The following is a 279574-nucleotide window of genomic DNA, read 5'->3' as shown; positions in this document are numbered from 1 at the left end:
TAATTCAGTTATAAGAATGCATTACTTTATTTTATCCATTGGATGTCAGTATTTGACCATTGGCTCAATCAGCCCCTCTCATCTCCCCAAACTGGCAAAGTGGATTTTAAAAGAATTCTTCAAACCAGGTCTTAGAACCCCCCGTGTCCACTGGCTTTTATCCAGCTGATCTCTTTATTATAAAATCAAATTTCAGAATTAAGAAATAATGTAATAATTAAACAGTTTTGAGTGTTTTCTGTAACTGCAAGGGATGTTAGAATTAACTAAAATATTTCAATTAGGGCAGCAAACTTAGGAGCAGTGAGCAGGTGAAAAGGTCTCAATTAATTAAATTAAGTAACTGATGTCAATTCTATTGGCAAGGACCATGAAGGAAAAAGTATGCCTCAATCAGTAATTCCCTCCCAGTTTACTGTAATAGTGAGTTTTTCTAAACTTGTCATTCAAATTGGGACAAAAGCATGAAAAATTAACTTGAAAAGCTATGGCCATAAAAAACAAAGCATTAAGTAGGGCCTTAATCGTTTGTTTTATGATTTAATGCAAAAACCTCTCTGTGGTACTGCAGAGCATCTTAAATTTTATGACAGCGTCACATATTATCTTTATTATACTTCACACATCTGATCGCCTCCTGTCTAATGGAGAAATGGCAGAGTTTGAACATCCCAGCTCTGTAAAATCTAAATCACTCCAAGCAGCAGTGCAGCTGCAGACATTGTGAAGCAGATCTGCACCACACAATCAATAACAGGGTGTCATTACACAGATGGGAAAGCTTTGACGCAAATTCTGAATTTCCTACGCAATACATTTCCAGTGCTTTCAGGAGGCAGAAGACAAGTTTCAGGGGGAAAATGTCAATCACTGAACAGTAGATAGTGGAAGATGAGAGGCAGCACAAGATGAAACAGGCCAGAATCAAGGATTGTTATGTAATTTTTGTTAACCAGAAGATGAGATGTGTATGTGTGGGAATAAAAAATGTAAACTGTACAATTTTAAGTATTTATTTCTGAACTAACTTTTAAAATACTTACATATTAGAAGAGATGTAATAGTATTTAATAGCTGGTGTTTCAGATTTTTTATGCTGTTTGATTTTGTTTTAGTCTTATGGGCTGTATTTTTCATTTTCCAGCTGCTTCATAGCTTTTGGTAGCATAGATAACACAGATATTCAGATGCCTGGCTTCCAGACTACACTCAAGTGTGATGTGGTCTAGGGATTTTAAATTGATGGGTATTAAAAATACAACAGATGCTTTTGCTTCCATTTTTAATGCTTCCCAGTATATATTAACTTGATAGGCCATTTCCTTTTTGGCAAAATACAGTGACATCAGGAGGTGTGAAAAAGTGATATCCTTACATAATAGTTATTCTTAAAGATAAGTTTGTTATCTCATGTTCAGGTATAGTTATGTTCTCAGGAGAATGCATTTTAAGTAACACAAAGTTACAGTTATTACGGATTTAAAAAATGTATTACTAGATAACGTTATTCGGGAAGATACAGAACAATTACTCAATTTCTCAAAATAAAAATCATCATATTTTATGTATTTATAGTATTTTGCAACATTGGTTATTTTTCAGGAGCAATGATGTGATGCATTCTGTAAAGTACAGTAGGAACCCTAAACACCAGATGATCTAATTGGGCTGAATGAACTCCCCTCGTTTGTAACCATTATAATGTTCAGAGCTACTAAATTCAAAGGTAAACCTGTACCATACCCGGATTTCTTAAATGTTTTCAGTGTTGCTCTATTAGCAAAGCAAACCACTTGTCTTTAACAACGTCAGCACAAATACAAGAAAAGATCATTCTGGCATGTTTGTGTTGTGTGGATGATAACAAGGGATTCAATTAACACATAAAATGCGATTCTGTTTCTTATTACTGATGGATTCCATCTCCAGACTTTTTAAAGGTTTACAGCTTTGTGTAAGTGTCGGATTTCTCTGTGCAAGAAGTGGAAAAGCAGATTTTTCTTCTGTAAGTTGCTTTGCAAACAGCAGAACAAAATGCCAGAGAACTGAATTTAGCTGAGCAATTAACACATTTCATTTTTTCCCCATTTTCCTCTTAAGGGAGGGATGCATACTGCATAGGTTGTTTATCCAGTAACTTTGTGAGTAGAAATCGCCGTCACGGAGCGTTTTTCAGGACCCTGTGCAGACGGCGGAATCCGGAAGGGAGTGAAACAAACACGGGAAAGACGACTGGGATCGGGGCTGGGAGAAGAACAGGGGGGCGTGTCGGCGGTTCACTGGTGCTGGGGGGGGCGTGGCCAAGGCAAACAAGTCCAAATCCAGGGTGAGCAAAAGTCCAGAACCGGGTAATCCATCCATCCATGACAGGAGTTAAAAGCCGGAGTGGGATCCGGCGAAGGGTCGGGGGAATAAAAAGGGGTAACGGGGCCAGGCGCTCCAAGCCCCGGACAGGTCAAGGGGCTTGCCTCTCCCAGAGCTGAACCTGGAATGGTGGGAGCGTCTGGCTTTTGTAGGGAGGGGCTGGAACAGGAGGCAGGTGCAAAAAATCAAGAGAAACAAGAAAGAGCCGGAGCGTCCTTAATTGGGACAATCGTTCCATTTGTCAGTAAAAATCCAAAACCTATTTAATCATTGCTTGTAATTTTTCCACTGAATTATTTAATCCCTGCTTAAAATTTGTTGAAGACTGTGATTATCCTTATTACTTATATTTTATGGTTTGAGCTGCCATAGTTAAAAGCTACATCAATCAGCCAGGTCACTTTATATTAGCTGTTAAAGTATGACTTATTCTAATGTACTGTAGCTTTAATGGCATGTTCACAGAACTCTTGAAAATAGAGGCTGTGCCAGTTCGGTTTTCCTTTCGAAAAGTCTGTATAAAGATTCTAGTGACGAGCAGCAATTTGCTCACTCCATACAGTATGATAAATGTCACACTTTTGCAAGAATCTTTTTAAACGAAAAATTGGAACCACTGATTATTTTTTACTATTATTATTTTATTATTTGGAATCCCCAGTTGTTGTTTTCTGAGAGCTGTCTCTCGGGAGACACCGAGACTCACAGACACGTTCCCCTGACAGGCCCACCAGCAGACAGGAGGTGCAGCACTGACTGGAGGACAGGCACATCTGCCACTGACGCCACGGCCAGCCTGCAGCCCTCCCATGAGCTACCGTCCGCTGGGACGACTGCTCGGCCGATCCCCGTCCAGCCCTGCCAGCGCCGGTCACGCTCGGCTGGTGGCAAGAATGAGAGTGAGAGTGCCCCCCCGTGGCGAGAGTCAGGGGTTACTGTGCGTCGGCAGCCCCACTGTGGACGCTGAGAAGCTGCTTCACTGGCCAGGTTGGTGGGGAACTTCAGGAAGGTCTTACAAGCCCAGAGTGCAATTTATCCAGGACACAGGGGTCAACACTCCTACTCCAAGGTAGGTTCCATGGGAGCTCAGTGACTAAGTGGTGAATCTGCCTTTTCTTGAAGGTCCCCCCATTCAAATGTCGATCAGGCTCAGCTGGTCCGGCTCCTGAGATCAGACGAGACCGGTCCACAAGGGGGCGACGCTGCTGCTAGTTCTCAGGCATTTTCAATTATCTGAGCCACTGGTTCTTTAATACTGAGCAGCACAACAGATGTGCTCCCTTCTGCAGTGCGGGCCGTTTGTCCGCCTCTTGTGTTTTTAATTTTACTTTTTAAATTGGATTTTAAATAGCGATAGCAAATGCTCGTATTGCTCTGAATTGACATTGGACAAGAGGAGAACAGTCTAACGGTTCGTAGTTCCAGTGGATGCCCCCAGCTTTCAGGCGCTGCACAGAGGTACATACTGTACCTTCTTCTACTGTCTGTCTAGTCAGCAGGAGAGCTGTGGTGCTCAGAGGTCTGACAAAAGCCATGATGAAGCACTTTATGACAAAAAATGAACTCTGGTTCCACCATTTCCCAAACTTTAGCCTTTTAAAACAACACTTTGGCAAACAAGTTTTGTGATGAATATCCAACAGTGAAGTGTTCTCAGTAGTACTATCGTTTTAATGAGCATGATCATTTGGCAGGTGCACTGACACATTTAATCCGTCTGCTTATGGGGCCAGTGTAACTTATTTTTTCTTTGTGGGCTTAAGGGTTGTTTTTTTATACACAGCTACGTCTTAAAAGTAGAAAAAATACATCTTGGCAACTTTTTTTTCTCCAAAAATGTATTTCTGAAATCCATTAAGCTTAAGTTTAAACACAGCTAAACAAAGCTATGCTTTCAATAAGGGAAATTAAAGGTTTTCAGGGAAGTGTGTGTGTAATTAAATAGGTCTGACTTGCACTTATCCACAAACATTAAATATGCATAATATCCCAGTGAAATTTATACCACTTTACGAGTCAGATGCTCTACATTTTTAAAATCATTGCCTAGGAATACAAAATGATCTAGTTCAAATATTGAATTGAGCTGGATTTATCAAATAAAAATGCGGGAAACCTATACACATTTTTATATAAGGTGAATATAGTTCTCTTTAATATGTTTGAATTGGTTTATCTTGAAAATAGTTGCACAAAATGACAGCATTTTTTTTACCTCTCAGCCTTATTTCTGGAAGTATGATTTGTATGATGAAAGCTGAAATGGAATCATATTTCACTATGCCAAGCATTTCCCCTTATATTTTTAAATAAACTTCAGGACAATTGAAACATCCAAGAAATATGATATTAAAGCACAGTTTTCACAAGGGATAGCTTTTTTATTGAAGAAAAAAAGACATTAGAAACAATGTTAATTTGTATCCAAAATGTAGAGTATCCCATCGATCTCGTATCCACCTCCCACTGCAAATCGTAGCCACAGACATTGGCTCCCGACCCAGGAAACGGAGATGACATTTTCTTCATACTATGATAAACACCATTGACCATTTCCCGGCGATACCTGTAAATGGCCTGTAATGTACGTCCTCTTCCTTCCCACCCTTTATATACTGAGCACCGAAAGAAACGTATCATTTGTTACTGCAAGATGTTCACAAAGTCGTTATAAAGGAAATGAACTTTCTGTAGCAGGTGCACTGACAGTATATTGAACAGACAGGACACAGGTACATGAATTAAAAAGTGTGGCATGACCAGGGGCAAAGAGCTATAATGGGATCTAATGTAAATAGGTGGGTCTGTAGGAAAGCTGGCCTCAAGGTAAAAACAGTGCTCTTTCTTTTACAGCACAGAGGAACAAAACCACACAGTGCAAAACAAAAAGCCTTTTTCTCATCCTGCTCTCTAATGCCCAGGCAGCTGAGCTGCTTACTGGCTCCACAACACTAGTCCATCTCTGAGACTCTCCTGAAAAACATCTTCCGCAACAAAGCTTCTCTCCTAAACCCTTCTCACAGCAAGTCCTAATGGCCCAAAACTCACGCACAGGGGGGTGGACGCTTCTTGCCTGTTGCCTCTCTGGTGGAGACGGGTTCGCCGTCCACTTCAGACGCAGGTCTGGGCGTCACCCTGTGATGCCGTACAAGCCGGACGTCTGCGAAGCACGTGGGCGGCAGGCGCTGCATCGTGGGATTCTGCCCCGTCGCTCTTGCAGTCCCTGGACACGCATGTGTCCGTTCACAGCTCCCTGTGCCGCAGAGGCCACATCACCCCAGCTCGGCCACACGCACCGGGGCTCAGACATCGGAGGCATTAGCGTGGCACTCTCCTCATGAGAGAAAGCCGCTCGTACTTGAGCAGGAGGGGGAAACCTGTGCTTCCCTTACTTGTAGAGGTAAATTAATAAGTCAGCTAGAGAGCAACTACAACACCGTTCTGCATGTCTGCAGCATCAGCTCGCTCCTGTCCGTGGCCTGAGGGCACAGGTTTCTTATCGACATCGTCAGACCCCCTGAGCCTGGGCCATTCCAACATCCTTGACAGGTAGAGCCACTGCCTACACTGCTGGTGGGTCGAGCTAAAGTGCTGCTCCCACCTCCTCATCCCACTGTAGTGACAGTGCTGAGGTCTTATTCTCTTCATAGACAGGTGCTTTCCTGTGTTTTTCTTTCTTAGCTTTCACCAGGCCTGAATCCACAGTCATAAATTATCAATTAAGTTCCTTTTGATGCTCAGTAGAAATGAAAAATTTATGTACAGTGCAATAAAATTAAGTGAAATTCGAATGTAACATTGCAGTGTGTTCTTTTGGAAGAGGTTCTTATCCATGATAGTAGTAACCCAACTGATACACTACAATGAATGAATTATAAAATAAAATAAAGATAAAATTATTATTATTATGAGGTGACCTGTTGTAACCCCACAACATACAAGGACGTAATCATTCAGGTGTGAAATTTGAATGGCCAATGACACAATAACAAAAGGCAAAGTTACTGTGACAGTAAATATACTAGTAAATATCCATGAGAGCAGAGAGAAATGTCCACAACAGTTTTGACAAGGTCTCACTGAAGTTATTATTAAATAAATGATTAAAAGTCTCTGAAATCTTGTACTATGTGTTATACATTTTTCTCTCAGTTTTACAGAGACACTCCCTTTTCTCCTCCTCCATTTTACAATTCTTTGCCACCAGAGAGGTCTTGTTTTTTTCCTTTTTTTTTCCTGAACCACACAAGACAATTAAAATAAAAGAAGCCTAATGAATATGTCAAATCTAATCTGTGGATTTCAGAATCATTTCTTGCAGTGTGAGAGGCAGTTTAAACAGTGCTTGGTATTTCCTGAAGAGCACTTCTTATTCTCTGAGCATGGGATATGAAATGGAATCTATCACATCCGAAGACTGTACAGCGTCCAATTGAGCAACGCAAAGTGCCGAACAGAAGATGGGAATCTGATGCGCATGACAAATGGCATTTGGACCAAACAGAAGATATATAACAGAGTGAACGTATGCAATGACCTTTAGAATTAATTAAGGACCTGTCTCTGTTACAGGCAGAAGACATCATTGTAACTCTGTTGAAGGTAGTGCTGATCAGGCTTGTACTCAATATGCCACTCAGCACTCAGATTAAAATTGCCATCTCTGATAAAAACCGTTACTGAAATTAAATTGGAGGTATCTGGCTCTGGGCTGGGGTCATTGACCTGGTCTCCTGACCTGGCTGGAGAGAATTTTGATTAGACACCCGCTGTTGTACGCATCCCCGATTTGGCTCAGTCTAGGGGCGAAGGGGACTAACATATGAGCCAGGGATTAAACAGACGGAAATACACAAACAAACAAAACAAAAAAAAAACACTACACTTTTCTAAAACCCAATACCCTCCAAACCTGTCTCCCGGGAAAAGGGAGAGGCAAAGCCAAAGGAAAGTCTTCCGCAAGCTAACTTATTACACTAAACTAGGCTGTAACAGAAAACATACAGGAGCCACAACAGTCCCAATCCCCACCACAGCCAAATAGACAAACCCGCCAGATCTCGCGTTTACCAAAAACTAATAATAATAATAATAATAATAATAATAATAATACAAACCAGCATCAGTCTCGCCAAAATTCACCGTAGTTTATCCCACACCTCTCTTCTACCTCTCTCTCTCCGGACGTCCCGTACCGGCATTTTAAAACCGGACTGCTGCCTTCGACCAATCCACAGAGAGAGAGAGACAATTTAGGGACACACCCACCTCCACAAGTGGACCCCTGCACGGGAGGGGAGTAAAAAAAAAACTGAGCATAACGGTGGGACAACATCATCAAGAAGAGCCACTGGCCCATAAGCAGAATGCGGACTCTCAAACCCCCATTCATGGTCATAACATGGCTGGACTATTATTGTAAAATGTGCAGCACTGGGAAATATAAAGGTGTTGTTACAAAATGTAATGCTTTTCTTTTGTTATTTTAATAAACTCTGCACTGTATTTTAGAATACTTGGCTAACTTTACAGATAAGGCAAGACTGAATAACATACATGAATGAACTACCACAGCTGGTATCTTGGCCTGTGTTAGCCCTTGAACTCTGTGTGCTAAGGGTACTCTGCCAATAGAAACCGTTTCTGGTCTTGTTTTGTTATTGAACCAGTTTAGTGGTTATTTGAGTGGAAGAAACAGCCACAGAGAAGAGAAATGTAATAACTTAGCTTACACAAAAATATATTCGTTGAACAATTAGTACAACAAGTATCTATACACTGCCTGCTTATATTGAACATAATAGTACACAGATCATATTTGTTTATATTTAATACTTAGAAAGACACAAAACTGTGCAATGTATGTGGGGGCTTTGACGCAAAGATTCCACTGAGACCTCCCATCCAGATGATGTATTATTAAACACAGTGTACAGCGCAACTAATGATTAAAGAGACAGCTGCAGTTTTGCCTCTAGAGCAGCGACAGAAACAGCATGAAAACCCTTCAAAGGAGAAGCTGGGGACTCTTTTTCCTTTGATATTTGTGTGTCCTAACTCCCTATCCTTCAGGCCGAAGAAGACGTCTCCTCACTGGGAACGTCGTTTTGGAGAAGCGTCCCAGACCAATATTTGCACTCTAGGAGGCAGTGGTGGAACAAGAACTCCGGATAGCATTTAGACTTTGCTTAAATTATCAGCTGTATAAATTGATGTCCTTTTCTCCCACAAGAATAGTGATTCTAGCATGATGTACTTGGCTGCTTTGCATTATTAATCAAGATATCTATATTTCAAGCACAGTGTAAAACTGGGGAAAAATATTCTGTTATATGAAGCCCTGAACAACTGTCTTTAACAGGTCTTAGTGCTCAACAAGCGAATGTAAACAAGAATTATGTGGTAGCAGAAGTAGTTTTGCAATTAACTTAAACTGAGCTCTTGTGTATCGCCCTCGAGACTGAGCAGTGATCTCACGCAGCAGCAGGAAGGACCTGAATGAGCCTGCTGCCCTCAGCAGTAACAGCCATATGCCAATGCAGAGTGACTGTCAACATGGAAAGGCATTTCTGAGGAGGCTGAAAACAGGAGGAGGCAGAAAGAGCAGACTTGTGAGCTCAGCGCTGTGAGGCCAGGAAGGGAGTTAGCTGCTTATGAACAGGGCTGGGCGGGTGCATGATGTGTCTGAGGGAGAAGTGAAGGAGTCCGGCAGAGATCGTGAATCAACAGCTGCACTCCTGTGGCATGTTCATGGGACCTTCTACACCCAGCATGTTGACTGGATGATGAGCTGCAACCATCTCTGTCAGCGGAAATGTTTTTACCCCCTTTCTACAGTCTCTCCGTTTCTGTACATAGACCCGTCTCTTAATATTAGACTTTATAAAAAATTGCCTTCTCCCCGACACAAACCCAGTGTAAGTACTTACATATTTGATAGTTTTTCTCCTTAGAGACTCACACAAATGATCGCAAGTGGTACAACTGAACAGAGGATTGTAATTCAGTTAAGCAGTGCTTTAAGCAGGGAGATAAAATTAATTTAAAGATAAATATTATGATTGGTTTTATTGCAGGAGATACAAAATTCTTTATATTCACAGATAAAAAAACATGACAATATACTTAAAATAAACTTGAGTCTTTGAGATATTGAGTATTCTGCAATTATTTTTAGCTTCCAGAGATCTACAGCTATTTTATTATTTATCAAATTCAATTATTAATTATTATCTCATCTGCTCGCCAAGACGCTGTATTGGACTAAGTGGTTATTGAACATGTCTGATGTTGATGTTGCTCTGGAAATCTGGCACCACTTTTACTTGTTTAAATTCCTTGTCCTGCCTATTGACCAGACTGATTCTGAAATAGAGACAGAGAAGATCTGCTGGACCTGGTTTGCAAAATTAAAAACATACAGTATCATCCGTTATAGACAAAATAAATCACAACATTCGTGTTCTAATTGTGGACATTTCTAATTCAGGCCCAGACTGATCCAATATATATCCTATGTATTAATAATAGGAGGATACACTGCAGAAGCCTTTCATTTTCAGGAAATTTAAAATGATCCCTTCATTCCTTGGTTTGGTCCACTCATGCTTATCTGACACAAGAACATTAAAGAGAAGCAGAAAGACCGTTCCTGTCCCCAAGGTCTATGTGCAGCTAATGCTCTCAGTGATACTATTTGAGCCTATAACGAAACGTGAAACAAATAAATACAAATTAAATCTCATTCATAGGAAATAAATGATATTCCATACCAGAGTGACACTTGAAATTAATTGAAGTTTTTGCTCTTCTAATGGAAAATGAATTCTTACAAACAGTTCATTACAACACAAGGACTGTCAGATTCAGTGGTGCACGGATCGGTTACCCCTGTCAGCTGAAGAGCTCAGTCTCATCCATATTAACGTTTTCCTATATGAAATCCCTGAAGAAATAACCAGAGATGAGTTTCTTGCAATAAGAGAAAATCGGAGTCTGTTTTAACACTCTCGTACTAATCTCTGTGAAAATCTGATTTATTCTACATACTAGGAAACACTTCGTGGAAATTATGTACCTCATACTAATCAACTACAAGTTTTTTAGAAAGTCATAACTACTAACTATACATTTCAAGTCAAGTAGTATAATAATTTAGTGTCACCAAAGTTAAAATACAGTATATACTGTATGTAGGTTACACAGGTATTTATACTGAGATATACTGTAGAATAAAAACACAACAAACTCCACTACTTCTAATGCTCATTTGTTTTGTTTTAAATGTCTCTGTACTAAATTTACAGAGTTTAAAGCATATTTAATTAGAACTTCATTACAATAGCAGAATTGTAATTCAGAATTTTGTAAAACAAGTGACACTTAATTTGCATTTTAAAATACTCCTGTTGAAAAAAGTCAATTAATTTACTGCTTTTACATGAAACGTTTTGCAATTTACTAACCTAAACTGCTCATTAAAGTAACATCACAGTGCTGATAATTTATTATATTTTACTATTTTACGCTGTAATGAGCCTTACATATTTCTATTCTAAAAACTATCTATGATTCAGTTGCTATACAATATGCACATAAAAACATTCATATCTGAATCCATTGAAATTGCAGCAAAATTCCTTGTTTTCTTCACAATAACAACATCTGGAATAAAAAAATCAATTCAGAGGACAATGCAGGTAAAGTGAAATCTATTAAGATAAAAATACAAACATGAGCACAATTCATTATTACAGTGATAATTAAAAGACACAGAATACACTGTTTAAAATATTAATATCTGGTATACAGCCCTTGCTCCCATACAGCTTATCATTGAAGAACTGTGGAATTGCGCAGCACTTTACTCACAAACTGTACAATTCCAGAGCAAAGAAGCTAGAAGGATAGATTCCTGATTAATCTTTCACCAGATTACCACCCCTTTCCAGACACTTCCCTCAGGACGAAGCTACTGGTCCATTACAACCAGAACCACTTGGTACCTGACCATCTTCTTCGCTAGGGCTGTCTTTGTGTTTAACCAGAATCCCTAGTGATGTGTGTCTGTGTTCATGGTGCCTATTAGTCTTGTTTGTGTAAGATGTATGTAGAACGCTTTTTTTTTTTGCGGCACCACGTATACCAGAGTATATTTCTTGTATGTGAAATGTTCTTGGTGAATAAAGATGATTCTGATTCTGGAATGATGTTCCAAATGGTTGCTGTTTAATTTGCTCAAACTCTTAACCCCGCATGGGTGGTGAGAGTTCCCCAGTGACGTTCACTAGGCCTTCGTGAAGGACCTACTGTACATTCTTCGTGAGGTTCATTCTTTTTCTGTTCCAGACAGGTTTGCACCACTGTGTGCTTGAGAACGTTTTCATGTTGCAAACGGAGTCCCTGCTAGAAGAGACACATTTGTGAGGGAATGGCTTGGTTACAAGTAAACTGTAAACTGCCTGTTACAAGATTCAACCAGGATCTGCCTGGAAATCTAAGTACCATCTTTGTATTACAGCCTAGGAGACACAAGTCTGAGGCAATGTTTTTAAATGGCTTTTGATGGGCAGGTTTGTACAATCTCAGGTGTAGCGTAGCACAGCTTGGTCTCCTACAAAGAGTATGTCATCTTGTCATGGTCTGTTGTACTTCAGGTGGGTAGCTGCCTCAGCATGCGTAGGCTGCAAAGGAACAAGTAATAGGTTTATTCCATGCTGAGAAGAGAAAAAAGAAAACACAACGTTTCGGCCACGGAGCATTCTTCAGGTGTGTTCACACGAAACGTTGTGTTTTCTTTCTTCTGTTTTCATGTTGTCATGGGGACACACAGCAATCCAGAATTTGAAGAGCAGAGCTGTTTATTTACTCATTCAGGCTCGATCAGCTAGCAGTTGTGTTTTGGACAGATTTGTTAGATACGAATGGATATGCATTAACAAGTCTGTTGAGAGTGAGCTTAGACATTCCATCAAGTCTAAGTTCCAGAGGTGGTCAGCTATGAAGTCAGACTGTGGTCTGTCAGTAGTTTAGCGTAACTAAAACTTCAATTACTACATGCATGTCATGGGTGTTATCAATCACAGACACCACCATATTCACCACAGATTTCAAAACCTAAAATGGTATCATTACATATAATTATATAGGCCATATGCTGGTTTGGTATAATAAGAGTCATGTAACAAATCAGGTTATGCCATGTTAACACGTCATCACATTAGGATATGTTTAGACAAAATATATGATTTCTATCATGAGTGCTTTGTATTGTGTACTCATATTGTCCTCTGCACCCATACTTTTTCCAGAGTTGTGTAAAACCTGAAGATATGTCAAGTTCCGATGGGTTGGATGTGAGTTGACAGCTCAGAATTTTCCACCTCTCGTAATTACAGGTCAGGATCAGAAATCCAGTTTGAAAAAAAAAATGGAGATTAAATGTATTTTCAGTATAGCTAATCACAGATTACATTTTTTTACTTTTAAGATTCTCATATGGGATTTCAAGATAGATTTATTTAGAAACTTCATATGAATTTAATGTAATCACATTGGAGCTACTAGAAAAAAAAACAAAGCTCATTGCCAAAATGTCAGGAAGAAAACAATTTAAAACCCAAATCCATGTCATCTCCTGGCATTAGCAGATGTGCAATGTGAATGGCAGTATTGCTCGCAGGCATTACACAATAGCTAGTTTGTTTCTTTCCTCTATTATAATCTTTGCCATAACAGAAAGATATGCTATGATAAATAAGAAACTTTTTTAATTTTACACCTGAAATGAAAGTGTCCTCTTCATACAACATGCTCCTTAAAGGAATACAGTGTTACAGAGTAATAACAACCTGGATAATGACATGTAATTGTCTGCAGATTGAGAACCTCCTGACATATTCTGTTCCACACAGCAGTCAGGGCGACCTGTTTTGTAGCACTGTGGAAATTACTGCAGGTTAACCAATCCCTGCCCAGCCTGCATTGGCATAATATCTTCACTCCACATAGAGCACCCTCACTCTCACCCAGGCAGAGAATTGCTTTTACTGTCACGGCGTAAGAAAAAGAACACGCTTTTTGGTGATAAATATTCCATTTGAATTATTCACTCAGTTATTAAACAGAATCCTAGCTTTGGTTTAGCTCAGCTGCTTCTCACTCACATTCTTACATTGATCTTGTGGCAACATGAGTACCCAGCCGAATCCAAAGCATTAAAACTGCAGAGTCGAGTGGTTGAGAGATAAATATCGTGGCAATCTCCAATTGCAAAAAAACTGTCCATCATGTCAGCTACTCTGCATGGTACGTCTCATTATAATGTTATGACTGGATCAGTGAAAATTTAAGCTCTGGGAAGTTTTGTGCACTGTTATCACCCATATTGCTTTGATATCTAAAATAGTAAGGATATTTTTTTAGGGAATGACATCAGAATGGCATTACTCAGGACCTTTTCAAAAGCACAGGCGACCCCAACTAGTCTCATTCATTTCTGCTGTGTTTTATGATAGTTTGTGCCGTTTGAACCAGAATTTTTGTGGCTTTGTTTCCTGAGATATTAAGGATTGTTTTTCAGAGGTTTCGCGTGACATCACTGACAAATGGCTTGTTTCCACGGCACAAATTGGACAAAATGTAGCACAAACTAATGATTTGTCCTGCAGTAGATACTCAGCAATGTATGTGAAAACTGCTGTCGATCAAGGTGCTGCAGAAGGTGATACAATAACCAGGGGTTTCCTGCAGAAGTCCAATTCAGTTAGTTGTACAGTAGGTTGCTTGTTTCTAAAGACAAGAAACAACAGGTAAACTATTGATACATCAAGCTCATGAACTGTTCAATTGAAGGAACGGTGATTCTTAAGGGCTGAAGAGTACTTAAGTTTGAGTCTTATGTCACCTTTAATCAGCCGAATTTAACACATAACTGGCTGAATGGACAACCTTGGAATTTTCAATTTCTTTAGAAATTGGTGGTTTAGGGTGACCTACAAAACCTGTTGAATTGGGGCTTTCAAGGATGAGGGCCGAGGGATCCCTGAAAACAAACACAAACTTCACAAGCACCCACTGCCTGGGAACCAACAGCTGCAGTAAAGCTTTCTGCTACAGATCATCATATAAATCTAGGATGAGTTCACTGGGGGATCACATGGCTCTGCGGAGCCCACGTGTGTTTGACCACTCCCTTGGGTCTGGCTCCTATGACCTGCCGCATCGCTTCTTGCCTAATGGGCAGTGCCTGCTATCTTGGCAAAGCGCCACAATGGCAGCCACCTTCATATTGCCCTCATAATGGGACGGGTGCCCTTGAAAGTGAACTGTCCTTCTACATGGGACCAGGTTCCCCTTGGTACCATCTGGATGTGGCACCATCCCTATGTGGTACCATGTGGTAGCACCGCTGTTAGACAGAGGTTATCAATCTCCATATTTGTGAAATATTTGTGAAACAAATTAAACACGCCAAATACGCCAAATACTGCTATGCCAACATCATATATTATTTCTTAGAGCTTGTAACAAAGGTCATTTGCTTATTTCATGGCTCAAACATAAAAGGGACAAACACAAAATTTACATCACGGAATACAAGTGGTAATAAATAGTAGACCACCAACTCACTGTTCCTCTGGGAAATACACTGATCAGACACCAGCTGAATACATCTTATTTAATATGAAGTCTGACTCCTGGATTCAAAGGAAAAAATTATGTAATTAGGCCACTTAGCACTAAGCCCACCTCTGTATATTAGAGCATCACACTCACAGCTTAAATTTGACATTTACTGCAACTTTCCATTATCATGGCAGTGAAAGGCGTCCTTCTCCTGAATTGCAATAAGCATAAGTGTTATGATTCCAGACAGATGCCTACTCTAGCAATTCTAGTTTGTTAGTATTTTCATTATGACAATTATCCAGAAGTAAAGTATGTTATGAGACCTAAAATATAACTATAATTTTCTTAGTTTCAGAAAAAAAATGCTGGGAATATTAGGGAAAATGTACATTTATACATTCCTAAAAACAATTACCATATTGTGAAATGACAACCACTATTATCGTGTGCACTCTAATTATTTGCCTAAAGTAAGAGTTTCATTGCTTTAAAATATATTGTTTATATGATAACCTTTAATTATGTTTTTAAATGTATATTCAGAGGAGATTATTCTCAATACAAAACAAATCTTTGTAATATAATTACAGGAGAAAATATCTTTCCCTGGGGGACATCAATTCCCTGATGGAAATCTAATGAGTCTCCTACCCTCCCCTCTCTCTTCAGAAAGCAAAACCAAGGTGAAAATGAACTATGATTATTAAAGAAATGCATCTGATTTCACCCCAAGTAACCTGTATGTGTAACTGACTTCAAATAGAATTGTCACAACTGAAATATTCGATAAAGAAAATAACATACAAACTCTTACTCTTGCGTGTACGTGCTGAAATCTTTTACAAGGAATAAACTCGTTCAATTTTTTTAAAAAAAGTCCTTTGTTCTCAATTTCTGCAGTAGCTGCCAGCCATATTGTAGAGGGGATTATTCAATTAGCAGCTGTATAACATGTTTCTCCTGCTTGACAACAGTGACACGTGTTTTCAACCAGTAACAGAAAACGCACATCAGATTCCTTTTACACAGTCATTTTTGTTTAAAAAAAATGTACTCTGGACAGAACATAGTCTTGTGGGAATGTATGTATTATGGATTAAACAGCATCTGCTAGCTCAGTTCTTATTCAGGTTTCTGTAAGAAATCGATCTGGCTATTTACAGTAAATTTGAAGAAACAGAACAAGCCATATACAGTTGTGTGAACATACATTAACATACAACAGTTTGCTGTAATATTTATTAATACATTTTAATTCCTAACTTCTTCCTCATCAACCGCAGCTTCAGAGATTCAAGACATTCTGTCCCATGATCTTTAACAGTGCATTCATTCTCCTGATAACCTCTTTCCATAAGATCTCAATGCAGATAGAGTCTGTATCTAAACATTTACAAACATATTTACAAACTCAGACAAATGTATGAATCCATATATCCGAGACTTATAAAACAAACTCAGTAATGGATGTTGATATTAAGCTGTGTTGAGGTTCAGAATGTGATGTATATTCTCTGCTTCCTGCTCCATGCCACTTAAGACTGAAGATGTCTGATGATCATGTTTACTCAAGGAACATCATACAGTGCCTTGTAATGTAAATGTAAAAAACTTTTCATAAAGAAGTTACATGACAGAAAGAAACTATGAAGAAAAATCAACAACTAAATTATGTGGATAGTGAGATAAGTATTTTCCCCATTTACAATGGCAAACATCAGATGTACTGTATTCACAAGCCTGCTGGTTAACAATGTCACAATGCTGGGCCGTACACATCACCTGAAGTTTTGTTGCCTCATTATGAATAACAGCACTTTAGTGTCACACATACAGAACCTTGAAATTTTGTCTATCTTGTGATGTAAAGTTACTGTGTACATTTTCTACAAGTTACTGTGTACATTTTACTTTTATTGCAGGTTGAAATGCAATCAATGCTGATTCTTTCTAACCCCGTAATATGAAAATAGCGTTGCATTTCCCCTTTAAATTGCATAAAATTACTTTGTAAGAGTCACACAATTAGTTCAGTGGTCTCAGTCTGTGTGCAGTAATAATGAGTCATATGATCTCATAATAAATACAGTCTCTGAGAGGTCCCCCAATCAGTGAATAGTGAATTTGCACCAAAGATCGAACTATGGAGACCTGACAGCTCAGGGATAAAGCTGTAGAAAGGCACAGATCAGGAGAAGGGTAAATAGAATTCAAAGACACTGTTAAGGGAGGCCACTATGAGGCCATAGGCATAAAAATGACACATAAATGAGAAGGGAGTGAATACTTTTGCAAGGCACTGTACAGGATATATATTCACTTTGCTTTTTGCTTTATAGTAGGTTTAACACATTAAGTTTGAACGTCAGTAGTTCTGAAAGGCATGCAGCTGCAGTGTTTCTTAAAAAGGTTTCACATTCAATTTTGAAATCCAGCTGGGAATAAGTTATGAGAAACTTAAATGAAGACAGAAGCCTGCTGTGAACTTCAACATTCTGTTCTCCAAAACTTTCTGAACGCTTCATAGAAGTGTGTTACAGGAACGAAACAACTGCCATCTTTCACCTGAAACAATTAGAACAGCTCTGAACAGACTGGCTTATGTAAGACAGGACATCTACAGATGGTTATGATAAATAAACCCACAGTCATGTTACTTTCAGAATATGACTGTTCATTAAATGTATGAATGTACTGAGTACCGCCACAAAAATACTGTCAGAACATAAATGCAACATTAATTCAGACATTAATGCTAGGAGTGTCAAATGCACTAGGTTAAATATCTAAAAATGCAACAAAAAAGCAGAAACATTTTGGAAAATTCTCTCGATGGGTAAAAAAATGTGTTTAATTGTTGCCTGTGGTGCTTTTCTGTTACTCAAAAGGAAAGAAAACTATGTTAAAACTTAAAGTAGTTTGAAAAGCTGACCTGCAAAAATATTCTAAGCAGATAACCAAGAACACTCAAGAAGTAAAAGATGAAATAAAAATAAAAAAGAATCTTCTTTTACTTTTAACTTCTCCTTCTGAGAGGCTGTTAAAGCTCTTCACCAGCTCTGCTGTCAAATTTGAGGAGAGACTTGTTTGATGGCTGTTCCCGAGCTTGCCCCAAACACACAACACTCGCGAACCCTGGAAAAAGGGATAATATTTGATAACTGATAATAATGACTCAATTAATTTTACTTTTCTCTGTGTTCTTATTTTTACATCTTACTTGGTCCAAATGTACACTGTCTAAACAGTTTCGTCAGACCCATCTACAAAGCCAGTATCTTTTTCAATGTTTTATCTAAATGAGCTGCTGTGCAGAGAGCACATTCTCCTGTCTCCTGTCAATTCTCCTGATGTTCACAGGCACAATATTGCTCTTGAATCCAATTCATACTGACTCTTGATCTCTCCATCAAAAAGACCTTATGTACAATATTTAGATTTTATTTTACTGCTGGAAAACATTATTGCGTGATTGGAAAGCAGTTCAATTATTTTATTATGGTACGTCTATGGTAATTGGTGTAGAGGCAGAACCCAAAGATGCTTTTTATATATTGGGTTTTATTTGCTTTTCCCAGCAGTCCATTGGTAAGTGGGTATACTGTGAAATAGTGTACACGCTCTGTTCAATTGCTATTATCTCAAACATTGCTCTTTTCATTCAGTTTTTGTTTTTGACTATAAAAAGTCCCTTTAAAATATAAAGTCACAGATGTTGCATTAAACTTTCATAACTGCAAAAGATGCAGCTGAAAGCGACGTCAGGATTCAGCTCTCTCTGTTATCACCTGTACAAATGAATGTGATAACATGAACTCTTGTGTGGTACCTCTCTGAGCAGCGGCACGGTGCACACTGTAAGAGACATGTTCTGGAAACAAACGCACAGGCTGATGGCAGGGTGACAGAATGGGGCTCGTTTTTCAGAAGATGGGTGGAAATGCTTAGGGGACGTCAGAACCTGTCAGAATCTCTCTTAGTAGTGGGTGAGAAAGGCATGAATTATTCACGATGATGTTTTCTGCCTGTTTCTGAGATCTAGTTTCTTACCACAGATGAGGTATAATGTGACCAGCGGCTGGAAGCATGAAAACACATTGCTGCCGATCTGGTGCAGAGGGATCCCCATGCCTACAGTACCTGGAATCCCTTTCTCAGCTCGTTCCTATCTGCAAGGACATGCAGACCCCCACATTCTGACTGAGGAGGGGGTCTAGGATCTAGGACAGCAATGCAATGAGGAGAAAGAAAAAAATAGCAGATCACTTAAAGAAATGACACTTTCACAGGACGCAGTAAAATTTGAAACTGAAACTGAAACTGAGGACTTGGGGATCTGTATGCTGTAAGACCACAGATAGTGTGTCTCAGTGCAGAGCCCCACCTGTAGTGAAAGGAATCATTCAGTTTATTACTCCTTATAACTCAATTCTTTCATTAATATTGGGCCTGAGCATGATTGTCTGCAATTCAAGAAGAATTCAGTTTCAACCTTGACACTATTTCTATAACCATTGTATTGGAAAGCAAGGAGTGAAGAGCTATGGAAAGCTACATCACTGCATGTCATTTCATTTCACTTTCTAATTAATTTCCAGAGATGAGCAACAAATGACAAAGAGAAAGGAGATATCTGATGTATTCCTGATCCAGATGTATCCCTGATCCAGTTGTCCTCTCTAGTGTAGCTGATGCACTATTCATTTTATCATTCATGTCAGCATGTACCTATAAAAGCTATAAATATAAGATACAAGACACTGAAGCTGAAGCAGCAGACATCTTCTAGGCAAATTGAGGAAGCAATACAATTTTAAACAGAATATTAAGATGTATCATTAAAAGTCTAGAATTTAATATATCCTGCTTATTATTTTGGAACAAGTATTAAATACAATTTAATGTTGGTTGCCAATTATGGATTTTCCTAAGGTACCTTATTGTTAATGGAATTCTTTCTTCTTTGGTTAATTTGTAGATACAAAATACATGTTTTAAAATACACTGGTGTTCAGCAATCATGCTTCCCTGAAGAAATGCTTTAAATGTGTGTTATTCTTTGGAATGTGTTTTCTCAAACCATTTACTTGCCAAAACCTGCTAATAAGAAAAACAAATGCTTTTATGTATCATAATCATTGATTTCTAATCTATTTAATCCCTCTCAAAGGGATTGTACAAAATCAAAGAGAATTTACAATTACAAATGAAACAGACCTCTACAGACCTATTTCATTTTTTTATCTTGTCATTGTGCTGAGGTCAGGAGTAAGTATTAATGATAAAAGATGAATGCATAAAAGACAAGTTAACATATTTGTTGAAGCTTAAAGAATTATCTTTAAAAAGCATGTTTCAATGCATTAATATAAGTAATAAGTACTTCAAAATAAATGCACAAATTTGTGGTTGTTACAACAAATAAAACGGTGTTTTCTGCACAGAATTAGTGAGAAACTCAGAATATTTACACACCTACTGTAGGTCCACTCCTAGAGCAAAAGCATCTGATCCTGGAATCTTGATGAATACCACAGCCAGATCGAGCCAGATCGAGTTACAGCTGTGTGATCTCATACAGACACGAGAGCTTCCAGCTGTTAACTGATTTAGAGTATCCTCTCATACTTTTATCTAAACTTCATACTTCTTTTCTAAACACATATAAACATAGAGTTGGATACTTTTTAAATTTGTAAAATGTGTTGCAAACTTTTTAATGAGCCCATCTCCCTTTTTAATCAACCCACAGTTCCATTCTCTAGGCCTTCTGTCACACAACTAGAACAGTGCATCACTGTCTACTTTGCACATTCAATTTAATCTCCCACAGCATATGCTACCTGCTTGCAGTCTTTTTTTTATTTTCACTTATGTACTATAATCACCCAATTACAACACAAACAGGTTTAATATCAGAGGTCATAGGAGGTGTGTGACAGTGCTCTTATATAACAACACCTTTCTTCAGGCGACCACCTCCCAAACACAACATCTTTCAGCAGATTTTCATCTCATATTTCTCGTGGAACAGGAAACTTCCAAAATTGTTCTGCCTGTTCGTAACTCTGGTTTTCTGTTGCATTGCTCACCAGTCCCTTGGTTTGTAGGTTTGCACTGAGATGTTGGTTCGCAGGGTTTCTACTATGAGCAAGTGCAACATCTGCCATCAGTCACTCTCTTAAATGCAGCCTGTGGCATGCAGAGATTTGACGCTGGATTATAATTGGTAGATAGTTGTGTGCTGGTTTGGAAAGGATTAGCCTTAGCTTTTTGTTTCAGTTTTCTTTATGTGAATCTTTTTCATTCAATTTAGTAACACCGAGTGTGTGTCATTTAATATCGCAAACAATCTTTTTTATGTATTCATTGAAGCTTCAGTAAGAGATAACTTCTTGTCTGTTTTTGTCTGTTTTGATATTGCAGTCTCTACTTTTGGAGGAAATGACTCATTGTAAAGCATAAACAACATACTAAAAGTGAGTTAAATGGAATGAAATAATCCTAAAGTGCCCTTTGATATCATTGTAAACATGATAATCTATTACAAGATTGAGATTTCGTTGTGGCATTTGATAAGATGACAAGTCATAAAACTAATTAGAGCATTGCATTCAACATTGATGTAATGCATGTCTTAGCCAGTCATTTTCCAGGTAAGCTACCATCGTGCTGGAGATCTAAATACAGACCTGAAGTTAAAATGACATTGAAGATAAATCTTGTGACCTTAATGCAAAGGAACACTGTGTATTTTAGTCATTATGATATTTAAAGAAAAGAAATGTAGAATGGGCAAATACATAATACTTGAAAATGAAGGTTAGTCAAATTTCATATCTGCAGAGAGCACAAGCTAAAGGGCAAGCATGTTCTTAGGGACAGAGAAATGATTCTCAGACAAAACTACCAGCAGACCTCCACAAAAACAGTGAAATACTGATTGAAGGATAAACACAGACACTGATCAGTGCCATAGCTAAGGCCTAATGCTCACAACTTTACAAAAACAAAGTGAAAGAAACGTAGAAATTAGTGGGTTAAATGAACCAAATTAACACATGTGCAGCATAAAGAAAAGCATAACAAAAACCTGTAACATTTGTAAATCCAGAAGCTGTTACGACTCCTCAACCAACATACACAGGATCCCCAAAATGTTGGTGCATTCCCGATCCCTGTACTCGTCGCCGCCCTCAGAGAGGAAGAGGACTTGTGGGTGAAACTGCTGTGAGAGCTGGACTCAGGTCGACAATAATCATAATTCTCCTCTCCCAAGATGCAATCCCATTCAAAATGTCAGGCTTTAGTGTCTCCTTCTCTTTTAGTGCACAGATCACACCTATTTTTACATGTGTCATCTTTCAAGCATTAGTGCCCAATATTTCTGTTTGAGAAATAGTTACACTACACTGTATACTGTATCTGCCAGGCTGTATAGAACTTAACCAAAGTCAGTTTTTCTTGAAATATACAGTAGTTTGCCTTAATTTAGCTTTCATTCAATTAGTTCACAGGCTCAATAAAATAGTGAAATAACTACAATCATTTAACTTAAACAGCTGTTTGAGTTGTAAAATAAAGCCAATAAGATTTACATGAAACTCCAGCAAGGAAATCTGCAAGTACAAAATGTGTTCTTCTCAATAATCTATAAATGTATGATTTACTCTTTTGAATAGGGCTCCACAAACCCTGACAACTTAGCCTTTCTGAAGGGTTTTGAGGAATATTGATAATCTGTTTACCTATGATGATAGGGCTTGTAAAACAGGCAATGGTCACCTCAGGCAGATAAAGAGAGTAAAACAGTTTTGGGCTGGTTATTGGTTAACCGATCCCAACTTCCTTTGTTTCTATCTATCATGTGATGAAACCATCTACTGTTAAAACGGAATTGTTCTCGCCTCTTCTTAGACTTGTTACCCCTAATGCATAAAGCACTGGGTCACATGGACTCAATGGACCGTACAGATTTGTATTCTTCTGTCAGACTATTATGGCAATCGCCCCTGTCCCTTTCATGAAGCTGAACTTGAATTCTCTCAAGTGCAGCCCTTAGGCTGGAATTTGAAAGTGGCAACTGACTACATGGATCAGAGCTGCACTGTAAATCTCCTGGCTGATTAGAGAGCCCCAGACTCTCTGCGAATTCTAATTGGTCTTTTTGTGAACGAGATCTTCTTTTCCTCACATTAATCCACTTACTTGAACAGTTCTGTGGAAACATCTGTGGATGTAATGCTCAGCTTTTGCATTTACAAATTGCTGTGCAAAAAGACGACTTGTAGTAAATTTACATATAAGAAAACAAAACCTCTTGAAATCATTATATTTATTAGAACTGGGTTCCTTATTAATGCCTCGGCTTCTGATGAAATGGGTTACAAGATTGTGATTTATTTTATGTTAAATTTTACTACAGAAGTTTTTGAAGTTTAGATTCAGATTTTTTAAAAAATGTTGTTGCCTAGACATCAACATGTTTAAGTCTGCATGTATGGTTTCTCATGACTGAAACAGCAGCAGAAGCAACTATGAAAGATTATATTTTAAAGCCCTTTAAGTTGAACAATAACTATATATCCATGTTTTCTGTCAATATATTATCAGAGTAAAGACAATGCTTTAAAATGACAATACCCTGACTTCCATACTTTACTTTCTCATTGGATTTTTTAAATAATACAATTTTAAGTTTGTTTGAGAAGTAATAGGAGAAAAGCACATCATTCACTGTTATGGCTTATTGCACTGACACATTTCTACATTTAACATGTAGATCTCAATGTAAAAATCTGAATGGCACTGTTTCTCTTCAATTAGTTCTACACAAAACTAAACTGTTCGGCTAGTCAAATGTTTTTCAATGGACATCCAGTCTTCAAAGACAAAGAAAAAAGGTCCCACCTTTGTGTGAGAAAGAATCAGTCAGGGATTATCATGAGCTAGCCTAAAGGTAAAACTGATTTTCGCATTAACACAAAAATACCCAGACAGCCATCTACAGTTATCCAATTTTTCTTTATAAATCTTCAGCATATTCCCCCTTGGAAATGGGTAAAATAATCACAGTCAATGTTTTAGACAAATGCCAAAAAATGTAAGTAAAAAGAGACCTTTGGCACCACACCAATACTCCACTGAGCTGACATCTGATGACAATAGGTGCCAGGGACGAACAAGACAGACATTCGCAGTCAAACCCTTGGGTATCTCAGATATGCTCCTTGAAAGGAACTTAGCAATTAAAAGGCATTATCTATCAAGAAAACTATCAAATAGGAATAGGAGACAAGAATACCAAGACACTTAGTCTCAAATTGGTGTTCAAGGAGTCATGAATTAAGGAGCCAGTATACTTTGAGACAACTCATTTGGGTCAACCCAAGGTCATTTATTTTTTGGATGATCTGTATGAGGTTTTTATGTGTTTGCTTTAAGAATATCTTGTTTCAATTATATTTTGTTAAAAGTAGTAACAAAAATAAATATTTTTGAAATTTTAATTTACCAAATGATGGCTGTTTTTTTTTAACGGACAAGTATATCTCTCTAATGTCTTTTTACAGGCTTATGTTCACACAGAACATTTTAAATGTGAATACTTAAGTGCGAAGATAGACAGCATAAGACATCAAAATTTCATGAAGGCTATAAATGCTGCTAAAATAATATCTTTTGTCACAAAAGATCTATCAGGTTCATAAACAGTCATAATAATGTATATAATTTTTCATAGCAGAGGTGGTAGCAGAACTTTGAGTTTGCCTTACAGTTCAGCTTAGGGACATTATGAATAATTATGAACTTGATATACCTTCCTTGGGATTCTGAATGTTTTTATAGCATCATATGTGACTTTTCTAAAGGACTGCCTACATAATGCAGCATTCAAACAAAGCACTACCATAATATTATTCAACAAGAAAACTGAAATACAGTAGATATGTTCCAACATTTTAAATAATAAATAATTAACACTCTAATGTTAACACACTCAATTACTTATAAGCAATGCAACTCACATTTAATATCCTAGTGAACATCACTCATGCTGTTTGACTGCAGACAAGGTCAAGCAGAGAAGTCACTCTGGTGTATCCAGACCATGAAATAACATCCACATTGCATCAACACCCCCCTGACCCAATCTGACATTTACACACCTTGAAAAGTAAATGTCAGATTGTAAAATCAGGATCCTGCCCGTAGAGGTACTGGAGTTTTGTTCTCAGTTGCCAACAATTGTGGTATAATATAATTAATCATGAGAAGCTTTTACTAATACAACTCTAATCAAATAGCAAAAGCTAACCAAAAAGTTCTCCAAAGAAAACTGAAAAGGGCACAATCTCATGTGCTGCACTTGGAGCTGAGAAGAATAATTTGTGGTCACTGACTGAAGCCCCCAGCCCAGATACTCACAGCTGTTGTAGCACATTTCAGACGAGCAATGCGTATTCAGAAAGGAGGCACGGCCACCCTGGTCTGTGGCTTGGCTCTGGTTCCCTGCCATCTCCAAGACATGCCGAGAGGCTGGCTGGCGACAGTGAGGGCTGCAGCAGCACTGCCACACTGGCCACCCCACCCCGCGCTCCTGCGAAGATGAAGAACGCCTGTTTTAGTCATGCAGTTCCAGTGCAGTGGCTTCTGCAGCTGGAAAATATGTTACGTAGAAAATATTTTTATTATAAAGAGCTACTGTCCAACTTTTCTTTGAGGGTTTTTTAAAGACTGTTTTTAAAATGGCAGCTATCGCTGAAATATTACAGCAATTCCAAATGATACAAACAAAATAGAAATGTGTTGGTTAGATACTGTGTGAATGCCTTAATCTCACTAACATTTCTTAAATAGTATATTAGCTGTTTTGTCCAGAACAATCAAGCTAGCCATAGCTCCCCAGACTTTCACTGTACTGTAACTCTCTTGCCTGTTTCCTCACTTGCACTATTGCAGTGTGCTGTCTGCTGAACCAGCACAACCTTTTAATGCAGTTCTCAGGTTAAATCACCATGGCCAACAATGACATTAAGGAGGCAGACATTAATATGAATGCCAGTTTGTAAGCTACTCATTTTCAATTTTGTTTTCATTACAACATTCAACATAACCTGAACAATACATTCATGTCCAATAAAATAAGATAAGAGTGACACAAGTTACACCAGAAACTGCAGGTGGCAGGGAAGTTAAGGTGCAGAGGAGAGACTGTAATCTGAAGACATATTCCTTTACTGAAAAGCAGAAACAAGAAAGTTATGTTTTTGGTTCCAAAAGAATGAAACACTGCTCTTTCAAGAGAAGGACAATAAAATACATTTTGGTGGCTTTCAATTGAAAATGCAAACTTATAAACAAACCTCTGTTCACAACAGGTTTCACAACAGCTTTGTAACCTCTAAATTGCATATACTATATATTGTCAAGGTAATTAATATTTTAAATTTTGATGAATAGGTACAAAGTGTACAAACAATAACATAAAAAAATTAAAAATCCTATTAATAGCAGGGACATAATGCTGCACATACCGTACATGATTGTTCAGCAGTGTATTGATGAAATGTTGGTTTTATTTCTACAAATGGATAAGAAAACGGTGAATGTTTGGACACTGTTCACTCTTCTATCAGATGAAGTTGCTTACAGCTCTGAAATTAGCTCTTTCTCATAAGGTGCCTCCACCAGCTCTTTGATAAGATGTCCCTGTACCTTCAACAGATTACTCAGTTTGCATTTTTAGTATGGGCTTTGGTTTTAGTTTCTGTTCCCTTGAGTGTCCAGTGACTAATTACAATTCATTTGTGCAGGAAAATACCAGAGAGGATGAAGGGTGGGACAGTGGTCAACACAATTACAGATAAAGGTGGCAAAAAACTGGTGGAAAATACTGTTGTCATCACCCCATGCGCATAGACATCATAAGCCTGAAGTCTTGGTTATTATTAAGTATCAGAGATGTTCCACAGCTTTCAGCATTTTTTCACGATCTAATTACATGCATTTCATATATATGGAGCAAAAGTAAGTGGAATTTTCCAGTCACTAAATATGAAAAGCATCCTTGCTTGTGACCATCTGCGGCAGATTGTTTTCTATGGCTCAGGAGGCCTATTACAATTATAATTCCTTCTCAGGCTAATGGTTTATATCTATAAAATTACAGATGGAATAACAGCCAGCCCTTATACTGCCAAATTGTCCAACTCAGGAATTCAGTGGTCCTGGTGACTCTTCAGCTTCTCCTCCAACCTGAGGCTCATGTTTATACAGCTGCACAACGCCACCAGGCGTTTAGTTAATCAGTAATAATGATCCCCCCAACACAACAGACTATCACATAAATGGAGGATTGCCGCTTGGCAGAAACGTATTCCTTAACACTGAAGTTACCCACAGGAAATGATATTATTCATTCTTACAATCTTTTACAAAGATCACACATAAAAGATGCTTAATATCTGCTTAGAAAGTGGATGCTGGGGAGTGAGTGCCAAAGACATTACAGATTCGTACGTGTGTGTTCAAAATAAAAATTGTAAAGCAGAGAAACTGAGTTCAATAACAGAGCTGTTTTTCTTTTAGTCATTCAAAGGAGACCGTAACAACAAAAGGGTACTTATTACTAGCAGTGTCCCTGTGTATGTATTTAAAACTATATATATAACCTATTGTTGTCCGTAGCACAATGTGGTTAATAAACTAACATGGAAAGTGGTAATATACAGTACCCCCATAATATCTTTTTAAACATCACCCCAAAAGGAGTAGTTACAGTACCCGCTGCAATATAGGACCAAAGCAACTGCAATGATTCCCTTATTCCTCTTGAATCTCTTTGGATTCCTGTCTCTCCTGTAGTGGGAAGTCTGTTGCAAGGTGTAAAATGGAACAGCTGTTCTTGTATGAAGAATATTCCTTTTACACATGCTGGCCTTATTGTAGTTTGTGTTTTAGCAGACCAAACAAATGCCTTGCCACTTCACGTTCATCGACAGATCCTCCCTACTCCTTTTGTGTGGTGCTGGATTGATTATGATTTGCCCGTGAGGCCTTTTCAAATACTGTGTCCACTTTGGGTCACCGAGTTGCAGAAAAGATGTTGCTGCTCTGCAATCAGTCCAGAAAAGAGCAACCAGATCCATTCAGATGCATCCAAAGATACACTGAGAAGCTAAAAGAAATCAACCTTTCTATGTACAAATATAATTTAGAATGCTTTCTTCTAATCTTTTAATTCATTTTTAACAAAATGGCTATAATTTGCTTATAGTTGATGATGGAGGCATACTCTTAAGGTAGGTTTCAAACATCTGAACACAGGATGTAGCTAGAATCGAAACAAATCATGAAATATCAAAGTAAATCATCCTGATTTTTAAAAGCCAATACTGAAAAGTGTCAGAGCACTGACCCTCCAATTGTAAACCTAAATAATTGCTCTGGACTGATAAAAAAGTAGTCTAAAAGCATGTTTAAAACAAAAGACTAAAGGCAAAAGACAGAGAGAGTACTTCTGAGCAATTCAAACTACTCTACACTGCTGAAGACATTCCATATAAATTAGCTGCTGGGTGCATTGATAGACACTTCAAAGCAGGATACAAGTACAAATAGCTTCAGACTAGAACAGAGAAGTATGTTTGAATCATCTCAGAGTTACGGAGACCTTTTGGAAGTGTAGCTTGATGATGCTGAGCACAGAAAATAGCTATGGTGAATACTACAACAACATGTGAACTCGAAGCAAAACTATTTCTAGGCTTTCTAAAGTTCTAAATCATCTTGCTAAAATCTATATTACAGGTCAAATAGCTGTATTGAAAAATGACTATTATAAAAGAACTCTGCAATTAATACTTTTCCAATTGATAGCCAGTGCTTATTAATACTTTCAGTAATTAGTACTTGTTAATGTACTTTATTTTCTAGCAGAAAATTATCTGCAGTGAGGTAAGCTTCAGGAAGGACCTTAATAAGCTGCAACATTTAAAATTGCTTAGGTTACAGTTAAAGACCTTTATGGAACATGGCTCAGCCCTTGAGGAGTATAAAAACTGTGAAGTTCCTTGCAATGGAAGAGAGGATATTGTTCAGTATAAATGTATTATATTCATTTTCTCTGTCTTAACAAATGCACAATATATTAATACAATATGACAAGAAGGCTACAAGTTTTGTGGTAAAAAAGGCCAAATATTTAAAAAGCATACCTACTGTATATGTTCAGACGACTTCAGGAAAATAGCCTCACTGGTAATGAAGAATTCCTTTTTTCCCAGCTACACAGGGTAGTTGTGTAAATATAACCAATGCTCATCTTTTGCATGTCAAATGCCTCTTCTATAGATGATGTTGAGTGCGAAACTTGCAACTATAACTTTAATCTGAATGGTTTTAGTGATAGTGGTAAACTTAAAGGTAGAAAAGGGTAGCTTCAACATTGAATTCAACATTACTGATTACTGATCATATTATCCAACCATGGAATCTATCTATTTATAATGTAGAAGTAATAACAGAAAAACACAACAAGACTTTTCAGCCAATCTCGTTTGATGCCTGTAGCAGGCTGATCCAAGTATCTCGCTCGGAAGTCGAAGTTTAAAATAAGCCCAGCCACTGGAGCAGTGACCAGAAAAACAGGACATATCAAAATGTGTCGATACCTAGTCAAACATCTTGACTGGCCTTTCAGTCCCTTTTTTCTCAAGTTGCACGCTACCCTTAAATAGATCAACTAATTTCTGTATAGAACAGCTGTCGTAAGAAGCAATTAAATGAATTAAAGTCCTCTAGGACACTCTCTTACCTGCTACTGTAAATGTTTTCTCTGGGAGCTCATACTTTATCATTAGAGTCCTTTTTCCTCATTACATAACTCTGCTAAAACCTGTTCCTAAATTATAGAAATGATCATAAGAGGAATCAATATAAAAGTTGAAAAGATGGTTTCATCTAGTTCTAAAAACATGATGTAAGTTTAACACTGCATCGCCATGGAGACACAGTAATTAAAACAGGCCCAGCTATATTCAAGCAGTGTAAGTAGAGCCACGTTCTACCCGTTTTCAACTGTATGATGATTATTCATTACACACAAAAAATGTGATTTGCTATAGCTTTGTCAAAATACATAAAATTCCATTTAAATAATGTCTGTGAACATGTAAAATGTGAATTTCAAAATTACAAGAGAATGAGAAGTCTAAAAACAAAAGTAATCACAACTGACCAGGAAGAATCATATCGCTTTGTGATGTCTAAGTGCAGTATTTACAGCATAACCCCTTGGGTGTTTGTTTAAACTACATAAAAAAACAAATGCTTACTTAAGCGTATTACTTTAGGAAGTGTCTTTTTTTACCTTGGAGGGCCTGAGCATTGATTTGAACATTCACAGTCCGATGGACAGATTTATCCAAAAAGCATCTTTTGGTTGGATGGAATCTGTAAGATGTAGGGGCCAAAGCCTCTACTTAATGCATGCTATTTAAATTATGTAATGAGTAAGTGTCACACAGGGGGAAAAAAAAAATATTTTCAGTGTTTTCCCAATATATAAGCCAGCACTCTTCTGCAATAATTTCAAAAGGACAGTTTTATTAATAACATTAATTAAAACGTATGAAAAGAAACAAAATACCTTAACAAATAAGACATTTGAAGTGATGACTTCCCCCAAGTTTCCCCCAAAAGATTGCTTTTTTTTACTATTTTTTTAAAATTAGTAAAATTAAAATTAAGACATTACCCTCATCATGAAATTAAGACATTTTCAGTGCAATGAAGCTTATTTTTTTCATTTTCTTACCAAATTAATACTAGAAAATCTAAAAATATCTCAACTCAATATTTGACAAAGTTGAAGAAATGCAGGAATATTTTAGCTTCAATAAACAAATAAATAACAAGGATTATTTAGTGAGTAATTGCATATCTAATGCTACATTTACACTTTTATGAATGCATATTTCCAAATGTATTTAATATTTAATCATTGCATTTAAGTCAGTGTGATGGGAATAACTTCTTAGCCCCTAATGAGCTGCAAGTTTCTAACACTACCTAGAATACTATGAAGGGGAAAGATGTGTCTTTACTAATGAGCAGAGGGACACCTGACTCCTTTCTTGAACGACAGTACCTGAGCTAACAAGGGGCCCTTGTTTTTTTAACTACACTCAAAAAATGCGTTTTTGAGTTGGTTATCAGGAACGTATTCAATCTTCGTATTTTCCAAAAGTTACACATGGCTGGTTTTGGGAAGAAATACCTTTGTATCCGCTAAAGTGAATCTCCTGAATATTCTGTCAGCCTCCATGCAGCCAAAATGAATGTTAAGTGTACAAGGCCTAACTGGAGTGCTCCACCTCATCTGCCCCCTTACAAGAGTGTGGTGTACCAAATGTGATGTGTGGCACAGGGAAGCCTTTTCTTTCTCACAGCTCCAAAAACAGTTTTTAAAGATTATTCTTTAAACTTAACATATAATGAATTCCTTACTTAGAATCTTTTCTGTAACCAGATAATAAAACATGTATAAATTAAAGGAATATAAACCTGCAATTTGGAGGTTAAACTTTAAAGACCTTTTACTACAAACAACAGGAAGATTTTAATCTCATGAGTTCATCTTTCTAAGTTCTGGAGATCTTCATATTCAAGACACGTCACTGTGAAAGTCATAAAAATACGCACAAGAAGTAAGGAAGATACTCTTGGTGAAAGTGAATTACTTTAGGCTGTTTCTAAGAAGAGATGGCAGGCTTTTGTGTGCTTTTGATATTATAATCTGTAACATCTAATAATGTCTCACATTGACCCTTGGGATTACTGGCAATGTCTTAATTCTTGGATATCTTCTTTATATTCTCAATGAAATTCTATATAGGACCTTTCAGAAGGTCAACTTTGAATGGAGAAATTACAGATCACAATATTAACTCCTGCCAAATGAACTATATAGGCTTGTAAAGAACTTTAATCTTAATTTAGTTTTAAGATATAGTTTTAAAAATGCATTAGTTGAGAGAATAAGCTTAACAAAAATAAACATTGGAAAAGGAATATTGCATAGCATTCTTTTTCAACAAACCAAAGGCAGTCATTTAAACAAGAACATATTTGTTCATATAACATACAAAACATATTTGTTGTATGATATGCACTTGTTCATAATGGTATGGTCAAATTGCAATTTAATTACTTAATGATCTACATGGTCTTAAAATGAATTTATTCCACTGACACTTTCAGGCACAATAATTACATTTCCTGTTTATAAAAAAAGAAGTTTATGAACAAGTATAAAACTGCTTGTTCTTGGGGAGAGGGTCTCCAGAGCCACTCTTCTCCTGGGCCAATAATAAAATCGCCGCTTCATCACCGGAGCCTCAGACAGGTAGTATCAGTTTCATGCTCAAACCACTTTGGCCATCCATGTTTCACTAACAAATAAAGAGGCCTCTTGTGTCTCTGCAAGACATTCATTTCATTCTTTTTCAAATAGGGAAGTCAAAAACATGCAAGCACAATTCTTGACACACTGCTGGAATGACGTGATGGTGTCTAGCCAAATCAACAGAATAACTTGATGTGGCTACAGAGATGTTTCACTCCCTGCCAACTGAGGCTGATTTGTGACAGTTAAAGGAACATTTTTAGGACAAAACATTATCACTCTTGAGAGATTTTCTTTATTACACTGGGATGTATCGCTATTTGTGTTTTTACACTGATCTGGAACGAAAGCTTTTCTTTCAGAAGAGATGATGAGGACACTTCAGTAATGTTTATCCTGTTAAAAAATAAAGCTCGAACATACCATTTAGAGATGTACCATTATACCAGATGTACCAGGGACCATTTAGAGAAGAGGCAAATGTTATTACGCACTTATGTAATTCTGCTTGTGAAGACAACAAATACAGTGCAACGCCAAATCAGTTATACAGCACCTTTTATCTTTCTTAACAATGTTGGATATTTAGGAAATGAATCATGGGGGTATCATCCAGGTATTTAACCTGTAGTGCGATAATACTTGTACGTTTCAGCTGATAGTGCTTGTTAGAAACCAATACTTAGCCCCAGAGCAGAGTTTCCGCCATACACAGAGCCCTGTCCTCAGTGACAGTGGGTGTTATGCAGGTGTTTACTGGATGCAGGATCCTGCAGATTCCAAATACTGCATTAAACAACAGTGATGTCCTAAAACTATAAAAAAAGAACAAGTGAAAGAAAGGACAGGTCCTCTTGTATGCCCAAGCTTGTAACCTTCCTTCAGTGTTCATACAGTAGCTCTTAACAAACAGAGCTATTGACAGCTTACGAAACTTGTTAGATTATAAACACCCCATTGTGATGGAATTGTTGGCATCACTTTGCCTAAAAAGTGTTTCCCCTTATTAGTTCTCCACTAATCAAGTTCTCCACTTGGGAGGCTTTTTATGAAACAAGAAATACTGATAACTGCCACACGTCAAGTTTGTTTGGTACAAAATCATAAATGTGCTCAAGTTTTTTCATAAACTATGATGATTTTACCGTATGTTGTTGTGATCAATTGTTGTTGTCTTTGCAGTAGTTGTGTCATACAGAGGTGATATTTTTTAAATTGCTTTATTACTTGCTCTTAATATCTACAAATCAGCTTCAAAATATTTTCTTATGTATTGATTCACGCATGGGAGATATAACTGAGCTTCTGCATTGTTATCCTAATTGCTTCCTGAAAAGGGCAGCTGCAGATAGAAATAAGAGGTATTATCAGAGACAGGCAGCAAAGCAAATGTTAAAAATGATTGCGTGGATATATCATTTAGAAATTAAGTGGTGAAAAAAGGAAAGGTCCTCACTACAGCTAAAACCTCAGGCAAGAGTTTATCCTGGTTTGTGCAGAGTTGAGTGGCTCCCTATGTTATGGGAGGCTGACCCACTATTTTGAATTGTTTAAATATTAATCCTGAATTGCCAATACCCACATTTTGACTGCTTTTTTTCCTTTCATATTGTTGCTGCCTTGCCTGGAATGATTTTGTATTTGTAAACCCATATGTATTTTAATGTATTTCACTTCTTTGGATCTGTTGACGAAACACAGACATTTCCAGAAAATGACAAATGACCCATATATTAGTTTTTGAGTAAGATAATGTAATTATTTCAAGTCTGTCCTTCCAGTCAAATATTGTCTTTAATACAATTACTCTCCAGAAGAATTACAAAATAAGAAAACGTGACAGAATTATTAAATAAAAAACTTATGAAATAATTAAATATTTCTTATTAAATATATCCATGTAAACTGCAGGAGTAGTGTCTGATAACACATAAAAAATGAGATTACAATCAACATGCTGAAGAAGCAGCAAAAGATTAACTGATTTGGTAAGACATTTTAATGATTTCACATCACATTATTGAATACAGTAGATGGCACCATCTGTTGTAGATATATAATGAATAAATTAACAAAAATAACTAAATAAATAATAAGCAATGCATTTTAGAGAAACCCCGTTTATAAGTGACTGCAGTTTAAACAGATTACGATTACATTTTTGAAACAGTGATACCTCCAGGTCAACGTCATTTTTTCTTTGTAGACTATTGCAGAACCTTCAGAAAAAGCTTGTGCTGAGTCAGAAACTTTTCCACAGCATGAAACTCACACGACTCAGTTCTAGCCTGTCATTTTGACATTTCTCTTTAGCAGCACGTTTAATAGCTGTCAGCAGAAAATGAGTTTTAAACACTTTAGTGCTCCACTGAATTCAAGTCCCTGGCATTAGACGTGTATAGGATTACTGAAAAACATTGTCTGGGGACTCATGGGTCTTGGAGAGCCATATAAACCTGTACTGTACTGTATTGGCTGTACTGTACTTCAAAGGATTCTCATTTTAACACATGCATGCATATCAGAAATAAATTCTGAAAACAATCACATATCTGGAGTTTCTTTATTTGGAACAAATGCAGGTACTAAAGTTCAGCCGAAAAAAACAGAACAAATGGAACCTTTCTTATCATCTAAACTGAGAGCTTGCCATATGCACCCGCCTGTAGCAGAACACTAACCCTCCAAAGATTGACAAAACTAATTGCTTTAGAACTGTTTACACGAAGATCAAAAGCTAAGCATTCTGTTTAAAGACACATCTACAGTAAAGGTCTTACAGCATTTATGAAGGGAACAATTGTCCTGTAGATAAGAAAACATTTTACAAAAAGCTGTATATATCAGATCTATCGTGAGGTACCTTAATGCTCTATCCAGCTAAAAACTCTGAACCCTAAGCATGTTCATCCTTACAGCACATTAAAAAAAATCTTGATATACACCTGTATTTTCTTGCTAAGGCAGTTTTAGTTAATTAAGGGCATGAATACACATGTACCTTTTCCAAAAACTACTCTTCATTAAAATGATTTTCTTTCAGGTTTGGTTTGGTACAATAAAGCCTTATACTGAAGCCTGTTATTTCCTTGCAATAAAACTAGTTAATATAAGCAGAATATGTTATGAAGGGAAACATATTGTAGCGATTTTCTAACCTGGCATTTTCCACTATCAGTTTAGATGTACAGTTTTTGCTTTTAACTGATGCAATACCGAACGTCCTAACTAGCTCAAAACCTAACAGAAAAGGGAATTTCCATATCTGAGGAGTGCTGTAACATCTTCAAGGTTTGTTGAATGTTGGCCTGTAGGCCAAAGATCACTTTTTAAAATTGTGAAAGGGTCTTTGACACACCTCAGAATGGGGTGTCATGAGCAGGAATGTGTAAGTAAAACACTCTTTACCTTATAGCTGCTTTGCTTTGTTAAAATGGTGCAAGGTAAGACTCAAAACCAAACTAAAAACAAATCAAACCTTAAGCTCCTGTAAATCATCTTGTCAGAATTGGTCAGGTGACTGAGGGCAGCCAGTCATTCCCAACAGAATTCTTGGGGATGCGGTTCAGACTAGGACTTCCATCTTGTCTAAACCTGTCGCCCTCTTACAGACCTATAAAATTAAAATGTTTTTGCACACTGTGTCACATTTCCAATCCAATTTCCATTTTTAAAGTTCTAAAGTTATTTGTAGTTACCAATGAAGCCAATCTCTGATATAGATATATCGAACACATTTTGTACTTGCTAGGGTTAAGTCTTGTGGCAGGATGTCGGTAAGGTGGTAAAGTTCAAATCAATCTAAGAACACAATAAATGTGTTCTGTGAAGGAAACTCTTTTTCTTTTTTTAAGATTATCAACATCCTTTAACATCTTTGTTTTAGAATTAAAAAATTGTAGTTCTTTACAGGACTGTATCCCACAAATCAATGCACAGTTTTGAAGATATGCAGATGCAAATACATTTGTAGACCTATTCAAAAGTAAGAACATTCATCAGGAAAATCAAATGTTGAAAGAGGTGCTGGAGGCAGGAGGAGGGTGATTGAATCAACAGTCTTTTCATGCAGACAAATTTCAGCTGAAGTCACATGTCTAATTAGGCAACCCTTGACCTCCAAGAATGCCCAGTTTTAAACCTGCACGTACCCACTTTTACAAGATGAGCATGGCTTAATCATTCCACTTACGTCCGTGACAAAAGAATATATGCCCTTTTGAATTAGCATTCACCAAAATGGCGAGAATTATTTTTCTTAATAATAATGTCGAAGCTCATTACTCGTCTCGTGGCTGCTTCGGGATACAATTAAAAAAGGTCCTGATTCAGAATGGATAAGTGGCAGCTTATCTTTGTAGATGGTCAATTAAGCAATCATGGCTCCAGAGGCCCCAGCTCTAAATGTTACTCCAAAGGCATAATGAGCATTGTGTCAGAATACTCAGATCTGGAGTGTACGATTAGCATTTAATGGCATATTTATAAAGGATTTTGTAAATTTCAGATACAAGTTACCGCCATCGCTCATACATACTACTCTCACAACATGTATTTCTGAGAATAAAATGTATATTTTTTATTGGTTTTGCTTTCCTTTGGAAGAAGACGAGAAGTGACATTATCATGAGTACGTAATGATTGTATTATATACAGTATTTCTACACTTTTAGAAAAGGGTAAGATGTCAATTCTTTTCTGTAATGCTGACCCAGGAAGTGTGAGCCATCCATTTAAAATTGTGAAAACCATGTTCACGAGAATTGCTCCATTCTTTAATCTGGGAAGAGTTTTGGACTTGCCTCTGCTTCTTCATGTTCTCATGATCTGTCATAACACTCTACCTGAATAGTAAAGCACTTTTATAATTTTATTCTATACATATGACCTATGTATTTACGGCAGTGCAGTGGCTCCGTTGGGCCCCTGAGCAAGGTCCTTAACCCCAGCTGCTCCAGGGGCGCTGTACAATGGCTGACCCTGCGCTATGACCCCAAGCATCTCTCCCTGTCTGTATGTCTCATGGAGAACAAGTTGGGGTATTTGAAAAGACAAATTCCTAAGACAAGAAATTGCATATGGCCAATAAAGTGATCTTTCTATATCAGAGCTCCTGTTGGAAAGAAAACCAGATTTCCTGTAGTACAGTATATAAGTATACAAACCTCATACGTAATATACTGTACAGTGCTTTAGAAGTAATCCATTTTGTGCTGCATTTGGGGCAGTTCAACTCACTTTGCAAAGGTATCAGCATGTTATAAATTTTTCAATTCTATATTTATTTTCAAAATAATGCTGTTGCCAGGTTCAAGCACTGTAATAAATAGGTATCACGCTGTTACTGAGGTGTCAGAAAATTCAAAAAGCCTGAGCAAAGTGCTTTAACTGGACACCTAAGCTCTAATGCAAGGGAATAAGAGATGTAACAGTAAGTGTTTACACATTTTATGATATACAGTATCTGCCATGTTAGATTTTTAAGCACAGTCATGCCCAACGTGATGATAATCCATTCAATCTATGATGTACTCTTCTGGACGTGTGCAAGTTTGACTTCGGGAAATGAACATGTCCGGTATTGCCATAAGGCAATGAGGAAGGCTTCTGCGCAGGATCGGAAAACAGCCCCTGGAGCTTCCGAAAATGAATGAACATGAAACACTTTTTGAGGCGATGGGTGTATTACTCATAGAGAATTCTGGACAACCTATATTTAGAGAAGGTTTTGATTCTTCTGCCAGATCATGTTAAGGAGGTTTGAACACGCAACACTGAAAAAACATAAGAAGTTATCATCAGGATAGTGCAATTTTATACTCGCCACTTTATCTAGACTGATGGGCTCCCCAGCTACATTTATGACAGGGGTGCTGACATCACCGATTTTTCAAGCAAGCCAAAGCCGTTTTCAGCAAGGCTGGGGAAGATCTTTTTTGGGGGACTGACGTAGGCAGCTCAGAAACTGCCTCCAGGATCAGAGGAAATTGAAAAGACAGAGAAGGATGTATTATGACTGAGGACTAAATATGGCAATAGAAGCTGCAGACTGTGAAGTTTCAAAGATATATTTACAACATAAGTACAGTGTAAGAATCTTAAATTGAGTTCTGTGTTTTTCATCATTTACTCACTAGCACTCAGTGTGGAGCTTAAAACACTGACTCAAGTATTAAAATACCATGTGTACCAGGTTAAGATTCACTGCATTAAATAAAAAAAATAAACTAGACTTAACTTGAACCCTTGGCGCGATCGTAAGGACAGAACATGACAAATGATAAAAATCGCAGAAATGATGCTATAGTCAGAGACGTGCATTGTTCTTGTCAGAATTGATCTCAACGTGTTGATCAATAAGAGCTGTTAGTGAAGCATCCAGCCGCCTGCTACTATTGTATGAAAACTCCCAGACATTGTTCTGGGGTGTTATTGCAAGCTGTAAAGAAAGACAGCACAGACAGGGAAAGTAAACTATAACAACAAAAATGCTTAATTGTTATTATGCCACACATGATATTCAATAATAAGGGATAAAAAGTAAACATTTTAATTGTTAAAATTGTAAGAGAAGTTTCCCAACTCATATAGACAATCACTTAAATACAGTATGAGCAAAAGGTCATAAGAAATCTTACAAATGAGAAACACATCTTCATTTAGCCCAGCATATTCATTGGCTGCTTTTAGTTTAGTTTTCCATGGGATACTTTTCCTTAACAATTCCAGAGTCAGTTTCTGCCATGAGGCTCAATTCTCACAATTCTCTGAGAAAAAGGGGGCCGCCTGTTTTCTTGAATGTTCCTAGACTTAATTTGTGTACATGTCTTTGGAACAATGTTTTTCAGGATTTTGAACACTTCCAGTCTTCAAGTAGTCCTGTCTGTTAAAAGAATTCAGTTTCCTTAATCCGACACCTAAGGAGTATAAGACTCATGGCTAGACAATTCAGTGACTAGAATGGTTTGTAATTATTTGATTTAGGGATTACTAGATTACATTACAGATGCATGATTAACGTGACCACCAACAGCCTATGACCCTCATGGCCACTCGAGAGTTTCAGAGATCTGGTTACAGCACTGTCCGTGTGCGACTATTGACAAGGAATGCATGTAGGGGATTCCTGCATGTCAGCCCCTTAGACGTGTTTTAAGCAGACAAGCAATATTTAAGAGTACATAAGACTTGTCAATTATACATGAATTGCAAAGTAAGATCCACCGCATTCTCTTTTACTTCAACTCTGGTGTTGATTTGAGTAATAGTCTAATCACCAATACTGTAAAAAACGTTTTCTGAAAACCTGAAATATACTTCTTATGCGAATTATAAATAAGATAACTGCTACAGGCTACAATGCTAAAGGCATCAAGGTTTATTGGCCCAATATGTATCAGAATAAAACAAATCGCCTGTAATAAAGAATATATAAGTACACTACACTTTGTTTTACCATAAGAAAAGCCGTCACCTGTTTCATAGGGCACCCAGCACTTGATTCATGATTGAGCACGTCAGCTTCTAATAACAATGAGCTAATAATCATGCTATTGACATGTATATGAATACGAACAATGTTATTACCAGGTACTGTAGCAGCTCCTTTGATTCCTTTGATTCCAAATGGCTTTTAGTTCCCTGAATGCACACCATGGCAATAATTGCCATTTGCCCCTGCTATGCTACCATGACCTTCTTGACAAAAAACCTGTCCATATTCTGCAATGACATTCCTTTCAGACCAGGGAACATTTCCTTCTGAAAGACCACCACATGCCCTTAGCAGGCACACAAAACCCACTCCTGCAGCACTGAACAATTTAATTTCCCAGAAAGTTCAACCACCTCGCTTACTTCATCTCAGACCAAGCAATCACAAATGTTGCTCAAAGGAGTCTGACACATTGAAATGTCATAAAGCTTGGATTTTTGTGGTCTACAATTTCATCTGCTTGTGTAACTTTACCATTCAAGCTGCCAGGTATGAACACTTGGATTCAGTTTGCCCTCTTTGGAAAATAAGAGTTTTGTGTCAATGAATGCTATGCTCTTGCTTTTAGTAATTGCATTTTGTTCTTCCTTTACTTTAAAGTGATGGAGAGTTTTAACTTATAATATTGCAGATAAGCAGAGAAATGAACATATCATGGCATCAATTCGTCCAATTATTTCTTTAGATCAGAAATTGAATATACAGTACAATGAAAGATTTCCATTAAGAGTTTTATTTCAGTAAATCATTTTTAAGAACTAGACTGTAGAAAAGTGGTCAGGTACAGCCGATATTATATTATATATTATAATACACAATATTGAAAAGCACATTTACACTGCCTCCAATGATGTAGGGCAAATGAGCTGTAGGCCTTTTAAAACAATTTGTTTTCAGAATGTCTTTTGCACAAATCTTGCACATAATTTGCACAGTATAATTGATTTCTGTGTTACTTAGGTAACATAGTTGTTATGGCAAAGAGAATATGACCTCATCCCAGGCGACACAGAAAACTGTCTTATGTATTTCCATGTGTATTGACACAAATCTGTCACTACAAATGTATTTTCCCTTGAGCACTTTACTGACGATATACATAAAATGGAAACGTTTTTGGAAAATAAGATATGTGATGTAATGAGTGATGTCAAGGCAAAGATGATGTATGTCAGGTTAATGTTTCCTGGGATGACAGGGTATCATCACTGTATCACCATTATTACTGCTTTGATCTAATAAAATGTGAACGCATATATTAGACTCGGTCTATATTGGTTAAGTATTATAATGTGGGATGTCAAGGAACAGAGGAAGGAGTGAACGTGCTATGTTAATATTTAATATTATAATATTTGACTTCAGAACAGGAGCTCTTTGTGCTCACTAGACAAGGGTCTTGCTCTACCTGCAAGAATTTGTCTTTTTTCCCCTCAGTGTCCTACAGTACATCTCCTCCAAGCCCACATATTTAACATACGGGCATGCTGGAATGGAGTCATGGTTGTTTGTGATTTTGTTAGGCAAAATGTTATATTCATACCCCAGAAATGTTGTTTAACTTCTTAAAAAATTAAGAATTAAGCATCAGTATTAATTTAGCCAAACACATGGAAAGTAACCTCCACTAATTAAGCCTTAGACATGACACCTGTGTTGCGCAAAAGCGTCTTGCTTCTTGACTGCTGTGGCAAAAGAAAGACACGTGCAGCTGTAAGGTAAAATGTATTTACACTGTGTGTCCCTTACTGTAAACAGCCTGGCAGCTAACAGACGACAGTAAAAACTCATTCTCTAACTAATACAACCAAAGGGAGACTTTGCTTCACTTGCACCATTTCCAACAACACAAGTATTATTGAGCCAGTAGCCATTTTACACACTGTGAGAGAGATGAGTGATGCATTTCTTTGTGGACTTTAACGCAAGCTCACAGGTGCCTGGACAGTGAGGGCGGTCACTGTTTGGAAAGGAGTCAAGAATTCGCTGGCCCCCTTGTGTTAATTGAATGCCACAGTCTGGGGATGCTCAGTGACTGTTAGCTGGTGCCAAGGCACAGGCTCCAAGCGTGACGACTGCACTCTAGGCTTCATGTTACAGTGCGAAGCCAGGCTTTCCTCCCGGCACGTGCTGCTCTCTTTCTCAGTGAAGCCGGACGCACGCGGCCTGAGAATATTGCAGCTCTGAGAAGTGTGACGTTAAGAAGCGAATGGGAAACACACGTCACACCCAGCCGAGTTTAAAGTCATGGTGGTCTCCTAGTCTCTATTTTTCCTTATCGGAACATGTGTTTAATCTTGGGATGAGTTTCATGCTCAGCCCGTCCCTTAAGATTACACCCCAAGACAAAGGAGGAATGGAGTTGTTTCAGAGTGACCCGGCACATCTGTGCATAGTTGTACATGGAAGCATTACTTAGTCTTGACATGTAGGTACTAAGAACACATTTTAGCCCGTATCCTTGTACACTGGAACCATCTATTGGCTTAAAATGAAACCATTCTTACTTTAATGTAACCCAACATCACGTATCCAACAATTTCGTTTAAATGACCCTCCAGAATCACTCGAAAAACCAAGGAAATCGAACACATTCAATCATCAATGTTAGTATACTGTACTGTAGCTGGTGGGTCAGAGAAGATGCCCCCCTACCCTGTCAGGATGGTTTTCTCTTTAACAACTTACTCCTGTCATGCAGCTGGGACTGAAGGAGATCAATGACAGCCAGCAAGACGTATCTGTTCCCTCTTTGTGTTGATTAGCAATAACTTGTGAGTTATCACACTGTATAGCAGGTATTGGAACTGAATTGTGTCTTGTCCTGGTCAATGAGGACCCTACAATACAATTTCTCAAACAGCTTTCCTTTCACACAACGGATAATAGACGTATTGCCTCCCTTACAACAATGAGAAGGGAATGGAAGACATAACACAAATAGAGTGGGTTGACAGGGTTATTGCATCATTTTAATATTATTGTATAGTGTTTCTTGTTAAGAGACTTCCTAGCAAAAGGGTTGAAATCCTAGTGCTGGTTTCTGTCACACACAGTATGGATTTATTTGGAGTTCAAAAGTGATTAATTCATCTTGACATCCCACAGATGTTCCATGAGATTGCTATTAATTTGAGTTTTAATACTACTTTTCAAGCTGAGCAGTTTGCCATTTTTAGTTATGTCAGCTCCAGAGAACACCAGATATCAACCATCCACGTGTTTTTCCTTTTCTGGGCACATTGTAGATTAGAATAAAAAAAAACATTCAATATTAAAAAGTATTCAGGTTAGTAATTGTATGTGTACATGCACTATAGCTTGTAGTAACTATTTGAAATGGGAGAATATACTTAGAAACCAGACGATAATAAAAACTTAAGAGATTACATAGTTAGAAGATGAGGGGGTGGGGGTTGGTGTATTAAAGGTAAGAGTTAAATAATAGTCCTCTGATACCAGTTTGAAACATCTCATAACTATAACCTTTTTATAGTCATGAAGGGAAACAAGCAACATGCGCATTTCTTGTTTCACAAAATGACTATTTACAAATTTACTAAGTCACTGAACCCAGGCCAGGCTTGCTCATAGATTCTCTGCCTCATCCCCTTAAATACGGACCAACTTTACTGCAGACTAAAAGAGCCCCAGAGACCATGTCCAGCAGCTCAGGACAATACTGGTTTCTAAAGCACAAAACAACCATCACAGGACACTCATCTCTCTAAAACTAACGCACACTGGGATGAGATCCGTTTCTCTAACTGGGGTAATGTGCCCCAGTGAATGTGACAGGACTGTAATTGATGAGCAGTTAGAGAACACACTCTGTGCCACTTCTCAACTTGACCTGAAACTCCGCAGATGCTAAGGTGCCATCCGTGTGCTCTCCCCTTGTTCCAGTCCTGGTTTGATTCAGTTTTACTGAATACAAACTAGCTGTTTCGAAATCCATACTGGTAATATCCCTCCCCAAATATTCAAAGGAATTTTAAACTGCTCTAAACATCCTATCACTTGATCAGATTTCTTCTTATATTTTTAATATTGAAAATACAGCATTTCTAAATGGGACTTGTATCCAGTGGAAAGGACTTGCTCCTACAGTATATAAAGTATTTTTTAAAGCATATGGGCCAAACAAATGGACAAATCAGGTAACTGACCATTGGCTGTTCAGAAAAACTTTCAAATGGTTCCCGTTTTCTCTACGTAGTGTACAATCTCAAAAAGTGATGAGTATAATTAGTATAACACAGAATCCCAATGAAAATTAGTATAAGTTTTACTATAGATATTGTAATTGTGAGTTATTCCCATTTCTTTTTCACTTGGAACAGTAATTTCAGAAACCCTGTAAGTAATTGTGACATTATCTAAGAGCACATGCAGGCATGAAGAACGCCGATGAATGAATCCGACAGACATTACACAGGAAATTTCTCCAAAATAATGCAGGAGGACCTCCTAAAGCTGATTGAGATGATCCTTTTACACAGCCCTGCAATGGCAGCAACGCCACAGCTTTTAGCACATTGTTCATCCTTTAGAAACTGTGAAGCACAAAATAATGCTAATAGTGCAATCTTCTGACTGCATGCGTCTCTTTGTTGCCACCCTTTTCATTTAATTAATTCAATCTGATTAATAGATTAAGGAAGAATCATTAAAGAAGGACTTAAGGAAGTATTTTGCCGATCATTACTGCCAATACCCGTCAGCACCGATTAAATACCTAAAAACATTTATACTCATAATAAAAACCAAGGAAGAGAATTGAGACCCAAATAAACAGTTCTGACATTCCCTGCTTAAACACGGTAACCTTTCAGAAGAATACCTGCTTGTTCTATAGCCAAGAACCCCTCAGAAGCCTCAGGGTGCCAAGAAGCAAAGGCTCTAATAGGTGGTAAATCACAGACACTGGCTGCCAGGCTAGAGTCAATAAGGTGGCTAATTTATCTGATAAATCTCTCAGAGTGCAAGACAGGTTATTGATCTTTCAAAAAAAGAGCACATCCAAGCAGTTGCAATACCTTGGGCATAATAGCCCAGAAAGCAGGCACTTGTAATGGATATACAGTAAAAGATCACATCGAGGTAGTAGATAAGAAGCAAAGAATTTCAAAGAATATTATACTTTAAACGTACAGTAATCATACACTTTTCCCATCTAAACACACGTATTTCATTTATTTTATTTATAGTGCTAAATTGTTAAATCAAGTTTTAATTGTTGTTTGTTTTTGGAAAAATTACAACACTGTAGTTCAAAGGTAAAAGAGTGTTGTCTGAAAACAGTAAGAAACAGCCAGCCCCCTGGCAAGTAATAAACTACAAGCTACACTGTCCATGAGAATGAGGGTCTGAAGAAATTATTTTTATATTACTTTTTTCAACTCTTTGACTCCTGTAGATTTAAAATTGAAAACACCCACTAAACACAAGGTGAGGCAAAGAAATGTTCAGAAACAAATGCTTCGTTTTAAGATGACGTGCCCTGGAAATCAGTGTTTCATGCTTTTAGAGACGCAGATCATGGAATCCACAGTTCTTATTAATATAGGCTACTAGACTACTAGCTGTCTAAACAGTGACCTTGTTGTTGTGTAATTGTTTAAACATGCTTTTATATGTATTTTAAATACTTGATGACAAACCAGTGGGTTGGATCAGCTTCAAAGATCTATTGCAGCTGCTACATACAGACTGGCGATTCTCTCGAATGGAAAAGTAAAGAGTGAACCCCCAAGAAATAGAATAGTGATCCCCAGCAGATTAAAAGCAAAAACTAAAACCAAAAAGCTTCCACTTTGCTCAAATCTTCTCTGTTTATTCAAACATCGCCAAACAAAAGTTTGTTTTAATACATGCACAAAGACACGATTTTCAAGTTCACATCTACTGTATCTTTTCTTTAGAGAAGCATGTAAATGAATGAGAAATTCCTCCTTTTCTGTTTGGCAGATGCCCAAGCTTTTTTCAGGAAAATAGATTTCTGTGTGGAGATCTGAAACCATCTGCCCATATTGTTTGTCCAACATACCACAAACCACCTGCTTGTAAGGATATATTCAAAAATCCTCTGCATAAATAAGGGATTAAGCTTTATCCTGTCACTTGGAATTACTTTAGTTGCAACTACATTCATGAGATCAAAATGGTCTTTTTTCTACACGAAGGCTTAGTTCCGCACATCACAAAAGTTTCTGTTGATTGTTTAGTCAAGGAGAAATACTCATTACAGGGACTGGATCAATATGTCCTGAAACCAATCTTTCTGTGGGTTTACCTGCACAAATCTTATAAAAGGAAAGACAAAGATAACTTCACATGTAAACCCCAACTTATATACTGTAGCTTTTGCTCATGAGTTATGTCCAAATGTTTGTTTTAAATGACTTTTCTAATCAGCATCCTAACCTACAGTCCTTCAGTTTCATTGGGATTCTGTGTAGGCTGTTAGAGAGCACCTTACTTGCCGGTGAAAGGGCTTTCAAAAGGTAAGAATCTTCAGTTGGCATAGTTTGCATATAAATATTTATTTCTATGTCATGGCTTTCCTTTCTTCTATGACTTGTTAGTTTCATGATTAAAAATTTAGAACAATATCTTTTGGTCTAAATGAAACTCTTGCGAATATGTCCTGTAGCCACAATTATTGCGCCACCATACAATATATTGAAGTCATAATCTGCCTTGGACAGAGGTTATTTATCTATACTTTAACATGTGCAGTCCACAATCACTCTTCTAGGGTACATCTGAAACCACAGAGGGTGTTTGTCATGTAGATCATGACTGAACTTGCACAGTTTGGTATCCAGAAGCAGGCAGACATTATTGTGTACTGTATATGACATTTTTAAAATGTATATTATAACATCATAAAGTTCACATTACAAACACATGAATTAAAAAAAAATGATGATACCATATAAAAACAAAGAATGATTTTAACATGCAGTTAGGGTGCCTTGGGAAAGTTCTGCAACCTCTAAATGTAATTTGTTTACTGTACTGACACGTTAGGAAATGTACGTGCAAAAAAAAACAAACATGGCTGTAGAATAAGAAAGAATAACTCTTGTTTGAAGACAATCTGCAGGAAGAATACCATGCTTTTACAACACAGAGGAGACTTTTCTGATAAACAGTGCAAACACCTATTTATAAGAATTCATTGCTTGCCAGGTTAAGATACAACTCTAAAAACACAAGAGAGCATTCTGCATGTTCCAAACACATTGTGGCTCAGTACTGTAAGAAAAGGGCTCTTGGAGAAGCTGGGGCACTGAAAAAATCCAGGCAAACGCCTGATAAAATGGCACAAAACAGCCATTATTATTAACCGAGGAGGCCAGGCTGCCACAATAATTTTTAATACTTTAAATTTTTCTATTGTTTAAATAGTATTATTATTTAAAATATGGTAGATTTTAAAACTCTTAGGGTAAAGTATTACCAAAATAATTTTGAAAATATCCTTTACTTTCAAGGATGAAGAAAACTGATGCAATGATTATCGATAAGGTTGATATGGTGATTCATTTTATTGCTTGTACTTTCCAGATGTAATTAGCACATTCCGTGCAGTCGCTTAAGAGTATCGACAGCTTATAAAACCTAATCAATGCTATTTGCAGAACTAAATGAATGTGCAATAAAACGGAAATCTCCAGAGACATATCTACTAAAGCCTGGGCAGAAACTAAACAGTTATTAAACATATGGAGGATATGACTTCTTTCCATGTTGAAAAATAAATATTAAAATAGGAAAGCAATTCTTAATGCTCACAATTGGAGCACAAAATACATCGATACCCTGTCCGTCTGTTTCAGGGTGAGAAGGGTTGTTTTGTGCCTTTGTGGTACAATGATCGAGAACAGCTTGAGTATAGTTTCAAAGCCGATGCAGCATTTTGCTATCCCTGTAGGAAGTTCAACAGTGCCTGCGCAAGTGACTCAACTTTCGCAGTTAGGGGGTGCCATGACTGGAAAAACACGCCGCAGAGAGAGACGAAGGGTTTCATAAACACTCCACTTCAAAGGAACATTTAACCTGCAAGGCCGTATGGAAGGAGCATTAAATGCACATAAAAATGACAAGGAAATTTCCATTCTCCTGAATGCAAACCAGCTCAGAAAAAATAGTTACTATGTGTCCGCTGAGTCACGTGTCTCAAACTGGCGCTCAAACCCGCCCCCCCGGTTAAAACCAAATGCCCACCCGCTCGAATCGTTCTGGTGATGGCCCAGGGTTAATGGAGTTTATAACGGATGTTTGTAAAGATGGTTAGAGCCTAATCTCACTCCCTTTTGTATCATGTATCACTGTTGCATCTCACCAGCCCCCCATCCACACTCTTGTAGCAGCTCCCTGGCTCATTCCTCGCAATAGTTGTCATGGATGTTGGAAGGGACAAAAAAAGGGAAACTTGGAACAGGACAGAGAAGGAGCGCCTTCGTGACAGTACCCCCCCCTTCACGTGAGGCCCCTGATGCCCAAAAAATAAATGAGCTCATTAAAGATGGAAACCAGGAAGTCAGGAAACCAAACCCCAGGAGTAAAAAAAAAAAGAAACAAGAAAAAACCCGGGAACAAAAAATAGAAAAACACCGCTCGCTGGGGCAAAAAATAAGGTCAACATTCTGTCATGGATGCCAGGAGTGACTTCCCGTGGAAAAGCCAAGTATTCGAACGCAGATGTCGGGAAGGCATACCGCTGAATGACCCGCTCACAGGCACAGATGTTGGGAGTGGCATCCCGCGATTAGAATAGGAGAACTGAAAAACAAGAGGCCCAAAGCGATGTGGGAAAACAAAAAAAAACACAGCTTTCGTGATATTTAACAATACTCAAATAAAAGAGCAAAAAAATAAAATATTAAAAAGTAAACAACTCCACTGTTTGTTTTAGTAATAATTGATTTCTTTTGATGGCTATCCTTTTCTTTGAGTGGCTGGATTGTTTTTTTGTGAACTCTTTTTTTTTATTTTTTTATTTTTTTTTACTCTTGTATATGGGAGTAATTTATTTGGAACTCCTTTGTATGAGGTTATGTCCATTTTGTGTTTTGTGATTGATTTATATGATTGATTATGTTAATTCTATTATATGATTTCTATTAATTTAACTGCAATTTAAAACTAAAAATCTAGATCATTTTAAAAAAAATCTAAATAAAAGGATTCAGTTAGGTAATGTGATTCTGAGAGTGAAGAAGGTCTGCGAACACCCCTACCGTTTTAGAAAGAGAATAAAAAAATGATGATCTATGAGGAGCATATGAGAAAGCCACATTGCATCTGCATAGGGCTTTTTCTAACAGGCTTTCTTAAATAAATAACATGTAAATTATCAAATTTCTTTAGAAACCTTAAAGCGTTTCTATAATTTCTTTAAAAACCATGAAAGCTTATTTTTGTCAGATAAATTATTCACGTAGCCCCCTTTTTAAACTTTTCTGACAAGCTGCTGCCAATACAGTAATGAGCACTTTCTAGAATACTCCCTCTGGAGCTACGCCATTGTGCAGCCAGGGCATATCAGTTTTACAGATAATTCAGTTTTAATCTATTCATCTCCTCTTTCCATGAAATAATATCCTACTGACAGAACATTTTTAGGATTTTTTTCAATTTATATTTATACAAAGTGTGTCTCTTTACTAATTGGAATTCTATAACGAAGCTGAGACAGGTGAGGGTTTGTTGTGAAAGTAGCTGTACAAGCACCTTTTCCTAAACTGACAGCTGTCAGATACATGTCTGTCACATGGCAGAGCACTGAGAGGGAGAACTGCTGCAGTACATGCTACCACTAGCTTTCTAGTAAGATGCTCGGGGGTCACACAGTTAATAAAAAGGCAAATAATAATAAGCAGGATACCACCACCTGTCTTCGAGCCAAGAAGAGAACGGGATGCAAACGAGTCATGGAAATCCAGAGAAATGCCGATTTAATGAATGAAATTGCTGCAGATCACAAGATCATTAGAGCTACAGCCTGGTATAAGTCTGACAATTGTATTTCGATGACAGACTCCGGGGAATTGTACTGCGTTATGCTCAATTTCTCATAATCCCTCACAGTTAGTAACACAGTCTTCCTCTTAGTACTTCCTCTTATAATTTTACCTGCATTCATTCATATAAAAGTATACTATGTATTTAAACATCAGGGGTTTGGGAAACTTAAGGAGTGGTCTGCGTTAAATAGATGGCACAGCCCAAGCAGTATTTCTTTAGATCGTCCTCTTGAGTGCATCGCACTGCTCTTCTATCTCACCGTCCTATACCTGAGTCTCCTGGCTGACAGAGTTCTCGGTTTTCTTTAGCTCTTATCTGTGATATTTGATTGCGGCTACATGCGCTCAATGTGGGCATTTTCATGGGCTTACTTATCTGTCTCTAGATAATGCCAATATTGTTTTTTCTAGGTGCATATTAGTCTCTCAGCTGCTTTCATTCCATTCTGTATATTTATGTAATTGTAACATTAGAGCGTGATGCATAATTAGCATTAACATTTGTTTTCCATTCCCAGGACACAAGTGATCTCTTCTGAAGATGCGCAATCCTCTTTTATTCAACTCTCGTATTCTGAACAAAAGCTATCGGCCCTGTGATGTGAAGGTTAAAAAATTAGTAAATCCAACACCACCAAACGCTGTAGCAGACTGGCGAGGGTCCAGATGAGTGTCGTATGCATGTGATAAAATAAAAAGGGAAATCAGGGAGGCCTGACTTCCTGCTTGTGCTCTCTGCATCAATGGTTCTTAACCTGGGGTGAGAGACAGGCCAGATTTGTTAAGAAGGTAAATCATCGAAAACACAAATTACTTCAACATTTCTTGATCAGCGGTGCGAGAATGTTTTAGGCACCAATGGGGTGCAGTCTGCAGTAAAGGTTAAGAGCCACTGGTCTACACTGAGGGACTATTCGGTAACGCTGTGCCTTCCTGCAGAGCTTCCTGTCAGAGCTCGCCAGGTCCAGATCCATCGGTCCACGTGTGCCAGTGGAAAACCTCCTGATGGCTGACCTGCTTCCGACCTGGTGTGTTTCAGGGATATTCCCTAGGGAAACCCACCATTTCTAATAAAGAAAGCTGGCTGAAATACTGTAATTCACCAAATTCCCTAAAAGGCGAACACAATAAAAATGATCACCAATCAATATTTACATGATGAAGTCAGAATCTTTGCAGTTGCAGAAAACTATTCTAATAGATCGTGTTAGTAGCCCAACTTGCCAACATGTAACTGCAGAATGGATTCATTGCTTAAATCACAATAATCCTTCATTTCAGTGGTCCTAGTCATTCTTTTCCAGCTGTAAACTAGAGTCTACAAAACAGCACAACCTAATACATATTTATAGATTAATGAAAATCAATATAGCCTACATTTACTATAGATAATTAGCAGCCAAACAGCATTCCCACTTGATGACTTCCCAAAAGAAAAGCAAGAGAAAGAATTCTCTATGGACAAAGATAAGCTTCTTTGAATAATTCATAAGTCTTATTGTCACATTTACTTTTGGAACTGGTTCCACACACAACTTGCTGATTAAAAACTGAGAGCATCTACAGTAGATATAGATGAGAATCTTGAAATTAAAATTTGCTCATGAATATGTAGATGTAGATTATTGGTGTGTCTTTAAATACAGTACATGAAAAGTACATCTATAGTTTGTTTTAGTTCTTGTTTTAAATAAAATATAAGTAATATAAATATCAGTTATCAGTCAACAGAAGTGAAATATATATAACATATATATTTTTGCTGTATGTTTTAAGTTGTTAAATTTTCAGCGATACACATAGGCCATTATATATAACTATATACTCTAAGCTTTTCCAGTTATCCATTTTTTCCAGTTTCTGTCCTAAATCTCTCATATATTAATATATTAACTCGCCTCTCTAGCCTTTAAATAAAAGGAAGCAGTGAGCTGATAAAAAAATCATTAATAGGCCGAAGACATCAAAGAGAGGATTAAAACAATTGAAAGAACCAGATAAAACAATGGAGATGTCTCATGAGCTTGGGAAAATGCTCTGGATTTTGTAAATTGAGGTTTTAGACAACAGTACAGAGAAAGGCTCTGGGGCCATCATTCATGAAACATTGATCTTAGAATGCTTCACTAATTAATAAGGATTCCACAAATGTTTGCATGTTTAATTTATATTGTTTTGACACAGTACCTTTGCAGGAACTGTTACAGCTTGACATGCTTTGCTTTAACATTACTTCTAGAATAAAGATCTGATTATGTAATCTCTGGTTCTACATAAATGAAATTAACTAAAACAGAATTCCCAGTCTTGAAGACCTGATGGGCAGCACTACATTGAATTAATTATCACTTTGCATTTTCTAGTGTTTTTAGATGAGGTCAATAGTATTAAATAGTTTATCTGCAACCAATGACCAAAAAGAAAATAAAGGGAAAAGTCTGGTTAATATTTGAAGATAATTATTTACCAGCAGGAGCACTAAGTGCTTAAATAATGCCACTCATATTCCACACACATTCAGATGCCGAGTATGAATTTTCACATCAATACCAGGGGGATTCACCTGTGTTCAACTACCATGCAATTTCAACAGAGCTGGAAGGCTTGTTCAAATTGAAAGCGTGCCTTGACTATTACTACTTTCAGGTAACCAGAATAATACTGATCCTTTTCGATGTATGTTCCAGGCCAGTATTATTTGAACATAACCTGAACAAAAAGCAACAAGGCCTTACTGTCACAGATGCAATGTCAGGGACCTAAAGGACACCAATCAAATACCCAAAGAGTTTGTCTAAATCCTGACGTATCACCTTCACTGCTAATCAATGTGAAGGTACAGTTTATGAAGCCACGAGGTGTGAAAACACCACTTCACCCGAGGAGAAGAACAATCTAAAACTCATAAGTGGGTAGGATGATGCTCATTAGCAAAGTGAATCAGTACATGCTTTGGTGAAATGTGAATTCTGCTGTTAATGCAAAACAGCTACAACATTCACTGTGAGACCCACTGTAGGTCAGGCGAGTTCTACTGCCAATCTCAGTCTGACAGTTTCATCAGGAGAGCTAGGGAGAAACAATTCTGTTTTGTTTTTCTCTTACCACAACGGCGTGTAGAGTAGGATGTCAGCCATTGAAAACCAGCGTATTTCACGAACAGGGCACTCAGGAATGTGCACTTCAGGCATTTGCTGTAGTCGGCATGATCTTGAGGAATATCTACGTTAGGCGCTTCTTTATGCTGGGATTCTTCACAGTTTCTTAAAACAAAAAAACTGGACTTGGAAGACTGGGTATACGTACATGTACCCTTATCTGCGGTCACAAAGGAAGAAGGAATAAAAACTTGTATCAGGTTGAGATGTGCTCTCTAGCTTTCCTTTGCGGCTGTTTCCAGATTGCAATCTAACTCTGAAGTGAACAATCTTTCAGGCTGTATTTCTCCAGAGCCCTTACTGCATACCTGAGGACACGTCCCATACTACCAGCAAACCAGATCTCTTTCAGGCATCTTCTGTTCATTTTAACTTCTGATCTCTAATACTGAGAGTACTGTAGAGATACTGCTGTTACGAGGACTGGGGAACTTTTATTGACGTTTCCTAAAGACCGATCTTTTGAAAACCACTCTTAACCCATCAAATGATTGCCTGTCATTGTCTGGGTCTCATGCAAATGTCTTTTGTTCTGTTCGAATTCTGTTATTCTTCATCTTAGAAAGTGAACTGATACTAGGGCAGTAATCATCAATCATCTGTGACAGCTTTACCTTTATTGCAGACTCTTCCAGAAATCTGGAAATGCACGTCAATCTTTTTACATTGAATTTGCTCCACAGCAATTGCAGTCAGCATTTCTTTCTTTGTGCGATCTGAAAACTGACCTGAAGCCACACAACATTTATATATATATAGCGCTTTTCTGGACACTCCACTCAAAGTACTTTCCAGGTAATGGGAATCCCCTCCACTACCGCCAATGTGCAGCCCCACCTGGATGATGAGCCGGTACGGAGGAGAACAGAGTGAGGAAGCCAGTTCAGAGACAGGGATTATTAGGAGGCCATGACTGGTAAAAATAAATGAAGTAAAAGTATCCTTGTTTCACCTGCCAATTCTCAAATTATACCAAAAGCTGAAAATGGATGGAAAAGGTGGTAAAAATAGTGAAATAAAACAATAGTGACTTTAAACTGCAGAGAACACTCATTCCAAGAACAGTGAACCATTACCCCTTTTTGATATGGAAACCAAGCTGTGATGGAGAAGTCATTCATTTTCTTGATCTTGATCTTGTAAATGTTCCAGTTGTGTCTTACAATATCTTCAAGCCCATCTCTGAACTGGGTGCCCTGTTGGATGACAGGGTTGGTATCTGTGAGGATTGTTATTCCTTTCTAAAGCAGTTGAATGCTTCCAATTTCATCTTTGTGTTTTAGGGATGAGAAGGATGTAGTCTGCTCAGATTCAAGGTTTTCCCCATGAAATCGGGCAGGTAGACCACATCATTCTCATCATAACCAGCCTCCTTTTCCAGTCCTGTTATACTTCTGAATGTCCATGACATTATATTAAACAGTTATAATGCAGACTGGAATTCTTACACCCATTACACGTGTAGTATCCCATAAATAATACTGCGCACAATTAGGTAATTAAAATACAAGAAAATATTTTGCTGGTCTAGAATCACTCATCAGAACAGTAACCGGAAACATTCCTTTGCTTAAAAGAATGTCCTGCACTGACAGTCCTGGAAGAGTTAAAGTTTTAAATATATGGATTAAGAGTTTGGAACAAGCTACTCAGCCATGTTTTTGCAGCTGATAAGAAGTGGTCAGATAAGATCCTTGGATCAAATAACAACAAGGGGTCAGAGAGGGCGTTAGGAGCACCAGGCTGGCGATTGCAGCATCCAAATCCCAAAGGCAAAAGGCAAAAGTCGTAGTCGAAAACAAAGAATGAGGTCGGGGAGCCAAAAGAGTCAGGTGGAGTGAATCCAAATCCAAGACGAGAGGCGAGGCGAAGTCGAAGCAGGAGGAAGCGAGGTCGGGTAGCCGAAAGTCAGGTCGAGAGTTGTAGCGCGCACCAGAGAAAGCCGAAGAGAAATTCTCACTAGCGAGCGGGGACTGATGGAGTGAGAGGGTAAGAATAGGGAATAGCATGAAGGATGACTGATTTATTAATGCGCAGATGTTGGCGGTGAGAGGTGCTTGTAGGAATGTGGTTCGTGACACTAGGCTAAACAGGCCAAAAGGCCTGCTCTCATTTGCGAATTTTCTGAAGGTTCCCGTTCAGAAAGAACTCTTCCACAAGCCTGGAATTTAGTGGGAAGTGTTTAGAGGTTGTTTGCTTGTTTCGAGTGTCAGCAACAATGATGCATGACATTGTGTCTCCTGCTGTGATGTCTCAGGAGGCAGTGGAGTTGTACATTACCTTTATTAAAAACTGGCAGCTACCTGTGCACATTCCCACAGAGAAAAAAAAAAAAAGATTCTTCTCACAGACCATTCAAAGCAAGATTATGCTGGTGATATGCCTATAAAATTTTCAAAAGGTGTTAAGAACATCTGTACCAAGAATCAAATAAATTGAAACCTTTTACTGCTGTTTGAATCACACACTTAAAGTAATTGCAACATTCATGTCACAGTGCTTTGATCCTACTTCAAAATGATGGCCAAGCAAAGACTACAAATGAATCATGAATTATTTATCTGTAGTGCAGGTTTGGGACCTAAATGTCATTTTTTCAGTTTTTTTAAAAGCTTTTCTTTTTGAGGTTATTATTATTATTATTATTATTATTATTATTATTATTACTACTAAACCCCCTGATTGTTATAATTATAGTTTTGGCCTATCAGGTGGTTAGAGGGAGGGAGGGGAAAAAGTTTATGTTTCTAATGAGGACATTTGCAGTGAAAGGAATATGAAGACATGCAATTTAAAATGTGCTGTGATTCTTTCCCGTGTCGAGTCAAATAAAACTTTCTCTTTCTCACCCCCCTGCCTACTGGCTCTTCATCCCCTTGCCCGCAGTACCTTGTCAATCACACGATTCTTCACTACAGTAAAGCTGCATTCAGGGTTTCCCAGGTGCGAGATTTCAGAAAATTGGATTTTTCAGCAGGTTTGTTAACTTAATGAGAGGTGCTCTGCTTTATCTGTTCTTCGGCAACGGATTATGGCCGAGTAGTGATGAAGCAACCAGTAAAATTATGTTCTCCTAAATCTGAACAAAGATCCAGGAAAATAATCAGTTTTGACAAAGACATTTTACAGATAATGGTTTTGGAGTTTTCATTCCCTCATAAATTATTGAAGGTGAACGAAAAGCGTAGCACCATAAATAATTAGCCTAGTGCACTTCATTAATATTTTATTCATGATCTTGTCATTTTTTGTGTGATTGCTAATCAAAAGTAATGCATTACATTTGAACTTTTATTGTTTTAGAGAAAGGGAGTAGCTATCACATTGAACAGTATTTATAATGTGGAACAACCTTTGTGGGGCATTGTTGTCTACTTCTGATGTGGTTACGTACTGTAGATACATTATGAAGCTGCACAGTACGATGAGCTGGCGGTGTGAAAGGCAGTTAACCCTCTACAGAATTTAGCTTAATAATTCAAGAGTCTTGTTTCACATGTTCATATTTGGTATATTGTTAAAGGGAGCACTGTTAAATTAATCATGCTGTCACAGGGCCATATTCCAAGGCTTTATCACAAAGTGACACAGCACAGAACCCCAATTAGGGAACCACAGCAGGCTGCCATCATGGCAGCTAAATTGTTTTCATTTTGTTTGTGGAAAATGCTGTAAGCATGCACTGTAAAATTCCTGCATCTGGTACTAGCAAGTCAGGGGAAACACATTGTTTTCAGATGATTTTGATAAAATAAACATGCATAACTAACTACATCTGTATAAACCTATTATGAGGTAGTCTAAGATTCTTATGTTTTGATGAGTAGCATGATACAATTGTGCAGTCTTGCTGTTGTTGATGCATTTTTTCCCAACATGATAGGCAAATGAGCAGAAGAAGCACAGTATCTTGTTGGCCCCTTAACAAAAGCAAAAACATAAAGCCCATTATATAACAGATTTCTATTTAATTAAACAAATACCCACCATATGACCAGCTCCTTTGTTATGCAGCCAAAACCTCATTGCCTTCAATCCAGGTAAGCCAAACCGTGTGGTCAAACTTTAAACCTGGCTCACCATTGTTCCTGGGTTTCAGTCTTTCTCTCCCTCTCCAGGCATCAGCCTCTTCTCTCCTACACTGATCCAAGAGTGGCCACACCTTCACACACCTGTTTCTGATTCCCCTAACTATGGCATCTGTGGTCTAATTAACCTCTCATTTTCTTCCACACAGGAGGCGAGCGAGATTGCTCCAACAAAGGCAGAAACGATCATTAAAAACACAAGCACAGGAATGAAGTAGTATTTAACTAAAACAAATTGAAAAGCTGCAACACTTTTTTTTGCATTGTAGTTTAGATTTGAGATAATTGGCTGTCACTGTTTTCAATTTATTTGAGAACCTGAATTTAAACTTTTCTTTCACTTTGTTAAGTTAACTACTTCTCACATGAATTTTCATATTTGTTACTGTTTTACCTCCAACTATAACAGTTTTTTGGACTGGGAAACTTTCTAACCAGACTTTTCCACTAGAACACTGGAACATGACTTGAAACTCTAGTTAAATGGCAGATAAAAACACCAACACTGTCTTGGGTAAAAACAGCATCTGAAAATGTGCACAGGATAGTTTAAACAAATAATAAATACTGCATAATGATTTTTTTTATTGTTTTCCAGAATATTAAAACAAAAGATCCATAATTCTCCTTAATGACATGTGAAATGGTTCTGAATATGATCATATTCAGAGTATTTTCAGCAACCTCATCACCAATTCAATGATCCACCTTAATCTTTAAGCCATTTGCAGAGCTGAAATGAAAAGCGAGAGAGAAGTATAACTGTCGAAGAGCTGCTGGAGTATCTGAGAGTATCTTATTACCTACATGTCTTACAAAAGACCCACTGTAGTTTGATAATGACACTGGGATCCTTTTTTCATGTTGAACCTAATTAGTTCATCTACTTAAACATCTCTATTAATGTACAATAGGTCATACAATTCATCTTTACATTTTTGATGCAGGCAGCCATGAGTCATCGGCATGTTCACTGAAATGAGTAAACACGCTGAAACTAATGGCTTGTCTTTCATCTCGCTGAGAAATTGTACGTCTTTCCCATCTCGTCTCTGCACTTTTCTGTTTCTAAAGACAGGCACCTTGAAAGTGAAGTGTCTGAATTACTTTCTTAAAAGGGTACTTAACACACTGTTCCTATTGACATTTTTAATTTGATAACTGTGAAGGTGTGAGATAAAGAGCTACGTCTGGTGTCTTACCCCGTAATCAGTTAAACATACAGGTTTTCAGTTTAATTAGGATGAGTGGGGACTTTTATTAACAGACCTTTCTCAATTATATTAAGCTTCTCAGAACAGGAGTTCAGTGACTGCACTCCTCTCCCTTCTAAACATGATCAGTTAATAATGGTTACTGTACCTGTCTTGTACTGTAAGTGCTCACAGAAAAGAGACAACTACAAACATCTACAAAAATTCTGAAACTTTAATACTCATTAAGTACATTATTTTAAAACATCACCAAGTCAATAACTTTATGTTTTATAGTTCAAAATGGTTTCCTTCTAGGTTTCCATGATTCATAATGGATTATAACTTATAATTGAAAACATTACATTTATACTGTACAGTATGGGATTTAGTCTGAAAAGCTCATGTGAAAGAAGCATGTTGTAAGTTTGACAAAGGAAAGTTCCTTTGTAAAAAAAATGTTTTTTTAAACAAAAGGAGTTTAAAAGGGAATTTTCACTAAAGAACCCAAGCGAGCAGATGAATGTGAATACTGTAAATGTCACACTAAATAAAAGTGTATTTCTTTTTCTCTCACCTTCCTTAATGGGGTGATCTATACTCCACTCACAGAGTGCTATGTATATAGAATAATCTTATATCTTTATTGCACTAAAGTTGTTTTCATATATATATACTGTATTTGAGAAAGCAGTTTGTGAGCAATAACAATAATAAACACAACTTGATTAAGGTCAAAAATGTTACCGTAAACAAGTCCTGAATTGTTAGCTGCTTGTATTACACTGATTCTTTTCCCATAATAGTACTTTCTGAGCTACAGTGATGGGTCAAATCGTGTTTACAGCACTGTGTTGGTAACCTACGCATTGTTTTAAAATAAGATTGGCCCTCTTCTGTTTTGTGACAAACAAAGTTTCACAAAAGGCAGTTGTTATTTGCCATGAAACTGGTTTGCCTTCTTGCAATACGCTATTGTGGCCTGTCTATTGTTTTGGGAATTGTTGATATTCAACAGCCCAATTTTAAAACTGGAGAGCAACTAATAATAACATATAGCCATTTAACAACCACAGGGAGGATAATGATATTTGTAATGCACGCTGAAATTAATGTTGAACACGTGTTCTATTTATAATGCAATATTGTACGAGATAGTGCATGGATAACCTGTTTACATTCGTACCTAAAAGCAATCTGAAGCATTGTGAGGTCATCAGGAGCTCCTTTGATTATACTGCTTCCATAACTGGTTCCCTCTGGAGCTGTAACTTCTATCCCAGCTCATGTAATAGATTCATACAATCCAATCTAGCGTCATAAGCATCAGAGTGGTGTTGTGCAACTCTGATTGAAGACTTTTGAAGTCCAATAGGCTTTTGTGAATCTGTCTCTTCGCAGGTTAAACTCTGTGTCTGATCGCTTGTTTGACATCTGTCTGGCCACTGGCCTTTCTATGGGCTGCCTGGGAAGGCTCGGCTTTTCAACATTGAGTCCTGCCCAACATTTTCAAGAGTCAGAAAGGAGCACAAAAAAGATCATTCTTTCCATGCGTTTTAAATACCAAAAATACTTTTTTTATCTGACATTTATTTGAAAGTTGTGAAATACAACGTACCTTGTTGTTATATTAATTTTCAAAAGTGGGCAAAGATTACTTGCACAGCACTGTGCACTCTGGCACTAGGTTGTTTTAATGAAATGATAGTGTTTCATTTATTCAAGTCAACTTATTGTGGGCACTGCATGATGTTCCAGTATTTCCAGACAGCTCATGAATTTTGAAGTGGTCTAAAAACTTTTATTTTTAGATCTTATATATTTTTTTTCTGTGTTCACATCTCAAGATTAAATTTAATTCGACATGTTCAAGATATTGTCTAAGTCCTTTTGTCATTCCCTTGGCATTCTGTCTCTTTTCCACTTTCCATGTGAGTGGATGTTTGATTAACTTCCATGTTGGTTCAATACTTTCCTGCTAGGATTTGGGTTAAGGTCAACTGCATTAAGTCCCAGTCATCGTGGAGAAGAGTTGTAAAACCCTGTTGAGCTGTGGAGCATCATCTGGGATGAATATTGTTCTGTTCTTGAAGATGAGTAATAAACTAAAAAAATGCCAAAATGGCATTTCAAATTTCTTTAAGCGATAAAGACTTCTCTTTTCATCACTTGATATTTTCTATATCCATTTAATTTTTGTATTTCTGAATTTAATAGAGGCAATCTTATATACTTATACATAATACTGTATTATTATGGAATTTGTTATGTCTTCCAGTAAGGTGCCAGCTGCATATAAATCATTTAAAAAGTAATTTTCAGGCACCTTTCCATTGTAATTGCTGTACTCTTCTTGCTCTGTTTGTTTCTCATTTTTTGGAGGTGAGCTCCTAGGAATTGCTAAGATAACCAATCTTCTGTCTAATCAGGCCACATAAATAAGAGCCTGAAATTGGCAGGTTTCTTATATCTGTTCTCTCCATTTCAATCTGTTAACTTTGTGCTCTAAGCAAGAATAGAGTCAATCTGTCCTTTCGAAACCTGGGCAAGAGCTCTGCAGATCCTGATCCTTTTACACAGCAGGTTTGTGATGACCCAGTGGCTGATGATTTCTTATTATTAGGAGTAATGAAAAACGAGGTTGCAAAATAGTCAATGAGTGAACTTGCAGCTTAGGGAAAGTATAGCCCTAAAACAACATCTTATAGAGGTACAGTACAGTATGTTCATAGACAAAGAACTACAGGGCTGGAATTATGATTTGCTGTTACATTTATGTACAATTATTGATTGAAATATTCACTAAACAGATAGCTAGCTTTAATTAGCAAGGTAATAAAAGAATGGGAATGTAACTTTTTTATTGAAATAATAGTAGATGTATACAAAAATCGGAAAGGTGTAAAATCAGAATTAGAAGGGAGGTTCTTGTCTCAGTGTACACGGAGCGTAACTCCAGATGTGTGACAGAAAATGAACACATGGTGGGACACCGAATGTGATCAAGTTGATCTTTTAATCCGAAAATGGCATCACAGAGTACAGGGATCTGTCTGAGGACTGCCTCTCTTCCTTGTATGTAGAGCACCTGTGAGAGAGATCATGGTAAAGGTAGTAAAATTGGTAATTGGTTCAAAGAAGAGCATCCAGATCTATTCCTGGCATGAAGCAATGTCTTAAGCTGACAGGTTAAACGAAATGAAATTATAGTCTTGAACAGACAAGACTAATAGTGCACTTAACTCAAGTATTGAAAATCCACAAAAGTTTTGACAGAGCCAAGCCAATGAACATCTTCACTTTCAACGGTGAAACATGAGCTACAGTAGTGAGAACAAGTGGATTTTAACGAGAATGAGTTTAAGACTGAGAATGGTTGACACTTCTTAACTCAGAAAAGTTACAGTATATGAGTCTGGGGGAAGCTCCCAGCCATACTGGGATCCTTCAAAAACCAGTGGGATGAGCTCTTCAGCTAAATTAGCGACTGTCCCTGATATGAAATAACCTAGAAGTATCAAATAGTCTTCATTTGCAAAACATACAAAATCTATTTCAGAACAACATTTCATTAATAGCCTAGACAACAGAGCAAAAAAATCATGATAAAAAATGATTGCTACATTGGTCATAGTATTGTTATGACTCAAAGTTTCCAATGTTTATTTTTACATGACACACCTTCCTTTAATCCACAATTTCACATTTTAAGGAAAATAGAGGAACATTCTCTATATCTCTTCTGTCAAGAACACATTTTTATTTGCATATTAGTAAATTAGGAATAAAATGCATTTAAATTATTACAGAAAACCTAAAATGCATAGATGAGGATCTACTGAATACTCACAAGTTGCAATTAAATACAAATCGACTGTGCTTCATAATTCTGAGAATTACTCACAAACACTAATTATCTTTAAGCACTTTCTCCCACTTCAGCCCCACACACTACATTGTAACTATCTCCAATCCATTCAGACTGTATTACACAGCAATGAAAGACTTACAGCTGTCCTATTTCATAAATACGGGTAATATAATTACAGGAACTGCATAAATCCACAATGCAGTTATAAATCACAACTTTGTAGGAAACACAAATTCTATCTATTGCTGTAATTTAACCTGACAAGTGTTTATTTATTTAAATTATTGGTGAAAGTGCTGGAACACAGGCAGGAAAAATCCATACTCTGTCTTACAGAAAAGGCAATTTAAGAATTTTAAGAGCCTCCTTCTACAGCTCTGGGAATGTGTATGTGATGTCTCGGATACAAGAGTTTCTGTTTGACACTGCGAAAAGCAGTTTTCAGACCCCGCTTGGGAAATGAATTCCCTGCCAGCCTGGAGGACCTGTTCACACCCGCCACACCTCAGCACACAGCCCTTTTTACACTGCTGGACCTGCACACAGACGCCGGACTGGCAGGCCCCCTGGTTTCCTGCCACCCCCTGCTCACCCTTCACACTGCGGTCAGTCAGGGCGCCGCCGTCTCTATTGGTGGAACAATAGGGTCCCCCGACTCCGAGAGTCTTTGAGGCAGAGTACAGTAACAATTCAAGAGCAGAATGTACTGTAGGGTTCACATCCAGAAAACAGCCAGTGGGTGACTACAGACATGCTAGTTGTAGCTGTTGAGAGACTGCAGCTACCTACAGCGCCGGGGTTAATGAAGGAGGAGAATAACTTGGACGGATTGGGAGTTTGACCTGGACAGGTCTGGTTGATGTTTAGTCATTTACTGTAGGTTTACGAGTTCTTTGAAAAGCAATTCAAAGAGCTCCAGTTTAGAATGACTCTGGCCAGAGTGGCACTGTTCCTCTTGCCTTTCAGTCTTCTACTATACAAAGAACCTCTCTGCTTGCAATCCACATTTATTATTAATTTAATTTAATATTTGATTGACACACCTCACAATTAGCTGATTTATTTATATGCCCATTCTCACGTCAGTGTGTTGGAGCGACCAACAGGGCAGTATTTCTTGCTCACCTGTACAGGAGCACTTTGACCACCTGGAGTCTGAACCCATGACCCTCTGGTCACCACCTCAGACTACCACCTGGGTCAAACCAGTCATTCCATTCATTCCACTCACCTGATGCATGCAGGTCTGTCCCTCTTTTACTCCAGTAAATTCAATGCTGTACCCAGGTATTCGCCTGGATATCATTGTAAATTACAGTTTGTTCTCCTTCGACACACATGGCTAAAGAATGTGCATTTAAAAAAACAGGTGTTTATGTGGCTGTTGATAGTGTTCTTTAGTGATTCGCTGGACAAGACAATTATTTGCTTTGCTGCACAGCCAAGCCTAAGGCTGTGTTTGTATTGCAATGCTAAGTGCAAGGTCTGGACGACCACCACAGAAAGCAATGCCATTAGTGGATGAGCAATCACTCTTGACTAATAAATGCATCAAAGACATTTTGTATGTCTGAGAGTTTATACATTGGAAATGTCTGGAATTTCTGCTCTTTAAAAACAATTAAATGATGCATAGACATCATTGTTCCTGAATTGTTCAAACAAGCAAAGGGGTGATGCCTTATTACAATGTTCGAAATAAAGTTCCATTGTTCTATATTGAATAACACTACTTATATCTGAAAACCCTTTTTTATTAAGCTATCAGCTGCTTTCCATATAAGAATATGCGTTTAATACGTTTTAATAAAATCTGTATAATTTATGACAAAGATAATTTCCACATCACTTTCTTTACACACCTGTGGATTAATATTCCCCAGATATTCTGCAAATCCTAATTAAGATACAATAATGATAGCAACAATAAAGTTTTCTTAAAACTACAGGTGTGTGAAGCTGTAATATAATGTACTGTACTTTAATTAGTTTTAATTTGCCTTATGTCTCTGTGAATTTGATGCTCAAAAAAGATTTTTACACAATAGAATTGTTAGTTCATGAATTCCTAAATGAATTACTAGTTTATGAATTACTTTTAAGTTGAAAAATAAAATACTTTGAAAACTCCAAGATCTGTAAAAAATTTGACCTTCTGTACACATTTTCCTGCACACAAAGAGAGGAGTGAAGAAAAAATAGACCTTCACCTGTGTGGCTGTCAGGCCTCTTGTCAGCTAATTAGATGGAATAATTTAACCTTAGTCTTTGTGTAAATTTATAATTCAGCACTCGTTAGTGTAGGTGTATGTGTGGGTGAGGGTTTTATGAGTACAAAAAGAAGCCATTGAGGTAAAAAAAACCCACAAGCACATGTTGGAAATCTTTTTGTGTGGATGACCAGCCCCAGGTACTGACTGCCCTGGTGACATTACTGTTATAGGTATATAATATATCATGCAATGCTGTATATGCTGCAGAATATACTATAGAACTATACTGTAATACAGTGTATTATGCAATAGTTATTATGCATGCATTCATTATCAACAGTCTATTTCTTCTAACAGTCTATTATGTTTCTGCTTTGAAATGTTAAATAATTTTTTCACCCAAAAATCATTGTGCTTCATCCATTATGCATTGAAAACTAAAAGGTATTTCTAAAGTTGAATAAAACCTGGTATGTGCCATTTGAAACCTCTATATTTTCCAGTCACTCTTCATTCTGTACAGTAACACATGGCATTCTTCCAATTTGGATTGACCATTTTGCCAGGCCTACAAGGAAATAATTTATAAGATCAACTTGCTACAATTCAGTTGCAGTGTAATAGGCAAGAGCTTTAAAAATTGAGTTTATCAACCAACATTTACAGTTAGACAAAACACACAAGCAAATATATCTACAAAATACTGTGTACAGTTTGAGTGAGTTCCAGAGCCCAAAATACCACATCCACCTTTCTACTCACTAGACTATGCCTATGAAAAATAAATAATTCTCCACATTCAAGACTGCTCTCTAAATCAAAACCAGGCCACCTTTGTTTCATTTTCAATGAGTCCAAATAGGACCAACAAACAGTCTTAAAAGGAAGACTCAAGTAGTTCACAAATTTGTAAAATGAAGGGCCTTTACCTTAAACTGTATTGTCCCTTCAGTACTCAGTGCCTGTAAGGTTTCAGTTTGTCAACGAATAATTCAGTGGTGAACATTGTCTGTGCTGCTGGAGATCCTCCCACTCCAATCTCTGTTTTGTTTTGGGGTCCCCCCTACACCTTTAGGTAATTTCACCTTGGCGGATCACCTGTTTGTCCAGAAGCAGGTCAGGTCTGTGAGTCAGCTGCACAGAAAGAGTGGCAGAACACCCCCACAGCAGTCTGCCCAAAGGCAGGTCAGGTCTGTGTGTCAGCTGCACAGGAAGACTGCAGTAGAACCCCACAGCTGCCTGTCCAGAGGCAGGTCAGGTCTGTGTGTCAGCTGCACAGGAAGACTGCAGTAGAACCCTAGCAGAAGGCTAACTTCAGGTGTTACGCTTTCATTTTATAGCTTTTAGTTATATAAACTTATCAGTTTAAAGATATGAAGCAATCAGGAATTAGAGTGAAGAAAACCAGGAATGGTGCGCAGATATCCTCAGACAGTTGTTTTAATACATACCTTGTACATTTTGTTCATATAGTATGTTCGTTTATCTTTTTCTAGAAGATTATATACATTCAATATCAATCTAAGTACTAATAATCAAGTTAGGAACATACAGATCAAGAAAGTATTTTGAAAATATTTACTGCTGAAGATTTTGAACGTTTTCTTATGAATACTGTATGTCATTATGTTTTTAAAACTACTGTATGTTTAATGAAGACTAGGGGGCAGCTGTGTTTTTACAGTAATTCGTGACTATACAGGTTATTAATTTATCTTGTGTGTGTCATCTTCTCTGAAGTATCTTTGCAATCAATACAGTTTTTCCCTAGAGATGGAGTCTGAACAGCATCTGGAGTGATTTGTACTGAATGCGTCCGTGTCTTTAAAGAGACATAATTTCGTGCAATTACATTATGGTCTATAAAAGTTAAATAAATACGGAATATTTTATGACATACGTTGTATTTGAATTTGGCCTCACAGTGCTAAATGTTTGCTTTTTCTTAACCCTTTAACTGTCTTTTATAGAAACAGACATCAGAGCCACACAGTAATAGACTCAATTTGTTGAAACTTAACTGAACAAAAGAACAGAATGATTTCCATTTACAAATGATGACAATTCCTTCTCTTCCAGAGGTTCCAGGCTGAACGTCTCTTATTATTTGCTGGGATCTAATATATTCAAGACCAACAGGGGGAATGCTTTAGAGCTGGTTTGCTTTTCCTGCAGGATATTTGGCGATTATTTTAGCGTCCAGTACATCTTGGTATATACATGTTGGATACGCCAATCTGTGCTTCCAAAAGCCCTCACAGTGCAAAGGGAGCTTGGATGCAGGCTGTGCCAGTCTCAAGACATTGGTGAAGCTCGCAAACAGTGCGTCTCAGGCTTCCACATTTTCACTCACAGTGTTTAAGCCACTATTTATGAGTTACAAGTGAATTTTTTTATGATATGATTTTTAAGCCACATTTCCTTTCTACAGTGTATGTTGTGATTCAGTTATGCACCTTTTCATTTTGTTAAATAGGAATTGCTGGGTCATGAGAATTTCAGTCAGTAATGTAATTCAGTAGATAAGTACTGAAACAAACTCCCATTTGCTAACCCTGAGCTTTCTTACTGTTTTTCGATACACACCTTCCACCACGTGCACATTTATTTGTTCTTTATATTGAGTACTGGATCTTAACACTTATCTTTAACATGCTTAGTACAGTATAATAAAATTGGAAGGGAATGAATTCAACACGGTCCAGAGCCCAAAAATCATTGCATTTAAGTAATTTGCCAAACAAATACAACCAACATTATAAAAAATCCCTTAAACTATATAAATATTTCCCATCAACATGAATTTTCTTTTCACACACCGATACCAAGAAGATTCCTGTCTGCAATACCTTCATATTCTTTCGTTGCCTTCAATTTAATTGACAAAACTCAGCGTCCCGATATCCAGTTTGGTCAGGTTTATACCTGTATTATATTTGTCAGCATTGTTAGTCTTTTGAATACAACAGACCTTTGCATGGGTGTCATAATAGATGCTTATTTGCCAAACCTATCTAAACATGCTGTATAGCTCTAATTTCCATCTCCTGGTCATACAGTAAATGTGTTAGGATATCAGTCCAACGTTTTCTGTTATCTTTCTGAATGTGCTGCAGCACTCCTGCGTGGATGTTACTGTATTTCCAACCCCTTATAAATTAAATCAACATATTCACCTTAAAATGTCTTTCATGAAATATGTTGTACTTAATTTCTCTAATGCTAGTTAAAGCCTCTGGCTACTGTCTCACATCAGAGAAAATTGACAGGCAACTGTGGCCTTTTGACAAAAACCTGACTCCATAGGGCAATCACAGATACAGTAAACCTTCAGTTTAGCAGACTAATAAGGGGTAAGGGGTGTTTATCATTGCCGAAATGTCTGTTAAATCACAAATTAAGTTTTATTCAGCCAAATGCTTTCTGGATCTTTTGACTTGTACCCATAGCTTGTTTATTATACATATATAAGCTCTTTATTGCATATTTCATAAATACAGTATACTGTATATTTCTGATTTTACTGCCAAAACTCCCCTTTAGCAGATTTTGTCCATTAAATCTGACGTCCATTGAAATTAAGCTTTTTAACCATTGAAGCGAAGAAGCCTCATAACTAATTCCTAAGTACCCATCTATAATTATCATGGATTATGTAAAAAATGGTCCTTGGTCTGAAAATATACTGTATAAATAAGAGCCTTAAAAGATGTGCAGCCTCAAAATTCAAAATTCCTTATAGTGTAGATTTGCTTTTCTGCCCTTTGTTTCATTGAATGAATTTGCAACCCAAGTTCTTCAGCAGTATGTCTCAGATTGTTAACGTTTTCCATTAATTATATTTTTTTTAGGTCACTTGTTTAGCCATTTAAAATTCCCTTGTCAGTACTCCATGCTATAGCTACCCGTATACTGTATGAGCAAGGGAGACTGCCTTGAGACAGAAACCGCTCTCTGATCTCACTGCCAGGACCGACCCCCTCTTAACCTGAGGAATTGTGCCGGTAGATATTGCCAAACTATTGAGCCCCAGAGGAGTCAACTCGTCTTCAGGGGTTTTTAATATTCTTTACCAGATGCTAACTCAGTAGTGGTCTCTGAAGTTCAATTAGTCAAATTAATCTCAGCTGACTGTCCACATCATTCCCATACAGGGTTCATCTGTTCAAACAAGTAAGAACACTAATATAATAAATGTCTCTTTCTGTGCAGCAAGATTCCATAATGAAATACAGTGCAGTCCATAAATTGTTTCCTAGCAAATACATTCTCAATATATGGTGGACAACAAGATATAGAAACAAGGACCCGGGTGTCCAGCTGTTTGACCTGACCTTCTTGGGCAATCTTGCAAACTTGGGAATGTGTTAAAAAGTCAGTGAGCAAAAGCAGCTTTTGAATACATTCTGGAAAGAACGTACTGTACATTGTCCAGAAAACAAGGCAACAGTATGAATAAAGTGAATTTGTGAGGGGAAGACTATGGAAGTCAATCTGTCGATATACTACAGTATGCAAGTTACATTGCAAAGAAAAATTTGCTAAACCCTTAGGATGGTCTGTATTCTTATACATGTATTTGAAAAGATTAGATTTTTTGAAAGTCTGAATAATGGATGAAGATGCCTTATTAAATGTATAACTTGAATATATAAGATATATGTGGATTGCATTACAACATGATGCAACAGTAAACATCTTGAGGTGAATAAATGAACCCTCAGTAATTGGTGAGACCTCCTTGAGCAGCAATCAGTTTCCTGGCACTGTTTATCGGCCTCTCACACTGACGTTTCTGAGATGTAGCTAATTTTTCCTCAAGTACTACTTAAAATCTGTGACATTTGAGGGTTTCCTTGCTTGAAAAGCTTACTTCAGGTTCCTGCCATCAGATTTCGATGGTGTTAATGTCTGGACTTTGAAATGACCAATCCAAACTGTGAAATTTCTGTGGGATCATTGACTTACTGCATGACCCATGTTCGTCTGAGCTTCAGCTGATGGGCGACCTGACAGTCTTCTCCAGAGTTCTCTGATACCAAACTGGTGACATACTGTACCACGTGACCACGTGATACTGTCACCACCCAGTCACACGACAAGTACATAACCACTAGCTTTACCAAAACATCTGGCCCAACTCTGGGGGCATCTGTACGAACTCTACAGAAATATCCTAGTAAGCCCTTCCTCTTAGGCTTTCCTGAAGATCCACTTGTGCTTAATACTAGAGTGTTCTTTCAGAACACGGTCTGTCAAACTTCAGATTTAATTAATTCAGGATGATACATGCAATAATAAAGAGTTACTTCCTCTAGCATGAAATACTATATACACTAGTATCAGTACTGTCTGATCAATTCCAATCAGTGAACCAAAAGCCTGCAGTCAGGCAGCTTTTAAATCCTTGGGTAGTCCAAACTGTTGAAGCCTAAGTAACTGACACATTAAAAATCACAAATGAGCAGATATAATTTATCCAAAGAGTACAAAAAAGGCCTGTTATGAAAGTTCCTCTGCCAGCTATGATAAATATACAGTACATTCCCTTGAAACAATAACATATTGTTTGAAGTATACATAAAGTATAAGTTTAAGTAAAAAAATAAAATCCTTCTTTATCTTTATTTAATCATAGGGATCCCTGATTTCTTCAGTATGGTGTACACTACCACCTTGTTTACAAAAGTTTGTTATTTCACATTTTGTAATTGGGTCTGGCATGGTGAGACCGGGGCTTCATTTCCCAAAATCTAAAGCCTTTCGGTCTAAGGTGATGGCAAACTGTCCCTGTATGCAGTGTGTATGTGGGTGTGTGTGCACTGCATTGAACCGGCAACCTGTCCCCAGTGTATCTTGCTCTGCACCTGTTGTCTGTCAGTCAATGTTCACTTATTGAATATGGATGAATATCACATCATCTTGTTTTCTGCATTTTAATTTGCAGCACTTTTGTTTTTGCTGGTGAAAACGTGAGAGAAATCCTTAGAAACCTCAGGATTTTTCTGCTCCATTGTAAATGACTTTGTTACTGTCCAAAGATTTTTTAGCAGTCTAGTTCTGCCAGGGTTTGAAAGGGACGATCATTATGTGGAAGTTTTTTGAACTGTCATTCCCCAGAGTGATACTAATTTATTGTGTCCTAGTAGCATGCAGCTGAGCATGTGGTTCTCCCACATCTGCGTCAGTGCTGTGCAAATAGATGACAGTACTCTGAACACTCTGCTGGATATTTAAGGAGCTGCATCGCAGATCCAAAGAAGTTATCGCGCACTGTTCACACATCACTCCTCCAGCTCTCCTGCCTTCGGAAACAACTTTCATCTGGAAGGTAAGTGTAAGACCTTTCTTTTGTAGAAGTGTTGGATTCTCGTCTTAAAAAGTGAAGTTGTACATCTAGCAGTTATTTTGTTTAACTCAGTTTGATGTTTTCATTTGGTAATGCGGACAAGTTTCATGAACTTTCAGTTTGAAACAGGAGTGAAATTTGTGTCTGCTGCTGAAGTAAGCTGGGTTCAACAGCTTATTCTGATGGTACTCACATGAATTTTGTTTCGGGAGTGCTAGACGACTCCCTCGGTTTTCATCATGAACTTATCAGCTTTCCCATAGAAAATAAGGCCTTTTACAAAGATATGAACAAAAAGCTCATTTATTGTGAGCAATAAGAGAGCAAACTATACATTCATCTCCAGAAACCTGCGGTCTAGAGTAGTCCTCTACTCCCTTAATTAGTTATTCACTTTAGATTTTCAGTACTAAAGTATGTGGCTCAATGCAGAGACTGAAGTACTGTGCATAGATCATTAAGGAAGCACATGAAAGAAAGCAAGTCTCTATGGACAGATAGAAACTCAAATGCCTTAAAAGCTGATGCATAGGGTGTGTGCATGTCTATTTCACAGGAATAAGAAAAATCTTAAAGCTAATTTTTCTAGTACGATCACTCTCTAAGGACTGATAAATTGTTGATGAGACTGAAGAAAACATTTGTTAATAAACCTGTGGAAACCATATATTTTTCAATAATATATATATAACATATATTTTTAATATTTAGATTTGTTCAGTCCAGATTTTCACAAGCAATTTTCTAAGTAGAGTTTCAGCTAAAACAATATTCAGGGTCATGTCACATTATGAATGTGATTTAATTTTTGCCTGTGTATTATAAGGGAGACCTTGCAATTGATTTATTCATGAATTTCAAGTTTCTTTTAATATGTAATGACTGCTTAGAAGTGAATGATTTTGAATTTAAAATTTTTAGAATGCTAAAATTTGACTCACATCTCTTATTACAGTATAGTTTGTGTAAAAATGATTTACACTACAACGACAGTATTCATTTTCAGTCCTGCATAGTTCGGGAATCTTTTTCCTAATGTTGAGCAGATGGTGTCCATTCGTGATTAAATGTCTAAATCAATAAATGGTAATTTGGGGACAATGTAACAATAATATGCTTCCTGTGGGATCTGCTGTCAGCAGATTATCCACAATTCAACACGGCTTCCAGTATTGTAGAAAATAATTTTCTATTCTCCTTTATTTCTCATACTGTATATCTTTTCAAACATTCTGGCATTTTATGAATCTGAAACTGCATTACGCAAATAAAATCAGTTATTTCCCTTAAGTATGTATTGAGATTAATAACTCTTAAACGTATTCACATCTATTAGTGAACGATTAGTCCGCTCATTACATACTGTATCAGCATCTGACGGTGAATTAAACGCGAAGTTCCGAAGAAGCGTTTGCACTTCATAGCACAATCAAAGTGCCAAGCCTGATGTTTAAGGTTTTAAGACCGAAGACACGTACACTGTACTGCAGTTCTGTCTGCAGCGCATCTACAGTACATACAAACTACAGTATCTTCTACCTGGGAAAAATGGAATTGGTAGCGCAGTGCAAAGAGAAACATGCGTTGAAATAGTCGGTAATTGCCGTGCCCCGCTCTGTCTCACAGCTATGAACAGTGGAATCTGTGTCTGCGTGTTACTGGCTGTGCTCTCGACGAGCTGCTTGGGTCGCCCGGCCTCCGGCTCCGAGGATGAGGGGACGCCGGCACAGCTGGGTCAGAGCCTGTCAGCGCCCCGCAGGACCGCCCGCTCAGCGCCACCTCATGGCCAGCCGCAGCCCTTCCAAAGGGCAGAGGAGGCTGCGGAGCAAAGAGCCAGCCTCGGGGAACTGCTGGCAAGACTACTGAACAGGAAAGGTGAGCGCCAAACCCCTGCATCTCCAGAGCTAGGAGAAAGCCTACCTTCTGACTGTCAGTCTGAACAGCTGTGAGCATATTTTGAAACTTACACGGACGCTTTGAATACGTAAATATTCAGTATAATAACACATCTAAAACCCTCCTGCACATTATTTGTACTTGTACAGATTAGAGTCCCGTGTGGGATAGTGTTTTTCACATGGCCGACTGTGCGCTTCCTCGGCTGCACCTATAACTTGGAGCTCAGCGAGTCCGAGTGAACTTCAAACTCCAGCAGTCCGTTGCTTTCTCATGCCTTCAGTAAAGGTCTGGATACCCTTTTATATCCAGTACTTAACTGTGCTCTAGATTAAAATCTCCTACTAAGCATTCTTATTGTCACAGTTAGGGCAGACCTTGAGCAGACTGATTAAGCCTCCAATAATTTAAGAATGCATTTACTATGCATTTCGTAACTCCCTTTGTCTGAAACTCAGCCTGCAAGTCTCATAGTTTTTGTAAAATAACCTACAGTATATGCTTTTAGAACTTTTCTGGTAGCATTCTGGGTTGTAAAGAAAATATTATTTTAATATAGATTTAAATAAAGAATATAATTTTAACTAAAGGTCTTCTCAGATCTATTGCAGAACAATTCATTTCTGATCACAAAACAATCTACGTTTGTTTTGTGCTGCTTATTCAGAGTGTCCGAGTGGATGAAGAACCTCAAGAAGGGGTGTTTATGATATTAATAGCAAAATGAGCAGAATGCATGAGCATGACTCACCTGAAACACAGAGCATTGGAACACATTCTGACATACATAATCCCTACATAATTATAAGAACGATTTGCTAAAACATAATGGTCATGAAATCCAAAAAGCTTTTAAAAAGTTTAGGTTTGTTGAATATATGGATCTAACTGTGAGTGGCAGAGGAATGCTTTTTAATTATTGAAAGTACTTTAGGTTTTAGGTTTAAAATTTTGACTTTGTATGGTGGAAACAGAAGAGTCCTAGTAAGGCAATGAATAAGAGGATGCCTTTTTTCTGGTCTCTTTTAAAAAAATACAGAGATGAAGACTTACAGTAGATGTACAGGATTAACACTGCAGTTAATTAAAGACTCAACTTGACATTCTGTTTCTCCATTATTAAGTGACCATGATGTGACTTGATGAAAACTCTAGCTGACATGCTGATGTCCTTGTGTAACGTACAGTAGATAAAACATTTTAGGCAGGAAAATGACTATTTCTCATGCAATTGTCAGTGCTGCCATTATTTAATTTGGAAGATGTCTTTATCCAAGTCAATTTACAGTAATACAAGAATACAACCCACAAAATGAATGCATTTTATAATGAGTCAACATGGCCATAATAATATAACTATGTAACTTCTGCATGTCAAGCTCATACGAATATATATATATATGGCCATAATCAATTTCTTATTGCCGAGATTTACAGTAGCTGTTCTGCATAGAGAAATTTCACTGTATCTGCAACTATTTGTCAAAAAAGGTAGTTCAAATATATTGAACTTATATCTGAATATAGTTCAGCCTACTCATTATGTTAGACTGGACCTTTGTAAATTCATTTTGAGAAACAGGCTGAATGAGATTTCATTTCAAGTGAGGAAAATTCTTAAGGCTTGTGCATGCCCCCAGATGTTGCCTTTTGATCAAATGCACTTAAGATTCTTCCTTTAGGTACTGTTCACATTAAAAGACACGAGAACATTCTTTAAAAATGATCTAGAATGTAATCTATCACAGTTGTCCAGCAGCGGTAATGTCATAGACGATGACTCAGAAAGATGGGATGAGAGGCAGAGTGTGCATAGTTAATCGCTATAGTGAAGAAAAATAAAAGCATAGCCATACCTTGTCCTTTAACTCTAGTGTTTTCAGCTGCTTTGCTGGGAAAATAAAATTGAATGTGGAACAAAACAAAGACCTTTTCATATTTACTATGGAAACCATTATTGTTCCAACAGCACTCAGTCCTGGGGTTCCGTACAAAACAATGCGTGTCGTGACCTGTCTCCCCCACGTAGATTCTGATAAACACACATTCACTCCTTATTACAGTGTTACTAAATATGTGAGCAGTCAGTCGATCACATGTACAAAACATAAGTACCCTGAGAGCGTGCTCCCCTCTCCCTCTCTTTTAAAGCTTTTCATATCGATTTGGTCTTTAGTTTCTGTGGGGGAGTCGAAATTGCAGAAAAACATGCCCTCATCCTCATATAAGCCAGGTCTAATTTTGTATAACATATTGGGTAGCTGTTCTCATTAACGATTTTGAAAAATCTGTTTTGTGAAGTATAACCGTGTTTATTTCTGTGATTATAGGCTGCTAGTTATATGTAGTTGCATTTTTGGGGAGAAATTAACGAAGCCAGGGTAGGGACAGGCAGCTGTCATATCAGATCGTCGTACTCCCTGACAGTTCATGAGGAGACCGGGGGCATGAAATACAGTACTTACCTGTCCCACTGTGTCCATGTAGGGACATGTTGACCGAGGAGAAGAATTCCTTGGAGGCTTTTTCGTTGTCATGTAGACTGCATCCTTTCAACAGAAAAATGCAACGGAAAACTGAGTTTTCTCTGAATCCATCCAGTTGGTCATTTGCTTTCCTCTAGATCTAGTGAAAGTGTTTAAGACGAATTTAGTTGTATCTAATGCACTTTTAAAAAGACTGATGTTTTAAGGTCATTCTGTTATATTATTACAAATGCATGCAATATCATTTATATTTTTTTAATATCTGACAAGCACAAGGAAAGTCTTACAGAAATTATGTCTCTTTTGAGGTCATTTAAGCCTCTGTAGAACTATTGGGTCCAAGCTGTCACAGTGAAAATCAAGACCCAGGGGGAGGAGACCTGTGGAAGAAACTAGGAAGAAGACAGAATAATAATACAAGAAATAATGCGATAATTCTCTACTATGAAACCTATTTTTGTTGCCTGCAAATGTTTCCTGTAATTTTAATCTTAAACTCCAATCTAAAATAATATTAAATCTAATTTATAACATTGACCAATCAAAAGGTGATGATTAGCGAAGCGCACTGCTCATCGACAGAGCAGAGGAAAAGATGTTGTAGAGCCTGGATGCTAATTAAACTTGAATCAGTGTCAGTGTAGGGAATTCTTGAAAACACTGTGTTTACCCCTATACAGTATGTATATATTTTTTACCAAAAATCCTTTCATGTGACACTGATTTTGTCTGAACTTCATTGGTTTTGGGGCACAAACCGGCAAGACATTTCACAGGATTAATTGCCAAGTAATTACCCTTAACTACAATTATCAAAACAGGAAAGAGGCAATTTGTTTCTTCCTCTGGCCTGCACAATAATGGAATGGTTTCAGGAAAATACTAATAATTGCACAGCTCTAGTGTTCTATTATGCTCTGACAGTTTTCTTGTTGTTATACAATTCAGCAAAAAAGCACCCCCAAGATCAATGCAGCATTATTTTACTATACTCCCTGCAGGCATTTGTTTTATTGCGACTTCACGGGATCAAGTTGAGGAAATTAGCCACCAGCATAACATTTTTAACAGTTTTCCTAAACTACCAGCATAAGCAAAGAAAACAATACGACATTCACAAAATAAAGAAACAGTTTCAAATGGATGCAATGTTTTTACATAGCATTCTGTCAACTTTTAAAATTTCTTTAAATTTGCAGGATGCATGAGTCTGTTAATAGCATAATAACATCACTTTATTAGGAATTCGTCTTTTCGCATACCCCAGCTTGCTCTCGATGAGACACAGACACACAGACAGGCAGAGAAGCCTGGGGTCAGAGCGCAGGGTCAGCCATTGTACACCACCCCTGGAGCAGCTGGGGTTAAGGGCCTTGCTCAGGGGCCCAACAGAGTAGGATTCCTCTGCCGGCCACAGGATTTGAACCAGCAACTTTCCAGCCACAGGTGCAGATCCTTAGCCACAGAGCCACTGCTCCACCCTTAATATAAGGAGTGTACTGTAACTGGAACTTTTGTGCTTCACAATTAAGACTAAACTAATCCCTAGAAAGCCCAAAGATGTTTTTTTCTCTAAGAATACAGCACCTGAGGTGATTGTAAGATATATCATTGTAAGGACAGAGTGAGAGGGTGTTTCTATTGTGGGCTGGTTTCAGGATTTCTTTGTTGAACCCATCAAAGTACAAAACCGTTTCATGACACAGCGAATGCAGGAGGGCAGCTGTGTTAAGGCGGAATGGGCTTTTTGAAATGCTGGACTGAGTGTGGCAGACTGTGAGCTCTGAGGCTCTGGACGAAGAACAGTGTTAGACAGAGGTCTGAGAGAACAGCAGGGAGCTCGTGCTCCAGGGCAGTGTGGAAACAGGCAGTCTATAAGGTCCTCAACACTTGATTTCTTATTAGACTTTTATTACGACTGCCCCACAAGTTTTTACATCTTTCCATGGAAGGCTGTTGTGCGAATCAACCAATAAGATAAAATATACTATCTAGAATTTATTTCTAGACACTTATCCATGGCGTGTTTGTATTTTCAGCTGGTTGTCCTTTTTCTTTTCGTGTTAAAACGAAAAACACCGGAGCTCAAACAACACAACCGTCACAATTCCTGGTAGACCGTGTTTTTCTGAGGGGGAAGTTGAATCACAGGAGGGCACCGCGATTTCCTGCCCCAGGCCCCCCGGATAGGTGTCACTATCTGTGAGACAAGTAACCGGATGCGACCTCTGTCCGTTCCCCCAGGGTCTTTCCGGAGAAACTCCACTGCGAACAGCAAGGCCAGCGGCTTGAGCGCCAACCACAGGATAAAAGACAGGGACTACCTCGGCTGGATGGATTTCGGGCGCCGCAGCGCTGAAGAATACGAGTATTCCTCATAAGACAGATTTTGCCCCGACTTCTGTACAGAGAAATAGAAAATAATTTTAATTCGTTGTCCTGGAGATCTGTGTTTCGAGAAAAATTATTTATTATGTATTTGATGTAAATTTGTTTGTAAAACTATGATGCAATATATACATATGCCAAATTTTGCAGAAAAAAAAGTTCTGTTTTTTTTTCTGGTTCCTTTTCATATTGTTAATTTAATATTATTAAAGTGATTTACCTATATATCATATCTTGTTCTGTCACAGGAAAGTTGTCAGGTGTTTCAGAATAAATCAAGACAGCATATGACCTTGGTATCACATTACATGGACTCCACAAAGACTGTGTATTTAGAAAATTATTTTGTAGAATAATAAGGCATTACATCATGGTCTATTATATTTACCTTCTGAAGACGGATTCCAGCAGCATTTCAATTTTGACAACAACTGGTTCCATGTCCTGCATTTTGCATCGCATAATGAAATTGGTTCATTTGCACAATCTCATTAATAACACCTCACAATAACAGCAATGCGATGTCTCCCATCATGATAAATACATCAGGGGTATTTAGATCTAAAGGTTGTATTATGACCACCAGTTAATCAAAAAAAATTGCTTTTACTCTCATGGCAGCTGTGCTGTAGTTTTCACCCTGATTTAAGTTTTTCGGGTGGGGAGAACAGTGTACAAAATGCAGTTGTCAAAGTGTCTTTTTACACCCATTTCGCATAACAAGACTGCCAGACTCATTCCTGTTCCAGAAACAGACCATGAGCCTTCGTACTTAAACACGACTTCTTCCTTTATTCACAACAACCGGTTCACTTGTCAGATCTGTGAGTCCTTTTAGTCACATGAATATGAATATGAACGCACAGGTTCAGTTTAAACAACCAGCTGACCTGCACCAGTACAGCTTCCCAGTCCCAGTCAGACACACTTCTATTAATATGATAGAGGGGCTCACTGCGAGAGCCAAATACACTGTGGTAGAAAAACAGGTTCTGACTTAATATCTGAATCTAATAAGGAGATTAATGAAAAAACGATTTCCCATTTCAAATGTCCCCAAAATGATGAAAAAATAGACAGGGCAGTACTAAGCAGAAGCATGCCTCAATTTAGAATCAAGATACACTCTCCAGTATATATCTCTTATGCGCAGTAACAGCAATGTCCAGCCTAATCAGAAACCCAAATAAATTAAATTCTACAATACAAATTCCATTGCTAAAGAAAATCATTTACAGATATTTACTCATTTTCAAAACCTCTTTAGTATGTGGCACCTGGAGGCTTCTCATATTTTAGTACCGGGGCTGCTGAGACGAGAGGGGAGAATAATTGTGCATCTCGACGACTCAACAGAGCAATCTGCTGCGTTCCCACATTTGCATGGCATATTTCTCTTTAGTTTGCTTTGCCATGACTTTCCTGCTCATATCGGGTTTTACCACAGTTATCTTTTATATTACACCAGCCCAGTGTCACGCCCTCTACAGCTAGAGGGCGCTCCTACTCTGTCCTGTTCCTAGTGTCCCTGTGTCTTTGTGTGGGGGTGGCTATATATTTCCAGATCACCCTTTCCTCCACTGGACGGGAGTGCTTGACGTATTTTTCCCAAGAGAAATGTCTTAAGAGAGTTGATCTGTAGGCAGCAGGACTAAATCAATCTCACTTGACACAATCTGATGCTTTCCTGTAGGGCTCAGCTCCAGAACGATGTTAAAAGACCTGTTGTGACACCCTCTACAGCTAGAGGGCGATCCTACTCTGTCCTGTTCCTAGTTTCCCTGTGCTTTTCTTGTCCTTCCGGTGTGTCTTTGTGTGGGGCTATATATTTCCAGGTCAACCTTTCCTCCCGGCTCAGCATTGAGGGTTCGGATGTCTGGAGACCCGCCATGCACCAGTTCGTCTCCTCCACGGCCCAAGGGCATACCTGTAGGTTTCTACCTGACATCGTCCGACCTCCTGAGCCCGGGCTAACCTCCGCGTTGCCCATTTTGCCACTACGCATTGGGTCTTTATTGCTCTCCTGGCCATTCCACGGCATGTCTTTCTGACATCCATGACACCCAGATCAAAAGAAGGGCTGTGAAGCCATAAATTACTTCCATTCATCTGACTACTTTTCCAGTATCATTTTATATAGGGGCCCAAAGACATGATGAACAGGTTGCCTTCTCTGAATTATGCTTAAAAGACATTTTTGATAATGTGATAATTGTTGGCAAGGAAGCTCAGTGTAGCAGAAATACGCCCATTATTGTTATTATCACCTTCAACATTATCACCTACAAATCATTGTTCCTGTTACAGATAAATTAAAACATCTGAAGGGTAGGACCAATTTGCCTATTACATCTGAAAAACCTAAAAAAAAGGTCTGGTTCTTTCTTCTACTACAAACCATAAATTCATGACAATAAAATATTTATTAAAGGAATACAATAATCTGAGTACATATCGATGTAATTAAACAGTATGATGTTAATGATAATTCACCTACAATCTTAGTACAATGTGGATTCATCTGAGTCTTTTACAACTAATCACTGTAAAAATATCTTAACTCATTAAATGGGTTTTCTTAAATTAGGTGAAGAATTTTACAGTTTGGTGGATATAGTTCTGCTTCTATTTTCAGTAAGTGTAAAAAAATAAGAACAGTGTGTTTTCAGAATAATGCAAGCTGATCATTAGGGGGAAACTTGCTATGCAAGTGGAGAAAGCCTGTATAGTTCTTTCCTTAAAGTGCCCTTCTTCCTTGTGATATGCAAATCGACAGCCATGAAGCTCTCCTCTGCAGCGTGTGTCTGTATATATTTATACACCAAATCCTGCCAACTCCGTGCCTTGGGGAAGGAGCTGACATTAAGCCAGGAATGGGGAGCCAGTTGTGATGATTCTGACAGTAGGATGGAATGGGCACTATTACTGTGGGAGAGTTAACAGTAGAAATGTGAGAGGGGGACAGAAATAGCAGCCTACCGAGTGGACCTCATTTTGCTTTTGCCTCCTAAATGTACTCGGCTAGCTGAAGCTTTTTTGTGTAATCCAGGTCTCCTACAGTAAATGTGTTTAAAATATTTAAGTAGCAAGAATAGAGGGACGAAATCCAAATAACCTTGAAACAGAACATTATAAAACCTACACATAAACTGTACATAATGAATTGTGCAAACTCGTTACATTTGTGAATTTTTTACTTTAACACCAGAGAAAACTCTCTCAAGGATTTTGTTAAAAGGAAGGATTTGAAATTGTGTAGTTTTTAACATATATTTTACATAAATTAAATGTATTTTCAAAATTAGAATTGACATTTTCTTTAAACATTGTACATTTTTGCTGTGCTTCAAACGAAAACATTATTTCACAATGACAAAATTCTTGAGGGTGTTCTGGAATGAAATTGAGTACATTTTTCGTTGAACCAGTGAGTTTGAATCTTTAAATATTAATCTTTAAAGAGATGAAGGTGTCCATCTTACATTTTTTCTTGTATAACAGTTTAAAAAAAACTGTCAAATTTCATACAAATTCCTTTTATGACTTCACATCGGGTATTATTAAACAGTCACATCTCTCATCTTTTTCCAATTTTCACTTTTTCATTCAGTCACACTGTCTGACATCATTTGTAAAAACGCTGTTGAGTTGGGTCAAGCAAGGAGACTGTCCCATAGACTTGGAGGTAATCAATACATCATCCATTTCTAAAGACCAGAAGTGACTCTGCTGTGACCACTTTCACCTAATGGGGTTTATCACAAAAGTTCGGGAGGGATGACAACAACCAAGCTCAATCGCTCCCGACAGTCATTCCTCTCCCAAACGCTATAAATACCTGCGTGATCCCTGTCTCTCTCTCTTGCATGTCTCTTGCATCCAACTCCACCTCTGCAGCTGCCCCTCGGTCACCCTGCAGGGGGATCCTGGCCTCCTTGTCCCCTGACCGGGAGGCCAGCCCTCAGCCAAGCGGGTTCAGCCACAGTTTCACTCCCTGATGCTTTATTCTTGGGTGTCTGTCATTCCTCGGGAAATGTGTTACATTTTGCACTTTACAAATCATTCGGAGCCACGGCACCCTTCATTTCTGGCATGGTGACTTACTTACCCGATCGATGACTTACTAACCATCCCTAATCTTCCGAAACAGGTCTCGCTGTGCTGGGAGCACCGTCTCAACAGGGTGCAGATGCTGGTGTATTTCTTCATAAACTATAAAATGAAAAATCAATACTTCTGCCTCAGAAGGGGATCTCAGAATCGTGTTATTAAAGAGACGTGGGATGTGCGTGTAATGAGGAAGCCGTATGGCAAACGTTGACATCTATTAACAACGGGGAAATCTGACAGGCTAATTCAAATCTTGAGAAAACCAGTGAGCTGCTGATCTTTTACACACTACTCCCACATAGTGGACAGTGTTCTACCACAGCTGACACTGCAATTGTATTTTGATGATAATATTAAATGAGCATTATGAAGTTTGAGAGTAGTACAAACATTCTCTTCTTGCGAACAGGATGTCAGTATTCGGTTTCTATAAGGGGACAGATGAGCCGAATGGTCCCATTCTACCCTTTGTGCCGTCTGTAATCTTCATGTTTCCTTTCATGAATTGAACTGGTGAAAACTTTATGCGCCTTTTGTTTAGCATTCTTGTGTCCCAACACAGACATTTTTTTTTTCAAATTTTAGTCTACTGTACCTGCACTTTCTTTGACAAAATGTCACCACTGGTGTGAACTTTAGACCTGTAAATTGTAAATTGCTGTGATATTGAAAATCTGAAAATCAATACACTTCAATTCACGGATGAGTGGCTGTTATACTATATAATATAATAAGATTTACAAATGGACTCAGAATGAAATGATTCTCTAATGCCTTAGAGACAAAGAAGGCAAATGTGGGTTGTTTACGATGCGTAAATGAGAATCAGATTAATTTACAGAAAAACCTTTTTAAAAAGAAAGCCCCATAATATCTAGAACCAGTCCCTAGAAAACACCATGGTGACATCTGTCCTGAAAAGTAATTTGATACAGGCAACTCGACTTAATTAAACACGAACTCTTATTTTCCCTCTTTGGAGCCCTGAAGATTCCTCTCCAGAGCTGATGTTTTGCCAGCGATCTCTGAAACAAGGCCAGGAAGGCAGCACACAAAGGGACTACATACAGAAATGGTGCAGCAAATGATACCAGGTCACTCAGATTAGGGGCAGTAACAAGTTGGAAACAAGTTGTTAAGAGATCAAGTGAAGACGTTTGCCTTTAGTCATCCTCAGGGCCATAGTGAGCCATTGTAACACCTGCAGCATTGTGAGTGCTTCTCTCCTCTCATTCATTCTGGCCTGTCCTATTGTGCACTCCCTACAGAGCTGTTAATTGTGTTAGACTGAGTAGTCTTGAATACATCCCAGATATCCTGCTCTAGAGATTGACAAGTGGCCTGTTTACAAACTGTCAGATGTACAGCTCGACTCTTTCGGGAAAGGGGCAGAAGTGACTGAGATACTGCTGTCCTCAGGCATGTCTATTTCGGCTCAGGTTCCTCAGTCGACTTAGCTGAAAATGAGACCCCAAAGGAGCATAAAAACCTAGTGTGCTGCAGCACACAAGCTCAGGCAAGAACTCAACTTCCCTGCCTTTTTGGCACTTCAAGGTGCTGAAGGCCTTTACAGTGGTTCTGAAAAACAGAATTTTATATCCGTGACGACTTGGTGTGCCGCAATCACAGTTCCAGCTCTTTCTCTTGATTTGAAGCTCTTGCCATTCCCCTGCACATCGGCTGCGTCCTTCAGGATCTTCACGTACAGCACTTCATTCCCTGCACCGCCGACCTTAGCACAGACAGGGGGAAGGGGGGAAGAGAAACCAGGACAAGAAAAAGACAAAAACAGCTACCACTAAATGGTGCGACTTATGTTCTACAGTATGATTATTACTTCCATGGTTCAACCCCATAAATAAACTTAACCCCATAAATAAGCTTAAAAATAAGTTTAACGACAGGAAATTGATTCCAGTTGTCAGATCACGTATACGCATACCTTAGCTTTGTGCAAGAACCTGAAACTTTCAGGTACCATAAATAATATTATTGCTAAACATATGCCATTCTAATCCAACGTTAACACCGTGTGGAGGTCATGTACATTGTCACAAAGCGCCCTCTTGTGGTGTAAAAGGGGGTTTCGGAAAATAAAATAGAAGTGAAAAGCAATGGCAAAATAAAATGAAAAAATACGCAAGATGGAAGTGAAATGGTAAAGTACCTTATCCTACAAAACAAATTAAATCAAATGATGTGAATAAGACTGACAGAACAAAATTTCTATTGTTTCAAAGCTGTTACAGTGTCATGAAAATCTCCCAGTCTTGGAAGAAAAAGGTAATATCTAATTTAACAGTTTGTTCCTTTCCTAAAACATGCCTTTAAAGAGGTTAGATTAACTGACAAAGCTTATATACTGTAGCATACATTCCTGAATAGAAACGCATTTCATTTCATTGAAACAGAAAAGTACTATATATGGTACCGACCTTGAAATGAAAGACGAAGATACAACTCACATGTAATATCAATTGTTTTTATTTAGAATTTCTTCTTTTTTTGCAAAGAACAGCATTTAAAATTCCTGAAAGTACAACGCAATGCTTATGGTATTATCAGTGTCTTTGACGTCATGATTTTTTTAAATTATTTTTTGTTCACTTTTATTAAAAACGTTAGCATGACTTTTTATTGCATATATACCATTTACAATTTACAAATAGTATTCTTCCCTTTATGGTGAAATGGAGTAAAATCCATAGTTTAAATCAAATGTACATTTATGAACATATCTGCTGTTATTTAATACATTCAACTGAAATATTCAAGTTACGGACAAGAAGTGCACACATACAACAGTAAATAATATCAGCCAATGTGTATTTTTCCTAAAATGTACTGCTTAAGTAAAGAATAAATACGTTTATTTTCTTCATTTAACACATGCATAACTGTTCCATGTGCTTTGCTTCAAAATATATTGATCATTTCATGTTCATTAGACATAAGGTTAAAACAGTTCAAATGAACCATCAAAACACTCTTTACAATAAGCCATCAGTGCAAATTAGGCTCTACTTCAGCCATAGCACAGCAGACCAATAGACTTGTTCTACATTGTTGGACTAAGATCAGGCACTAAGATATGTTCTGAGTTTTGACATTTTGTCCTCTTCTATAAGATCGGTTTTAAAGCTAACTGTAAATGTTGGATGCTTACATAATGTCCTCGAGGAGAAACGTGTTGCGTATCTTCTTACAGGTCTCTTGTGAGTGAGCTACAGTGATGATACAGATCCTATACAGGATCACTGGCTTAATACTATCAGCTGACAGAGTCCAGCTACTTCTGGGCCTCACGCAACCGATCAGTTGGACGCAGGCCTCCACAGCAACGTAAAACACAATTAAAAATGTTATCCGATTATTAACTTTCTGAGATTCAAGTACTGTACTGTATAAGCCACCCTTAATATATTCAAATCCTCACAGTAAAACAGCAAAAGATAAAAAAAATATATATTGCTGTTAACACCAAAAAAAAGTTTGTGTGAGGCTAAAATACCACATTCATTCCTTCCAATCCCTCTACCTTTCTACTGCATTTGCACTTCAAGTATGTCAGTTCTACGTCTGTGTATGCAGCTTTGGATCTGCTTGTGTGAAAGAACACAGTGTAATGAATTACATATCTGTTTTTAAAATTTGGAAAGATTTTTCTTTTGAGTCTGAGGGGGACTCGGGTTGAGAGGGTCATGTTGTTGTAAGTCTCACATTAACAGCGTTGAGCACAATGTAGGTTTTCCATTGAAGTGTAAAAGGCTGCAGCTCCACCTGCTCACCTGTTCAGCCGTTTGTGAAGGGACTGTCTCTGTGCATCGGCTTAACTGCTTTGAAAGATCAGTGCAGACTGGAGTTAGGATCCAGAAGGACGAACCACACGAGAGCTACCATTGCAAAGAAAAACGGGACAAAGGTCACTCTAATCAGTCACTGAATTCTAAATCTAATCAGGCTCCTAATTCTCTCCTCAGACTATCGTGATGTAAGACCTGTTCCCACACGCGCACACCTCTGGAGCACCGCAGAATATATTACTAACAGCACGGGCACAATCGGGGAAGAACACATCCCGGTACTGACTGGGGAAAATAAGAACGCAGGGGGGAGAGAGAGAGAAGGCTACTTACAAGAGAAGCTGTACAAAGTTCATACCTTCCGTTTCTTACAGGCACAGGGCTGATTGGTCGAACACTGGCACAGAACGAATGCACGTGTAGGTTTAAAACCAGCAGTTAAAACAGCGACACGGAAGGGCGAGGCGTCCCCTACTTGAGGCTAGTCTGCTTGGGCAGCTGGGGCCCCAGGATGAGCTCCGAACTCTGCGGCCCCGGCCCCTTCATCTGCATGCTGGCCCCCACCACGGCCGGGTAGCTGCGGTTGCGCCGGATGCCGCCGATGGCGTGCGTCACCCCCGGGCAGCCCAGGGCCAGCCCCTCCCTCGCCAGGCCCGCGGGCACGAAGGGCTTGAGCTTGTCCAGCAGGTTCAGGTTGGACACGCTGACGTCCGTCTGGCTCCCGCTGCTGCAGGTGCTCCTGCTCTCCGCCCTCACCTCCTTCAGGATGGAGCTGGCCGGCTTGGAGGCCAGGAAGTTGTCGTAGGGGCCGCCGGGGCCCTTGAACTCGAAAGGGGCGCTGCTGCCGGGCTGCTGCTGCTGCGGCTGCTCTGATGTTGTCGTCGTCGCTGTCGCCGCCGCCGTCGTCGGGGAGTTGGGCGGCGTGGAGGGCAGCGTTTCTGGGGCCCTGGGCGGGCCGGCGAGGGTGCCGGCCCCCGTGGCCGCCCGATCCCAGCTCTGGGGGTTGTAGACAGCAGCGGAGATGCCCCTCTCCTGCAGGAGCCGGACCAGGCCCAGCGAGGTGCTGGTGGTCTTGGTGGAGTCCCGCAGGTTGGTGAAGGACTCGGCCAGGCTGAGGCGCCGGGGGGTGCAGGGCGTCCCCACGGGGGTGGACTTCAGGCTGCTCATGCAGACGGTAGCCGGCATCGGGCCAGAACTGAGGCTGTGCAGCAGCGGGGAGAATCAGAACAAAGTGAGCTCGCGGGCGAGGACCGGAGCCCCCCCCTCCTCATCTACCGTCAGGAAGAATAAACCAAGGCCTGTGTCTGGATTAGGTAACGCAGAGGAACACTAACGTGTGGGCGTTTCGCGCAGAGCTCTGTCAACTGCAGCTACAACACAGCGTCCAACTCAAGCCATGAAGCGCTTGTTTGCATACAGTCAGGTACTGAAGTCCTTTAATATTGTGTCCACAGCAGTTATTCAAAAACAAACACATTCTTTAAAATAGTTCATAAGGAGAATTCTTAGGGAGCTGGACCTACTGTTACTTTACTCAGTTATTTAACAACAAATGCACAATTTAATTTATTTTCAGATTTTGTCAGAAAAAAGTCATTAATCCTTACATTTTCAAACATTAGGATCTAGTAACTAGGAAGGGGTTACCTGTGCTATACTGTGTCACCCACAAACATGGTGCTAATTTCTTTCTGGTGAAAGTATGAGGAGGAGCAGGTGGACAACTCTCCTTCGTGCCCAGGAAATTGTTTTAAAAGTATGGTTTTACTTTCTTAAAAAAATAATAATAATAATTGTGAGCTATACTTTGGGATGTGCCTGAGGTGTTGGAACTTTGTGGGGGAAAAACATCTTTGAAAAAAAAGAAAATATGAAGTATTTTCTCAACAAAAGTGTCATTAAACAATTGTGTGTATATATATAGTGGATAAACAAAAATATCAGGCAGGTACTGCATTTTTGTGCTTAAACTGAACTAATTGTAGAAGTAATCTTTCACACAAAGCTGAAACCGTTTTGCTCTGATAAACAGCATGCATATTAATTGATTAGTAAAGGTATAAGAGATAACCACAAGCCTTTAACACATCATATGCATTATGACAACTCTACATGGAATTAAAAATTCCTTCACCTGTATATCACTGATACATGTAGAATTGCACTACACGTAAACACAATTTAGTTATTTGAAGGAATTTGTTAAAGCATCAGCTCTTTACAACTTCATTGACTGAAAAGTGCTTTAAAAAACGCAGCTGAACTCAGCTGCAACATACTGTATTTACCCACAAATTAATTACATCCATTTTAATTGGTGAAGAAGAAAAACAGACTGTCGATACTTTATTAACTTTATCATTATTGACACTAGACCAGTCAATCAGAGATGTGGTTTCTACTTGACCACTCGTCCTGGATACCTTGAGGTACTTGCTAAACAAGCACAGACACATGCACTGCAGACAGATATTTTTATGATCAGTGTTTCCTTCCCCATGAGGAAATGATGGTTCTGATTCTCAGTCTGTAATCCACTTGGCTATGAAGTACAAAGTCTCTAATCTAAATGAAAGTTTAGGTTAGGAGTACTGAATTCTTTGAAGGACTGGGGACTGTTGGGATGTTAGAAGGATAAGACATTGTACGATGTTAGCGTGTTTCACAGACTGGCATTCCTCTCGGTTTAACGCAACCCCACCAGTGTCAGGCCATGTGACAGAGTTTCTCACCCCACAACAGGATGAGTCAGTGTGGCTGTTCTAAACCAGCCCTCAGTACAACATGATACAGTGCTGTGTCGTCCTCCTCATCACAAGACCTAGAAAGAAGTCATTGGCATTAAGATAATTCTTGTGGTATTCAAAGGATTTAAGGAATGTTATCACCGTATTTACCTTTGCAGTGGTTATATGAATAAATTAGTAAACTGATTATCAAATTGCTGTCATGTGCTTAAAAATAGCCCTTGTTATTCATACAGCATAGCCTTGATCCTGGGAAGCCTCAAGCAGGTTACATGGGCCAAATTTAAGTCACCAGTTCCAAATATACTTGGATTTTGAATTTTTCTTTGAGAATTAAGCAGGTGAATGGCACATTTAAGAAATTTTAAAAAAATATGAAATGCTGGTCATTTACTGACTCAGCTGAATCAATTAGTTTCATAAACCGGTCATAAATCACGTGTTTTCCAAGTCTTAATGAAGCAGTGATTTACAGGTGACCCGTGAGACCTGGTAGTTTGTACCAAGTTTGGCTCTCCCTACTCTAATGCAAGTCCTTTTTGCGTCTGAATCTACTTGGATGATTTAGTGTCTCCATAACGATTGCCAAAGGCTGAAAATAAAAAGGACGGAAAAAGTTACTTCTTTAGTCTCTTTACACACAAAGATTCGCAGGCAGCAAGGGATGGATTTCACCAAAGACCAAGATCACAAATGTTACTCTTACTGCCAGTCTGGGGCAGCCGATTTAGAAACCCCAGAGTCCTTCCTAAAGACAACTGAATCTGTTGCGACTGATGCAGAAAATGTTTAACAGTGACTAAATGGAAAGTATCTGACGCTCTGTGTCGCAACCTGACAGGGCAGCTTGTGCTGAAGATGGATAGTAAGTAACCTGTAAACTGGGACTGCTGGTTTTACTGGGGAGTTGTGGAAAGAGCCTTACCTTGGCGTGACTCTGGTGAGCTCGTCGGAGGGGTGCAGGATACGGCAGGTGGTGAAGGTGTATGTGGAGTTGGTGTGCGACATACATTTACCAGGGTAGTGAACTGAAACACAGTGGAGAGAAACAGTTCTGAGAAACACAAGAACACAGCAGTCAGACAAACTGAGACACTCAAAGCTGCATCATGCAATACGTGTTACTGAAGCATTTAACAGAAAACCATCTGATAACTTCTGACATAAAACAGAACTTAACAGCCTATAAGGTCCCTGGTTATAATACATATACATGACAGGCGAGTATATATTAAATACAGTGCCTTGTAAAAATATTCAGACCTCTGCTCAATTTCACATTTGGTTGTTTTAAAGCTTGCAGACCTGACACTTTCAACTTTAAATGAGGAAAGTGAATAAGATAAGACTTTATTAATCCCGAAGGAATTTGAGGCGTTATCAATTGTCCTGCCCAACAGAATCCTGGCAAAAACTGCATCAAGCCAGTGTGTGAAGCAGAGGCTTGACCAAAACACATGCGACTAATTTCTGACAAAAGTGCTTCCATCAAATACTGAGTTTGCAGGTCTGAGTATGTACAGTACACAATCAACACAAATTGAAATCCTTTCTTTAGTTTTTGCTGAAATGTACTGTTCTGCACTTAGTAATCGAACCTGAGATGTGACTAAAATAATGAAAGCATGTTTTTTTCATTTAAAAAAATGGGACACCATAGGAAGGGCCTGAATGCTTTTGCAAGGCCCTGTATACAGAAAACAAATCTAAAATCCTATTGTCCAAAATATATCTCTCTCTATTACTGTTCCTCCGCATGCAAAAGAGCTATACTTATAGCTGAATGATGCAGCTTTACAGGGAAAATTTAGTAAACAGAAAGAGGACAAGTTTGCAGATTAGTTTTAAGGCAATTAGAGCACAAGATTACCTAACATTTCAGGCATGTATTAAAATATACTCTACTATATTTTAAGCAGTAGCATACAAGTATTAAGTATTAGAATAGAAAGTGCAGTCAGATTTCACTTTGTGTTCTAACAGGCCGTGCTATACAGAATTTGTTTGTGGGACTGAAAGCTGGACAGGGAGGTCTGTAGTGTAATCCGAGTCCCGACTGAACTCATGGATTCTGTCAGGGAGCCCCGATTACAGGAAGCTGGAGACAGGCGGGGACTCGAGATGTGCACCCCAGAGCTCAGGCAGTGCTCAGGACGAGCATCGTGACCAGCCGAGTGAGCTGGGAGCCCGAGACCGAAGCTCTTGACTCGATTTTGAGTATGAAACAATACCGAAACAAAGAATCTGGATAATAATAGGTTTTCTTTCCAACTACGATGTACTCCATTGTAAAATTAGCGACACGTAAGTCTATTATGAGCACAAATGTACCACTCCAGTGATAACCCCAGCCAAGACAGCTGAGCTAAAATTAAACCACCACAATGCTGTTCTCAGTAAAAGCTGCTGTGCTTCCATTTCGGTGCTACATCTCTTATTCATGCCTTGAAAATTAGGAATTTTGTGATACTGGATTTCCCAAAGCTCCAAAAGGAAAGCTACCCGAGATGCAAAATTTAGAAATGATTGGTTAGAGAGCAATTTATGAAACGAAGGACTAAAAAGAATTAAGAAATGATTGTGACAGGATGGTGAAATCAAATTTGGATGAGAAAATAATCTGGGTAATTAATAAATGAGCGCTACTGTATGCAGAAAGGTGACAAAAATAGGTAAAATAAAAATGTAATATTATGCCAATATTTTTTTCTTCTGTGATTACAGTCAAATGAGGCTACCAAAGGCTTAAGAAAATGCCAATTAAAATCAAAACTGTGCAAAAAAAACAAATTAAAAAGCTGTGAAAACTGTACTAAACAGATACCACAAAAATAGGCCCTTCTGTGTTAAACTTAAGAACTAAATAATCATTCATTTCTTCAAGTAACGTATTCAATATTAATTAAGAGTTGTAAGAATGTCTATAAAGATCGCCTAATTGGAAAATATTTTTGTTGTTACAAAAAACAGCATTTTTGTTCCAATTATTAGTTTTAACTAAAAATGCCTTTTCAGAACTCATCAAATTTTCTATTTAGTTTTATATTTATGAAGAAAGACATTAACAAAAGTCAAGGATACATGCCCTACGCTGTGTTCCACTAAGAATCAGCAGGCACAAAAGTGAAAACTTCCGCTGAAAACACTAATCTAAATGATATGTTTAGTGATGTATTGAACTGGACTGAACCGCAGTCCGACAGCTGGAGCAAAGCCAGGGCTCCAATCGTTTTGCCTCGTGGTCTTTTTTGTTGAGCAGCATCGACGCACGAAAAATCCTTTCTATTTTTCTCACTTTGCTGGCACACCGTAGCAGCTCCCAGGGCGGATCAGGTCAAAAGATTAAAAACTAAAAAAACAAGTTAAAAAAAAAGGAGATGTACTCAAAGAAAGGTGCAGCACGTGGCCGTGGGGCGCGAACGTGCGCTATGGTGGTGGAGTCAGTGGCGGGGATGAGAAGGGTGAACGAATGCCCCAGTATTCAGCATCCTGTCAGACGTCCCAATCCGGAGGACATTTCGGAGGCTCCCTCACCAGACGCCTCATCACCGGCAGCCTTCTGCTCCGGGGTCTCCGTGGCCGTGGGCGGGGGCTGGCTGGGGGGGGCGCCGCTGTCTGTGCCAGTGACCCGCGGCCCCCGCGGCCTCTCACCTGAGGCCTCGGCGTGCGGAGGGGCGGGGCTTGAGGTAGAAAGGCTCTGGAAAGAAAGGTCACCTGGCTCGTCCTCCTCAAAGTCTGTGAACTGGTAGACCTCTTCCAGGTCCAGCTCCAGTGGCCTGAAGCCCTTGGTGACCACGCCAGGCCTGGAGTCCAAGATCCCTCCCAGATTGGGCTGGGCCAGCTGCTGCCAGTGGTGCAGGGTGGCAGAGCCTTCGCCACAAGGGGGCACACGGGACAGAGAAACAGAGCGTTAGGTGCGGCCTTCCCCGTGGCCTCTGACCTCCGACCTCTCCACAGCAGCACTGTGACTCCAGCGGGCCTGTCTGGTGTCACTAAAACGATCGTTCTGCTGGTAAGTGAGGCCAAGGCACTCCCATGCCCAGCTCAGCTTGCTAGTTAGTCCCTGCTACCTTTAGACGCACAGCGCAAAGAGACTGCTCACTTTATCACCCCTATCAGCTCCCTACAAACAGCAGAGGAGGAAGACCTTTTCCCCCAGTACAAAGCTGAACACGCGGAATTGCTCGTGTAAGCCATCGGCAGCCTCTACTCGAATAAAGACACTGAGGAATTCAGAAGAGAGATATTCATGTTAAACGGACGCTGGACACTTTACAGAAAGTCAGGTCTGTGCAATTCTACGCATAGCACATACCCACTTCCTGCGCTACGTGTCGGATGTGAATTGTGTAGTCAGCCAGTTTCCACAGCATGCATATGTGCAAAAGAGAGAAAATGTGTCGACGCTAACTGACAAATTCACTTTGAAGGACAAAAGGTCGTTTTTATGAAAAGCTGGAAAGGTATGGGAAAAGCTCCAGGAGCCACATTTAACAACTTCAATACAAAACCCAGCTGTACAAATAAGCATAGGTCGCCTTGTATCACAGCAGCAGCCAAATAAATCAGAATACATGCAAACACATACAGTATACAGCACACAAGATACCAGGGAATAACCTTTCAGCTTGTGCAAACTTTGCTTTTCATCATTCCTGTTATTTGGATTAGAACACTTTAATTTTATCCTAACCATTTTATATATCCTTAAGTGTACAGCATGTGTTTGACACCCAGAAAAAATATTTAGATATATTCTGCAGTATTAAGGTTGGCATGATTAACATATGATATTTAAATAGTTGTATAATGACAATACCAGGTCAGAAAATGGTAGGCACATTTATGAGGTACTTATAATACTGGAAAATTTAGAATCTGAATGAAAAGATTTTAAAATAAATTCCATGCTCAAGTTATCCGAAAATTACCTGAAAGGAGTTAAAAGGTATACCTAAAATGTAAACAAAATGTTAGTTGTTTTACCTAAGATTTGCCTAAGTTTTATATTTGGCTATTATGTGTTTCTAATCCAATTATGCTAAATCATATGAAATAATGGGCTCATGGTGATTAATCTTATCCTTTTAACATTTCTGCCCGACAAACATCACAGAGAGAAAACACTGTACATTGCAAAATGCTGGAAGAAACACAAATTTCAAGTCCAAGGAAGAATATTGTCATCAATATATTGCAAATAAGCTGTCGTCATTATTCTGTGATCTACTATACAGGTGTTGCACTCAAAGGTTAGGTACAAGAGAAGACATTAAATCAAAGAGAAAGACAAAAAGAAACTGGAAGGACAGTTATGAAAATTAGCAGATTTTATTGAAGATGTATATAAAAACAAATGCTGGATGGCAGCACAAGAAAACCAATCAAAGATGTAAAGGAAAAAAGAAAAATGAAGAACTGATAATTGAAGTACAGACCAGAAACAAATTGAAAGCAGGATGAAAAGGAATCAGAAAGTTCGCAGAAACAGCCCTGGCGTTAATGTATTCACACAGATACCTAACCTTTAGAGCACCTACACAACGAGATGCGTGAAACCTTTAAAACATTTTTGGCTTAATGTTCGATCAAGACTAGAATGAATGCTCATTTGGGAACTAATACTGTGTATATATAGTAAATAAATAATTAATGAGACTATCAACTAGTGACTCTGTTTAGACTTGAAATTGTATATTCTAAAGTATTAACAAATTTCACTATTATCTGTACTAATTAAAAGTAACATAATAACACTCATTGTAAGTAGTGTAAAATATACTAGCATATTTAAATGCATGCACAACGTTCCCTGTCCAAAAGACATCCCTGTATGAAGTAAATGGCCTTGGATGTTTTCTAAAAATGAGGAACATACATACTTAAAATGGATGTCTGGGTGTTAATATATAAATCTGCCTTGCCGTTAACATTTAAAGTGCATTTCTAAATTCTTTAAAAATATACTTTATTACTTTTTATGTTATCAAGTGCTTAGATTAATTTGATTAACTATGTTATTTTTATTAAAGTCTAATACTTATCTCATTTATGTAATATAGGGTTCTTGGTTTCGCATTTATGTCTCTAGAGCAGAAACAACAGAGGTAAGGGGGTATAATACACATTTAAAAAACAATATAGCAAAAGACAGTAAAAGCCTGAATGAACTGTATATCAAACTTTCATTTTTAACTCCAAACCAAAGAAAGAAAATACTTCAGGCTAAAATGTTTTAATCTTGGTCTCTTAAAGTAATATTTAAGCATTTTATTTTTTTCCTGCCTGTCCATTTTTGCTTCAAAGAATGAGTGACATTTTCTCAATGTGCTGAAATCCAACAGTAAACGCCTGGAGGCAAAACCCCACAGCTTGGTGCAAATTCATCTTTGGTGCAACATCGCAGCCCTTTTCTCTAGTGTTCATACTGTGTGAGGAAGATTAGCCCCATGTTAACACTCTCTCAAAGTTTCAAAGACGCAAGCTGGCCCTGCAACTGGAACACGGATATTACTTTCGGAGATACGGCTATTTCCACAGGAAGTTTGGCTCTTTATTGGCCGACAACAATGGAGATGATAGCTACTACAGTCAATTATTTTAAGATTAACCCTCAGGTGCCGGGATCCACGCGAAGGCCACCCCATCTGAAACGTTGCGATCGCTACACTACGCTCCGCTTCCGTTCGCCTGACTTGAGGCAGGGGAAGATCATTCACACAGTATGCTGCAATTATGTGTCAGTATCCAGCTGTGCGAAAGGCAGCACCCTTGCCTCACGGGCTCTCAAACCAGCAGCGCGGCTGACTATCGCGGAAATAAAAGGAGTACTGAGTGGAGAGGCTACCAGAGCCCTTGTGATGCACCAGGGACCAGAGGGAGTCAAAGAGGAGGAGAGAGAGAGGCCTGGGCCCCGCCCGGTCACCTTCGAGCGGCTTGACGATCTGGAGCTTCTCGGGCAGGTAGGAGCGGCTGCCGAAGGAGAAGACGGACAGGCCGGAGTGGTGCGTGCCCAGCGACATGATGCTCTCGGCGGGGGTGAGGCTGCCGCTGTGGAGCTCGCCCCCGTCGGCCAGGTCGCGCAGCTTCCTCTCACGCTCCTCCTCGAAGAAGCGCCGCTCGCTCAGGTAGTTCTCCCGCCGCAGCGACAGCCGGCGCAGCGCCACCTCCAGGTCGCGGGAGCCCGGCGTCCCCGGGGTGCCCGGCTTCTTGTTGGCGTCGCCGTCGCTGCTGGGGAACGCCGCAGACAGAGCCGGGTCAGCCCGTCGCCAAGCGCATCGTCACGGGGTCTCGTACCGAACTCGCGGCAGGTTACAAACGAACGCGCGTTTCACTGGGGTAAATCCAGAATTGCCGCTTCTGAGAACTGAGGTTCCCTCTTGGACACGGCTAATGCAACGTCTTCATGAAGCTTTTACATGCGCCATTTGCAATGATGCCGTGACCTCTGCATATCACCCGTTTAAAGTTTTATCGTACTCACAGCAGTATCTCCCTGTCTTGGAGTAATCCTCTGTTTCCTGGTTTCTAACCCAACAGAACTCTTCATGAATGAAGCTTAAATTAAATTAATTAAAACAGTTCTATAAATCACTTAAAGTCTTATAATACGGGCGAGTGATGAAGTGCCATACATGTATAATACATGTACAAGTCCTGCATTTACAGTATATACATCATTAACTGACACACAATCTACTGCCAAAGGAAAACAGCAACAAATTGAACCTAACTGTCAGTGCAGAAAACCGTTAATAATTAAACAGCCAGTCCAGTAAGCGTTCAATGAGCTTAGTTCATCAAGATTTCACTAATCAAATGTTGGTCAGCAATACCCTGAAGCCACAGGGTGCCCCAGGGCATTGATATTTGTTTTCTACCCAACTTTCCTGGTCTCCTGCAAGTTGAAGACTAGGCCACCCACCTGCCTTCCGGGGACTCTGTCTCCAGGATGATGCTGTTGGTTCTGTTGTCGATGACGATGTTGCTGACGTCGCTGCCGTAGAAGCTGGAGCGGGGCGTGCTCCTGCAGCTGGACAGGGCCGAGGACTGGTTGGAGCCCGGGATGTTCATGGGCGACGGGAGCAGGGACCTCTGCTTCGCCGTCTGGTTGATGTTCTTCACGGTCTCGAACACGCGCTTGTGGTGCAGCCTGGGGGCGGGGGCAGAGGAGCGCAGACACGTCACCCCCTGCCGGCCCCCTCCGTCCACTTTCCACCCGCGGGGGAGCCAGGGCCGGTCCTGGCAAGGAGAGGACGCGAGGCAGGGTACGCCCTGGGCGGGACGGCAGTCCATCGCTGGGCGCACAGACACTCACCAGAAAATCCCGACATTCTAAGCCGTGCTAAACAACAGACATGTGTAGACATCACATGCAATCTTCTGATGCCAAAATAGCCTAGGAAGTACCTGCTTGCCTTCCTAAACAGGCAATATATTCAGTTTTGTACTCAAGCAGAACGTATATATTGGAACATCTACATTTGACACAAATTAAAACTTGGGATTCTAAATTTCCAGAGGTCTCCGGCTCCGGTCTCAGCCCGGGAGCTCTCTAAGCTCCGTGTTTGACGACCACAAACTGTCGGCTTTCCTGCTAAGACAGCGGATCGGCTGTTCCGAAACCCACTTGTGCTCCTCCATTTCGGGGTCTTCCATGTGCAGCTCCTTCCGCATGGTGCCCTCGATCTCTGCCGCCAGGGAGTCCTCGAGACAGCAGAAGCGGAGGTTAAGCCCGTGATGGTTTAGTGTCACAATCCCTTCTTTCCAGACATCAAAAACTCCAGATTATTACTGGTTCATCCGGAGTATCACAGTTCTCGAATTTGCTCAATGCTGTGGTCTTGAGTCAAAAATAAAACTACATTTAGACAATGTGCTGACTCACATGAGTTTGAGAATAATGAAGCAGTTAAGATTAAATTCAGAGCAAGCCGATTTAAAGACATTTTTCTTACAAGGAGACATTTCACATGCATCCAGGTAAAGCTTCTGGGACCAAACCAGCTGTTGTTGGAACCCATGTCCCCCATTACATAGCCAGTCTACTCATTCATTTAGCTGCACAGCTGTAATCGCTGTAACCTAACCAGGCTCTGGGGGGATCAATAAGCAGCTCTACCCATAATGAAGAGAAAACCCTGTGTAATCCACTGTAAGAGACCGTTAGGAAAAGTCCTATTTGCTGTATCTCTGGTTTTTGAGGTGGATACCCTGGCTCGTTTCAAGTCCTCAGATCGAATGGCTACTTACTACCACACAAGACAGCTCGACCGAATGGCCTCCTCTTGTTTCTAGCTCTTCCTACGTCCCTTCTCGTCCATTACGATGCGACGCACAGGTAAGGAAGACTAATGGCAAGGCTCCACGGGAGCTTCCCGGGACAGAGACGCCAAGGCCTACTGTGCCTACCATAGGGAACAGGCCGAGCGCATGGAAGCGGCGCGGGGTGCTGCTGGGCACCGTCTTGTTCCGCAGGTTCTTGAGCTCCTCCTGCGCCTCGTGAAGCATCTCCATGCACTCCGCATACTTGTCCTCCAGCTCCCGTAACTAAGGCACAGACGAGACGAACGGACACCCACATCTCAGTAAGAACAATAATTAATAATAATAATTGCTTACACTTATACAGCGCTTTTCTGGACACTCCACTCGAAGCGCTTTACAGATCATGGGGATCCCCTCCACCACCACCAGTGTGCAGCCCCACCTGGATGATACGCCAGTCTGCTCCCCACACACCAGCTCTCAGTGGGGAGGAGAGCAGAGTGATGAAGCCAGTTCAGAGATGGAGGTTATTAGGAGGCCATGACTGGTAAGGGCCAATGGGAAATTTGGCCAGGATGCCGGGGTAACACCCCTGTTCTTTTTGAGAAACGCCCTGGGATTTTTAACCACAGGGAGTCCGGACCTCGGTTTTACGTCTCATCCGAAGGACGGCGCCTCTTTACAGTATAGTGTCCTCGTCACTATACTGGGGCATTAGGACCCACACAGACCCCAGGGTGAGCACCCCTGCTGGCCCCAGTCACACCTCTTCCAGCAGCAACCTGAGCTTCTCCCAGGAGTCTCCCCTCCAGGTACTGACAAGATTCAGACCTGCTGAGCTTCAGGGTACTTAGCTTCAATGTGATCCTGCAGCCTACAAGTGTCTTTTTTTACCAAAAGGTCCAATGGAAGATTCTGTCAAGACTAAAGTACAGGTCTCAGGTGTCTAGTTTCTAGCACGCCAACCTTGTGACAGTGTCACAGAAAATAGCTGATCTCATTATATCTAATTATGTCAATGTGCTTCAATGGGGCCACTTCAGGCTGCACAGAGGAGCAATGACATGTTTTAGTTCTTCGTACAAGATCATCCCTCGGTGGACAAAGCTTCACCTACTGTTAACATCCTTGCAATGAAATCTGTTTTCTGTTCTAGACATGTCTTAAAGCAGCGATTCAGTGGCAATCCTATTTACAGCTCTGAAAGCAGGCGGTGAACGCAGAAGACCTTGTGTGCAGTTTTGGTCCGTTCACCATCTTCTTGACCACCGGGACAGGAAACGGGCAGGGGAGGAGAGTGTGAAACACACTGAAGCGGTCTTTACCTCAGCTGTGAGCTGTCGCTGAGCGTCTTTGGCAGCCCCCAAATGCTGGGTGAGCTCTTCATTTTCAACGGCATACTAGGAAAAGAAGAGTAACGCATTGACACAGGTTTCCAGAGGCGCGTGGAGACAGACACAGTCATTAACTGTGTAGACTGCAATGGTTAAAGAAAGTCAAAAGATCCAGTAAGCACATATACTGTACAGTATGTGTATTTGCCTTATGTAATAGTGTTTTTGTGCTGTAAAAATGTCCATCATGATTTTCATGGTGGAAATTGGGCAATAACAGAGCCCTAGTCCATTGACCCTAGTTTATCGTAATGCAATTCTTCTCTGCATATTTGTAAAGACTACCTTGCCAAAAAGTGCTTGTTCATTCTATTCATATGTCAGTTTCATATATGGCAAAGGTACAGCAAAAGACCCATGGCACACGATAGTGAGAATCCGATCATACCGACTTGGATTTCTTCTGCAGATCCACGATCTGAGACAGCAGGTGGGTGATCTCCTCCTGCTGTCGAGCTGCATCTTCAGTTTTCTTGGCTAACTCTTCAGCAATGCTGGAGATCTGTATGTTGGCATCCCCTTTTCAACAAGCAGAAAACGAGAACTCATAACGCACCTTCCAGGTTTATTCATGCTCCCACCAAACAGAAAGGATCATGCAACAATCAAAATGGTATACTGTAACTTTAACAGCTTCAAACCAGGCCAAGTCATACAGTATCAACGTGTCAAATAATTATAGGCCAGGAAATGCAAAGTGTCACATTTTCACCCCTATACGTTTTCTTATATATTTTCTTACCCCAAACCTTTCCTATAAGTTTTTACTGATTTTTATGTGAAAATATTAGTATATTAATACTAACATATACCTGATTTTGTAATCAATTACACAAGTACCCCAAGAGGGGCAATGGAGCATTTTGACATGAGCACAGCCCTTTCTAACTCATGGGGGAAAAGCCCCCTTTTCCAGCTCAGGATCCTCATCTACAGTGTATGAAGAGCGATGACTGGGGGGCAGTGACACATAACACCTTCTGAAAGCAACGCCATCGATTTACACGTAAAAAAACACACGTTCTTCCTCCAAAAAGGACAATTCATATCTGTGATTGAGGTCTTTATTTGTGAAAAAACATCTGACTGTATTATCTTCCTTATGTCATACAGTATATACAATTGAAGTTACGCATGAAACAAACAGGCTTGTGCTGCTCTCAGTCACAGATGCCAGACCCAGAATTCATACCAGACTCTAAGGTGTGAACAACCATGAACAGACTGCAGCACCGCTCCCTCCTGCAGTTTTGACACCGTGCTGCACAGCATCAGGAAACTGAATTACTCACGTAATTCTTTGACACAGTCATTCACCAACTGTTGCTCTTTCTCTTCATACGTGATTGTTTCTGTCTTCAAGTGGCAGGCCTGGCGCGGGAAACAGAAGCAGACAGGTGCTGTCACAAGTGCCTGCATACATCAGAGTGGGGCATCAAGCCAGAGCGGCCCTTCACCTGCTCTTGCAGGTTGCCTAAGGATTTCTACAACAGCTACACCTTTGATTGATTTAAAGGTGCTATATTTTGAAACTAAAGTTCAGCTTTGCCAGACTACCATGGGTATTTATTAACTTCAGACGAGAAAGTTATTTAGTACTTAAAACGTTACCTCCAATTTATCAACAATTATGCTTTCTACCCATCACAATTACACCTCGCCCTCTGAAAGTGAAGCGTGGAGATTTGCTGAGGTTGTACTTTCCTTTCAGAGCACACCTTACCTCTGACCGCAGGACTATGTTCTCTTCCTCAAGGTCTTTGAGTTTCTTCTGCAGGGAGTCAAGGGGGAAGTAATTTTGGACTGACGATGTGGATTCGTTTCTCCTTATCCTGCCCACATCAACACAACAGTAGTTCACATGTAGTGATCAAGAAGCAAGCTGTTAGGATAAAGACTATTTGGTCCTTCTGAAACACCAGTGCTACATTCAGTAATTGCCCGATTACTTTTAAATTGAACTGACAGGGTAAACAAAGTAGAAACACATGTAGCAATACGTTAAATGATTGCATTAATGCCTCAATATTCACTTCATAACTTAGACTCTATACAGTCTCACTCTCCTCTATTAGATTCTTAATTTAACTCGGTGGCCAGACTTTAAGCATTCAGAATATGCAGGCCTAAGAATGGAATTAATTATTATTAGATTGTTACCGAAAGCTAATCAACAGAAATACCACAGGAAACCATAATAATGACTGAAATAGGATGAACACAACACATAGTGAAAAAAAGACTACATTTCAGGTCAGAAATGGCCCCCTTTTCCCCCTAAACATTTTTACAGGAGAGAACAGTTACACAGAGAAGTGAAAAACAAAAAAAAAGGATGAACTTGAATTTTTGTCTCAAAGAATTGAGGTTTTAATTTTTAAAATCCCCCAGACTATATGGAGAAACATATAGCAACAAGAACAGGACAGAATTTAACATACACTGTAGGTGTATAAAGCTTGAAAGTCTTGAAGCTATCTGACGTAACTTAAAGAATGATTCCAGTGAAAATGATACACGGGGCCGAACTGAGCAGATTGCCCCACGGGGTTTCTTATCGCAATTGAGAAAGAATGCTCTGAGAGAGGCCGAGCTGGAGACAGCAGGGCCATCTTTCAGGGAGGTAAAGGCCGAGGTGGACAGTGTTGCAACGGAGGCTGGTCACTCACGGAGTACAGCAGGCGGAATCGGCATCACTCTCCTCTGCCGCAGTGGTATAAAACTGGAGCAGCTCGTCTTTCATCGACAGCTCGTGCCGCAGCTGGGAAACCTGCAGAGAGAGCAGCCCCACGCTGAGCTAACAAACTGAAGGTCACGTGCTGCTTCCTGGGACAGGCAGCACAAAGAGCCCCTCCTGCTGCTCATTTACATGCACCCTCTGGGCCTTGAGACGTCTCACAAACGACAGCGGTACCTGCAATTGCTCATTTGAAAGGTAGTCCACTATTCCAGGCCCAGCTCACCTCCTCTCGAATGTGCTCCACCTGCTCCTCCAGGTATTCATTTCGCTCTGTCAGAGTCTTGTTCTTCTTCAGCAGCGACTGACCGATCCTTGCAGCCAACTCCAAATCTCGCTCTTTCTGCAAAAGATTAAAAAAAATGAAAATAAAACTTTTCTCTTTCCTGAATAGAAATCAGGACTGGACACAGGACTTGGGACTATTCAGGAAGGGACATACTGGCCGCGTGAGGCGACTTTAACACTGGTGCTGCCTTTCTTTTGGTCACTAACTTAACAAGGGTGTGCATCTGCATTATCATGCTGTGACAGACGCCAGTCTCTGGTAGCTCAGTGATGTGATGCTCCGGCCCAAGCCAGCTGAGCCCTTTGCCCAGACGGAAAGGGCTTAGAACTGTCTTACTGATGATTTTGCCGGGCTCAACACCATTCCAGAAGTACACTAGTCTACCTCCCAAAATAAGAGGCTTTATTTTTTACAGAAAGATACGCCCACTTCACGCTCTCAGAGAGGAGACGAAATATAACAGTGAGTTATAGTTTCACATTTTTTTCCTATAGCCCTTCTGCAATATCTTTAAAATTTTAAAATAATATGAATGACAGCCAAGCTACCTTTAAATATATTCAGATTCAATGTAAACTGTCCCGCCTGTGCAATTTTTATTGATGTTAAAAATTTTATAAATCTCTGACTGGACTGAATAAGACTTTAGGAGAGGATAAGCTCATAGACTATACAGCACGAACAAAAGGTTTTAGAATGTAAGACATATTGTATTTATTGTGCAAACTCATTGTACTCGTGAGGTAAAATTTCTATTTTACAAGTTAGACGTTTAAAACTATTTTAAAGTCATTATCTTAAACTCATTTTCTTTAGTAGCAGAACTATCGCCGAAATGCAAATGTCACAGGTGACCCAATTACAATACAGAACTGAGAAAAGAGTGGGCTTAAATTCAAAACAGCACTGCGTTTCCAGATGTGATGCCATTCAAACTGAATATGAAATTGTAACTCTCGCACGCTTCAAGTATTTAATACTGAGCACCAGGCACTCGAGGTCCAGGCCCTCTTCATGGTAGTGCATTTTAATCGAGCACCCCCTTAGCTCCAACTGATTCCCATTCCCAATGGCACTATTTGAACCAATTCCTCAGTCGTTATCAATATTGAGCTTGATCAGGCGTGAGGGCTTACGCAAAATGTATATTTAAGATCAGATGGAACTGTGTTGTAAAGAGAAAAGGCAGTTTAACACACCCAACTCAGACGGATCACGATCAAGCAATGATCAGGTACAATAATTCTTAGGGAGCAGCCCTGCTAATGCAGGCCTTCACAACAGTACTATTTCAAAGTGCAGAGTTCAGTACATAGTCACTAACCTAAAAACAGAAGTGAAAGGTTATGCAAAGCTGACTACGGAGCCTGAAATGAACAATAGCAACCAGTCTTTGAAAACCAAAGCTAATATAACAGCAAGACAGGCTAGGACAGCCATGGGCAACATTTCCTAGACTATAAACTAGGTCACTGTCTGCATGAGAGTATAAGAAGGTTACTGAGAGGTTACTGAGAGGCCACCTGGAGCGTCTGGTAGCTAGGAGTTAATTGAACCAAGGATCTCGTACAGACATTCATTGAAAGTATGGAACAAGCTGCCCAGCCATTAGTGTAGAGACACACCTGCTGTTCCAGTTGTAATGCTATATCAGTGCTTGTACACTATACTTGTAGAGTGCACTTGAGAAAAGGTGAAAACTTTGTTTTTTAGACTTGTAGACCCCTCTCCGTATTTGGAAGATATATTCATAAGAGAATATGCTGCATGACATGGAAATGCTGAATATAAAAGTAAAAATGTTAAGCATCAGCAAAAAGGCTTCAGACAGGATGTCACACTGTTAGTACAAGACCATGACACAGCGCCGATTCAAAAATAGTTGTTTTGGAACTTTTCATTTAGTTACTTTTGTCAAGGTGAGAGCAAACTATCAAACGACACCACTTGCCTGCATCGGCTTCATGGCTTCTGCCCACCTCCTTTAGCTCTTACCTCTTCAAGCAGACGTGTGACAGCATCTATGTCATTGTATGTTTTAGTCATCTGGCCCACTCTTTCAGCACATAGAACTGCAGGGAGAGAAGACAGGCTTGTTACTGCGTTACTGCACAAGCAGCACTGTGACCAGAGGGAATCCTGCTGTAACTGGAACTAAAACATTATTTTAAATAACTACTTCATCAGTCTGGACCCTACATTTCAGTCTGTTGGCCCATCACCATGTTCCATAGCCACCAACCGTAACAGATTCTTCCAAGACACCCTCCAGCACTCTGAGATCACTCCGCACACACAGCTAAACACTCACGACACTTTCTCTCTTTCATACTGAGGCATTTATTCCAGACATGATCGGTGCTTATAAAGGAGTCCCTGCTGTGGTAGAATTAATACAATTTTCCACTTAGTTCTTACTTTCTGAAACTCAACATTTTAAGATATACCCAAATAATTTCATTTTCATTAGATTTCAAACTCTTAAACACGAGAGATAAGCACTTGCAGGGAAATGAAGGCAGCACACAAGGGCCACACTCAAGTCGTCTTCTCTGAAACAAGAGCAGTATCTATTCACTAGCCTACTTAGCAGAATGGCCTCGTAATGAAACATACTGTAACTGGGACACTGATAAAGCTGAATAAGGTCAAAATACTTTAATATCCATGAAGTAAAAAAACATAGTAGCTAAAAACGACTGTTATCTACAAGTTTGACAAACCAAAAATCTAAGTACTGTCCAAGGCCTGTTTTATAGAGAATAATTTTATTCCAGCCATAATGCATAGTCAACTTGACAGAAGTATTCTTCTTTTGTATCATTTTCAAAAACATTTTAAAATAGTGCCCATTCAGGATATGAGGCAAAGAAAACAAAAGTCTCTTGTTAGATTCAAACAACTTGTAATCACTGGTGCAGTTTTCTAGCTCAGACAGAAGCAGCACCCTGGAGGAAGTGTATAATAATGCTACATCACAAGGCACGGACACTGTTGGAAACTGTATGCGAGTTGCTCGGAATCAGAAGTACAGCAAGCATGATGTTATGACTTCATACTAGATCCCCAGGAGTGAAGGTGAACTGTGCAAAAAGTGAAATTTGTAAACATCTCCCTTTGCATTTTACATGTCAATCACAGACACCTAATCTCAAGGTCAAACAGACAAGTGCTACTTAAAACACAGAGCTATTCGCCCTTGTTTGCTTACACTGTTACTTGTATCAGCTAATCCCATTGCTGGGATATAAGTGAGTATCCCATAAATCAAATGGGTAAATGTAAAATTTAAAAAGGAGAAAGACCTTGCTCACGTTTTGCCAGAAGCAAGGTGCTCTTTGTATATCAGTGATAAAACACCTGCATGCCTTCGAACAGCTTGGGTTTTCTGCTTTTTATTTCAGTCAAAAACAACGTCACATTTTCAAAACCACAAAACACAAACTGAGACAGAGGACTATAAAAAAAAAAGCATCCTAACAAATGTATACACAATATCTGATATCAATCCCCCTGAATTATAGGTTGCTGTTGCATCCAAGAACAAATGGCAACACAGTGGATCTTTATTTTTCAAGAAGCAAAACTCAGTTTTGTACCATTTTTAGCCAAGAGCATAGAACCAGACTGGGAAGAAAGAAAAACAAAACAGGAAACCTATACTGCCTAGTTACTCACCCACAATACTTTGCATTCACTATACAGCCTTTCATCCCACTGGAGCCCAGAGCTTATATCCAACAGAAAGAGACCCTCTTCAGCTACCACATAAAAGTAGGGCCCAACTGGGTGAAGGGTAGCAGCCATTACAGAAAAGTGAGACATCGCTTCACTAATTCTATGACTTTAGGACGGTCAGGTTACACCAGCGCAGGAATGTCTCCAGAGCACCAGGGTGCAGTCGGGATGTTGGTTTAACTTTTTCAAATCCGAAGAACAGACCCTCCTACAGCCCAGTGTCCCCCACCACACCGGGGCATCGGGTATGGACACTCTGGTCCAGAGCAAATAGCGCCACCTGCTGAACCACCACCAGTGCTTACAGCTGAACAGTAAGTGAACAGGCCCAGGCTTGCTAAGCTTTTGAAAGCTAATGGTACATTCCAGTACCTACAATCACACATGAGTCCTGATGGGCCAATCTCTCCTACCTTCAACAGCCCCCCATTGCTCAACTCTACCTGAAAATGCTGACTTTCAGGTTCTGCAGAAGATGGTATCTTGGTTAGCTGGACTCAGGGACTTTAACCACGATGCCCCTCATGTCTGAAACACCCTTTCCCTCAGCCTTAAAAATTCTAAAATATTAGATGCATTCAAAACATAACAGTTGTTTTGCATAGACCTCTGGGATGAATGAAAGTTCACTGTTTCCATTTACTACAAATGGGGCATGAGGGGTGCCAGAAATATTCTCCTGCAGTCCACTTTTCCCAATGTCGCCAGTAAGTAAAACACATTGCAATACACACTGTTCTCCCTCATGTTTATGGGAAATTTCTGATGCAAATGAAAATGAATGCTGTCCTATACAGGGAAGCCAAAGATCGGGAACATACCGCCTGGCTTTGCCCTTGTTTCAACTACAATTGGTTAGGCCTGAATGACTTTTAAACTTAGTTTCTTTTTAAAACCCATCTGCTTTTTTTCTGCTTCTGCCTGATATTGGATGATCAGTTTCATTTCTCTAAAGATGTACTGTACACAGAGATATACTGTACAAAGCTGTGTAAAGCTCTCTACTCAGTGGAACACGTTTGTTTACCGTTAGTACAATTCATGATTAAATTCAAAATTGGGAACTAAAAATTAAGCCGAACAATGCATCTCTTCAGGATTTTAACAAAGTACTGCCCATGTTTTACTGTAAGATTTCCAAGCCAAAATGATTGTGCAGTAAAATATTGTTGATGGAAAAATATATAAATGGGGGAAAATAGGAGACCACATGCATTACACTGAACATCAAGAGGAAGTTCAACCTGCTTTTTATGTGCCAGCCATGTGGAAACAATGTAAATCAGGCAAAATGCAAAACAGAAATTTCCATGGGCATCATGTCTCGTGGTCAGACCTCTCAGACACATGAACAGTAAGAAGACTTCTAATAACAAATCAGCACACATGCGTTTGTGGAGTATGGATTCATGGTGACCATCATAAGATCCGTAATCAACGGCAAACATTTTTCATTATCTCTATCTGCCCTGTCCAATCTGATAATGCCCTGTTGGTTTTCTGTCAGGCAGAGTGATTAACATTTCCTACAAATATGAGAGTAAAGTGGGTGTAGGTCACTGATGAGGTTTATTTAAAGACTCTACTAAACTCTTAGGTTTAGAGTTCAATCTTATTGTTAGATCGGGCGTAAAGTGTAATGTGTAGTGTAAACAGTGAACTCTTAAAATTTTAAGAGAGACATTTTGGTCGATATAAAAAAAATACAGAAAGTTATTTTTCATGACAAGTAAAAACCATTCTCTTGAAAGTGCACAAGAATGACATGGTGCCGAATATTACTTTAAAACAATACAAAGGCACAAAATGGGTTTTCTAAATCACACAAATTATTTCAGATGTCAGTGTAAAACAATGATTATCATTACGAAAACACCTGTCACCAACTGCACTAGTCCGACAGACAGATATGCTTGGTTCTTTGGAGCCTGAGTCAGATTAACACTAGCTGTTCATGCCCAGGAAACAATACACACATGACTAAACTGCACTGGATGAGTATTATTTAAATATTCAAATAATACAAATAAAAAAATGAATAAACATTTCAAAAAGCACTGAGTTCTCATTACTCAGATCATTGCCGTGTTTCTGTCTTATTCAGGCATCTGTCTGGAAACGCTTCCAAGAGCTCCAATCAATTCAACAGATTAGAGACAGATTTTCTCGTTGAGACAATGAACAGTACATTACAGGTAACCAGATGATGTAATAGAGGGGTCTGAGTGCCTCCCACATACAGCAACACAAAGCACAATGCAAGGACATCAGCCTGCACCATAAATGCTACTATTCCACTTCTTGAACTGCAAAACACAATCACAACTGAATTACTATGTACTGCAGTAAGCGTTTGTATGACAGGATTCAGCCTGCTGCGATTGCTCTCAGTCTTATTCACAGCGTAACACAATCACACGAGGCTCTGTCAGAAATGTAACTTGCCTATAGCCCCAAATCCCTTACAGCTAGAATTCAAAAGTAATTTGGTGAATCTTGTATCGCATATAGTGCAGAACATGCAGGTGAAATGCAATTCCTTTTTTAGGGCAGTATTCTGCTGCACACGTTAAAAAAATCAGATCTGTTACATTTCTTTTAGGGCCATGCAGCATTTGTTGCACAAGATCTTTTAGTTTTAAGATTTCTTCCTCCAGCTGCACAGCTGTTCCTGATAGGATCCAAATACTACTTTGCAATGCTACCTATCGTGTCAGTTCTTCTTCCCATGTTAATCCTGGTCAGGAACAAAAGTGCTCATACAGCTGGTCTCATATCTCTTTTTATTGTATATTTTAGAATTTAATTTTTGAAAACAAAATGCATCATGTTAATATGAAGCATTATCAATACTTTTTAAATTCACCAAAAAGACAAGAAAACATCGCTGAATTTCAAGGTATTTGAAACTTTATAGAAAACTTTCACAGAAAATATTTTAAATATGATATTGTTTAACATGTTAGAGTACACATATGTCATTCTTAAATAATAATATGTAACTTAATTTATTTCTGTTAGGTGTAATTCAAATAAATAAAATAAGCCAAAGATCAGAAACATACCACATGGCTCTCCCCTTGTTTTAATTACAATTGGTCAGGCCTGAACGGCTTTTAAACTTAGTTTCTTTTTAAAACCCATCTGCTTTTTTTCTGCTTCTGCCTGACATTGGATGATCAGGTTCATTTCTCTAAAGGAAAAAGGCTCCTTTAATCACTAATGAATATAATAAAATAAAACAAATAATAATCAAAAAATAAAACAAAGATATGTGATTAAATAAAATAAGCGAAAAGCCAAAATGTAATGATTAGAATAACTTCCAACCACTGAATGTAAAATGCAGCAATTAGTGTGTAATCAAACAACTTTAACTTGAAAAATACAAACAGGATTGTGGAGGACAACAACTGATACACATACAACGCTGGCAACACAGCTTATATATTATTAATGCTAAATTATGTAAGATAAAACTGGAGTGTTTGAACTTTAAAACAAAGCAAATATACCTTCCTCCAGGGAAAGCTGCTCTTCATCAAACACATCTTGTGAATTCTGCCTGTCTGCAGGCTCTGGCTCAGGTGAGCAGTTATATTCAAAGCTTTCTTCTGAAAAAGCATTTGGAGGCAAGGACATGGTCAGAAATGACTGGTTAAAACTGACTAGGGCCAGACACCCCCAAATCCAAAGCCATGCCTGGGATGTTCTGGTTCTGAAGTGCTGGTTTTATGTCTGTCCTCCTTCATCCTGCCACAACTTGTGACAGAAAACTCACCTGAGCACTCCCTGGCAGTGCCTGTAAACTGAACCACTCCACCAGACAAAAAAACAGGGGTGGCAGGAATTGAAACTATTTTTATATTTGTTCCCCCGGACGTTTAAAGCACACACTTTATAAACAATAAATGTTGCTGTACTTTCATAGTCTGAATAGCAGATTTGTTTTATTGATACCAGTTTTAATCACAGCCATCCACCACCACCCCTTTTCTTGCTGAAGTGGTATCTCCCTAAGATGCACCATGGCAACAGCAGAAGGAAAACAAAGTCCTTTATCCAGGTCTACCTGTGTAAAAGGTGAGGCCTCAGATTTCCAAAGGTAACTCAACTTGCTTTCACATCTGATAGTCATGCAAAGCAGGTGCTAATGGCCTTACAGAGGTTCAGCAGAACACAACAAACTTACAAACAACAATCAACAGGGTAGTCTGCAACACTCATCTTTGAACGTATTTAATACTACGCCTTGAAAATATTTTAGTAATAAGATGAGCATTTTGCTGTTATATTTCCATTTTATTTTTCACATTTGAATACGGAAATACCTATTGTACAGGGAGGCAAACAGCACAAAATAGCACGCCACAATCTTTTTATATGACTGACAAGTTCTTAAACCACCCCTCTGATGAACTTTTGACTTGACAAGTCACATTTCTTCTTGGGTTATTGCATGAATTTTTTTATGACATCTTATGACCTCTGATTAGAAAAGTGTTCCTTTGCTAGATAGGTGTTAGAAAGAAAATGAAACAAAGATGGTACGGTCACACTTGGGACAATAAAGGACGTCAGGGTTAAAAGAGGAAGTGACAACAAAGTGAAATGGAATATCTTTGATTCCAGCCCAACACAGGTTTAATAGCAACGCTGGCATCCACTTGTACAGCTCAGAGGCCTGGAGCAATGGGGAGAGCACCTTTCTCAAGGTAAAGCAACAATATCTGCACCGTGAACATGTGGCCACAAGCCACAGCTCTAATCACAACCTGGAGTCCTTCAGGGTACCTCTTCAATCTGGAAATCTGTATCTGATCGTGCGGCGCAAAACATGCTCACTTTCTTATCAGAGGAACAGCTTCACCGGCTTAAAGCAAGAGGAATGGGGAATTCGGAATACACAGTTCTGAATAATACACAACAGCACTGCACATTTAACCATATCCTATGAGAAAATATTAAAAAAAACTCTCAAAATATGTGATTTCAGTGGTTCAAAAGCTTTTTAAAGGCATGGCTGAAACTCCTCTTCCCACCCATCAGAATGCATTCAGCTCCTCTTGCAAGCTGAAAGTGAACGCCCAGCTGCCAGCGCTACAAAGGCTGGCAGAATAGAATGCTCTCCTGCTGCCTTGGCGATCAATATTCCCAGCACCACCCGCTGCAAAGCTCTGCACCCGAGCAGGAGGGCGTGAGCACGAGGCCATTCCGAGGAACAAGCAGCATGCAGAGCCTTCACCTCTGTGTTGCAAACACCCTGCCAGCCTGCCTGGCTGACTGCTGCTGTGTGTTATTTGCCTGATGCGTCACATCCGAAACACCTTACATTTGTATGAATTCATGCATTTGAACATTTGTACACAAGCAGCCTGCGCGAGTGTACAACGAGACTTGGAGCTTGAGCTTCTTGGTTATAAGCCCAGAGCCCTAAGCGCTACTCCACCCTTAACATACAGCCAGGTAAAATCATGTGATGTACTATTTTGTAGAGCACCGTCTACATTGTGTGGTGTGGTCTGTTGCACCGCCTCGTCGGCTGTCCTGTGCACGTCCTGAGAGAACAGTGCGAATAACAATTCTGATTTACATGTACATACAGCAATAAACTCCTCTACCTCTGTGCTCACTCAGCTCTCATTCTACTCTGTGTTTTCAGCAGCAGCTGCTGTACATCTGAACAAAGCTCTTCACCCACATTGCTTCAGTAAAACACCTAGCAGCACAAATGGGTGCAAATCTATATTTGACAGCTGCAGTCAAAGTAATTAGTAATTAGCAACCCAGGTAATGACATACTTTTTGTGTCTTCTTTCTTCTGGCTCAGTGAAAACTAATGCATTTATGAAATACTGGACCAGCTTTTAAGTGGCTAGGATAAATAACATATCCATTCAATATCCATGATTGTAGCAGACATTATAACCTTTGCAAACAGCTGTGTTTAGCATCAATATTAATGTGAAATTAAACTGGACAAATTCTCTTTCTGGCATTAGTAGTCCTGTAGAATTCTCTACGTCACCTGAGATTTAAGAGATCTTTATGTCTGTAGGTTTAAACGCTCCTAGCCTGTGTAATGAAGACAGGCCCCAAGCATCTGAAAGCAGCTGAACTGCTATTAACACTGCTGAATTTATCATACTCATTTTCAGAGAAGATACAAGACAGTAACATCCAACATTTCGTTTGTCCACTTTCTCATTATTTAACTCAATTCTATGTTTTTTTTTCTGTTGCACAAACCTGACATACACAGTTATGCAAAATACAGTATTTAATTAGCACAGCCTTTTGTAAAAAATAAACAGTTTTCGTTTCAAATCTCCATCCAGACAGGCTGTGGTTGAGCCCCAGCGCAGTAATCCAATCCTCCACACACACAATTTAGGAAGAAGAAAATATCCCACTCAAGCCCGTCTTGAAACGAGGAAATAAACCCCCTTTGTTAACTGATAAGCAGCCGGCCCTTCCCAGTCTGACCAACTCCATTCACGTCCCCAGCAGCCTGGCCTGGGAACACGCCTCCTAGCCAGCTCAGAAGCGACCCGCGGCGATGGCAGAGAGGAGACCCCCCCAGACACACACGCACACACTGCATCAGCCAGCCTCCCGCCGCGCCGGGCCGCACCAAGCACACGCTACTGCAACGCAGCGATGGCAGCCTCTCATTACCCTCCGTGCACTCCTCATAATACCAGTCAAGCTCGTAGTAGTCCGCCTCGCTAAACTTCTGCATAATCAACGCCCTTCAGAAAAGTCCCCGTTTCTGCACCACGCCGAGGTCAGGTGGAACGCTGCCAGGCCGCCCTCCTGCTGTCGGGCTGGGAAGGAGCAGGGAGCCCTCCAGGACTGGAAACTGGGCGGCCCATCGTGTCTGTGGCGGCACAGCCCAGTGAAGAACGCGAGGCGCAGAAAGAAAAAAGCCCCAGGAGCAGAGAAGGGGGGAAGAGTCTCGGACTTCCGAATCCGAAATCTCTGTTAATTCAAGCTTTGTCTGCGCTGCTGGCGTGGGGTGGGAGTGTGCTGGGCAGCCTATCTGGGAAGGCTACGTCAGGGACACACACCACCCCCCCAGCCCCCCCCCCCTCCTCCTCCCTGCTGCGCATCCCCCTCTCCATCCAGTTGCCATGGAGACTGACTCAGGCTGGTGCTGCACACCGCTCCCAATATGTTTCACTTGCAGCATCGCTGGATTCATTTTCTTTAAAGGAGGATGCTAAAGGATCTCATACAGTGGAGCTGCACATGGTCGGTACTGTATGATGTAGACTATATATACACACATTAAAAAATAGATACTACTTGCACAGACATTATAAATCTTCAGGGCATAGAGCCTTGAGACTTACTGTACATCTCTACCATTTATTAAAGTGAACCAAAACCTGCACATTCTTTAGGATGAAGGGTACAAATACAACTGTGGAAAAACAACACTGAATGAGTTTGAGCGTGGAAGCATTACTTGTTACATAAAATCTGAGTTACAAGATTAATAATATAACACATAACAATAACATGAGACATGAATCATAATCAAGTGAAAGATGAGTCAGTTTCCCTCGATAAATCACTGCTACAGCATAAAGGAATGACAGAAGATGGGTGATCCATGTCGATCGATATACAGTTCAGGCTTGTGAGGAAGGTGGCTGGGGACACTGTGAGTGAGCAAGGAGGGGAGTGGAGAGTCAGGCCTTTATTTACACAGCTCATGGATGAATCAGTCACGCACTTATTCCACTCATGCAGTGCCTCAGTATTGGGGCTAAAGGTTGCATATCATATTATTCATGACATGGAATTTTCTTAAAGCAAGAAAAATATCCAACCAGGCAAAAACAGAAACAAATTATTAGTCTGTTAACAGGTCTAGCTGTCACAGACATGATGGCCATGTACTGCATTACAATGGGCGTTGAAGCTGGAGAACAGCACTGCAAGAACAATTTCAAAGCCAAGTCAGTAACTAAAAAACTCATGAAACTAAAGGGAACGTCGCTGATAACGTCCCTTCATTGTGACAGTTTAAGGATTGCTTGGGAAAAAAAGCTACTGAGTAATTTCAAATCTTTATAACTTCCAAAATACAAAACTGTATGATGCGTGGAACTATAGAATTACCTTTCCATAGGGAAAAAATGATCTTACAAAAATGATTTTGTAACACTGTAACACCATCCCTAATTCACTTAAATGGGCACCATAGCCAGCTGGAAGCTGGAATTGTATAAACGAGGAAAACCCAGCTCACAATTTCCCGTTTAGCAGAAGCTTACAGCACAGTATAGAAGAAAGTCAGATACAGAACTCACATCGGTGCTCAATTCAGGGGTCAGCATCACACGAACCTCATTGCATTTCCAAGTTCAGATGCATTCAGATTTGAACGCTCAAGCCCAGTTTTCATTAATTATGTAGTCAAGGCCAGGTTTATTCTAAAAAGTGAAGACATGCAAATAGACTATTTACAGTGCATATGGCTGTTAGTTCAGATCATCCCCATTCAAATAATTTATCCTCTTGTAGCAAAAAGAAATATAATATTCACAGCCAAATTAACAGTTCCCATGCATCTGAAACTGAAAAGAAAATGCAACTGAAATGTACTGTTCCATGTTGCCAGCTAGGAAAGGTTTTCTATTTGTCTGGTATCTCCTCAAGACCTGGATCAAAGTGAGTTCTGCAGCTGACCCGAGGAAGAGAGAGACGTCTAAGTTAAGAACACGGTCTGGTCAAAATTGTAAGAGATTTGTGTGTCACGCTCTTTCAAACTCTTAGATCACCCAGTTCTTCCACAAATTAAAATGTCAAACTTTTGGTTTATAAAAACACTTATATTAAAAACATCATTAAAGTCAAACAAAAGTACATTATTTCTCAAATTCATTCATAATGATTTAAAAATGTCTGTAATGGTTTTTAAGATCCAATATCCTAATAAAGACCTAGAATTATGAAGAGTGAAACTGCAGAGGAGATAAGAGATTTCCCAAGGTTACTATATTTCCATTTTAACTTGGGGCACAGAGGCATCTCTCAGGAGGAAGAAGTGCAAATTAACAGAGGATAATTCACACGCGTCGTAATGCTGTCTGCCTACTTGAGAACCCTTTGCTTGTCGGTTTCATTTAGGTTGATCTGATTTAGCACAATAATTTTGCTACTTGTATACCTATGCTCTTAGAATTTGCCATACAGATGTCATCAAACCAACAGATAATACAGTATGTTAAGACAGTTTCAAATGTTTTATACAAAAGTGCTTAAATAGTTCCATCCATTTTCCGAAGCATCCTCAGGGAAAAAAAAGTTTGTTGACATTTTTATAAATGGTCACACCATTGCCCTGTCTTACATTTTAATCTATGATCAATCCCAAATACTCCCAAATCCCAAATCACTGGAAACCTCTACCTTCTGACCATTTACTAACATGGACTGGAATATTTTCAAAACATTTAACCCAATAGAGAACTCATCTCCACTCAATACAATGCTTTAGAATAGGCAAATATAGGCAATTCTTACAGTTCCTTAATAAGCTCACAAAGGCTGTCATGAGCATAGTTTTCTTAAATATCTGTTTTCTCTTACAATCATTAGTGTACTACATGTACAGCAAAGAAGACGAGATGTACCCCTGCCGTGATCCAACAGAAGTCCAATGTACATTAGATAACCATTTCCCCACTTGGAACTGTTACTTACATAAGTCTAAAACCCATCTCAGCTGTCATTTACACTGAAATACTTTGAGAATTTCTGTAACAGTAAGAGCACGGAGACAAGTTAAAAGCAAAGACAAAACTCAACTAATACAATTATAACAAATGATTTTTTTTCTTGGTCAAGATATTGACTAAGCATGTTTAACGAGGTCCCTAGACACAAACAGCAGGAGATCAGTAAGGTACCGTGTCTTTTATAAAATGTCGCTTCACTGTTCTCCCCAGAGAATCCCTCACAGGGAGAGAAGCAAGAGTCGCTGGCCAGTAGCACAGGGGTTTCTTTCACAGAGAAGGGATGATGCGTCATTGTATGCCGTTACAAGTGTGAGGAGAAAACACACCTCAGAAAGGAAAATTAAAGTAACGGTTTACAAAAGTATAATAAAAAAAAATAGCTTTAAAACGGTGTTGGAAATCCACAGGAGCATCATGTCCTGATCTCAGCAACAAGCTGAGAGGTTTCATCAGAGGACATACATCCCACCACAAACAGCTCAAAACCATAGTGTGAGGCTCTTGAACAGGTAACCATTGTAAAAGAACGCCTTTGTTCAACTGATGAAGAAAACACTACTTTCTCCATCTCAACTGCTGTGTATGGGCTGCCGGTCCATAATGGCTTCTACACATCACCCAAGAGGGGCTTCGTTTCAGTGTATGAATCGTGTCACTGAGTATGTAAAACTTCCTGAAATCCTTTGAGGTGAAAAGTGCGACACTTCTTGCATTGACAGGTATTAACATTATAACTGCAGGGTTAAAGAAAGGATTATATTAATCAGCACCATCAGGGTTATTCAAACAGCATGCAGAGATTTGTCGGCTGGGGGAAAATGATTAACAGACTTCACATTGTCAACATTTCCAGTGTGACAGCCCACAGGACTTTGATAAGATTTCCTTCTACTCCATTTGCAATTTTGAAAAGAGGGTGGGATCTAAAACATTGTTGCCATTGGAACACAAATGTTGTAGCAACCATCCTTCAGCCATTGTTCGCAAAAAAACACAGGCCTTCACCAGGCAACCAAAGAATTTAATCTTTTGATTCCTGAAATAGATCAGGACTCTTCTAACTTCTGTGCAGGGCACGTACTGGTCCCCCTGCTCATTTTTTTCCACAATTATTATAACTTTTACTATCTGCTTTTTTTATCTGGAGTTCAAGCTTGCATAAGGAAGAATTTAAACAAGCGTTTTGTTAAAAGGGAGGTAAAGAGTCCAACAATAGCTTGTTTTCATTGATCTGTACATGACACATAAAACTAATGTATTGTAAAAATTGAGAGTTTGTTGTAATTAGCTGTGTAACGGAAAACGTCCTATATAATCCATTTCATCTATCTGCATAAAGAAATCCCCAGTACCAACAGAGGAGAGAGGGTTACAAAAAATTACAGCAGCCTGGGACCCTGTGTGCTCATCCTTAACCCGAATGGTTGTTGCTAACCTTTTGTTCCTCATCAATTAAAATGGACTGCTTATAGCTGCAACAAATTCAAAATGTTTTATAGAAGGGGTGCTGATATGTTGTTGAACAGACATGACGGACAGCAGGTATGTTCACCGGGCTGATGAACACTCGCCGTCAGCGGGGCAGCGTGTCTGCTGGTCAAGCCACACGCCTGCAGTGTGTTCGCCCCAGCAGGAGGCATCCAAACCACTGCACAGGACCGAACAAGACGGCACAGTCTGGCCCCAGTCCTCCCGAGACCCTCCAACAACTGCACTAGCACCGTCACCAAGGTGGCAGAGGGCGCTTTTAACATGCTTCTTCACACAATACAGTACCCTTGAAAAAAATCCCAGTCGGAAGTATTAATAACCACGCAGAGAGGAAGGGAGGCCACCGGATAAACAATGAACACAAGTGTCTCACCGAGCAGCAGAGATCTTTCTCACTCTCGTTTCGTTACAAAGGGCCTTGATCTTGGCACAAGGACAGAAACCTTCGATATCTGTGTTTATAGCTTACTATCGATTTATGCATCCAAACGCGTGCCATTTCCACAAGAAGTATCGCACACGTTCTGAATGGTGAGGCATTCACTCGCACCAAAAACATGGTAAAACATTTTATGTAGTATATATATATAAAAAAACAACAAAAACTGAGAATTTTAGTTGACACCATTCCAGATCCTAAAAATAATAAACCATATTGACACAAAACCCTCAAAATCAGAGGTTTATTTTACTTACAATCGCACAATATTGATAACACATTCCAAAGACATGGCCGAGAACTTTGGCAACCCTACTTCAGATCCCGACTCCAAAGAAAAAGTGAAACCCAGGATCTAATAACTGGCTGAAAACACAATGTACTGGATTTCTCTCTGAAACCACTTGGCAGAACAGAGTCTGAGAAGGAAAAGAGTGAACTTACGGAAATACTTTAACGTCTCCTCTATTTGTTCAGTGGTGAGGTCGATATTGGCGTCGGGGGAAATGAGGGGGGTATGGAGCCAGTCGTCGTGGTCATACCCGTATATGGTATCAGCTCTTAACTTGTAGTGGGGCAGCTGCTCTTCCAGTAGACTGATGATTTCGACTTCTGGAAGATCCGTACTATTACACACATCTGCAGGGACAAGCACAGGGCACAAAAGATTCGTTATGATTACAGACAAAGAAAGAAAATAAAACTGTTCCACCAAGTTCTTGTGAGAGTGGGCACACCAACACTACAGTGAAAGAATGACATGGTTAGAAGACCCTATTACCAGGAAATGCATCGCTTTGGAGGATTGGATTCTACACAAGGAAACGTGACACTAAACACAGAGATTTCAGTAACTGCATCAGTTCATTCAGTTTCGGCAGTAACAGAACACGAGGAACAGGAAAACAAAAATTAAACGTCTTCCATCCACCCATCATCAGAAACCTGCTCATTCTTGGGAAGGGTTATGGCCACTTGGAGCCTATCCTGGAAGCACAGACAAGACAGGACACTAGACTATCACGGGGCGCGCGCACACAGACGAGGAAAATTCAGAAAAGCCAACTATCCTAACCAGCATGCCCCTGGAGGGCAGGAGGAACCCAGAGCAGCTGGAGAACACGGGGGGTGTTCTGGATCGAACCCAGGACCAAAGAGATGTGAGGCACCAGCACTAACCTCCATTTTGCAAGGCAGGACTACACCCTGGACAGGACAGGAAGCCGGGAGCCTTTCACTGCTCATCTGAACCCTACCCTTCTTATTCAAACAAGAAATCACTCATCATACAATGACGGAAACTTCTCTCTCTAAAGCTAGTTATTTACACATAGAGCAGCACTTCAGCTAAATAATAACCCTGAAGGCTCAATGTAAATCTATTACATTTAACCACATAAGTTCATTAATACAAGAAATTCCAGCAATTCAAGTGAGAAACTGAGAAACTTCTACTAGACTCTCAGAAAAGTGTGCTTCAATAGAATATGTGATATTGGTGTTGAAAATACATAGAAGAGATTAATTTTACATACGCTTCTTTATACACAGGTCATGAAGCACGTGTGTGACAGAATATTAAAAACCAAAGAAGGGAAGGAAAGAAATGTGAGGCACAGCCACTGAGAATATTTCAATACAGGAGATTAAAATTAGTCACAGAAAACCTTGTTCATTAACAGAATCTAGTTCACATTTTGTTCACATACGCTGCGCAGAAGTGCAATGCCCTCTACAATGCATTCTGGGTACTAGAAACTGCCCTCTTTGCTGGATGATCCTGAGACCACTTTTGGTAATACAAAAACTGCTTCGTGCACTTGTTCACATTGCTGTAACAGAATAACGCCAATTTTGCTAAATTAAAAAACACAGGATGAAATGAAAAATTAGATCTATTCAATGAAAAAAATGCCACAGTCTACAATTACATCTTATAATAGTACAGTATTCAGGAGCACGTAAGTCTTTCATTAGCATTTACTGATCGTATTGTATGTAATCTTAGTATGTAGTATGTAGTTTACTAATGCTAATATGCGGCCACAAGACAAAGCAAGTCTTATGTCCTTGTGTGGTACGAACTCAGTTAAGAAGTCAAAAAGGATGTGGAAATCCAGTGTCTGCTCAGTTAAGATGTAACCTGACATTAAAGCCCACAATGAATAAAGCACTGATCCACTTGCCGGTCACAGGTTAGAGATCCATTAATTTATGCTGAAGTTCCCTTGCCCTGAAAGCTAGGAGCTAACAGCTGCCATAAAGTACTGTACTGGGTCAGCTAGTTTCATTAGGTAGGGCCTCCAGTTCCCATTTAATCCAGGAGTGACAGGAATACAAAGTCCCTTTCACAGAAAAATGTGAAAAAATACCAGGAAACATTCTTTCAGTTTCATATTTATATTATGATTCTGAGATGCCAGAGATAAATGAAAACATAAATATTTTCCTGCCCTCCTTGTGTGTAGGCTTATCCTGTGATAAAGCTGTGGGCACGCACAGGGCATGACAGGACCCACTCCCTACATTTGACACGTGAAAAGCAGGACTACAAACATCGGGAAGAAAAGTAAAAACCAAGTTGTCATGGAGACAAGGAGAAACGGCTGTACCCTTGGCAACTGCAGGCAACAGCCCCAAACAGATTCTAAATTGCATTTTTCCCCTCTCATCAGATCATTTTACATTTTTTATTATGATGTGTTGCATTTCCAAAACACTGAGATTTGGGTTTATTTTCCATAAAAATGAAAATCCCAGAATCTAAAATGAGACGGAAAAACTCATAAACCGCATCTGGATTTGCCAAAGGGTAGGTTACTGATTAATAAATGAATATCTGAAAGTCAGGAGCCTCCAGCATGGCCTGGCCAGTCACTCCGCTCCGACAATGGTTTCTCAGGTCAGGCTTGCAGCCAGACGCACAGCTGCTGAGGAGGGATCATCTGAAAAGCAGCGTGTGCAGCGAACGGGCTCAGGCTGGCGCTGTGGGCAGCTGGGTTTATAAAAGCACTTGGCCTGAATCAGGCCTCCAATGCCTTCTGTCCTTAAAGCTGCAGGTGCACTGTAAGCCCACGGATCACAGCACTTCTGAAATGTGTCAATTTAAACAACGAAATCCTGGAATTCTAGCTTGAGTTTCACTGAACACTTTCGTATGCTCCTGCTGTTTTTATCCCCATCTTCTCTGTAGGTGAGACAGGGCCACATCTTGAGAACAAATCCTGAATAAAATACTGTCACTACCCATACTTTAAACTGTCCGTGTTGGTTATTGGCTATTTTGGGATTTTACTGTAGGTATTTACTTCTGACCTGCCTTATAAAGGTCCTATCATAATGTCCCTCATTACTTTTTTACTCCAGCGTCGTTTCTCAAACTTAAAGTCTCAAACACCGGCATACTAACAGGCTCTCTAAAAACTTTCTTTTTAGTACTGAGACAATTCATTCCTAGAACAAACGTTATTTGATAACCATCTCCAAACTTTCAAGAAACCAACTGTTCTACATAACTGAAAGAAAACAAAAAAGCAAAACAGTTTATTAGTGTTTAGGTTTGTGCTTCAAACACTAAAGCACACTTCCATTCCTCCAAGTCACTCCGTTGGCTTGCGTTTTAACTCCTAAACAGCGTTATTTCCCTTTTTTAGGTACTGTTTCTTTAACAACACACTGAATTGCATTCATTCTGGGAGTAAAGCAAATGTCATTTGTATGACCTTCCAGTAAAAAGAAAAACAGAGAACCGAATGAAAATGTTTGTCAACCCTCTTACAACTCAATCAGTAAACTACAGTCCAAACAGCAAAACCATCTACTGAACCCACTGTACTCACTCATGGTGCTGAAGCCCCCTTTTCCAGCCTTGTCTTTCCAGGAGTTACATTTTCCAGTGTTAGCAAAGGGCAGACAGCACAGGGACAGTGAGGCAACTCTGTCCTGCAATGTCTGGGAGCAGCCAGGATCACATGGGCTGTGAGTGTCCCGACTAAACATAGCTTCATTAATGTCACGCCAGTAACCAGCACAGCTAACAAACCCAGTCTGCACTCCAAACGCACAGAGAGAAGTGCGGCACAAACTAAAATCTCACACACTTTTATTTAGATGCTTGCTGTATAGTATGACTGATGGATTCACTGCACATAAAGGGTTTAAACTGATATTCTGAAACGCTATTTCAATAGAAGTGACTGTCACTGGAGATATCTAGAGACTACAGTAATGGGCTGGCTCTAAACAGAAAGAAAAAAGTTCAAACTTGTAGTGTGATCTCTGGTAGTTTTAGTGTGTAAAAAGGTGATCGGCTGCTTATTAGCAAAGAAGAGGAAAACGCTGGTTTCAGTCTGACTGGTTTTGCCAATTCTTCACTGGCTAGGAGGGAAAAGGAATGGCATTAGTGCTGCTGTGTACCTAATCCATCTTGTCCCAGTTAAAGGGAGATGTAATGGATTCTTAATCATCTTAATCACAGATGCTCATTCACTAAATATTGTCTGCCTGTTACCACCTGTAGTATGCCTGTAGTATTCAATCTGAAAAAGTATAAAAATGAAAAACAAGTTATTTAGATTTGATATGCTGCCATCTGTACTTGACTCCTATCAGTAATTCCCCTTCTATACCCAAGATATGTTACACAAAAAAACAAGTAGGGGGAAATCCAAGAGATATCTCCTATTATTGCAGCATGGATATGACTCAACCTTCCCTTCCTGTCCTGCCAGGGAAAAACTGACCCATACAGAAAGTGCAGAACATGAGCAAATTCTGGTCAATCCATTCGAATGCCTAGGCTAAGTGACAAAGAGCGCAGAGTCATTCAGGAGACCACTGATGTTGCTGCAGGGGTACTATAGCAACACCAACCAGCTAGATAGTGCTGAACTGGCAATCGGTGAAACAGCAAAAAGCTTAGATGAAAGCCTAGGCAAGGCTTGCTTTGGTAGATACAAACAAGAAGACAACTAAGAAGCACGTGCGTGCTGGAAAAAGCATTTGGAAAAGAAAAAAAACATAAGGAAACAGGAACAGATTCCACATCTAATCTAATTTTAGAAACACTACATGAAACTGCTGGTAAAATAAAAAAAAAAACATTTTTTAAAGTTTTATCAAAAGCGGAACGTAAATGTTTAAACAATGAGAAATATTTTTCTTACCCGAGAAAAATTGATAAATTTTTTAACTAAGCAAATACACCTCTGTCTGGTAAGATATGACATTAAAATCCCAAGTACTGAGCCTTGCTTTGGTAGCTTTGGTTTTCACCACATTGATTGATCAGATTCAATTTAATTCCATCAAATAATCAATCTCCTATCTGGTGGCAAAAAAATCACAGCTGAAGTCTCCACTGGAAGTGAAAGTGACGCATATTGAAAATTCTGTTGTGTCTGTTCCACTAATATGCAGAGACCAGCGTCTCAGAGCTGGGACTGTGAAATAACATCATAGTTTTACCTACATCTATGTCTCCCCTGCTTCACTGGACTGACACAGCCAGCATCCAAGAGCCATGCTGTTATTCATGAGGTTATAGCTGGTCATACTGTATGTGCCATCTCACCTTATCTTTATTTCTCCGGATTTGCAGTCTGTCTGTTCAACACCTTACTCATAGTGCAAAGATGAGAACTTGCCGTTATCTTTAACAGGTGTGTGTGGTTTGGGTTGCTTGTTCCATTGCATTTTGGTTTTAGTCTTTTGACCTGTGCCTATTTTCACCAGCAGACCGTTCTGTCATACAGCCCTTAGCCTACATGTTTCTGCAAATTCAACAGATGCAACGTTACTGAAGTCTGGGGATTAGAAACTAGTCATTGATGCAACCTGTTACACATCTGCACTTCTTACAGATAATGAGATTCTCAAGTTGTACCAAAACACTATAAAGTCTCGAGAAACTTTATGCTCATCTTTTACAAAAGGTCCCTTACACTCCTACCACACAAAGTCATATTTATGCATGCTGAACCCCATCCTTCAGCAGCAGCATGTGTTGTTTACAATGAGCATTTTCTTTTTCATCTTGAATACAGCAATCATCTTCGGCCTTTTTAGGAACACAAAGACATGCAGCATCTGTGGGCATCATAGCAAGAAAGTCAAAGGCCAGAGCTGTGGGCTGATTCAAAGGGCAGTCTTGTGTACCTAGAGGAGCCGAAGGGGAGAAACACAAACACAGCTCATTTCTAGCTTTAGCTAAAAGGCTGTAGGTTTTTCAACCTACAGTCCTCACATGAATTTCTGAAAAAGAACTTCAAATATACGAAACTGATTTTAATCACTTCTTAACAACACGCTAAATAATGTACAGTATGCTTTCAAATGTTAATCATAAAAACCGCGAGTAGGAGCAGCCAAATCACCATGTGCATAAGTTTAACATTTTTCCATTTTATACATAACTATTTTGTAAATGTAGGAATAAAAGACATTTTCAAATGCTACAAAAACAGCAAGTAATCACATGCTTGTTCAGAGGTTAAATTCCCTCTTGAGATCTACAAAATTCTGAAAGACTGTTAAAAAGCAATAAAATACTGAAAAACGTAATAAGAAGCAGATTGATTTTTCTGGCACCTTGCAACAAACAAACAAAATGCTCACAATAAACTGTTTATAGGAACATTTTCAAAACCTTTTCAACGAAAGCATTTTGCCTGTGATCAGAATCCTTATGTAATAGGGTCTGAAGCCACAAAGCTGTGTAACTCAAGGTTACGTCCATCTAAAAATGACAGAACTTTAACAGACACTTCAAGGTACAGCAGAGACACTATAGTCTTTTGTGTTCCTAAAACAGCTGTTTTTTAAAAAGGTAAAGCTTACCTGAAACTGTCAAGCAATTTTCAGCTGTTTGTTTTTTGACAGCTGTTGTACATGTTGCCACAGAGGACAAAGTCTGACACAATGTTCATTAAATGAATTGTGTGTCAAGCTCATGGTGTGGCAGGGATTAATATTTAACACCGCATGTAAAAACCATATAGAAATACAATTAACAAGCTTCTAGAAATATGTTCAACCAATTTCATATCTTGCTCAGGTTTGTGTATAGCTTTTATATTAACCTGCTGATAGCGTATCTGAAAAAAAAAAATGTAACACTATTCCTTAAAGCTCAGTTACGTATATCTATGTGGTATCTTTTATTGAGTACTGACAAATACATGTTGTTAAAATACTAATATTCTGCACTGTTCCAAAGTGAGTGGAAAGATGAGCTTTTTAATAGAGACAAAATAGATCTAAAACAAACTTAACATACTGTACAATACAAGTGATCTCTACTCACCCCCCCCCACCAAAACAATGAGGGTTATTTAAAAGGGTGGGACGTGTAATTTGGAAAAGTGTACTTAAAAAGATTATACTGACAAGCTCTCTAGCATCTTACAGCACAGATCCCTTTGACTTCAATGCCCAGAACTTTGAAAAGTCTATGTAAAACAGACCTTCTTAGATTACTTCTTTGTGTAGAAATTCCAAAGAGTGTAGAAATCGAAGAGACATCAGAAAGATGACAGGGTAGCAGCAAAGATCACTCTGAACTCCTGACTTAATTCCTTATGTTGGTGCCATTTATGGGCTTCAAAGTTTTAGGGCATCTGTGTAGCAGAAATCCTGGATGCACCCAAAAGCTTGTAGTCATGTACTCACTATCTGCTATGATTTTAAATTCTGTACCTTATTCTACAATTTACTGACAAAAACTAGAGAGAATGCAACTATAGTTTACATCGGAGTAACACACAGAAACTTGTGTGGTGAGACCAAGGCAAAATGACTAACCTTTGTAATGAATAACAATACAGGAAATCTCATTTTTCTATTGATTAAAACTTGAAGAAAGACTATCGGGGAAAAAAATTACATTTATTGGATAACTACAGCTGGTACGTACCTACAATACAGTATGCATACAGTTTAACTGTACTGTACGTGATGTTTGATTTCACAGCCACAAGGTGGTGTAATATCTCCATATTGACACTGTTGCTCATGAACAGGATTAGGGACATCATGAAGGTGAAACACCAAGCAGACACTACATGAAAAGATGTGAGTCATTCAATAAGGACGGTGTGAAAATCAGAATTAATTTCCAAAGTCATCCGGATTGCAAGAATCCAGGAAAATCAGGCTAGTGCACCAGATATATCCCACAGAAATTCTCTCATAATCAAAACAGCTTGCAGCACGACTTGACTGAGCACCGAGCGGACAGCTCTCAGAGAAAGGGCCAATCAACTGAACGAAAAGCCTTTCCTTCCTCTAAGGCAAAGGCTGAACACAAGCGGACAAATGAATCACTTTGCTTATGGCTGCACACATCCTGACCACGCTGAGCATTTAAAAACTGTTCTTTCTCCCTCCATTTAAAAAAACAATCTGAATGCAAGATGATTATAGTGATGTAATATTTCTAAAGAAGATTCATATTTAGTTTTAAACCATCAAAACTGCAGCCAGCCAAAAAAAAAAAAAGAAGCAGCCCTTGGCTGAATTCACCCTGCAGGGGGCAGCACTGGCTCGATCCAGCTCTCCTCACAGACCTTGAATAACCTTGAGCTCACTGCTGCAGAAATATGAGGAAGAGCCAGACGGAGACGAACATCCATCTCTGCATTTCACCAGCAGATGTGAACATGGTGTCTTGATCCCCTGGAATTGAACACTGACACAGCCTGGACTGAGAACAGTGCTACGGCCTGGCCTTTCAGCTCTCCCGAGATACTTCTCGTCAGCCTTGGGTCCAGTCTGTGCCTCTTCCGATGCCGCACACTGCTCCTCACGCTGCATCTAACAGGCCTGAACCCGCGGCAGTCGCCGATGGCTTCTGGGGTTTCACTGAAACTGGATTTCTAACACAGAGGGTTGCCAATTTCTGCTTTCATTTACAATCCTCCCATCTCCCCCTGAAGAGCTGCGGGCACTGTGGGCAGCCGGTCGCTGCCTTTCTGCACCCCTCCGCCATCCCACCCCGCTTCCAGAGAAGATAACCCCTCAGTCTGCATGGGGGTCCCCTGCCTCCTCTCCCTGCGGCCCCTGGCACTGACTCCCAGCCCCACGACATGCTGACCTCCCTACAATCGCCCCTAGGTCATCGGGAGTCAATCCTCGTGACGCGAGAGCTGGCTCATTTCGCGACGGCCTGCTGCTCGGCCCTCGGCCCTCGACCCTCGACCCTCGGCCCTCGACCCTCGGCCCTCGACCCTGCACAGGAAGAGTACGCACCAGTGATGGTCCCGGCATCGCGGTACTCCCGGTCGTCTGGGGCGCTATCCGGTACGGCTGCCTCGCTTACATAGTGCTCCTCCTGGGTGCCCGATCCACAGGCTGGCGCTGGGCGGGGGCTGGGCTCTGCAGGGCTCCGGGCGGCGGGCGCGGTGCTGTGGTGCACAGCCGTGGAGTCCAGCTTGGCAGCTTTCACAGGGAGGCACCCAGGGCCATGAGCGGGGCCAGAGGGCGGAGGGGTGGCCCCGGCTGTCCGGCGCTGCCAACGTCCTGCTGCGATCTGCACACGGAGAGGGACACAAGGGTGACTCGAGCCCGCTGGCAGTACGAGCGCGAATAAGCCTTTCGCAGACCACACACACATGGGGCATGGCCGAGACGCGAGCACGCTGTCAGCGCCTCATGGTTGCGTGCCGCACATGTGGAAAACGGGCAAACAAGCACCGCTTATTTGAATCTGCATCTGGGTAAACGGCCGAGGGCGCGGCTTGGGCTGGAAGTCACCTGCAGGACATTCCGCTGCAGACCGATAGCGCCCGGCCAGACGCAGACCGCCGTCGCGGGTCTCTGGAACGCACACCGTTTCGAAGTCCTAGCACATACAGGCTGCACGGCTCAGAGCAGTTATAGATAGAAAAAAAAAGTGTCATTGAAGAAGATTAATGTTAGTGTGTATCTTTACGACGGCACTTTCAAACCTGATGTGCTTGATAATGACAACGTAAGACTGAGAAACCACATGGTGTTTGTATTAGGATATAAATATCAATTACCTCAAGGTTACAAGAGAGAAACCTTTTTGTGCATATTAAGACAAACCTACCAGCCTTGGATTAATTCTTGCTGTGGCAAAGCTAATTAATGTTTATACCCATAAATCACTGCAATGGCCTCTCTTAAAACCCACCTAACTGGGAAGGGTGTAGCTCCTTAAAGAGTACTGGATAGTACTAAGTGATCATTCCAGATGAAAATGAAGAGAGCAAGATTGCTACAGATTACTCCATCTAACTGGAGAAGGCACACAAAGCGATTGATGCCAGAGGATTGCTTTTCAGGATAGGACAGAACAACAAATAAGTATTTACTCTGAAACATGTGTACAGTCCTTCATAAAAGTAATTGTTCCAAATGCCAAAATGTTACACTTTTGGCTTATCAATAAAAACAAATTATTCAGATTAATGTTTCTATTAATTATGGAATTATCTTGAAATTTAGGCCAGCTGTATGCTAATGTAGAAAAACCTGACTCAAGGTTATGTCCACACAAACTCAAAAGTCTACCCTTTAACAGAACTGACAGTAAAATGATTCAGTATTTTCTTTTGATCATGTTATATTTTGATTCCCGGTTTAATTCAGCACCACAAATCAAAATGCTTAATTCTGTACAGTAACACAGCCAGCAAAGATAACTGAATTATTTCCACAGAGGCTTTGTCAACAACAGATATGAAACACGTGGACAGATCCGATGATTATATAATCCCATGCAGTACGAGGGTCTAGTTTATTTCATTCAGAAACCGGAGGAGGAGAGATCATTTTACTCGTACTGTCTGTTGCATGGGCAGTGACGTGACGCACAAGCTGGAGATTGTGTGTGAATATAAATAAGGTTCATACGTGCAGGAACTCATGTCACATGCAGCAGAGGCATGGACCCCTCTCAGTGGACGTCTCCATGCTGATGAAGAAACACAAACTAGAATATTATGTATTGGATTAAATCTCTTTAACACACACTGCCCAATTTTGGTGAACAAAAACGTGTTAATACATTACATAAGAAGGCAGGAGGGTTTAGGCATTACCTAAAACTGCTGAGGACGGAGCTGCAGCCTCTCACTGTAATTGTGATCAATACTAATTGGGATGAACTGGGTTCTGGCAGAGCAGCCAAATCACATCTCCCTTAAAAAAAACTATATTGTATGACCCAAGGTTATTTCTGTTAAGGTTCTCTTAATTTGTGTAGATTTGTGTAGTGCAGAGTACATGAATAATTTGATACTGTAAAGAATAGATAACAGTAAAGCAAATACTGCATAGTGTACCATTGCTATACATGTTGAGATTCATTATTCAATATTTCAAGCTTCGATGGGCCTTTTTTAAATATGATCATTTTTATCAACTCAACCTCAGTTGCTGTTAGCATGTATTTTTCTTGATCCCTTGAACCAATAGATAATGATCTAACCCTAAAGCGCCATAATGTGTATTTTTTTACATATTTTCAAAAATAAATTTCTGTTTGTTCTTGGATTTCACAGAAGTGCAAACTGACAGCCAAACTATAAGTATAATAACAGGAAGACATGGTACAGAGGCTGATGATGGTGGTGATGATGATGATGATGATTTATAGGAACCATAAATTAACTTATATGTCCCTGAATGCAGATTCTGTGGAGAAACTGACTTCAATAAGACTGTTCTAAGCTGTGAACTTACTTCCCTCTCTATGCTGAAGGATGAATAGTAGATATAATAAGCGTTACCTTGTACATTTACTCACTTTCAGGAAAAAAAAAACTGCAAAACATAGAGAGTTACTAAATCCCTCATTGTGGGACATGGCACTCGAGACAATTACTCTCTGCACTAACGCCTCTGCTTTCACCAAAGCCAGCTTCTCAGCTCCAGGCCTTGGCAAGCTACAGCTTCTCCTTCTCTTTTGAGAAGTTTTGGACTGATTATTGCTGCTGGGCGGAAATGCTACTGTTCACATCACCTCTGCGGAGCTGTCGCTGGGCTGAGGCATTCTGGGATACTGACCAGTGCCCCTCCCACACTGGTCTCCTTGGACGTGTCCAGTCACCTCAGGGGCAGGACCTCTCACTGACCTTGCTTCCTGCCCCCAGACTGCGATTCTGCCACACTGCTAAGTTGTTTGTAAAAAAAACAGGCCAAACGAGATAAATGTTTTTTCCTTGCTCTTCCCCCCACCCACTCCCGCTTGAGTGAATAACGACTGAATATTTATAGGCTCATGGTTTTCTTCCTCCTGTGAAGGAGGTGCATTTTAGTCAAACATCTGAGAAGGTCTGACACTCTTTGGAGAACCTTTAACTGCCCAGCCAATGTTATTGAAAACACTGCCAGGGCAAGCACCAACTGTGACGAACAAATCTGGGCCGTATTCTACTGGACCTCTTTCACTGGGTCTCCGTTTCGGCCTGCGTTGCTCCTCTTTTCTAATATGTTCCGGAAATAATCAATCTCCCTTTATTATTGCACAAGACTCTAATGCACCAAGAACATGGCAGACTGTTACTTCTCAGACAGCTCTTCTTATAGGAACATGAGAAAGATTCCCATCGAAGGTGAAACCAGCCAGGCCATCTGACCCATCTGTGACAGTTTATGCAAAAAAGCTTGCTCATCCTTCAGTGCCTTTGGAGACTTTAAATACTTGGAATCTCAGCACAGGAAGTTGCTTGAAGCCCTTTTTCTAGATTGATCCCAGAGCTGTTATTCATTTTTTTTTAACATTGTGATGAAAAATGTACCGCAATATTCTAAATGTGGTCTTCCTAGAGCCACGACCGATTTTAACAACCCTGGGTTTACATGTCCAAGGGCAGTCCGCTCTTTTTACTGTGGCTCCACATACTGCATCTTCAAGACGTAAATAATACATCGCCCTGGTCTCTTTCAAAAGAAGCTCATTCGAGCTGAGCATCTCATATTTTGTTTTCCAGTTGCTTTTGCTATCTGGATATAATCCTACGCACTTTTCTCACTCAAATGTCAACATTCAGGTGTTTGAATTGTAATCTCTTCATTCTTCTCTTCTTCTACGGTGTTTATTATCCTACTATTCTGGTATCATCTGCAAACTGGAATAACTTACCCAATATACCAGAATCTAGAACACTGATAAATATCAAGATCAACAGAAGCCCTAATAAAGATCCCTGTAGCATTTCAATAATTACTTCACCCCGATTTGATCATTCATCTCTTACGTCTATTAACAAATTCTCATCCAGAATACCTACACGCTCCCCCCCCCCAATACCTACAGCTTATCTTTTCAATGCTAACACACCTAATTGTAAACTCAGTTTGTCCTGTGCTGGTGATCCTCGCTCAAGGAGCTCTAAGAGGCCAGATAAGCATGATGCCATGTTGACAATCCCCTAAAAAAGCGCAGCTCTCCTTTGACAAATTGAACCCTGGTCTCCTGTGTGATGAGAAATGTTGAGCAAAAGTCATTTCTTCCTGCCTTACCTCATTCAAGCATTCAATTACAAAAAGAGCAAACGATTAAGACTGCCAGCAGAGACAGCTGATATTTAGACACCGACACAATGAACTTGACTCAATGACTGGAGGTTAAAAGCCTCTGACCTTGAGTGACAGCCTGTATTCTCCACTTTGTACAACAGCTACTAACAAAGGTGACTGGATTTCTAATTCATGGATGAGAGGTGTCAGCTGTCGTCCTGCTATATTTAGCAGAAGTAAAGTGACATTGTGCCCTAGGTATGACAGTCATGCAGCACCAGCCCTGCACACATTCTCCCTTTGCAGTGTGAACCCAGCACAGCAAATGCAAGGACAACAGATAACTTGCATTACTTACTCTGTCCCTGGGTGGTGTGTGAAGCCACAACACAGCACCGCATAACCAATTAGCAGCTGCTGTTTCTCACTGTTTGGGAGCTGCCACACAGGCCCAGGAGTCACAGACACACTCAGGCACGCGTCCGTCTAAACACCCCGGTTCCTCCTAGCCTTCTGTGTCACGTGCCTGGCAGCTCTCCGCCGGTGTGTTGCAGAACACAGCCCTCCCCTGCGGGCCTAAAAATAGCACTCACACCATGCATGCTACTTGCCATGAGCTGCATTAGCTACAGTAGCAACTGCCCTGTCATCATCACCAGCATCGTGTTTTGGCCCATTAAACCTGCGCGCACTCTTGTTTACTGTATACACGAAGCACTGAAGGAAGAGCCACTGTATTTCCCCCCGGTGTCAGAGCTCCAGTGAAAGGTAAATAAACTGTGTAGCACAACATGTGCCCCCAGCCATCTCCACCCCCCCGCAACATGCCTCTGGATAGCAGGCCAGCGGGGCGGAAGCCACAGAGCCTCAAGGAGGTGTGCTCTGGAGCTCGGATGAGAAAGGCAGGATTCCCTGGCTGACCTGGGAGAGGTGGAGGATCGGTGCCGTTTGACACTTTTACAGGCAACAGTAACCCAGCATACCCTCCACGTTTGCTCCGGGACGGCCAGCTTTTATTGTTTATAGAGACTGCTCTGAATGTGATCTGTTAAATAAATTATTTACATAACCTACGCTCATGAAGTCTTGAGGGCTTTGTTGTTACAGTAAGTGCAGTACAACCAGGGTAACACTAACTAGCATATCTGGAAAACCACTGGGCCGAACAGGAATGCTTTCCCACCATTTTTCCAAACTATCTGTAATCGCCCCACCCACTAAGGCTCCTGATAATATTTCCACAAGCACATTTTTTTCCAAATCGCTGAAGCTTACCGCTAGATTACAGCCGCACTTTCGTATTTATTGTGGATGAACCTATAGAAAACGGGATCAAGGGCTGTGGAGTCTTCTTTGGGTGTAAGGGCTTCGGTTTCCACAGACGAAACATTGCGTTTTCATTTTTCTCTTTTCAGCATGGAATAAACCTATTACTTGTTCCTTTGCTGCCTATGCATGCTGACGCAGCTCCCCACCTGAACTACAGTATATAATATTTAGATATTATATTCCACAAGGAAAACCAGATAAACCATAGTGCTGTGTCAACTCTGTATTCTTTACTACGAAAGATGTTTTGTCTCCCTCCCTGACTGAGCTGCCCTCGTGTTTCCTCACTCCTCAGTCTGCTGGAGAGACTGTTAGGTTCTCGGTCACCATGGCAACAGGAGTTCAGTGGGTGTGATCACATGGCCAAATGAAGCATGCCGTATGTCGGATGGAATCATCCTGTAAAATAACGCCCTCTAGTCCTAAATACAAAGCCATGTCCATAGCTTGGCCTGCAGTGGGAGACACATTCTAGGGAATTAAAGGAACAGGTACAGGTTTATTCCTACTAAAAAAAGAGAAGAGACACAGTGTTTTGGCTATCGAGCCTTCGTCAGGTGCCACACACACCTGTGTCTTTCCTTTTTCAGCACGGACACCTTTACCTGTTCCTCTGCAGCCCCCGCATCCCTCAGGCACCTACTTGAACGTCTAGGGAATTAAGCCCACAGATTTTGACTATTGTTTTTTTAAAAAGGAACACAAAAACAGAAATCTCTCTGTACAATATAAATGCTGTATAAGACACCCCTGCAGCTCATAAACAGATTACATCATCTTTCTTGACGTATATTGTGCTTCTTATAATTTCCTTTGAGGATTTTTTGCTTTCATACTAAACCTCACACAAAACATTAAATCCAAAAAAACAGTTTTCCTCAAGGATTAAAATAGAATCCATTCTTGGTGTGATCTCTTCACAGACGCAGCAACAGGAATGTTTATTGTTCAGTATACTAAGTATCCAGGAAATGACATCATACAGCAGGACTCTTGGGGGAATGGGCACGGTAACAGAATAATATGAAATGAAACACAGGCCTTATCTGACAAACTGGCAGATTTAAGAGAGACGTAACCAAGCTATTTTACCGTATCAAACACTGATGAAGTACAACTACAAAAATGAAGGATGAAATTTACCATTAAACAGTCTTCCTGGTGATCAGACAGAGAGAGTTAAAATTGTATTTCTATCTTAGTGTAACACCCCACGGCTCATTCATCTTTAACGTTTAACCCTTCAAATCTGGCTTCATAGTCGTGGACTTCCATGGAGAGCATTACTTACAGTTATCAAAATGTATTGCCACTGAAACTAACATTTAATTCAAAGAACTGAAAAAAAGAGCCAGTTGCTTACACATTGTGCATTAAACAGTGAAAGTAATGATAAATGCTCATCTTACAGATAAAATCGTACATTCATAGCATATACACACACAACATACACCTACCCGTACCCCCATATAAACACGTAAACTGCATCAAAAACAAAGCAAGAGTAACAATGCCTTTTTAGAGGTAGAAAGATTAAAAAAATCAACATGTTTTATTTAATACATTTAATTTTATAAGTCTGGTAACCTTCCACAATGTTTGCCTTGCATTATACCATCCTAGGTAGGGACTCTGTGTATTATTTTGCATTACTCAAATGAAACATGCAAGCTAACAGTCTCCTTATTGCAGAAATAAAAACAATGATTTGACCTCCAAGACTAATTTGATATGTTTAACTAAAGACAAATTCTAATCCTCTGCTGTGATCAACACAGGCCTAAACATTACTCAGAAGCTTAAAACCAGATTGCTGATTTGCACAAATCATGGTATAAATAGTATAATAATTAAATTATCTTAAAGACTTTGATCAATTTGAAGAAGCACCTGTTCACATTATATCTGAGATTAAAATGTTCAAGGCTTTTTTCTCTCATATACAGTATACTGATTCGTTTGTGTTAGACCAGAAGAGGAGACGAAACGGACAGTGTCTAATGCTATGAGATAGAAGGCTACTTAATTAAAAAAAATTTGGCAATTTTTTTTTACTTCATATTTACGATAGCCTGCCTGGCCTAACGACTTCGGAACCCACAAATTTAATCCGTGGAGGTTTGTTTTCTCACATGGGCTTGACACAAGAAGGACGGTCTGTTTGTACCGCTGCGTGTAAGCTGCATCTCCCTTTCACAATCTCATTCTCAGTACATTCCTGCCAAAGCACAGCCCGGCTGTGCAATCAGCAGTGACCAACACTGAAATCAGGCACATTGTACCGAGCTTCCATGTGGGTAGAAAACAACTCCCTACTCACTGCTTAACATCCAAGCCCTTAACAGTAGACATGGGGTTCTCGCTGGACTGCAAACATGGCAAGCACAACAGATACAAGGAGACAGGGGGTATTTCATCTTTTGAAATGTAAGGATACTCAAGGTATCGGTAAATCTAGCACAAGATACCTGTGAGAAAAAAGCTGACTTGCTGACTTTCACGTGGGCTCAGCCCGGCGTGAGGAAGCTCCAGCAGCACGAGCACATCCCTCGCATAGCTTGTAACGACGGTGCTCTTGCAGGATGAGAACGTGGCCATTTCACTGCGGGACAAGCTGTGGTATCTAGGGCTCACAGAGCCTTACAGACAGCTCAGGCTCTACGGGGGGAACGAGACAGTCCCACAACACAGCATCTGAAACGTGGTGCAGAGCAAGCTTTATGGGTGTGCAGCTTGTGCAGTGTCACACGCTGCTGTCCTATGACTTTCGCAGTAGATCCCACAGGGAGGACAAATGCTTTTCAGCACCATGAGTTTACTTACAGTAGGTCAGTTCGCTAACATACTATATCAGTGCACCTTCTGTATAAAACATTTTTTTACCTGATAGGTTTGTGAATCTGTTATATAGTACAGTGCTTTCCAAAACAATTAAGATTGATCTTAATTAATACAAATATCATGACTGTAGAACAAAAACAAAGGTTTTGATGTTGCTGAATCAATACTTTTGTAGGGTACTTTTGTTTCATTGGATGCTCAGCATACTCACCAAGTAAAATTAGGTTTACCATGGTGGGAAAATACAAAATATTTTGCTTTTTTTCCAAAATTCCTTTTCCTACTATTCCCATACTATTGATATTACCAATAACATGATTCAGATTTATGCAGTCAACAAATCTAAAATGACCGTGTAACCTTTACCAAACGTGACATATAACAGAGGGGAATTTATCAAGTTTCAGGAGTTCTGTGGGATGTATACTGTAGGTCATTAATCAGGGTGCATTACTGTATGAAACTGGCCTGTGATATTTAAGAGTGCTGCACCACACCACAGATTCTGTGCAAACTCAACAATGTTCTTATCCTGCAGAGCTGCAGAGCTGAAGCAAGAGGAGAAGCTTAATAACTTAAAATTAACTTCTAAACATCGCCTATTGATTTTCCTACTCATTCAAATAGCTAATGTGTTCAGGTGAAACAAACCACCGAGTATTTCCTTTACCAATGGTCTGATATAAACCTGACCGAATCAGTCCTCTCTCTTTCTCGGACTCTACAGAATTAAAAGAGCTCGGCTCAGCTCTGACACCGCGATGACAGATTCCCATCGGGCTCAGCAACTGCTTTAACAAAGCCCTGCCTTGTTCTCCCTGAAGTTTAATTTTCTTTGTCTCCCAGAAATTAGACCAAAAAAAAGGCTTCTTGGAAGCTTTGGTTTGATTTTCACAAGAACCCTATCAGGACAGGTCTTCAGCTGCCATAATTGCTGAAGGTTGCAAGATTCAGTTCACCGTATCTGATTCATACTGCACATAGAACAGTAGGAAATTAATACCATTTGATGTGAAAAAAATTGTCCAAATTCAAAAGTGATATGCCTCTTGTACATATACAGTACAATTTAGTGATACTCTTGCTTTTACTTGATTAATTTGCTAACCTTTTTTCTTCCTCTTTACCCTTTTCTGGATTACTTCTGCTGTTGCACAACGAGAGCCTTAAAAAAAACCGTTTGATTATTAGAGTGTAGAATCGGAGAAAACTGACTTTGTTACCATAACCATACTGGACATGATTAATTATCCCTGCGTAATATCCCAAAATCCAGGGTTTACCCTCTCTCCCTTTGTTGTTTTGTTTAGGCAATAAATAACAACTCCCAACGTCTTTATGACCTTGAGAAAAGGAAACATAACTCCTTCCAAAGGCCATTCAGTCAAACAAAACAATAGGAAGCAATCCTCTTACAGTACTTTCAACTTTAAATGTCAGGAATTACATTGATGGACCTAGTATTAACTGCTAAATAGCCAACCTGCAGCTCCATAGCAAATCACCTGTAATGGCTACATGGACACACAATTCTCACTATATTCAGAATAACTGCAATACATGTATATATTGCATACACCATGGACACACAACAGCTCTACTCACATTGAGTTTTATTCAATTTAAAAAATGTAACCTCAATTTTGTGATTTTTGTGTTTTTGTGAATTGTTGTGATTCTTGTCATTTTTGTGAGCTCGCAGAAAAAGACATTTCATTGCCAGCAACTACTGCTACACGCCGTATTGTTGTGCATTTGATAAATAAACTTTGATTTGATATGATTTTGATTTGATTAGTACTGTATTTTACCCACGACGGTACATGAGGACTTACACAAGACGTACACTCATTGACCTACACCTCTACAACTGTACTGCTCTGTGCAGAACTCTAGTGCTTCTGCCCTTCAGTTTCCAATGGCTTTTTTTCTGTTTCAGCGCTGTCAGTTTACATTATCCTGCAGGACACATTTCTAAACACCAGTAGAGACTAAACCTTAAAAACAACACTAGGCCTTGTCAAGACAATTCAGTGCAGTCCGCACTACAAATTCACATAACCATATACAAACATCTGCCTACTTTTGTTTCTAAAACCAACAATAATAATGCCTTTATTCAAAGCCCCACGATGATAACCCCATCACTGCTTGCTTGTTTATCTCTACTCTCAGATTAAATAGAGTGTTTGTTCAGAGCTAATCAGTTTCTGAACAGGCAACATTGCAACACCTAATTACTGCAACTAACCTGAATTAAATCTTCATTTAACTTTGTTGAGTCCGAATAACTAGCAGTTATACAGTTGTTCAAGCCAAAATGAAAATAATTATTTCAAATTTAAAGGAAACTTTTACCCCTGTTGAAAAGCCTTTGCATGGATAGCTAAGAAACAGAATAGTAAAACAAAAGTTCAAATAATGCAACTTTCTTAAATATTTGTTTGGGCTGTAAACATCGTATTCTTTCATCTGTGATGAATAAAAGCATAGCTGACTTCAATGCTGAAAAGAAAGACTGGCCCAACAAAGTCATAAAACAAGCCAAATTATTTTTCTTATTTATTTCAAAATCAGACAAAAGTAACAAAGGTTGGCTGATTTTGAGACTCATATTTTCCCAAAAAATACTTAAAATAATACTACAGTAACCCGAGAAAATAAAATGTATGCAGTTACCTAAGGAACTTTCCATTTAAATATGAGCAAGACAAGAGGAATTTACTCACTCCACTGGATGGGAGGACACAAATGAAAAACTGGTCTTGAATACACTCTTCTGGAGTTTCTGTGTAATGAAATAATGCACATTTTACATGAGACGCAAAATGGCCACTAGTTATACACCGGAATTGTGCCTGTGCAAATAATTTGAATATACGCTTGCGCTCAAAGAAGACTTAAAGTAATGTATAAGTCAGCTCCAAGTAAAGAGCTTGTACTTTACGTTATCTGATGGGATGAGAAGCTCTGTACCTCTTCCAGGCCCCCTCTCCTTTTCACAGAGCTGCTAAGAAAATCGCCTCTCGCTGGGGCTCGGGCTCATGAAAGAGACAGAAGCTCTCCCAGACAATATGACCAAGCTGACAGATACCACAGGGAGGGCAGACTGAGGACTGCTGACATTACAGAACTCCATGACAACTTTCTCTCAGACAAGACAGCTATGCATACGAGCGACACAAGCTTTGTCTTCTCGGCTAGGGGGGGGATTTTTTTTCAAACCCAGATTAACGAAATGTCATTGAAATGTAGAGAAAAACTCCTAGGCACTAACTGCCTCCCCCACTGGAACACAGGCCGGCTTGCTGGAGAGAAACTGAGCACACTCACCGTGATGTCACATGGCTTCTCCCATCCCCCTGCTCGGCTTTTTCTCCCCATTGTCTGCTCAGTCTCTGACCTGTCATTACTTTTAATATTAATTTGAATGACGCTTTTATTCAGTGCAAGTCTTACAGCTGGGTATTTTACTGCAGCTATTCGAGTCGAGTCCTTTGTTCAGGGGTGAAACAGCAGTGCACCTTGGATATGCACACAGCCGACCAGCTCTGAGTTCAGAATACACTACTCTGCAAGGAGAATGTATTTTAAGAAACATCCGATGTTTAAAATTTCTCAAAGACCCCTACTGATATTGTGTTATAAAACTTGGGCTGGATTTGTGATCAAGACCCGTTGTAAACAATTCAAGCTCAGGGTTATGTGACTTTTAAAAATAAAGAAATCTGGAACAAGTGCAGCTTGTTGACACTTCCAATTAACTTCATTCTGTTTTCAATCTTCTCTACTTTGTGCACATCGATTCCAAAAACGGCAGCACACAGAGCTCTCCTCATCCTGCTTATCCTTATTTCTGACTGACCGGTTGTCAAGAAGACATGCGTTGATGGTGATCGAACATGGTGCAGAACACACTCACAGAAAGAGCGGACGCTCAGAACTTTCCCACAAACTCCAACCAATTCCAAACCCTTTGGATCTTTTATTGTAAAAATATCCCCCAGATGCGAATCTGAAATCAATTAGACTGCTATGAAGAACTCAGCTGGTGCAAGACAGGTTCTACCAGGACCAGGGCTGGGAATAATACTATCTCAAAATCTGTCATAACACGGAATTGCATCCGATCACGTTTTTGGATTGGGATTTGTCTGCGTGCTGCTGCTGTAGTCACCAGCTGCAGCGTACTGGTTACCATGACGCGAAGCAAGGCGAGTGGAGGCCATTCAACCCATCTAGCTTCATTTTTTGATCCAAGGATTGCAATCAGCCTTGTACAGAAAACTCTTATAGTTTTGTCAGACATCTTCTCGGATTATTAGAATAATGGCACCCGTTCTGTTCCAACTTTCGCCAACATCACAAAGTAAACAATCTGAACCCCTCTCCACGTGCAACACCTTACAAACTTCCGGAGCTTTGATAAAAGCGATTCGTTCTTCGGACAGTGATAGTGGCTATTCTGAAGGCAATAATAGCGGTCTCCCAGCATTCCTTTGCAAACAACCCATACAACTTGAATCAGGCCAGATCTAACTGTTGGCAATTTTTGTGTTCTTTTTTTTCCCACTAAATTACAGGCATTTATGAGGATTCGTAGTTACAGACCACAAATAATGTACTGCGAGATATTGCAAAACAAAAGAAAAAACTAATCTCATGTCATAATTACCAGACTTAAACATTTCTTTCTCTAAGTCATGTCATTACAGTGCTGTTTTGCCTCCCTCGTAGCAGGTATTGCACTCTGTGTTTTCAGATAAAACACCACAGCCTCTAGAATTCTGCAGTTAAACATTTTTTGTTTTTGTTTTAACTGATCCTTAATTGAAACAAAAAGCAAAAACAAGCTAAAAAAGGAAATCCTGGGTGAGACTTGTACATGCTTGAGAAACAGCCCTACTGTATGTTTCCTGTGGTTTCCTGAACAGGCATGTAAAAGCAACTGACGCTACTCATCCTCAGTAGGTTGAAGTGCAGTTGGCCTTGTGTTTCAAAACAATATAACAATACAAGCACCAGGCAGGTTGACACAAAACAGCAACTATTTTTCATAACCAACCAAAAGGGTGTGCCTTTTTTCTCTAGTCCAGGAGGTTATTATTTCAATGTGAAAAATGGCAATATACTGTACAGTATACTATAAATCTGGTAACTGCTATCCAAGGCATTAGGGTAAGTGTTCGAAAGGTCATCAGCTTTTTGACTTCAACTAGGTAACCTCTGTGTTTCCAATGTCCTAATTAAGAAAGGGTCAAGTGAGATTTAGTGGGATTGTACTTCTGCCTATTATTAATACCACAGTAACTCTATCCCTAACACCATCGTACAAAAAAAAACAAACAGCGTATATCTAAAACAGCACTTATCCTATATTTTTAGCCTTTGTTAAACACTGTTAAACAGAATTGTTAAATGTTAAATAATATCTCCATTTAAACAGAAGTGAAAATCCCCATATTAGCTGCACTTAAACCATTAGTCTAAGCCGTTAGTTGAAATGAGAAATATAAATTCATAACTGCTTAAATCTATTCAGGTGAAACTGAGGATAGACGTATAGACAAGAGTGAGCATTAAGTCTCAGGTTAGTGCTTAAATAAGCATTAAGTCCAGGGTTAGGAATACTCCCAGGGTATCCTCTATCCCTCAGTACTGTGAAAGAAACTTCCTAAAAGAAGGATAAGATTCCAGTTCACTGATCACAAAAATAAACCCACTGCAGTTTCCCAGTAGGAAAAATGAGTCTACACTCCCATTGAAATAACAGGAAACACCTCCGGGCAACAGCCACTCAAAGTGTTTGTTTTATTCTTAATGGAGTCTTAAATCTGAAACCTGCAGGTGGAGGTTACTCTCTACAGTAAGTCTTCACTCTAGTTGTGTTAACAAGTCTATTAGCCATGTCTGTCTTTCACAGTAATCAGCTCCTCTACAGTATAAATTGTTAAAAAAGTCTATCAATAAACAAAATCTGAATCGATTCTTCCACTAGGAGGATAACTGAATTGAAGACATCTAAGGAAATAATGCTGTGATCGTACCAATGGAATTATGATGTGGCAGATTAAATACAGGGAAAGGCAACTGAAGCCTGTAGGTCTACTCATGGTACTGCTACAGGTATAGAGACATACATACAGCACACTGAGCAGATTCACACATGCAGGAGCAGCAGACATGATAAGACACAACACACGCAGGGAGAAATGAAATATGCTTCTTTTCCTGGGTGATTCAGTAACACGAGGTGGGCGGATTACGAGATATACTGTAGTCGTTATCTGAGAGTCTGGCATGTTTTGGCCTCAGACAGTGCTCTTTTTCACCACATCACCACAACTGTACCGAGTACAAACATCTACATGTACATTGTCTTCGGCCTCATAGCCTATTTGACATAAAACACTGAAAGGTCAATAGAAAAAAAAAGCTGTTTCACCGTTTCTCAGATTTCACAGTACATTGTGAAGGACAGTTTTTCAGCATGTATCGCTCCAGTCGCACACTGCGATCCCAAAGCCATCCGGCCATTTTCTGACCACTATATCCAGGGTCCCCGGGGGCTAGCAGTGGGCACAAGACGGGGTACACCCTGGGCAGGACGCAGGGCACCCACAGACACAGCCAATTCTCCCAGTGGCCAACCGAACTGCCCGGAAGTCTTTGGGCTGTGAAAGGAAACCGGAGCCCCCGGAGGAGAACATCCGAACTCCACGCGGACAGAGCCCCAGGTCCAGAGTTGACCCCAGCAGAGAATGACCCACAGTTCCACACGGGCAGGAAACCAGCCTTCTTCCCCAGAAACGTGTCCCCACTACTCCTCCCGGGGGGTGTGGAGAAGCGAGGTGCCCGGCTCTCTCTCACCAGGGAGAGGACAGTATGCAGTACAGCGGGTCATTTATCCCGCCAGCATGACTCTGGGAGGCGGGAGGGGACTGTGGAGCCTGGAGAAACGTCAGGCACACACAGGTGCCCCTCGCACACAGGGGCGCCACCACGGAGCCATGCGGCCCATCGGCTCCGGACTGTGGAAACCACTGGACCGAACCGGGCGGAAACCTTGCTAACAGCAATAAAAGGCTTATCAGGGGGTGTAAATGTATCGTCTTCCTGATCAGACTGTTTTATTTATCAAGTTAGGACTCTAGAAATGTTGGAAGGCAGTAGTCCTCCATGCATATGGAAGTACAAGGTGTTATGTTGGATATTTGATCACGGTCTGTTGTTAGTGGCAGGAGGAGAATGAAAGGCTACAATCATTCCACGCTCTCCTGCTTCTTGTCAGTCCAGAAGGAAATGTATCCCCATCGCGTGTCACGTAAAACAAATACATACAGTATTAATGCAGTCTGGCTCCATTTTGAACACCGTTATGGAAACAGTCCCATTGCAGTGTAAGAAACAGTTTTAAAAAGAAAACTGTAAGCACCTTAGATTAGATATATACACACACACATACCCTATCCTTCTTGTAAACCTGCATCCGTAATTTATTCTTAATAATGATACAAATACTTGTTCAGTCCTACAGCAAAAGATTGTTTAAAAAAAAAAAGAAATCACCACCTGGTGATCAGATGTATGAATTGCAAGTCGGGAAGTGTACATAAACGAACCACATACACAACGAAAATAAATGTAGGGTTACCTACTGCACAAGAAAAGGCGAAATCAAAACAAAACGTTGTTGTTTTAAAAAATGTTTTTTTAAAAAAGAAACAAATCACAGCAAACACAAAACACTAAAACAATAGCCGAATTCTTCTGCGAGCTTGCTACACACCGCAACTTGTTCTGGTGACCTGACATTACTTTCCGTTTGGACTTACCCCAGAAGCAGGGGGCTCTTTTGAAATGGCATCCCGCACAGAAAGTGCCGGGATTTGAAGAATCGTTCAGGAGAACTGTGCTCGCTGTGAAAGCAGGGAATGTCAGCAACAGTGACGCAAAGATCAAGGAAGCCCCCAATCAGCAATCATCTCCGGACACATAAAAAAAGAGGTGTATGTATTTACATCTCACCCCCGTTCGTAAATACGTTCATAAAAGGGGGCTTCATTAAAGGTGACCTTATTCGATTTCCAGTCCATTGATCTCATGCAAGATTTGTTCAGCACATCACAGACGTTTCCCGTTTCACTACAACAACAAGGTGGGTGGTTGTAACAAGCATCAGCGACTTACCGAAAGTGAATGCTGATGAGACGGTGCAATCCTCCAGAATAAAAGCGATATCCAAATCCGACAAGCGCGGCTGAAACCTGGCCTCTATTGTTAATTTGTCGAGGTTTTTTTTGTTTTGTTTTGGACGCCGTGCTTTGATAACGCTATCTGGAGCACAGGGCTTTCGAGTGGTAAACGGGCTCCCGGATTGTGTAATTCTCCTGCAGCCTGGCGTCCTAATCTAAAACGAGCATTTTTTTCCACGTTTCAAACCATCCCTTGCGGCGCAGAAATAGCTATATTTAAAAGGCACGTATCCCCCCACTCTTCAGGCGTGATTGTTCAAAACGGATCACCGCTACCGCTCCCCCGCGGAGGAGAGTTTTCTAGGTCCCCTTGCAGAAGCAGAAGTATTCAAATGTTCATTACACACGGGCAAACCAGAGGGAGCGTTTCGGTCTTTGGTCTTCCCCCCCTCAGTTCAAAACCACCAGCTGCTTTTTGGGTTGGTTCTCTTGCCCTCCTCGGAGCAGCCCGCGAAGCCGTGGGGAGGGGGGATCTGTAAGCTAGTGCCACACTGTCACAAAGGCGTTTCGCTGATGTTTCCGAGGCGAGCTGTGTTTCAAGCGCTCAGAAGCCGGCATCCACACCGCTGCACGCTTCTATCGCCATGTCCCTCTGCCTGCATTGCCCATGACGTCATTCTCTACAGCTGGACCGCCAGGCTCGGGCAGCAACAACTGCGCCTCTTCTGCACAACTGGTGGGGGGGAGAGAGATCATCAGCATAGTAATGCGGTGATCACCTCTGTTTTTAGCAGCGGGGCCGATAACCGGCGTGATGTGCATCTCGGAATTTTAAAAGGCTCGTCCGGGTTTATTATTTTGTTTGTGCAGCCTAGTTTGGGGGGTTAACATCTTCCAGTTCCAGTTCACAAGACCGTGGCGACGAGGTTACGGCTGGGGGAAGGTGAGATTTCATGACTTACTGTAAGCGAAACGTTCAGAATAGTTTCATTGCCCGTGAACCCAGCGGGCCGAGAGAATCAAGTATTTAAACGTGAATTACGACTCCAGACCAATCAGTGAAGCAAGGACAAGATTACTCAATTCTAAACTATGTGAAATTATCGGACTACCAGACTCAGAGAGTTTTTACCCCCCGCACTATCAAACTATTAAACTCCCAGCCTCTTTTACTTACGATCTGAACCCCCACAGTGCCTTCTCTCTTTATCAAAACACACCTTGAAATCTACCCCTACCTCACATGTCAAGAAGCTCACTCCCATTATTTTCCATCCTTTATTTCATTCTGTTGATGTATGATTTTGCACATCCGATGTTGTTTTGCACATTATCTGTTGTCTCTGTCTTTCTTTTCTTATACAATTGTATTGTTGGTTTTTTTGTACTTCTTACACAAAACTTCTTTTGAGAGCTAGCTAAATACCATATACCTGTGTATGAGTATAATGACAATAAACATGAACTTGGACTTGACATTAATTTAAGCGTTTGGAAAACGATTTTCACACGGATTTACCTCAGGATGTATGACGCTTCCAGCCTAACCCTAAATCCACCTAATTCTCCAACCCTGGTTTTAATGCAATCTGCAAAATAACTTGAATTTCAATCTAGAAATGGAGTATAAAGCACAAAAATTGTCTTTTCAGAAAAGCAAATACACTCCTAACTTTGTTAAGGTGAAATTGGAGCTCTTGCTCAGTATGTTTTGTGACCAACCCAACATAATTTTAGACAACAGGAAGCACAGGGGTTGAGTTATAATATTGTAGTCCAGAGTAAAATTAGGATTCTGTTGGGGTTAGAGTTGCATTTAACTTATAATATTAAAATATATTATAATAATAGCAAATAGAGTATTTCCATTTGCACTGGGACTAATTATGAGGCAGGATGTATTTTGGTCCTAACGTGACCTTTTCTTGAAGGCGTGTATTTGGCATAGATTTACAATAAGACCTAATTATAGCCAGGAGGCCTAATATGGCTTTCGGTCCTTCTACAATACATCTCACAACCAAACCACAGACATCACAAACCTGCCCTGCATTTCAATCCAGAACTGGACTGCCGGGCAAAAAAGGCAAATAGGATCTTTGGTAATATAAAGATGAAAACGGACTGGTCCTAAGCCATTTGACACTGGTGTTAGGAATAGAGTGACAGTGGCAATTCTCCTGAGAGCTCCCACATCACAGTTTTAGAATTACTTTGAAGAAGCCCACAGTTGGTGCTAATCAGGGCTGGTGAAACTCGTGCTGAGTGTTGAGACTTGTAAGAAGCTGGGCAGCTGGAGATTCTCTGTTTGGGGGCCGACTGGATGAACTCGTGCTGCAGTTACAGTGCCTACATTGTTGACAGAAACCGGAAGAGAACAACGCTGATACTGTCTGTCGCAGCCCCCGAGTCATCCGTTTGTTCCTGCTTGTAAGTGCTGACTTACTGCAGACAGAACGTCTTTCAGGAGATGGCAGAAAAGTGCACCACACCCCGGGCTGCCCACTCAGCTCTCCATTGTGAAATGTGCCCTGTATGATGTAAAACATTACGGTAATAGGCATCCATTGCTGTGTTTATTTAGAAGTGGATGATTAAGTTTAAGGGAGAGCTTCAAAACATCTGGATTGTTTCCCATTTCTGCATTCCTGTAATGTTATATGATAAAAAAAGCAAATCATAACATAGGTACAAGCCATGTGAAACAGGTACAGTAAGGCGTGGTTTTGAAGCTACATAAAACCATGTAGAGCGTTCATTTGAACACTTCTTCCACTAACAGGCTTCTAAACCTCATACCTCAACTTCTTAAACTTCCTAATGAGGGCAGGCCACATGAGCAGTTCGGACTCCATGAGCAGAACCCACCACGTGTTTTATCATCATCGCCATCGTCGTCATTGTAGTAATGACAATAATAATTGAAATCGCTCAGAAATATGATTACAGGTGTTGGTGAATTTTGGATAAAGGGGACCTAGTGTTACTTTTCCCCTCTCCTGATCCACAAGGAATTCCAATGATATGATGGCAGGTTCCCTCCCCTTGAAGGCATGCATGCAATTGAACAGAAGAAGGCTTGTATCATCGTTCACATGAGATACACCAAGGGGAGCGACGTGTATCTGAGACTCTTTAGCTCTTGTGCTAAGCCAATGGTGGAATTCTGAAGAACAAAGAGCCCTTAATACTAACCGGCTGACGATCCCTGACAGAAGAACTTAGAGTGGATTCTGAAAACAAATTTGAATTATAAGACCAGATGTTGCAAAACCTGATAGTCTGATTAGAATTTGTACGTGGAGAACTTGATTAATAACAAGGTCCTGTCTGTGAGTTTTGCCGTGAATGGTCTTACTCACGTTAAAAAAGGGGTCGAATTGTGCCGAAAATGAAGATGAATATGAACATTTCCTGGAATTATAAACGTTTATTTACAACGTATGTTCGGTAGATACAAAGACACAGACCTCATAACTAGATTGTTAATGCCTCTGTATTGCCTACGTATGGGCCCAGATAATATATCAGTGCATGCAAGAGATACTGTATTTATTTATTTATAACTTCCAAAAGCATTAAACTATATGTTGAAGTACCAGGTAAATCGCGTTCATCAATTACTACAGTATTTCCATAGGGCTGAATGTAACTCTATCCAAGAAACAAACTACATTTATGTCAAACAAAAGAGATCATGCTTAAATGTATGATTCCGATACTAACGTCCAGATTTCTATGGTTTGAAATGAAGCAACGGAAATAAATCAGAAGAGGACGAGTGAAGATGCACAGTACGAGCTCTTCAACGCTTTGGTCATGTTTGGCGTCCTCGCCCGTATCCTAGAGACCGAGGGAAGGCTCAGAAATGGGTTGTACTAAAGTTAAAACATAGAGAACAGATCACAAAGATAATGTTTAATATTTCTTTTATTTATAAAAATACGTATACTATTTTCACCGAAGTTAAACATGTATAGCTTTTCTGTCTTATCCTTAAGTATTGTAGGTTTTGGGGATGAATGGTTTTTGGGTCACCCCAAGTGTTATTCAGTAGTTTGTTCCAACGGTGCTTCCGGTAGTGCGTGCAGTTTGAAGGAGTGAAAATAATCGACTAGTGTGCAGTTTTCTAGCATTAACTTCAGGTTTTCTGTATATTGGCATTGCCCTTATTTTTTTTTATTTGGGGGAGTATCCACGTCGTGCGTGGAGGAGGTTTGTTTGTTTTTCATCATCGTTATTAATGCTAATTTATTCGGAGTTTGCGATGAGTTGAATTTTGGAAGATAGTTCAGTTTTGGAGATGCCTCCTATGATACTAGTGAACTTTCCATCTAAGTCGTGAAGCCTAATATCGTCATTCAATAATAAAGACGTATTCCCTGAGATTTTTAAAAAGTATATTGTTTTGCTGTAGTTAGTAAATAAGGGAATAGCATTGCATAAAATATTTATTTTGTCTACGTGGAATTTTGCATATTAGGGAGAAGACATTGATGGCTGGCCTAATAAATTTTATATAGAGTCAGTTAAATGTTTTATTATGTTCCTCACTATGTTTCGTGCAATTAAAGAGGTTCGGGTTAATGTTTTTGCGGGTGTTCTGGTATGTTTTTAAGTTTGGGAAGAAAACGGACAAAAGACAAAGATGAGACAAATCTAAGACGTGGCTCAGAATGCATAACGGAAAGCATTTGATACTGATGCGTTTTTAATCTTGTGCAGCAGTGGAGTTAGTTTATGGGTCACTTGGCTCACATGGTGAAAATGAAGTGTTTGGGTGAAGAACTCCGACGTAATTCTAAAGTAATCTGTGCCATGCACTACCATAAATTATATTTTAATTTATTGCCAGCTGTTGTATCATAATTTATTGGTTTTCCGTATCTGAATGCACTATGTCTGTACTCCAGTAACAACATGTACAGTATATTAGTAACTGTAAACGTGTACTCCCGTTCCCAGGGATGGAAAATTTCATTCTTTACGAAGAAATTGGACGAGGAAGCAAGTCTGTTGTGTACAAGGGGAGGAGGAAGGGAAGCATTAATTTTGTTGCCATCATTTGCAGCGACAAATCAAAGAGGGCTGAAATCACTAACCACGTGAGTAACTGAGCAAAAACATAGACACGCGAAGAACAGACACAAAAATGAGGCACATTTGTTGAAAATGGATTTATTTAATGATAAAAGATGAAATTATTGGTAGGATACAAACTGTAACAGCGACTTTTGTCACAGGAGATACAGTACCACTTTAACTCACAACCTTATTATCACTCATACACATTCATGTTCCCAGTTAGAAGTTCAGTTTAAAGTGTACCAATACAGTACGTTGAAGGTTTATAAGTGGTCCAGTTCTCTTTCACAGTAAGTCGGACAGATTTACACCAATTTACACCAATTCGTGTTAGAAACCTACTTTTTGTTCCTGTGTTTTTTTTTGTTTAAAAATAGTTACGTTTATTATGTTGTCTGTATTACTTGAATAAAATAGACAAAACAGAATCATTACACTCAAAAATAAATTTGAGCTTATTCAGTTTGTTTCTGTACAGTATGTATACGTTTAAGTAACAAGTAAAGGATCATTCTAAAAACAGAAACAATTCTAGAAACAATATTTTGGCTGTTAGAATCTAAACATTCATCCATGTTTGTCAACAGTATTTCAGGTGTAGTTGTTGCAGAATTTCTTTGTTGGGACAAATAGTTTTAATAATAATTATTTAGAAACCAGGCTTTTCTAATGTGCTGTGTAGGTGACACACAGGGACCTCCCACATAAGTTTAATAGTTTCTTAATACTTTTCTCTTTTCTGTCTGATGTTTCAACTTATTGGATGCAATATAAAGTCATGTTTTATTGACAGAACATATTGAACATCAGTTCATGAGCTAGACCTCATTGTTGCAGGCAAAGAGTGGTGTGTACAACAGAGCACATATTTAATATTTTTTATTGTACTTTCTTATTTAAAAAAGTCCTTTCTAAAAGTCTGTCTGCATGCTTGGCTGTGGTGAAAAAGCTCAAATTGGAATCTATCACAAATTAGTAGTATTGCTGTTTGATACTTTCAGACATGCATGCCTCTGTACATGAATGTGATTCACAGCCTTTCTCACTCATTGACTTTACAAGTGTGATTTTCTCAATATATAACAGATTCCTTCATTATATAGTATAATATAGTATAAAGGGTCTTTAGTGCTCAATTTTTCAACACTTAAAACAGAGTATTTAGGAGTTGGGAATTAGTATGAAGAATATTTGTATTTTAACGTTTGTGTTCTGTGTTATTTTATGTCCATAGGTACGTCTTACCCATGACATAAAGCATGAAAATGTAGTTTCCTTTCATGAGTGGTACGAAACCAGCAACCACCTCTGGCTTGTGGTTGAGCTGTGTACAGGTGAGTGCCTGTGAACCTGCAGTTTTCGGTTCAAGAAGGCGTTTTCCACTTGTTGACACTTTTGGAGTGAGGGAGGGAGACTTTGGGTGCAGTGAGTTCCAGCCACCTGTTTTCTAGCCGCTTCTCCCAATTCGGGAACGCGAGGGAGCAGGCAAGGGGAGCAGTCAGTGCTCAATCCGAAATCTTCGGAAGCAGTGGACTTCTTCAAGAGTAAGCAGAGAAACATGAATCAGCATACACAGGTGGAATTTGGAATTGGATTTAAAACTGAATACCCTGGCTTCCTCCAAGAAACAGCTGGATGAGATCCTGTGAACAATAAGTTACTAAAAACCCAATGAGCTGGATGGGCTGATTGGCTGATCGTCTGTGACCTTTCCTATGCAATTTTAATAGCTGTTAGATTAAAACTCCAATTAAATTCCAAATACTTTATTCATCCCCGAGGGGCTGTTCAGTTTTTATTTCATTGAATAAAACGGTTTTATAGCCAGTGAGGTTTTGTGAACCTAATGTATTGCTTTAAGATTGTCTCTTCTCTTTTATAGGAGTTAATATTTTTCAATACCTTTGCTCTGTTCCAGGGGGATCCTTAGAAGCAGTGATTAGTCAGGATGAATGTCTGGAAGAAGATGTTGTGTGGGAGTTTGGGATCGATTTAGTGAAAGGCCTGAAACACATCCATGAGCTTGGCATCGTCTTCTGTGACATCACCCCTGCAAAGGTATCAGTAAGACTTATCAAGATGATTTCACTGCCTGTTCATTTCTGGTTAGCTCATCGGCCTTTTAACTTTTTCACCCTTATTCTTCATCACTCTGATTGTCAAATGTTTTAAATTGCCCCCTGCCTCCTTTTTGCTATATGTCATATGGGTAGGGTGCCCAAGTATCAGAAAAATGAATAACTGAAAAGTTGTAGATTTTGGCCAAAGTATTCCAGTATAATGCCCGGTTGTATGAGTGCAAATGTATGTTGCTTCGGATAGAACATCTGCCAAATAATTCAGTAATAGTTAGAATGAACACTCTTTTAGATAGGGTGTGATCAGAAGGATAGGGTAAGAGCAATAGCTGCAGTGGATTCTTGGTATGAATATTAATTACCCTTTTGTCCAATCGCAATGCTACTGGAGAAGACGACTTCTTATTCCTTCTTTTTCACATATAAAGGCTTTTTAGCATTTTTAGGCTAGCCTTTTCCATATCGGTGATTGTATTTTTCAGTAGTCAGACTTATTCATATATGATAATTTATTAATATATGATCCTATATGATTCAGGTCATATAAATTTAACCCATCTTGGTATAAAATTCAGAGCCTCAGGTGATTTTTTTGTCCTGTGTTAATTGTGCTTCAACACTTAAATGCACCATAGCAGACATGGTGCTTAAAGTACCATGGACTTCTCCAAGAGGCAACAAGATTTTTTTGTACGTACATCACCATACATTTTACAGACTGTTATTCTTTACTGCAGAGTGTACTTGTTTGCCTACATTGTGATTGTCTTCAGAAAGTTAGACAATTAAAATTAAAACCCATATTTGTTGACCAAGCAGTACATCAGGGAACTAAATATGTTGGAAGTAAATTCAATGACACGGTGAGATTTTTGTTTAAGACGTTCTTGGTATTTGTAAGCAAACTTAATATGTGCAAAAAATTAATGTTTCTACATAACATTAATCTGCATTAGGCTGTAGTCTTGAATGTAAATTTCTACCATTGATGACAAAATTGTGCTGCACTTATATTTTTATAAATGTTCTAGTAAAAATAAAATTAAGAATTTGAGCTGAATCTTGAAGATGTAAACTTAAAATGTAGGTAAGAAAATTAATTTAACCAGTATACCATTTCCTGCAGATACTGTTGGATGGACCGGGAACGCTGAAGTATTCTAATTTCTACTTGTCTAAAGCAGAAGGAGAAAACCTTGAGGAGTTCTTTGCTTTAGTTGTGTCTGAGGAAGGTGGTGGAGATGGTGGAGAAAGCACACCAAGAAGAAACATCAAGAACAGAATTCAAGGTTATGTGTAATGTTCTTTATAATGCTTGTCAAGCAAATTTGAACATAGTTTTCCAGAAAAATGTGTGAAAACTTGTCCCAGGTAAGCTTCAGGAGGCTTTACACGATGCAGAAGTGCTGCCTTTTGTGAAATAAATATGCGTAGTACAAGAGCCTTTTCACCTGTTTTTAAACCATCTTGCCTGTATTCCTGAATCCCATCCCAGTACCCTGTTGCATTCCTGATATTTGACGCCTGTGTGCTTGTTCATTGTAGGATCTCCAATGTATGCAGCTCCAGAAGTTGTGAAGGGCGGAGATTCAAGCATTGCTAGTGATTTCTGGGCCTTGGGGTGCATATTTTATGAGATGTTTTCAGGTTAGCTATTCCTATTTTGCTTTTCTGATATGTAGTACAAGACAATAATACATACAGATGTACTTCAACACAAATTCGTATAACTCTCAGGCAGCGGTTTCGTTCGCTGGAACGAACATGGAATGTATCTTCTGCTTTTTCAGAAAAGGGTGGTAAAATTAAACAGTTACCCTTATCGTTTTAGAAGTGTTGCAGTTATGCAGCTAATTAAATAATTAGACCAACTGTAGAAGTGTGAATGTGGGTGGAAAAAGAGGCAGAAGACACCGAGTCCCCTGGTCTCCAGCATGATGGGCATTCAGCCTGGAAATATGTATCAAAATGAACTTGTTCTTGCAACCTTTTTTGTTGCAGGAAAGCCTCCGTTCTTGTCTGAAAGCTTTTCAGAGCTGGTCGAGCTGATTTTACATGAAGATCCACCACCCCTTCGAACAAAGGGTAAGGAGCGTTACATCTGAATATCTAATTACCGTTTAAAAAGTCTTCCTCCTTAAATCTCACCATTGAGTAGGCTGCAGATTGCTCTGTAACAGAGTTTTCCGTCCGTCTTATCGAATAACAGGTTTCATATGAGATCCTGAGTCATTAACCTTTTACAGAATGGTTTGCTGTGAAATCAGCTGACAGTTTTGTAGACATGGTAAAATAAGATGTTGGGAGTTTTCTTAAAAAGGCTAAATTATAGCTCTAGTGCAAAATGTAGGACAGTACAATGTTCTTTTATTTCACATGCCATTATAACCGTGGATCACAAAGCACTAGACAATAATAACCCTGCTGAACCAGCAGTTCTATGTTGACATTAACAGTAAAATCCTTACAATATGAGATGTGGGTTACAAAGTAAGAAAGCACTGGAATGTTATCGGATCTCTCTGAGCTGCTTAAACACGAATTCTGTGCAGTTAAATGTAAACAATTGCTTGTGTTAAGGTGTGACCCTCCCCAAACCTACCCCCGAGTTTCAGAGTCTGTTAGATGGTTTGCTTCAGAAAGATCCCAGTAAAAGGTGAGTATCTTCCCTCAATCCCTTAGTCTGCTACAGGTCTGAAATGGCTGATTTGCATTCAGTTGCTTAAATGTACTTTAACAGTGTGCACAAGTATACAGAACCAGTACATGCTATCTAAATAGTGGAACCTCTAAGAACATAAAAGGTTTACAAAAGAATGAATATGTGTGATCTTAGCCTAAGAAGATGTCTGATTTAAATTATTTTTTCTTAACAGGCTAAATTGGTCAGATTTGCTGAAACACCCCTTCTGGAAAGGAGCTTTTATCAGGGGCCAAGACAGTTCTGTGCAAGATCCATCCCTTTGCTCAAGGTAGTTTCATATCCTCAGCATTGTTCACATTTCAGATGAGATGGGTGCTCATTTTTTTTGTTGTTGAACGTTTTTAAATGTTTTTTTTTTATTATAAATGCTACACTAAATCTTGCGTAACCTGCTGTGTAATTCTGACACGGCACATCATACTTTCAAATTTTTTTAGTTAACTTTTTAGCTTTGCAGCTCTGATTTTTTTGGGTGAAAAATGTATTTAGTGTATTTAGTAAAATTAATCTCAATTTTTCTTAATTTTGTTAATCAGGTCCTGCACATGCCATGACATCTCTAATGTACAGAGCACAAACTACCATTCACTTTGAAGTGTGTATCCAGAACATCAATTTTACAGTCTGTTAATCCTGTGACAGCAGAAAAACTGCCACAATGCTTTGTTGACCTTTATATCTTCTACATGTGCAGGCCAGCACTTACTGGGAATCATTCCCACCTCAGGTGTCTTGCTAATGGAATCTGCCAGCTGAATTAGATGGTCTTAATGGCCTTTTATTTGTGATCTCTTATTTTCTTACAATGTATAACACCTAACATGCTGCATGTTTTATGCACTTTTTACTTCTTAAGCTTGCACATTATAGAAACTGTAATAGGAACAGCCCTGTAAAAACAGAAAGAAATCTCACATCCCACCTGTGTGCTGACATGTGGCTTTCCTTCTTGGGTTTGCAGCAGTAGAGACTGTGTGCTCACTGACAGTGCTGTAAACAAGCGCGGTCTCTTATGCGATACAGAGGTGGTTGGATTTTGTACTGGTTGTACTCAGTATTCTGAGTTGTGGGAACAGAGAGCATTGTAATTGGGAGAGAATTTGTTTCTTGGCAAAAATTCTCCTGACTTGGGAATTCTTTTCTTCTGCTTCACAACATACCATGACAACTGATAGTCTCAGCTGTTGCCTAAAATACATTTAATGCTCCTTTGCAAATAATCAAGAGTTCTGACAAAAGACAAGATCACAAAAAGGCTTACGTTAATGTACAGTACATCATAAAACCACTTCAAAATTTAAAAAAATGTTCAGCTTACATTTGTGAAGTTGAGACTGCAGAGCCCAAATATTTTTCATGAATCATGCATTATGCTCAGTTTATACACCAACTTGTTTCTTCTGCTCTGGCTTGGTATTTCTGAGAAATCCTTTTTTTCCCCTGATACAGGCTTCCTGTACAACTTGTCTTCATTTTCTACTCTTCATTCATTTTCCTGTATTTGTTCTTAGCTTAAATGAAAGTACGTAACCTTGATTTAACAATGGATTTAAATCAGTGATCATTTTTAAAAATTTCTGAACTTACTGGAGACTAGTTTTAGATTGCCATTATACCCCATATGGTATCATTACAGTTTGAGCTATGCCTTGATTATAAACAACATCGAAAACTGTTTGTGCTTTTTGATATTGCTTCTGATATTTTTACAGCAGCACCACAGAAGGCAGTGGAAGCTTTCTCCCCTGCAGAGTGTTACCTGAGAGCCCTGCTGATGTCCCTTTACAGGGATCAAGAGTAGGCCTGGACAGCAGCCAGCTGTTAAACAAGTCCTACACATTAGGTAATGCTCTGGGGAAGGCAGTGGCCAGGGCTTTAACATGCGCAGTTCATATGTCTGGAGACATTGTGTGCAGAAAAGCTTGGGGGAGAAAACAATATTGTTTGTTCTTCTAGACTGTAATTGCTGAATTCTTTGCATCCCTGAATAGAGAGGCGATTCTTCTTTTGTGGTGGATCTCTACTGTAATTTTCAGCTTGAGTGGAGCACACAAGACCTGATGAGGGTCTTCCAGACCAACATCACAATGCAGCTGAGATCACACAGATTCAGCTGATGCGCGTTTCTGTCCAGAAGAAAGAACTGTCGAGGCCAGCTGGAGTGATGTGGTTAAGCCGTTCTGCTGCTTGCTCATGAGTTGTGTACCTCTCATCTAGAAGCCCACATGTACAGTATATCCGTATATTCTTAGTATCTTAGTCTTTTATTTTTGATCCCCTATCAATCTGAGCACTCCTGAGTCATAAGAATTAACACCACTAAGAGTCTAAAATCAAACTTACCTTTACATTCATACATCAGGTAGATGCTTTTCTCCAATGATCTCCTAAGATTACATTTGCTCAAGATCCAAGGGGCACTTGATCACTTAATCAACTTGGTCGACACCTGCCATGTTTAGTGCGCCTTCCTGGTTAGGAAACACAAATGTACTGAATTACAAAAATAGTTATTTGTCCGTAGATGCACAGGCATCGTTGAATCTAGGAATTACAGTGTAGAATAGCGAAGAATATTACCTACCTCAAGCATAGTGGTGTAGCAGTGCAGTGGTCAGCACTGGGGTCCTGGGTTCAATTCCAGACCTGGGGTGCTGTCTGCATGGAGGTTGTATGTTCTTCCTGTGGGTTTTCTCTGAGTGCTCCGGTTTCCTCCCACAGTCCAAACGCATACTGGTGTGTGTGTGTTTGTGTGAGTGTGTGCAGTATGATGTACTGGCGTCCTGTCCAGTGTGTGTATCCCGCATTGTGTTGCTTGCTGGGACAGGCTCCGACTCCCTGGTTGGTAAATGAATGGATGGATCTCCTTCAGCTTCTCAGTGCGTCAAGTTTCCTTCCTTTTGTGAGCGGTGTGTATTTCAGACAAGTTTGGAGGGACCTGTAAAATTCTGACTTGCTGTGCGTAGTAAAGCAAGTACAATAAATACTAACAAAACAGAAAGCAACTATGATAATGTTTAATGATTTTCACAGCCAAAACCTCTTTACAGAAATTCGAGCTATAGGGTTTTAGTAAACTTTGTGTCTATTATGTATTGTGTTTTACACATTTTTAATTGCTGTGGTTTGTTTTTTGCATGCCCCTTACATTCTAAGAAGTAGATTTGTAAAGACTCATTGGTGTGAAAAGAATCTGTTCTTGTTTCTCTGGGGCTGTAAACCCCTCTTCTCAGTGTTTGTGTACAGTCAGGATTTTTAAACTGCTATGATGATCTAATATTAAAAACTTCAATATGATCAATTTATGTGCTAACTTCTGTAAATTGATGAGTTTTCTAATTACTGTTAATCTTACAGATAATATGGCTGAATTCAGACCAAAGAGTGGTCTTGACAGAGATGCCAGTGAATCCATTTTTCTTCTCAGGTATGAAGAGTGAATTCTTATCTTCCTTCTGTTTTTATCACCCAGAAGGTGATATTAAAACAAAATCTACTCTACATGTGTGATATGTTGATTTTTGTTGAGTAGCTTTCTGAAATTTTTTCTATTTATATTATTTAAGCAATATAAATAATACATTAATGGAAACATGATGTAAATAGATGCACTTCTTCTGATTGTTTTCTTTTTTCTGGAACTGGCAATAGTTGAGTGTGACAACTAAAAACCTTCAATGATCGTAAAGACATTGTTTTTGAAAGCTAAGGATTTAATGGTGACATGCAAAACTTGCTGGATCGGTGCTCAGTACTTGACCTGACCCATTGAAATATTTGAAGTCAGTCAAGGGAATATTTCTTTAGATCTGGAAAAATTAATAGATATTTTGGTTTCTTGTGAAACCAAAGTGTAAAACCAACTTCCCTGAAGACTATATGAAGTGCTTGTTTCTTGTCTTTGTCACATACCTCTGTGCTACAAAAAGCTCATCAATATATTTTTTTCAAAACCCATGCATGTACTGTATGTGGTGTTTTAATTGAACAGTTCACGTCCAACACCAAGAACAAGCACTGCAGTGGAAGATTCTGTGCAGAAGGCAACCAAAATGCAGGTTAGTGTACTTTCTACACGGAGATCACCTGGACTCCGACAGTGGATGTTGCTGCTAAAAGGCTAGCGACCTCTGCTGCACCTATGGGGAACTGCACTTGGACTGTATTAAAGGATTTGTACTGGAAGTGTACTTGCACTTAATTTTAACGTGTTTGAATGATTTAATAAATAAATGGCATTACTCGAAGCTCTTAAGAAGTGTAGTGTTTATGCAATTTCACTGTAAAGTATAAGACATTTTAGAAAAGTTTAGTGGGTGATTATTAGAGATTTGGAATTATTGAAAAAAGTAGTAAAATGATTGTTTTGACCAATGTTTTTGAACATTTAAATGACATCTTATAATATGTTGATGGTACTGTTTATTGATGTTCATGGATTGATATATCTGACATTAATTTTTGTGTAAAGAATCTGCTCAAAATTTTGTCTTTCTGGCAACATTTGATGGAAATATGTGAAAAAGATATCCTCTCATTTTCAGTTTGTTTTGTATTGTAGGATCCCTTCTACAACATTAAAACAAATGATAAGACTTTGGAATGTTTCCAGATTTGGCCTTTTACATTTTTAACAGTTCAGTTTGAAAGCAGTGTCTTGGGTATTTTTTATTTTGTGTCTGTAACATCAATGATATCTTTCCATCTCATACAAACATTTTTCTCACTTACAGAATAGCGTGTCTGATACCAACTTGAATGATCTTAATTCCAGAATTAAGGAGTTAATATATACTGACTCTGACCTTGTTGTGACTCCAATCATTGACAATCCTAAGGTATGGATTACTAGTTTATTTAGACATTGTTAACAGAATCTAATACTTTTTTTTCTGGTTAGTATATGTACTGTAAAATTGAAATGACTCATTATGAAATCAGTGTAAAAGTAATTGCTAAGTAATTATTTTATATTTAAAATTATGGAATTCTTATTCAAATGTTTGTATTTATCAGTATTTGTGTAATTAGAAACAGTGAACGTTTACTAAAATGAACATGCCAGACTTGACAATGTTAAAGGATCTGATGTCATTTACCTAATTTACTAAAAAAGTACATTCCTGATGTCACCGGCGTTGTTTTACAGATATTGAAACCAGTTCCTGTGAGGTTTGACGCGAAGACGTTGAGTGTCCATGCTTATTCAGGTGAACCGATTGAGCATCTGTGTGTGGTAAAATGGAAGTCAGGTGCAAGGTAAACTTTGACACAACCTGCATTTGCAGAGTTCATGGAGGCAGAGCAGGACAGAGCAGGATTCTTCTGCTAAGCACAGATCTCCATTTATTACCGGGTTTGCAATTGGTTGTGTTAAGTTGAAGTTTTTGATTTATTCCAGGCCCAATTTTTTTTTGTAACTGCTCTACAAAGGTTCATATTTATTTATTACTTCAATTCAGAGTTGGCTAAGATGAACAAAATGCAGAAGGAACAAGAAAGTAATTAATGAAGGACACAGAATTCCAGTGTGAAAGTGTGAACCTCATTCACTCATTCCAGGAGAACTTAGGACCTGTTTCTAAAAAAAAAACATTTACATTTGGAAGAGTGCGTTAAAGTTACATTTTGTTAATAATTAGTTCACTGCTGTTAAAGGGTTAGTTTTTGTAATGTTTGTTGTAGTGTTTTTTCCTGGTACTTTTTCCTTGTTGTTTTCATGTCCTGCTGTCCTTTGTGCTTTTCTGTGCTGTTTTCTTTGATTATCCTTGGCTTTATGAATTGAAACTTAAGGCTAAATTTCCACCCTCACAAAAGAGATTGTGTTCCCCTTCAGTAGCTTGAATAGAATGTCTGTGTCCTTGGCTGATTTCAACAGGAATCTGACAAGCTTGCCACATTGTTTTGTTCCAGAGGGGCCCGTACACACACTAGCCTCTCCCTCTGATGCTGAACGTTTTGAGCTGGTTTCATCAGAATTTAAAGTGGCCAGCTATATACAGTAGTAATCTAGGGAAGAATAAATGGAATAGAATTAAATTCTGTTACGAAAAACGTTTTCATAGACTGCCTCGGCGTATTGTAGAGGACATTGACTGGCTTATCCAGTATTTCCAAGCATATCTCACTATGATACTGTATGTGCATGAAAACCAGCCGTTTTTGGGTTTTGGTCTTGCACTGTGAGGAGGAATGCACACTTGCCCAGAGCCTTGCATGAGGGAATTTCATGACCTTGTTCCTCTGCTGATTGCAGCCGAGAAGCTGGCGTCTCTGAGTGATAAGGAGTGGGGCAGCTTCCTGCAACAGCTGTCCTCGTCTCTGGAATCTGGCGATAGGAACACTGGAGCTCCCCGGACCAAACTGAACCTGCTCTGCTATCTTTGTACTGTGTCTGGTCATAAGGAAGTAGCCACGAGGTTACTAAACTCTCAGCTGGTAAGTGCATCAGCCCAGGGCCAATTACATGCTCTGAATACCATGCATTGCAGTAGCTATCAGCGACATTGTGCCCTGTTGACTCTTGCATCTAATTAAGGAAAGCGCATGTCTGGAATTACCGGCTATATCCAATAAAGCCACAGTCTGGGGGGCAAAATGTGGTCTTTAAACAGCTGAATCAGGCTCATTCGTTTTCCTTAATTAAGACGAGTTTCATTTACATTTTGTGAAGTCCTTTTGTTTGCAGCTTTTCTTGAACACCCCAAATCGTAGGAAGGAGAAAAGCTATGTAGATGTTTTAATTCCATATCCGGAGGAAGTAAAACAATAGCAGTTTGGATGGATGCCAGAAGCTGGAGTTTTTATACATTTTTTATGTTTGGAATCCTGATTAAATTTTGTTCCATACCCACCCGATTTGCAATCACCAGTTGTTTCCTAATGCCTTGGCTCACAGCAACGGTGATAAAACGTCTGAGTGACACTATGTGCCGCCTTTATTTTTCTGTGAATAATTTCATGTTTGAAGAATAAATAGACAGTGTGTTGAAATCCTGGTATTTAAAGCTGGAAACAACACCCAGCCTAATATTTACAGACTCCAAAGTACACTACATACATTTTTAATACAAGTCACTACCACTGACATCCACTCAGACAGAGAAACAAGCGTTTATCTGGGAAAAGACTCATCAGAAGCTCACCCTCCAAACTGACTCTACAGGCCCCCGTGCCACTATACAGCTCCTTTTCCTAAGTCTTCTCTTTTTGAGTCCCTTCAATGAAAGTATGACGTTAGTGAGACCTGCCGTGACCTTATGCCTGCTGGGCTGCTGTACACCTCTGAGCCGCACGCCGCCTTCTTGCTAGACTGGAATTGCACGTTTCGACCACCAGATGGGGTATACATGACGCGGACAAAAACATAGTTAGTTATCGATTTAGTTAAAATAAATTTGTTCAGTATTGCATCAGCATATCAGGTTTGGGCCTGTCGTTTGCCTTTCTGATGTTTTTCTTTTCCTTCAACAGTTCCCATTGTTAAACCAGCAGCTGCGCACAGCTCCTAACTGGGATGTGTGAGTATTACTGGATTCCATTTGTTAAACCACAAGCGTCTGCTTTCTGAATTCCCAGCAACTGTTTCTGGCAGGAATGCATGGCAGGTGTGCTCTCTGCAGTGCCCTCTGCTGACACTGCGGCACATACTTCGTTAAGAAGGAGAATGCAGTTAATTGTAAGATAAAGCTGCATTTTTTTATTGTGGAAATGAAGAAACCGCATCGAAAAGTGCGAATTTGTGTTACATTTAATTTCCCCTTTGCCTAAGAGTTGGCGATTTTAAGCAGTCTTTATAGTTAGTTGTCTGTGTTTGCCGTACCTAATGCACATTTTCATGTGTGAGATATTGCTTGCTACTTCTTTCAGAAAGCTAATGCTTGTGAATTTACTGTATATTAAAGCATGTCCAATTGTGACTGAGGTGTTCAAATACGAAGTGTTTTGTTTAATGCCTTACGTAAGCATTCACAACCCTACAATAATGACCCCATGCTGTTGAATTACAACTAATGTAAGACCTCTTTTAGGGTGGATATTTTTGGTCACAATGGGAAATAAAAATAAAATATTTTAATTGACTGAGTATTCAGCCCCTTTGCTAAGGAAAACCTAAATTAGTTCAGGTGCACGAAAAGTACTTTAACCGTCACAGTTGTGAAGCTCTGTGTGCAATAATAGTGGTTCGTTTGATTCCAGAAATGGAGAGTATCGTGTTTGATTTTGGAACTTAAGCTTATAAAAATTATTTCCTCCTCAACACATTTGAGTCCTAATATGACGATAAGAGTGACCTCTCAAATGAAGTTTCAGTGTACTACACTGTAATCAAACCAATTATAATGCTGATAAAAAGAACACCTTGCTGCTGCGTTTGTGTTTTAGGCGTGCCAAGGTAATCCGTGTTATTGGGCTACTGTCCTCCCACTCAGTGCAGCTGAATGAAGACGTGCCTGTTTCAGAAGTAAGTGCTTCTTCCTTTACACCCGAAGAAGGCTCCACAGCCGAAATGTTGCGTTTCTTTCCTCTCTTTCCAGCAGGGAATTAACCTTTACTTGCTTCTTGCACACATTACTAAAATTGAGTTGACACATATGAATTTCTATTTTTCAGCTAAGGTGTGTCATTTAGTATGTCGCATGCTACATAAACTACATTAATGTATTTTTTAATTGAATGTGAATTTACTTATGCAGAATCTTAACAATAACTCAGGCATGACCAGTATGGCCAGCGTGCTCAACTGATTCACAGATCTCATTCAGCCATTTCTTAAGAGAAACCAGGGTATCAGCTTCAACAACATGGCTAAACAAGTCTGTTCTCAATACCCACACCACTTTGTGTAAAAAAAAATACCTTCTGTTCTTACTTTTAAATTGCAACTGTATCACAACTGGCAGCCCACTGGAGCTCAGCAGTGTGAGCCTGGTCAGTACCTGTAGGGGAGACCTCCTGGGAACGTTTGCTGCTGGAAAAGGTGCGTGAGGGGCCAGTAGGGAGCGCTCACCCTGCGGTCTATGTGGGTCCTAATGCCCCAGTATAGTAACTGGGACACTATACTGTAAAAAGGCGCTGTCCATTGGGTGAGTCCTGACTCTCCATGGCCATTACAAATACCAGAGCATTTCTTGAAAAGAGTAGGGATGTTACTCCAGTGTCCTGGCCACATTAATAATAATAATAATAATAATAATAATAATAATAATAATAATAATAATTGCTTACACTTATATAGCGCTTTTCTGGACACTCCACTCTAAGCGCTTTACAGGTAATGGGGACTCCCCTCCACCACCACCACCAATGTGCAGCCCCACCTGGATGATGCGACGGCAGCCATAGTGCGCCAGAACGCTCACCACACATCAGCTCTCAGTGGGGAGGAGAGCAGAGTAATGTAGCCAATTCATAGAGGGGGATTATTAGGAGGCCGTGATTGGTAAGGGCCAATGGGAAATTTGGCCAGGACACCGGGGTTACACCCCTACTCTTTTCGAGAAACACCCTGGGATTTTTAATGACCACAGAGAGTCAGGACCTCGGTTTTACGTCTCATCCGAAGGACATTTCCCCCACTGTTCTTTAGACTGGTTCCAGAACACTTATATCTATATGTAGCATGGTGAACAAAATTGTACACATATTCATGTTCATATAATACTTAAAATCCATTGGATATCAAAGGCAAATTACCTTGAAATAGAATCCTCACTTAAGTTAACAAGAAAAATCAAATCTGCTGGTTCCCAGTTAAAATTGTCCTGCAGTATCAAAGAGAAACACCAGATGTCACCCCAATACAGAACTTGTAGGATCCCTATTGCTCTGGGTATAAAAGCCTGAAATGGTTATTTTGTGTTGAATTTAAAGGCAATAAATTTGATATTGTTTAAGTAGAAGTGTGAGTTTATCACAGGTAGACATAAATGGGCTTTAGGGCTACTCAGCTGTATAGTCTCACAGTCTTGCAGTTGAAGTTGAAACGTGTTCAGGGATGTATAGACATAACATCAAAGAATACCAAAATGCATTGTGGTTAATTAGTTAAAAGTGGTTGTATTTGATGTAGAAACTGGCGCCTCTGCATGATCCATGGCTTATGTGGTTTTCCATAGCAAAGTGCTGCTGTTTCCATAAAAAAGGTTTCAGTAACGAAGGCGGTGAATTCAGTAAATCACCAGTTGTTACATGTTAGTGAATGTTTGTAGAACTCTACATCATATTGCTTTGTAGTTTTGATTACTCAGTCCTTGTTTGCCCCGATTTTTGTCTGCAGCCTCAAGATGTTTTGAGTCTTGTGGGTCTGAAAGTCAGAGGGCTATCCGCTGGCCTGGCAGGGCTCCAGACGCCCGCTGCACACAGCAGGAGGGTCATTTCCCCCTGAGCTGAGGTGCCTGGCTCTTGCAGGGGCAGGGCTTCTTTGGAAACTTGCAGCCGGCGCGTAGGCACCACCCAGACAGTTCAGGCCTGGGCGATAGTGGGCCATGCCAAGCGCAGACCACGAGGAGGGCCTGCTGCCTCAGCTCGCATCACGGCAGGAATGGAGAAGGCACTTTTGGTCTATTATTTTTAAATAACAGTAACCTTTTTTTGACTGATTTTAATGCAATTTAAAGACATTGTTAATACGTTAATTTATTTATAGTTATTAGTGTTATTTGTTTTTATGATAGAATAGAAGCTTCTGTGTTGAAGTTCACAAGTAAGCGGAAAAGAACAGTCTTTTGAATGTTAGTTTTTTATATTTGATTTCATTTTCCAACTGACTCTATTCTTCGGAATTAGTAACGCAATTTATTACAGAAGATTCTGGCTTTAGAAATGTTACGTAGGTCTTTGTGTGGACATCCGTATCCATATAATACATGAACATTTGCATTTTGTTAAACATTATTATTATTAACATTATAAACTGAGTGATGAACATCATTGTTAACATAATCAGCTTTAGCATGGCTTTACATTGTTTTGTTTGTAATATTTTTGTAATTTAGGTAATATAGTGACTCTAAAATCACAAATATGAAAATGTGTATATATATAATAAGTACTTTTTATATATATGTATATAAAACTTTATAAAATATCAAATTTCCATGTATTTTATCCATTGAATTATTACATTTCAGATCATAAGTACATGCATATGTACTGTGTATATACAGTTTTCGGATGGGGAAGGACAAATCTCACTGTGGATCAAGTGTTCTTTTCGATTCTGATCCTTTCTACATTGCATAAGCTGTGGTGTCTTAAAAATAGGTGCTGTAGAAGGGTCTTGCGGTAGAATTATTGGTGTTCCTCTGCCTTGTTATACTTTTCTGTTAGTGGTGTGGCAGTTGAAAACTAGAGGAATCTGGTTTTCAGGTGCCACTCTAGTCTGAGTGTCTTGCTCTTGTTTGAAGCAATCTTTCAGTCTGTGCTCTGGGTTTGGCTTGAAAAATATTTTACAGTGTACTATGTGGTCAAATATACTGGTCCCATTTTAGTTCCTGTGTTCACACTTCAGTGTAAAATTCCCACTGGAAGAAAAGCAATTCAAAGTAAGGACAAGTCCAGCTAATCTTAAACCTGTCTGTTGGTGGCTTTATTGCCATCTGTTCGTACAGGGCATTTAATACCTTTACTGTTGGAATCAATGGGGTATAAACTTTTAATGTTCATGGTAAAGATTTTCATTTAATTAAAATAGTCAATTTTTTGCAGAAAATGTGTGCAGTACTCGATTTATGTGAGCAGTGATTCAATAATCACCAAGAAGCCTGCGGATCAGTTAAGTGGTGCAGAAGCAGACAGATGCGAAGGGTCAGCCTGAATTGCTGATTTATGGATTTTAGGAACTACGTATGAATGACTACAGCAAGGCTTTCTTTAACAGTTGGGTTACATGATAATGTTGGTAACCAATTCAAATGTCAAAATCAGTAATTGATAAATAATGTTTTATTAATGTGAAATGATTTCATTGTCAGCCTTCAAATAGAAGCTGGTATGACAGAGTTGTTGATGGGCTTTTTTACAAGTATATAGAGGTCTTCACTCCATGCTTCTGCAACTCCACCTTTGTCAGCTGGTTTAATTCCAATGTCAACTCACTTATGTATGTACTTCAGGGCAAACTACTTTTAAGTTGCTGAGTTGTTTGGTTAAATCAGATTTGTTTGATTTCTGATTTACATTTGTTAATAGGAACTGTTGTGCAGGTTAAAACCAGGTTCTATGTAAATTCCTTTTAAAAAAAGGCAATATTGAGTCTGTATGCTTATAAAGACAAGATGAACTAACATTTTAACTTTTAACCATCACTGTTACTTGTCTCCTCTGATGAGGAGAGAGTTTCTTAAAATAATGTTTAGCTGTCTGTCAACAGGTTTCCTGGAAACTGTCACATAAAATATCAAAATAACAAATTCACAAACATGAGAAGCTAAATGAGATACAAGCTCATTGTTAGTCATGCCTTTTCTTTCCAGAAGAGACTAAAAAAACTTTCAGATAACCACTCTTATTTTTATGTTTATCCTGGCATTTGTATCAAGACACCATATTTTTTAAATTGGGCACGATAAGTAACCATACAACGATAAAGGGACTAATAAGAGTGCTAATTTATATTTGAGCCATGAAAAGATTAAGAGCTTTAGTTTTAAATGCGTTTTCTTAATTTTTTTCCAATGTCTGCATTTTTTTAGATTCCCTCTCAGTATTGCCCATAAATACTTAAACGTGCTCCTAATTAAGTGTCAAATTAATCATTGTCCTAGGCAGAAAAAAATCCCCCCAGTGGCCTTAATCCAAAATTTTGAAATTATGTTTGACTGCATCAAATCAATATGGACTGTGATTCAAACCTTTTCTCCCCTGAGAGGCAAGGCTACTTTCTTAACCTTCATAGAATTGCTTCTTGTATTTCCTATAATTGCAGTTAGAATGAGTTAGAGTGTCTGGCTCAAAATCTGGTCTATTATTAGTATAGTACCAAGGGAGTTCCTGGTTGCAGTAGCCTTTCTGTTGAACTCTAAGCAATACGAATTTTTGTGCTGTTTTGTAAGTTTGTAGAATAGTGTTAAGGGCTTGGGGGAGATGCAGAGTACTTGATTGATTACTTCAGAATGAAGTACTTATTCATCATGAAATTTCAGGGCAATCTCAATACTGGGTCATGAATTTACAGGGGTCTGTGTGAGCAATCTTTTCAGATCTAAAGACCTAAAATGTCACAAAATGACTAAAGAGGAGGGTATGTTTGTCTTATGAACATATCACGATGCCTTATTTAGCAAGTGCTAAAATGTGTGCACACTACTTGAAAGGTTATCAGTAAAGAGCATATGATACATGTTTATTTTCAAAGGGCAGTCTCTGCTATATTCTCATTTGGAGTAATATAATAATGAAGTACTGTTCAAGTATTGTTTGTCCTAGCCTTTTTTCATATTGAAAATAGACTGAAACTTGGTGCCCTCAATGAGCATCCTCTTTGACATGAAGCTTAAAATAGAAATAACGTTGTTTGGATGTGGGTGCTGCAAGAAATCATGCTAAAGACACAAAGGCCATTGGGTGGAACAGTCTACCAGACCCTGTTGTTGGCAGACTCCCTGGGCAAACCTGAGCGCACAAAAGCACGGCGGCCTTTGGCACCCTGTGGCCTTCTGCATGTCCTCCGATGAGGAGTGAGCCAGTACTTGGTGATACCTGGTGAGCAAGGCATACCAGGGGGGACTGGGGGCTGAAACCATACCTCCTGCATACTCTACCCATTCTTGAGTATTTGCAGCAGGGAAATGAATGTATAAAATTCATGCAGAGTTGAAATCGACATCACGTTGAGCCCAGAATAGGAAACATTTATCCCTGGAATTTAAAAACATTAAAAATATTTTTTTTTTAATAAAAAATGAAAAAGCTGATCATCTTATTTAGTTATTTTTCTGCTTAAACTACTTCTACCATTTTGATCTTCATCTGTTGATTGTGGTCTGCGTTCTATTACTTAGAAATTATGCTCCTCATAGACTTTCTCTTATAGTAAACCGTATATAGTGGAAATAAATGTACATAAGTGACCATTCATTCCTCTGGATCTTGCTAATTACTCAAACTATTCCCTGCTGACTTGTTCTATATTTTCAGTTTTGTGCCAGTTATTTCTGACTGAGGAAAAATATTTGCAGTATTTAGTTATATACAGTGTAAACGTTAGAAACTGTTCTAATTACTGTACATTTTAAATGGACATTAAACTCTTGCCTAAGTTTAGAGGTGTTATGCAATTTTTCCTTCTTATAGGGTTATCTGTAAAAATTCCACATGACCCCACATGACCCCACAGGTTTATATAAACGAAGAGAAAAACATGTTAGAGTGTTATTGTTATAGTGACATTAAAACATTTAACTTAATGTTGTTAAATTAAATGGGCCATATAAAGATATTTTGTTTAATATGTATTGTGCTTAGTTTTGTCATACTTTACTAATAATAACCTACAATAATCTTTAATAACTAAAAGTCCAAAACACAGTGCTAGCATTTGTGCACCATGTGCATAGCTTGAAGTATAAAATAATAAATAACTGTTCTGTTTCAAATACAACCCTGAAACATCTTTTATTAAACAGGAATGCCTTGTAAGAATGTCTGTTTTCTTTTATCAGGACTGTTGACAGTCTGCATGCACAGTCCATTTAAGAAATTGTTTTGGGGGGTGATTGCTTTTGAGTGATAAAGATGAATTTTGGGAAACTGGCATGCAGCACAGTCCTCTAGATTTCTCCTGAAAAGTAAAAGCTTGGATTGAACATCCGGTGCCAAACACGCCTTGCATTAGAAATAGCAGTAACATCTGCTCCTTGCAAAGTCATCGTTTATTTTATTTATTCAGAGGAGGAAGTCGCTCTGAGATTTATCCTATTTGCATAGCACCCTGCTGAGAGCTGTGCTGCAGTGGCTAGTCACAACAATCCTGTTACTTCCATGAAAAAATGCCAATTTAAAATTCAACAGTCTGAAAATTAAACATTTATCATAGTAGATGGCTGTATGCAGTAAGTAGTTAGGATATTAAAATATTTTAATGGAGTGTAGTATAATAGGTAAATGTAGTTCACGTGGGTATCTGCGTCGGCTTGCGTAGGCTGCAAAGGAACAAGAAAAAGGTTTATTCCATGCTGAAAACAGAAGAAAGGAAACACAACGTTTCGTCTGTGGAGCCTTCACACACCTGAAGAAGGCTCCACAGCCAAAATGTTGTGTTTCCTTTCTTCTGTTTTCAGCATGGAATAAACCTATTACTTGTTCCATAATAGGTAAATGCTTGTTATTCACCTTTTGGCTGCCTTGGCCATATTAAAGTAGAGCCCAATGGATAGGCACACTCTAAAAACAAGATGGTGCTTGATGACGCAGCTCATTATTACTTTTCTATACCTGTGTTGTGTCACAGTTGATATACTGTGTATATATAGTCCAGTATTATTTCTTCTCCTTAAGGATTAAGGTATTTTCCCTTGCACACATGTAATTATATTGGTCGTTTACTTAAATGTTCTCTCACCAGTTCATAGCTAGAGGGCGATTTACATCGGGCGTGCTGTAAGCTGGTACAGTATGTTCCAGTACCTTGTGAAATATATGTTGGTATAAGAACTGGATAATCAAGTTTGGAAAATTGGCATCATGTTAGTTGTAGTTACACTGGTGGTATTTGTGCTCATTACATGCTTTTCCATCTTCACATTGTCTAAATCTTGAAATAGCAGCTGTGTGGGGCAAGACGAGGAAAATGAAAAATCACTTTTAAAAGGGTATTGTGCCAGTTTATGTTGGTTAATGCCAGGGTGGGTTCTGTAAGAGTTTGACTGGCTTTTGGTACTGCATTGTTTTTCTTCAGTTGTCTTTACCCAAATCTTTATCCAGAGAAGCCTTGAATCTTAATACAATTTTGTATTCTTGTTTTTGTCTTAGACAGTTGCTGTGTTCACTGAGCTGATCAGAGAAAACTTTAGAAACAGCAAGCTGAAGCAGTGTTTACTTCCTTCACTGGGGGAACTCCTCTGCCTTATTATAAACCAGGTAAGATATTCAAAGGTCAGTCTTTGCCTTTCCAATTTGAAACTGCCGGTTTTGAAATTTGCTTATCTGCGTTACAGATCTGCCAATCTATGAACTGTTTCTAGCTCTGCTTTTTTTCATGCAACCTTAAAATCTCAGCCAGTTAAATTTACACAAGTACTCTTTTGTGCTGGGGGTAGAAAAAGTATAAATATTTTCTGAACAAGAAACATACCTGTACATTCTGCCTACCACCCACTAAACTACTAACAGCACTCTTAATTGCTTCTGACCAATTAGCAAACCATGGTTCTTGAGCAATAAAAAGCACATTAACAATGACACCAAGCAGTGCATTAGTAAGAACCTATGTGCAGAAAAGGCTCAAGGCTACTGGAAAAGCAGGATTTGCTGTTGCAAGGAAAGTGCATGAATCACAGCACTGCACACTGAGTGGCATCCTTCAGATGAGCAGATTGATTTCCTATATTTGTGAAACCTTGGCTAAACATAACCTTTAAACTTTAAAACCTAACTTCTCATTATAGTCCCTCAGTGTTATTACTCTTTTACTTTAAGATTCATGCATCTGACACTCTTTTTTTCTTGTGATAGTTTGTTTGGTAGCGTTTTATCAAATAACTTTCACTTAACCGCTGTGTATGTTAATGAATCGCTGTGAGATGCAGTGGGCCACAAACAACGTGTATTGATTTTACTGCCTTTGTCAGGGAACAACTGAAATCCTCTGTTCATGAAAAAGTTTAATATGCACAGAAAATTAAAAAAGGTGGAAAAGTACACTGGGTGATGAGTGCAATGAACAGATGAAACAAATTTTCAGCTCAAGGAAAACCAGCGAGTACAAAAAGCGAGGCAGAAGTTGTCAAAATTCTTCATAGTACCTGCGGTAAAAACTAACGTGGTCACGATGATATGGTAATCTTTTACCCTCCCTTTAAATGATATGCACAGGTATTGTAAATAAAACAGACACATGTATAGTAAAGTATATCATTCCATTCTTCACTGTCACGCAGTACCAACAGTAAGGTACCTTGTGGGGAATCAGCCCTGATAAATCTAAATAATGAAAAAATCCTTTTGAGTTCCGAATTTTATCTGCTGGTCTTTACAGTCTCTTGAGCTAAACCCCATTGAAAGCTGAATTAGGAGCTTGGACGAAGAGTGAAAAAGAAGACTAAGCCACTGTATTGTGCTATGATAGATAATATAAGGTAGTGAAATAAATTTACATGTGTGATAGAATGCCTAGAATATTATTTTCTTTGTTTGATAATGAATAGGATTTTTTCTGAGAAATGTTTTAGTTAACTACAGCAAACCACATCTTCATTTGTATTTCATTTTGAGAAGGTTAATAAAAAATAATAGTAAGAAATGCACTCAGAAATACGTGTATCTTGTGGTTTAATTTCAATGTAATACTGAGATTTCACATGCCCTGAGAATCAAAACATTTATGCATTCTTTTTACTTAACATATACATCTTTTTATACATTATATAACTGTATAATAACTGTTGAATGTGTGGCATATTTTAGATACAAGATCAAAGGCATTCATGACTGTTGTATGTTGGGACACTACATAAATTTCAAGCTCAGTAAATATTTCTCTACAGTAGAGGTTCACTCTCTGAACTCGGAGTGATGAGCTTTTTGCCTGAAAGATGGGTATCAGATCATTAGGAAGGTAACAAATTACAAGAGGCCAACTGGTCCGTCGAGCTTCTCTGCTGCTCTTTCTCACACTTACACTAACATAGTCAGGGGACTCTCCCAGGCAAAGAATGAAATGTCCTTGAGTACATTTGACCAGAATGAGTTCTCCACAGTGCCACGATGAACCCTAACTTGGAGTGCCTGCTGTAAACCCTCACAAACATGGGGGACATGTGACAAATTCACATACACGCCCCCAGCCTGGAACTGAACCCAGAAACCAGGTCCAGCACAGGGCCACGCCGTGGGTAAATGAGACAAGCTGGAACAGGGAAAGAAATGTTACCATGGAGTTTATAATAATAATTTCATTGTAGTGCTACCGCAGAAAACGAACTGTGAAGGATGTTATCCATAACCGTAATGGAAAATATCTGGACAAGCTAAGGGAAGTGGCTGATGTCGGAAATGAGACACATTTCACTCAGGTGTTCCCTGTTCTGTTACTTGTAAGGTTATGGAAACAATAATTGGAACTAAACTGCAGGATCACGTATAGGAAAGGAATTCCTGGCAATAGTCCACACAAATTTAGAAAAGGGAGGTCTTGCTAAACTGTCATATGGGAGTTCTTTGAACAAGCAACAACAATAATGGACGCACAGAGCAAAGGATATGGTGTATTTAGATTTTCACAAAGCTTTGGTTAGTTCCTCATAATGATAATTCCTTATACTTATATAGCACTTTTCTGGACACTCCACTCAAAGCGCTTTACAAGTAATAGGGACTCCCCCCCACCACCACCTGTCCACTCCCCATACAACACACCAGCTCTCGGTGTGGAGGAGAGCAGAGTGATGAAGCCAGTTCATAGGCAAGGATTATTAGGAGGCCGTGATTAGTAAAGGCCAGGGGGAAATTTGGCCAGCACACTGGGGTAACACCCCTACTCTTTTGAGAAAAGCCGTTGGATTTTTAATGACAACGAGAGAGTCAAGACCTCAGTTTTATGTCTCAACCGAAAGACAGCAACTTTTTTTTTACAGTTATGGTGTCCCCATCATTGTGCTTGGGCATTAGGACCCACACAAACCAAAGGGTTTGTAAAAATGATTGTAAAAACATCTTGAAAGATCCGTTCTCATATTACAAGAGGTAGTGTTTTTCTGTGATTTTTATTTGATTTCTTTGTTTAAAATAATATTTACTTAAGTCACAATTAGAATTGCATTCATTTCGTGTATCTATGTCAAAAGAGCGTGATTTATAGATAGATACTTTATTGATCCCGTGAAGGAAATTGCAGAAATTATTGATCTTATTTGTGTGACTATGCTGCATTAGGTTCATTGCTAGGAGGTAGATTTTGAATAGGAATGTATTTTAAGAACTTATGCAGGTCTGTGATTTGAAGACGAAGACGATTTGAATAAGCGATCGAGGTAAAATGCAGACAATACACTCTTCCTTTCTTGTTGCGGGAAACTGGTCAGTGTTCTAAAATCTCAGTATGAAGGAGAACTCACCATTTCAAGAATTGGGAGGTCACCTGGGGTTGATTGCTTTTTCAATTGTCTTTAAAGAAATGAAGGGTGGTATTTATAGATCATTAGCTACAATCTGTTAGCAGTAAATCAGAAATTGATTTGTCCCCAGTGATATGAAAATGGAGAATTTGAAATGTCAAAACACTCCACAAGAAGAGGGATGAAACTGCAGTTCTGTTTTATCTCTATGACCTAGAAGAGTATAGAAATGTTAAACTGTTAAATATTTGTATGGTATTATGATTTTGTCACACAAATTCAGAAAACATTAGAAAAGGATGATTTTGAGCAAGCCACAACAGTAGTGTATGTAAGTAGAGCTTGTTGTAGGGCATATTAACTGTATATCACCAGAAGGCATTTGAGAAAGTTAGTTCCAGATAAAAGGTTAATATATAGGCTGCAAGCTGTAAGAATCAAAGCCAAAATAAGCATGTGCAAGTGGGCTGAGTACTGATGAATGTGCAGAAACCAGAAAGCGCTGGTATGAGGACAAATCTCTGCCTGGAATCATGTCATAAATGAATTTTCACAGAGATTGGTGTAAACAGAGTGGTCTTGACTCTGTTATAGTTGAGAATACTTGAAGGCTTTTAAGTACAGAACTAGTGGGTATAAGCATTGTAATGTAACAGAAGACATGCATTGTGCAAGACTAGGCAGACAACTAAGAAAATGTAGTTAAGTATCATTTAAAATTCAATATGCAAAGCAATACATGATAACAGCCCAAATATCCATTTGAAATATTGGTTGGGATGCACCAAAGAGTTTATGTGGACTTATCATTTTTATTCTCTGACCAATATGGTGAATCTACAAGTGCAAAAACACACTGTGGTACATAATATAAAGTGGAGGATTCAAATCAAGAGAAGAAAAAAATGCTAAGGTTATTTCACTGTATTAGTTAGGCTAATAAATTGTACACAATGAAATAAAGACCTCAGGGCACAATTAACTGGAAGTTCGTGTGGGATTAAAACCAAGAGACACATCTTTACACAATAGCAGTTTTCTAGTTTTAAGAAAAGTGTGGATGCAATCCTTTGTTTTCTTCATCTAGTCACTGGTAACTTATCAGTCTGTTCTCATTTGTAACCTTTCTTGTATTAATTTGTTAATTTTGAAGTTTAAGTTTGGTGCACATGTGTGCCTTGTTCAATGAGCAATTTGTATCTGTCAAAAGTAGAGAGCACCTAATTTAGTGATTACAGTGCCTTGGGAAAGTATTCGGCCCCCTTGAACTTTTCAACCTTTTGCCACATTTCAGGCTTCAAACATAAAGATATAAATTTTTTATTTTATGTGAAGAATCACCAACAAGTGGGACACAATTGTGAAGTGGAACGAAATCTATTGGATTTTTGAAACTTTTTTAACTAATAAAAAAATGAAAAGTGGGGCGTGCAAAATTATTCGGCCCCTTTACTTTCAGTGCAGCAAACTCACTCCAGAAGTTCAGCGAGGATCTCTGAATGATCCAATGTTGTCCTAAATGACTGATGGTGATAAATAGAATCCACCTGTGTGTAATCAAGTCTCTGTATAAATGCACCTGCTCTGTGATAGTCTCAAGGTTCTGTTGAAAGCGCAGAGAGCATCATGAAGACCAAGGAACACACCAGGCAGGTCCGTAATACTGTTGTGGAGAAGTTTAAAGCTGGATTTGGATACAAAAAGATTTCCCAAGCTTCAAACATCCCAAGGAGCACTGTGCAAGCGATCATCTTGAAATGGAAGGAGTATCAGACCACTGCAAATCTACCAAGACCTGGCCGTCCCTCTAAACTTTCAGCTCAGACAAGGAGAAGACTGATCAGAGATGCAGCCAAGAGGCCCATGATCACTCTGGATGAACTGCAGAGAACTACAGCTGAGGTGGGAGAGTCTGTCCATAGGACAACAATCAGTCTTACACTGCACAAATCTGGCCTATGGAAGAGTGGCAAGAAGAAAGCCATTTCTCAAAGATATCCATAAAAAGTCTCGTCTAAAGTTTGCCACAAGCCACCTGGGAGACACCCCAAACATGTGGAAGAAGGTGCTCTGGTCAGATGAAACCAAAATCGAACTTTTTGGCCACAATGCAAAACGATATGTTTGGCGTAAAAGCAACACAGCTCATCACCCTCAACACACCATCCCCACTGTCAAACATGGTGGTGGCAGCATCATGGTTTGGGCCTGCTTTTCTTCAGCAGGGACAGGGAAGATGGTTAAAATTGAGGGGAAGATGGATGCAGCCAAATACAGGACCATTCTGGATGAAAACCTGTTGGAGTCTGCAAAAGACCTGAAACTGGGACGGAGATTTATCTTCCAACAAGACAATGATCCCAAACATACAGCAAAATCTACAAAGGAATGGTTCACAAATAAACGTATCCAGGTGTTTGAATGGCCAAGTCAAAGTCCAGACCTGAATCCAATCGAGAATCTGTGGAAAGAGCTGAAAACTGCTGTTCACAAACGCTCTCCATCCAACCTCACTGAGCTCGAGCTGTTTTGCAAGGAAGAATGGGCAAGAATTTCAGTCTCTCGATGTGCAAAACTGATAGAGACATACCCCAAGCGACTTGCAGCTGTAATCGCAGCAAAAGGTGGCTCTACAAAGTATTAACGCAAGGGGGCCGAATAATTTTGCACGCCCCACTTTTCATTTTTTTATTAGTTAAAAAAGTTTCAAAAATCCAATAGATTTCGTTCCACTTCACAATTGTGTCCCACTTGTTGGTGATTCTTCACATAAAATAAAAAATTTATATCTTTATGTTTGAAGCCTGAAATGTGGCAAAAGGTTGAAAAGTTCAAGGGGGCCGAATACTTTCGCAAGGCACTGTAATCAGTAAGCCCACTTACCCATCTCTAGGTATGCCGAGGAACTTTATGCTAAATGAACAATTTACACATCTACAGATGTTCTGAAACAAACTGTCAGAGCACTCAGGACATTCCATTGAGCATACACGCCATACTGAACACTTGGATTTTTTGTGATTTTTTTCCAAATTCTTTGGATGCATCATTTCTTGAAGTAAGATTAAAGGCCTATGAAAATATTGGTTGTCATCCCATAAGGATCCTTTATTCGTAAACAGTACCAGAGCTTGTCTGTTTCAAAGGACTGATATGGTTTGTGTGTAGTTGGAATGTTCCAATATCATGTTCTGGATGATTCATTAATTTTCAGATAATTAGTGAGAGATATTATTAAAAAAGGAAAAAATACAAAATGACATTACGAGCTTTATAAGAGAATGTCCTACATGTCATTAAAAAGATTGATTTTTATTGAAAATTCAATTAAAAAAATAATGATCACACAAAATCTTGATTTAGAAGTTGTCCACTTAAGTATTTTGTGCAATTAAAATATTTCCAGAATTGACTAACATGATCCTTCATGTACTGTATCTTCGACCAACCAGGAACTGATTTGCCCTCCAGTGAAGATGCAAGCTTTGTGTTTTATAGTACTTTTAAATAAAAAAAGTAAAAAAATATGCTCTTGTTTTTTTTTAATTATACTTGTGTTTGTAACCCTAATTGCTCTGCGTGTAGTGTGACTAGGGTGTGTGACTACTGTGTTAGGCTTACAGCTGTTCCTTCTGCCTCTCGTCAGGAGGAGAAGAAAGAGCACTCCAGAGACTGCTGGGCCATTCCTTCAGCCGCCTACACTGTGCTAATGAGGTGCCTTCGGGAAGGGGTAAGACTGCTTTATTGTCCTCAGTGGGGATTCTCTACGGTAATGATGCTTCTGAACATCCTACAGGCATTGTTGGAGAACTGTAGCCAAGGGCGAACCAGTGTCTTATCAGCCTCGTAATATACCTAAATTTAAATAATTTTAATATGATTGTGACCTGAGTTACAATTAAGCAAAAGGGACAAAGACATTTAAGATTTTATTATTAATTATTCCTGTATTTGTCTCAGGCTTTTATCCAACTCAGATCACGACTAACTTAAATCTGTTCATCTCTGATCACTTTTTAGTGGGCTTGGTTATTTCGATGTAAGAAACAATTTTTTTAATTGTTTGCTTGGAAAATTAAATCTGCAACCTGCATTGTTCAACTTGAAATTGTACAAATGTATATGAAAGTATCATTTAAGGTGATAAAGTCTCTTTTTCTGTTATATTATCTTAGGATTTTTTTGCTTGATTGTGGACCTTTATTATAGGAGATTTCCATTTTCCACAAATACAGTTTATAAATATGCTGTCCAGAGTTCAGACTTGAATCACTGTCACAGAAAACTCTTGCTTCGGGCTCAGCTGTGACTGGACCTGGACTAAAATAAAAAAAAAACCCTCCTACGAATGTGTGAAGCGAAGGACTTCATCTAACCCAAAATACTGCTTTGATCCAAATTATACCCTAAAAAAACCCGTAATTTACCAAATAAATTAGATATTTAAAATCCTACCTGGATTTGAGTCAAATATGGTAATATACTCAAAAAATATTGAAGTAATCCAGACATCTGAACATGAAGTATTTCTATCATTTTTTACATGAAGTAAAAATTGGTATTTAATAGAATGGTCTTCGTATATGCAAAAATAAATCTTTATTTTAATTATTTCTCAGGAATAAAAGACAGAACTGTCCATCAGGAACATTATTCCCCCCATTATTACCATTATGAGCATTTTTAAAAAACAAAAAACTAGAAGAAACTGTGGTAAAATAATCTTCTGTTGAGAAAAGGATAGAACATTGCCAGTGGTATACAGAAATCGAATTAGTAAAATCATTAATGTTTGTCTTTCCGTCTTTTTCCAATTACTTCATTGCACAAAGTATAATGTATTAAAGTATTTTTCATAAGTTTTGATTTGAGGTGGTTTGAAAGATTCACATTTGGACTTTGGACATCCAGTGATTCCAAGTCTGATTTGTGTCTTATTTGAGATGCTGCATTTAGCAGACTGCTTTGGTTGGATGATAATATGCTTATTATACACAGTTGTGCATTCTTCAGATTTATGAATGACCAAGGCTTTACAAAAAGACTCATTTGATGTGAGATGTATACCCCTTTTATTAAGTGTGGTGTTAGCTAAAGTCTAGAATTTAACTAATAGAGTTACTGAGTTGTTTAGTTTGATGAAAAAAATCTTCCTAATTACTACTTTCCTTATAATGCAGTAAACAAACATTTAAAATCTAAAACATTTGAATTGCACATAAAAATTGTATTGGATTCACAATTACTGTAGAGAGGGTACTTGTTTGCCTAAACTGTCAGTTTTTTTTATTTTGTATTGAATATGACAGTTTTTTCAAACTCTGGAATTGTCCCCTTGATTACACTCCAGCAGAGCCTGTAGCAAAGAAGCCTGTTAGCTTACTAAGCATAAATGTCCCTCACCCTTCAAACAGTTTCTTCAGACATGCATTTAATGATTAAGAACACGTAATACTGGCAAAAAATGGTGATGTCTGAGCAGCAGAACTTTGTGTACAAAAATTTTACATTGAACATTATGCAAATTAAACTGGTACTGTAGACTCAGCCATCTGGCAGGAATCCAGTGCACAGCAAGTCAAACCTACAGAGCCTGAAGCGATATGGGACATCAAGATGACAGAAATAAATTCAAGGATAAGGTACTGCAAGAACTGGGCAAAGGCCAATTCACACTACAGCATTTATTTGTTATGTATTTGAATGCCCTAAATATTGAATGCTTGTTTAAGTGCTAAAGAAGAAAAATGAAAAAAGGTTTGAGATTTGGGAGTAATATTGCCATAGTCATGTTCCTGTCAGAGCAAATTATAAATTTCCAAAAATATAGGTTTTGAAAGTTAAGTCAACAGATAGAGTAGTATTCTATAAGTTACCAATGGGTGTATTGTAATAGGAACCTTTCATTACAATCTGACACTGTTGGGGAGACAAAGTACTTTAAGAAGTACTTCATCACATTTAACAAAGTCACACAGTATAATAGATTACTTTTTGCAAGTTGATAAAACACCGGTAGATGTTGCTTTTAAGAGATAAAATTTCTGATTACTTTAAATTGTAACTATACATGTACTACTAAACTAACATTGTTAAAAATATCCACCAATTTGTTTTTAAAAAGTAATCAGTTCCCCAAGGAGTGTAACTGAAGTAGATTACCTTTTAAAGAAGTAATTTCACCTAACACTGGAACCAGAACACTAAATTATATTGTGGAGGGGTGTTTCAAACAATCAAGTCATTGCTAGTTAAACAGGATTGAATCCAGCTACGTATATAAATGAGTGATCTGTGCAGTTTAGATTTTGCTGTACACTTTCGTGTTTTAATGAAAGTGTATGTTGACTATTTTGACTGTACTGAGGAAGCAAATGTTGCACAATAGTAAACAAAAACACTGGCACAAGATAAATAAAAATTAAACTGGATATGGAATATATCAAAAGGAAAAGCAGGAGAGACAAACCATTCTCTTTGACTAATATCTTAGGCAATTGCTGTATTTGTTTTTGAATAGTCTCTTATTATAGGAGGTTTAAAAGCAGCGATGTGATGTGTTTGCCAGGTGTTTTTCATGAGGTTTCTGTGTGGCTGAGATGCTTCCTCTTGCTTGATTCCATTGACTCTGGCATTGGTTTCCCAGCAGTCAAGTAGCTGAGCTGGTGGTCAATCAGGCCACAAATCTATGGCCTGTCTTCCTTTCCCATTGATGAGGCAGCCTCTCACAGTGGAGACTCCAGGTGTCTTATCTACAGCCGGTCTGTGAACATCACATAGCGAGACCACATTTGTAGCAACAGTGAGCTTCTGCTTGACCCGTGATCTTGACAGGTCATGTGTGTAATGAATACAGCACTGGCTTACAAATTCTAAATAAAACGAAGCCATGTGTTTGTTTAGGTTTGTGTAAAGTGATCATTTGATATAAAAAAAACCTGGGTAAAATGATGAAAGGAAACTTTGCTTCTTAAATGTTTAATATTGAAATTAAGAAAACTGAACTTTTTGGGTAGTGTATATATTTTTGAAAGTTTTCTTAAGTATTTTATAATTGCATAACTTGATGTTTAAATTACAAGTTGATCGATGTTCTGTGGGACAGTAGCCTTGCACAATGGTTTTAATCATTCATTTATTTTGGCAATGACACCAATCCCAGCCATACCATGTAAATAGCACCATGTACACAGTCATTTTAAACTGGTAAATAAACTAGAATGACTATGCCAGGGGAGATCCTTCAATCTATGTGTGACATAGATAAGTATATGGTTTAAATTTAATCTGGGAAACACTGATGACTGTGTTCTTTTTCTTTGGCCGGAGGTTGTCAAGTACGTACTCCAGTGCATACCAGTTTGAGTGATACATTTTAAGAATGTTTCTAAAACAGACTTTATACACTTTTTCCAACATGGGGCTATGGGACAAGCTTGAATGCCTTAGTAAAACAAATGTGAAGTAAGCTTTTCCTTTTTTATTTTTTTAAACATTTTACTACCCCATTGATAACAAAGACATAGTGTATGAATTGAGATATTCAAGAACAAATCTTTAAAATATATCATCTTAATAACTGATGTAGAATTGCATGGTTTTTGAAGAACAGGTCATATATTAGTCTTATCTACAATAGAAAAGTGTTTCATGTTTCTACATATATATCCAATACACATACACTGTACTCCAGAACTGCATTTCATGAAATCCATCTTTATGTTCACTCTATAAACAATTTCAAGATTATGTTGCTGAACTGGTTGTCATTCACAGCTGGCAATTAAAAGTGGCTGTTGCTCCTAATTTGAAGCTTTGTTTTGAACATTTTTGTTGTTGAACTGAAGAGGACTGCATGTGCCTTCTCTTCCACATAAATTCCTATAAAATAGTTTTTTGCAACAAGAATAGTGTCTGCAATTAACTGCAGCATTCCCTATTGCCTGTGTGTTACATGTCCTTGGAGATGAAGTTCTGCTGATTAATGTTTTTGAATACAGAGCTGCCTCATTATAGCAGTGTACGGAAACTATGTTTAATAGGATTTCTGGAGTATAAGTTTTCTGTAATGAGAATACAGATAGTGAAGTAAAAGGGCTTTATGAGCAAAATGGAAGCCATGCAACACTACCTAATAACTACCTCTGTGCTCTGAAGGGCTGTGCTATAATGAGAGAGCACGTTACTATTTTGATACACATTGTGCCTTTCATGAACAAACAATAATATTTCAGGCTATGAATGCTCACAATGCTGGTGGTGTTATTTAAGTTGTGATTTTACCACAGTAGGAATTTTGCGTTTGTAATGTGTAACATAGACATACTGTATGAATTGAGGATATATGCAAAAACAAATCTTCTTAAAAATATACTCTTGATAACTAATGTAGGATTGCTTGTTTTTGAAGATCAGGTCATATATTTGGTTTATCTAGAATATAAAAGAAGTGTTTCATGTTTCTACTTATATACAATATCTTGTAAGTACACCTACTCCAGAACTGCATTCATGAAATCCAGTGCTGAATGAAATGTACAATTTTGTCCCAGTTCTGCTAGGTAGTGTTCACCCTGGGAATAGAAATAACCCTTAGAGTCTTTCCCATATGGCTGGAAAAATGTTGTGATTCCCAAGTGCTTGGGCATTATTTTAAATCAGATGACTATATTTCAGAAGTCATTGGGACCATGTCCACTGCACTTTCTTTGTCTTATATACTGTGCCATACCAAAATAGCCAGGTCATACCTTTAATGAGGTATCGTGAGTTAAAAATCACAAAAATGTAAAATCGGATGGAAATACTGGCACTGGGAAAAGCTTTCACCAATTAGCAAGCATCTGCTTTGCAACAAATGTGTTCATCTAACCTCAGAGAACACTAAAATAACTCAGAGGCAAGTTGATTTGTTGAACTCTGAAAGCTTATTAATCCCGCTTGCTGAATCTGTTGGCTCAACACTTCACAGTCTGCTTCATCTTCCTTTTTTCAAACCTTCAGACTATTACAGGATGTAAAAAGCACTTTACATTCTGTTTAATGTAAATTTTATTCATCGTGTCATGTCAACAGTTTATTGGTATATGCTGTATAAAGCCATTGTTTGACAGCATTTGGTAAGACTGTACTGTTAAACTTTATGACTAATATATAAAATAGTTCTTGATTTCCTAATTAAATTATAATCCATTAATACAGATTATTTTATTTTTAATGAAGTACCACCCTTAAGGTCCTTTAAAATGTGATGCTTTTGTTTTGCTGGCTTGTAGAGGCATTGATTTAACCTCTTGCAGGCTTTGTTTCTGCCTGCAAACATGACTTGGTTTTCAGTGTTTTATCACAGAAAACCATACAGGGTTGTTTAAGGTTTTCTGTAGCAGATTTAAGTAGGCAACTTTATTAACTCGAATCAACAGATCAAGTCCCTCTATAAAACAACATATTGTAAGACTTTTAATGGCCGTGTCCTTCTTGCAGAACATAAAATACAGTACCTAATCGAGTGCTCATTGATACATGACTGGCACAGCTCCCTGGTGCTTGAATTTAGATACGCCAACTTCTTTCATTTCGGCACACATCTGTAATAACGGTTTATCCCAGACATTGATAAGGTTTTAAACATGAAAAGTAAATTGTGCATGCAGAAAGCATCTGTGTTCTTTTATAATCCTTATGCATCATATTACTGTATATAATGTTTTTTTTTATTGTGATGCTTTTTGCAGTGATATAGTCATCTATATCCACAAGCCCGATACTGTATGGCGTGCTTGTGAAGAATGTCAGTCAACTACTTTTCTCAATAAATATTGACACAAATAGGCAAGTGATGATGAGTAAATGCTCATAAAGCATAAGAGATATTTCTTACACACTTCAGAAATGTCATAGTCCCATGTGTAAAGAGCATGACTGGACTAACGTTCAAAATTAGTACGAATCATTTGGTAAAAAAAATGACAGACTTAGTCTTGGTATTTAGAGTTTTAGTCATTTCAGCCTATAAAATGAATGGTGCCAAGAGCAAACAATATGTGTCTTAATGTGTCAGTCAAACAAAAGTATTAGATATTTAAATACAACTCAGTTTGTACCAATATTTACAAGATCCTATATGTGTTTTTCAGTATGAAGGTTTGTGTTTAAAATGCATTTTGAAATTGTTTCCGAGTCAGAATGAAGAAATACCAAAGACAAAAGGTGCCACACCAAGAATAGCCTATTTTTCTTATATTACACTTTTCTTCTCCATTGTTTCCAGAAGCAAAAACCCAAAGGTCCACATAGATTGTAGCAGCCTGTATAACAAACATTAAGTGTGTGATTATGTTTTACTGTATTTTTTAGGTACTTCCTTAAATGAAGCAGATAGCATTTTTTTTTCTCGGAGATTTAAAGAGCAGACCTTCCGCAGCAAAGAGAATATTTTAATTCTACAAAAGTCAAAAGCATATACTGATATAAAGAGTTTTCAGGTTAAAATGTCAGTATATCCAATTATTCTTAAAGCATCTTACTGTATATATACACATACATTAGTTTTAAAAAATTAAAAATTTTCTATTTTAAATATATACATATTTGTTTAAAACTATTTTTTTCGCTTATTGCGAAGTGAAAGGTTAAGGCGATGTTTATCAGGCTTATGGAATCCCAGTCATGGTCAGGATGCCTCATCGGACAGCTGGTGAACATAAGTGTGCAACTACAGTATGTATGCCTGCTGTATAACTGGTAGTAAACTGCAAGACTGAAGTGTGTGTTAGAGGGCTCTGGGGTTGATTATCATAGAAGTTGCTTGAGAGGTTGATGAGGCAAAACTCTGTTGTTGAAAAACTGTTCAACCTGTCTGGTAAGAGCAGAGTTTATAGTGTACTAGTTGTTTTTACACATTCTATTTACAGTACAGCTATATATATTAAGAGCCTTTAAAATATATTAAAAGGTTACCTTGCATTCTGTCAAACAGCACCAAGTTACTTTTTCAATTTAATATTGTTTTTTATACAATAACTACGTGCAAAGTCCTGGTTTTGCTTTTCGAGTTTGTAGAGGGTCTTGTGTAATTGAACACATGGTCTTTGCCATCCCAAGGCCTTGCTTCTGTGTGGTTGGGTTTTCAACAAACAACACACGGATGAAAGCTCTCACCGTCCTGTTCTAACTTTCTGTTTCTGCGTGATGCTTGGTTACAGGAGGAGCCAGTTGTCAATCACATGGCAGCAAAAATTGTGGAAAATGTGTGCACCACAGTCTCCTGCCACTCACAAGGCCTCATCACTGGAGAGATAGGGCCCATGCTCTGGTACCTCTTCACACACTCCACTGTGGATTCCTTGAGAGTCACTGCCATTTCGGTAAAACCCTTAAATTCATTCCCTTCTGTCCAAAAGTGCTCTTACAAAAAAATTACAATGTGAAAAAAGGAAGTATGCAGATAACAAACACTGTGTATAGTCTTATTTTCCTTTGCTTAAATTTGAGGATATTATTTAGAATTTTAGGATAATATTTTCAAGTGAGATAATGTAGTCATTTCTTCTTTTGTTGCTCTAGTTTCAATTTATTAAAGATTTGCTGCAAATATAGTGAATGTGCATATTTTTTAATGCAAACATCAATTTGGGGGAAAAACACTATTGAGTTGTTTCAATTGCAGTTAAATTGCAAAGTTGTTTCTTGTCCTCCTTTTTGTTTTTTTAATGCTGCGTTAACCTTTGCAAGACTCTATCTTTTAGTCGATATTATATAATGGCTTGTAATGTCATAAAAGCGGTTGATCTGTTTCATTATGTCTTCATAGGCTTTGTGCCGGATAACACGTCACTCTGCCAGCGCTTTTCAAAGCGTTATTGACAAAGTGGGCCTGCCAGCTGTATTGAGCACCCTGGTGTCTGGAATCAGCCGTGTTCAGCAGTATATGCTCACCATGTTCACCGCAATGCTGTCGTCTGGGGTCCACTTGCAGAGATTGGTTCAGGAGAAGGTATACACCAAAGGAAGCTGGAAATTGAATTGTCATTATCTGCTGAATGATATGGATTTCACATTAATGAAAGGGAAATGGATTCTTCCCTGATCTAACTTTTGCAGTAAATTCCCATCATTCGTGTCTGAACCTTGCACGGTAACACATTTTCTGACAGTTAATTGGCCATTAGCAATGATGCAGGATTTTTCCAGCAGAAGTTAAACACCTATTCTGGCATTTCACAATCCATCTTAAGCAAGGATCGACTCCGGATTATAAATCTTTTCTTGTCGGCCAGTGTGAAAGCGTGCCAGTAGGAAGATATAGAAAATCTATTGAATTATGTGGGTACAGCTTAAGAGTTTGTTGTTTTTCTTTCTCTGGAGATTACAAATGGAACAGTTCATAACCTTTATCATCTCTTTCTTTAGCTCTTCTGGGTATTTGTAACACTGTAGAACCTGTAGTTAGACGGAGACATTAAAATAAAAATTGATTTATTTAGACCTGCTAAGTTGTTTCATGAGGCACTGTACTGATGTTTTTATGTCCAGTACATGAGTTTACTGTATGCTGTATGTTGTCAAGACATTGATGAACTAATAAGGTGTCATGTTGTTTTTGACACAGTGGTTCTGCACATTGACAATACCAGTTATGGGTTCTCTTGCTCAGCCAACCTGAAATCCAGATGAGAAAGAATCAGTATAATCTATTAACTTCCTTTACAAAAATCATAGATGCAGTACAGTATATATATTGCCATTCTCCATAAAACCTACTCTCTGCCTTGTTAGGACTATGTTATATTTTAGGAATTGAGGTGGAGAAGACTGGATTGGACAGAGAACTACTTTTTCCACTACTACGACAGCAATATTTAAACCATTTTGAACAAAGCCAGGAAAGCAGGCTAGTAAGGGCAGGAAAAAAAGTTCTCCTTTTCTGTCCTTTTTAGAATTTTCTTTTTCTACTGACCTCTTGATTATTCCATGTGCCATGTGATCTAAGAAGGTTGCCACAGTTTGTTGAATCTTGGATACAATTAATTTGACTTGTATTAATTTGGGTATTGCTGGTGCTACTGTGATTTCATTGTCATATTATCTGTTTAGATTGTCATTACTTAGCTAACAAACTTAAATTAAACCTTAACTGTTGTGAAAAGTGTCAGAATAGTTGCTAAAGAAGCACTTTTTTGGTACATCTCATAATATGCATTTTGCATCCATTATTCTTTTATAAAATGCAAATGTTTGTGAGCCATGTGTTTAATCATGCATTATGTTGCATAGCATTATGATTTAGATGAAGCACTAAGCAACTAAACTAATTGGGTAAGGAGGTGCAGTGAACTCAGAGCATAGCTGATAAAGTGGTTGATGTAATTACAGTTTATGCAAGACGTGGATGCTTTTGAAAATAATTAACTCAACCAAAGCAGGGCAAGCAATTGCAGTACACAAGATTGTTTTTCATAAACTGATTATTGCCATATTCTTGAAAGTGAAAGCTAACATTTTCTGTAATTACCATAGTTACCTGCCTTAATTTTCTGTTTCCCCTTTGCTTTAACCGTGCATCAAATCCTTTTATACTAATTAAATTGTGGTTTTGCTGATGTTATTTAAAGAAATCGTACTTGAAAAGACAAAGACCATACCTTAAATAATAGTTTTCTTTAATATCCTAAAATGTCTTCAAAGACAACATGGGTTTTTCTTTTCTCATGCACATCGGTGCCAACTGCTTGACTCATGCACTGTTGTGGAATAGACCCTGCAATATGGCATTTTCTTCACTGCCAAGAAAATGAAGCTCCCCAATGCCTGTTTTAATCATTACGTTATAAAACTGATCTAACAGCCAACATTTGTGTTTCAGGACTTTGTCATGAAGATCATCCGATCCTTAGAGAGTCCTTCGGCAGTCATACGTGCAAAGGCTTTCCTGGTGCTTTTACAGGTTCTGATGAACAACAGGGAGATGCTGCTGTTGTGCTGTAATTCCAGGTACACAAAGCAATCAATTTACATCATTCAGTAGCACCTTCTGTGGAATATAGGTCTGAGATCCTGGCAGAGTACTACATAGAAAACACCATTAAGAGAGTGGAAAGTCAATTAGCTTTGAAAATATCTAGACAAATCACGGCACAATAATTGTGATAAAATTTAAACTAAAAACTAGTTTTAGTTTTGGAATAATGTCTTTCTTGTAAGATCTGCTGGAACGTATGTAGGCCTGTGAATGTTATATTGTAAAATATAAACTAACAACAACCACCTAATTACCTTATTAGCCTTAAGATCCTGCACCATTTTTTTTTGGCTTCATCACGTTGTGGAGTTTAGTTTTAATAATTACTAAACATAAAAATATAGGTACATGCAAGGCAACCTATGAATGTCTGAGCATTATGCCGTGGCATCGAATTTGGTGAAATGTAACCACTGAGTGAACATTTAACTAGTCTTCTAAGAAATTGGAAAAATGTTCAATAGCACTGTAGCATGAGTGAGACGAGAGGCATAGAGATCTGCTTTCGCTACAAATATCAAAGTGCACTGTTGTGTGACGATATTGGAGCAGTGGAATTAGTTTTGTCAAATAGCTCAGCAGTTAGAATAATGGCTTTCTGCAGGTAATACACTATATAGATCTCTACATCAAAAAGATGAATTGAATCCCATTTATTTTTGGGTGATGCTTTCTTTATGTGCAAATAATAAGAGATAATGGTACATCGGAGCTAACAAAGTATTGAATCCAAAATATTTTTTTTATCAAAACATAGTTTCTTTAATGTAAATAGATGAACTGCTATGTTTCTCTCACCATCATGTTAGTTGATGACCATGAGTAGTCCCAAAGGTTTGAACAAAAATCAAAGATGTGTTATTGTGTTTATAAAATTTTAGCAAATAGATTTTGTCTTGTTTCACTTTAGTTGAAAAAAAAAAACACATTATATCAACAAAAATGCACATAGAAATGCAAATTGAATTAATAGAAGTCAAAGTTGGTTTCCTCAGCAAACTCTGGACCTACCTGAGATAAAATAATACCAGTAGCTTTTTAGAGTTGAAAAGGACATTTCTGAACATTTTATAAATGGCATGTATTGATGAAGTATTACATTTAGATTAAATCTAGATTAATTGCATATTAATAACAAAACCCTAATTCTGACTATAACCTGAACAATACCCTTGTACTGTGCTAGGTGGGACCTGCTGTATAGAAAGCAGGTCCCATCTGTAATACTTCTGAAATCTGCAGTATTAACAGGTGGTGTACTATCCATCAATAAAGTGTGATTTGGATTCCTAGAGTGCTGCAAAATGCCATAGCATCGCTTTATCTTAAGTGTGCTTCTCTGCGACCACCCCCACCCGCCCACACTGTGCTCCAGGAGCATTCAAAATATAAATAGAAGCATCAGAGGCTTGCTTCATCAGAAAAGACATGCCACTGACACCCTGTGGGGCGCAGTTTCCAACTAGGTTGATTACATCTCCCATGAAAGCAACAGAAAATATTACTGCATGCATGCTTTGTGTTACGGGAATCAAACAAGTCGCTGCCTAATTCTGCAGAGGAAGAACCCCGAGTTTTCATTTGAAAGTTCCTAGTTGTGCACATCTCATGGACCATTGAGCCATATTGAAAATGCTCAGTTTTTTTAGATATTAAAAAATGCAGCTGGTGGACAAGGCTGCTGCTTTTACCTGAAATATGCAGCTCACTACTAATATTTAATATTAACTAATATTTTATTAACATGCTACTATAAAGATAATTATAAAAGCAGTGCTACGTTGGGTGAGCTACACCTGAAAACTAAGAAATCCTCTTCCTTTGCAGCCATCTCTTTTATTTGTGAGCAGGCAAGGTACTAATTGTCATCACCAGTGGTGAACTCGCAGTCAGGATAGAGCAAGACTGCTTTAGCAGAACAGCGATCACCTTTCTGAAGAACTGAGTGCTTAGTTCTTGTTGGCTTTTCTGGAGCATAGGGCATGATGGTTAAAACAGGATTGAAAAACCCTTGCCCAAATTAAATTACTACATTATAGAATCATGCAGTGTGTAATCTAAAACATAAAAAATATGTGGTGCATAAAAACAGGATATGTAATGGCTCCTAGTAAATATTTACATTACTCTTACGATTATGTTATATCGAACGTAAAGTGGAAATATTTGAGCTGTACAAAGTCATAATAGAAATGCAAAAACATTGTAGTGTATAACCAGAAAGTAGAATAACATAGAGCAAAACTGTTGGAAGTTGTAATAAACTTCAGTTCTAGCTTTTGGATTAAAGACATGAAGCATTGAACGTGTGACATGGCTTTTCGCTCCATGTTTCATGGAAGATGCAGAAGAAAAACCTAAGATTATAATTAACACATGACGGGGACTTTTTCATTTCATCTTAGTGTTTGTCAGATACAAGTAGTGAACTGTATTTTCACCACCTCTACTTGAAATATTAAAGATGTGACTTGTATAATTTAATTCCTGTCTGTATTCTCAAGGATAATTGTTTCTCTACAGCATGACTGAAGCAGTTCAAGTGAATATCATAAATGAGCTAATTATTTTATATAGGTCAGCAGCTGTGCTGGGCAGGAGGGCCAGGCAAGGCAGAGTTTCAGGGCCTCTGTCAGTGTGGCCTTTCCTACAGATGCTGTTAAACAATGACAAGAGCTGTTTATTTTTTCAGTGCATTTTTACTTTTAAAAATTACATTTTAAAAAGTGCTTCTGTAGTTAGTTGCTCAGAACTAGGCAATTTAAATTTAGAAAAACTAAACAGTGAGTCCATCAATGAAACCTGTCCTGTTGTATATCATCTACTGTAATTATCGTTTATTATAACAAATCATTCCAGCAATCCATACTTTGCTACAGGAAGACAATATAATGAAAAATTCTGTAACACAGTGTTTGTGAACACTGTTATTATCAAACAGGGAAACTGAAACCGTAACAGATCATTAATTTTGAAATTATCCACTGAACTTTGAGTCATAAAATGTGAGTGTGAAACTTCTACTTCTTTTTTTCCCTTATTTAAAGAATTTTCAAGGGATTTACAATTATTTCATACGTTCTGAAATGTACTTTACTTTATCTGATAGATTTAATTAATGTATACATTTTAAAAACCTAGTTCTTTGGTATTAAAATAAAAATTGGAAAGTTCTTAATTTTCTTATGTTATTCTCTTGGTGGCTCTCCAGTAAACACAGTAATGTGATTTTCAGTGAAGTGAACATTCAGGATCATTGTTAAGAGGAGCAGTTATACTAATCAGCAGAACCCTTTGGAAATTATATAACTTCCCGTTACGGTAGTGGGAAACTAAAATGTCATCTTGGCTCTGTCTGTCAATCCATGACATTGTATTACTCTTGAAATTGCTGTAGGGTTTCAATTATAGAGCAAGGCATTTAGGCTGACAGTCACATAGTGTTTTACAAAAGAGTGAACATTAATTTGTTCTTAAAGAGACTGTGCATTCCAGGACTATGCTATCCGACTCACAACCAGGGCACTTGATCTTGACACGCAATAGCATACATGTTCATTTGTTCTACATGTTGTTTTATTAGTTAACCTGTACTAATTTGCAGCACTGATTTCTTATCTCATTGTGATAATGATAATGATGATGATGGTGCTAGCTGTATTCATGTGAGCACACCTGGTCAAAAAATATTTCTGTCCCGGGTTGTGCTCTGTTGCTAAGACGTTACCAGCTCAAGCCTGGCTCCTGTCACTAGCCAGCGGTGTCTAGGATGAATCGTGTGCAGTGTGCTCCTTACCCCTAGGTGTAGGGCAGGAGGTTAGGCAGCAGGCTTCTCTGATCTACCACTAATACAATGGCTTCAATGACTCAGCGGCAGACGTTTATAAAGGTACAGTGTGAAGAAGAAACATCGTTTTCTTATATAATATGCCTATTTACTATATAAATATATCTATTCTTATTTATAGAAAATAAAAAAAAAATCGTAAGAATCCAAAATAAAAGGAGAAGAGTTTTATACTAAATATTGTTTGCTTAAAAACAGTTATATTTTTTCTTATCTTTCAAAGCAGAAATCTGTTTTTCCTATTTCCATCTCAACAAAATACAGAAGCTGGGAATGTTAACAAGATCAAGGATTTTATTGATGAGTTTTATGTTCCAGTTGTTTGCATTATAAAACTACACCTTTGGGACCTGTTATGCAGTTCTAATAAATTTTGTAACGCTTAGCAGACAGTACAATGTTACCACTTTATTTAAGAGTTATTCTGAACATGCTAAAATATGGAGGCCGTTTCAAAAGAACCATAAAGAGCCATATTAAATCTAGATTGAATTTTGGTAGCCAAATACTTGATGTAGTAAACACCTATAAAATAATAATGAGAACCTTTTTATTTGTTCATGTTTTCTTTCTTTTTTTCATTTCTGCTTGCTTTGTTTTTTTGTAATCAGGCACTTAGGTGAGGTTTAGTGGATCATCCACCTTTCTGCACTTTTAGGATTGTTCTTCAGATGAAAGAGGAGCTCGAAATTACTTTATAAAATTACAATAAAATGTGGTGGCCTTGGCTCTAGTAGATATGACTGATGTTTGAAGATATAAAAAAAGCTTTTAGTTCTGTGATTATTTCAGAGATAGTTGAAGCAATGTATTTTAGTTTTACTTTTGATCTTTTATACGCTTCTTACTATTGAAGTGGGATGACTGAGGAATAATTTGAGTGCCTTGATGTATTGTTTCATTGGAATATGGATTGCACATGAATAAGTACACCCCTTCCTATCACTGGAACAAAGTCAGTTACTCTATGAACTGTAGTGGCACTTAAAACAATAGGAAATATTACATTGTCTGAACTGAAGGCTGTTTTCATTTACACTCTTGCTGAATTGTTTTAATGTATTTCACCTGGCCTAGATGGGTATGATCCTTTCCACCTGTTTCATCAGTCGAATCTGTGGCAACAAAAATATAGCATTTCTGGGCCTGTCATCCTGCCGGTGTGTAAAAGTGTTTTGTTAAAATACAAAATGATTTTAAAAACATGCAGTAATGCTTTGATGCTTTTATTGTACTATAGTTATACAGTGTGTGCTATCAGCTAGGTTGCTCAACATCTGTCCGTAGAGTTATGAAAATTGTTTCTGCATTCTAAGACCAAAATGCTGAACATAGCAACAGCTAAAAATGAAATATGTCTGCTTAATTATATTGACGGAACATGCCTTGTATTATCACAAATATATGTGTCTCTAAATCCAATTTGATAAATGATGTAACAGTTTTCTATACAGTACAGTCACGACCATAGTTGTTAAAAGCATTTCAAAAGGGTTAAAGTCAGTCCAGAGTAGATGAAGTATATCGGCAGTTGCTACAATAATTAAAAATTCTTTCAAAACTGTGACCGGTGCAAAAATGCCGCATTTTACCAACACTATTTAATTTGTAGAAAGTATAAACTAAATCGTTCCTGTCCTCTGTTTTTCAAGACCCATTTCTGTTCGTTTACAGTTCAGAGGGCTGCTGAATAATAACATCTCCCCTCCTCTTTGTAGACTGGTGATGTACATTGAAAGAGACAGCAGAAAGGCCACGCCAGGGAAGGAACAACAAAGCAGCAATGAATACCTGTCAAAATGCCTGGACCTGCTCATCCGTCACATTGTGCAGGAGCTGCCAGCGGTTCTAGGTGAGTCAGTCACATGACAGGAAGACGTCTTCAACGAGAAAAAAAGATGAGGATGAGTATCACAGACTTCAACGTGACAATTGTTCTCTTCTTTTTAAATACCTTACTGATTTTATTTTTAAAAAACCACAACTAATCCTGTCCTAGTCTGGAATACAAATGCTTTTTTTTAGTTCCGTAGGTGTTAGCATGGTACTGTATGTCCCAACAGAGTGCTGTATTAGTAAGGCACAGTACTCAAAAACATATTTGTATGAGCCCTAATGAACTTTTCGGTCTTATGTGCCATTGACTTTGTACACAAGTCCTAGGCAGAACTAACTCAAGCACATGTAACTACAATTTTAAAGATCTAATTGGTTTTACTTAAACCTGTCTCCTCATTTTCCTCATTGCAGGAATTTGCTTTGCCAGTGAAATACAGAATTACATGTTTAAATACTTCTGACAGATGGATTTTTTATGTTTATTTTTTGCCAGGGGATGTCCTTTCTGCATTAGCGAATATTTCAGGCCGAAAGCATCCATCAACTGTACAAGCAAAACAGTTAAAGCAGTGTCTTCCCATGATGGGTGTAGTACTTCATCTTCTGACATCACAGGTGAGCCACCTTCTTCACACCCACTTTGGTTTAAATGTTTTCTGATGCTTTCTTATATTATTGTTTGACTGGTGTTACATATAGATATAGTGTGATTTGCTGTTACTGTACATAGAGTATATGCATAGAATGTTGGGGTCATCTGAAGAAGGTAGGACAAAGACAGGGACCTCAATGTAGAAGATCTCTCAGAGTTCTCTAAACAGAATGCAACAGAGGAATATGTGCTGACAGTTTTACTGCAAATGTTTCCGATGTACAATTCGCCCTTGTGAACAACAATACCTGAATTTCAAAATATTATTTCCTATACTGTAGTCCTCATTCTGCTGGTTTCATGTCCATATTGCATTGTCAAAAACAGTTTAAAAAATACTGTGCTTCAAAAAACTGTTCTGTGAAAGAGTTGCAGTTCTCCAAGCAAACCTTGATATTGAAAAACCATTCGTATGTGTTGAATGCAAATGAAACTAAAACACTTTGATAATGTAAACACAGATTCAAGATAAGCATGTTCATTTCCAGTACTTTGCTAATAAGTGTTTATAAAACTGTCCCTAAATGATATAAAGCTGTCTTTATTCTGTAATGTTTGGGTATGACATCAGGTTATAATTTAAAAACATGTTCCTGACAATAACATTTGGAAGCCACATGTGGTGTGACTACCACTATGCAAGTGGTGTGTATAGTACACGCTGTGCAGCTTCTACCTTGAACCCAAGCATGCGATCGGAGTGGCACAGACTGATAGAAATTCTGTCCAAGACTCAGAAATCTACAGTATGCGGTGTAATATCCAGTGTGGTATCTAGATGCACACTGCAGTACATGGTGATTGTGTGATTGTGACGCTGAGTACGATTACCTACAGATCTGGGTCTTTCGACAATAAGATTGCGCTTGCCTTTTGGCTCAGTTCCTTGGCTAGGACTTCCTTACCCTCCGGTATTGACTTTAATGTTGGGAAAGGGCAGTAGATCAGGAGGCACCAACTGGGAGGCTGCATACCCCCTGGAAACCTACGTCTTTAAAACCACAGGCTGGGGTTAAACCTGTACTCCAGCATTACAGTATGTTAACTTTTTTTTTCTTGTCGTCCTTGGTATCGTTGACGACAAAAGAAAGATGTTTAGATAAAAATAAAAGCTCAAGCAGAGATCTGATTCGGTGGTAGCATAACTGCCTTAAGAGGCATGCCAGGTTTTTAGCACCCACACAGAATGTCATTACACTGTGATGAAGCTGTTAGAATCTCCCGGATCTCTTTAGATCTTAATAGTTTTTCATCAGGACTACGCCTAACCAAATATATCTCAAGTTTTTACTGTTTTTTGTGTTTCTACACATTAATATTCACAAGTAAACGGGGGGGAAAAAAGAGTTCACTAGGAATGTGCTTCTGATTTACAGAAATGGGCTCCCCTGTGACACTGCCAGAGCCCATTCTTACTGATATTTAGAAAATAGTATTACTAAGTTATAATAGTCAGTTATTTTTCTCTGTCAGATTCAATTTATATTTTAAAGACCAGATTACAGGTGGGATATAGATTTTCTTTCTCAGTAAAATGTTGACAGTGGGGATTGAGCAGGATGATTCCTGCGTCCTGGGAGCTGCTGGTTCAAGTCCAGGCTAGGAGCTCGTGGGGAACACTCCATTATTCGCACGCCCCAGGTTTTTGCTGGCCTTCATCATTGTTGTAGATACAGTCCCGGCTATTGAGGTGGCGGCCGGCACAGGTCGGTATTCGAACATGACCTTGCAGTCTACCCTGGCAGACAGCCGAGGTGCTCAGTGAAGTGAGCTGCTGGAAATACGTTTACTGAGCGTGATATGACTGGACCATATCATGAAAATTTCGCAACAACTTACATTCTCATGGTTTCCAGTTCACATTCTCGAGCAGTATCTGACCTGTCCCAGGCACAGCGGGAGCAGCACATGTTAGAACATCCTGAACAAAAAACTCTTAAGCTTTGAAGGCAACAACTGATAATAAGAGTCATGACTCAAAGCATTGCCTTTCAGCATTTGCTGTATTATTTATTAACTCATTCAGCTGACTTCAGTGCTATATAGTGGAAAAAAGCACTTTGTTAAGCAGGATTAATGGAAAAATAAATGTTTGGAACCTCTGTGTCAACATACATAAGTTTGAACATATGTAATTTTTTAAATTGATGTGGATATAATTACAGTATGCCAACATGTGTGTATAGTTATTTTTTTATGTTTTCAGATATTTAGGCCACAGGTTGCAACAGAGGAGTTTCTGTTCAACTTTGGGACACTTTTGGTAAGTTATTGATCCAATGTTGGAGCGTGCTTGTCTTTGGCGGTGGTTTTGCACAACATTTTCTGAAATATTTTGCCGGCTGCATGTAGTTGTTTTACATATTTAAAATGTTCACTTTTGGAAGAAGAAGGCAAGTTGGACTGAAACACCAGTTGCTGAAAAAAAGCCTTTTGTTCCGGCTGCTCTGGTTTCTGCACTGGATCTAACCATTGACATGTGAACAAGAAGACCGTACTAATGTTCTTTCCCCTTTGTTTCAAAATGATGAACCAATCACTAAAATTAAGACCAGTTGCAGAAATAAAGCCTTCTGTTACAGCTCCTCAGGTTTTATAGTATTAACATTGATGTGAAATGAATGAATCTTCAATTCCTCACTTCTCTGTCTAATCTGTGCTGTGGCTGGGCTGCTGCACTTTGTTTGCCACTACTGGTGGAGGAAACAGGTGGCCTCTTATGTATAATATGCTATAGCATCCTTTGGGTTACAAAGTATAATCCAAATACTAGAAATTAGCAGTGATAAAAGGGCTGTCGTGTTTCATTTCTTAAAATGTTGAGATTCTGAAGGTTGAAAGAAGTTGAATGGGTGTTTGTTTTATTTTTATTTCACAAACTGTGAGTGGCAGGATTTCAGGTCACCGCACTTAATTCTTTTGTATGTTCCACAGCATCATCTCAAGTCCATAGACTCCTGTGAGACCAGCTTGGATAGTGCAGTAGGTGTGTGTTCTCCTGTGATTACCTGTTCTACTTTTCACGAGCACATAGCAAGCCGTGCAGTAAAGGGGTGTTCACCTTGTTGATTTTCAGGACAAGCAGCCTCGGAAGATCTGTTCAGGAGCACCCTGTCAGCACTCGAAGCAGTGACACAGCACCCAGCACTGCTGACGCAGTACCATTCGACTGTAAGTGCTGCCAGCACAGAAAACAATCTCTGGCGGCTCTCCCAAATACACAGTAGGGCCGTTAACCAGTCTAGCTTTGCATGCAACTTGTTAAAACGTCTGAGTGCAGGCAAAGGCATGGAGCTGGTAACTGCATGTTGAACAGATTCCCTCTCCAGTTGGCGTTTCTCTGTTTGAATGCACTGACGGGCAGAGAGGGAGACGGAGGGCACGCATCTGGTGATGAAAATGCACAGTCTGAGTATTTGGTTCTCCCTTGAGAATTCAAGTGAAAGGCCCTTGTTATAAATATTGACATAAAAGTTCAGCTGTCAGTTCTGCCTTTAGAGTGTCTTAGAGCTTCAAAAAAATTTTGTTGATCAAAAGGAGTCCAAGTTATTCACGGTGTCACATTGAGAGAATGTCTTAGGGTGCTTTATAAAATAAGGCAGTTTAATTAAACTTTGTCACAAGTGATTTCACTCTACAAGGTTGTTATTCAAGTTCAAAAGTTGCAGCAGTCTTCTAATAATAAGTAAATTGAAGTAGATTTTCTTAGTGTTCCTTGCTGGAGTAAAAGAAAACTTAATTGGTAAATCTGTCAGCTGCCGTTTATTCAGTTTAGGAGATGTTGTATCATGTATAAAATTAACATACTGTATCCTTGCTTTCAGCACAATGTTTAAGAAAGAAGTGCACCAGAAAAATAACCATATGTGTGTGTTTTATAAATAGAAGTATAAAACATTTTTTTTATTTCTTTAATCTGGAAAGTTTAATTAGTGCATCAAAAACAGCTGAACTGAGGTCTTAGTTGTTTTTGTTTAACTGGTTATACTTCATATGTGCTGATTACAAGACCGGTAAATTATTTATATTAATGCAGTAATTTTTCTTATAATTACTGAGATTTTTGATACACAAACATATCCTTATATAGATTTATCAAACCGGCCTTTGAGATGGATTCATTAGTCTTATTACTGGTGGGTATTTTTATGTCCTTACCCTCCTGTATTGTACATGTCCAGACATACCGTGTTTCACCTGCTGCAGGAAACATGTATATACATTCACTTGTTATATGAAAAGTGCTTTTTCCTTGAAAAGTCCCAGCAACCTACCCAAAGAAATCTCACACACTGTAACATTGTGGCAAAGGGAAAATGCTGTAATGAACAGAGAACATAATACATGGGAAAATATATATAATTTTTTGCTTTAAATCTACCGATCCAAAATATTTGAAAAAAATTATCCTTATTGATATAAATAGCCTCCCTTGAAATGACCAGAAACAAATATACTGATGTACTACAGTATATCCAAAGACAATCTGATCACATGTCAATCATACTGACCAGAACAAATCTTTTCTCATAGCATAATCAGGAAAAAAGCAGGCTTTCGATACCCATAATAAATGTTATGCCTATGTGGAGCCTTCAGTAAACGTGAATCTTTTGCAAGCGGTTCTATAGCAACATTGTGTTCAGACAGTGCGCCCCCAATGTAAATGTGTCCTCCAGAGCTCACAGTTAGATGCCACATCAGAATATGTGTGTTTGTTTCTATGGAAATAATAATAAATCATTGTAATTATAAAAAGAGCCAACATAAGGACTTGGCTCATCTCTATGATCAAAGGGCAGTGGCTAAGTTGTATTTACATAGAAATAGGAGTTCTCATAATGGCTTGCTTTGTATCCTGCTGTAGCCAATTACATATTTAAAGGGAGCGTGTCTTTTAGCTGGAGTATGTATATAATTACACGTAGATATTTGAATATCTGCTACAGTATATATTCATAGTTTCTGTGTAATGAAGTATGAAGCCTATATCCTTCTTTTCATGCCCTGAATCCCCTTTTTAAAGGTTGTGGACTCCATCCTCCCGCCTTTGGCTTCGCTAGCGGTCAGCAGAAACGGTAGGAGACCCTCCGCTGTCTCGGTCTTCCCGAGGTGTGCCAGTTGCGGTCACTGTGCAGCGAGGCGCCAGCAGGTGCAGTGCCGCTCTCCCGCTCACCGCAGAGGCTCAGGGACGAGCTCAGCCCGGACCTGAGCACCGGTTGTCCTTCAGCTTCACCTGCCGGACTCCCTTGTGCAGTAATACAGAGCTGTGCAGCGGGCCCGCGATTGTGTAATTGTGCGTGACACTGACGTTGAGCCGCAGTGCGGAGCTGTAGCCAGAAGGCAGTGGGCTCAAACCCCAGGTGGGCTGCTGCTGTCGTGCCCTTCAGAGAGTACTTCACTCACACTGCACCAGTCAGACGCCTCACTGTATAAACACCGATGCAACTGCAACTTCCTGTGGCTGAATTAGCCAGCTGATTTCCTGTTATCAGTCATGATGCACTCGTGGCCCAGATGGAACTCTGCATAACCCATGAATGTGCAGGGGCTCTGCAGCCAGGGGAGTTCAGTAAAACCCACAGTCCCTTTTCCTGCAGCGGAGTGGCGGGTCTGCAGCTTGCGGGTGCTGTCGGAGATAACGCTGCTGCTGGTGAACCATGAGGCTGTGGAAAAAGGCGAGACTCTCAACTCCAACAGCAGACTGCTGGCTCTCATTACAGAGGCCTTGTTTCCACAGTAAGTCAACCGCTAAGCTCCTCTCTCCCTTCTCCCTCCTCCCTCCTCTCACTGGATCCTTGCCAGCTCATGCTTATGCAAATACAGCACTGCAAAAAAAACAATTAATAAAAAATAAGACACAACTGCTGTGTGTCAGGGTAGGGCCTGGGATATATATATATATTGGAAAAATTTGAATTATTCAAATCTAATTCAAACCTCTAAGCTTTATTTATCTTTTTTTATTCTGGCAATGTACATTTTCAGTTATAGTTTGTAGCAGATTCCTTTTCTGGTGGTTTTATTAGACCGTTTCCATAACTATGCTAAAAGCTGAAAACATATTCACAAAGCTTTGTCAAAGGTCACTATGACCATCACATTTTCAACTGGTATTTTTCACACTTAAATTTTAACTTGATTGTTTTTCACAGTCTTCAGCTAAAAAGACCCTGTGAAATACTGTATTTAAAGTTTATAACATTGTGTTTAGAGTTGAATGGAAATACCATTCTTCTGTTTGTTTTTTTCTTTTTCTAGGTATGAAACGCTCCTTCTGGAGCCAGATCCGATCCCAGTGTACGCTCTGAAACTGCTCGTAGCTTTAACTGAGCATAGCCCCGCTCTCAACAGGTAAACAACCCTGGCTCTTCAAGAGCTGAATCAACCCACAGCCAGCGACTCTTCGCATGTGAGAACAGTGCTCGTGCGCTGAATCTGTGGCCCAAAGGGAAATCGCTCCCTTGGTTTTTTACATTTCTAAACTAAAACCACCACTTTCCTTCTCCTTAACTGCATTTTAGATCTAGTTCTGTAATTACTATAATCTGGAAATTATTTGTAGCTTAAAATAATAAAATAGGGCATGTGATAAGAAATAATATGCAATCTTCTATCTGTGTACAATGCCGTGAGTGACATTTTAAATAATTTCTCGAATACCTTGTCATTATAAGTGGGTTTTAAATCCCAAGCTAACTAAGCGGATATCCGAGCATGAATGCTGCACCTTGGGAGGTCAGGTGGGCTTGAGTCCAATGTATAAAAAGCAGAACTGATAAATATTGCAAATTGTAAGTTGAATTATTTACAGTTAATTCATGTATTAAAAATGAGATGACATAATGCATGACTTTTTCATGCTTTTGGCTTTTTTGATTTGGGTGCATTGATTCACAATGTGTTCTCCTTGGGAAGAACGATTTTCTGCAATGCAACACACAAAGAAAGATGTTTTAAGATTTTAGATTGAGAGAAAACAAGGCATGATGGAGTCGCATCTTACAAACTTTTTATTTGCACAAGGTTGGTGAAACTAGTATTTATTTAGTGATCGGCCTCAGTTTTCTTTTCTAGAAAAAAAAGAGTTTCAGCATTTTCTGAAGTTCTGCTTTATACAGTACAGTACATGAAAGAAAATGAGACTAAAGCACAAACAAGAGTATGTAACAAAATAGTAAGAGTAAAAAGAATAAAATGGCGATGGTCTAAATGCATAACAGCAAAAATAAAAGTAAGATATGGGGATAGAAATATGAATTGAAATGTTTGTGCTAATGCATTGCATGAAAATACCATAGCTAGTGTTGTGTGGACGAATGGGGAGACATTTATCCAGCAATGGAGTGCTTAAAGGCTGAGGCTGATGGTGTACAGGTTGATATGGGCATTGACTCACTTGGTAAAAATAAGGATAATTAACTTTTTGCTGTTACATCTTCAACAGATAGGTGCGAGGGAAAACAAAAAGGAGATTGAAACTTTAGCTTTCAGCAAGCCACTCTTCCAGAGCACACTATTGTAACAGAAAGGAATTATTTCGATTGTGAAATATAAGATGGGAAGATGTTTCCACGAAGGACTAGAGATGTCCTGGAAACAGGTGTGGGCTTCGGAATGGTCTTTAGGACCTTTGAAACATTTCGAATCTGCAGGCAGTAACAATGACGGAGCGCTGGCTGACAACAAATAAAAGGACAGTTATAAAAAACATTAACCACCCACAACTTATATTTTCATCCTAATTCTACATTTGCAACTGTTAAAGTAAATAGTTGACTGTTAATTAATAGTGTAAGTGCACATTAATGTTGGCAAAACATGAAAGTGCACATTCATTATCCATAGAATTAATAATAATTATTGAAGTAAAAAGTATATCTCTAAAATAATAGCATATTTTTCTAATTGCAATTTTTAAATTTATATTCATACCCTTTATAGGCCGGAAATAAATATTGTAAATTTAATATGTTAATGTTTCCTTAGTCCGCTGCTTGTTTCACAAGGGCTCGAGAAGTTTGGAAAAAAAAAAGTCACCTCAAATTGCCACCGGTCGTTAAGGGAAAATGAACACAGAAGAATAAGAAGTATTTTATCCAAACGCGCAATCAGAACAGAACAATGTCTTGGGAGGATAACTTACACCCAAGGGCAAGGATTGGGAATCTTTAAAAAAAAACTAATAACTAGCTGAATTTATTACAAAACTATGAAAACCAATGGATGATTATCATAATCATAATTGTGAGCATATTGAAATACTGAATTTACATTCAGTTTTCTTTGTGCAACACAAATTGAATGTACAGTTGCAAATGTATTTGCTGAATCTATCTTTTAGTTACATTGTATCATGTATGAATATATTTGCGAGCTAACTGAAAATAACATTTATCGATTATAGAGATGATGTAAAGTTGTTATTTAGAGTAAAACAAGATTGAAAAACATTTTTCCTTCCTCATTATGTCACAAAATGTCTTAAACATTTTAATAATAACATAGTATTTTGGAATATAATTGTTTAACCGTTACAGGACACTGAACTGAACAAGTACTTTAACTTGTTTATTTACACTTTTGATCAGGAAAGTAAGTGCTGTTTATTCTGCTAAAGCTTGGGCTCTTGCGTTGTGTTCATTGAGAGCACCAAACATACAGCAGAATTATTTTGTTCTCAAATGTCCTCCAGACTCTGTATTATTTGTCTCCGTTATGGATATGGCATTTTATTAAAAGTGCTCCTAGGGCTATTACAGTAATATGGTAACTCCTTTCCCTGCACTTTTTTCACGCAGCAGTAATATTATCAAGCAAGGTGCTGCTGTGCACAGACTTGTCAGGTTTTCTTTATCGTCGGGAGAATGGGAGATCGAGAAATCCCAACATAAGGCAGAGATTGATTGCAGTCATTCAGATTACTGCTTTGTGATCCAGACTCACTGATCTCTGTAAGCTGAGCATGTCCAGACAGTATCTCTGCTGAATAATGTGTCACCTGTGGGCTGTATAAGACTAAAGAGTTGACAAAGGATGTTTTAAAAGCCCTCTGGGTGTTTTAAAAATCTTTCATCTTTACTCACTTGTAATAACTCGTAAATTACACTTGACTACCAAACTTTATTGTTCCATCTTAATGTTTTGAAGTGAGATGAAACAGAATGCAAAAGCACTAATGGACTATACACATAATTCAGTGCTTCTGGTGCTGACAAGCACAGACCCTGTAAAGTCAGATCTTACCCAAAAGAAATCCTTAAAACTCTTTGATTTACTTTGCTGTGGATTTTGCTTGTTTTTGGTTGCAGGGATTCTTTCAAGTTCTATGTTTCTGCGTAATATAGGACTTGGATAGGATGTTATACTTTAGACCTGCAAATTTGCAGTTTAGTATATCAATGTAAAAATTGTCTGGCTATGATATTGAAATTTATTAGTAAAGGTGGTCTTGATAGTATGAAATCGGACTGAGAATTCTAGTATTGCTCATGGCTAATGGTATAAAATTTCCCTAACAAATGTCAAAAATATGCATATAGATTACCTGAAGACTGAAAATATCCAAAAATATAAATGGTTAGATTTCTTTGCACACAATGAATCTTATTGACAAATATTGAGGTATTCTGTGAACATTAGGTGGAAGTTAAGTACTGGCAGTTTTTGTCTGTCATAGAAAGGCACAGCTTAAGATGATGACAGTGTGGTGTTGTCTGTGGTCCTGACTGCAATACTGACATGCGATTCTCTGGACCCGAGCTCACCTTACACAAAAAGTCATATTGTAATTTAGGGGAGTGAATATTATTTTCATACTTGTGTATTTCCATGTTAGAATAAAGGGGATATTTCAGAAAAGATTTGATCCTCCTCTGTAAATACTCAAAGCTGTTAGTTTTGGTGTCTGTAACCCTGTCTCATTCCCACTTGTTTAGACTTTCCAGTTTGTTCAGGAAAGCAAAAAGATTTTCACACCTGCAGCCCTCATGAAGTTTGATGTGGAGTTTGACAGCTGCACCATCAGATCGAGCTGGTCTGTTTTATTTTCTCTGTGGAACGTCTTTTCTCAGGCCACTAGCTTACAGCAGCTGTCCTGTGAAAGCCTAGGTGTACAACTAGCATGCCTTCTGTGGCACTGATTGCTGCACCAAACTGTTTAAACCGCACCATTTGTTGTGTTTCTTATGTCTGAAAGAGCTAGTGTAAGTCAATGAAGCATTCAACTGAGTTTGCAGCTGCATGCTATAGTCGATTAATTACAATTTAAAACGAGAAACGTTCAGTTTAGATTTTTACACAAGAGCTTGGTTTCGCATAAGAGTTTGAAATGATAGAGTTCTCCTGAAAATTGGTTAAAAGGGACTTTGTCTGAGCTCTCTAGCTACATTGGCCCATTGTATGAAACGTGTGGATTCTGTGCTGTCTGCAACTTATTCTTTTGGACAGGCATTATCATCCAAAATAACATTGGAAGGCAATACTTTGCTGAATATGTTTGTAATCTAATTTTCATATTGCTAGTCTAAACATATGTTTTCTGAAGTCAGTTTAGAGGTCTTCCTGATGCTAAAGAAGACTTATTTCATAGTTTAAGTAGACATCATCTCAGTGACAAATGCTATGGTGTGGTTATTATAAAATATGGTATGTTATTAGCAGCTTTGTTTCACTAATAGGCGTGTATTAGACATATATTACTTGTTAAACCATTAACCAAGATGTATTTTAGTAATACAGTATAGTGGTAATACATGACATAGAGGAGACCCTGAAAATAAGTTACCAGTTGTACAAAGTCTATGTTAAAATTTCTTTTTTTTATTGGCCATGTTGAGTACATAGCACTCATCCAAAATGAGTCATTTTTAATACCTTCAGTACCTTTTTATTACACAAAGACATCTTTTACCCTGTTATTAAAATGGACGTTGGTATTTGTGCTGTCAATTAGAATTTAGAGCACCTCGACATGTCATTTACCTTGCTGTCTGGGGGATGATGAAGGTTGACTACTCCTGACTGTTTGCCAGATTCATCTTACTCCTGTCTCACATTTTGCTTTCCATCTGATTCAGCACGAAACTGCCTGTGAATTGACAGATCTGTTTTTGAAACTATTCTGACAGTAATGATAGGGTTGTGGAGGAGTGCCTGTCAAACCTGAAAGTTATGGACTTTGCAAAAAGAAAGGGCGAAATGCATTCAGTTGATTTGTGTGTACATGTGTTTTAGTACTGGTGTAAATGACTCCAGTGGCCCATTTGTTCAGTGGCTGTGAAGCATTTGAAGGCATTTCGGGCACAGCTTGTGTTAAGTGAAGATGATATGGCTGATTATCTGTAGTCTTTCAGAGACCTTTTTATTTAATTTTTTTCGTTGTTCGGCATGCTATTTTCATTCCAGTTTATAGTGTGCCTGATGCTGCCCCACATAAAAGTGCAAGATGGAAGGAGGAGGGCCATGTCTCTCTTGTGTCTTTCCAGAGCCTCTATTTAAGTGGTGTCGTTGTGTGGCTGAGTGCTAGACAGCGGTCCCCCGTGAGGCATCTCTGAGCACGTCCTCCCTTTCCTCTGCTAATGCAGATCATGTCCTGATGACTTCTTTCCTCTCCTGCAAACCTGTCATTGCCACTCTGCCTGCAGGTCCCCATCCTAAAACAGCAGCTCATTACTGTCTGTACTTCGACTGGGTGGGAGGTTTAATAAAATATCATGCCCTGTGCTAGCTCAGTGAAGCTCACATCTGTTGATGGGAGTTTTTGATTATATAAGTGAAAATTACTGGTGAAAAAAGAGGGCATGCCTATACTTTGGGTCTTCCTTTTCAGCATCATTATTGCTCAAAAGCTACAAAAGCAAGGTTGCTTAGTCATTGTGGAGGTGTCACTCTTCACTCTGGACAAGAATTTCCCAAAACCTACGTGCCGGTACAGTGACCCGTGAGACACATCGGTGGAAGGGGCCTCCCTTCAGTTGACATGTTAGACTGACTACGTGGTCATTAAAGATGCCTTGACGATTTTCAAAAGAGTAGGGGTGTCTTGACCAGATTCTGCTCTAATCTTGAACCATCTGGCCTCTCTAAAGTTAGAGAAGCAGCAGGGCTGCTGGTGCATCACTAATAATGACACTGTAGCTATAATATCTCTCACGTTGGTGCTGTGCTTCAGTGGTGAATGAATTGTACGTGTAAACCACTTTGGGATGAAAACTCTTCTCATTTCTGTATCTTGTGTTTTAATGTGCTGTGGTTTGTGTTTTCATTATTTACTAATTTTGCCATTGCATACTTTATTGGTGTGTTTGATATTTTCAGCCTTTGCAGAAGAATTAGTCTAAAAAACTTTCAGCAGTCACGGGTGAAATTATTTTCAAGATTGATGGCTCTGAATCATTATTTTGGAGAGTACAGAAGTTACAAAGCATCACTGGGGTTATTTGGGGGGGGGGGATCTGACTATCTGGGGAAATAAAATAAATTAAGTGATGGGAAAAATGGCATTTCATGAAATATTGTTCCTTTGGAGGACTTTATAGAAATTTAACTAAATGTCATCTAGCTTTCAGCCTCCAAATGTGCACAAAGGGAATGAAAGTCAAACTTGATTAGTTTTTAATTTTATCAGATGGGAAATCCAACAACAGTGTGTTGTATTTGATGTTCTAGCACCTTTGGAATGACTTTTCGCAACACAAATGCCACTTCCTACAAAGTGCAACACAGGGCAGAATTAATTGCCTTCTTATTAACTGCGTTATGAATTAAATGTGAATGTGGTATTTATTTTTAGTGCATCCTGACACCAGAAGATTCTATTGAACAATGCATGAGCCCAGAATTTTCTGGGATTTAGTGTCTCGGGAAAGTGATTCATTTGAGCTACTTGATGTGTCAGTTGTTTACGTTAAATACTAGTTTGATTACTTGTATAGAAAAATAATATTTATATTGGTCTTAGGCATTTGGGGGCTGTTACACTCTATTCTTTAACATGACCCTTGCTCTGTAAAATGTGGGAGCTGTTTCCCTCAATATAATTTTAGATCGATGTTATAGATTTTTTCTTGGTCAGGTTTCCAACAGTGGAGTCACAAAGGGAGATAAGAGACTGTACTTGCTGTCAACACCTACTGTATAGTGACACTAACCCGTACATGTCCAAAGAAAGTGTGCAGTGAAACCTTTTTAAGTAAAATATATGTAAAAGCCTACTTTATCCTTTGTGGTTGTCATTAACCACTGTAATGGTTGTAATTCAAAACTTAACAGGGTTTGGAATAGTTCATGTTTTTAGACTGATGCTCAGGGATGCTCAGTACCAGGAATCAGGTTATCGTTTCATTTTCTTTTGCTTCCTTCTCCCCTCCCTCTTCTCTTCCCTGTCATCTCGCTGTTCCACTGTTGCTGCGTTTCGGATGGGAGAATTGCACACAGTCCTTCTCCCGCCCTGACGCAGCACGGTGAAAAAGTGCCCGACTCTCGTCGGCAGCTTTGCCTGGGTTTATTTACTGTGTCATGACAGTTTGACTCGTCCATGGATACATATTCACGGACAGTGAGCAAAGGACAGGCTGTGGTGCTGCTTAAAACTCTTTACCTTGTTGTCAAATCATTTCAGAATTAACTAGAATAATTAATAGTTCTGTGAAAAATGTCTTTTAATCATCCGCAGACCTTTAAGTTACATCTATTGCAAAAGAAGGACGGAAATAATGAAAAAGGATCAAAATAGTATTTCTGTATGCACTGTGACAAAATGCAGTAGGTTTATTGCATTCTGATGTTAACGGTATTCTGTTTTTGAATTAAATTGTTTTGAAATCAATTTTCTTCCATGTCCAAAGGATTACTGATGAATACAAAGGAGTTGTGTTCATCTGTATCTGCACAAAAACATTGCTGTAGTATAAAGCTAAATATTGAATTGTTATTTATATACTTTTCACTAGAGATTCAATCAGGTATAACGATACAAATTACATTGCCATGTGATAAATCATTATTAAATGGCAACCTTATGTTTCTTTTTTATCTGTGACCTCTAACTAATTTAATTCTCTAAAGCTGCTCAATTACAGTTTTTTATTTCTATACCAACCACCTTTACATACATTCAGTAATTGCTTGTGAATCAAAAACCTTAATCAATTTGTGAGAGCAAGTCATTTTCAATAAACTGGTACATTACTCCTTCTTGCTTGGCTGTTGTAAAGCTCATTTTCTTGAGAGAATTAGTCAAAGGTCGTTTTTCAGATCACTGATCTTGGCACTGCATATATTCATGTTACATTCTTTACACTGAAGAATGTATACAGATGTAGTATTGGTGACTTTATGAAGATTGAATATTCACTTGCTCTTAATAGAATATTAATGTTTTGTTTTGGTTACAGGCTCATTGAAGAAAGCAGTCTCTTACCTGTCATCTTTCAAGTCATTTTGGTGAGTGCATTTTAAAATTGAATTTCATTCCTGTTTTTTTTTTCCAACAAAATGTATTAATTTAAATTCATTACTGTTCTGCTTTTGCTCCATGCTTGGAATAAGCAATCACAAGGAAAAATGGTTTGCTGAGCACACACTGCTGTGAATCCACACCTGATGAAAGTGCCTTAGGTTTGAAATGTGTAGAGCCATGTAGTGATGAAAAACTGTATTAGCAGTATGTTAGGTTCATTCCAATTTGATCATCTGTCATGAAAATGTATGTTCTACGCAATGTGTAGAAAACTTTTCTACTATTGAGGCATAAGTCAAGCTCTGCTTTGTACTGGATTTGGTTCAGTATAATTTTTCATCTTGTCATGCATAAGAACACAATCTTTGCATTGCATTCTTATTTGCTTTTTTTTTTACTTTATGCAAATGAAAAAAACAGAGGTAGGCTCATTAGGCTAAATATGTTATTGAGTGACAGAGAAGAAAGTGGGAGCTCAGGGTTAATTGAGCTGAACTGCAGTGGCTCATACTGTACAGTGTAGTGCAAGCTGCAGTCAGCATCACATTGAAAAACCTGAAAAAATCCTCCTGCCTGCAGTCCAATAGGAATCTTCTAACAAGCAGATGAATGTGGTATCTCATTGCACTTGCAGTTAATATGGATGTAAAAATAAACATGGATTTTGAGCTACTCTGTACTGCACAGAATAACACAGATCAGACCTGTCATCAGAGCCGTAAAACAAGCAGCTTTTTAATAAAATGCTGTACCATCTTTATTGTATAATATTAGAGACATGTTCTAATCATACAGTCACCAAATCCAAATCAATTTCCACTGATCAGTTTCCAAAATAAGTGTACCTTATAATATAAGAGTATTATACTCTGCAATAAACAGTGCAGTTTCTCTGTGGACGTATTGTTGTCATTCTTCTTATGAATTGCTCAGTTGATTAATAATTTATATAACAGAGAAAAAAGTAGAAATGACTACTGAAATTTAATTACATCACTCATTACATCACAAGGCTTCTTTCTGTTCAATCTCCAGAGACAGCCAGAGTTAAATAAATGTACTATATGTATACAGATAACTTTGATCTGTTTCCATGTTTTCTGTTTCCTGTCTTGTTTTCATAAACGTTAAAAAATTGAAATGAACCTTGCAGATAACTCTTCAGATTAAATTGTAAACAAACTGTAGTCTGTTGGATAATTCCTTAGTTTGAAGACACTTTCCTTTAAAAACTGCTGGTCACAATAAAACTAATTGTGTTGACTGCAAGGCCAGGTCCCAATTTCAGTCACTCTGTTGTGTTGAATTCCAACACTGCGTTATAAAAACCACATTATGTTATATCAGTTCTCCAGTACTTATTTACATAGTTGGGGTGAATCCAGTAAACCGAGATTGCTATATGGAAGATGTCAATTACTAGAGGACATTCCCCTTATGAGAGAACAGTATCAGCTGTCATAGGTGTCTTCCTCGAATAATAAACAGAAAAGGTCAGTGTTTATAGTTGTAATATTAATAAAAGTGGATCTTTTTCTCTTGCATACTTATTTTACCAAGTTATGCACTTTTAAAACCTGAATTAGACTTTAAAATCATTTTTAAAAATCTAGCTAAGCAGAGTTTAATTAGCATAACAAATGTGCTGACGTGGAAGATTGTCATATAGAAGATACAATGTATTTTTTCCTTAGACCAAATGATCCACTTTGATTCTAGAAAGGCATCTGGCAGAGGCTCCGAGACGTGTAGCTCTGTAATGTGGTCCAGTGGGAAAAAAGGGCGTTTTTTAAAAAGCTGGGCCAAGCATCTTTCAGAAGGTGTGTTGGTCATTTTTAACAGCTAATTCACTAACACAGACTCCTTACCGTAAGTCTCCTTCTGGTCCCAGTGGACAGATTTGTGTTGCTCATGCTCTGGTAAATGGTCTTATGACTACAAATATTTCTCCCGGGTGGCAGTATATGTTACATTATAGGCATCCTCAAGCATCCGCCTGAATGCTATTCACAGCACAGGAAGCATTTAGTCACAATAAATGAAACCACACTCGATAGACTACTCGGTCAGTATTGCACCTGTGTCTCATCAGACTAGTAAAAGTGTAATATCGAAGTGGTATACAAATCAGTGGCTTGTTTTCCTAATAAAATTAATGTTTTGGAATGGTTTCAGCAGGCAGAGGGTTTTGTGAATAAAAAGTAATGGAGCATACATCCCCAAGCTAGCTGTTCCTTCTACTCTAAAGCATTTTGAAAGTGCAGCTTGTCATTAACAACATGCTTTGTACACTGCAGCAAAGCACAGCCCTGCATCACTTGCATTTTGTGAAGTGAATGCAGAATTGTACAGTTGCTCTGTAATGCATGAAACAGCGGAAGAAATTTTGTTATATCACTATAAACCCATTAAGAAGATCCAAATGAAGAGAATAAAGAAGAAACACATTTTTTGTTTTCTGATCATTTGGCTCTAAATATTTTATGGTGAATTGTTATTTTGCATAATGCAACATTTAATAAAAGTAGTAGTTGAAGCAGCAGTGCAATTGTGCTAAATTATGTTGCCAAAAATCCCTGTAATGTCTGAAAACTTCATTTTGCATCTGGTTAACTGGAAGAAAAGCCACACTTACCTTTGATTTTGAAAAGTCGCTCGCCACCACACATGGAATATCGCCCTTCCACGGTGCAAGTGGGCGGATCTGTATATTGGAGCTGCCAAGCCCTGTCTGTGGGAAGTGGCAGAGCATGTATTGTGTCATACTCTGAACACCCCAAGGCTGGAGGAGATAATGAGCCATTTCTTCCTACACATCAGCTCCTTTCACTTTCATGCAGTTGCAGGTAGGACATATTTACTTTTCTCCTCGGAGCTTGTTAGAGTCTGTTCCCCACACTTGGTCATGGGCGCTTGCCCCTTTCCGATTCCGAGCTCTTTCTCTTCGTTTTAAAACACAACGTCAGGAGCTGAGCTGGTGTTGCTGTTATTGCTTGATTACATCTGTTCCATAGGACTGTATTATTGCCTTTTCAACTCACTAGCTGTCCTAAACTAAAGTCCTCTATGAGCAGAAGAAAAGGCTCTTTAAGTAAAGGAATAATGATAGGCAAGATCACTGAGCTTTCCAGACTGCCAGTCTGGTGGCAGAAAGGTTCCTACAAATCCTAGCCAATATCTTGGTGTTAACAGCTCATCATAGTATCAGTGGCTACACACATGGCTACAGGCCACCTGATGTGTCCCAGCGGGTCGGGTCTACCTAACGTCAGGCTGACGCAACATCTGTGCCTCTGAGCTCCACGTCCACAAGGTCCTCGATTTCACAGGGCCAAGTTGTCGTTGGGTTGGGTTCTTGATGGCCATTGTGTCTGTGAAGTTTGTAGGTGAGCTCTCAGCACTTATTGCTTTGTAGTATCTGATTTGCTGGTTATGGCTCCAGGTTCTCGTGATGTCTGAACCCGGCCTTCCTTCTGAAACTCATCTCGCTTTTCGGACCTTAACCAGACAGTGGAGCTGCTAGTCTTCCACCTGGGCTCTCTTCTCCTCGACGGTTGAACACGCCCTGCTATAAAGAGCCATACATTGCCCTGCTATAAAGAGCAGACAGAAGAGTTGTATAAGACAGACTAGTTGTTAACCTGTCTTGGTGCTGACTAGCACTGATCCCAGTACATTATAGACACTCTTTTGCTGGCTCAGGACAGCGTGGGCTTCCTATACTCGAGCCGCAGTGTGTTTTACAGCTGTTGGGCATGTGAGCTGTAGCTGGGTGAGCTCCTCCATACTCCTTTGCAAAGTTCCACCATACTTGGGGTCTTCTATACTATACATGGGACCAGTGGTACTAGAGGCTGAAAGTTTGTTGGACCCGGAGACAGAATGACTGGTTCTGAGTTGAACTCTGATCCCATCATGACCACTTACGCAATGGCTTGGAGGCACAGTTCCTGTCTGAGGTGGCTCAAAAATTCAGAAATTAAAGGGAGCAGCTGCTTACAGATGTGAGCGTGCTTCACTGGAACGGTCCACCAGATCACCTCGCTAGCCCTACGTGAGCGTGCAGGTGAAAGAGGCTGCAATACATAGTCCAGACTGCTCACACCCTGGGGGGAGCACCAGCTCGTTAATGGTGGCTTTTTTACTCTTTCAGATCTATAAGTTTATCTTGAAATTTTACATTTATGATGTCAGTCTTCATTTTTGTGTAAAAATTAAGAAACTTAATTTTTGAATTCATGAACGTAGAAAAGGATGCACAATACAAAAAAAAGAGTGAATATAACAAGCTGTATCGCATTATATATCTGATTTTTAAGTAACTGTTAAATCTACCAAAGATTTATGAATAATAAATGTACATGTAGTTCACGGTTCTGTTTAATTGCTCTGGTTGGCAGTTTTTTCCTATTTTCCCTGTTTCTTCATTTTGCTCTGCTGCGACCCATGTTGAATTCAGCACCATGTGACAGTCTGCAGGCTAATCCAAGCCCACTGTGTAAGGCTCCCTTATTGCTGTTGTCTGGGGAGAGGGGAGGGGTGTTTAAGAGCATGTACTGTAGCTAAAAGCAAGCAGAGGAGCTTTGTGATCGATAACAATAAGGTCTGAAAACACCAGAGGCCTGGATAAGAATTCTGTCTTTAAAAAACAGTGGAAATGGGAGAAAAAGGAGAGAATGTGTAAAAGGTAGGATGGAGAAAGAAAGGCTTTAATAGCGTCCACTGCACTTGTTTGTACTATATGCACAAGTCCTCCAGAGAGTGATTCAGGGAGTAGGCCTGCTGTTTCCCTCATTAGTGTGGACAGTAAAGATGCTGTCTGGGTGACTGCCATCTCCACCACAGCGGTTAAACTGCAGCAGGCTGAGATTTTAATTATGTCTTAATTATCTTGGCTGCGATAGACAACATTTCTTCATGTACAGTAATATAAAGAAACTGTCCTTACAGTAGCTTCAGGTGACACAGATGTGGACTGCAATTGCAAACAGAAGGAAGAAAGCTTCTCTAAAAGGCCCAACTAACATCATTAAAATAATTTTACTGTCTTCTTTAATACAATACTCATTTAATTTTGTGTTTTTTAGACACAATGGGATGAAAGGACATTGAAAGCTTGCGTCTTGTTAATTTTATTAGGCATAGTAAGAGCTCATTCATTTCCTGTGTCTTCTTTCAGATAGTAATTCAGCATGTTTATAAAGTTTAATTGTTTTTAGCTATAGCTGTGGTTTTCTGTCAATATTTGAGCACAATTTATATTAATTATTTTTTTCTTACAATTTATATTTTCCTTGTTAGATTCAGAAGCCTATTAATCAGCCATTTTCTAAAAGATTTTAAATGCCTCAACTACGAAGACATTTGACACCAGAATTATGAAGGCATGTTTGTGCACGTCACCGAAGTAAAACGGACTAAACCTGTGCACTGTAGCTGTTTATCTACTAATGCGCTGTTAACCCACTTCCTGCTTGCCATGAAGATTTCAGCAGTAAGAAATTGGTGTCTAATGTTTAAACACTACAACACACATCGAGCCCTAAAATCCTGAGCACTCTGTCTTCATGTTGATGGTTTGTCTCAGGTCTGTCAATGCGTTACTCTGAAATGAAGATATAATGAACAGGAAGGTTCCAGACAGACATCCCTTAGAAAAAAAAAACAATGCTAATGTGCCATAAATAAATTCCTTGCTGACACTGCTGTGCTTCTTTGAGGTGGTTGCTGTCCAGATCATGGTATCGTCCTTGCAGGACGACTCCCTTTCGCACACTGCTGTGCCTGAGAGCTTGAGTGTTGTTGTGTGCTATAGAAGCTTTACTGCAGTAGGTCAAATTTTAGTGCAGTATGTCAGCACTCAGTGGAGCTTCATGAATATTTCCATGTGTTCATGCTGTAATACAGATATTAAGAAATCATTCTGCTTTATCTGCTTTATTTCAAGAAAATAATAATATGGTAATAATTTAGGTTTAGTAACTTATTTGTGTTTTTTTGTGACGTGAAATGTTGGGGGGAAATAAATTGTGATGCTATTAAAGCCCTGATTGTTCTCATACAGTTTTAAATGCAAAATTGTGAGGGTAGGAAGGGTGTCATAAAATTTTAAGACTGAAAGAAGAACTTAATTCTGTTATTATAAATTCAATAATGTTTAATGTGTTAACTACCTTTTGGTTTTCTTTGAAGACCTAGAACTGAACTTTTTAACTGGTGCTGAAATGTGTGATCTGCATGCACAAAATATTATTTTTTCCAATGTGAAAGTGGTTGAGCTTTTTATCCACCATATTTTAAGAGATTGTGAATACCACATATAGTGCTTGCATACTTTTTAGTGCCTGCTATTATTATCTATGGCATAATGTTCACATATTCTTTTAACAAGCTAGCAATAAACATGTGGCTAATGACGTCAGAAGTGTTAATGGAGTGCTGTATAGTACAAATAACATCTTCATTGCTTTTGGCATTCAAGCCTTTACGTTCTTATAGATCAAAATAAAAATGAAAAACGTGTACTAGTGCATTATAAACAAATCGTTTTTGCAGGGTTCATAAAACATTTGTGAAGTCTTAGCCTAAAATGCTTAAGCTAGTGGTACTTATTGATTGTTGCTACTTCTGCTGTGGTTTCTGATTCCTTGAAATAAAAGCTGTGTTTGTGGAATACATAGCAACCAAATCAAAGGTCAAAATCCATGTCTGTTTGTTGTGCAAAGCTAAAATGGGATTATTCCACAGATGTCTCCTTGTTGTGTAGATAGTACAATAATCTAATTAGAAAGCTGGTGATGGGGGTGTGCGTGGGTGTGTGTATGAGTGTCTGTGTACTTCTCTGGGAAGCGTGGGTCCAGCTGTTAGACACAATCTACTTCCTGTATTACGGAATGGTTGTCTTAACAATACTGAACTAAAGTATTTAAGAGTGAAAACACAAAAGATAGTAGTTGGTGTCTTTATTATCTTGTGTATTATTTTCATGAGAATACAGAGAGTAATTTTGTGCTGTGAGCCACGTTATATCCTGGTATAATGAGTTTCAAGAGAAGCTGTCCTGCTGTTTCAATTATTGGTATCTCTTGGTCTTTGAACAATAGCTTGAGTCCCTGTGGCTCGGGAAGAGAAAATGCTGAATTATTGATCCCTTGTGGAATTTTGTAAATCAGAGGTTACCGTAAATTCAGGAATCAGCATGTTATTCCTCTTTAAAATCACAGCATTCATTGGATGTTAAATAGGTTCTTAGCTATCTGTACTTGTATTTTTTGCTTGCGTTTTATGTTGTTAGTCCAGATGCTGTCAATAAAAAAATCAAACACAATTGTAAGATGTGTTTGTTAATTGTAAGATGCAATTCAGAATATTGTGTACAGTTTTGAACACTACATTACAAAACAAATATATTGCTGCTCTGGAGTCAGTCCACAGAAAACCAGCCAAGCTTAAATAAATATCATACAGTTAAAGTTGTCTTACACAGCGAAGGCTACAAGAGGTCCTGATTCAAGTACTCACAATCTTCAAGGACAGAAAAGACTGATTTCCCTCCTCTCTTTTGTAACCTTTTGTATGTTCTTATAATGTCATTTACAGTGCCTGTAGACAGTCTACACCCCCTTGGACTTTTTCACATTTTATTGTGTTACAGCATGGAACCATGATGTATTTAACTGAGACTTTTTGCCACAAAGTACTCTATAATGTCAAATTTGAAGAAAAAAAATCCAGACATTTTTCTTATTATGGTTACATTGATGTATTATGTATACATAGTGTGGGAATGATTTCCAGTTTTCACTTTTTTTGGAGTTCTGATTACTTTCCTTTTGATTTTCAATTTGTTCCATTATTTGATTTAACAGGATCACCAGGACAATGTACTTGGTGGTACAATGCAGAATGCGGTGGCGCTTTTGAATAACCTGGTTGGTCATCAAGAAACAGATGTTCATCTGCTGTATAAGGAAGGTACTGTATCTAATTCTAATTGTCTGGTTTGTTAATATATGTTCATATCAAGTTATAGTGTGACTCTGACTCACCTGCCAGGCACAAATTATAAACCTAAAATCTTATTGTGAGTCTCCACCGGGTAAAGGGAAGAAGCCTCTGTGAAACTGAGAGCTCCCATTACATACTTTGTTTGTGATTTGCCTAGTGGGTGTGTTGACATTTTGGTGTCATAGATATGAAGAGTATCCGATTTTGACTTAATATTTTGAAGGTACAGCATTTCATTTACACCTCAACACCTCTGTTCATCACTGACATTGTCAATTCTGTTGTCAATCCCCATTACTTATATAATAAATAAACGCTTTGTCTTTATTGTTGGTTTAGCAACACCAGTAATTAAAATGTCTGCTTCTACTTTGTGAAAACATTCTTGTTTTGTACCTCTTTTAAGCAAAGGCTTAAAGTTTGGAGTTTAATTTGTTTACTTGGAAAAATGTGTCAGCTTGTCACATGTAAGTATTGCATCCCATTAAGAGTGGGCAAAGGCCAGATTAAGATAAAGCTGCCTTCCGAATTAAGCAGAATACAACCCATGGTTCAATTTCTCTGGAAACCTGCATGCTGCAAAATGAAAGGGAACCTATCTCTAAAATGTGCCCACTAACCAGAAGAGGCCGTTTTTAACTGAGGGTTTCTTCACTCAGGAAATCAAACACAGAACAGCAAGCTCTCTTACAGAGGTTCAAATACTTGGCTCAAACCTGGTCTTCTCAGATGGTCTGGACAAGGACCTCTAGCCTGGCACATGCTTTTTGTTCTGTTCCTCTTGTATCGTGTTCTCTTCTCCTCTCTGTCTTTTATCCTACGCGTCTGACACTCTTGATCATTCACGCAGAACTTCATTAACTAAGGTATATCAGAAGATCCTTTTGATCAGTGTGTCTCACACCCAGCACAGCTCAGTAAAGATGCCTTGGTTTGAAGCTCTAACAAGTGGAAATGCTGACACTAGCTAGGTGTTTTACCTATTGTCTCTGGATTTTTTGAGACACATCCATAGTCACCTACCATAATCTGTAACAATGGCATTACATAGCAGACATCAATTAATTTCTCTTCGTTAGACTTGTGTCAAGCCCACACTGGTGCTGTAATTCAGATTTGTTCATTAAATAATGAAACATCTCCACATAAAAAGCAATAAGAAAATTCTTATATATATATATTTTGGTTTACTTTTGGTAAATTGGGAAAGTAGATTAATTAAAAAAAACTTCATTCAAAATCCCTGAAAGTAATTTTACAAGCTCTCTTTCAAACATAGACTGGAGACAGTGACCACTTGGTGAATCTTGACCAGCTGTAGTCATGTAGTGTGACTCAGAAGTACGTCTGTACAGGTTCTTTTGTCACGGTCACCGTCCGCTCAGGCATAGCTGCTCATTTCTTTGTCTTGACACGAATAGAGCATGCTGTCAGTGTCTTCTGATTTTGTTCATGGCTTGCATTTAAATGCTACAAGCTGAAGGGGGCTGTAGTGTGGCATTATGTGCAGTAGCTAGCTGTAGATCTGCTGCTTTTACCATGCACTACACCTCCCTGTCCTCAAAAGCATGTGATTTGCTAATAATTACCAATAATTCATGCTGGTTTTTGTCCTGTGGCCTTGTTTTTCTTATCTGCAGCACATAAGACCCTTTTCTCAGCTGTTACTTCTCCTTTAAATGAAGGTTTTGTTTCCTGTAATTGTGGGTTGTGTTACAAGATAGAACTGTATTGTTGCTTCTCTTAAATTTTCATAATCTGCCTTTACTGACAATGTACTAGAGTTCAGTTGCAACATGGTTTCGTGGAGAGTTTTATATGTGGGTAGTCTTCCGACATTTTTCGCTCTACAGGGCTGAGTGAGTCCCTGCTTTTGCTTTCTTTTATCTCTGCACTTCACTTTGTTAATGCAGCTCTCCAGCTCCTGGCTGTTGATGTCCTTAGGTGCCATGGACAGTCTGCCACAGAGCATACAGTGTCCTTGCCTGCAATCTGCGCATTGGGGGTGACTTTGTAATTAGCACCCAGGGTTTCCTGTTTGCCTTCTTCAATTATTGATTTACTTTACATTGTCTTAGGATACCTGTCTAGCAAAGCTTAATCTGTTTACTAATCTATTAAATAATGTATTCCATTGCAGTCTGTTGACAGTTAGGTTTCCAGTTTCTGTAACAGTTGGCTGATTCACATTATCAGTGTTGAGTGTACCAAGACATACCATTGCACTTACTACAACATCAAGACACTCTCAGTACATGTTCCTATCAGGGCTAGTCAGTGGCATGTCTGTTGGTTTGACATTTAACAAGCCTGTATGAAAACGCATGTCTTAAAATAGCCTCATGGAATATAACTGAGTGCCCCATGAGTTTGTGTTAAGATACACATAGTTTAAATCCATTGCACAGGTTCCAATATCCCCAATATTCTTTTATGTGAAACGTATGCTACACTAACAGGGGAATGCCATTTTCACCTCTGAAGTAAATGTGCACAAGATATGCAAACAATCTGTCACCATCTGTGTGTGATACATGATCCCTGGAGGGTTTGGAATAGTTTAGCTCTATACTGAGTTTAAAAAAAGAGGCTAATTTATATGTGCATTGTCACAGAATGAAAGGAGCTCTTTCTTATTTACTGGAGGATAAAACAATAAGCTGGTAGATACCAATCACTCCTGAAGGATTCAATTCTGTTGTGATATTAAGACATTTCCAGGGAGACGTAACTCACTGCCTTCAGTGAATTGTATACATTCCATATTGGACACAAACACAATTTCATTTGTTTATAGACTGTCCTAATGATTTATAAAAAAGTAAAAAGGCTTTACTTACAAACTCCAGTGTTTTACTTCGTGCTTGTCTTTTTTACTGACACGGTCAGTTTCCCCTGCGGACGCCCGGTGGTATGGGAAATAGGAGTTTGTACCAGGCTAGCCATGACACCTGCTTTCTGACCTGAATGCTCTTGAACATCATTTCTGGTTGCATCCCCTGTTCCTTGTATTGGTATTGATTTTAAAGATGTCCTCTGGATTGGCTTAGTTAATACTTCTCAAAATTGTGAATGTTCCCCGTCCAGGCTAAAAACACTCACTTCTTTTAATCATATTGAGAATAACATCACTTTAAGGTGAGGAATTAACCTTGTTACTCCTTTTTTTGCCTCTGTAGCATCTGTATCCCTGAAGTGCTGTGTTGACTTTAATAAACACCTGGCAACTTGCATGTAACACGTAGTATCTTGAAATTATCCACACTAGATTTCATTTGCCAGGTGTCTTCCCAGATATGAGTAATGTCCTGTTGTATCATTTGTGTTACTGAAACAGCATTTGCAACTTCAGCTACTTTTGTATCATCTGCAAATTCGCCAGATTTGCTAACTCTATCAATCTAAGACAGTGAGTTAATTTGGGAAGCATAAACGTCATAATACTGATCCCTGTAGTTCTGTGCTAATGACCTCAATCTCCTTCATGGTAACTGTCCTTATCAGTACCTTGAATTTAAAACATAAGGAAGGTCATAAATAAGAGAAAGGTTATTGTGAGATCAGGTTACGAGTAAGGGGCCTGTCGAGCCCATTTGGTAGTTGTCTTCCCTGTTCAGAACTGAATAGGCTCAGTTCTTTCAGCTTGTCAGTGTGACACTCCTTTATGTCCCAGAATGCATCTGGCTGTTCTCTGGGTAGATTCTAGAACAGCCAAAACCCTTGTTTACATTCAATGACATCAACTAGGTATTTGCTTAGTCTTGAATTTTGAATTTTATCTAAAACTTTTTAAATTTTATTTCCTTCCTCTCCAGTGTTGGCTTATCCTCATCAGATGCAAACCTGACTTATTTGCTAACTATACCAGAATCTAGATGACTATACTCGTATACTGTAAATTAGGAAGAGCAATGGTCCTAGTACAGATCCTTGTAGTACTCCATTAATTGTCACCCCAATTTCAGCATTATCTGTACTCTGTTTCTGTTAACCAGTAATTTATTCACATGCATTTCCCTGAATCAAGCCATTTCATTTGTGTGTATTCTGCTTGTTCAGAGAACTCTAAACTGGTTGATTAGGCAAGACGTGCCTTTTCTAAATCCATGTTGACTATTCTATAGGGTAATATTTCCCTATAGGTGATCCTCTGGTATTAGCTAGTTTGTAATCTTTGCAAATACATTACAGATATACCCCCATGAGCCAACTCAAGGTAAACAATGACACCAGTATTTGCTTCTGTGATCTCATTTGCTTAAAAGAAAACAGAGCATTCCCAAAATCTTAATCTGGTTTTCAGTTTATTTTCAGTTTTTAAGTGCTTTTTTTTTTTTCTTGAGGAGGTGTTAGTGTTATGTTTAGGGGATGTGTTTAGTATTATATTTTGCTGTTTGTGTCTGTGCTTGAGGTAAAAGCAAAACTGGTTCACTGTATTTGAGACGTTTCATTTCTTTTTTTAGTTAGTTTGAGAGATCATATCTTTGTTCACAGGAATGAGCATAGAAAATTAAAGTATCACTATAACTCATTTCATTATACACATGTAAAGAACAAAGGTCAGAATGTAGACTTAATATCCTATATGTATTATTAATATGCTTTTGTGTGTTTTTTTCTGCCCGGAAATGTCTTTGTTTTGTACAAGCTAATTTAACAAGTGTAGTTTTGTGCTAGCCAGGCATGCCCATATAATTTGTCAAGTGCCATTCACTTTTCATTTCCTCCATACATTGAAATCATTTAAATAGTACTGCTTGTAGTTTCCTTGATTGGTTAAGGGCTTGGATGGCTTCCCTGGTGTGTTTAAACAGTGGTTTAACAGTGGTTATGAGTGGGTCTGTAAAATCTCACCACGCTGCTTTGTCAGATATAAATTCCATTGTGCTGAAGGGCCGATGTGAAGGTGGCAGTTTGTTCTCTTCCCCCTGCATTCCTCTGTCACGCTCATTACCACCAGCCGTTTGTGCGCTATTTGGAAAGAGTCAGCATGATTATGTGTGAATTGGATCTTTTCTTCTAGGAAACTGTTAATCCAACACTAAAAAACTCCATCAATAATTCGTGCTATCTCCAGCTGTTATGGTTCGTATTGTCTCTCTTGGGTAACTGTGAAAGAAATGGGTTGTTTAATTGATTCTTTTAGGTGTGACTGAAACTCTTAGAGGTGTATATGTGCGTGTGCCGTGTGAGTTAATCTGAATATAATAGAACCCATGAGAGAAGTGAGAGTGTGTGAGGAGAATTTTAGAATTTTATACAATTGCACCCCCAAAGATAGTCAAAAAGATAAGAAAACAGGCTGAAAAAAATAACACCACTCCTTAATAGTGGGCTCATTCGCCTAAAAGCAAACAGTGTTCACACAGTCATCACAAGCTGTGAGAAGCAGAACAACTTGAGGTATCTTATGGTCTCTGTCAAGTTTCAGTGCATTTTATAATAAAGAGTAAATAAACAATAACTAACAACATTAAATAGTCTTTTTCATGAAAATATAGGTAACCTTTACTCATAATTGGTTGTAAAATTTCAGAAGCTTAGAGGTACGAACTGTAGAGCTTTCTTATTAATAAAATTATAATATGTAATTTTGAATGTAACATGCTAATTGCAGTAGGAGCTCATTTGCTGTGATACAGAGCAGTGGGTTTGGTGCAGTGTTGGGAACTACTTCAGTATAGTTGCCATTACTTCTAGATTAGTAAGTTTCCATTTGTTATTATGGTAGTTTTCTTCCAGCTCTCTGTTGCTCTGCCATCTGCTTGGTTTCACATTTGACACGTCTCTCTTAATGTCTCTGGGTCTTGCTCATCAGGAAATATTTTTGCCAAACTAGTTTAGTTTAGCTTGCTGCTATTTACGTCCTCCATGTGCTGGTTGGTATATTGTGTATTGTATTGGAATAAATTTTAGGATTTATAATGATTGTTTTGTGTTTAAAACATGCTTTATTTTTTTTTCTTGAAGAACACATACTGTACTGTTAATTTTTTAAGGACTTGAAAGAACTGACACTAAGACTTTCCAGTCACAGAAACCTAGAAAGAATAATGGATGTTGAAATGTGTTTGAATAGTAGAAATTATCGGCTTTTGGCTGCAATGTGCTTAATAGCCCGAATCCTTTAGTAATCATCACACGGTTCGTGAGAGAGCAGTATGTGACATGTATGTACAGACTGGCCAAGAAAGGCAGAGGGAACAGCCGTAAATCACAGCCTTTCAAGTGACTCCAGCTACATTGAGTGATGGGTTTGTGAAAAGCTTGTTTTACTCGACTGAATTCACATATGAGGAACATTTTATTTTGTCTTTGAACCCATTCAGTTTGCTTGACATTAGGTTTGTGATCATTTTCTCATGTTCTTAGAAAGCCTGATTTACCTTCAATTTCTGTTGACCTTTTGAGAAAAAAAACGATAATATTATTAGTTTTAATTTATGAATTAATATTACTGATACTGCATACTTTTTATACAACTTTATTTTAGGTACCTTTATATGATATCAAAACAGTAGGGCTTTTGCTGTTTTTTTGTTCTTTTTTTTTAAATGAGGCAAATTCATAATTAATTAATTGTGTTGTCTTCCTTTTTTTAAAGAACCAAATGTATTGAAAATTCATTTCTGCAAAGCTGATGTTTTCTTAGCATTGCAGCTCTGCAGTTATTTCTGGAAATCTTCATCTTGAGCCAATGTCATTGAAAGTCTTGTATTCCCTGTATTTTGTGTTTAATTCACTGGTAATCTGAGCTGTGACACCTCTCTCGACCCATTTATTAAAGATTTGTGAAAATATTTCCAGAAATCGGTGTTATTTTATAAATAATACAACAGAAAAGCACTGATCAGAATGGTCTTTTCCGAGCTGGAGTGATTGGAAGGTTTGGAAGTGCAGCTCGTGCAACACTCATTGCCTTCTAGAGAATCCGTGCTGGGATGCAGTTGGAGAAGAGGGCTGGTAATCACAAGTATTGCTTTTATGTTAACTCAGGGTGAGCTGCAGAAAGTAAATCGATATAGCTTTGCAGCCCAAGGCACTGTTTACCACCTGCTGATCTGCAAGTCTTCAGGGTCTGGAGGTCCTTTGTCGATCCTTGCTGGGGTATTTAAGATACCTGGGCAATAGAGTCATCGTACGCAAAGATTCAAAGTCTGGCACACTCACATTACCTGTGATTACAGAGCTAATTTTATGAGCCACACATTTTGCCTGGTGAAGTGGGTTGCGTTTTATAAAAAGATGAATGAGGTCGAAGGCTGTTGAGCAACATTACAAAAATGCCATTGAAGTTTTACTAGAGTCATTTACATTACAATTACAATTAAAGACCCGTGCTGACTTATTAGTTTACTTCATTTACTTTTTTAAAATATTAAATTCTATAAAGAAAATAGTTTCTAAAGATGTTTCCACCAGAATTCACACATTATAATGGCAATAGTGGCTGGATGTGACTGGCTGAGGACAGGAGGATGAGAAGATAGAGAGATAATATTATACATTCAGAATTATAAGATTGTCAATCTTTAAGGTAAATAGTTTAAACTTAACACAGCTAAACTGGAAAAAGCAAAGGTTTAGTCTTAATCTTTTGTGGATAATATATTTCAAGCCCTTTGTCATTTAAGCAAGTAGAAAATACTCTCCAAAGTCATTGTTAATGTAAGATTGTGTTATTATTTTCATATTCTGTGTGTTGTATGCAAATGTTGTGCTGTGATGGTTTAAAAAACCAAGGGTTGTCTTTCCTAGAAAAGTTTCTTTGCTAAAATATATTCAAAATTCAGGTGATATAAGGAAGAAAATAGTATTTCTGCGCTACTACCACATTGTCTGCTGTCTGAAGGAGGGGTGTTTTTAATAATGACTAAAGACAGGCTAATGCATACTGATGGGAATACTGTAAGCAGCCATCTATGCAAAATGTGGAGAGAACATATCCAGGTATTTTTAGTTTTCATCTAGTGAATAAGGAGTTGTGGAGATAATATTCAGAAAGTATCATCCAAGTTGATTGATCTGGATTTAGAACTTACTAATGTTTAGTAGTCAGAGAATACTGATACGAGCACAGAGCTCCTGATGGGATAATTTACTTAGTGGAAAACAGGATTTATAGTAGGACTAGTACCAAATTGACAGTTGTCATCTTAACTGGTTAAGTAAATGTATTGAATTATCAGATGAAATCTACTGTAGAAGCAATAAAAGAAGTTCATAAAGATTTAGATACTACCCATGACTGTGGAGGCACCTGGCAAATTAAATGTATTAAAAACAAGTACAAAGCTTACAATCATGTCTGTTTTAATTACAAGATGGATGGTACTGATCGTAAAGCATCATCCTATGAAAAAGTAGCAGGTGTCTATGTGGGCTCATTTTTTTCCTTTTCTAAATAATTTACGAAGTAATGAGTAGGCTACACTCGAGGGTCTACAATAGAAAACGAACAATATGAATGGAAGTTATGCTAAATTGTATAAAGCAGTCACCATTTTAACTTTTATGGGACATTCTGAGCATCAGCCTTTAAAAAAAGTCAGCCATGGAAGAGCTACCAGATTCATTCCTGTTTGTAAAGGTGTCTTTTAAAGATTAAAAGACCCTCATCTTGTCTCATCATTCTGTCTTGAACAGAGGAGATTATGAGGGGATTTGACACAAGCTTTCAAAATACTGAAAGATGATAACAGAATCAGTTCACTGAACAACTTCAGAATCAATAGTGAAACCAGTTCCTGGGGACACAAATGAAAATTATAAGGTAGTGCTTTTAGGTCTTAGAGTAGCCCTAAAGAAGAGGTATTCTTTACACACACTGAGCGTGAGGTGTCTGAAAAGAAATACCCAATCATGTTGTCAGAGGTGATTCCCTGGGATCTTTCAAGAACTTGATTGATGAGATCCTAGATTAATCAAGTACATTTATAGTACAGTTAATTGATTATGTTTTATATTTATAGAGCTCCAGTTTAGTTTTACTTTGCAAGCAAAGTGATACACAAAGAGAATTGCCTGCGATATCATGAAGACTTCAAACTGGTATCCCACTGGTGTGTACCTTGAGCTGCTTGAGTCAATAGGTTATGTAAGCTGACATTATGTTGGATAAAATTGTTCACCCACAGTGACAGACCAGTTTTCTACCTTTAATATTGCACATTTGTATTATGCAAGTCAGCCTTTCAGAATAATTTATATGACATAAAGAAAGTTGTCTGTGTGGCAAATAGATGATGTGATGTTTAATGACACAAAAATCTCTCCTGCATTATTTATGGATCATGTTTTTTCTTTCTTGTCTTCTCCAGGTCTGGTAGAACTTATCTGTAATGTTTTCATTGAGACAGCAGTTCTCCACATGGAGTGTGAAGATAAGCACAGCATGAAGAATGGAAACAATCTTCTGCTCTCATTACTTGATATTTTACACAGTATGCTGAGATACACTTCCAGTGTTGTACGAATGGCTCTGCAGGTACTGCACTATCAAAGTTGCTTTTGAATTTCTTTTTTCTTTCACTTTATTTTTTCCCCACTGCTCCATTTCCACGTGTGGTGAGTCAGGTGAGAGAGTACTGAAGCAGCAATTGCATCACTCTTTACAAATGAATCTTCTGTCTAAGAGTGACAAAGAAGTCAGTTTTTACTTCCTGAAATACACCTCAGTTTTTTTTAGAAAGAGACATCATGGATTGGAATAAAGTGAATGGATCATAGAAGAAGGATTTATTAAGGTATTGCAGAATTTGGACCGTATATACTTTTGTTCCAGTAACCTACCCTTGTGGACTTAACATGGTTGATGCATGAAGCGTCATATTTTTTCTTATAATTAGTTCACAAAATCCTTTAATTCGGAATGCCAGTGACTGTTTATTTGCATGGTGTGGATACAATTGTCTTGTGTGGTTGGATCTCCCAGCAGGTGACTTCCCACATGTGTAATGTGACTATAGTGTGAGTCATTCAGTAAGAGTATATTTCATGTGATCTCTTGCCTGTGTTTTTTTCAATATTACTTATGCTCATAATAAGTGCCAATGTGTGTGGAATGCATCCAGCAGTAACTCTGGTGTGTTATAGTCAATTTCATATTTTACAGTTACACAGTTAAAGTGCTCTTTGGAAATTGAGAGGTTGCCTCCAGGCGTGCAACAGTGACAAGTAATTGCCTGTGAGCATTCTTGCACAGAGCTTTCAGTTTTTACAATCTTGAGGGTAATGTTCCAAGTCTTTGGAGACTTCTCTCTAATGTTCAGTAAACCTTTTGAAATATATAACCTACAAAAATGTAGGACTTTTGGAATGTTAATAATAACGAATATAAAGAGTATGGTACATTGTTTTTTTTTTATGGACTGAACTCAGAACCACACAATAAACCTCTGTTTGGAATTTGCTCTTGGTAACTTAACCCAGTTCTCGCATTCCCATTGTGATCTAGGTGATCTCAACATGTACGTACTCTCCAAAGAGCTGCACGTTTATGACGGATCACCTTTTTCAGACTTACACTCCATTTAGCGAATAGGTGTTAAGAATGGTTGTTATAATGGAAGACGGGGTACATTTCTCCCATCTGTAGTACTGATAGGAATCGGCTCCTGGTGATTCCTGGCCGAAGAGGGTGAGGAACACATTCTTTACTGAGACTGTCATATCTGTGATGGCTTACGGTACCACTGAACAGGCAGGCAGAGGTGTCCCATGTTCATATATGTTTATAGATATGTTGGGCTAAATTATTTTAACAGGTTGCACCACATCAAAATATTGCCAATCACATAATGCTAAAATTCTGCGGGATCTCCTGACCAAACTTAATAAAGAATAAGAATTAAAGAATCATTATATTCACAGTACTTTTTTAAACAACAAATATTTATACTATCTGAAAAGGAGATGTAGTAGAGATGTTTTTTTCTGTCTTTTTGCTGGGAATGATGAGACCAGTGGTTTCATCTTATATACAGTATATAATTCACCCACATATTACCTTCCTATTACAGCTGCCCTGAAACTGGCTCACTGGCATGAGTGGATCCCTGATCTCATCCCAGTGCAGGTGCAGGGGGAGGAAACAGTAGCAAGATGACAAAGACAGATTCACTCGGCAGCAGTATTTGCTGGCAGTTGTCAGCTAGGTTACAGCAGGCCCGTATTATGTCACAGGCAGACGAACAAGGTGTATATTTGATGCGCAAGATTTGCAACATCTTTATATTGTAATTTTTCTGTAACATTTACTTTTGATACAATGGATGATGAACCATATTTTGGCAACCATACGTTTTGGTGTTTTTTTTTTAAACATTACATATTGGTGAAAGTCAGTAAGGAAGTTAGTTATTTCAAAATGATTTAATCTGTTTAACAATTCTATAAACAGTCTTGTCAGTCTTATTTTTCATTATAGAAGAAGTCAATGTTTTCAGTAAAATGAAAGCATCTAAACAATATTTTGCCTAATTTGAGTACTAATTTGTAGTAATAAACTGTTTCTTATAGAAGTTCCATTAATTGAATATTCCATAAAAGGAAACATTACTGTTATTAAGCTAGGCCTAATATTTACGTTTCTGTTTTTTACTTCTATATAAAAATGCTGAGCTAGATATCATGGTCATGTTTTATTGCATCATGTAGCACATGATTATCCTTCTTTTTTAAAGGACTTTCATGATTTCCAGTTAGGGATGGTTTCTGACCCACTGAGTCAAGGATGTATTGGGTTTATGACAAAGGCTTGGATTTAGAATCCATAAGGTTTCACACTCCTGGGACACCCTTAGCTTCCCACTGGTACTCATTATCGCGTTTGACATCTTTTGTACACCTTTGAGCAACCCTGCATACATATTTATATGCAGATATTGGAAGATGAAGAATACATAAAGGGAATAAGTTTGCAGAGAAAATTGCACCACTCATTAAAAAGGTCTCTCTAACCCCAAAACATTTTGCTTCTGGATAATAATAATGCATGTTATTTTTTCCATTACTTTTTCTTCCAGGATATTTCACTTGGATCTACTCAGCATTAATATTTTCAAAGGACAAATAAATAAACTGCAGAGAAATGCTACATGCCTAATAGTGTATTAAAAAAGAACCTCTTCAGTCTTCTTAAAAATTCTAAACTGCATTATTAGTTTATAACTACTAGAGTTATTATATCATATAGTAGCTGATTGTTAAAATCTTATCCACAGGCTGATCCACAGCAGGCAAATAGATGAACTCAAGCTTTAGCCATAACATGTATGTGAAGTACGTCAATGTCAGCAATAAAACTTCACAGTATCAAACCATGACAATGCAGTATTGTTTTCATATAGTGTTTTCTTATTCCTGCCTAAATGTAAAATGCTTATTTTTATAAAGCATTTTTTTCATACCTATGTTTATAGTTTTTCCAATTAAAAATGGACTTGGAGAAGCATTTGAGCGGGTCAGTAATCTGAGTCTGGCAAAGAACACAAGGACTCTGTGGTGATAATGTTAATGGATTGTTCACACACATTTCAGTCACAGAAGGGTTCCTGATAAGCAATTGCCTCATTATAATGGGTCATCCTCTGGCTGGGAAAAGGACATTTCTGTTTTCTCTTTCACTGACCTGCTGGTTTTCATTTGTAGCTCCAAGTTGAATTCACCTCCAGACTTCTTTTAATTTTGACTGCTCTCATTAAGGCTCAGAAATCGGACACAGGAGGGGACACCCAGGCTGCAGAGGACCTCCTGCTTATCAATAAGCCCCTGACGGACTTAATTAGCCTGCTCATTCAGCTGGTAAGATGCACTGTCTTTAGAAATAAAGTGGAATGTTGCGGGAGCTGAAGTTGTTCTGTTCAATTTTAATGTACCGCTGCTTTCAAAGTTTCCATAATTTATAGAAAATCTGTTGAATGGGCAAGTAAAACCTTCTTTCATTTCCATCAGTTTAGCTGAGAGAAACCCTCAGTCAAAGGATGTTTCATTGGATTTAAACCAGAACCTACCTTTTATCTGTCCAGGCATTTATTAGTTTTTCTCTAGTATATTTCTAGTAAATAGGGGTCTAATTTGTCCCCTATTTGCTAATTTTATTTTCAAGATTTATTGGTCCCTATTTTATTTATTTGGAAATGCCACAAGTAAGCCCAAAATCGTAAATTTCCATTACAACTAGTATGTAATGTAAAGAGACACTTGCAACACAAGCTGTGAGGTGGTCTGTTTCTCCCTCAGGATACACATATTCTTGATGACCATGCAACTCAAGCCACATTTGATACATAAGGCCAGTCTTCCAGTTTCAGATGTATGTGTCTGTCTTCTGCATCATGTACAGTACAACAAGGCTGTTTACTTCATTGTGACAGCACTGCGTACAGTGACATGCACAAATATTCACTGCCTTCCAATGATGTCCAATCTGGTGATGATATACGATGAGCACATCGATTACAAATGACGTAGACACTTTTTCAAGTGAATATTTTTTTAGCAAAACATGAATGCTCAAGCTCTGTGCTTTTATGGGTGAAAGAAGTTAAATGTTGGCAAAAAATACCCAAAAAATGAAAACTAAATCGGAAGAAGTGGATTGTATAGATATTCTCCCCTTTGCCATGACAGACCTAATATTGGTTGAGGTCCACAGAAGTCCACAGATAAGGAGGAGGAAACATTAAATAAAAAAAATGTTGTTGATAGCATTAATATCATTTCAGAATATTAGGTTGACAACATTTTGCTGTACGTGTGTTGCATACCTGCCAATTATCCATAAACAATTTATATTTCACTGGATTTGGGAATGGAAGTTGAATCTTGTAGTTCTTTAAGCAAAACGCAAACCTCATTTTGAAATTAATGGGGAAACAAGGGGAACACAGGGAAGGAACACATTTTTAAATGCCCTTCCAGTCTTAAATGAGCTGGAATTTTTTGATAAATATGTTCTTAACATAAAATGTAAAAAGGGCTGGTTTAGAGGAAGAAAGCTTTTCGGAACAGGGTTAATACCTTTGTTCTGTGGCCAATTTGGATTTTAGTAATGATCATAAATGAATGAAGTATTCGGTCAGATCCAGGTGAAGTCTTCATGCGGAGTTTAAACTGCAATGACATGCGTATTGAGCTCTAACAGGATCAGCCTAGACGCTGGTAAACTGATGCCACCTTTCTATAACGTTATAGGCTTTAATTCAGAGATGTCAGACTCGTTTGCCGTGATGGTTCATGTATTTCAAACTGGCAATATGTAACATACATTATCAAAACACTGGCTATCACCATTGCGTAGAATTACTTGTACGTTTTGCATTTTAGTCTTTACTTTAAAATTAAACATCTCTCTTAAAAATGCAATCGGGAGTAACTGTATCTTCACAAGATGCCCATTTAGCAACACTTGCTGATTACCTGCTTTGTATGAGTGGTATTATCAGCATTATTAACTGTAATTATTTAAAAGATAACTGTACACAATGGAAGTGTGTCTTCTCTTGAGAAGAGTACTTTCAGGTCAACTTGTTTCACAACTAGTGCAAAGGAAAGTGCAGCTATATACATCCACCGCTTAGCATACAAATATGCGATTTATAAAAACAGATGATATTGTTTATTATGTTCTTTAAAGTCTGTTCCTTGATAGGGTACTTTCAGGATTGTCCTATTCTTATTGCCATGTGTAAAAATTCAATTTTGCTATATAATAAAACCCACTGGGTACAGTTGTGTGGGCTCTGCGGGTTCAGACGGATCGAATCCTGGCCATTAGTCTGGCAGCTGCCACACAGCCCAGACTAATGGGCCCGGTGGGCCAGCGGAACCAACCTGTGGGCCACACGTTCAACACCCCTGCTCTGATAGAAGCAGATTAGCATTTTGATGTCCCCATCTGTTTGACTGATGATATGGTAAACTGTAAAGATAACCTTTGTAGAGAAGGATGAGATCATCCATAGCACTGCTCACATTGCGATTTGAACAGCAGGGGGAGAATAAGAGAAGCAAGAGACAGAAAACTGTAGTTAAACTTGAGGGACATGATGTGCTGAAATAATTCAGTATTCATGACAAATAGCATTCCCAAGGGAATACAGGACTGTAACGTTTTCCAGATTATTTGGCAGTGGAAGAACAGAAAGTGCTGGAATAGTTAAAAAACTCAGAGATTAGGTGAAGTGTTCCCTTTTCGTCTCCTGCTGTATGATAATCCATATATTTTGCATTTGTTGTAAAGCCCAAGCGGTTGTAACTGCAACAGTCTGTTTCAGCACACGGAACTGTACAGAACCCTGTGCTGTCTGAAAACAGAGCATGGAAGAGCTGGCAGGATTATTACTGAGTGAACTACACTGACAGTGCATTTACAGAAGAGGAAAAAGTTGTGTTGAAGAGGATTCTGACATTGTGTTGTTTGCAGGCAGTACTGGCTGATTAGCACGATATTGCTTCCTGATTATATGAAGTCTCTGAAGAATACCATTGACACTGCAGTTAGAGACATGGAGCTGAGTGTATGAGGCAGAGAATACTTAAATATGCGTATGTAGGCAGAGTCATTAGGTAATATGTTAAAATGCTAATTTCTATACACTGTAGAGTTTATAAATACTCTCTATGTATATACCTTGTTGGTGATTATTATACAGATATTGGATGTGCTTTTATTCAGAACCTCTTACTCCCAATGGGTCAACACTGTGCAGCTATCATGACTAGTAAGACACTAGAAATTAATCCATATTCTGATTTTGAACAGTAGTTCATAGCACACACTACACAGAATAGGATAGCGTTAGCACTAGTAGTTATGTGAACATTTGGCATCAAAGTGTGATTTCCACATTGGAAATTGTCTCATGACCTATATAAAGCTTTTATCAAGAAGATGCCAATGTCTCTTCATTGTGATCTTTGTACTCTATTGTGTTCTGTAATATATTTTGCTTCTGCTCTGTATATGCCCATAATAAACTCTCCATAAAAACATTCATTATTTGTCTGCAATAGGTGAACCAATTTCATTTCTAAATTAAAAGACTTCAAAGTAAAAACTACTAATTTGGGTACCTAATTTTAATTTAAAAAATACCTTGTTTTTCATTACGTTTTCTGGTATAAAAAAGTAATAATATGACCAAAAAATTAGTCTGTATACTGATAGCTAATGTCATGTAGGCATAAGCTTGTGTGATCTAGGATAGTCTGAATGCCTGCATTTTTTTTAAACTAAAGCTGCCATAAGGTTTGTTATTAAACTACATTGTGTATTTTTTCCCTGTTAATGTGGTACTGTTTAATTTTTTTACAAACACTGTAACTAGTTTATAACATCAGTATTTCAAATGCAAGTTAATTACTCCATGTTTACCTGTTTCTGACTCTCAACAGCTGTAGATATGCCTTGTGCTTTGGAAGTGATTGACCCTCACCAGTGAATTTATTCAAGAGTTAGTCAATGAATATGAAATGGTAATAAACATCCTAAGTTCTTTTATTGGTTCATACAAAATTATGTACTCGGTCAGTCTGAGTCTTTAACACTCTTGGCCCATAATCAACCATGTCGTGATGATCATCTGTACCAAAATAAAAGTAACGATCCATGTTCAGTTGAAAACTGTATTCAAGTAAAACATTTGTTGATGATTGTGCTACTGCTATCCAGCTTTTAGAGGTTTCTTTATTTTTGGCAGTCATTAAGGACAAAACTCAGAATACTGAAATGTAATAAGATGGGTTAAGCCGTTTTCAGCTTGACGTTACTGAGCATACCAACATAGCCAAAATCCCATTTTCTCAGTGCTCGAATGCTTTGCACAGTTTTGTGCAAGCGAAGGAGCTGGGCTCACAGGTGCTGCTTGGAGGTGGCTTTGCGAACTGCACAGATGGTATTCAACAGCAGACCCCTCCGGGAGATTCTTTAAATGTATTACAAAGGACTCAATGCAATTATAGATGTCAGCGCTCTCCCGCTGGTGATGCATTAAGAAGGTAAAATGTTTACCTTCACTTAACGTCCAGAGCATGCTCAGCCTTCCACTTCCACATGCTGTAGTCCCGGACTCTGGGGGACGTGAGCGTTACTGGCAGGTGGAAACATGTTACAGGGGAGCACGCTGAAATTAACAGTACAGCAGCATCACTGGATATCAACTATGTCAGGAGCTTGATGGATTTATATACTATATAAAGTATCTCTAAGATCTTTGCACACTAGGATGGTGCAGTTTTCACCCCGACTTCTTAATAAACTTGCTCAAGCTGTGTCAGCTTAGTTGGTGATTGATGATGGACAGCAATTTCTCACGAAAGTGTTATCTGACGGAGTCAAGTCAGGACTTTGTCTGGGCCACTCAGGGACATTCACTTTCCTCTTCTTCATCCACTGCGGTGTACCACTGGCCCTGTGCTCTGGGTCATTCTCCCGATGACAGGAGACGTCTTCTCCCAGTCGCAGGCTTTCGCAGACTGAAACAAGTTTTTATCTGTTTTTTGCCTGTATTTTGTTCCATCTATTTTCGCCTCAGACAAACCTGACAAACGGCCTGGTCCCTGCTGCTGAGAAATTGTGTGATTTATCAGTGGACTTCTGTGGACCTCAACCAATATTAGGTCTGTCATGGCAAAGGGGAGAATATCTATACAATCCACTTCTTCCGATTTAGTTTTCATTTTTTGGGTATTTTTTGCTGACATTTAATTTCTTTCAACCGTAAAAGTTTTAGGGCTGAGCATTGACGTTTTGATTCAAAATTTTAATTTGAAAATGTGTGTACATCATTTCTAATTTAGCATAATGGGACTTTATTGGAAGGTTGTAAAACTCTGCTAAGGCAATTCAGATTGAGCAAGTTCGTAATGACTGTCCTTTAGGCTTTTCGATCACATTACATACTTGCATACACTCTGTACGTGCTGTGTGTATGAGTGGGCAGTGGTTATAAGATTTTGTACCAAGCGTATCTTAGGCCTTACTGTTCCAGCTGTACTGGGAATAGCACTGGCTACAGTTTATTAGGAAAATAATCAATACATTTGATGTTTTATACCCGTTTTGCATCAAAATAAAATTTTTGTAGCCTTATTAAAGATAAGTTGAGGATGTTATTTTTATGCAAGATTAGTATTCAAAACACGAATGCACATTATTTGAGTTCCTCCTTCAAAAAAGCTTGCCCGGTTTAGCAGTTTACTGATTTCATAATTGCGTTGTGAGGCTGGACCTGCCACTAGAGGATTACTGTAACAGAAAGGCTTACTCTGCACAGTGTGCTGGAGCATAAGAGGACCATTAAGGTTCCCTTTTTAAAGATGGGCACCACATGTGATTTATAATATGGTTGAATTCTTCAATTAAATGAGCCTGCAGATGTGGAACTAAGTGAGCCCAGCTTGAACAGTAGCTGTATACAGTAGTTATCCCCTAATATCGTGTTTCTGAGCAGGAAGTGAAGTTGGTAGCACTGTTAGGGGATACTTGCTAAAATTTCACATTGATTAGGCAATGAAACTGATGATCCATCTTTAAGGTAACACATTAAAATCAATGTTTATTGTTACTTTATTTGTTTTTTCAATTACTCATTTTCCTCTTTCTTAATGCTAATGCATTTGTAACATCTTTTTGCCAATGCTAAGCAATGAAGCTCATATTCAGATTTTAAACCCTTTAAGTAGGGAAAGACTATTATTCACATAACAACAATAAAAATGTCACAGAAGTTTACAAATGCTTTAAAGTGCTTTCAAGTAATATGCTTTTAGAAGCACTAATTATAGTGCACAATTTAAAAGAAGCAGCAATTTCTGGAATTGTTTTTGCTTTGTTTGCTCACTGCCTTAGAGGGGCGTTCATTAGACAGATGTTAGCATGGATTAACCCCTTTGCTGTTGCTTTGCTGCCATTTGGGTCAGCTTGCTGAGGAGTGGCAGGAAACTGTTTGTGACCATGAGCCTATTATATTGTGTGAGAGGGAGGAATTAATCACTTTAATATGACATTCTGAATCTCTGTGATTGTTAATTCAAGTGACGCTAAATTAGTTTTTTTCCTTTTATGAAGTTCTGACTTTGTAGCCGATTAAGCTTGACATCGGGAGTAATTACAATTAATTCCACAAAACTACCCTGAACAGAGTGTTTATTTTTTATTATGATGATTTATTCAAGATAGCCAGAGCATAGTTGTCTGATTTTTGGTTTGATGAGGATTAATTTTAGGGCGACTAAACTAAAAATGGCCTTTAATATGAATAATACCTAATTTTAGTGTTCTAAGACATAACGTTTTCCTTATGTTAAATAATTCACCCTTCTGCTGCTGATGAAATGTCATATTTCTTCTTTAAATAGTGGAGTTCTGATGGGCTTTATTATAATTATAACTCTCCGTGTATAGATCAGCTCCTGCACTCTAGAAGGAGGGACAAGGCCTGTGAACACTCCTCCGTCATGCCCTCTGACGAGCCTGATAGTAATCGATCATTGCCGTTATATTGCTGCATTACACACTTACCACTATGGAAGGTCTGATCTCAAGCCATCTTTAAGATTTTAATTCTGCTCCATATTTACTAAGGAGCCGTGGTAGCTCAGAGGGCAAGGGCGTCCAGCTCCTGACTGGAAGGTCCCGGGTTCAATCCCGGTAGGGGCGAGCGATGGAGCTCTGATTCCTCCCAGAGGGCTCCCAGGTCCACTCAGTCTGCTGTCCACATGAGCACCAGTACTGGGGGTTAATCCTTCTGGGGTAATGGCCGGCGGAGCGTGGTGCTGACCACATCACCTCCACCTCCAGCGTGAGAGACAAACGCTGGCCCTTGCCCACCATTCCCCAAAGGGGACCTACCTACCTACAAATTTAGGTGAATTACAACCCTGAAGTATTGTTATCTTTCACTTAATTTGTTGGAATTGATTCTTGCTGTGTAACCTATTTCATGATGTTGTATTCTAAGCTTTATTAATTTTGTTTTCACTTTGCACTTTTTACATTCAAGTTATTATACATTGAAAGTCTATTGCCATGCATAAAAGCATTGTGCTAACAGATTACAGTACTTATAATAAAAGTGTCTCGGTGACATTTTGTTTTCATTGGATTGTAGGTACAGGAGTAAAATGAACCATTTTCATTCTAAAATATTATCCTCTAGATTCATCCCTACTTAAAACCTGTGTTCAAAGCTGCAGGCATCAAATTACTCCTGCACTTCTTCCATAAAAAGCAAAAGATTATTGTCCATTGAGACCCATGTTAGCCCTCCCTGTGTGCTGCAAATATCCGATTTTACAGGAACTGTTGTTCTGGTAGCTGGAAACAGGTGATTCCTGTCAAAGCTTCAGGCAGGGAAAACTTCAGAAATAAAGAATATGACTAATTTGATTGCTTGGGATGTTGTTTCTGTTTCCTCTGCCAGCTGCCAAGTGGTGACCTTGAGGTATACGAGGGTGTGATTCAGTGCCTCTCTCTATTAGTTCAGCTGTATGGAGGAGACAACCCTGATAGCATGTCCCCAGAAAGCATTCACAGCTTCACAGAGACGTTAAAGACACAGCAGGACCCAAAACAACAGAAGCTACTCCTCAGGATTATTAAGCGTTTGGTAAGTAATTGGAGGCAAATGTGGCCATTTATCACCGGCATTGCTTGGTGATTTGTTTTCCCAATATCACATCAAAATCCAATAAAATGAATGCTGTCTGCTCAAATAAATATCTGTTATTAGTACTCGATATGCTGTGGAATTGGGTTTCTCAGAAATGTGAATAATGTCAGCAGCTACGGGGCAGGTTTTTTCATAAGCACACATTTTTGGCTGTAGTAATGTGGTGCAGCCATAAGTGTTTTGAAGGCAGCAAGCCTTAAAGCTACTTGCTCTTTTGTTCATTTTGTAGTGTTTCAGTGTTTCTGAGATACCAGGAGCCTCTCTAAAAACAATAGGATTTTGTGTCTTTGAAAAGAATGTCTTGGTAGGAGACCATCTTGTTGTAATGAGGGGGATTTAAAATCAATTTCCAATGTAGGTGAGTAGCTGTATTTTTAAAACAAATCATGAATACAATAAGAATTAAAAATAAAAACAAATTCTCTTCTGAGCTAAATGTTAATTGCAGAACTTTATGCCCTAAGTATTAATTGCTTTTCGATTATATAAATTATTTGATTTTGATGACAAAGAGGTTTTGTCTTTCTGTAGCGATAAATTATACGTTCTGACATGGTCCGTCTCTGGATGTTGTAATTACGTTTATTTTCTTGATGGTTGTGGAGCAGGTGTATTTTATAATGTGTTATAAGATAGATTTAAATAGTCATTACAGTTAAGAGAGCTGGCAGATCACAAACGTAATTTCAGGTGGTACTTGGTACATTAAGAAAGCATTGCATATGTACAGTATAATTGAACATTTCTTCTTGCATAGTGGGATTCTGCCTGTTAAAGAGAACGAGGTCCATTTTTCTGTCCACACTGAAAGCCGAACGTGTTACACCCTTCTGTACAAAAAAGTCCCCAATAGGATAGTGATTCTCTTTGAAATTTACATCACCTGGAATATTTTGAAAATCTTGATCTTATATCTTATATATATACCTTATTCTGGTAGTATGGTATAAATCACAGTACCTTTGTCTTTTACGTAATCTTCTCCCTCTTTCCGTTTGGTGTTTCTATCGTCTTTTAGATATTGATATGGATATACTGTGTATTAGAAGATGCACTCTTCCAGGGTAGGCACTGGATTATGAACATGAGGGTTAATTCATTCATTCTGCCTTTTGTGCGCAAGTAAAGGTAAAGCTAGTGGCCACAGATAGCTGTCTCACTCCCATCAGCGCTCATCAGTGTGAGTTTATAAAAAGGAACAGTCACCCATGCTAGGAAGGGCGTTAAGAGAAGCAGCCGCAATTATGATCGAGTTATCAACCATTCTGTACAATGGCCCAGTAAAAGGTTCCCGTTGACTCTAACGTCGTGGCTGTTGAGTTTTCCTCTGTATTTTGTGCTGTGGGGAGAAGGCTGATGTGCGGGACCTCATAACACCCATGACTGCTGGTATCTGGTGCACTTCATAATAATAATAATAATAATAATTGCTTACACTTATATAGCGCTTTTCTGGACACTCCACTCAAAGCGCTTTACAGGTAACGGGGACTCCCCTCCACCACCACCAATGTGCAGCATCCACCTGGATGATGCGACGGCAGCCATAGTGCGCCAGAACGCTCACCACACATCAGCTATCAGTGGGGAGGAGAGCAGAGTAATGTAGCCAATTCATAGAGGGGGATTATTAGGAGGCCATGATGGGGTAAAGGCCAGGGGGGAAATTTGGCCAGGACACCGGGGTTACACCCCTACTCTTTTCGAGAAGCGCCCTGGGATTTTTAATGACCACAGAGAGTCAGGACCTCGGTTTTACGTCTCATCCGAAGGACGGCGCCTGTTTTACAGCATAGTGTTCCCGTCACTATACTGGGGCATTAGGACCCACATGGACCGCAGGGTGAGCGCCCCCTGCTGGCCCCACTAACACTTCAGGAGGCAGTAGCAGACCTGGCTCATGTGTCAGGTAGATAACCTCAAGGATTTACAGGTTTAAAAAATACACAGACAATGAACAATAATGATGTATAAATCAGGCTTGTTATACCAGATGTATACATCGCACAATGATTTGAATGTGATGCTTCATTAATCAGCACTCACTTCCATTTTTTTTTGTGAAACTTTTTTTTTGTAATTTATAATGATTACAGGCTTACATTTAATTCTTCATACAGTATTTTGGTAAATCTATTGGTTCTATGTGTTTTTGCTGTTCAACTGTTCAGATATCTTAAATTAAGAATGTTGTAGTATATATGGGGAAATTTGGAATGGAGGTGATTGTTGCCAACAGAAGATGATACCTATTTGGGATTATTTGTAGTGCTATAATAGGGGTCTGCCTAAAAGTGGTAACCCTAGTTTTCCCTAATTATATAAAACCTATTAGCCAGTTGTTCTGTAAATTGGAGATTCTCAAAGGACCCTAAGATGGAGAGGTCCTTAAAATTATGGAGTTGCCTAGCAACCTTGTACTATTACATTCCAGCCTGTGTGATAACATGGTATACGAGTGACATCCTATTAGCCTGAGATGAAATTCTGCAGCAATAATTTATTTTAAAAGGGGGTATTCTATAATGGAACGAGTGTCACATATTCAAATGCATTATGCTTATTATTTCATTTTTACTCAGACTTAAATCACCCTAAATGACTTATAGGAGATGGTAGAGTAAATCCACTGGCAGAGTTTGCCATTGAAATGAGAATTATCGCCTACCAGATTCAATTTCCAGCCAAGGTTAATGTCCTATAAGTAATGAGTTTTCTTTTTTTACAGTTTGGGGATTTCATCTAAAAAACAGAACAATAGTTGTTGATAGGAACGTATGGCGTGTCTAGCTCAGTAGTTCCGTTTCTGCCTCCGTTTCAACTCAGTAGTTCCTATTAAGAAATCTTTAAGCTATTTTTCACCAAATCTGTTTGTGCAAATTTTAATGTGTTTGATTTTCATGTGACCTTAAGTAAACAGGCCTTCTTTTGTAAGAAATTATTTTGACACTAGGTGACATTTTACACTTCTGCAATTATAGTTTTGAAATTCAGCTTGTATTGTGTTAATAATAATGAATGAATCCTAGAAAGGCTTTGCCCTTCCACAGTCAGTTGAACGCAAGGAGACAGTATCACACTGGTTGAAACTTTTCTCTGCCATCTTATTTTTAAAAACCCGTCTTCAAATGGGGCCCAGGGGTCAAAGCTTTTAAATCCCCAGATCTCACACACACACCCTTCGTTATTTCCATTCCAATGTCCTGTGGCGGAGATTAGCAGTGGTTTACAGATATTCAAATGCTGTTGTTTGCAAACCCCCCTGGAACACCTCCTGCCCGGCAGGCGACTGGGGTTCCAGCAGCAGTGGTGTGTGTTAACCCCACGAGTCCCTTCGCTCAGAAGCCCACTGTCCAGAGCAGGCTGAGAGAGGCGCATTTGTACTGTATGTGTGTAAATCTCTCACCACTGATATTTGGAACAAGTGCACAAACAAATTGGGATACCCTATATAAACCATAAATATTGGGTAATTTTAATATATTTTGGCCTAGTCTTACTACCATTAAAGTACAGCTTTCATTTTCTAGATACATGTATACATACGTGTATCAGGTCCATTAAATATCAGTTTATTCCTTGGGAAGTTCCGACCGCCACAAGAACTTTGTCAGCCTCTTTTCTCTTGGTGTTCAGCATCTCGTCATGCCAAGCCAAAGTATCGGCACTTGTCAAATGTTAACCACAGTTAACATTTAAAATACTAAAAATGTAGCTTAAATATTAACGTATTATACTGTATATGGTCTCCCAAAAATTCACAAAAGATTTATACAATGTAAAAAAAAAAAGGGTAAAAGTAAGAAATAAATAACAGCTGTGAGGATGATTAGTTCACAGTTTTTGAAAGTGGTTAAGTGGGTCTGTTTCTTGCAGCAGATACAGCAGCTGTCTGTTCCGTTATTCTTTGAAACTTCTATTCCTGGTGCACTATTATTTCAAGCCCTAGGAGTGCACAGCAGTCGGCATGTCTTGCAACTGAAGGTAACAATTAGGACCAGGCTGTGCTAATAACTCCTCTGGTTATTAAAGCCATTTAAGACCTTTTACATGGAGTGCAGATTCTTTGAAGGAGTCTTTAAATGACAAGCCCCTCGTGGTGGAACTTTTTCGCTTTGAATCGTCTGCAGTCTGGGCCAGACATGACAGAAAAAGTGCCTGTTTCTGCAGGCGGACAGAGAAGGATATTACAATTATCAGCATTTTCGTAACAGGAAGGAGCGCAGCAGTCTTTCGGGGTGAGCCTCTGAGACGAGCATCCTGCCGTCCTGTGTTCGCGGTCGTTTCCTTAGAACAGGCCTTGAAGAAAAGAGTGAAAAGCACAGAGCGTCGGGGGAGATGGGGAGCTGACGTGACATGTTTGTGTGATTTCCAGAACAGTTGTGGAGCTGCGTGGTGCTTTATTTTAGGCAGTTAGAAATGTGTAACCTCACGACATTTTTTTTTTATTTTAATACACTCGCCGCTTTCTTGTATCACACAGAGGTGAAACTGCGAAGTCCAACAGACTAGGAAAAATAATTAATTAAAATGTATTTAAGTAGAATTGCAGGAGTGTATTTAGCTCTTTTTACATGTCAACAGATCTAATAAGAAACAATACAGTAAATGTCCTGTGGCTAACAGAAGAGTATGAGCAAAGCAACAGAGGAGGAAAAGAAACCTTACTTGTCAACATCACGGACAATTTGTACTGTCAGGTCGAGCCACCCTCACCTGAGCAGTGAGGAGACTCTTCCTCTCCCCTCAGCGTGGCATAAAGGATAAAACAGCTGGCTTAAAGCCTCATTCCAGTCCTGGCCTGAAGATACAACATGCTGATTAATGGCTCCTTGATGCAGGCAAGACAGCAAACCAGTGCTTGAAAAACACATTACATTACCTCTGATAGCTGAGGCATCAGTAATGAGTTGAATATTAGTTATAGTTGCGAAGTAAGATGTTAAATTATTAAATGTGAAATAATGAAAACTTGCACCATTTTCATACTGTATGGCCTTTAAAGTTTCTGTCTTGCTTGATAAGGGTGCAGTTTTAACACAACACAAAAACTGAGTCAATTACTTGACTATTACAAGTCAAACAACAAAAATAGGTTCCATCTCTGTCAGATTAATAGATGCTGGTATTAACTTGAAAGCGTTCCAAGTTCCAAAACAGAACCAAAGAAGTCCTTGTATTGGGGCTCCTGAGTGGGCACACCAGTAGAGACACTCACTCACCTGTGGCTGTGCACAGTGGGCTTGGATAGCCTTGAGTAGGGGAGAGTCTTTATTATACCCAAGGGACAATTTGTTTTACAGTAGCAGATAATGTAAAGAAAAACAGAAACAGTACATATAAACATGAGCGAGAGAATGAACCGCAGAGTGGCACATGGCCACAGGTATAACTGAGAACTTGAAACCTCTTTGTCGTTCCGGTAAGAAATCTGCGCTCCGAGGGGAGGAATCGGAATTTATGAACAAAGCGTGTGAAGGCTCCTCTAGGATGGAAAGTGGTTTCGCAGGACTTGGAAGTGATAGACTTGGGGCTGGGTGGAAGGATCAGCACCAGCGTGTTCCCCAGCTCGAGCCCCGTCAGTACCCCCTCCGCTGCCCGTTCTTGCTTTTCAGTGCTGTGGCAGATGTTGCCGAATTTTCCATTTCAAAGAAAGCTGTGCGCAGTCCTCACCCCCCGATTGATGGAATGATGGGTTTAACTGTAAGCAGAGTGTATTGACAATTGGTTTCACATTACGGGGTATTTAAAAAAACACAGGAAATCTATTTTTTAGGTGTTTTTGTAGACTGTTCTCATTATAAGTGTAGTTTAGCTATAGATCTGATACCCTAAGGTTAAATAACAAAAATGTTTTGCATCAAGGCCTAGAGCTATCTAATAATACACTTTCAAGAGATGTTTTTTGTATTATGAAGTATGAATCATACCTGAGTGATTTCCCCAAGGGAGATCATTGTCAAAAAAAAAATGATGGCAAGTGCCACCATAATTCCCATCAGGAAACATCTTCATTAAAATAAAAAGAGAAGTGGCTGCTGTAAGTCTTCAGCTTCCCACAGGCCTGGAGCTCGTGATGAGTGTCAGGTGGTGAAGTGTGATCAGGAAACATCACATGGAAAATCGCTGTGGGCGCAAGAAGAAATTACCTATGGCCATGTCTGACTGACAAAGCCCAGTCCCTCAGCAGCAGACTAGGTCATGAAAGGTCATCATCCAGCCTTACCAGCTAAGCCATCATAACTTGCGTTAATCATGTAACTCAGCCCTGAGCTCCTCTACACTGTGCCAGTGCTCAGGCCAGGAAGAGCTATGTGAGCCCTGGTTTATGTGTGTTCAATAAAGAACAGTGATCCCCTTACAACAGTTTGTGTCCTGATGGCTGGAGTCTCTGCAGTTCATGAATAACTCTAATAATGCTGAGTGTTATTAACAAGAAAGCATAACGACGGTCATAACAAATTGAGAGTGAGAGTTTTGTACGAATGAAAAGCGATCTGAATATGCAGGAGAAACGCTGATTCCTGCCCTTGCTGCAACAGTATGATAAAAATGTTTACACATTTTGAGAATTGTTTTACACGTGTCTGAAGGAAGGAGCTTCAGTTCAAACGACCCACTGACACTGTGCTGTGCTGCTCTCGCTGGGGTATCTGGATAGCTCTTGGCTATGATCTAATTTGCTGCAGCAGTTTCCCAGACCATTGCCTCCTAGAAAAGTCCTTAGAGCCCACCAGAGCTCCTTTTCACTGTCATAAGTCTTGAACAAGTGGTGATTCCATTCTTGTTAAAGCAGTTAAGCAATAGTGTAAATTAACATTCTTCTAGGAAGCCAATGTGATTGTGGAGTTCAGTGCTGAATAATAATGAGAATGAGTGTCTAAACGGATTTGCATTTTAAAATGCTAACATTGATATGCAAATGAAATGCATTTCTTTGTAAATATTTGCAAACAACATGTCATCCTAAAATATACAGGAAACCTGATTTTGATCTACAAAATAATCTGGTTGCTATAAGAGGAGCACTACACAATAATGGTGTCAGAGGTGAGCTGTTACCATTGATTCTTTCATCAGTGTAAAAATATGAGCTGCAGAAAATAGTAATCAGACAACAATTTTACTCTTTTATATTGTACTTCTGGGATCATAAAATATACAGTGATAAGGTGCTAGAGGCTTGGTTCTTCACTTACATATTCATTTTTCTGTCAAAAAGACAAATACCGTATCTCTCTGGAATTCAGTGCCATTCTTACATTTAGTCAAGTACAAAGCCTGCTAGATGTAGCAAAATAATCTGCTGGAAATAATATAATAAGAGATACTAATTAAAATGATCAGATGAACTATCCAATGACAATTTACAAATTGAGAATGTCGGTGGATCAAACTAAAAGTCATGCTGAAAAAATATATATTTTATTTCTTTAGATGCTGATATCAATAGAGTACTTTACATTTCCTTCATATTTGTGTCTTATGCATGGAAAAGTACTAGATTTCAAAAGAACAAGTAACAGGTTTATTCCATGCTGAAAAAAAAGGAAAGAAAACACAACGTTTCGGCCGTGGAGCCTTCTTCAGGTACGCAGCTACCCGCCTGAACTAAAATTCAGAATACGGCTTTGCACCTCTGTCTGACTGTAATATTTGAGATAATGCCCAAGGCTAAACTCCTGCTTGACAGGTTATGTTTTCTGTGCATTCCTGTGCCAGGTTACCTGATCTGATGGTCGGTTATTAAGTATTTACAGGTAGAATGCCCAGGATAGTTTTACCAAGCACGCTGGTCCACTTGCTTCACTTCTTTCTTTTATTCGCACTTTCTTAATGAGATATATTTTTTTTCTCCATCGTGAATAAAATATGTTATCAAGAACACCCGTGAAGGCTGAATCATTATGTGTGCTGTAGTTCTGCTACTGCCTGTGTCCGTCAGAGAAAGTGTAGATTTTCTTGCTCTTTTTAATTTATTTTCTGTGGACAATGTTGAACTGTTGACATGAACTTAAAGCTTTATGAGATGTGATTAATGAGGTGGGTTTAAAGATAATAGCCACAGCTTATACAATGGTATAATTTGTAATACCACACAGAATTCTGTGTAGAGAAATCTGAATAACTTTAATTCCCATTAAACTCTTAATTCTGTCTGAGAGATCTGAATAATGTTCATTTAAATTACTTGCTTAATATTTTAGGATTTGTGTCTTATTTCAGCAAAAAAATAAATAATAAATTGAGTCTCTGGATGTTTGGAAAAACTGTTTTTATGAGTGTCATCACATGGTTTCAGATTGGGTATCATAGTTCTTCCTTTTCTTATGTGTGAGATTAAACGAGAGTTTACTAGAAAGGTTTGTGCTCAAAATACATAGCTTTGCTGGAATTACAACATGCACATCACATGGTAAAGTAGTTATTCGCCGTTGTAAAGACTTATAAAGACACTCAACTCTTCATTACTGTTAGAAAGGCCATTACACAAATTCCAGTCTGAATTCTGTAAGTCTCAAGACATTTACACTGAAATATATTTTTGTCTAATTGTATTTTACACTTAAATGCATTATACACATAATTTAAAAATGCAAAAATTAAACCCAAAAATGATTATGGCAATGGAATATGTGTTATATTCAAAGCAGCTAAGTTGTGAAGTTATTATATTTATACACAGAAGTCAGGGAAATCATTGACTTCGGAAATATCAGATCAGAATCAGTAAAATTTTGTTTTGGAGACTGGTATTTGTTTTTTATGTTTACTTTCATTTTTCAGTAAGTAACATTTTAGTGAATCACCTTTATAATAAAAAGAATCTCATCTAGCTCTCGAGGTTCGTGAAGTAAGCCAGGGCATTAGCTGGGTATGTTTTCCAGACTGCTGTTCTCAGTCCTAAATGCAGTTTCCACTTGTGCTGTCTGGCCTGTGTTTCACTGCAGATGACTGTAATACTCCGTATTTCTCAGGCCTCAACTTGAAAGTGTTATTTATTTTTTAGTGATGGAGATATATTTGTGAAGATGAAACCTTTACAGAAGCACAGAAAATATTGATTTGAAAGCAGCACTTTCACTCTGTCACAGACTACATGTTGACCATTAAAACCTCCCCTGGAAGCACTTGACTGCTACGTTTTAGACCATACAGCCATCTGAGCTATAACAAGCACTACAGGTGTGCTCTTGGCTCATGAATACAGAGCTTCCATTTGCAGTCTAGAAAATTATAAGTGCTATACTGAGAATGGAGAGTGAAATAACCAGTATATTTTACAGTGTTCTGATAAAAAAAGTAGATGAAAAGGACATTCCCATTTATTTTTCATTTCACCTCTGTGGATCAAGAGATTAGGTAGTAGGCTTCTGCCGTTTCATATTGGTACAGTTTGTTACAGACAACGTTGCCCGGTTCTGAGTTCCTGTCTCCCTCAGACTGCAGAGCTGTGGAGAGACGTGGCTGTTTTTCTGTTAGGAAATTCCCAGAGGCGTGGAAGTGTCAGGTAGCTGTGATCTGAAGCTGGTGTGAGTGGTTCTGACATCGGGATCTCACTTTAACAGATATACGTGACTTTTGCCCTCTGTACATTTCTTTAACCGCCTGCAACAAGACTTTCTGTTGCCCATGACACGAGCACGCTGTAAGCATTACTTGCATTACCTCGCTGTCTTACTGTCTTCTACTGCGCCTTTGATTTCGCAGTGCTTTCTCTATCATGGTGGTGTGTAGTGTCTTACTCCCCCATGTAAAACATTGTTTACTGCACTTTACAGGGTTAGTTTCTAACCAAATGTTCTCTCTGACCCACTTTGGAAAGAAGACCCAAGGGTATTAACCCAGTACAGTAGCTTGGAGTCCCTAGTACATGATTTTTCTACATGTTGACTTCAAGGCTGAATAGAACACTTTTTTTGCCTGCATAAAATTTTATGCTTTATATATGAAATATGAATTTATATATATGCTTTTATTTTTATATTCTAGATTTATATATATATATCTGTGCTTTGAAAGTATGTCTAGAACCTACTCAATAAACTCTGCGTCTCACCTGGCACTTCAAAGGCTCTTGTTTCCTCAAGCAGGAATCAGAATTTGTCTCTCTCGTTCTTCCTCATCTGTACATCACAGAAGAACACATGCTTGTCTAATCTTACATTAAAACATGCATAAATGTTGATATATCTTCCATTACAACCCAGGGAGTCAGTTTCTGGATGACAGAACAGCCTTTGTTAGTCCTGCAATATACTCACTAAAAGTCTCCTGTATTTTTAATAATTCCCCAAGCCATCTACCAAGTTATTGCTAGAAATGTTATTAATAGTAGTTTAATTGGAATAATTTCTGAGTGCTATTAAACATGTCAGCCTATTTCATAGACATGTGGCTTACCCAATAAATCATGCAGTATTTCAGTTTTCCAATTCTGGTTGTTTTTTCCGTACTATATTTAGAACATTTGTGCATTTGTTTCATCAGGTGATTGTGAGACTGTGTAGGCAGGTTGATGGCCGAAATAATTCATTTTGCAGATACCAGTTTAATGTTAAAGTTCAATGATAACGTAAATAGTAGTACCAGAAACATAAAGGTATATTGTTATTTTACTCATCTTAAGTACATCATTTTAATAAACCATACACTTGTGGAAATTCACTTATTTAAGCATATTTACCACTTTCTGGCTTTTCTGTTACGTTTGGACAGAGGCCACCATTTTGCAATTGCATCTGTTGCAGCCTGTTGGTAGCCTGTCTGTATTGCCTGTTTGTCACAACAGCCATATGCCCAGCTTTCTCTCAAGATGAGGTCTTGGATAAATTAGCTTCTCGCAGTCAAACAAGCTGGGTGTTTCAAATGACCTGCCCACTTTAGGGTGAAGTATCTTCAGCATGTTTAGTTAGTTCTTCAGAAATATACTGTATGTGTTCTTTTGCTTAGAATGATTTGTTATACGTTTATATAATTGGATATAGTTTCAGGTTATACTTGGATCCTTTGTTTAGATCTGCAAATGTGTGCTAAATTGCAAAGGAGCAGGTTTCTGTGTGTTGAAGTAGCTAATTTGGTGAGCTCCTGTATTGATTTGCAAGGCTCAGTCCCACTCGTAATTATCACAAAGGTGCTTGCACATCAGTGTTAATGGAATGAAGTGACCTGTCATTATTAATTTACCTTCATGCCACCTGTCTTGAGATCTGCAGGCAGTTTGGAAGACCAATTCAGAATTTACTTAGCCTATTTTGTACACACGGACACTTACACATGTGTACTGTACATAACTTCCCTTTTGAAAAGTCTTAAAAATATTTATGTATATGACATAGAGCTGCAACATCTAAAATATACAGTGTCATATCAGAGTACAATATGAAGACATGTGCTTTAGTTTCATTGGAATATTTTGAGTATTTATTCCGATGTGAAAATATCTTCATGAAGGGGTTTTTGATGATATGCTAACTATGTACTGGCTGTGGGAGTTTGCCGTCTAATTTTAATAACTTGTGGCAATTAACCACTGACCTGATCTTCAAAAATAAAAAGGGACACATATGATTAGTGTTGTGAAGACTGTGATTACTGCTTGACCCAGCAAATAGGAGCCCTCGCTTTGCATTCTTTTTTCTGTTGTGGCTCTGCATCATAATTCATTTATCAAATCCTGTAGTTAGAATTCTTGAAGTTTCCAGATTCACCTTTTCTGGCCTTTCCACACCTAGTTAAAAAACAGGGAAAAAAAACCCTCCAAGGACAGAAAGGAATGGTTCAGAATTGCTGCACATATTGAACTCATGAATAATTCAGACATACGGCATTGCAGTAGTGTAACAGAAATAAAAAACTGATGGCGTGAGGTGGCTCTGTCTGTGCCCTCGCCAGGGGCTTCCAAACTGGGGCTCATCGATCAGCACCAGACCGTATTGGAATTAATCCCGCTAACAACTCTTCCTGTTGTGCTTCATTAGCAATATTTGTGTTTTCTATTTGTTTCCCTTTTAGGGCATGGTGGGCTAAACTGTTTCCAATTAGGTGATAAGGCTTAAGACGTGTGTCTTTTATGACAAAGTCTCCTGTCCTCTTCTGCAGTTGGTTTCTTCACACTTGTTCTTATGGGCTTTTTGATTATCTCTGCACTGGAGTTGCGTTTCTGAGATATGTATTTATCTTTTAACTGCCGAATCAGCTTTACACACCTCAGGCAATATCTGTGTTATCTTAATTGCATCCAAGGTTTATCTTTATGTAAGATGACTCATCAGAGCACTAAGACAACTGTAGTTTTCACACAGGTATAGAACACAAACACTGCTGCCCCTTGTTCTTCACCTTATCAGTACGTCCCATCGGCACAAAGAAGCTACCTTAAATCTTCACAGAGGAAGGCAAGAGACTATCAAGGTGCATGCTTTTGGATGTTTTGGGTAAACTTTTATTTAGCCTGTCTGAATATCCCATAATTCATAATTCCCAGACTTCTTGTCTGGTTAAACTAATAGTGGTAGACCAGCACATAGTGCCTGAGTGTCTGTCAAACAGACGTGGAAGAGCTCAGTTTAAAATACCAGTGTTTATTTTTTTTCTCTCTTACTAAAAGTGAAGGAGAGAGCTGAGGTCTGAAGCACAAGCCCCTTACAAATGTTGTATCTGTATATACTTGATGCAAAAAAAAAGAAAGTAAGAAAAGTTCAAGGGAAGGTCAGTTTCACGCTGGAAAGCAGGAAGAAGAAGAAATAAAACATTTTGTCTCCTAGCCAGAGCCAGGCTAAGTCTACTTGTCGTGGTCCATGATGGAACAGATTCCACAGGAAGAGGTAAGTTCTCAGTTCTACAAGACTAAGGATTGGGCTTGCACACTTAGCAGCAGACCGTCAGCAGAGGTCTTCCCGGGAATTAAACCAGTTCCCCACGCGGGCCCAGACCCCGAGAGACGAGGTGGTCTTCTAACGTGTGGCTGAAAGACGGGCGCAGAGAGGTGGGGTTAAGGTTTATGAGGCATGGGGGGGTCCTTGTGGAACAAATGGGGCGCAGGATGAGTTTCACCTGACAGGGCGCCGAGGTGTCGGGGAGGCGTGAGAGCAGGTAAAATAGGGGACTGGGGGCCAATGAGTGAGCGACAGGGCTCCTCGGGGCTGCCCAGGACAAACCTCCAACTAATTACACATCCATTGCTTAAAGCTTACCGTTCAAAGCCAGACGTACAAGGAAGAAAACACAAGAGAACTGCAGCAGCTTTGACCTCATAGAGAAAACTAAAACAGAGATGAATAATGACACATTTTCCAAGATAGTCGCAGTTTTGGAGTGAAAATGAACCAACCACACGGCATTAGTGTGGTAAACAACGGGCTGAGATGGATACTAGTACTTAGTGCTCATCTGCTCGTGCATATTGCCACCATCGCCCCAACTGACACCACCCTGAAGGTACTCCGACACTGATTTTGTTTTGGTTGCTGTTGTGGGGATGGCTACTTTATGTTAAAAATATTCTCTAAAAAGAGTTTAATTGCAAAAATGTGCAAGGCAGATGTGTTATTCAGATATGTTATATACATGTGCAAAGAGTGATGTGAAGACAGCATTGATGGAATCTAGGTGTTGATGTAGATTATTCTATGTCAAGGCAAGGATGGGAAGCAATAAAAAAAACAAAATGCCAGGGTATTTACAGAATTTGTGTGTCTTATGCTTTAACTTTTCAAGACCCGTAAGACCATGCCAAAAACTGATATTTTGCCCTCTGAAAGGGTTTAAAGAAGAACACCAGAAATGATTCTTGGGGACTGCCATATACAGACATCATTCTAGAACAAAGGAGATTTGGATGAGATGAGATCTGAGCGTAGGGACTCCCAGAGGGGCAGTTTCACACTCAGTAGTGGAACAAGTACATGGGGTCATAACTGCAAACTAAAGGCCATTTTAGCCATTTAGGAGACAGAATAGAAAACACAAAGACTACTGGGAATCTGGAGCAAGCTTCCCAGACAGGTGGTTGATGCCTAAATCATGGCTTTCCTTCTTAACATTAATTTAGCACATGAGCAAGCATGGCAAAGTGGCTTGCTCTTGCTTGTTTTTTCCTGTTTTTGTAGCTGTCAGCTTTAGTTTGGCTGTTCATGGTGGTGGAATCAGTCCAGGTATTCAGGTCAGGTATCTTGGTGCCATCTTTGATCTGAGTCTTGTGTTTGAAACGCACGGACAGTGTAATGTTTTTAAAATCTTTGCAACACTACTAGAATCCATTCACCTCTCTCCTTGTCTGATGCAGAGGATGCATTTGTCTTTGTCGAGGTTTGAGCAATGCAATGGCTGTGGCTGAAATGCAGTGCTGGCTGCAGTGTCCACACAATGGTTGCAATATGTTCAGAATGTAGCTGCTCAGATCTAAATTGAAATGAAATGTGGGGAGTATATCTCCGCTGTTTTTGCTTCTTTACACTGTCTCCCTGTGGACTCCAGAATGAGGTTTAAAACGCTGCTGCTCACCTTTAAGGATCTGAGTGGTCTGGCCTCTGGCTGCGTCAGTGAGCTGTTCTCTGCCCTCTCCACCCACGCGTGCTTTTGTGCTGCTTGGACTCTGGCCGTCTTTCTGTTCCCAAAGCAAGGCTTTGCTCTGTTGCTGACTCTCTTTCGCTCTTCCTCCACGTTAAATATATTAGGTTAATACAGTATATTAATGTTTTCCTAATGTTTTGCTTTAGAATTAATCGGAAAGCACCTAGATGCTGTTTCCTGAAAGGTGCAGTGAAAATAGTAAAACTTATTATCACGTGCATATTTTGCATTTAATTCTTACAGTTTTATGTTTGAAGATTACTTAATACTTCAGAAATGTACTGTACATATATCATTGTCCTTAGAGCAAAGTGTTCCGAGTTAATATAATTTGATGTAGTTCCAGGTCGTTTGTTTCGAGTTGAAGTGATGTACTGAAACCTGCAGCCAGGCTTGTGCTGTAGAGTCGTTCTGCTCCTGCTGTCATTCTCCTTTAATGAGCCCAGGACCTGTTCTGCTCATGGGCACTGTCTTTCAAGCTCATAAATTATGAAGTGTTCAGAAACTGCCTGCCTAATTGGCATCGAAAGGTTGATGGTCTCCTCTTCACTTTCATGCTGCACAGCTGCCTTTTATCACTGCTCTTCGTTATAAATATGCTAAACTTAAAAAAAATGTTAGTTACCCCGTTTACCAAAAGGCAAAGAATGAGCCGTTGAGTGTAAGTGACCGTTCGTCTTCCACACAGGTCATCATACCGATTGCATTTTAAAAGCCATTGATGTTTGTTTACAAAGCTTTGTCTTCGGTTGACTTTTCCACCATCGAGGGTCCTGTCTGCCTTCACAGGGCTTGAAACAGGGGGAAGGACTCGGAGCAGCAGCTCTGTTTAGCGGTTTAAAGTAGCTTGACCACCAGAGGTGCCTTCAGAATGAAATATCTTTACAGCTCTAAGTGAAGATGCGACTCAGGCAAGCTGGTGTTTTCAAGGTTTCAGACTGACAGTCGGAAATACACTAAAATAGCAGGTTCTATAATCCTTCTGTGTCACGGTCCTTTGTGCACTCTGGATATTATGACCTTGAAGATTTTCTATTATAGCTCCAATGGATGATTTTTTAATTTCTTTCTATTACAGTTGTTATGTACTGGCCTCAGTTTTGTCCTGTGCACCTACATTTTTAGTTTGTAAAATCAATTAATAGTATACAATAAAATGCATTTTTTTTATTTATGAGTTCTTTTCAAGAACCTCACTTCACTGTTCAGTAAGATACAGGATTAAAAAAACGTAAAATAACCATTAAAATTTAAAACGTAAAATAATCAAGTTTTAAAGTGGGTTTTAAACATGGTGACATTCGCATCTCCAGTCTCTAATGGATTTGCCAGTTAGCTGCACAGATGTGCTCCTGCTCTTGAGAATGCTCTGTGGCAAATTATGTGGAACCTAGTCTGCAGCAGGTACTTGACTCAGCAGATCTCATATTAGGAGCAAGACTCTTCTCGTGGAATAAAACCTTAAAATAATCAGGTGCTTTATACATTAACATAAAAACTAACTGTACCTTCAGAAATTAAATTGGTAAGTAGTTTAAATTGTCAGTCTTAGCATCCATCCAACCACTTTCTAACCACCTTATCCAGTTCGGGGTCTCGGGGAGCCAGAGACAGGTACAAGACAGGGCCCATCCTGGACGGACGCCAGTCCCCCACAGGACAGACACACACACTCACTCACCAGGACTGATTTCCCCAGGAGCCAGTTAACCTGCCAGCATGTCTTTGGACCCTGGGAGGAAACCCACGCGAACACGGGGAGAACATGCACACTCCCCACAGAATAGCACCCCAGGGATCGAACCCGGGACACTAGCGCTGCTAGCAATGTTATCAAGCATTGCATAAGACATTTACTGAAGGAATGAAGGGATAAAAGTAAATTATAAATAGGTAGAAAATTCACATCATTATTTTTTATTACTGCTTAAATTTTTTTTTTTTCTGCTGGTAGGATTTTCCCAGTTTCTCAGTTCCTCTACCCAGATAATGAATTTCTCAATTAAGTAAAGCTAACTGATGAATCTTGATGCACATAAATCTGTATTAGGAAGTGAATTGGAAGAATGCAAAATGGCACACCAATATACACTGAAGCTGTTTTCCTTTTAGGTTTTTGTTACGTAAATTGTCAACAGATGCTTGCATAATCAATTTAAATAATAAAGCACAAGGATGATTTGCACCTGAACTAAGGAAGAGGGAAATTAATTAAGCATTTCGATGGTCCCTGAAAAACAGCACTCAGTCTCCTCTCTAAACCGAGCGATGAACAAAGAGTCTTAATTGTTATTCATTAATCACACTGCTGTGAAATCTATGTACGTACTTTTTTTTAGTTCTTCATCAAAGACATTCTTAATTGCTTTATTATATTAGAAATAGAGGAGGCACAGGTTGTACTTCTTTCAAAAACAGTTCAAAGAAAAATGCCATTCCCTGCTTTATAGCCTAATCAAATGAACATAAAACACGAGAGCATTTAACACTGATAAATCTAGTCATAAATACTAGATGTAACTCTTCAGGTTTGTTGCACTAAAAAGTTTTCATTTCATCACATTTTCCTAAGATTTGTGCCTGCATTTTAACTCAAACTCTTGGGTACGTTGTTTGTAATTAAATGGCTGGTTCTCCCTCAAGATCTGAAAGATAGAAATCCCCAGACTGTCTTGTTAGTAAGCTAAGGAGCTCTTCCTTTATCCTGTATGCAAGCAAAAGTACAATTTTACTCCTCAGTTTAAAAGAAATTGCTTTGATCAAGCACAGCAAATATAACACAAATATAATAGTTTATTTGGGTGATGATTGTATATATAAAGGAAAATTATCTAAGAAGGTAAATACTGGTTTATAAACTGGATATGTACTGCAATGGAATCTAAGCATTGCTTTTCTGATTTCTGATCTTCTGGGACGGCTTGGAAAGAAATGTGTGTCCTCCAGGGTGTTCAGGCTTTAAACTGTCTCCTGTTTGACTTGGGCTGAGAGAGGAGCCCGCAAAACTCTGCCAGGGCGCAGCGCCTTGCTGGAACAGTGTGGAGAGCCCTGCCGTTTACTTTGCTTTTTGAAGTCACACCTGGCAGAAGACAAGAGGGCTTTTGGTGTCTTGTGCTCCTACCGCTCCTGCTCAGTTCTGGGTCGTATGGCTTTAAAAATGAGTGCAAATACCTCACCTCCCTGTTGGGAAGATAGAAAGAACGCGTCATCTTTATTCAGTCTTTCTGTCTTCTCTCAAACCCGACAGAACACTTCGTGCACTAGCCACAAGACGTTCGAGATGCTCCACCGCCAAAATGTTGTTTTTCTTTCTTTTTCCAGCACGGAATAAAATTTCACTTGCTCCTTTGCTAGCCACAAGAAGAAAATTAGTTGTTAGCAGACTGCGAGTCTTTGGCAGATAAAATCCAGTTGCACAATAGACAGTTACCCCTTATAAACTGTACATACTTATAGTCAAACCTAATAAAACCCTACTGAAAGGTTTTCCTTTCAAAATGATGAGCTCTTAAGTAAATGTCTGTTCACAAATTCTTTACTATTTAACTTTGAGACTGTTAATTTGAATCCTCTCCACTAAGCAGTTTTCTTCATGAAATTAGTATGCAAAATACCGTATGATTTCTTGGTATTAGTAATAGTACTGTATTAGCTGTCCACAAGTGTCAGTATGTACCAGAATCTAGCATAAATTAATTAAAATATGAACCATGTGATTTTTAAACACTTCAGTCATGTGTACTGATTAACTGGACAGCAAAAGTATCAACCAGTTTGCTGGTATAGACTATCAGCTATGAGAAAATGGCTAATGTCCAGAGCTCAGGCCAGTCCCCCATACAGAAATGAGAGTAATGAAGGCTTTAGTATTTAGTATTCATTCACTGGGCACGACTGGTATTTTTTCCCTATAAAAGTCAGTCTTGCCACCCTTTTTCTCTTGTTTTCCCAGAGCACAGTCAATAGCCATATAGCCGGCCTTCACGGCCTTTGGCAACCATTTCCTCAAGGAAATATAGTTGTTTACAAAACATAGCCATCAATAAAGAACGTTGCAAAGACGGCAGCTAAAATAATTGCTGGTTTTAAACATCTTGAAATATTTTTATTGCTTTTTTAGGAGGATTAGTATTTTCTCATGCATTTGTGGGAATCTGTGGATGTCATAATTATATGTCATTGTCATTAATTCTGCATGTGCAGCAGAGGAGACTGGCATTAGATAGTTTTCCTGCAAACAGTCAAACCCAGGTGTTAGAAAGTGTAAGATTATTAAATCTGTTAATATTGATTCTTCCTGCTATCGAAGTGATTATGAACACTGTAAAATAAATGAAAATCTAATCTGTCATGTTGCCAGAACTGTCACATAATATTCATCTGTTTTTTTTTAAGTTCTTTACTCTATATTTAGAAAATAACCGGGTGGCAGTGATCTCAGTAAATGTCAGTCTAATTCCCCACACAGAAACATGCGATTTTACTTTATTGGCAATGACCACATACTGTACTTTGCACAACTGAAAAGAGGAAACGACAGCACCACGTATTTGGATTTATATACTGTAAGTAAAAGTCCTTGCTGCTGGTGGAGGTTATTTCAGGACAGAGAATAGGGTCACGGTCCCTCTGTAGGTGATCAGTTTGCTTACTTGGGGGTTTTTAATGGAGTCAGGCAGTGTTGAACTCGGCTAAGTTCATCAAACATTTATCAGGGAATGTGTTGCTTGGATTGTTAAGAAACGATCCTTTTAAAGGCACCTTTCAGAACGTGTTAAATTAAGCAGCAGGAAAAGCAGACGTACCTGCTGCTGACTCAGAATTATTTTCAAGATTCAACCAAGTGTGTGTAAACATGTCTCCAATATAATGTATAAGAAAACGTTCTACGACTGATGTTTAAAGAGGAGATGGTGAAACCTGACATAGTATACCAATGACATCACTATTAAGTGTTTGAATTAAAGGATATTTGCTACTGAAGAATACAACTAAAAAATATGCAAACAAATATAGGACTTCAGAGATCCATAAATTTTCATATTATTGGCATTAACTGAAGAGGAGTTTTACAGAAAGGGCTTTGTGAAAGCTGAAAGCGGATTGTTACTGATTTGTTTTGGCGGGAGGGGATCCCAGGACTGGGTTCAAATTCAGATTCTCAATGTTAAATTGAAATGATGGATCAAAGGGTCAGCATAGCTCTAGTAACTTTTTTATGAGTTGTTTGCAATATATGCATATCAGGGTAACCGCTTCTACAGAGCAATAAACCAGGTATTTGTCACGGCGTTGGAGGTGCTGTAACACCACACAGATAATGTTCCTTTTATCATCCATTAGCCATGGACTGATCGTTTTCAAAGCAGTGCTTGGCCCATTCACCCATCCTTAGCAGGGCTGAAGGGGAAAGGGGAAAACGGTAAATGCTGTGTTATTGTCTTTATCTTTGAATCTCCGCTGTTACTGCATTATTCAATTCATTAGTCACCCAAGTTAATTTTCTACACCTGCTTTTTGTTTGGAAGTGTACGCATACCGCTGGGCCTGAAGGCCAAAGCACATTAACCCAGACAGCCATCTAGTTCTCAAGATCAAGAGCATCAAGAGCATCAGGTGGTGCTGTCTGCTGTACTGGGTCCTGTCCTGAGAGGACAGTGCCAGTAAGAATCCCATGGAGCACACTCTTCTGTCACCATAGGTCATGACAGTTTACTGGGCCACTAGTGGACCAGTTTCTTGTCCTACCTGTGCACAAGCCTTGCTGGGAGAGAGAGAGCCTCACTCCTTCTGTGCTGCAGTTTCCAAGCACGCTTGTGTTGCTCTTGAGTGTCCTCATGACCCAACTGCTGCCTGTGTCCGTTGTAGCAAACACAGACACGTCATGATGAAATACAGTAAGAGGTCTGAAAATCTTTGCCATTTCTGCTGATGCTGGTGAAGTAGATTTTTGTGTGTGACGTGTGACATTTTTCCAAGAGTCCTCATTTTCTTTTCCAGTTAAAAAAGACGTGTTGACATTTTGTGGGATAATCAGTTTTCTTCCAGGGATATTAGTGTGTGTGGTCGTCGATTGAAATTTGGCATGATTGCTGCTGTACAGAAAGTGTGCATTAACTAAACTTATTGGCATTCAGCTTTTACTGTACGTTTCAAAATGATGGCATTACTTACAGATTCTTGTATCTTTTTTTAGACTTTCCTCTGATTCCAGAGTGTAGTCTTGAATCTGAGCATGCCGTGCCGAGTATAAATCTTCTTGTTTTAGTCACGTTAATTAGCTAAAGAGCCTTCCTGATCTCATATCCCGGTTGCCTGGCAACAGCAGTGCAGCACAGCTGCAGAACGGAAGCCTGTCGAGGTGTCATTTTCAATAGCAGCGAACATCTATTAGTGAATTCATAAACTTCTAGCAGGGACTCAGAGTCACTCTCCTTGCCTTAGAGCCACATCTAGCACAGGTAATTGAAATGAAATCTCACAGGTTCCTGGAGAAAACTCACTGGTGCACGACGGAGAAACTCTTTCTGCCCCTGACCGTGAATTGTAATGCATGTCCCTCCTTATCTCGTTGAAGTCTTATAATAAGCTAAACTGCCGTGAATAGCAGGTTGAGTTCAGATCTGTTTAGAGCCACAGAGCCCTAGTGCAGCTTTCTTTTTACAGTTGACATCTGTGGCAGAATCACTCCAGCGCTGTTGTGTCTGTCGTGCGTTTGGATACAGATTTGTCATTGGAAAGAAGGGGAAAGCTTGACAAACCAGGGCAGGACCATTCTGGTAAATCACCACGGCTGGTACACTGTTGACTTTCGATGAATGTTTGTTTCATCATTAAATAGAAACATGCTTTTGCAAGGCAAAGAAATGTGATCCAAATCTCATACCAAATCAACTCACTGAAAAAACAGTAAAGGTGTCAGACAGCCCCAGTCTGAATCCGCGCAACAGACTACCCATCTTTGACCTCCAGATAAAATACCCGTTTCTCATCAAGGCTTCTCGGCGTTTCTCCGTCTCGCTGTGCTCTTTTGCAAATCACGAGACCAGCAATCTCTGTGTGCTGTTTGGCCATGGAGTGACGAGCCCCCGCCCAGTGATTCAGTCTGCTTTCAGTCTTCCCATTCATTTGCAGATTGCTGCGATTCGACACCTCCTGTAAACTGCCCCCAGCCATTCTCAGCTCGTCTCTTCTTTCTGTCCCACCCCACACCCCAGCTCTTGCCCTCGTTGCCCTGGCCCTCTGTAAGCTGTTCTACCCTTCTCTCTGCTTTTGGGCAATAATTACAACGTGAGGATCACTGATATGAATTCTGAAGAGCAGTGATGCTGATCTTCATGACTCTGGTGCGCAGGCTCTCCAGTTTGACCCCATATCTACACCCCGTTTTCTATTTAATAACCAAATCTCAATCCAAACATTGCATTTCCCCACATTTTGCCTACAACCTGCAATTTGAGAATTGTTTACGAGATACTTGATCAAAAGCTTTCTGAAAATCCAAATATTATATGCCCTATATGCCTGTTGTTACTTGTTCAAAGAACTGTAATAAGTTGGTTGGTCAAAACATACCTTTTTACAAATAAATGTTTTGACTATTACCTTCTAGGTGATCCTCTAGTCTAGTTCTTACAATCGTTTCCATAACCACACACGGGGACAAAAAGTCTTTTTGTGCTTTTGGAAAGTGCTTTTGGAAAGGCCAGAATCCCTTCGTGTGAACTCCAAGACAAAGGAATGTCGGGACGAAACCAAGCAGCCAGGCTCCCAGAACAAAGGGGTCCCCTACTGGATCTCATAGTACCAAGGGTGTTGGTCCTCCTGGGGTGAGTCATCCTATGGTGGCCCTGGAAGGCCAAACCTAACCCCAGTTCTAAAGCTGTATTTATGGAGATGGTTAAAACCACACGCACGTGAAGAGGGGGGGAAAGGTTATTGTTTGTATTGATGTTTCTTTGACCTGGGATAAAATGAAATGTATGCTGTGTGTTATTGAGATACATTTGATGCTGTTCTTTTGTAGGAAATCAAATGGATGTATTATGGATTTATAATTTGTGAATTAAGGTTATGTAAAGAAGAAATGGTTTGTTCCAAAGGGGTGGGTATATAGGCCAGCTCCTCAGCCTAATAATCGGTCAGTTGGTGAGTCAGGTAGTTGTGACCAAAAGCAGAGAGAAGGCAGTAAGAGTAATTGCAGGAGGATTTGTCTTTATTTGAACGATTATTTTTGTTCCTTTTTGGGGAGTTCCTTTTCTTGTGTGGGGAATGGAGAACACTGTAAATAAACTGCACTTACATCACTTGAGTGCTCTGCAGCTGAGCCAGGCTTTTATAGAAGAGACCTACTTCGGCCTTCTCAGGCCGCTGTGCGACAGTGCCCTGTTGTTTCTCAATAGCATCCCAGATATCTCAGATAATATTAAAATAAAAAAAACAGGATGAGGGAATAATAGAGTTGAAGACAGCTTAATCTGTAACGAAATCAGGCCATTCAGAGCTGTTTTCCTTTGCACTATTACTCAGTATTGAGTTTAAATTAGAACGATTCCAGTGTTTCAGTTTTAAAGTGTGATTTAGTCATTCAGTCCATGCATTATTCTCAGGAGAGAGTGTTTGCTTGTGTCAGTGCAAAGTTTACTTTTTAAAACGTTTCTTCCCCATGTCTAATCCTTTCAGAATAATTTCTGCTGCTTATCACCTTGCATTGTCCTTGTGACACCCTACACCCAGGCTGTTTGCCATTCCTTCTGCCTCACCACCTAATACAGACGACACCTCTTTAATATCGACGGCAGATAACCTGCTGGTTCTACCTCTGTGTGTATTTGCATAAGAGGTACCTTGTCAATGGCTTTTGGAAAGTCCAGATATTCAAAGATGAACAATATAAACAATGAAAAGTGCTTGCATGAAAGTGCTTGTGTCAAAATACATTTTGCTAAAAGCATCTCAACTTTTTTTTTCTCTTCCAGATCACTTCAAACGAGAAACACTTGCAGTGCCTTAAGGAGGGGGCTGATCTTGTCCACACTCTCCAAAAAATGTCCCAGGCTGCCAGGTGAGTTTCCTGAGGCCCCCTGAAAAGCTATTTTGAGTCTTTCAAATCTTACAGACTCACCCTCTCCTGTGATCACATTCCATTCACAACAAGCATCTCATGTTTCTAGCCTCCCTGGCGATACCCGACTGAGCCTGGAACTCCCCTCTCTGTGCCTCTCGGGATTGTATTTGTTGTTATTATTATCAAGGTTCACTTTGATCCATTGATGTGGGAGGCCACAGCAGGGCCGCATGATGAAAGATTCCTAGAGCTGTAATTTCTCTTATGGCCGGATACTGGTGTATTGTTGAGCAGCTATCAGCCTAGAGCCCAATTTGGAGTTTTTTTTCTCTAAAATGAGAGAGCAGTCCCTTTGAAGTTCAGCTGTGAAGTCTGTAACAGAAGAACATACTGGCAAAGCTTCAACTGTGTAAAGTTTTGGCAAAGCTGCAGCAAAATTCTTTGTGCAAACTTTTCACTTAAAGCTTTGTTTAGTGTGTATTATCCACCCCCCCTTTTCCCCAGAAAAGCAAGGCTCACCTGAATTCTCACTGAATGACGGTTCAAAGAAATAGACTGTAGCTGCTTGTAATTTACCCAATGATTTGTATCTTTTATTCAGAGATCCTAAATGCTATAACTGGTCTCATGTAATGCTTAGGCATTTATTAACTATTAAATGATATACTTCAAAGATGAAGAAACTTTAACTTATCCTGAATAAACAGCAACTGTTGGTCAGTTTGATCAATTATATGTAGAGACAGGCAATGCAAATAAAAAATGGTGACCAAAAAGGATGAAAAAGTGATTTCTGAACTGCTTCTTTTTCAGATCCCATGCAGATGCTGCTGTTGTTGCACTTGCTACTGAAATCCTGAAAGTCATTGGGCACTGATGCTCAGATGTAAAGAAGCAGGACTCGGGCCTAGATTTGAGTAGTGTTTTTCAGTTATCTTTTAATAAAGATTCATGCTGTACAGTTAACTTATTCATGTTTGAACTAGAAATAGGATTTATATATTTTGTGCTTTAGAAATTTTATAAGTATTTGTTGAAACATTACTTTCTGGTAGGGTCATCTAGACTCTGGCTCCTGGGCCTTCATTTCCCAGTACTCCAGTAAGCATGGCAGTGGAAAGGAGAGGCAGAGCACCCAACTGGTTTCTCCATCATTTAAAACTAAACCAACACCTGTGTTCTGATTGCTGCCACATGTGTGCTTGGACAGGTGACAGATTCAATTAACTTCCCTGCTCTCTTCACCAGGTGCCATTATCTAGTGATACACCCCCTTTCTGGTCACTTCTTGTATTACTTGTCAGGCACTTACAAACATCTGGAGGTTAAGTCCAATTCTTAAACCTGACCCAAGTGTGGAAGCCAGAGTTCAATCTTTAGTTCACAACATTCAGAACCTAAACTCAGTCATGTACATCTTCCCTAAGATAATGTAGTGAAATGCAACTGTTCCAAGACATGCAACAGTTTAGTTGGAAATTTAAAACTCTTATCAGACTGCTATAGTTCAGCAATAATATTGAAAGGATGTTAATACTTTTTAAATCACGCTAAAAAATGTTCATAGCTGACAACTGTCATTGTATTTAAAATAAAATGGACTTCATTACCTGCAAGCCTCCAATAAAGATTACTTTCAGAAAAAAATAAATGCTTTCTTTTTTGTGTTGGTTTCACTCTTACATCAAAGCAGACTAATATTTAGCACTCAGATGTTTTGCTATAAACTATACATTTGAAAATGAGCAATATGCAGCTTATCTAAATGTCCTTAATCCCAAAACACTTAAAATCAGACTCCCAGATATTTAAACAGACTATGATATCACTTTTAGCAGTAACTGCCCATGTGCAACTACATTCCATGTACTTGGTGAACATTTACTGTCTGCCAAGTTTCACAAACAGTTGCTCCTACAAAAAACAACTCAGATGCCCAAGAGAGCAATGTCCATTTTTCCAATGCAATTAATCAATGGGACTACTCTAGAGACTCCAATTAACTCCAAAGTCCTAGACATGTTCAGGTGTGTTAACATTAAGTGGTGTAGAATTATAAAGCAAAGATTCCAAAAACAATGACCTGTGTTCCAGATTGAGAAACTTTTTTTTCCAGTGCTATGCTTTTGGGGGTAAAGCATGCAGGTCTTATTAGATCAAAGTCTGTACAGGCACTTGTGTAGTTTTAAGGCAGTGTAAGGTCTTTGTATACATTTCTGCTTACACAGGTAGGATGAAGTTTTGGGTATGGAATAGTGTCAAGTCACTAAATACATTCAGAGAACGCTCCTGCAAATGTAGGGAATCTGGGTTTTTCCCCATGAAGTTGTTAAGACTAGTCATCCCATGAGGTGTGAGGTTTCATACTTATTAGAAGTCAAAGCAATTAAGTAAAATCAAGTACCCAGTTGCATGAATGCCAGAACCTTACAGTATTTGATAAAACCCGATGTGATAACTTCATCTTCACAGCATAAATATGCCGTCTCAAATACAAATCGGTAGCTCCCTCAGAGAATGCAGACATCACATTTGTCACAGAGAACAAGCTTTTACAGTTCATCCCTTTTCACTATTAATTCACCCAGGAACACACTTCCATTCACCGTGAACCTGCAACAAGGAAAATGAGCCACCTGCAATTGTAAAAGTGTCAATACTGTTGGCAACTTGTGTGAAACATTATGAAAGAAGACAGGCATAACTGAAATAAAAGTCCATTTTATTGTTTAGCCATTTCATAACCATGTTTCCAATAAGCACAGCAGGCTACAACAACTTACGGTTTTCATTAAACTACCTTCAATTGCAAAAATTCTGGCCCCACCCAAATGCACCCCTTTGGAACAATCCTTAGACACTGGAAACAGTTTCTCTGCTTATGTAAGCATTTAAAAGAATGTATTTGGACCATTTCCAATTCCTGGTTTTATACAAAAGCTACACAATGTTACACTTTATTCAGAATACAATTAAATTGATTAGTGTTCTACACCATTACTTGATAAAATTTAGAAACTTATGGAGCATTACCACTATAACTTAACACTACAAGAAAGACTTAAAAGGAATACAAATTACTGCAAAAAATGACTAGACTAGTTTAAAGCAAGCTAGATCAGTACCATTACAGAAACTGAAAAATAAAAAAATAAAAAGTAATAAAAAAAGACAGGCAAGGCTAGGGTTTGAATTTCCATCTTAAGATCCACTCTTGTGCATTCTCCATTTAGGCACCAGCTCCAAAAATCCTTTTGCAGTTTACTCCTCAACCAAAAAGGACCAGAACAAAAAAAGTTTTACTTCGACTGTTCCCATAGGAAACTCAGCTTTTGTTAGTGTCAGGCACTTTCTGAGATACTAGCCCACCCCTCGAGCCCTCTCAGCAACTCTACAGGCCAAATCACAATGCAAGTTCATTCAGACGATACAGCTGTGGAAAAAAGCCAAAAAAGAAACAAGTCAGAAAAAAAATCACTTACTGCTGTTCAGGTCTAGAAAACATTACATTCAGCAAGGCACTGTTTTATGATTAGTAACACTCCCTCCATCACACTTATCATGCAGAACATCACCAGGAAACTACAAAACCTTAGTCTTGGCGGCATGAAGTCTTTGTTGAAAAAGGCTCACTCTTACCTAAAGTAGTAATTTACAGATCAGTATCAAACCAGGCCAGCTGATTGCTATCACCTGGGGGCAAGCCCTCAATCAGGTCCTGGGCATGCCCCAGGTCTGGCAGCCCATCAACTGGGTACTCAGCGCCAGGGTGATGGCCACCCATGTCATGGTCCATCATTGGGTCCATACCCATGGCATCCTGCCCGTACCCGCCAGAGTGGAACGAACGGTAGCTAGGGTCTGCAAATAAAGCAGTTGGAGGGGAGGGGAGGAAAGCACACAATTAGATGTTAGAAGCGTAAAAACAAGCAGCACACCCAAAACACGCAAATAAACCCCTGTACCTACTTTGGCACAAGATGGCACTTCACGCTGACAGGGGAGCCCTTGCTCAGTAACGGGCTCTCCCTCCAAGCGTATGCTATGCGGTGTAGTTAGTCTTACTTGGTGTGCAGTGAAGGTTTATACGCTACAGTTGTTCAGCTGTAGTTACAAGTGAGTTTATTTCAGAAGTGCACTCCAGCTCTCCGAGACAAAGCTGTATCCGGGAAGTGACGCTGAAAAAAAGCTCACCATCTTGACGGTAGCCAAGAGGCTCCCCCTGGGCTCCAATGTCAAGTCCAAGGTCTCCAGTCTAGAATGAGAAAAAACACTAAGAAAAAAAGCAGAAGAAAAGCAGCAGTTTCAAACTATAGAATTAAAAAAAGTATTGTATCCAACCTCTAAGAATGCTTTCCTTAACAGGGATGCAGAGGATGTCAAAACAGACTGGTATTGGATAAAGCACATCAGTGATTTAACTAGAAACCAAATGTTAACACGTATACCACGCACAACCTCTCAAATCGATCTGAAACTTACTGTAAAATAGTTTTAAAATATTTTCAAAGTGAAGGTTACCCAAACTGTGATTTAGCACAGGACTCTTTGGGGGCAAAAAACAACCTCAGGCACACACTGCAAGGATCATTGTAGAGTAACTTGATAGTTATATGAAATACCTCATTCCAGGTCATTGGCTCGGTCCTGAACAGAGAGCTCGTCAGTTCAACAGACAGGCGCTTTTTGTAGTCCTGAGGCTTGTCCTCCGACATGCGGAACAAGACCGCCGCGGCGTACGTAGCTGGAAGAAACACAAAGGGGGCAGAATTACAGCACTTGCCAGCTGGCACAACCCAAGCCCAACAGGGGAGAGGCGCCGGGGAAGCCTCGCTCACCCACGCCCTCGTTCCTGGAGTGGAGCAGCTCGGTCAGGGGGGCCGTGGCCCCCTCCGCCTCGATGGCCTCGGCCGCCTCCTTGTCCTGGGCCAGCTCGCAGAGCACGCCCGCGGCCACCCTCTGGATGTTCTCAATGGGGGAGTACAGCAACTGAAACAGGGAGCAACAGAATACTTCCATTGGGAACCGCTCCAGCAGGGTGGGAGGAGCCCGGTTCCGCAGAAAGGCCAACCAAAGCATGCTTCACCTGCACGAAGAGTGGAATGGTGTTGAGCCCCCGGATGACAATGCGGTTGTGAACGTCTCTTGCCAGGATGTGCAAAGCTCCAGTGCAGCCCTCGACGATTTCTTCCATGCGAACCCCTTCCTGCAACACGGAAATACTTGAGCTCGGTCACTTCTAGACAAACCGAGACCGCTGCATTATTCAACAGGCCCCATTTATCAAGCAGAAATCCCAAACATTTCCCCCCCCCAATCTCGCGTCTGCTCTCAAAGCACGAAACCCACCCAACTCATTACCCCCGTTTCACTCCGGAATCGCCATCCAGAGAAGGAAGCCGGGTTCCCTTATCCTCAGAAGCACAGACTTACCACGAACTGCTGCTGTGTTCCGCCCATGGAGGTGCGGCGCTGCGTGTCTTGGTGCGCTCTCACCAGCAGCTGCACCAGCCTGGGAATGGCGCCCTGCTCACGCAGCGGAGCATGGTTGGCTGGGCACAGGGCCAAGTTGCGAATCAGCCCCACCGTGGCCTGGACAAAACGAACAGCGGAGGGGATGTCTGTGAGCTCGGAGCAACAGGAGGGTCAGCACACATTTCAGCAGAGGCAGATACAGAAGCCTTCAGCCACACAGGCCAGCTGGCCTCACGAGGACACACCTTAATCAGCGGCCAGTGAGAGGGAGGGTGCAGCAGCTTCACCACCACCGGCAGGCCGTAGTGGAGGCGCACCGCGTTCTGAGCCATCTCGGCGTCCTGGTGTCGGCTCGTCAGGTGCCGGAGGGCACAGATGGCGGGCTCCGTGATGTCCTCCCGGTCCCCGGCGCGCAGCACCGTGCGCACCAAGGCCTCGATCCCCCCCACCTGGCACACCATCATCTTGTTCTTGTAGTTGTTGCAGGTGAGATTGGAAAGGATGCCCGCGGCACACGTCACCACGTTGATGTCATCAGAGCCCAGCAGCTGCACCAGGGTGCCAAGGAGGCCTTCCATCCCCTCCTACAACAAGAGGGAACATTGCTGCGTCTGACAATTGACCGTTTGCTTCACTTTCAGTTATGCACCGTAGACCCGGAGAACGAGATCTCTGCTCCTCTGTATACTTGTATATGGCTGGATTAACAAACGAACTTGAATCCCAATAGCAGATTTTGCGGTGTACTAGATAAGGTGCAAGTTCTCGGCCTGGACCTGCGATTTGTTGCACAGAACAGTGTAAACTGTGTGCATGGACTTGATAAGTTAGTAAATGTCCTTGTATAGAACCTAATCTGGTAGTTAGCAGTAGACATTTGCCACTGAAACCAGGTTACTCCTGTAATCCGTTTAGCATTTGCAGCCTGTCACTTTAAAAGCACTTCCTCCAACGAAACAGGAAAAACGCATGTATATGAACTCCAATCTTCTCAAATCTTTGCAGTCACATTTCCAGGTAAAGCACAGGAAATTACTGCTTCAAACCAACCTGCTTTGTTGCAGCATCTGAGAGATTTCTTAGGGTCCAAAGACAGTTCTGAACAAGACGCTGACTTGGGTCTGTGAGGTGGAGTCCCAGTGCCTGCATACCACCTAAAACACACAAATGAAAGCTCACACCATCTCTTTATTTCAACAAGCTCCCAAAGCTGAATAAAAATGGATATCATTTTTAACATACCTGCTTCAACAATGGCAGGCTTATTGCTTGAACAAACAGAAAGCACTTTAAGCACTCGACTGGTGGTCCAAAGCAGCTTCTCGTATGTGTAGGTCCTCATGATGTTGACGAGCGCCTGCGGACCTCCGCTGGCTAGGATGATGAGCTGTAAAGGGGAGGGAAACGCTTAACGTCTTGAAGGGACTCAATCTGTCAGCACCACACCTGGATTCAGGGACCAGCACCTTACCTTGCTTTCCTGGTTGCCATAAGCCAAGATCTGGAGGCAATCAGTTGTGATTGCAAGGAATTTGACATTTGTCTTGTTGAGCAAGGCAACCATTTTCTGAAGGCCACCAGCCAGACGAACTGCCATCTTGGCCCCCTCCTGGTGCAAAAGCAGGTTGTGGAGGGTTGTGATGGCGTAGAACAGTACTGAGTCGACAGGAGACCTGAAAGATCAACACTGACGATAAGGCATGTGGCAAAGCCAAGTCCTAACTCAAAGCAAAGCCATTATCCACACATTACAATAAGTCACTTTGTAAATGTATACAATTAATTGTGCACTGTAGGAGCACAAATCTAGCAGAATAATCAGACCACTAGCCAACTCTAGTGCTATTAGCAAACCCAATCTGTTCATTTGAGAACTAAGCAATGCTGAAAAACAAAAAAGGAGACTAACAGTGTTTAGACATTTATCTCCACCTAAGAACTGGCTGCAAATAAGGTAATATAGCCCATTAACAAAAAACTGAAGCTACAACTTTACTGCTAGTTGCTTTTACTTTGCAACACACACCCACCACAATTTATCTGCCTTTAAACTAAATTGCTCAATTAAACACATCGAAGCAATATACCGCGACACTGAGGACTAGGTAAATGTCAATACCCAGCACGTAGGAGAAAAGATGAGCAAAACCTGCATACATTCAGAAACTGTCTATCCAGGTTAAGTTATATATTCTGTACATATTCAGATGAAAAGCAGATAGGGTGGTGTTAACCTTATGATAAGCCATTAAGAGCCAGATGACACTTACCCCAGCATTTTGACTAAGGCAGGGATGCCACCCGACTTGAATATTGCAAGCAGCCCCTCCCGGTGGTGAGAGAGGTTGTGAAGCGTGCCAGCAGTGCACCGCGCCGTTTCCACATCGTTCGTGTTCTGCATGGTGCGGACGATGGCCGACACCATCTGGGGCGAGCGCATGATGGCATGGCGGGAGGCCTCTTTCTTGGACAGCTGGTGAACCATTACTGCTGCCTTGTTCACAACCACCTGCAAAAGACAGATGGACACGATCACTTAGCTGGGAAGCGGGTGCAGCCAACAGGGGCAAAACCCTTGTACTGCCAAGGAAGAACCCTACCTGGTCCTCGTCGTTCAGAAGCTTGGTCAGCTCTGGGATGGCTCGTGTGGCCAGCTCAGCGTCGTCCTGATAGTTGATCAGGTTCACCACAGCGTGCTTCAGCATCTGGGAAGGTTCTGCCAAGCGCTGCACGTTGGTAGGGTGAGCGCCATCGAACTGCGTGGAAGGGATCTGCATGCCTTCATCGAGTGTTTCTGGAAACATCGCAGCCCTCACTCTCTGTGCTCTGGTCATGGCATACTGTCCATCTATATCTGCAGAGAAAATGACATGTAACTGCTGGGTTTTGATGAAATTACCTGCCAACGTTAACCAATGATCCAGTCCTTTTGTTTCCTCTGATGCAGCTCTGCAATGACACCTCAGGTAAGACATCTGCAGTGCCGACCGGAAAGCTGGGCTGACTTGGCACAGTTCAAGTCATCACCAGCCCCCACAATGCAAGACACAAGAAGCTCATTCCAAAACACGTAATTTCACCTGATCGGTTTTAATCACACCAACAAACGCCCAGCCACAAGGGTGCAGGGCAGAGACACCTCAAAGCACTTCTGCACCCAAGAGTTAAGCAAGCCAAGTTCAAAATGCCCACCTGCCACCTGATCCTGAGTGAAGGACTGCGAGAATCCCGTCTCCCATTCGTACAGGACCTGGTTGTCCACATCGTCGTCCTCAGGGTTGCCCTTCCCACTCAGGGAGGGCGCTGTGGTCGTTGCTCCAGAATGGATGCCAGAATCCAAGTAGGACTGCTGTTGCCAGTGGCTGACTGCTGCCTTACGGTCTGGCTCCATGGCCATATCAAGCTCCATCAGATCAGCTGGAAACAAGGCAAAGTTGTAAAGGGACTCAGACTTCAAATCCATCCCCCCAACAAAAAAAAAAGGCTGTTTTATTCAGAAACCGAAGTGTCAAGGAAACCTGAGGTCATATGTGGATACAAGGAGATTAAGAAGCACAACTCCTTTAAATTAAATTGATGGTGCAAAACAGAAAACTGAGGAAGATTTAGCAAAACTGCTAGTTGTTCTAGATAACATGGCATTACCGCTCGGTAAAAACCCTTAACTTCAACAAAAAGACAGAAAAGTCAACTGTGGAAATGTTCACTGTAACACCTGTAATAAAAACCATGAATTTTTCAATCGAATAACCCCCCTCCCCCCTTCCCTCGCAACTTTCCATATATTAAAGAGTAAGGAAGCCCTCTGCCACTTTGCACCAAAAAAGGGTTAAAACCGCTTCCCCAAAGAGCAAGTGTTTAATTGTAGGATGCAACACAGTAACAGGTATTGGATAACTATACTGGACCCTCCATCTAGCAAGACGGTCAAGTCCTGTCGTAATAACTCAAGCAGCAGGTATTCAATGAACTCACCCTGGGTAGCCATCTTCTGTTCAGAACCCGCAGCCTGCACAGCGTCCTGTTCTGCAGGAGAGGACAGGAGTGTCAGCGCGGTGTATTCCAGTTCAGACAAAGTCAAACCAGGAACATGTGAATCAAGCTCGTGGGCGGGGCGCGCTCTCAGTTTAAATCACAGCCCGTTTTCCCATGTCCGCGTTACTCACAATTTAAATATCCAAATGGCAAGAACCGAGACCTATTACTTTCCAGTGCGGTGGAGGAAAACACCCAACCCCACTCTTGTGAACACCCTCCCCCACAGGAAACTGGCCCGGGGCTGCGTCAGTGGAAATCCTGCCGGGTGCAGAAGCACCTAGGCCGAGATCAGATACGGGGCATCGAAACTGCGCAAACTGCAAAAGAGCTGGCTTGAACTTCCGACGGCCAGTGGCTTCCAGATTTGCTCATCACAAATACTTGAATTCACAGTACTATAAACCAAGCTTTAACTAACCTTTCCAGTGGAGTCTTACCATCGAGTCACAAACATTTTATTCATAGCCTTAGTTTTATCAACTGAATCTCTATTAATAATGTAGTAATTAGCTTTAGAATGAGTATTTAGCAGAACCTCAAAACTATTAAAAACCCAGAGAAGGTGCTTAAAACTGGAATATACATTATGGTTCTTCCACAAACAAAAGCTAACCGTTAGGGTTTTTAAAAAAACAAAAACGCTGAATTAAAAAATAGCCCCCTGTACAAGAAATTAGAAGTCTTTCCTTTGCCAAGAGCTGGATATCTCCAGGGTAGACTGGGACTTGAATTCAGCACTTGAGGCGGTTAGCCAAGCCCATTGTCCACACCTCAGATTCAACCTACCGTTAACACGGAATAAGGCAATTCTATTCCAAATAACCGAGAAATGGTATAAAGCACCCTTATTAAAAACAGTAATGTGAAGCCTGCATGCTGATATAGCTCCCTACTTTAACTAAAAAAAAATGCTGTCGATTTCTTTAAATTTAATCCCACTTCCCTGCATTTCCTTCACTGCTGAGCTCTGCTGATGGTCCTAGCTCTGACTATCACACTGTAAGGCTGACCGGTCAACTCCTGACCACAGCGCTTATACGCTCATCTAGAAGGCTCAAGCAGCAGGTCTGCTACTGCTTCCCTTCCAACCACAAGGTAACATTCCTACCTGCCCCCTGTCTGAAACCCTTAAGGGAGAGGAAAGGGTGTCTATTGGCCATAGACAACTGAAAATCCTGCACTCATCTTTTCCTCACAGGAAGGTACAACACTTTTGTGCACAATCCACCCACAAAAGTCAACCATTTCTCATGCCAGCTGATAACTGGGGGGCCAGTTTTGAGAAAGGGGTCAAGTGATACCCATACCCTCTGAACTGCAGGTATTATTTCCTGGTTTAATAGTTTTCCTGTTTAAAAACACCCCCAGATGCTTGAAGAAAAACAAAAAAGGGGATAATATTCTTCAATTTCTTCACAAATCTCTTTAAAAGAAACCCATATCTGAATAGTGGGGTGCACAAACAAGAAAGTAATGGCTTGCATTCTGAACAGCACTTCTCATTAACTGTCACACACACGTCTACCACCGCCATGTGACACCCAGCTAAATGCCAGGGACAGTTCTACACAACACACCAGCTGGATGTGTTAAGTGACTTCAAATAACTTCAGCCAGAAATTCAGAGAGCCCATACTGAACAAGCACGGAGTTATTTTGCCAGTACACAGGGCTGTTTATGAACAGCACTAAAGCATTATTAATGAGCACGCAGCCAGTTCCTTAGGTCAACATCACACCTGACAGATGGCACCGCCCACAGCCAGTCATCATGCTGGAACAAGAATACTGGTACATCAGCACCCCTTAACACAAGCAACCTGGTTTTCCTTTGAGATCTCAGATCACAGCACCAAACAGGTCCAACCTCACTAAGCTTCCAGGATCAGGCTGCAAGGTGGGAATGCTCCAGGCATGCAAACACCCAGGGTGTTAAAACTGCAAGACCAGCAATATCCCAAAGGGGCACTCAAGACCATTTAAGATTCTACACTGAATAATAAATCCTATGCATTACAGTAAACAAACACAAATAGTGTCAGGCTTGAACAGAGGACCACCTTCGCTTTTTCACAGTACACACTGCTATAAAGGTCCAAAAACAAAGATTCATTCCAGTGAGCAAACATTTAATCAAGCAGAACGTCTGAGGCAAGGTACATACTAAATTATGAAGTGCTCCACATCTGACAGTTTCACTATCTTGAGTACGATTTCCTTAATGTAATCACTCCCAGGCTACCTTAGGTTTTATCATATTAAGATATTTAAAAATGGAAAAATCCTTAGCCATGTTATACAAGTAAGGATCTACACCTGGAACATGAGGAAGACCACAAATGAAGGCCATTTGAGTCGCACAGCTACCAACCCCCGTTCCAGTGAGTCTGGTTGGCAATCAAACCTGACCTGCGCGTCACTGGGAAGAGGAAGGAGGGAAACTGCAACACCCTGCAAAAACAGAAGCACAGGGGACTGCCTGCCCACCCCACACAGGCACAAACCAGAACTCACCCCACAAGCGCGAGGCAGCAGTGCCGAAGCCCCCTGCAGGGCAGCTCATCCTAGAGCCAGTGCCTCACGAGATGGGCTCCCCTGATGGGCTCATCACAACCGGCACGCGACCACAGCTGCCCAGCAGCACGCTCGGCAAAACCCGTCTCAGTCCTAGCATGGCACTGCTCTGCTGAAGACAAAGCTTCCTAGAAAAGGCCAGCCATTTCCCAATAAAAACTCACTGGCACCAACTAGTCACTTCATCCCCTGTAAGTGTTCAAGCGTGGGGGATAAGCTTTCAGTTCTTTTAGCTTATGACCTCAAAACCTTAGCCATGCAAACAGCACTTGTCTACAGCATAAAGATAAAAAGGACATTAAATACCGTCTCATTAACACTACTGTGGAGACAGGGAAGACAGTGTTAGTTAAAAGAATCAAGAAAGATATTCATGCCAAATTAAGAATCTTGTCTATAATTATAAACCTTTAAGGAAACAAAGGGTCCCAAACTACCACTGACCAGTATCTTCAAAATATGAACTCAAGTTTTGAATGTTTATAACAAAGAAACTGCATTTTTAGGAGTTCGCAGTGCTCATTTTAAAACCGTCTTCTCAGAAACATTTCAGTCGTGTTCAGTAAGAAAATTTAGGCTGTAAACAAAATATTACTAGCTTTTGTGAACCCATACAAAAACCATTCTGGACAACGCAGTCTGCACAAACCATCTCAGCAGAACATCTGAAAACACGACTGCGCCGTTGCCCGTCACACACACCTGTGACCTGGCTACAGTGGTCACATGAGGCCAGCCAGCTGCTGCCCCACTGGTCGCCACCAACAAAAGCTGATTCTTTGCCAAGGCTGTTACAGTGAAGGCAAAACGACACGGACAGAGATCACAGCAGCAGCGACATGGACATGACATCTCTCTCACCGACTCTTTGTGTGGCGAACTGGCTGGGACTTCACCCTAATCTTGAGCCCACTGCATGCTGAAGGCTGGGATGATCTTATAGCACCCATATGGGGCCTTACAGCTGAAAGGAGAACCAACCACAGATGCCTGAATGGCTGCTTTGTATTCCTACTCATGCAGCAACAAGGTTACCACATGCGAGACAAGGAACAGTTTGCAAATTAACTGGGCAGAAAGGCAAGTCTTCCTTTGTTCATTGTTGGGAAGCCTGCCACTGTTTTGTTGGGAAATTTGATCAGAAAGTTCATTGTTACGTGGCTTTTACTCTATTGACCTACTATTGTTGAGTTGTGTATTCAAACACATTTCAAGGCAATATGAATGGATGTCACATTCACTTGTTGATTCTGTATTACATTGAATTATACATTGATTCCATGTATTAATAAAAAAAACAGTTTCATGACATTCGCTACTTACAATGTTATAGCAAAGACTACAAAAGTAGCAGGTTATTCTACACACAGTAACCATGCCGATTTAAAAAGAGGTTGTAAACTACACAAAGCCAGAAGCCAGTAGCTTGTGGCTACTAGTGGAAGCAGTACATGGTGCACATGTGCAGTGCACATTTTGCCCGAGGATGCAGATCATGGGATTCTGTCCTCGACACAGGAAACACTGCTGGCCCTCTGCTCTCCAAGCGCCTGGTGCCCAGCACTCCGCAAATGTGTTTTTATGAGGCTCAAGTGTGGCAATCGGGGCACCCCCAGCGAGCGAGCGGCTCGCGGACGCGTGTGGTGCCCGGTGGGGATGAACTCCCGCGGAGGCCAGCGAGGAAGACCCCAGGACCCGCTCAGCACAGCCCTGAGGAGGGGCTGGCGATCCCAAGCAGCGCTCGGGACCCGCCCCTCCACCGAGCCCGTGCCCGAGTGCGCTACACCACACCGGCTCAGCTGTACACTGTTCACCGAAGGAGACGCACACTCCTGCCAGATACAGAAAGGGCTTTTACCCAGCTAATTGATTCCAGAAACCACAAGAGCTAACAAATCTGAGGAACAGATGAAAAGCAGTTACACACCATATTCGAGTCAAGTGAAAATATACCTTCATAAGTAACAAATTAAGGACTACACTAGGCCTGAATTGACAAAATTATAAATAGGATTTCAAGAGGCGAATGCATGTCATATCTAAAAAGAAACAAAGGCTTGTCTTCAACATGGGAAACCAGCAGTATTCTAGACCCACAGACATAACCAAGTCCTTGGCAACAATGACGAGATCTGCAAAACCTAGCCGCTCAAAAGCTACCATTATAGTTCCAGCTCCAATAAAGGATTTCATACGCAGACATGGCAACTGCTGCACATTCCTGCACTCCCCGATTCACAAGCATCTTCAGACACAATGAATTGCTATATTAACATGGTTTAATCAACTCCCCACTGTACATTAGTATGGACTACCCAGTTGTCGACACCATCCAGAACTAGCAAAAAATGCTCGTGGATCTCCAGCCTAGAAAGAAAAAAATCCCAAGTGCTTTAACCAGTCAGCTGGTAAGCACTGAAGCAGCCAGGGAGCTGCAAGAGGCACTGAGATGCAAGCAACAGTTTAGGGCAAACCGGAAAGGTGGTCTTGCTAAAGAGAGTCAATGCCCATGAAATCATAAAAATGTGCAAAGCATGCTGCTCCCAGCTCGAGCCATAAATGATGCAATGGGTCACAATCCAGCCCCTGGTGATGAGAAGACATTCAAACTCATATGCCTGAATGCTTCCCAGTCAGCTCATCTTCCCTATCACACAAGCCACACACTCCCTAAGCACTGCACCACCATAACGTGACAAACTATCCCCGGACACTTAAAAACACCAGTGGGGCTTTCATTTCCTGCATGTAGAATAAGGTCACTGTTTTAACGTGTATAAAATGGGACCAAACCAAGAAAATGCCCAACTAATACTGAAGCTTTCCACTTCACAAGCCAGACATACCAAAACAAAGAGGGGAGAAAACCGCCTACTGTCACTGTACTGCCCTGCCACTTCAAACTACCCAAAGCAGAGGGGTGGGGCTTGTCCCAGTCCTGAAATGTATCCAGTGATAAGCCTCCACTAATCAAAACCACAATGGGATTAGACAAGCTAGAAAAAAAAGCTTTTGCAGTTGGCAGAGCAATCAAGATGACTCAATCAAACCAGCCCGTTAGTTTTGTCGCCACATGTATTATAAGGACAGCCCTAGATCTGTGAAGTAACGGCAAGTTAGCCTTTAAAAAAGTATTCTAACAATTACTTTTCAACAGGGAAGTCAAAGTTAGGGCAGCAGCACCTTCAATGAGAAGATGAAGATTCTACAGCTGTCACTTCAACCCAAGACCGTAATATAAATTGGTAACGAGTAGGAAACAAGACTCAACTCTACCAAATTTAAGGTAAGAAAAATCTGCTGCAAATTCCAACAAGTTGCAAATATTAGGTCCTAGTCTTTGCTACAGATCCCTGTAAGCACACAAGGCCCCACAGAAACCTACCTGAATCCACAGCAACACAAACACAAAGACATGAGCTAGTGCCCAGGTGTGGCTTCACAGAACTGCACAACGTGTCACTTTTCATTCTATACATTTGTGAAGAACTCAATTGCAAACTGACAAGGAACCACAAGAACAACCATTTGAATGAAGAGGTTAACTCCCCTTTCAAAACCATCACAAAATGCCCAATGCCGCCTGGTTGAACACTAAACCTCGAGGTTCGATCATCCTTTGCTGTACAAGAGTAACTATGCCAAACCATGGAGTATAACCATCGTCGTGCTGAGTATTTACTCCAACAGCTATTTTACCTTATACAAAGATCACAACCCCCCCATAGTCCTGGTTTCATCACAGGTCATTGTAACAGTTGCTCAAATCGATGGTCGTGGAAATGAACTGATTCAATCCCTGACCAATCTACCCAGGTCGGCATCGCACACAATCAATCATACTGGCCCGTTCAGCCCCAGCCATCAGTCAGCAGTGCTGAAGCACAATCCACATCCCTTCATGCGGGAGGACTTCCAACCCGTTTACACATGACACACGTTTGTCCTTCACAAAATGAAGTCTCCACGAACTCATCTGGTATTTTACATCGCTAGACGTTCACACAGCAGGCTGCCCACAGCGACTGTACCGATGGCCCTGCAGCAGCAGCCTGCAGGACAGCTTGTGTCCATTACTCAAGTCTGAGCTCTTTCAAACTGAGGAAAACATGGGGCCAGCTGGAAAAAATACCTTACACCAGAAACACCGGTCTTTCTCTAGCAACGGAAATGAAACTGTAGGACCCACTAATTCAATACAAGAATTACAGTATTCCACGTCAACTCATTTAATTATGCAAAAAAAAAACGTCACAAAGGCAATTCTTACTTCAGGCAAGGAATCAAAACACAGTACAGCAAAAGGGAAAACTACGTTTTATGTGACTATGTCCAAAAACTTCTAAACTATTCTAATCTGCTTTTATTTTAATCAAATCCAGTTATAAAGATTATAAACAAAGATTTGATTCACCTCTACACACAAGCATATTGAGGATCGGGGTAATAACCCTTAATTCACAAGTCATTCTTGAACCAGGAGGCAGGAAATCTTTATTTACCTACACCACACCTCTTGTACAGACTACCCCCCCACCAATTACCGCTAACAAAAAATAAACAGCCTACAACCAATAACACTTAGTTGCAGTACTCAGGAAGAAGAAACAGTTGATTAGTTCTCTATGAAAATCCTGACTGTTCCCAACTTGATCAACAGTAAAACACCTTTAAAGCGCTGTTGTCCGTGGCTGTGGCATTCCAGGTTGTGGACATGTTTGAGAGATTAGTTTTGCCAAGATTAATCATAAAACAGTCGGGGCCAATCTAGGTTAGTCGACACAGATCTTATTGTGAATAAATGTAAAAAACCTGACTGTGTTGGGGGTGTCTTAAAACATCAAGTCCAATAGGTCTCTGTCTCATTTTGAGCCCTTTAACCTCCACCATGGAGAACATACCATTTCTGGCATTTTCCACCCAGAGCAAATCACCTAACTGATCTCAATCAAGGTTTAGCATAGACCTTTCAGATAACGCAAACAAAGAAACCACCAAGCGCTCACAAGTAAGCGTGCCACAACCCCACCTATGCAGCAGAGTATGTATTATGTAGGGCACACATGACCAAACATCTCACGCCAAGTTTCAGTCCCACAACCCCCTGAGTCTGCCACTGCCCAACCTGAAGCACACCAGTGCCACCAGTCCACTATGAAATCCCACCCCACCCTCCTCCCCACAGGCCAGCGCAACCACATTTTTTCCACGGGCCGAGAGGAATGCCTGAGCTCTGCTCACTTCGGCACTTCTCCGCGCCCGCGCTGCAGCTGAAAGGGCTCGTGGTGAAGAAATAAAAGATCTGCTGTCGGGCTCTCGGCCCCCAGCTTCCAGACAGCCGCCTGTACCTCCCTCACACATATGGAACTCATTTGGTGCAGAAATCTTCAAAGGAAAGGCAGGCTGCTAGCACACCTCCCCCCAAAACCGCCGAGCAGTGAAACACGACCCCGAAGCCTCCAGCTTCGCCTGCCTCTGCACTGCCTCGCTCCAGCTCCTCGCAAGCCAGCCTGAGCGGCACACAGCCCAGCCCTCCACACAACAGAGCCACACAGCCAGGGCTCAGGCTGAACCAGAACCTCGGCTCCACCTGACTGCTCTGGGGCTCGGGGCTGAAAGCGCTCCCCCGAAGTCACCTGTTGATCTGCAGTTCCCCCCTCCGGGACCTTACTCAGAGCTGGGGCAGTTGAACCCCCCCGCAGGACCTTACTCAGAGCCGGGGGCAGTTGAACCCCCCGCAGGACTTTACTCAGAGCAGGGGCAGTTGAACCCCCCCGCAGGACCTTACTCAGAGCAGGGGCAGTTGAACCCCCCCACAGGACCTTACTCAGAGCAGGGGCAGTTGAACCCCCCTGCAGGACCTTACTCAGAGCAGGGGCAGTTGAACCCCCCTGCAGGACCTTACTCAGAGCAGGGGCAGTTGAACCCCCCTGCAGGACCTTACTCAGAGCAGGGGCAGTTGAACCCCCCCGCAGGACCTTACTCAGAGCCGGGGGCAGTTGAACCCCCCGCAGGACCTTACTCAGAGCTGGGGCAGTTGAACCCCCCCACAGGACCTTACTCAGAGCAGGGGCAGTTGAACCCCCCCGCAGGACCTTACTCAGAGCTGGGGCAGTTGAACCCCCCCACAGGACCTTACTCAGAGCCGGGGCAGTTGAACCCCCCCGCAGGACCTTACTCAGAGCTGGGGCAGTTGAACCCCCCCGCAGGACCTTACTCAGAGCAGGGGCAGTTGAACCCCCCGCAGGACCTTACTCAGAGCTGGGGCAGTTGAACCCCCCGCAGGACCTTACTCAGAGCAGGGGCAGTTGAACCCCCCGCAGGACCTTACTCAGAGCAGGGGCAGTTGAACCCCCCGCAGGACCTTACTCAGAGCTGGGGCAGTTGAACCCCCCGCAGGACCTTACTCAGAGCCGGGGCAGTTGAACCCCCCGCAGGACCTTACTCAGAGCAGGGGCAGTTGAACCCCCCTGCAGGACCTTACTCAGAGCAGGGGCAGTTGAACCCCCCGCAGGACCTTACTCGCAGCTGGACAAATACAGAGGTGCCCCCAGCCCACTCTCACGGCTAACGAGCAGGAAGCAGCCACAGGAGTCCGGGTCACGACCGCGGCTCTGTGCTCCACACTCACCCACCCGGGGGGGGGAGGGGTCGACCACCCAACTTCCCTTCCCGTTCAAACAAAACGCCACCCCAAAGTTAAAGCGCTGGGCATTTCCCGGAGCGCGACTACAGTCTTCGTGCGTGGGGAGGGGGGGGCTCCCCACCCCCACGGCCCCGCAGCCCGGCGCGCAGTGCGGGCTCTCGGGTTTCACTCAGGCTCCTCCCCGCCTTCCGCTCCGGCCTCTGTCCGGCCGGCGGGGCGAGGGGACCGGCAGGCCAGCAGCCCCCGGGGCGGGGGGGTCATTCAGCCTCTCAGCGCCCCACTCCCACCAGCAACAACAACACGGCGCACGAAGTTCAGGCGCCACCACGCCCGCAGCTTCACCCCCGCCTGCCTGCCCGCCTCCCCCCCAGTCAAGCAAAAACAACAACTCGCTACCGAGCCACGCAAACCGGGGGGATGGAGGAGGAAAGAAAAAAAAACACGATGAACCGCACGCGAGCGCAACCCCACCACCACCCCACGCGAGCTCGAGCAGTTCCTCGAGGGTGGGATAAACTCGAGATTTCCAAGCCCCACGCACCCCCCCCTCCTCCTCCCCGTCCACATGCACACACACACACGGGACCCACGATCACCACACCTCACGGCCCGTCCGCACTCCAACTCTCCGGCACCGGGAGAGAGCAGCCCGACAGCCCAACAGCCCCGGACCCCCGACACGCACACGCAGCCCACTGCAGGTCCCGAGTGGGGGGAGACAGCCCGAGAGAGAGAGCCGGGCCACCCCGCCGGGCGCCCTGCCTGCCTGCCTGCCGGCCGGCCCGGGGCTCACCTACCGCGGCACACCGCCTCTCTCCGTCCCCGGCGCGGACCGGCCCGGCTCGGCTCGTCGTGCGAGGCGCTGGAAAGGGCGAGGAGAAGCAGCAATAAACCACCTTCGGCGAGGACGGAGGGTTAGGGAAAGCGAAGAAATCGAAGCCGAAAAGGCGCTCGTCCACCGCCGCAGCCCAACAGCAGCTCCGCCACAGGAAGCGGACAGAGAGACTCAAAATGGCGGCCGGCGGAGACGGGCTCTTATAACGCCTCCCGGGGCCGCTGTATCCTGCCGCGGAAAGTAGAGCCCTCCATCCGCGCTCCGCCTCCCGGCCCCCCCCCCTTGGAAAAAAAAGAGCAACGCCAACCACAACAACACAAGCCGAACAACACAAAACGGGCCCGACCCGCTGTCCTGTCGCGGCTTTAACGTCTGCGCGCTTCGGGTCGTTCGTGTTGTGTTGGGTTTCGCCGTTGTTGTTGTTTTTTGTTCTGTTTCACTGTGCCCTCGCGGCGGGCGGAGGGGGGTGAGGGGTTAGAGAGTGCGCAGGGATACGGGAGGTGCGGTGGCGGCGAGGTACCTATTCAT

General features: G+C 39.5%; 4 protein-coding genes across 26 annotated transcripts; 2 read left to right on the top strand and 2 right to left on the bottom strand.

Moving 5' to 3' along the window:
* The first annotated feature begins 70654 nt into the window (after positions 1–70654).
* LOC148651625 (cholecystokinin-like) lies at positions 70655–77869 on the top strand. The gene is made up of 3 exons (XM_088602215.1): positions 70655–70790; positions 72435–72683; positions 77435–77869. The coding sequence occupies exons 2-3, from the start codon at positions 72437–72439 to the stop codon at positions 77569–77571; spliced, it is 384 nt and encodes a 127-aa protein (XP_088458341.1). The 5' UTR covers positions 70655–70790; positions 72435–72436; the 3' UTR covers positions 77572–77869.
* Positions 77870–84156: 6287 nt separating this feature from the next.
* On the bottom strand, positions 84157–126869 carry LOC148651624 (trafficking kinesin-binding protein 1-like). Of its 14 annotated transcripts, XM_088602210.1 has the most exons (17): positions 121185–121359; positions 117790–117984; positions 103921–103997; positions 101863–101979; positions 101569–101669; positions 100623–100731; positions 100192–100270; positions 99288–99418; positions 98831–98905; positions 97650–97787; positions 96868–96944; positions 96163–96390; positions 95164–95468; positions 91773–92108; positions 89164–89266; positions 88224–88312; positions 86558–86692 (listed from the first exon to the last, which is right to left on the bottom strand). In XM_088602210.1, the coding sequence occupies exons 1-16, from the start codon at positions 121342–121344 to the stop codon at positions 88240–88242; spliced, it is 2304 nt and encodes a 767-aa protein (XP_088458336.1). In that variant the 5' UTR covers positions 121345–121359; the 3' UTR covers positions 86558–86692; positions 88224–88239. The 14 variants fall into 14 exon arrangements, with proteins under 14 accessions (XP_088458333.1, XP_088458334.1, XP_088458337.1 ...); XM_088602207.1 differs by lacking the exons at positions 88224–88312; positions 121185–121359 and adding an exon at positions 126592–126869 and having other exon boundaries at positions 84157–86692; XM_088602208.1 differs by lacking the exons at positions 88224–88312; positions 121185–121359 and adding an exon at positions 126592–126869 and having other exon boundaries at positions 84157–86692; positions 95164–95465.
* Positions 126870–147259: 20390 nt separating this feature from the next.
* Positions 147260–261129, top strand: ulk4 (unc-51 like kinase 4). Of its 7 annotated transcripts, none has more exons than XR_015925789.1 (37): positions 147260–147410; positions 148161–148300; positions 149515–149614; positions 150199–150338; positions 151485–151647; positions 151904–152005; positions 152360–152443; positions 152939–153014; positions 153235–153330; positions 154775–154905; positions 156420–156489; positions 157054–157120; positions 157796–157900; positions 158212–158272; positions 159319–159500; positions 160536–160582; positions 161448–161526; positions 169035–169142; positions 175983–176066; positions 183541–183702; positions 184149–184331; positions 186201–186328; positions 191922–192055; positions 192536–192657; positions 194901–194957; positions 195629–195680; positions 195771–195865; positions 197721–197772; positions 198295–198433; positions 198956–199048; positions 207091–207139; positions 215024–215129; positions 224483–224649; positions 227868–227966; positions 235589–235774; positions 255755–258240; positions 259390–259475. XR_015925789.1 is itself a non-coding variant. In XM_088602194.1 (37 exons), the coding sequence occupies exons 2-37, from the start codon at positions 148163–148165 to the stop codon at positions 260353–260355; spliced, it is 3804 nt and encodes a 1267-aa protein (XP_088458320.1). In that variant the 5' UTR covers positions 147260–147410; positions 148161–148162; the 3' UTR covers positions 260356–261129. The 7 variants fall into 7 exon arrangements, 6 of the variants coding, with proteins under 6 accessions (XP_088458320.1, XP_088458319.1, XP_088458321.1 ...); XM_088602194.1 differs by lacking the exon at positions 255755–258240 and adding an exon at positions 260292–261129 and having other exon boundaries at positions 154778–154905; XM_088602193.1 differs by lacking the exon at positions 255755–258240 and adding an exon at positions 260292–261129.
* A 1054-nt stretch (positions 261130–262183) lies between these two features.
* On the bottom strand, positions 262184–279248 carry LOC148651622 (catenin beta-1). Of its 4 annotated transcripts, none has more exons than XM_088602190.1 (16): positions 279108–279248; positions 268929–268979; positions 268146–268370; positions 267554–267807; positions 267224–267462; positions 266425–266626; positions 266196–266340; positions 266004–266107; positions 265199–265537; positions 264912–265070; positions 264565–264684; positions 264317–264467; positions 264101–264222; positions 263673–263733; positions 263118–263339; positions 262184–262911 (listed from the first exon to the last, which is right to left on the bottom strand). In XM_088602190.1, exons 2-15 carry the CDS (start codon positions 268939–268941, stop codon positions 263131–263133), a joined length of 2343 nt encoding a protein of 780 aa, XP_088458316.1. In that variant the 5' UTR covers positions 268942–268979; positions 279108–279248; the 3' UTR covers positions 262184–262911; positions 263118–263130. The 4 variants fall into 4 exon arrangements, with proteins under 4 accessions (XP_088458316.1, XP_088458315.1, XP_088458314.1 ...); XM_088602189.1 differs by having other exon boundaries at positions 279005–279236; XM_088602188.1 differs by having other exon boundaries at positions 279009–279236.
* Between the last annotated feature and the right edge of the window lie 326 nt (positions 279249–279574).

This window comes from Lepisosteus platostomus, chromosome 12, assembly GCF_059453375.1.
Source record: "Lepisosteus platostomus isolate fLepPlt1 chromosome 12, fLepPlt1.hap1, whole genome shotgun sequence".
In the NCBI taxonomy this organism is placed as follows: domain Eukaryota; kingdom Metazoa; phylum Chordata; class Actinopteri; order Semionotiformes; family Lepisosteidae; genus Lepisosteus; species Lepisosteus platostomus.
This window is presented reverse-complemented; position numbering and strand designations above follow the sequence as displayed.

Coding starts and splice junctions, on each gene's coding strand:
- LOC148651625 (XM_088602215.1), top strand. CDS start 72,437: ATGAACAGTGGAATCTGTGTCTGCGTGTTACTGGCTGTGCTCTCGACG. Junction 72,684..77,434: donor AAGACTACTGAACAGGAAAG/GTGAGCGCCAAA, acceptor CCGTTCCCCCAG/GGTCTTTCCGGAGAAACTCC.
- LOC148651624 (XM_088602199.1), bottom strand. CDS start 121,344: ATGTTTAGTCGGGACACTCACAGCCCATGTGATCCTGGCTGCTCCCAG. Junction 117,985..121,184: donor AGGGGGCTTCAGCACCATGA/GTGAGTACAGTG, acceptor TTGTCCCTGCAG/ATGTGTGTAATAGTACGGAT. Junction 101,670..101,862: donor TGGAGCACATTCGAGAGGAG/GTGAGCTGGGCC, acceptor CTCTCTCTGCAG/GTTTCCCAGCTGCGGCACGA.
- ulk4 (XM_088602193.1), top strand. CDS start 148,163: ATGGAAAATTTCATTCTTTACGAAGAAATTGGACGAGGAAGCAAGTCT. Junction 149,615..150,198: donor TGTGGTTGAGCTGTGTACAG/GTGAGTGCCTGT, acceptor GCTCTGTTCCAG/GGGGATCCTTAGAAGCAGTG. Junction 235,775..259,389: donor TCAGGATTATTAAGCGTTTG/GTAAGTAATTGG, acceptor TTTCTCTTCCAG/ATCACTTCAAACGAGAAACA.
- LOC148651622 (XM_088602190.1), bottom strand. Junction 266,341..266,424: donor ATGGCAACCAGGAAAGCAAG/GTAAGGTGCTGG, acceptor TCCCCTTTACAG/CTCATCATCCTAGCCAGCGG. Junction 264,468..264,564: donor CCATTCCACTCTTCGTGCAG/GTGAAGCATGCT, acceptor TCCCTGTTTCAG/TTGCTGTACTCCCCCATTGA.